The sequence below is a fragment of the Gopherus flavomarginatus genome, chromosome 1 (genome assembly GCF_025201925.1).
Source record: "Gopherus flavomarginatus isolate rGopFla2 chromosome 1, rGopFla2.mat.asm, whole genome shotgun sequence".
NCBI classification, from domain to species: Eukaryota; Metazoa; Chordata; order Testudines; family Testudinidae; genus Gopherus; species Gopherus flavomarginatus.
The window spans coordinates 77629283-77917640 of record NC_066617.1 but is presented as its reverse complement, the minus strand read 5'-3'; the positions used below and the strand labels follow the sequence as shown (position 1 = coordinate 77917640).

Here is a 288358-nt window from a genome sequence, read left to right as displayed (position 1 = left end):
CTTCCGTCTGGCCAGATATTAATGGATAAGAGCTTTTTAAACAAAGCAAAAATATGTAACATGGAATAAAAAATCCCTTGTTGATTACAGTTCCCACTCAGTAAGCAAATGCATGGCAAGTTTGCTTTGTTTACGATCTGCAAAACAAGTGAGTATAAGCAGAGCTTATTTTTGCTATTTATAAAAGAATAAAAGATGCATATGACCAAAAGGGGCTAACAAATAATTCCATTAACTTCCCTGCAATAGGAAGCAAATATCAGGGCTACCCAGAGGGCGGGGCAAGTGGGACAATTTGCCCCAGGCCCCGGGCTCCACAGGAGCCCCCACGAGAACAGCTGAGACTCCCTCCCCGGCCCTGGCCCGACCCTGCCTCCGCCCCTCTCCCGGAGCCTCAGCGCATCCAGGAGCATCCCTGAACAGCTGCAGCGTGGCTCTGGCGGGGCCCCTCAGCTCTGCCCCATTCAGAGCTGCGTGGTAAGGGGGCAGGGCTGCGAGCTCCAGGCCAAGAAGAGGGAGCTCAGGCCCTGCTGCAGCTCGCAGCCCTGCCCCTTTACCACACGGCTCTGAATGGGGAGGAGCTCAGGAGCCCCGCCAGAGCCACGCTGCACCGCTGTTCAGGGATGCTCCTGAATGCGGTGCGCTGAGGCTCCAGGTGAGGGGGGAGCCAGGGGTAAGGGGCCAGGGCCAAGGGGGTTGGCTAAGGGGCAGGGAGTCCCGGGGACAGTCAGGGGACAGGGAGGGGGCAGAGGTTGGGGGGGTGGTCAGGGGACAGGGAATGGGGGGGTTGGATTGTGGGCGTTCCGAGGGTCGGTCAGGACTCAGCGGGGTAGGGGGGGTAGGGGTCGGGGCAATCAGGGGACAGGGAGCAAGGATAGGGTCCCGGGATGGTGGTTGGGAGGGTTTCTGGGGGACGGTGAGGGGACAAGGAGCAGGATGGGTCACGGATTCTGAGGGGGGCGGGCAGTCAGGCAGCAGGAAGTGGGTGGGGGTCGGATAGGGGGCAGGGCCAGGCTGTTTGGGGAGGCACAGCCTTCCCTACCCTAACTCATTCAGCAGTTTGAGGCTTGCAGAAGAGCCAAGCTGTTAGCTTTTCCATTAGGGCTACCATCCCTTTCACTTCTCAAATGCCAAATTATAGTCTATATTTAATTTCAGTGCCATAGGGAGATTCATGTCAGGGGAGGGTAGCTTCATTTAAAATTAGCCACTGGGAGAGGGATCACATGAGAAGAGCAATATCCTACACCACCTACCTCCTTCCCGGCCCTACCAAGAGAGACCCCTCCACTCCCCTGCATTCCCTGAGGCTTCAGAGGGGTTAATTCAGTGGTTCTCAAACTTTTGTACTGGTGACTCCTTTCACATAGCAAACCTCTGAGTGCAAACTCCCCCCACAAATTGAAAACACTTTTTTATACATTTAACACTATTATAAATAAAAAGCGGGGTTTGAGGTGGAGGCTGACAGCTCACAACTCCCAGTAATAACCTCGTGAGCCCCAGTTTGAGAACCCCTGAGTTAATTTAATTTTAGCACCCTGTGTCCATTCACATGCATGTACAATTTTGAGCATTTCAGTTTTCACAACACAGGCTCATCCCAGATTCTGGAACAAGCTCAAATGCTCACTTCGTGGAGTATGTACATAAGCTATACTATAGACAAACCCACAGTAACCATCTCCAGTTTGTGAGGGACTTCATGGAGCCAGTCTCTAGGAAACAGATAAATGTATGGGGTTAAGTCCATTAATGACTATTAGCCAGGATGGGTAAGGAATGGTGTCCCTAGCCTCTGTTTGTCAGAGGGTGGAGATGGATGGCAGGAGAGAGATCACTTGATCACTACCTGTTAGGTTCACTCCCTCTGGGGCACTTGGCATTGGCCATTGTCGGTAGACAGGATACTGGGCTGGATGGACCTTTGGTTTGACCCAGTGTGGCCATTCTTATGTTCTAAGCTAAATGAACCCAAAGTTATGGAGACAGAAATGAGACAAGGAAGCCAGCAGAGTATCAGAAACCTGGAAAAAATCTCTGACTGGATGGGCTCAAGTATTTGGTCACAAGCTGAGGTGGTTCAAAAGTTTTGTATTTTTTTTTAAGCAGGACTTTTTTTATTGTTTCTTTAAACAATCAAACACAGCATGCAGCAAATATTTGGCCACACACTTCTGAAACCCCAAACCATATTCAGGTTTTGGCAGACTAATTTCAGCTTTTCAATTAAAAAAATCACAACAAATTTTGAAGGAAAACAGACATTGTCCGTGATTTTTTTCTGTTTTTTAAAAAACCCTAGTTTTCGATCCAAAAAAAGTTTTGACAGAAAATATTTGTCCAACCCTTTTAACGAGCTTTAGTGCCTTTTAGCACTAGCTGATTCTAAGAACCAGTGATACCTTGTAAAGAAGTTTCTCAAAACTGGGTTTGCGCTGAGATGCAGAAGGTTTATCTTTCCCAGCGCCGCCTGTGGGGGCGGAGCAAGTGGGGCAATTTGCCTCAGACCCCGCAGGGGCCCCCACAAGAATATAGTATTGTATACTATTGCAAATTTTTTTATGGAAGGGGCCCCCGAAATTGCTTTGCCCCAGGCCCCCTGAATCCTCTGGGCAACCCTGGCAAATATTGATAATATTCATAAAATATTCATTTTAACTACTGGTCAGATGAATTTTAGCAATTATTTGAGACAAACTAATGAAAACAAACAAAGAGCTGGACCATCCAAAATACAAATCTGGACCATAACATCATTAACAATCTATGTTGCTGAAACTAGTAACAAATCAGTGTCACACGTCAATCAGCACCTCTCATTGCATTTAGCACATGGCAGTCAAAGTAACCTTTATGTGGTGCCAAATTCCACCAGCAGGTGTCACCTTGGAAGGGCTTACATACATCAAAAGATAAACTGTTTAAATAATAAAATGTTAAAATTATTATTTTTAAAGACCCCCCCAACCCCTTACTCATTGCACATACAATCTCGCTGCCGGCCCATTCTAAGATCTCTGCCTCTCTCTTTCTCTCACACATAATCATTGTCAGGAGTTACCCAGAGGCTGTGGTTCACCAGCTGTTCTCTGCAGGACTGTATAAACTGAAGTCCAGCCACTTTTTTTTTTTTAAGTTTATTGTTTGTGATGCTGCTGAGCAAAACAAAAGCAAGATGACTACAGAGTCATCTGTCTGGGGACCCAAGAGCACACAAAGTGGGAACTCAATGCTATAATGTACAACCAAATCCTGAAGTTCTCTGAGAAAGCAAATTTGAACCCTAGATAAAATGAATTATTGTTTGATTGTTCCAATTCCCCTTTAATCAGGGAACATACTCCCTATAACCAACTGAACACAGAAAATGTCTGACTATGTCCACAGAGAATACAAAATCATTTCAGGGGCATGTCTCAGACAGCAAGAAATGGCTGTAGTGTCATAAGCAATTCTGCAGAATAATTACCAATCAAAAAACTATGGACAGCAGCAAGTGGTTGCCAAGATTCCACACTAGAGCTTTTAAGGTGCCTTACAAGTGTGCCATACTCTTCCTTGTTAAGTATATCATCTGACTAACCACATGTCACTTCACAACAACATTAATTAGTTGTGTTGAGGTAGTGCCTAGGAGCTCCGGCCATGGACCAAGGCCCCATTGTGCTAGGCGCTGTACCAACATAGAGCAAAAATACAGTCCCTAGGCCTCAAAATAGAACCAAGTTGTGAGATTTATGGTACATGCCTTTGACTTTAGTTGGGACTACTGACATGCTTAAAGCCAGGCATGTGCTGAAATACCTTGCTAAATTGGGGCCTTAGGGGCAGATTTTTAAAGGTATTTAGGTGCCTAAAAATGCAGACAGGGATTTTCAAAAGAACATAGGCCCGTAACTCCTATTGATTTCAACGTCTTGAAATAATCCAATTGGTTTCAAAAGGATTTAGGCACCTAAACACTTCTGAAAAAAAAAATCACACTAGGCACCTAACTTCATCTTTAGGTACCTAACTATCTTTGAAAATATGACCCTTGATCCTCGAGGCAATTTAAAAAGAAAAAAAAGGGCCTGATTCTCCACTCGCTACTTTGGCTAATCTCCCATTGAGCTCAATGGGATTCTTGCCGTGGTGGGGAATGCATGATCAGGCCCACAAGTAGATTAATCACCCCTAGAAAAGCCCTGCAAGGCAGATGAGTATGATAGTGACACATTAACTGAAGTAATGTTAAAATAATTGCTTTTCTGGCACACCTGGTTTATAATATGAAAAATCCAACTGATAAGAGTTCCACACTTTTGACACTGAAATCATCAACCTGAAAGAGGGACAGCCTCTGCAACCAGCGGGATGGGCTCAGCACTGTTCAGAAACAGTCTCTATAAAAGTAGATCTTCTGAGGGCAGGCATCTAACTTCTATCGAAGCTAAAAGAACTAAAGAGCCCCCATGATCAGAGTTCATTGAATTAGGCCTCTTCGTTTATGCATAGCTACTGTATGCTTTCAGTTGGACCAGCGATAATATCCATATAAACACCGGTTTTTAGGCTACAAAGTCTGAGTCACATTGGCTGGGGCCTGTGGTTTACATTTTCAGTCCAGATGTGATTTTCTTTTCTTCACCAACAATTGCTTCAGTTTGTTTAACAGAATCTGAGAACAACAACGTCAAAACAAATCCACTGATGCTTCCCTCGCTCCCTGACCACTCCTGCAGTTGTTCTACTCACAGAATTACACTGAAATCAATTCAGGACCAGCCTCCAAAAAATTCTTCTATTTGGAAAATAAATCTTGAAGTCTATCCACCTAGCTATTTATAAAGCTTCTAACCATCATGCTACCCAGGCAGAGCATCCTAGTGGACTTAATCCCCTCGAATGGGATTAACCCTTCTGGAACTAACCGACCAGAGAGGTAATTTATTGGAAATTGCAGGGATGATCAGCACCTAGTGTTTTCAAAGGCACTACCACAGTGTTCACAGTTGTTCAAAAGAGGTATGTTATTGGAAAGTGCACATTTACAGACCTATGTACATAGATATTTAAACTAATTTGCTGTATGAAGCAGTTCTAATTTTGCAGCTCAACAGCTTCCAAACTGCAATATTATCAGATACAAGGGCCGACATTAGACTAGCCCAGGGCAGAAACAAGGAGCGGGCCCCCACCCCGCTGCCCGGGGCCGAAGCCCGAGCTGCCTGGCATCACCACCCAGGGCCGAAGCCTGAGCCGCCTGGCGTCGCCACTTCCCCTCCCTCTAAACATGCCATCATGCCACCCTAAGGAGCACGCCTCGTAGTTTGAAAACCTCTGATTTAGAATGATTTATTTCCAATTTTACAGATTAAATGACTGTAATGCTCACACTACATTTACCCATAATGACTCCGTAGATATGACACAACTTAGCTTTGCAGGGCCCCAAGCAATTGCCCTGCTTGCTACCCTCTAATGCTGGCCCTCTCTGTGACTTGGCCAAGCCATCAGAATTGTTACAATTAAAGCAGTTCATTGGAGTAGTTCTAACATTTATCAAATGCAGGGAGTCCTGAAGACCAAATCAGTGTTTTTCCTTGGAAAACAAGCAAGAACAGGAGCAAGGAACACTCACTGCACAAAAAAATTATCACAAAATATTTAATAACCATGTGATTTTACTGTACAGTAAGAGCAGTATGTAGGAGTGCAACAATGGCTTTTGTTGGGGTCACCTTCAAGATCAGATGACAGGACTACTCACGTGAGCAAGGCAAGCAGAATTTCACCCATTTTTAATATAGTCTATCACAGACAATGTCTCTAAACTTTTCCAGTGAGGCTTTGGAGCCTTCAGAAACAAATGCCTGCAGCAACTTGATCAATGCTGCTTCTGTGGAAAGTTTTGGTAGAGACACTAATGACATTTGCTTCCAACATTCCAGGATTAATTTATAATGAAAAAAATCAATCTTGGGCAGAAGAGTAGGTCACACATAGGAAGATAGATTTTCAGACCATCAGCTTAAATAAACAAACTCATAATACTTACAACTTATACACTGCTTTCCATCCTCCTCACTGGTCACTTTAGTTGTAAGGAGAGATCTCATCCTCCTTATTGACTAAGGCCCTGATCCTACATGCCTGTATGCACATAGTTAACGTTACACACATGAATACTTCCACTGGCTCCAAAGCAAATACTCAGGTGCATAAAGTTAACCATGTGTTTAAGTCTCAGGTCACAATCCTACAGGTACTTAAAGACCCTCACTCACCTACTTCCCCAAATTTTGTTTTGAAAATTAAGCAAGAAAAATAAATGTCATTAGCAAATGCTTCACCCTGACTTTACTGACTATTGATATTTACTATAAAGATGAAGGCCAAGATTTTCAAAAATAGGAGCCTCAAGTTAGACACTCAATAAATGATCTTCCAGAGTGCCTTGCACCCACTACCAACCATGGAAAGCAACAGAATTTATTAGGTGCTCAGCAGTTTTGCAAAGTCAGGTCACTTATTTAGGAGTCTCTTTTACTTTTTCTCTACAGACTGTTTAGTAACACTGTGATTGGAATAGCTAGAACAGTGTATCATTAGGGGTGGGAACTGTTTTAATGAAAAATGCTATGCACAATTGTTGTGATTGTAGAATTAATGTTCTTGATATAATGAATCACACAGCTTGTAATTTGAAGCATCTCTGTTCCTGAAAGGTAGGACCTGTGCACTGCTATTGATCTCTCTCTCTCTCTCACACACACACACAGTCATTATGTCCATGGGCTACCAAGTCAACGTTACCTTTCTGTTCTATTTGGCAAAATAAAATCTTGGCCACCCAGTAGAACACAAAGAGGATTTCTACATCAAGGTCAATGGAAAGATGCCTACTAATCAGCATGGGCTTTGGATCAGGCACGTGATCCATGAGGTACCCTAACAGACTTTCTAATACCCTCTATTAGAATCCTTCAACTGGCCTCTTTTGATATCTACTGGGGAAGCTGTAGCCCAGTTGTTCTGTTCCAAAACTTTGCCAAATGGAACCAGCTGGAATTTTCAACTGGTTTCTACTAATCTAGTCTGAATTAAGTCCATGGAAGAGTCTCTCCCCTTCCCCTATATTGTGTTTTTTATATGTGTTTATATAATGGAAATTGATTTTTAAAGATGGATGAGCTGAGGTGCAGATGTTCATATTCACACCTTCCTCTACATAAGACCAGACTGAGGAACAGAATTCAGCTTTTTTCACTTCCACACCAGGCGCAGTTTGTATCCATTTTTATGGCTCTCATCATTGTTTCCAAGCATCCATCCAACTGCTGAGCCAGAATAGCAATAGCTTGATGAGAACTGTCTCTCTAGACCTGGGGTAGGCAACCTATGGCACGTGTGCCGAAGGTGGCACGCGAGCTGATTTTCAGTGGCACTAACACTGCTCGAGTCTGGCCACTGGTCTGAGGGGCTCTGCATTTTAATTTAATTTTAAATGAAACTTCTTAAACTTTTTTAAAATCTTATTTACTTTACATACAACAGTAGTTTAGTTATATATTATAGACTTATAGAAAGAGACCTTCTAAAAATGTTAAAATGTATTACTGGCACGCGAAACCTTAAGTTAGAGTGAATAAATGAAGAGTCGGCACACCACTTCTGAAAGGTTACAGACACCTGCTCTAGACTAAAATTCTTCCTTTGAAGCTGGAGCAAATTTAAAAAACAACCCTTAAATTTTCAAATATAAACGAATTATAGAATAAGTTACTCCTTCAGCCACCAAAACATGAAGAATTTCATTAAAATATAAAAAAGATGTTTTACGTTTACTTAAAAACAAAACAAAACAAAAACCCACTCCACATGCTGTTTCTGTGTTTCTCCTTGCCACCCCATCAGCTCTAGCTGACAGTCCCTGACAACTTCTGGCCATGACTCAACCCGCATGCTTTTCTAGGGCGGGGGTTCTCTAATGTTTTCTATCCTCCTTTTGACCCTAGCCATAGCCTTGATAAGAGTAAACTGTTCTTGGCCTGGCCAGAACCAGCTAGTGGATATTCCCCAATAAACAGCTTTCCCACTGTTTCCTCTGGGCCTCTTATCTGTGTCTTTGTTTTACCCCTTTCCTGCTTGGTTCCCCTAACAATCCTTTTGATCTAACCCCATAGCAAGGAACCCATCATAAACATACACACGGGCTTGTACCATAGTCATAAAAGAATCAGTACAGATATTTCCCAGTTTGTCACACTGTCTGATGGTCTTTACACAAGCTATTGGCAAAGATACAGTAGTTTGGGCAAGTCTGAGGCCCTCTGCCTAGCCATTCAATTTGTACTCCTTCACTTTGATTCCGAGTTGTGCCTGTCAGGATGCACAGCTTAGGAGGGTGGAGGTGGGGAGATAGTGGTGGTAAACATGACTTCAAAGCACCATTGCTGCTTTTGAATTTTGGGCTTGCCTGGAGCCCTTCCCAGCTCCCATCACCTGCGGCCGCTCTAACTTATGCTGGCTTCCCCCAGCCACCGTGGGCTATTCTGCAGCCCAGAGCACAGAGTGCTCCAGCAAAACCCTACCCCACCCCTAGCATGCCCCAGGTGTTGTGAGGTGTGGAGGGGAGGTGACATAGGACTGAACTGGCCCAAGGAACCGCCTTGGGGTCCAGCAGTTTTCTGTCTTCTTTACCCCAGAGAAGTGGCATGAAAGGGCAGCCCAGAATTAGAGTTACTGGCTCAGGGTATAACTTCTATCCCTCCCGATACCTCCCCAGCCCCATCTGCTCTAAACTCCTCACACACTGGCCTGGGAGGGGTTTATTCTCACCAGGGTGGGAGAAACACGTGTCTAGAAATAGTGTGTGGCTCTGTGGAGGAAAGAGTGACTGTAGGGTGCCTGCTACACAGAATGAGGTGATGAACCTTTGATATGCCCCAGTCTCCCTGTGGCTAGAGGTTTAGCTGCATTTTTGAACTGGCCAGGGCCATTTTAGTCAGTGACAATTTTGCCAAGTTCAGGATCTGGTCCCTGAACTAGAAAGATGAGAAGAGGATCTTAAATCTTCACCATCAGAGAACTGTGTTCCCCTCTATTACACGGCCAGAAAGGCAGCAGACAAGTAGGAATTAAGACACAACGTGCCCTAAGTCCACAGGCGGGTGGAGTGTCTTCCCCAACCCTACACACTCCCCTCTGTGCCTAGTCTGCACATTCAGAGCTCCACAGATGTGGGGGGATGAAGCAGCTGGTTCCCCAAGGGATGCTCTAATAGAGCCCTGTGGCTTTCTGAGCAGAAAAAATCCAATCCATAGCTCCTGCTACAGACAGAGGATTCAGAGGCCGAATGGCTCCTTAGGGAGTTGTACCTCCATTGGGAAAAGGAAATACACAAAGAAGTGCAGTGGTGCAAGCCCTCTGTGTTGAAGTTCCAAGATCTGTGGGCTTGGCCCTTGGTATTCATCAGTATCCTGGGGCTCTGTGGAGTTGGGGGACAGACATCCACCCATATTTGTGGCAGTGATAATGCCTCCCCACTTCTAAAAAGAGGGAACAGTTCCAGATATCACAGGCATTGGGGCTATTAATATTTTATCTTAGTTCAGCCTTCAATCATCATAAATATCATCTTACTGCTTAGCACAGATATAGTCCATTTGTGTAGCATGAGAAAATCAACATACTGTAACTGTAGTCTAGACACTGATAGCTGAATTTACCCTGGTACAACTGCACTAAATTCAACAGGGTTAGGTATACAGGGACAGATTTATAAATTTGGTATAAACCCTGGTATAAATTTGGCCTAACTCCCACTATGTTTTATTTTAAAAAAGAAAAGAGTTGATGTAGAGGAAAAGATATATTAAACTCCATTTGCAGCTCATAACGTAGGTATTATAAATATACATGTAGCAAAAGTCTTCAGTTTTCCAATGTAAAAATAGAAAACCCTTGTTTACACGCAGAGTAATTTCACAGAATAAAGAGCAGTAATAAAAACAGAACTCTTTCTTTGACAAAAAAGTCATATAATGGAGTAAGGTATCACTAAAGTTGCATAACATATAAAAAGCAAGGGGAGGCATAAAAATATATAAACTCCTTTTCAATGTCCTCAACTTTCATAGTAAATGGAACATGTGCAATTTTCAGTGGCTACACTCCAGAGTATGGCTCATATTTAAGTACAGCATAAGTTCTACATATGAGAGACTTCACAGATTTTTTCTAGCACTTTAAAAAAGTTCCTTGTCTAGTTTTTAATAATATAAAAAAATTTTTTTTCCAGAACTTAGGATATTGCCAGATATAGGGTTTTAAGATTTGGCCTGAGAAGTTTAAAGAAGTCCCTTATTTACAAGACATGGTATAGCACTATAAAACCTTGAAATAAATCCTACTCATTGACATAAATCCCAGTCCTACTCCAGGTCCCAAATGTGGCATTTGAGTACCTACTATAGGAGAGTTGGGTAGATGGTCTTTATAAGCCCTCCCCCTTTATAGGATGCTTTTTTCCACCAATTGGAAAATTGGTGGAAATTGGATGTTAGAACTATATCTGTGGTTTCCTGGTCCACGCCTCAAGCTAGGTGTATACACTTTTACTGGGGGATGTTTTCTCTCATTTGGTTAGTAGCTGAAGTTACTAAATGCCTGAAAGGAAACCTACTAAATCTAACATAAAAACAATGCATACACACCCCCAATGCCTCCCACATGCTATGGTGACAGGTGCTACAGAAAAGTCATGTCTAGAGTGAACAAATACTGTTAATACTTGGGAAAAGGTCTCTTTTTCATGGCTAATTGGAATAAACTGGTCAGACCACCACTCCAGAGAATCCTTGGTCATTTTCTTTTTGGGTCACATATTACAGCACATTTTCACACATTTGTAAGTTTATTTGAGAGCCAGGTTGTTTGTAAAGTCAACACTGCTCCTTAGGGGCCATAGACATATTAAGTTTCATGTTTTGAAGTTCAGCCACTTTTGAATTTTATCCTGGTGATAAACACATGAGACATTTTTTTCCACTGTGAAAAATGTGCATTTCAGACTGTGGGAGGGTACAGCTGTCTCTGGCTTTGTTTACTCACAGTTTTTCTCCTTCTTTGTGCTTAGCATTAGGATCTTCAGTTATCAAACTCCTTCCCAGTTCCCTCACTCATGAATCCTGCACCTCTTGCTGAGCTGTCCTTTCTAGGGCATGTGGCTTCTCTCCTTCCATTTTGCAATGCTGGCATTTCTGTCCTCCATTTCCTTTTCCTGTCTCCACACCTAAGCTTCCAAGCTGCACCACCATTTAAAGAGACAGTAACTTTCCCAGAGGCATGGGGTTAACCAGGTTACATTTCCACTAATCAAATATGTTAGTATTATTCACTTTTTAACTTGTATTTCCCAGGATACTATATTGGACTCTCAGACATTTGCATAACAGTCAGCGTAGGTGTATGGCAAGGGTTTTCACATACCCACTCTCCATCTACAATATTCCTCTTTCCCTGCTACCTATCAGATGGCATGTAGAGGCATGTCAGGGCGTCTAACTCTCTGGTATGCAACATGCAGGTACATGTGGCTCACTGAGGGGTTTCTTTCATTCTGTTGGTGCCACAGTCAACATAGCTGACTTTTACAATTTTCTCATGAGTCTCACAGTGTTTCTTAAAGCTCAGGTTCACAAAGTCATGTGGTGACTAGAGAGGTTTGGAAATATTCTGACAAAACAGGATTTCATCTGAAAATGTTGATTTGCCAAGTGTGAAATGTTTTGCAGACATATCGGGTTTGACGAACTTCCAAACTTCCACCAAAAATCTTCATGGTTTCCTGCCAGTTCACCTGGTGGGCTGCAAGGAGCCCGTGCCTCCAGGGACCACAGCTGCAGGGCAGCTGCATAACACAAACTGCCAAGCGTCAGGAACCCCAGGGCTTCCAGGATCCCTGCTTGGAGGCAGGAAGGCTTAAAGTGATGGAAGCCTTGGAAGTCTAGGCTTGAGCTCGTGCTGTCAGGATCTCTGCTGCATGGCTGGAGCTGAGGTTTCCAGGCTCCTTTCTCCATGATGAGGGACTCCCTGGGCTGATCTCAACTCTGGGGGACTCTCCTGGAATTGGAAGCAGCCCAAGAAGTCTCTGGCTGTCAGGATAGAAAGAGGGCTCCTGGGAGGCAGGGTAGCCAGCTGCTCTGTTTTATTTTGAAAAAAATCAAACAGAAACAATTCAAAGTTGCTTAAACAAAAACTTTCAGAATGTCCTTGCGATTAAAAATGTCAGCATTTTAAGTTCTCATTCTGGATTGGAATGAAAACTTCTTTGAAATATCAGAATTTCCCAAAGAACAGAAATTCTGAAGTTTCAACCAGCTCCAAGGGTGACATCTGAATCTCAGATTTCCGGGGGAGCAGAAGGAGAGTAAGTTTCCAGTCTTCATGGATGCAGAGAAAAGCTTGAAAATGTGAACTCTACAGACTCAAAAACCAATAGGCAAATAAAAATGGTATCATTAAAATCACGATTTTTAGTCACTCTCCTGATTTTGGGGAGTTGACTCTGATTTTGACTGCCTGCGGTTAGCAATACTGCAGTTTCCATAGGCAATGAAATCAGAGTGCTGCAGCCTTTCTGAACATACAAGACTTCTGTAAACATTTGTGGTAATATGAGGCCCTGAAACATAAACCCTTGTATCAGAGGCCCGATATGAAACTTAAGGCATGAACTAAAGCAATGGTCAAGACTTTGCTAACATAAAGCAAAGTTGAGCTGTGAGCCAGAGGCGGGCCCTGCTCACATGAGCTGGCAAGAAGAAGGCTGGTGTTGCAAATATACATATACCTAAAAGGTACTAATAACTGGTAATATAAACATGTGCCAGGATGGTACCAGAACATTCCGGTACTAGCACATGCCACATAGATAACAAGGAACATGCTGACTCATCCCAAAGACAAGGAGAGGAGGGTAATATGATGGATAGATTGTTTTGTTCGAACCAACATGTACAAGGTGCCCTAACATGTAGAGGGGTTGCACCTCTATAGATCGAGAGTGATGTGTAAGTTGTTTGTACCTGTACATAATAATGTACTCCTGAAGGGTTATCTTTGTCTGGCCTAGGGGGCTGTGGAGGATCCCGCCATGGACTGAGCCAGGGGGCATGTATTCATAGTATGGCCTGTAGAGTATGTGGGAAACTATTACTTTGCTTTGTTTGACAATAAGCCTAGCCGGGTGCCTTCGTACCTTATCAGAGTTTGTGGTCATTGGGGGTTCTCTCAGGGTCAGCTGTGCCAGCTATCTGCACAGAGCTGGGGCAGCACACAGAGGGAACACATACATGCAGTCAACTATCATAATCATTGAACGGAGCAGAGCACCACACTGGTGGCATCTGGTGACAACACTGACTTAGTGGGTAAATTTTTCAAAAGTACCTAAGGGATTTATAAGCCTAACTCTCACTGGAAGTCACTTAAATTCTTAAAAGTCTAAATCGCTTTTGAAAATGAGATTTATTCACCTAAAATACTTAGGAACTTTTGAAAATTTTACTTACTATTTTCATGGCCTGAGGCTATCCTGTCAAAACCATGGTATTATATCAATATCAAGACACTTCAAAACTGCAACTTGGTCAAAAGAACTGCCCCTCAAACTGAAACATTATTTCAACAGATTCATTTAAATGTACAAGGAACAAAGAGGGAATACAGGAACATCAGTCATATAAAAACTACATGTACTACATATAAAAACTTACTTCAGCCAGCTACAGCAGATATAGAAGAGTTAAATGGGATAACAGTGGATCATTGTTGATATCAAGTACAGTAGGAGTGTTTCTAATATTACACTTGAATCTGCCCCCCCAGTGGAGCATCTGTGTATTTGCTGCTGTGTGCTTTACACTCAGGCCTGGTCTACACTGGGGGGATTTATCTAAGTTACGCAACTTCAGCTCCGTGAATAATGGAGCTGAAGTCCACATATTTAGATCAACTTACCGTGGTGTCTTCACCACGGTGAGCCGACTGCTGCCACTCCCCCGTCGACTCTGCCTGCACCTCTCGCAGAGCTGGAGTACAGGAGTTGGTGGGAGAGTGCTTGGGGATCAATTTATCGCATCTAGACTAGTTAGACACAGATGTATCTAATGTAGAAATAATTTGTTGAATATGATTTAAGAACTTATTCTTACTTTAGTATTTATGAACTAATGTGTAATCACATCATTAAAGGCAGTGGGCCAAATTCACCCCTGGGGTAACCCATGATTTGGTTCCTTATCATAATGCAGCCACACAAGCACACCATGCTCCAGCTTAACTTTTGCACTTCCTGACTTTAAAGTGTTTCATTGTGGAACCTTAACAGTCTCTTAGCATAGTTGTTTGCAGGGATTTTTTTTTCCTTAATAGAAAACAAAATGAATGCAAAATATATGCATGTTAATGGAAAAAGATTAAAGAAACAAAGAGCAAACCCATAAAGTAAGAGCAGCAGTCTAGCAGGCCTACACAGTCCAATGTCTTTAACTCACTAGGCTGTGATCCCACACCCTGGTGACATGCCAAGCTACAGCAAGGGAATCACCCAGGGCAGTATAGGAGTAGTGTTCCTTTCACAGACAGTCAGAGCCCCAGGTCCTGAAGTCATGTCCTTCTATTAGAATTTCAGCTTTCATTTAAATAAAATATGTCCAGCCTTCCAGCTTGTGAAGAAAACATAAACTAAGTATAACTGATGCAGCAGCATCTTTCTGAGTCTGAAGACAACTTTACACCTCTGAGAGATTTAACATAAGAACATCAAAGTTAACACCAAGAATTACTGCTCTGGGTTGTCCCACCAACACTAACCCAACATATATCTATGTGGCAGGAAGAGAAGAGTGCAATGAACCCAGACCACCAACTCAGATGGATAAATCCCAGGTGTTGGAGTACATACTGCTCCAAAGAGGGCCCCGCTGCCCCTAGGGTGGGGTGAGGAGCGAAGGACTGCCATGACACTGCCCTTGCCTCTCTGGGTGGTATCCCAGAAGTAAAAGAGGTTCTTCACAGAGCAATGTGCTATGGGGTATGCTGTGGTGTGCTCAGAGCCCCAGATTCCAATCTTGTGGAGTGAGCCATAGTGATCTTCTTTGTATACTGAGGAGACTAGTTCCACTTGCGTATCAAATGAGAACTGTATTACCACACATTCAAACCACTGATGCTAGAATTCACAAACTTGTCTTCTTTTTGGGCCTGATTGAGACCTAAACATTAAGCCTTCTTTGAAGAAAATCAGGCCAATCCTTGTAAAGTTATAATGGCTTAAAGCCAGCATGTTTGCATCAAAAGTTGTCATTTCTCACAAAAATGTTCTTTGGCTCATGTGCACATTTCCAAATATGTATAACTTTGCTGTTTGATAGCCAAATTCTTTGCAACATAGCAAAGCACATACTACTCGTTAGGAAATAATGACATACCAAGTTTCACATTTCAAAGTTTTGCCACTTTTAAGCTTTGCCCTTGTTGGCAGGGGACAAGGGAGGGGGAGGGGAGTGGGTTTTTTTTCAAGATGAAAAATGTGTATTTTCGTACACATAATTCCTAAAAAGCTGAACAGTTTTTTCTCTCACTTTCCGCCAAGCATGGAAAATGTCAACTCAAATGATCAACATTCAAGAAGGTTACATGTGACTGAAAACATGCTGATGAAAATTTTTTTTCAACTTTAACTAAAGCAAGCACCACAAGTGCTCACTAGAGTACACTTCCCCACACACTTGTATGCCACATAGGTGGAGATTCCCAGAAATACAGCCCTTAAAAGAGGCAGTATTTCCTAGAATTAAGACATATAAAACCTGCTTAGCAACTTTTCTGACAGTGGAAAGTTAGTTCCAGGAAGTATAAATTTTTAGAACAGTACTTCTCATCAAACCAGTGAAGGCAAATGATCCACACACCACAACCTTCTTGTAAAGAACTGTTTCTCACACTAACACTGAACATTAATTTGAAATGGACATTAACCACAGGTGTTGATACTCACAGTGTAGAACTTGTGCTCTCTTGTGTAGTGTTTACCAGTCATATCACAAATTTGAGCGTGGCTGTCATGTTCCATATGTTAGTTTTGTAATTTCTTCAGTGGGTGTTTGGATCTGCTCTGGACTAGGAACTGAACTAAGATCAGAGAATTCATTTTCACTGGAGAACTCTGATTGGTTTTGAATATTGTCACATATCCAAGGATTACACATTATGGATTCATAACAGTTTTGTTTAGAGGCCTGCTAAACTCTTCATATGGATCTCCTAAACTTCATAAAATGCCCCTCCAATGGTAATCTAGCATGTGACTTCTGTTAAGGATATTAACAAATGTACAGCACGCTGTATACTTTTACACATTCTATAAGTGAAGAGCTAGTTCTCAAAGGTATTGACCTTTGTTGTCACTCTTAAAATGTCTGCTAGCCAAAGAGAGGTATATATTACGAACATGTGATTTGTCAGAGTTGCACTGAATGCTTGAAAGAAGGTCACTTGCTAAGGTCAGTAAAGTGCAGAACTAAAAGACTACGTTCTGTAGCTTATCTAATTGTTTACTCATCATGTTAAATGATCAGTAGAACACTAGAACTACCTCCCACCTAAATATTTTCATTTGGCCTCAATAATCTCCATAGCAAAGTAACAACAGGCATGTGGGGGGATACCAACGTGGACAAGTGTTCTTATAAATAAAAACATTGACTTTCCTGTTTCTCTGAAAGTATTTCACTGAATGTACGCAGAGGAAGTGATCATACATTAACCCTAAATTTTAAATTTATATTAAGAAAAGTTTGCACATGATTGAAAACATTTATCTGGTACTGAAAGAGTTTAAGGATTGGAATGTCCATAATGAGATTACAGGGGACTAACACTTTGTACTGCTATATCTCCTTTCGTCCAAGGCTCTGAAAGCACTTTTACATATAATTACTTACACTTACAACTTCCCTGGGTAGTAGCTGTGTATTATTATCCTCACCTAAGAAGGGGAAAATTGAGGCCCAAAGAGAAATGAGATACACCAAAGTCACACAGAGGGGGGCCAGTCCTATAAACAAAATTCACTTGAGTTCAGTGGCAGCTCTGCATACAGAGTACTTAGCAGATCATGCCCCATGTCAGTAGTGCAGCTATCCCCACACTATCGTACCAAACTTGAGCTGGATAGTTAAGTCAAGTTAGTCCACGCACATTTACCTCCTAGTTGAAACAGCCAGTTAGTGCCATTTGTGACGGTAGTTTTAAGGTGAGGATATATCTCTAAAGGGAAATAGAGTCAGATCACCAGCTCACTTCAAAGAAGATGCAAAACAGCGATCAAGTGATCATTTTTGGTTACGCTTTCTACAAACCTGGGCTGAATTCCACCAAAGCCCAACAGGACATCACCCTGGTCAGAGTACAAGATTGGCGGGTAGGGAGGGAAAGAGGCGCTTTTCCAGGCAAGTGGAGGAAACCCAAATGTCTATGCCAAGGGGGTTTTGGGGTGGCTGGTGGTCAAAGAGCATATCCTGAGTGGAGAAATTGAGTGAGATACCCAGGCAGTTAGAGCAAGTTTGCCCTGCCAAGGAATTTGACTGACAAGCTGCAGTACTTTATATATGAAATATTTTCAAGCATCACCTTCCAGGAGTGAAAGAAAATTAAGGCAAATATTAACAGTGTACTGTGTTAGGTTGCTGAGAATTGCCATCAGCAGAGTCCCCCATCCATCCTCTCATCCTCCCCCTGCTTGTAATGGACAGGTTGCTGCAAATGGACAGAGCAAGAGAAACAGACACTGAGGACAAAAGGACCTTTGCCACATCTTGTGGCCCCTGGGATTTAGAATCTATGCTGTCTCCTATAGGACAATGATGTGGAACAATGTTTTGATAGGCTAGGCATGAATATATATAATCAGATTGGCGTGACTGGGTTATTAAAGAACAATATATTTATAAATATGTGTTCATGTTTGCCAGACCTGCAGTCCTTTACATATTTTGTTAACATTTACTACAACGATACTCTGAAAGAGCTACTAATGATGTGTGTAATTTCCCCCCCCCCCACGATGCATCCGTGTGACTGGGGGCAGGGACAGGCACAGGAAAGGGGGGTTATGGGAATGCCATAGCTTGCACTCCCAATCAAAGCTAAACACACCCTACTAGCATGCAATATCCTACATAACAATAATTGTATTGGTCATAACCAAGAAATCCCTCCTTTTTTTAAGACTATAATTTCCTACAACACTAACAAAGATAGTGGACAGCACTCACCACACACAGATCTGACCCCTGGCTGTGTACCACTCCCTTCCCAGGATGTTACACAGGTCTTGCTCCAAACAGGCCCTCAGATAATTGCCTCTGTATGACCATTTGCCTGTCTGTCCACATGGGTTTACCCTAAGCTTTCAGTTCCCAGTTTCATACTGGCTCCACAGGCTCTCCTCCACTGCTATTCCCCCTTCCTTCACTCTGCAAACAAGACCTCCCTCATACAAGATGGTGATCTCTGTGCTGAGGGTGGTGGCAAGTGGGTCCAACTCATCACAGAAAGAGTAACTTGTCAGCGCAGTGGCCAACCTGCTGCTCCCTTCATTTGCTTTTTCATCCAGCTGCTTCAGGTGCTTCATACACTCCCAGCCCTACAAATGAGGCTGGTGGGTGCCCAGCTCTGCCTGCCTCTTTGAGATGGTCTCATAGAGGTGGATGTTGCTGGAGCTGTGGATGCAATCATGATCTTTGGAGTATTCACACCAACAGTTAACTACAACCCTGGGGTGCTTCTCCATCCAGCTAGCAGCATGCTCTGTGGTGGGCCTCTTGTTGTTTGGCAGAGCTGGGCTGAGCTGTGCAGAAACTGAATTAAACTGCATGGGGAAAGACAGGTTAAATGCCATTTAGCTGCCAGTGCACAGAGGGCAAGTGAGAAGTGAGTAGGTAGAAGGGCAAGAAGATACAAGTTCAGGGAATTGTGCCAATGGCTGTGTAGGATTATGTTGGCTCAAGGTCAGGTGGTACCCGCTCTGCTATCTCCACACTGTAAAGTGGGAAGGTAGGTAGGGATGGGTCACTGGTCAACATGTGGTTCTGATCCATACTCCCCTGGATGAGGGCTTTGGGCAAAGGTTCAGGAGATAACACACAGTGAGCCTGCAGTGTAGACAAGTCCTTAGACATGAAAGGCTCTGTATCCTATTACTACTACTCTGAGCCATCCATTGCTAACAACAACACGAATATGCCAGATATATCCATAAGCCCATGCTAGTAAAGTTTATACACCTTTCGTCCAAGAGACCTGACACCGAGAGGATAATTTCTCATGCTAGATACTCTTGAGCACTTATTAAAAGAATCCATTTTTCTTTTCTGGACGTTGCTGTGAAACCATTCTTGGATTATAGTTAGAGCATTACTAATGACTGGAATCTTTTCATCATAGAACATGTTAGCTGAAGTGACTTGGTAAATGAAAGGAAATATTTTTTTAAAAAGATCATAATTTTGCAAAGGCTGGCTGGCAATTTCTAATGCTGTGTGACTCTGTTGCCATCTATGAATTATGCATACATTTCCATCATATGAGGTGGAACAAAGAAAATGTGGGCAAAATAATGAGTTTTGTGAACCTTAAGAACTGTGGTTTGGGGGTTGTGGAAAAAAGGGATAGTTTGCAATTTGTTTTTATCAACTCTGCCAACTTCTACTCTGTTACACTGGTAGTCCTTTGCCACAGACAGTGTAAGAGAGAGTACAATTCTGCCCAGCAGTGCTAGAACAATTTGTATAGTTGGATTGCTGAGAGCCACTGAACCAAACTGTAAACCATGTATATAATGGAAATTACTTCAAGCCAGGGGGTGCAGCAGCATCCCCAGCACCCCTAGTTCCAGCACCTATGAGTCTGCCTACAATATAAGAGCCAAATCATGCAGTTGGCACATGGTAAAGTGACAATGTAGTATTAAGGCCAAATCTTGTAATTTGTACTGTGCCCTTACTCCCACAGAAATAAATGGGGGTGGGGTCTGCCAGAATAAGGACTGCAGAGGTGGGGACCAGTTCTGCTCCAATTGAAATCAATGGCAATAGGAGCAGGTCTTTGTTGTTAACGTGTTATATAATGGCCTGATCCTGCAAACCCCTGCTTTCTGAGTAGTCCCATGGATGTCCCTACTTGCATGAGGAAGAGTCACTCATGTCGGGAGTGCTGCATTGTATCTTTAGGCCCTAATCCTGCAAATATTATGCAGTTGCTTTGAATAGTGCCACCGGACTCAAAGGGACTATTCATAGGCTTCAGGTTAAATATGTGCCTAACTTTTTGCAAGACCAAGGCTTTAGTTTGTAAAAGACTTTGGGATGCCTCTAGATTAAATGTGCAATATGCCATACCATTATTAGCATGATGAATTCAAAGAATTGGTAAGTATATGGAAGAGCTAGAAATAATTTAAAAAAAATGGCTAGAGTCCTGAATATTTGGAGATGGTTTAAAGAACCACAAAAGGAACCACTTCTGTAATAACACTTTTTATTTATAGCGGGGTTTTCAGAATACCATGTATTTCCAACCTTTGACAATTTCAGATCTTTTATTTTGAGAACCCTTGGTCCCCACAGAAATACAGAGGAACTTACAACAAAAAGCATCCCATGAATGGAAATAAACTATGGAGCATTAGGCAACAATGTTTTCTCTGTATTTCACACATTTGTATCTGATGAGACAAATATGTTTAATGTTGTTTGCAAGAGAGTTTTTACCTGTTTTGTTGTGTCAGGTGGAATAAAAGTGCCTCCTCTAACCAAGAGCGTTAAGACAGACCATTATGAAAATATAACGTTAGCATTTTTATAAAAACTTCGTAGGAAGCCACTTGTTACAGCCTTCTGTTTACTGCGCACAATGTTTACGCTAGCCAAAAAGCTAAGCTGGTAACAATATAAGAAAAGTCAGAAAAGGACTAAAATGTGTCAAGAATGCGTTAGATAAATACATCTCCTGGCAACATTATTCACAAACATACAGTTTAAAAAGCTTCTCCTTTATATACATAGGTTGAAACGCGTGGATTCCACCTGCATAGTTCATTGCGTGAGTTTCTTTCTCCCCACGTAAAAGCAGTGGCTGGAGTTGGTTTCAAGTCTCAGAGCTCATAATACGTGATAGATGAGCCTGGAATGAGGAGGGGTCCTAGGGGTGCCTGGCTGGGAATCGAGGCTGGCGTTTGCAGGGAGGGAGGCGGTGTCCAGAAGCGGCAGCGCAGCTTGATCGGAGGTGGAAGAGATACGATCCACGATGCTGGATAAACAGTCCAAGCTGGACAGTGTAGTACTTTTGTCTGTGGAACAGAGTAAGGCGAAAGTAATAGATAAATACTTACATGAGTCAAGAAACGTGAATTAACTAGCTAAGTAGCTATGATTTAATTTCCAGCTCCTGTACCATATCCCCACCCAGCCCTTTGGAGTCCAGGCGCCCACACGCAGCGCACCTCATCGTTTGTAAATACCACCGCCCGGCACAGAGATTGGGAGGGTGAAAACTCATGGCAGATGCTGCCTCTCGACCTACATCGCTCCCACCTTACTCACGGCGGAGTCGCGTAGTTAAGCAACTCGCTGGCCCGAGCCCTGTGCTCATGCTTACCGCTGTGTGTGTCCGGGCAATAGACAGTGTCAAACCTGCTGTTCCGCCGGAGCCAGGCAGGGCTGTTGCATTCGGCCTAGAACAGACAAGACATGAGTGCACAGAGCTCATGGGTGCGCGACTTTGTGTGCTGGCTTCCAACAGGCTGAGCCTGGGGCCCTGCTAACTCTGCAGCGGGACCCTCAGACCCCACCGCGCCTTTGGCACATTTGCTGACATTAGCTCAGTTTCCAGCGGCTGATGGCGTGAGGGGCAGCGTGGCAAAAGGCAGGCCCATCCGCAATGTGCACCGCGTTAACCATGGAGAATGGATTGGTAGCAGGAGGAAGGCACAGCGAGTCAGTAAGAGGACACGTTCCCAGAGCGAAAGCGCATTAAAACCTGGCACTGATGGAACAAACGCGCTCGGGAAAAAATGCATCAACAGCTCCTCTGGGCCAGGCTTCAGCTGGGTGGGATCCCCTCTTGCCCTCTATTTTTTTCATGACAACTGTAACATTACTGGGGGCTGGGGGAGGGGGGAAGGAGTAAGCAAAGGCTTCACTCCCTATTCTCCGTTGTCCATGTTCCATGCGGTACTTCGTGAGAGCTTGTCTACAAAAACACTAAGGAGAATCGAGTGGTGAATGCTATGATCACTACCCAGGAGATTGTTTTCTATTTATCTTCATCCCCTGCAGGGCAACAAAGCTGCCCCCTTTGCACATATGAAGTCCCTCATCCCCACAGCACTGCTAGGCTGTTTGCATGCAGAACACCATGTGAATCACATCCTGGAAAGGGACCATTTTCCGAAGCGCACTTAACGTTTCCTTGGGATCTTAATAAACGCACCGCGTTTTCACTCTTCTACCTTTAAACCACGCAGCAGAACTCTGAATTAACGGAGTAACCTGCCTGTGTCGGCACCTTTACAACCCAAAGAGTTTTACGTGATCGAAACGTCCGTCTCTTACCATCCCGTCGGAGCAGCTGGAAGTTGGGCTGGTGGGTTCAGAGCAGCTCTGTCCTGGCAGGCTGTAGTAGTTTTCTACCTGCTCTCTCAAGACCTCCTGCAGGCTTTCGATGTACCTGATGGCGTTTCTCAGGATCTCCACTTTGGGGAGCCTTTGGTTGGGGTTGGCAGTAGTGCACCTCTTCAAAGTGTCGAAAGCCTGGTTCACTTTCTTCAGGCGCCTCCTCTCGCGCATGGTGGCTGCCTTCCTCCGGTCCATGGTAGTGGACTTTCTCTTGCAGGCTTTGCAAGCCCACATGAGGCAGTGGCCGGCTTGATGATGCCCTGTGGGGGCTCTGACATGCTCCTCTTCGTCTGACCACGGGCCGTCTGTTTTGTGGGCTCCGAAGGCAGCAAGCCCGTGTTCGAAATCATCCCCAAACTCGCCTTCCGGGGAAGAGATGCAGGAGCTGTCATAGAAGAACTCGGATGGAGAAAACTGGCAACTGTCCATCACCTCCATCTTTACAACAGCTAATACAGAGCAGTGCTAGGTCTGGACTGCAGCGAGCCAGTCTCAGCACATCACACTGCAGTTTTCTTGGGCAATTTCCTAAGTAATTAGGGATGCGAAGCAAAGTGTCCTTTCTCTGGGGCACGGGGCTCTTTATATATACATGTTGTTATGGGAGGCTGGTCCAGAGAGGCTAGTCTTTATTAGCATATCCCTCCACAACCCCTGCTGGGGCTGTCTGGGCAAACCCCCTCCAATCCCCAGGAGACAACTTGCTATGCACCGCTCCTTCTGACTGTCTGATGAGTTTATTACATTTTAACATGCATAAACTTTTTCAGTGATCGCAACAACTCGAAAGTTAGAATAAAGTAGGAGATTCGCAATTTGGTGTGAAAAATAAAGAGCAGGAACGATGGGAAAGAAACCCTAAAACGTGACATTTCCTGCAAATAAGCATCTTCCAACACATTATGGAGTGAATAGGATACAGTCTCACTTTATTCGCCATAGTCACGGGACTTAAACGGTGAACGTTTTTAATCATTTGATTTTCTCACAATCAATGTTACAGTTCGAACCAGACTGGCTCACTTTGTTTTTATAGTTGTGATCCGTTTCCTTCATTTTCCTGGGGGATGTTTTGTCCTTTGATTCGATTACTAAGATTTAAAAAAAAGACGAAGACAAAGCTAGAAAATCATTCCTGCGTAACAATAACTTTGTCACTTAACAATGAAGGGGGGGGGAGACGACATTTCAGTTAAACTTCAGGTTTTAGTGCTCCCTGATCATGTCAGAAACGGTACTCACATAAGACCATTGCATTTGTTTGCCTACGAAAATCTCTCTGCCACCCCTTGCTCTCTTCCCTGTGGCCTGATGGTGCTAGAGGCAGTAGCACAGCAGTGCTTTGGGTTTACTAATTTTCTGCTTTCAGACAAACTTGTACCGTTACAGATGCGTCCCAGCTGTTAGTGCAACAAACCCCTCCTGGAAGTGTAAAATTTCTAACCCCACAGTCCCTGAGTAACTTTACACAGGTCGGTGACAAAAGCCTTCCAGAGACAAAGTAGCAGATCATTGAAATTGTTAAAGGGCCATTAAAGTGGTAATGAAGCCATTTAACAGGCATTCGCCAAAGCGCAGGAACCCTTTGGCCACATTCAGCTGGCTTTTATATGTTATTCGGGTTAAATAAAACGGTTTCCAAACGACCCCCTCAGAAATGCCCAAGCTATGCGAGTTATTCTCGGTACCCAGCAGAAGCATTTTTGACTAACCTTGCTCTCGGAGCAGCAGCTGACATAGCCAGTCAGTTTTTTTCTTGGTCTAGTCATTTTATTCAAACCCCCTTTAAGTAAAGGAGTCTGGCAGGGAATTCTGTGTAAGAAAGCTTATTGAACTACTACCTTGATGTAGGCTGTGGACCGCAAACACTTTGGAAAAGGAGAAATTAGGCTTCAGTTTGGAGCAGGTAGTCTGAAAAGCCATGTATCTCTTTATACAGTATACCCCGAGCTCCAAGCCACCCAGAGGAGAATCCATCTGATAATTGATCTATAGCTATTCAGTCTCCTTAGGGGAATGTTGTTGTTGCTTTCAGTGAAATCCCACTTTAAAATATATCAGAGGAAGAAATAAAAGGTTGAATAAATAAAACCCTGTCCACTTCCCTTCAAAAAGTTGGTATATTATTATCTAAGCGGTTGGAAAGGCTACATCTGTACTGTTCCAGTTTATTTAGGGCCATAAACGGGCAGTGAGCCCCCTTTGAAATGAATACTGTATTAAAGCCATAGCGCTGATAAAGGAATAGAGTTACAGAAAAGCAAAGGTCTGAATTTCAGCTCTCTCTAATGAAGTCCAGGTTGACATTCAGCTGGCCGCGTTTGAAACGTTGCAGTTCTCAGTGGTTTTGCAAGAAATCATCAGCCAAATAAAGCGGTTCTGGTCAGCAGTAACTTGAAGACTTTCTTGGATTGTAGCACCCGGATATTTTAATGTAGCATGTTCTCGCTGGCTGAAATAGACCTGTTTACAGATCTATGCTTTGGGCACAAATGAATTTGGTCTTTAAAGTGCTAGGTACAGCTGTTGTGATCATCTTTCGGTGGTTTCTCTCCAAGTGTGTACAATATATCTTGTAGTAACAATGCCCACCCCCTTTGGTATGCCTTCCAAAATATTGTCTGTGCCTCTCCTTGCATTCGAATCTGTAGCCCCTTTTTCAGCGTGTTTGAGGTTGTTTAGAAATGTGCCCTTCCCAAGAGTCTTAGGGGAATTCTGAAGGTTGTTTCCCTTCTTCCTGAATCTTTGGGAAAAAAAGATGCTGTCACTCAGGAAAATCTGTAATTAGTATCCCTTAGAGGTGCCAGCTTCCTTTTGTAAAGTGATCTCAAAACAAATTTGCAAACGTGCAGCAATCTGTCCAGTAGAACTAAAAGAAGCAGGAAAAAACACAAACGATAAGGTTGGTTAATGAGGTTGCTGGGAGCGGGGAGCGGTGGTGGGTTTTTGAGATCTGGGGATTGAAATGCCGACAATGAGACAACACAACTTTCAAACTCTTGTTAAAACAGAGTACAAAATATAGAGATTTTTTTTTAAATAGCAAGAAAACTTCGCAGAAAAAAGAACACAGCGTTTCAAAGGCATCCCTCAGCCAGTAGGAATCGTGCTGTTACAATTACTTTTAATATATAGATATATTTAAAACACATTTCTGACTAGTTTAGGATTATTTTCACCCAACATAAAAGAAGGAATTGTTTTTTTAAAACAGCAAAATTATTGACCAGCAGATTGTATTTCGTGACTTTTCTCTCCTCTTCTGAAATGGCTTGACTTTAACTTTACTTCGAAAAACGGAACAAAACAATGAAACACCAAACCAAACAAGGAAAATGTTACATAATTCAACTGACAAAATGTGAGCAGAACGTTCAGGAATGAAATGTAAATATCGGTGTATGAAAATATTATCACATACTACTACCATCTTTACAGATATGACCCAAAGTTTAACCACCGGGGCGTGTGAAGTGAAGAAATTGGGTACTGATGAGTGTGGGATACTGATTGCAGAACACAATTCCCTTGTTGGGGCTGTATTAATGTAGTATTTTAAAAGCACCAGATCTTATATATAAATTGTAAAGACAGCTGAAGCCAAGAGGCAGTTACTTTAGCCCCCACTTTAAGAAAAACTCCCATTGAGTTTGCCTGCGCAAACTCAGGGGGTCAGGACTACAAAATTTAATAGCTGAGTCTAAATTTATTGAGGTTTTATTTTGGGGCATCCTTTGTTAAAAATACACATTACAGTCCCAGCCAAGAAAATGCAGAGGAAACTAGCTGTTCTCGAAAATTCAGGCAAAATGCCAGTCGGGGTCGGTGGAACTTTTGCCTGAGTGTAGACTGCAAGATAAGGATTTGTTCCAGTGTATATCAATAATTGTTTGCAGGATTTATTTTGTGACGTGTTGTTCCATTAGTTCAAATTGCTTTTAGGCACGCTAAATAGGTGGAAGTTTTAGCTCCTGGATAAATAGCCAATTCTGTAATAACCGTACCATCCGAGGTCCCCTTCAACAATCCGGCTCCAGAACTAACTAGCAACAAAAACTCTTTCCCAGTTGGACCTATATTCAGGGGACTCCAACGACGTGCTAAACTTTTGGTTCCATCAAGCTCTGGGAACTGCGCGCACCTAAATAAACACATTAGTACCTGCCAGAGCTGCGGGAAGGATTTGTATAGAAGCCAGCTGAAGAAGACATTGGCCTCTGCTTGCATTCTGAGACTCCCAAGAGAGATCAAAGGGACACAAGGGTTTTTAGCAGCCTTGAGAATGGGAAAAGTTGCTAGTTCCTGCTGCTACAGAATGGGAAACCCAAGCGAGCACATGGCTGAGTTATTCAATCCCTCCCACACACCTCCATCTCTCTCTCCTCCCGGTGAAAACAGCCACACTTGCCATAAAAGGGCAAAGCTCTGGCAAAACGCTATCCTGGGTCCCCACAGCCACATAACGATCCTTGCAAGTGCTTCTTATGAATGTTCGAGTGCTCGGACTTTTCCCTTTGAATATAGCTGCATCGCACCAGTGTGCATTGGTCTTCTCGGATTTCATCAACAACGCTGGAGCCAATCCCAGTTCTGCAACCCCTGAAGTTGGTGGCAGTTTTACCCGAACAAGAAGCGGGCCCACTATCTGTTAATGTAAATATATTTCATTTCATTTCATCCTTTCACTTAGGAAGAGAACATTACATTTGTCCTTCAGTAGTTAGTGGGGATTTAAAACCAGTCTCATCTACCTTTATCTTTCCCGACCACCACTGTATCCACATTTCATTTGTTTCATTCCACCAGGGTATTCTAGTCCCCAGGGGAACCTCAACTACAATGATTGTCTACAGTGAATGCCCTCACTGTTTCATTCCATACTATATTACAATGGTTGTTGGATCCGTGAAATGAATGGGTCCATCAAGTCCCCCTCCCCACTACTCTCATTATAAATAAATACACAGGCTATGAGTTATGCAGTACAGGTGAAGCTGCAGGAGCCAGGCCTTAAAAGGGACATTTGGGGAGTCATGTTCCAGGAGCTTTGTTCCACATTTAATAAAATGTAGGCAGAAAATCACTTTCATTAGTTTAAACCTGATAACTTTGCTCCCACCCTCCTCTGGAAAGAGGCTAGATTAAATCACAAACTGCTTATCTTTACCGAGTTATTACCTCTTGATTTTGTGCTTCCAGGGCCCTGTTTGCTTTGGCTTCAGACTTAGGTAAAGATTATCGTTATTAATATCAAACAAAAACATTTTAATTGCAAACACACTGAGGACTTTCATTGGGAAGCCTTGCATGTCAGAGACAGCCATTGAGGTCACAGGGCGTCTCTTCGGGAAATATTTTCTTTATTTAATGAAAAACCTTCTTTACTCAAACTTACTCCAAACAATTTCTCATGTTACCCCGTTGCTGAAGACGACATGGATTTCGGGGTCCACACAGAGGCGGACAATAGAGTCTCCTGACGTCAATATTAGGATGTGAATAAAACTTGCCCGTTAGGAAGAGGAAGAAAGAGCGGTTTTTTTTTTCAAGGTGTGCATGAGATACTCATGAAATTCTCCTTTTGAGGAGAATTACAATTTCAAGGCTAGGTCCGACCCTCTGTAGTCAGAAAAAGTAAAGCTAGGGAGAGTTTTGCTTGACTGGTACTAGATGGGGACCCTCCTCTTACTTGTTAGACATTGAACTTGATTATTAAGAACACTAATAGCTTCTAGCGGGGCTAAGTAAAAGCTTCTTTGTATATTTCTGATCAAGCTAAAGCTCTCCATGAAAGCCAGGGCAGCAGCCACCCTCTCTTACCAAAAGCGATCTCTTTTTGTATGGAAAACCATATTCTTTGGAAACGTAGATTTCCAAAAGTCCTGCTTCTGTTATTTCTATACAGCAGAGAGTTTCTTTCAAACGTGTGAGGGAGGAATTACACCCTACCTCTCTTGTTTCTGTTTATCACTCACTGCTTGGGACACACAAATCCTAGCATTCAACAACTGGAAATGCTCTTGTTTAAACGGCAGACTTAACAAAATAAAAACCACCACCACCCAACCAAAGAACAACGTAGCCCCCGGCGAATTGATATGGCAGGCGACGCAGCCAGCATAGGGAGTGGCTGTGTAATGGAGAGTTTCTGGAGTGAGAGCTTTCCCTTTCTCCAGCCACTGCCCCCCAGCATGCTGGCTAAGGAACATGGGAGTGACACCGTATTTTTAAATCTGAAGGATTCAAGTTAGAGCAGAGATGACAAAGGGACATTTTAACTGCTCGGCGACAGAACGTTTCCTCTTGTTAGTTACCATGAAGTGGTGGGGAGCTGGGGGGAGAAACTCAGCGGTTTAGTTTCTTGGTGGTCGCCTCTTCCCGAGATTATAAATAAATCGGTTACAAGCCCTAAAGTCCTGACTGGGAGTAGCTCCTGCTTTTCCACCCTCAGCTCTAGGGTTTGTTTTTCTACGGCACTGACTGAAAGGCTTCACGTGTTGTTTTTCCTCCTGGTCCCCACTTTCAGCCACTTAACTCTTTCCGCCCCTAGGGGCCCTAAGCTCCCCCTGCAGGGTACGAGAAGGCGGTAGGAGTCACCTTTCTTCGAAAGACGCCTCTGCCCTCTAGACCCCACGGGAGCTGGCTCATGTCAGAGCCCTTTGCTGTCTATTAGGAACCAGCCAGGCCCATAAATTCTGCTGCAATCGCGGGCTGAGTGCAACTTCTCCAGCCCCAAAAAGAAGCTCGAAGAAGAATTCAGGCGACATAGGGAGCTGGTTAATTAAACACAGGAGTCTGACTGACCCTGCTTGGTACAGCAGGCTCCTCCAAGCATGTGCAGCTCAGCAGGTCAAACATGCAGGGTAAATACAGACCCGAATAAGTCAGGAGCCGAGTGGAAGCGCTTTCCCCAGCGATTTAATGAAATGGACTGTAGCTCCGCTGCTTTTTCCACCAAGGGAGATCGAAAGGAGGCATTGGCCTGGGTGAACGTAGGCGGCCTACACAATCCTAGACACAGCAGCAGTCACAACTCTCAGCTGTGGAAGGCTGCTAACGCAAAATAAGAGGGAAAGAATGAAGACCTTCTGTGCGGTTCTGAGTAGAAGAGAAACTGTTTAGATAGTTAAAGAGACGCTGCCCTGGCTGGAAATATTTGCAACCTCTTAATTTTAAACACTTTTTATTTGGATTGACCGAATTGGGTCCTGATCTGCTGAAGTCAGTGGCAAGATGTAATTCTAATGGGAGCAGGATCGGGCCCACAATTTAAAGTGGGACTGGGACCGTTGTAACACAAAGAACTTTATTTTACATACCCAGGAAATCTGGCCGTTCTTATATACAATATCACATTCCACAATTTAAATATATATATATAGATATGGATCCGGTTTACATTAAAAAAGTACTAAAATTATGTACAAAAACACAACCTAAGAACTCTTTAAATAATACTAACAGGATATCCAAACAACAGCTTCACTCAGACAGGAATGAACTTTTTGTTGAATATTATACAAAGTGGATCACCAGAAAACAAGTAAATGTATTAAATAAAAAAGCAGTGGTCTATACAACATAAGAGAGAGGAAGAAAGAAAGAAAGAAAAAAAGAAAGAAAGAAAGAAAGAATTGGATTGTACAATTATCGGAGGAACATTTCTTTTTAAGAAGATTCAACTTTATCTGCCTACCAGTGCCTTTAACAAGGCCCCTGTCTGGGATTGCTAAAATATTAAATTAATTCATTATTTCATTTATAGGTTGTGGGGTGAGTTCCTTGTTATCTGCGTTCAAAATACTACCATGCCAAATGCAGATCTACTTCTCTACCACTTCCTCCACGCTGGGAAGTTTGGGATCTTCTGAAGAAATACTGTCCACTATCGAAGAAAGACAACGAAGGCTGCTAGAGGCTGAAGATTCAACGATGGAGGCTCCTGGTTAATAAATAAATTAATAATAATAATAAAAGATAAATAGAGTGTTTTGTTTAGTTTTTTTAAACAGCGATCAATACACAGAAGGGAATGACAGAAAGGAACATAGCCCTAAGAAAGAGACGATCTAACAAGGACCGATATTCACATATTAGAAAAAGGAAACAACACCTGTGAGCAAACTTACAATATCTGTATAGAAGCGTACAATACAATAACAGTGTTCATTTTTTCTCAGCACAGTCAGTAAGATGTTTTTTTCCGCTAAGGGAATCGATCCGTCTCTCTTTCTCTCTCTCTCTCTCACACACACACACACTCGCGTATATACATTATGCACACGTGAAGAGAATCCTGAAGTTTACCTTCTTTGGCGCTGAGTGCTAGCACTCTGGAATGATCAGAAACATTTTGCCAGTCGGAGCTGCAGGTGCTCAGGAAATCTGAACTTGGGATCTGAAGTAAACACGTAGAGCGCACAGGAAAGAGGGAGGGAAAGAGAGAAAGAACATATATTAGCAAAGAGGATCGCTGCTCCTCGGGGCAGCCTGGGTGCCTGCTGGACTTCCAAACAACGACTTATACTTCCCTCGTTAAGTCTGTTAAATGCTCGTTAGTGGGCCCGGCGCTCTGGATTGACAGACTATGTTAAGGAAGGGGAAGAGGGAGAGAAAAAAAAGTGGAAGGCGGTTTCGCAGCTGACTTTCAGGGGGCAGGAGGGGACTGAGTACAATCGCTGTGCTTACATTTCCCTGCTTGGGGCTGAAGCTAAAAGGATCTCCCCCAATCTCCTGCATTTTCTCCTGCTGATCCAGCCTGTGCAGGAGATCCTGCAGCTTCTCTATGTAGCTGATGGCACTCCTCAGGATCTCCACCTTGGGCAGCCGCTGGTTGGGGTTGGCCACAGTCCTCCTTTTCAGAGCCTCGAAGGCTTCGTTGATCTTCTTCAGCCGCCTCCTCTCCCGCAGAGTGGCTGCTTTCCTCCTGTCGGTGGGGGCCGATTTCCTCTTGCAGGTCTTACAAGCCCAGATCAAACACTGGCCGGGGCAATGAGGGGGTTGTAGGCCTGGGGGTGCCAGCACATGCTCCTCTCCACTGCTGTCACTCCCGGCTTCTTGGGGCATTTGGTCCTGGCAGGGGGACAAAGTGCCATCGCTGCCTGGGTACAGGGGGGACCCCTCTGCCATCTCCAGCTGCTGCAGAGCTCCATTTTCTCCGTCCAAGTAGAAGAAATAGGAGCTAGTTTCAAAAAGGTCCATCATCATGCTCTCCCCTTGGCCTCTCTGCCTGCTGGAGTTGGGTGATAGGCTCAAAAAAAACCCAGAGGAGCCACCCAGATGGAATTTAATTAGTGCAGTGACATAAGTCCCCCTGCTTTATATATAGTAGCTGCTGAAACTCTATCCAACTTTTAGCTGTCGCGGTGCATCACCCTCCAAATCTGATTCCAACCAGTATCCTGGGCTCTGTCTGGGGAACATCTCCTGTTTGGCGGGGGGTGGGGAGTGGAAAGGGGGGGAATAAAAACGCAAACTCAGCTCGCGAACGCGGGATGAAGTGGGATAGCAAAGGTGGATTCGGGGGAATAATTCCAAAGGGCAGCGGCCACACCCCTCTGTGTGAATCTGCCCTGTTTCAGATGGGGGGAGGGGGTGATTTTAGAGCAAACAGCGGAGCTTAAAACTGAAACCTCTTCTCCTTCGCTCCTCTAGTGCTAAATATAGGTGTATAGAGCCAGGTTTCAAAGGCAACGGTCATTCTCCAAATAGACGAGTTAATATTTTCAGAAAAGTCCATGCTATTTTTTTCCCTCTTCGAAACATGCCATTCCGGTGACCCAAACCATTAGTGCCAGCCCAAGGTTATAAGTGATACACACTCTTCTGCAACATACACTTGCAGGAAGGCTGCCAAGGCATAGCTCAGCTTGGACGACCAGGCAACCTCTCTTCCACGGATCATTATACATTATTGGCACAGTTACTAAGTTAAGCATTGTACTTACACACATTACACGTTTCAGTGTCTTATGATCACAGTTATTGATCCTAGGGCACACTGGGGCGCTCTATATCCTAAAAAGTGATACACCCAGCTGTCCTGGAGAAGGGATATATCAGGAGCAAAGCACAATCTTACCCTATATCTGCCATTCATCCCACCGAGGCTCAGCCCACCAGATGCAAAATCATGTGTAATTTCTTTCCTTGTTTGTTTATAGTTTGCAGAGATTAACAACAACAAATGTAAAAATAAAGAACTAAGCCCATGAAATATCACCAACTCTATCCACGGGTCCTTCAATCTCAATCATTCGTGAAGGGAACTATTACCCTGTTGCTAAGTTCCCTGATGTAATGGTACTGATCACTGGATCAACTGATCCTCAGAACTGATTGTGAACTGATACTTCATTGACATTAGGGGCTCATGAATCAATGGGATTTTCATTCTGACTGAGTCAATACTGCAGGATCAGACCCCATATCCCTCTTCATAAATCATGGCAACATCGGGTTTTAAATGGATCCACAGAAGTTCAACATGCTCAGTTAAACTATTAGTTTCAATACAAAAGAGTACAGTATTTAGAATGTAAGCTCTTTGGGACAGGGACTCTCTCTCGTGTTTGTACAGTGCTTAGCACAAAGAAACCCAGATCTCTATTATCTGCTAGCTGCAGCTGTAATATATGTAATACATCATAACATGCTCTATATAGATAGATACATATTGTTTCAAGGGATTCTTCAAAGCAAATGTAATTACATTTTGATTCCTGACCAATGGAACCAACTCTAAGTCTGATTGTGTTTAGCTGTTGAAAGCTATATTTAATAAATAGTACATACGTTAAATATGTTGTAAATATAGGGGGGGTTCCCCATTTTTCTTCTTTCCTTCCTTCCTCCATCAGAGGGAATGCTGGGGGTTGGCGCTGCAGAAGAAACTAAAATGTCCTGGAAAAAAAAATCCAAACAGAATGTGATGCAAAAGAAAAGATAAAAAATAAATGAAATGGAAAGTAATTGATATTAAATAGAGCACTGAGGCAGGAAGTTGGCTTTCGGTTGCATTGAACATGTTAATGTAACCAACAATATTTCATTTGAATGACAGCAAACTAGTAAATATCACCTTAATAGTTTGAAATCTGTTGTCCGAACTCTCTCCCTCTCTCTCCCCCTCTCTCTCTTATCAAACATCTATATATGAGAAATGATACAAGAGTGCTCTGCAAAACAGATATATCTGTATACATGTTGAAAAGGTTAGAAAGATTGCCATTACCGGCACATAATAATAGGTAACATTGCCTATAAGTTAGGAGGGTCACTAAAGTTGTGCACTGCAAATGGCTTCTTCAATATGTACTAGAAATTCATATTTTTGTGATTCCTTTTGCTCCAGAACAACTGTATCTCTGTTATACAACATTTAGTGTCACACACCTACAGACATGTTCTGATGGCCTTGAACTCACTAGCTGCATCTACTTGCATTACTACCACTTACACTAGCATGATTGTACCAGCTCAAGTGGCAGTGATGCATTGCAGCTACACTGGGCATCCTATTTCAGGTCCACACACAGCCATTCCCTTTTTAAGTTGTATGTCCTGTGGACTGTTGCACCTGTCTCAATATCCATGGCAAAATTCCTTGTAGCAAGTAAATAACATCTACTTGTACCCTTGAACTATTTGGTTTGGCTGAGCACCATGTGGAGGTGAATGCATTTTCTTGAGCTATTAGGGGTTGAATATATCATTACTGTGTTACTTTTAGCTAATAACTCTTGATCTGTCTTGTCTCTAATAAGTCACCAGGACCAGATGGTATTCATGGAAGGGTTCTGAAGGAACTCATGTATGAAACTAAAGAACTCCTTATTGTGGTATGTAACTTATTGCTTAAATCAGCCTCTGTACCAGATGACTGGAGGGTAGCTAAAGTAACACCAATTTTTTAAAAAGATTCCCTTGGTGATCCTGGCAATTACAGGCTAGTAAGCCTAACTTCAGTACCAGGCAAATTGGTTGAAACTATAACAAAGAACAGAATTATCAGACACATAGACAAACATGATACTTCGGGAAAGAAGCAATACAGCTATTGTAAAAGGAAATCATGCCTCACTAATTTTTAGAATTCTTTGAGGGTGTCAACAAGCATGTAGACAAGGATGATCCAGTGGATATAGTGTACTTGAACTTTCAGAAAGCATTTGATACAAGTCTCACACCAGAGGCTCTTAAGCAATGTAAACAGTCATGGGAAAAGAGGGAAGGTCCTCTCACCAATCAGTAACTGGTTAAAAAGATAGGAAACAAAAGGTAGAAATAAATGGTTAGTTTTCACAATGGAGAGAGGTAAAAGCAGGATCTGCCAAGGATCTTTGCTGTTCAATATATTTGCCAGGGTCTTTGCTGTTCAGTATATTCATAAATGATCTGGAAAAGGGGGTGAACAGTGAGGTAGCAAAATTTGCAAACAATATAAAATTACCCAACATAGTTAAGTCCAAGGCTGACTGCCAGGAGTTACTAAAGGATCTCACTAAATTAGGTGACTGAAAAACAGAAATTTAATGTTGATAAGTGCAACGTAATTCCAATGGAAAACATAATCTCAACTAACATACAAAATGAAGTTACCACTCAAGAAAGATCTTGGATTCATCATGGATAGCTCTCCGAAAACATCTGCCCAATGTGCAGTGGCAGTCAAAAAAGCTAAAAGAATGTTAGAAACCATAAGGAAAGGGATATCATAAATATCATAATACCACTACATAAATCCATGATACATCCACATCTTGAGTACCGAGTGCCGTTCTGATAATCCTATTTTTAAAAAAGATATATTAGAATAGTAAAGGTACAGAGAAGAGCAACAAAAATGAATAAGGATATGGAACTGCTTCCATATGATGAGACATTCAAAAGACAGTTATCTCTTTTCTAAACTGAACAGTCTAAGAGGGGATATGATAGAGGTCTTTAAAATCATGAATGGTGTGAAGAAAGTAAATAGGGAGGTGTTAATTGCTCCTTCATATAACACAAGAACTAGGCATCACCAAATGAAATTACAAGGCAGCAGGTTTAAACAAACATAAGGAAGTACTTTTTCACACACACACACACACACACACACACACACACACACACACACACACACACACACACAGTCAACCTGTGGAACTCATTGCCAGGGGATGATGTGAAGGCCAAAAATAGAACTGTGTTAAAAATGAATGAGACAAGTTCATGGGGGATAGGTCCAGTAATGACTTATTAGCCAAGGTAGTCAGGGATGAAACTCTATGCTCTGGGTGTCTCTAAACCTCTGACTGCCAGAAGTTGGGACTGGATGACAAGGATGAATCACTCAGTAAAGTGCCCTGTCCAGTTCACTCCTTCTGAAGCATCCTGCTACTCTTGGAAGGCAGGATATTGGGCTAGAAGGACTATACATCTGACCCAGTATGGCCATTCATATGTTCTTATGGCTTTTTCACATCTCAGAGGGATTTAAAGCTGCTGAGACAGTACCCAGAGTACTGTAGCAATCTTCCACAGACTAAGTACATTGGTGGTTTATTGTATGTTTATGATGTGGCTGCTGATTAGCAAGTGATTTTTGTCTTTTTTTTTTTTTAAGATAAAAAGAAGGATGACCTTGCAGTTCAGGCATGAAATGGAACTCAGTAGCTCTGGAGCCAATTCTCTGCTCTGCCACACATTTCCTGGGTGACCTTGGGTAAGTCACTAAGGTCCAGATCCTCAAAGGTATTTAGGCACCTAACTCACATTGAAATCAGTGGCAGTTAAGCACCTAAATACCGTAAAGAATTTGTGCCTTGATCTCTCTACAGGGGTGCCAGAACAGAGGGGACCAAGGGGCCATGGCCCTATCACTTTTTACCAGCTGTAAGGGTGAGCGATGGGGGTGGGAGGGAGGGGAGACGAGCCAGCAGGGGTGTGGGGCCTTGGGGAAAGAGGTGGCATGGGAGCAGGGCCTCAGTGAGAGAGATGGCTGGGGGCAAGGCCTCAGGGGGAAAGGGTGGCATGGGGTGTGGAGCCATGGTTTGAGTGCTGGTGCCCCTGACCCCCCCACTTTTAGGGCACTTCTGTTGCCTCTTTCTCTTGATGCCTCAATTTTCCATCTTTAAAAGGAGATAATAATCCTGACTTTCCCTCATCCTTTGTCTTTCTTGTCTGTTTAGATTTCAAGCTTTTCAGAGGATGGCCTGTCTCTTTTTTATATGTAAGTACATAACCAAGCACGTACGGCCCTGATCTCCATTGGGCCCTATGGCTACTAGAATAATACAGTAATAATAATAAGCTCACTGGGAATTTAAAAAGGCACATTTTGTAGCTATTACTATTGTTGTATTTTCTGTTATCCTCTTATGTCCTTCACTGCTGCTCTTGGGAGCTTGGGGCTTCAGAGGAGGGGTCAGTAGAGCCAAGACCAACCAGCTAGAGTGGCTGAAAAATTAAAAACTAGAATAAAAAAAATCAAAATTCAAGTTGTTTTTTGTTTCAAAGGGTTCAGAATGGACCCATTTTCCATTGTTTGGACATTTTTCACATTTTTAATTAATTTTTTTTACCACAAACATGAAAAATGTTCCCCAAATGGAAACCAGCATTTTTTGTTTACTAAAATCTTGGGTTTTAATAAATAAAATTTTTGACAATTACTTGAATAGTATTTTTAACAAACATTTATGTGAACAATTTTTTCAGTGCAGCAGGGTGCACTCCCCTCCTGCCTTCTCATCACACACAAAACGCTCAGATGCCACCAATCAGATATCCATGTTGTCCAGTTTAGTTCAAATCCCTCCACTAACATCTTTAGAGTCCCAGGCAGCACTGCTATTTACACCATACCCCTGTGTTTGCAGCGCTTCCTCCAGGGCTTGAAAGGAGCAGAATGCTCCCTTCACTGAGATTAGACTCAGCCAGCCCTATTCTCCCCCTCACATCCTTCCTGTGCATGTCTTATCAGTCTTCAGCTAATGAGTTAATTGACTCTTTAGTTCACCCAGTCCCCCACCTGATTAGGTAATTAACCTTGGTTACCCCAGACAGACTTCTCCAGGGAACTAATGGGTGGCAGAGTGATCAGAGTGCAGGTTCTTCTGTTAACTCCCTGCAGTCTGTCACAGTCAATTATTTACAAGTAAGTGTTGTAGACTAAAAACCCATTTTTCATCAAAATACATTTCAATTAAAAACCTTTGACCAGTTCAACAACTGCCCATCACTGTGGCAAACCCCAGGTCAGCCCTGAATTGAGAAGTCAGGAGCCAGGCAAAGTCTGCTTTTGGACCTGCCTGCAGCCTGCTTCTCAGGTGACAGGACCAGTGCTCTGATCTGTCAAAGATGGATGTTCAGGTGCAGGGCCGGCTTTAGGAAGTGCGGGGCCCAATTTGAACAGTTTCGACAGGGCCCCGGCAGGGATGACTATATTAAAAAAAATAATGTAAAAAACCACATGGGGCTTGTACTCACCGGGCGGTGCTCCGAGTCTTCGGCAGCACTTTGGCAGCGGGTCCTTCATTTGCTCCAGGTCTTCAGAGGCACTGAAGGACCTGCCGTCAAAGTGCCGCTGAAGACCCAGAGCGCTGCCAGGTGAGTAAAAATTAAAAAGGCGCCTCTAGCCAGGGAAGAGATTCTCACTGGGCATGGGGCCCTCTAAGGCGCAGGGCCCGATTCAGGGGAATTGGTGGAATTGGCCTAAAGCTGGCCCTGTTCAGGTGCCTGAATGCCCCCAGAAGCTCTCTTCATTGCTGCTGGGTCTCAGATATCCTCCTGGGCTTCACTGGCCTTTGGTGGTTCTCCACTTGGCTCTGTTTGCTCCACTTGGCTCCACACTGCCTTGGGTTGCTGCCTATGGAGCTGTTCCTTGCAAGAATGAGAAATATTAGCCCCAGTGAGGTTTCTGTGTCATTTTCAGCAGTTGCAGATGAAGCCTTTATATTATACCATGCACTCATGTGTTTTGTGTATGCCCCATGAATTTTAGAAGGAGCATTTTAGAAACATTGAGAATTTTAAATTATTTTACTGAGGCTAGTTTTCTTATTCCTCCGTCTGCAAACCAGTCTCCCTTAGTCACCATGGGTGGGGTTCTCATCCCCACTATGGCCTCTTTTTTATGCCAGGTAAAAGGACCAGAGAGGTGTAAAGAATCTCTAACAGTGCTGGAATCTCTAACAGTGCAGGAACTGCAGAAGAAGGCTATCTTCTGAGGACCCCTTGCAAGTCTTGGTATAGGGAGAATTCCAAGGGTGTGTCTAGGGGCAGGTCAAGGGTGAGGCAATAGCAAGCTATGCTGTAGAGATTCTGAGCAGCACTCCTTCCCTTAGGTTGGCCTGAGGGAGCTGCCATAAGTTACATAGGCTCCCAAGGCTGTCTAATTTGTGCTGGGGCTACTCCAGCCCCCAGAACAACCAGAATTCAGAAGGGGCAAAGGTAGCTTAAAGACACTTTAACCCCCATTTTCCCTGGCTTGGGAGTTTTAGGCTCCAGAAAGCACATCACAAAGTGTCACCCCATGAGTGCAACTGTACAGAACTCAGTGGGGCAGAGACAAGGTGGGTAAGGTAATATCAAAGAATATCAGGGTTGGAAGGGACCTCAGGAGGTCACCTAGTCCAACCCCCTGCTCAAAGCAGGTAATATCTTTTATTGGACCATCCACTGGGAGGTTTCCCAATGATATACCTGAGATTCATCAATTATATTTTCATCCCCTGGACAGACAACTTAAACTCCCTCATAGATTTCCACTGCAACTTCAAAACCACCACAAGTCCACTAAACTCTCTCTAGAACAGTCTCACACCAGCATCAACTTTATGGACATCGTGATCAGCTTCAGCTATGGAACCCTACAGACACCCATATACAAGAAACCCCTGGATCACCACAGTCACTTTCTTAGAGCCAGTAACCACCGCAAATGAACCAAGAGATCTATGATCTGCAGCCAGATGCTCAGATACCACAGAATATATTCTGAGGAGAATGTCTGGGATATACACCTTAAACTTAAAAATGCTTTCACCAAACAAGGACACTCCACCTCAGAAGTAGATCGCATCATGGAATGGGCCACCCTATATACCCCGAGACAAGCTGCTTCAATACAGAAATAAACCCTGCTCTGACTGTACACCCCTAGTTGTCACCTACCATCTCACATTGGAACCCATATGCCGCATCAACTACACTGCATATATCAGTGGGACAGAACAGATAAAACTAATGCATTTTGGACACTTCTAAATAGGATATCAAATATATTTCCATATACAATAATGTTGCTGTATTAAGGTCTGATATCTCAGGACCTTCCTGTCCTTTTAGGGTCATGAAATAACAGACCTTAAACTTGTAACTGGGCTAGGCCTGAATATTGCCCCATCTTGGGCCTCAAACTAGTGTAATATTCCTGAGAGTGGGGGAAGGGAAGGATAGAAACATTTATTTTGTTGTTTTTTTTATTATTTTTAAGTGGCAGCTGTTTGAAGCTGCTTGGAGATTTAGAATAATACAAGAGATGGATTAATGGGCAGACTACAGTATTGCTGGTCAAAGGCCCATGCTAAATGTATTTATCACCTGGATCTACAATTTATCTCCAGCACACGTGGTGTACATAGATAGAGTAGATAAACAGACTAGATAGGCAGGCAGACAGAAAATAAATACCAAGGGGACCCTGCGTAAAGGTCAGAAGCCTAATGTCTCTATATGGAGGGACCTAGCCTCCACAAGTTTCCTGAGATCTGTTGGTATTCGGGGCTAAACCCCCTGTTCACTCTGTTAGGGGACAAACTCTGTCTATGCCATGGAATGACCATGGGGAAAATGCACAAGGAGAACTTCACTTACATGTAGGGTAGAATAATTCCCCCAACTGCAGGAATTCCTGGATGAAATTCTATGGCTTGTATTACGCAGGACGTCAGACCAGATAATTTTAGTAGTCCATGCTGGCCTTAAAATCTATGAATTTCCTTTGATTCGATATGGAGTTTGGTGTTCAGATCAGTTACACATCTGATAGTTGTCTAGAAGTGCAATCTTGCTAACTAAAAAGACATTTCTAGTTCGGGATAGGAAGAGAGGATTTTATTACAGTTCTCATATTGAGTGGCTGTGAAACATAGTTCTAAATGGCAGATGTGTTAATGCCTGTGTCAGGGGCTACAGTGACAAATAGCCACTACTGCACAAACACATGTATTCTACTGCAAGACATTTTACTCGGGGGAAAACTGCCCAATCAGAAACAGAATGCTCACTGCACTGTTACTGAGTGGAATTGTGCAACGTTGGCTGGGCAATCCACATATGACATTGCATGTGATAAATGATATGAGGGTAACTAAAGATATTTTTCTCCTTGTGATCAGATACAAGATTGAGGTCATGGGTTTATACAAAATGTAGCATGTATATAGGACATTTTGCATACTGTAGTCTTAAAATCACATATTTATCTATCAGTTTAGATGGTAACCTCTTTGGAGCAAGGACTATATTTTCACTGTTTGTGTGAGCAGTGCTACAGTACAAGACCCTGGACCGTGATGGGTGTTCGCTCAGCATTACCACAGTACAAATAAATACGCCCTTCATCCCCTTAGTATTTTCACACATACTTACACTATAGACTAGGAGTGATGCGTTTGTATATTGTCAGGCAAAGCTGTTATAGTTTAGCATTTTCATTGGTTTAATTAATAAACATGAGATTTCTGGGACTTAGAAATTTCAGTTCACAATGGACTAAAACATAGTATTGAGGTTCTTAGTCTCTCTCTGTTGTGCAGAAAAACTGATTTGACACAGTTTACACAATTTTGATTTCCAGATACACAAATACACCTATACCTTGATATAACGCTGCCCTTGGGAGCCAAAAAATCTTACCGCGTTATGGGTGAAACCATGTTGTATTGAACTTGCTTTGATCCACCGGAGTGCCCAGCCCTTACCCCCCGGAGCACTGCTTTACCGCATTATATCCGAATTCGTGTTATATCAGGTGGTGTTATATCAAGGTAGTGGTGTAATGTAAAAATCTTATTTTTTTTTGTACAGCAAATGAGTTCGGAATCCTTTGGTATTTGATGGGGATGCAGGTGGGGAGGGGAGGAAGAAACCTTGCAATGGTATGGTCTTTGGAGTGAATGTAATACATTTTCTATTCAAGGTATGTATAAGCAGTGTGTTGTTGAACTTAGGAAACTGCACAATAGAGCAACCTTTTCTATCAGTTAGTGTTCATATTACCTCTATGCGAAAATTTAACACACGCAGAAGTAAATGAACTCTATCAGGGCAAGGGGTGGACTTCATCTCCCCACCCACTGGTAGGCCACAGGGCTGTAGGACAGCCCTTCTGGGACTTGGTGAAATAGTGGAATGGCCTTTGTGAGAGTCTGAGGCACAATCTACATAACCATGTATTCTATGGACCCTCTCCCAGCAAGTTCACCCCAATGACACTCTTTGTGCCAGCCTATTCAGAGCCTATCTTTGCAGCTGCTCTGTCCAGAAAGGTGCACTGGGGGAGATAATGTTGTGTGGAGGGATTTTTGGAGACTTTGGTATTGGTGTGAATTTCACTTTCTGTGCATAAAATCCTGTTAGTTAATGAACTCATTTCAGTGGCCTTTGTACAGTAGGATTTCACATCACAGGCAAGTCCATCCATGTGGTCATACAGTGGTCAACAAGTTAATTTCAGATTGCTAGCTAGCAATGGCCTGAAAGAAACTGGTCAAAGCAAAATCTCACTGAAGCTGCCATTTCCTCCTTACGTCATTCCTTATGTCCCCACACTGGCTGATGTCTTATTTACCATCTTGTGTTACAATACCTAGGCACAACAGGTTGAGACAGAAAAGATTTATGCCTGGGAAGATTTATCTGTGAATGAGGTTTCTTTGCAGGAAGGTTTTCATTGCAGTGGCTAGGTAGTGAATATAATGGTCAGTGGCATTAAAGCAGAAAAATCATCCAGTTGACAGGAACACTCCAGCCAGCTCCGCCATTAATTGTTAGCTATCTCTCCATCTCTCAGGATGTCTCCACCCACTCCTTAGGTAGGGGGAGAACCATGCTATTGGAAAACTACAGAATAGAATAATCTGGTAATGAATTTAAAATTATACTAAAAGATTTTCTTCTCAGATGACTGATTAGTCACCAGTTTCACAAGTGCTGAAATACTTAGTCATGAATGATTTGATCACTAAATATTTCACCTCCAGTAACACTGTCTAAATGCGTAGCTGTCAACTCAGAGTGACTAAATATTTAGCTGCCAAAAACAGAGACAAATGAAACTGGATGATGACAAATGGACAGTGAAAATCTATTTAGAGCTAGCAAAGGAGAATGAACATCCTAGTCAATGGGGGTGCCTGCCTGGGGGGATTTTCAGAGCATGCTGGCATGAAGCAGGTGCTTACAGATGGAAGGTTAATTTGGCAAGTCTCCCAGTGCACAGGAAGCAAGAGCTGCAGTTACAGTAAGCCCCCTTTGGGCAGAGCAGCTGTCTATGTATAGCTTATGGGGGGACATTGGGGCAGAAGGGTGCTTCCTTGAGAAGCCTCTGGTTTTCAGAAATCTATGCAAATCATTAATTTTTACATGATAATAGATAGATACCTGCTTGCCATTCAGTTCAGATAGTATCAGAACACTGAGAATGACAACGAGCGTTACACCTAATCCCTATGGAAAAGAGAAACCTCAATGGCTATTGCACATTAATTAAAACAATATTCATTTTTAATTTAACAAACTGATCTGAAATTTACAGAGAAAAAAATACTTTTTCTCTCCACTCCTATTACTCACCCACTATTCCGCTACTGGGAATACCACCTGTTATAAATATGATCACAATTTCACAAATGGTGGAGGAGAGGAGAGAGAAAGGGACCTGACTTGTTCTTCTCCACCTGCCCCTCCCCCCATCTAGCACTGGGCCCAGTCATATCATATGCAGAGAGAGACCTTAATGCACAGAAGGTTGTGGAGAAACCAGCAACCTATATAACTATATTCTGCACCCCAGCCCCCAGGCTCCATGGAGGACTCTCTGCAGATCTGTGGAGGGAAGGAGAGGAAGTGCAGAATGGGTAGATGGACAGATGCACCTGATGATTACCTGTTCTGTTCATTCCCTCTTAAGCATCTGTCATTGGCCTCTGTCAGAAGACAGGATACTGGGCTAGATGGACCATTGGTCTGACCCAGTATGGTTGTTCTTATTGTCTCCCTCCAGCCCTGTAAAGATTGTCATCCTTCAGTCATGTCTCATATTTGGTTGTGACTCTAGGTGTCCTCTATTCACATTCTACACACTACTGTGATAATATTTGTACAAAACATGCCTTGTTGGGTATCATGTGAACGCTAATAATATTCTGGTTATTAATATCATTGTAAAATGCATGTGTTAACATTAAGTGTGAAGTTATGAGTTCCATTTGTTTGATGTTATTAGAACATGTCTCAGGCCAGAGAGCCTAGTCTACATAAAGATGATAAACAGGTCTGTTGTAGACAAAGGAATGTGGGTTTAACCTCAATTTACATATAACCAGTAACTAAATTTATCAAGCTAAACCAGTTGGGGTTATCCTGCTCTTGAACTTGAGACAGAGAATTAGCATGTCTCTTGCACTCCAGAAAGAGACAAGAGGCTAAATTCCCCAGAGGACTTCCTGACAAAAAGCAATCTCTCTAGGAATATTAGGAACAGAGAGTAAGACACCAACTTTATCCTTCCTGAGGAGATAAAGAAACCATGCAATTTGGTCTCAGTGATGGGTCCTGGCCAGTAAAAAGCTAGAAAGGAGACTGAGTGCAAAAAACAGAACAAAACAATCCCCTACCCCCCAACAAAAACCAAACCAACCACTCTATCTTGAATAAAGACTATATCTGGCTAGATTAAGTTTTAGACTTTTAGGTGTGTGTTTTCACTTTTATTTGCCTGTAACCATCTCTAACTTTATCCCTTTCATTTGGTATCACTTAAACAATGCCTTTTTGTTAATAAACTTGTTTTACAGAAACCAATTCAGTGCTGCGTTTGAAGTGACAGGTGTATCTACCCCAGTCCAATTAATAAGTTGTGATGTACTAACTCTTTAACAGAGGACCAAAGTTAATAACTCCTCTGAATGCACAGTGCTGAGTGTTGTGTATTGCATATGAGGAGCTCAGGGGCTGGAGTTCACTGATTGGTTCCTGCTAGGCAAGGTTTGGGCTCTAAGAGACTCTTGAGGAGTTTGTTGGTAGGGAAGACAGACTGGTAATCATGTATTTACACATTTCTTTTGTATAAACTCTGCTATTGATTTTCTAAATCACAGGATTCCGCCTTAGTTGTGATTGCGAAATACAGATCTTCTTTTGCTTTTTTGAACAAGCTCTTCATTATATGAACCCTGCATTCAATGAACGCAGTAGCTTGAGTGTATAAAGATGATTAAGAAGAAATTCATAAGTTTTAGCACTGTCCTGCAATTCCTTATTCATGAACAGTAGCCTGTTGCCCATTATAATTGTTCTCAGAATTCTGTGATGTGCAAACCTGGATTTAAAGTGCTAGAACACAGCTGAAGTTGTGGTATCCTGATGCATCACTACTTTTGGCAAGCTCCTAGGATTGTCCATTATGATCAGATGGTCATGTCTCTCCAGAACAAACAAATCAATTCTGTCTTTATGCCATGGACTTGCAGGTTGTTAAAGAGATGATAGGTTCTGCCTGCTGTCCATTTCTGTAATTTGGGCAACTCTATAGTTACTCAATTTCATGAATGCCATTGTCCATCTGCGGACAGCATACAACTTCTCCAGCTCTTGATTTTTGAGAAATGTTGATTTCTCTACCTATGACTTGTAATTTGTGCTCTTGCTTGCAGTGTATCATCCTTAGCCCTTTACTCTCCAGCTCGTCCCATAATCCTGCTAGTCTAGTACATGCTGCTTTTGTCATGTTCACATGCACTGATCTGGGTTGCCAGAGAACATGTGGTTGTGTCACCAAGAACAGAATACCAATGTGACAGCACGTTGCAATTACTGGGCACTGTCCTGCTCTTGTATTTACAGAAGCAATTGCTGTGTCCTCATTGGTCCTTCTCCAAGTCCTTTCTTGAGTTGCATTAATGTTGTACAATGAATCTATGAGTCACATGTAGGCCTTTCATATATATTTTTATATTAGCCCAGCTTTTATGTTTTTCCATTGTGCTTAAAAAGAGCTCTTCCCTTCATTTGAGGAATCCTCATAATTTAGCTTTTGCCCATGTTTTTCCAGATTTCTCTGCACATTTTCCGTAAGAAGCCTATTACATTTATTATATTTTTTTCCTCAAAGATGGACATTTTCTAACCTCTTGCCAGCTGTCACATTGCTGATATCCCCCCTTTTAGGCATTTTACTTTCCTTTACCTTTTAAATTCCTGTTAATAATTTCCTTCCTTGTTTAACTATGGTGTTTGCATCATGTGTGTTGTGCTGCTTGGCATATGAATATTGATTTTCCAAGTGTAAAATCCATCTCCTTGAGTAGCTTTTCACAAAAATTTTGAATGGTGCTCCCCACAACTATGGACTTTAATGAGGGAGTTTTTTAATATTAAAAAAATTCAGTGTTAATTCTGGACAAACCCCTCGGTTGTTTCCCCTTCTTTCTGAGTCTTTATCCAGAAAATATAGCGTCCACAGACCTGGTCACATTTTTCCCCCTCAAACATTTTCATTATCTCTTCTAAGGTTTTTTTCACTTTCCTCAGCTTTATCCTCAGTATGGAATGAATACAATGTTCTGGAGACATTGGGGGTCTTTTTCTGTCAGCATCCCCACAACCCAGCACATATCCAGAGTCTCCAGAACATGTTGACCTTTCATGAGCTGGGCCTGTTGAAAGAAAAGTTTGGTGATCCACCCCCACCCTGGTGACAAGCAACCCAGTTTTCCTTCCAGATGGAAAAAAATCTTTTATTTCTCCACCACCATACTGATGAAGAGCCCCAAACCCTCACAGATTTGGTACAAAGGAATTGCCACACATTGTTAGAACAGTAGTCTGTCTAGTGCAGTCTTCCATCTCTGAGAGTGATCAGCGGAAGATGTTTCAGAGGAAGATACAAGAAACCCTGAAGAGGTTTCCCATAGGGGAGCTGAGGTTTCCTTCTAGGTCCCTCAGTTAAGTTGGTGTATGCCCTGAAGCATGAGGGTTTATATTCCTTCCAAACTTTTTTTAATCCTATGTTACATAACCAGATGTGGTGCAAATGGGCCTGAAGAGAGATTCCTACACATCTTACTCTGAAAAGCACTTCATAATAAAACTAGCTCTTCCTCAAGTAAAATGGACATCTTTAAACAAGATGTTTCTAAGAGGAAGTTTGTTCTGTATTAAGAAGCAATAATGATCTCGAACCTGACCTACATTATGCCATGTTATCAGAACATCTTGCACAGCTGAGAACCTGTTCTGAAGTTGTCAGGGTCACCATGCTGCTGTATGTTACTCTGGATATAAAGCTCTGTAACTGAGGTTATTCCAGATTAGCCTGTCAAAAAATTTAGCTGCTACTCTAAGCAGGAGTGCCTTCATTTCTCTGCTCCCTTTCCCACAGCTTCACTCAATACCTTTTTACACATGACTTAAGTCTTAAGTTCTCAGCTGCTTGAGAGTGCTTTGGGTCTCAGAAATGTGTCCTTCAAATTATGCTGGAATACAGAAGCTGTAAAATGGCTGCCTGCAGCATACACATGGGAAATTGTGAGACTATGGATATTTGCTCAATTGTAGTTTTAAAGCTTCCAATTTAAATGGCCCTCACTAAGTCCCCTCTAGTTGCACAAAGGACACTTAAAGTGATCCTCAATGGGCATCTGAGGATTCCAGTGGTGTGGGGGGAACCTTGACTGAGGTAGAGCTCAAAACGACTCTGACCCGGCTCACACGGTGCATGCTGGGGGCAGAAGAAGACTGACAAGAGAGCACAGCATTCTAGCAATCTTGGATCAGGAACAGGGAATTGGAAAGCCACCTTTGTCTTCATGGAGTGCATCAAGTGCAGCCTGTCTCACTTGAAGGATCAACTCCTACAGTTTGCACTTGCGAGGCCCTATACACAATTTAATGGCATTTCTCTGTAACACGAAAGCTTTTGAAACATGCATCCAACCCAAACAGACATTTTAGGGATTGTTCTAGTTATCAATTTGCAAAACCCAACTGATTTTGGTGAAAAATCAGAAGCCTGGAAAAGCCCCGATTTTCCACTCAACAATATAGAATTGTTGCTTATATTTGCTGTAAAGAAGGATAGTGTTTGATTGAGTTTCCCCTGCTGACACAGTGCCCGCAGTTAAGAGCCATGTGAGTTGTTGACAAGAGCCTACCATGCCCTCTTATAGGCTGTGCATACCTTACTCCCACTTTACCCAGGATTCCCACAGCTGGGTCTCTCACCCATGCTTCAGTAGGCCTCCTGATTCCACTCTGGCCAGCTCTCCCTCCTGCCAGAACCCTCCCCCATACTCCGGCCAGGCCCCCTCCCCCCACTTCAACTGGGCTCTTGCCTCCCCACCCCTGTATCCTGAGTGACTACCCATAGGCACTCAGGATATGAGGTTGAGGGAGTTATAGACCTGGCCATGGTGTGGTCAAGTGGTCCAATGAGGTGTACAGCTCCACCCACAAAAGCAATGCAGTGTGCTACCTTCTAGTATCATTAAGAGACTATAACCTAACACTATGAATCCGTAAAAAATTAAGAAAGCTTCTTACCTGCTTCCAGGATCCAATCCAGACACCTTGAGAAGTCCTAATGAAGAACAGAAGGCAAGAAGGCAGCTACATGCATATAAGAGATGAAATCCAGTTACTCATTTATAGAAAACATTTCAGAAAAACTGCATTGACCATAGGATGTCAGCTGTCCACTTTGACTGAAGAATCAACAAAAATGATGCTCTAAGGGTGTTGGGATTCTTGGTTAAAATAATATTGGGGTAGTGTGGGCTAATTTGAGAGTTGGGAATAGCAGACAGGGCAAAAGCTTTCTGTTGGTTGCAAGCACAGTGGTCCCTCTCTCCATGTCTCGGGGGCTCCCTCTTTGTGACTTAGCCCTCCAGCCAGGTCACTATATAGTCACCCCTGCTTCCAGAGTAACCAAGTCTGACTTGACAAACTGTCCATATGCCATCTTAAGCAGTCTTGTGTTCCAAATCCAGGTCCAGTGCCACTTTGCCATTGGCTGGTAGGGGAACCTGCCTGCTACTCTGGGTTCCAGACCAGGCACCCTATGATTAGCAACCTCAGTCTACTCAGTCTCAAACCTACTTGCTGTTTTCCTGGGCTCCTTCCTACCCCACCTTTCTATCTGCTTGCTTACCTCTGGGTTTGCCCCAGAGCTTCCTCTGCTTCTTGTGGGCTACTTTTCAGCCTCTTATCAACCCCCCTAGTCCAGGATAAGAGCCCAGAGCTTTCTCTTCCCCTGCACTTCCTCCTTGTCCCTCCTCAACTCTCTTTCATTCTAGAGAGTGACTCCAGGCCCTTTCCTTCTCTCATTTCCTAGCATTACACTTCTAGCCCAGCTGGGCTTCATCTGCAATTAGTGTTTATCAATCCCTGGCTTCCCCCCAGGTGCAGCATATCAGGTTAATAATTGGCCCATTCTGGCCCACATTAACCTGCTCAGGGCTTGTGTAAGAATGGCCATACTGGTCCATCTAGCCCAGTATCCTGTCTTCTGACAGTGGCCAGTGCCAGGTGCCTCAGAGGGAATGAACAGAACAGGTTATCATTGAGTGATCCATCCCATCGTTCATTCCCAGTTTCTGGTAATCAGAGGCTAGGGACAGACAGAGCATTGGGTTGCATCCCTGACTATCTTGGCTAATAGCTATTGATGGACCTGTCCTCCTTGATCTTATCTGTTATACTCTGGTAACAGATCTCTTCTTCCAGGCAGTGTCAGGAATTAAATCAATGGAGACACAGCTATGTCAGCTGATACATGATTGGTACAAACAAGAGTGCTTTCACTCAAAGCTCCTTCTTTATTCACACACGTGTGCAATAGCAATAGTCTAGAGCATCCCAGATTTAGTTACCCAACATCTGAGGTGGTGTTGAGTGTTCAGCAGCAGATTTCTGGTGATCAGCCATCCTTCCAGCTGTGGAGAGTAAGAGTCTGTTAGCTCTTAGAAATCCTCCTGCAACTGCTCCAAATTGCATATTCTTAACTAATCTTTTATAAGTTACTCAAAACAGAGTGCATACATGTGACATATAGTAATCTCTAATAGGCTAACCATTTCCCTAGCAACAGCAAAAAACCTAATAATGCTACTTATCAGCAAAGCAACTCCTAGTCATAAAAGTATGACACATAGATCTAAGATCAGTTATCCACACGCATTATTTATTCTAATAAATCCGTACAAAGCTGCAGCTCTGCAGCCATTTGTCTGCTTTACTTAGACAAAAGCCAAATTATTTCTAATTATGTGTTGTTCTTTATTTCAACTAATGGTGGCTAAATACATAAAATGGCTGCAGTTGTGTCAAGTCCAGTTCTCTTGCTACATTATCTAGTTCTTTTTTTTGAACTGTGTTATAGTTTTGGCCTTCACAGTATCCCCTGGCAAGGAGTTCCACAAGTTAACTGTTCATTGTGAAAAAGTACATCCTTTTTTTTGCTTTAAAACTGCTGCCTATTAATTTCATTGGGTGACCCGTGGTTCCTGTGTTACATGAAGGAGTAAAAAACACTTTCTTATTCACTTTTGCATACCAGTCATGATTTTACAGATCTCTATCATATCTCCTTAGCTGTCTCTTTTCCAAGTTGAAAAGTCCCTGTTTTTTTAACCTCTCTTCTTATGGAAGTTGCTCCATACCCTTTTGTTGCCCTTCTCTGCACTTTTTCCAATTCTAATATATCTTTTTTGAGATGGGCTGACCAGAACTTCATGCAGTATTCAAGCTGTGGGCATACTGTGGATTTATATGATAGCATTATATTTTCTGTCTGTGACTTCCTAATGATTCCTAACATTGTTAGCTTTTTCAACTGTCACTGCATATTGAGTGTTTTCAGAGAACTATTACATTCAGTAAGAAAACACCCCATCACACATAGTAATAAAAGATTTAATGATTAACTTCTAGGCAAATTCTAAGCAGAAACAATGTCATAAGAATATATTCTGACTAGCTAAAGAAAAATTCTGGCAGAACAGTTTTAAATGAGAATTATACACCTAGTAAGTAGATAACTTACATCTATAGTTTATACTTGGAGAAAATAGCAGGAGACTATTTGAATCATGATGTGTGAAACAGCTGGCTTACAATACAGTCTGCTGGCCCATAATGTTACTATATTTAAATGCACTTACAGCAGGTTAGACTATTCATAGATTTTCACAGATTCATGGAGTCCAAGGCCAGAAGGAACTATTATGATCACCTAGTCTCACCTCCTATATTACACAGGTCATATAACTTCCTCAAAATAATTCCTAGGGTAGATCTTTTAGATAAACATCCAATAATGGTTTATAAATGGTCATTGATGGTGAATCCACCATGACCCTTGGTAAATTCTTCCAATGGGTAATTACTTGCGCTATTAAAAATGTATACCTTATATCTAGCCTGAATTATCTAGCTTCAACTTCTAGCCTTTGGATTGTGTTATATATTTCTCTGCTAGATTGAAGAGCCCGTTATTAAATATTTGTTCCTCATGAAGATACTTGTAAACTGCAGTCAAGTCATCCTTTAACCATCTCTTTGTTAAGCTAAATAGATTGAGCTCCTTCGACTATCACTATGAGGCACGTTTTCTAATCCTTTTATCATTCTTACAGCTCTTCTCTGAACCCCCTCCAATATATTCATATCTTTCTTGAATTGTGAACACCAGAACTGGGTGCAGTATTCCAGCAGTGATCACAACTCTGCCAAATACAGAGCTAAAATAACCTCTCTACTCCTACTTTGAGATCCCCCTGTATATGCAACCCAGGACCACATTAGCTCTTTTGGCCACAAAATCAAACCGGGAGCCTATGTTAATTTGATTATCCACCATGACCCCCAAATCTTTGTCAGAGTCACTGCTTCCCAGGACAGAGTCTCCCATTCTGTAAATATGGCCTATATTTTTTGTTCCTAGAATTATGTTTACATTTAGTCATATTAAAATGCATATTGTTTGCTTGTAGCCAGATTACCAAGTGATCCAGATTGTTCTGTATCAGTGAACTCTCCTTTTCATTTTTTACTTCTTCCCCAATTTGTGTGTCAGCGGAAAACTTTATCAGTGATGATTTTATGTTTTCTTCCAGGTAATTGATAAAAATGTTAAATAGCATAGGGCCAAGAACAGAGCCCACAGGAACGCACTGGAAACAGGACTGCTCAATGACAATTCCGTTTACCATTACATTTTGAGACCCATAATTTGGACAGTTTTTATGTTAATTTTATATTCTATTTTTTAGTCAAAATGTGGTGAGGTGCCAAGTCAAACATCTTTCAGAAATCTAGTATTTCACTTCAACACTATTACCTTTATCATCAAAACGTGTAATCTGATCAAAAAGAGATATCAAGTTAATTTAACAGGCTCTATTTCCATAAACCAAGGTTGATTTGCATTAATTACATTACACTCCCTTAGTTAACTGAGTCTTAGATTAGCCACTCCATTATTTTACCCAGGATCAATATCAGGCTGAAAGACATATAATGAGCCGGGTCAGCCTTTGACCCTTTTTGAAAACTGGCATATTAGCTTTATTCCAGTCTTCTAGAACTTTCCCAGTGCCTAAAACTTATTGAAAATCAACACTAACTGTCCAGCGAGTGCCTCACTCCTACTAGAGATCTGTGGATGAAAAGTGCTATGTAAGTGCCAATTATTATCATTATTATTAATGGATTACTATTGAGTAACACTTTCTTTTCCTTTCTATATTTCTTTCACTTTAACAACTTTAAAGCAGCCAAAAATCACTGTGCATCATGAATGACATATGACTTGACAAAATTTTCAAACATAGTGGCCTAAAGTTAGGTTCCTAAATAGCTAGGCACTTTGAGCCCAATGAAAGCTTCTGAGTGCTTAACACATCTGAAAATCAGGTAGGTGCGTAAATACAGATGACCTTGCCTAATGGGAAGAGTTTCTTCAGTCTAGAATGCACAGTTGACCCTATGATATTTCTTAGATGGCAAACGTCCTCTGAAAAAAAAAAGAGCTAAAAAGAGGAGGAGTTAAAGACGATGGGTTCAGAACATTACAAGCTAGATTGACAAAAGGACTTAGGCATCTAAATCTCAGAATCAGGCTTCACTGGGCCCCTCTGAGATTCTCAAAAGCCCCACTCAGCTGCTGCTGAATGCTGTAGGTACCTAATTTCACGTGGCCCCTCAATTATTGCCGTAAAAGTTCCCTAAACACTGATGGTAATGTCTATACTGCAATGTAAGCCCAGGGTTCAAACTCAAGCCTAACCCTCCTTCCATATACACATAAATCATGCTACCTCAGCACTTGGACCCAGGGTCCCAGGACCCCTGGGAGTGGAGCATCTGAGCCTGAGTCAAGCCAGGATCCAGGGTTCAAGCTTTGCAGTATAGACACAGCTCCCTTGGACTCTGGGAGTTCACCAAATGTATCTCACAATCCTACAGGCCAATTTTCTTCATCCTCTGGACAGATATGTTTTCCCACAATGCACCAGGAACAAAGGGCTGAGCAGCCACACTTTGGGAGGGAAGTCTGGGATATGGGTGGTTGGACTCAAGCCCACATAATGCAGTGTAGACACTGGAGCCCCAGGGTTCAACAATTCCTAACCTTGGGGTACAAAAGGGTATAGATGCTCAAACCCCAGGTTTACAAACCCAGAGTCTAGTAAGTCAAGTTCTACTGACCCTGGGTTTACATTGTGGTGTAGCCATACTTCATGTTTCTGCCTGAACACATGTGTGCTACAGCCCCAGGCCAGGCATTGGGATAGGTATGCCCCAGTGCTATACATGATTTGGGAGATGACAACCGTTGCTCCACTTAACTCACTTGTAGCGCCTGATCCAATGAGCGTGCCTATATCTTGCCTACAGCGTCACTCTCCCCTGATAGGCCAGCTCCCACAAAATGATGTAGGGGAGGGGAAGAAACAGCTCCATCATAATGTTTATCCCATTGGTTGGAATACTTACCTGGGATGTGGAAGACCCCTAGTTCAAGCCCCCCTCCATACCAGAGGGGGAGAAGGGATTTGAACAGTGATCTACCCCAGCCACTGGGCTATGGATGAGTCTGATGTGAGGCTTCCTCAGTCTGTCTTGTTAAAGCTGTTCCATTGTGGATAAATAATAAAAGTAATTGGGTGAGAAAGAGACAGAGAGAGCACACACAAGACAACCATGAGAATGACTCTGTAGCCTTGTGTCATGGTATAACCCCCACTCTGAAACTTAGCGTCCAAAAGATGGGGTACCAGCATGAATCGCCCTAAGCTCAATTACCAGCTTAGATCTTGTAGTGCTGCCACCGACCAGGACTTGCAGTGCCTGGTAAACTCTGGTCCCCTCAAAACCTTCTCAGAGAACCCCAAGACCCAGACCCCCTGGATCTTACACAAGGAAAGTAAACCCTTTCCCCCACCGTTGCCTCTCCCAGGCTTTCCCTCCCTGGGTTACCCTGGAAGATCACTGTGATTCAAACTCCTTGAATTTTAAAACAGAGAGGAATGCACCTTTCCCCCCTCCTCTTTTCCCCTCCCCAAGAGGTAATACAGATTCAAGCTCCATGAATCTAAAACAGAGGGATTCCACCTTCCCCCACTCCCTTCTCTCCCCCTGTCTCCCACCAATTCCCTGGTGAGTACAGACTCAATTCCCTTGAGCCTCAACAAGGGGAAAAATCAATCAGATCTTAAAAAGAAAACTTCTAATAAAAGAAAGAAAAAAAGTAAAAGTTGTCACTGTAATTTAGATGGTAAATGTTACAGGGTCTTTCAGCTTATAGACACTAGAGAGGAGCCTTCCCCCCAGCACAAATACACATTAAAATCATTCCAGCAAAATAAACATTTGCAAATAAAGAAAACAATCAAAAAGACTAAACCACCTTTGTACTTATATTCACTATTTGAACAGAAAATTAGAGAGCCTGTAGGTACGTCTGGTTACTCTCAGAATCCAGAGAGAACAACAGACAAACAAACAACACAAAACAAAGGCTTCCCTCCACCGAGATTTGAAAGTATCTTGTCTTCTGATTGGTCCTCTGGTCAGGTGGTCCAGGTTCACTGCTTGTAACCCTTTACAGGTAAAAGAGACATTAACCCTTAACTATCTGTTTATGACACCTTGTGTTTAGAGCATTCATGCAGCAAACCCAGCATCCAAACCCCTTGCTCCAATGACTATTAAAATTATTTATCCATGGGTCAAGTCCCAGTGTGACTATGGAAGGTGCATAATCAAGCTGCAAGGGATTGCTAGCTGCTACACTATGTACTGAACCCAGAGCATCAACCTGCTTGATTTGGCTTATTGTATCTTGCCTATTTGCTGCTCTCATCTCTGCTGGAAATGAATTACTCCCAGGCTGGCCCCAGGCCTGAGAGTGACCCTTCTTCAGCCGATCAGACTGGGTGTTGCTGAGGATTTAGGCCTAATTGTGGGAGCTCTCTTAGATTGGCCTATGACCTGGTAGAGGAGGCTCAGGCCTATATTCATGCTATTGGAAAAACACAGACCAGCTTCATTTGAAAAGCTGGAACAACGGGAGAACCCGCAATAGCAAAATACTACTGTTTTGCAGATACTGAGCTAATAATTTCCAAAGAGTTGCAAGATAACCTCTTCTGGGGCCTTTTCTGAAGGAAGGAAAGATGAGCTTCTTCTGCTCTATTCCATTCTGGTTTTTATACCACACTCATCACCATAGTATCTGAGCGTCTTGTGGTTAGGGCACTGGCAAAGGACTGAGGAGACCTAGGTTCAACTCTAAGCTCTGACATGGACTTCTTGTGTGGTCTTGAGTGAGTCACTTGGGCCCAGATCCTCAAAGATATTGAGCCTCCCAATGTCCATTGATTTCAGTGGGCATCAGGACCCTCAGTACCTTTGAGGATCTTGGCCTTGGTCTCTCTGTTTCCCATTTATAAAATGTGAATAATGCTCACCTACCTCAAGGGAGGTTGTGAGGACAAATGCCTGATGGTAAGGTGCTATGCCACCTTTGAAAAAGTAAAAGAGCAGTCAGGTGTCATGATTTATAAAAATGGAACTTTATCTTTAATATTAAACATTATTTCTTTTATATTATGTAATTTATAATATTTTGTTTAAGTGGGAAAGACTGAAGATCTCATTAAACTAATATTTTAAAACAAGCTATAAACATATTTACAGGCTCAGCTATTAGAACACCAAAGAGGAGCCACACGGTCCCAGGAAGTGATTGATCTACATCATTAGAAACTTGCCAAATGAATTTCATCAGCAAAATGGAGTTATTTTATTAGCTAGAGAATGCAGTTCCTGTCTCCCTGTTATGCACTTAGGGCACAAGACAACTCTTGTTGATACCATTCCCTTGCTCTTTCCTCTGCCGCCAAAACCCAGGTCACAGGATAGGGTGAAACTGTGTCATGTAGCAAATAAGACAAGATGTTGCTTAATGGAAAGAGGGTTACAGAATGTAAGGTAGAAAATGTCAATCAATTTATTCTTATATTTCCTCCGTGAGCCGACGGCTTTCATCTGTGGCTGCCAGTCCGATGGGACATAATGTATTTGAAAATGTACTACGTTGGCTTTCAAAAACAAATCGACATAAGAAACCACATGGGACTGATTGGCTCTGGCATCCCTTTTCACTTCAGTTTTCATCCTCTGTTATGAATGAAACTTCAAGGATTTTGTAAGTGATTTTTCCTCTGAGGTTCAGCGCTGTAGCTGAGGCCAGACTTGAGTTTGGAATTTGTTTTCCAGGAAAAAGGAGGACACATCATACGTTGTGGAGAGCAATGGAATAAGGCACTTACATAGTCTGCTAATACACCATTCTTTTCTGTTAAGCACTTTAATACAGACTGTGACAAGCATGATGTTTACGATGGATTTTTATTAAGTATGGGGTTCTTTTCCTACAGACAGTGAATGATCTGTTTACATGGGCTCTTCAAGTTTATGTCTAACTTTCAAATCCTTCTGGAATTGACACCAACTGTCCATTTTGACACTGGTTCATTATTTTTATGTCAATGGAACTATTCTCCTGCTTTCAGCTGTTGTAGCAATTTTATGTTTTATCAGGTTGCCTTATAAGACCCTGCAGGACATTCTTTTTGTGTTTAGAGAACCATATAACACAAAAGCCTGCCCTGAAGTATTTCACAGTTCCATTAGAGCAGCCTGCCCCTTGTTCCACTGCACACATCACACAGGGGAGCTTCAGCCTGACCCCTTGAAAAGTTTTTTAAAAAGCAAACTCAATTAGTTCTATAGATCAAAACTAAATGGTCATGATGCCAGTAAATCCAAGTTGTACTTCCTTCCCCAACCTACAGCCAGCCACACCTGACCTGAGTGACTGAAACATCTCTCTCTGTTGCTTTGGGGGTGGGACGGAGTGGGTTAGAGAAGGGATGTGTGTGTGTGCTCATGTCATAAAGTTAGACTGGAAGTTAGAAAAATGTTGAGAACATAAACAAAATAATACTTTGTTAATTTGGTGGTGTTTGAAGCATAGAGCCAGTTTCTGAAGCCCTCATTCAATTTTTATTTAGTTCCCACTAAGGCAAAAGTGTTGTTGTCAGAAGGATTTTGACTGAATAAAGACTGAATAAAAACTGAGGGGCCATTTGTAGCCAGCCCAGTATAGTTGCATGAGGTGGAGAAGAGAGGTCAAGGAGCCTTTCCTGTCTCGTGCCCCCACTCAGGGGCTGGGCTTGGCAGCTTTGGGGCTACCTCAAGACACCCTCTGGGAGTTTTGCCAAAAAGGGAATAGAGCTTTAGTCTAAACTGCCCTATCTAAAGCTCCCTCATTACAGTAGGACCCTCTGTCTCCACCTTCACAGTAAGTCCTGGGGGAGCCTCTATGGCACCACACTGCCTTAGAGTTGGGAAAGCTACAGGGGATCCCACAGGTAGAATCAAAGAATATCAGGGTTGGAAGAGTCCTCAGGAAGTCATCTAGTCCAACCGCCTGCTCAAAGCAGGACCAACCCCAGCCCCACCCCAGCCAGGGCTTTGTCAAGCTGGGCCTTAAAAGCCTCTAAGAATGGAGATTCCACCACCTACCTAGGTAACCCATTCCAGTGCTTCACCATCCTCCTAGTGAAATAGTGTTTCCTGACATCCAACCTAGACTTCCCCCACTGCAACTTGAGACCATTGTTCCTTGTTCTGTCATCTGCCACCACTTTGAACAGTCTAGCTCCATCCTCTTTTGAACTCCCCTTCAGGTAGTTGAAGGCTGCTATCAAATACCCCCTCACTCTTCTCTTCTGCAGATTAAATAAGGCCAGTTCCCTCAGCCTCTCCTCATAAATCATGTGCCCCAACCCTCTAATCCTTTTTGTAGTGCTCTGCTGGACTCTCTCCAATTTGTCCACATCCTTTCTGTAGTGGTACGCCCAAAACTGGATTCAATACTCCAGATGTGGCCTCACCAGTGCCGAATGGAGGGGAATAATCACTTCCCTCGATCTGCTGGCAATGCTCCTACTAATGCAGCCCAATATGCCGGTAGCCTTCTTGGCAACGAGGGCATACTGTTGACTCATATCCAGTACTGTAATCCCCAGGTCCTTTTCTGCAGAACTGCTGCTTAGCTAGTCAGTCCCCCGCCTGTAGCAGTGCATGGGATTCTTCCTTCCTAAGTTCAGGACTCTGCACTTGTCCTTGTTGAACCTCATCAGATTTCTTTTGGCCCAATCCTCCAATTTGTCTAGGTCCTTCTTGGACTCTATACCCTTTCTACCAGCTTAATGTCATTCGCAAACTTGCTGAAGGTGCAATCCATCCCATTTCAATGAAGATGTTGAACAAAATCCTTACCTCACAAGACTCCCTTCTCTTCATATGTCATTATATAATACCTGCATCTGTAACTTTCACTCCAAGCATCTGAAGAAGTGATGTTTTTTACCCACGAAAGCTTATGCCCAAATAAATCTGTTAGTCCTTAAGGTGCCACTGGACTCCTTGTTGTTTTTGTGGATACAGACTAACACGGCCACCCCCTAATATTTTTATACTTCTCCCTAGTCATCTGTCCAAGTTTCCACGTCTTGTAAGCTTCCTTTTTGTGTTTAAGCTCAACAAAGATTTCTCTATCAAGACAAGCTAGTTGCCTGCCATATTTGCTATTCTTTCTGCACAGCAGGATGGTTTGTTCCTGCATCTTCAGTAAGGTTTCTTTAAAATACAGACAGCTCTCCTGGACTCCTTGCCCCCTCAGGTAGCACAGGGCCCTGACTTCCAGAGGTTCTTGGGTATTCATTGCCTCTTTTTGTATGTGGATGTTGGAGTGGAGGGGAGGCAAAACAGTGTTCTTCCCATATTACAGTTCAGGTGATTACACTCCACTTTTGGAAATTCACTTGCAGCTTTTGCTAGACTAGGTCTCCCAGCCCCCCCACTTCTTAATCTACCCTATACTGTGGCTTTTGGCACTGTTAATGGATTTCCATGTTTCTCCTCAGAAGTCTTTACATTTTAATGGGCTCCTAATACCAAACTGTATATCCTTTACCTAACTCACCTCAGTGTTGAGAGGATTAGTCTTATTACCACCAATAATCATTAATGTTTTTTAAGCACTTTTAGATCTTGGGATATAAAAGTACTTAAGACTAAAGCTAGTATTGGTAATGACAGGCACAACATTGGCAATGAGCAAAGAAAATCATGTGTGTGCACACACACACTTAGTTATGGCATTTCACATAGAAGTATTATGTTAATGTATCTGGAGCCATCCAAATCTGCAAAACTCACATTAATTTTGGCCTGTTAATCTGGAATAATTTGAACTAATCCTAGAATTTATCTTGTCGTCTCTTCTTGTTTTTTTTCTAGACAGTTCTTATTGAAAGGCCTTGGTAAAGTTTATTTTATCTCCAGGGTCTTTTAGTTAATCGATTTATTATTAATAATTTCTGTATTACGTATTGCTTTGAGGCCCCAACCCAGTTAAGGATCACTTTGTTTTAGGTGATGTGCAAAGACATAGTAAGAGAAAGTTCCTGCCCTAAAGAGCTTACAGTCTAACCAGATAAGAAAGACAAAGGAAATTTAATATGCCCATTTTTCAGAAGGTGAACTGAGGCACATAGAAATTAAATGACTTGCCTAGGTCATCCAGACGTATGCTGCAAAATTTGGAATAAATTTTCTCCCAGTCCAGTGCCTTAAGCACAAGGGCACTCCCTCTCTCTATACATTAGTACATATTCTGCTCTCGGTTACACCAGTGCATCCCCCCTGACTTCAGGGAGGATGCACCAATGTAAGTGAAGTCAAAATTTTACTCTTGTTGCCAGTTATTCTCAAAAGACTTCCACCGGCCCCACAGGAGCCTGTACTACCTTACAAGTACTAATAACAAGAGAGGAAAAATTGAAATCTCAAGAACTGAAATATTAAATTCCCTTCTTGACAGGTCAATTTTAGGCCCAATGCAACAGTACATTTTATAGACCTATTCTTACAATAATACACGCCCGCCCCCCCCCCCCCCCCAAATGAGTTTAATCTAAATGAAATATCGGAACATTACAATTCTAACAGGACATTTTTGTCAGGGCAAAAAGCTTGGTATTTTGTCCTCTAACCATCTCCTTATGCTGTAAAGGAAAGCCAAAAGAGAGGGGGAAAGTGTCTCTCACCTTTTAGTAAGACTCATGAAAAGGCTTATATGGCCTGGGCTGGTTTAGAATACTATTAAATGAACTCCTAAGGAAACTGGAGGGAGTGTTGATTAGTGTGATCATGGACCTGAGCTCCTGCAACCCTCACTCCTTCACTCAGGGCTTTAAACACATGACTCTGATTGCTGCGATTTATTTGCACACGTCGTATTTTTCCTTCGGAGGCCTGATGGCTATGGCTCACAAAGCCAGCCAAGATAGCATGCTCCTTCTCCCCTTTAGAAATTCTCCTCCACTGGCACTTGCAGCCTGGCTTTTCTGCTTACATTATGAACATCCGAAGCTCTGTGTGTTCGAGGTATTACGCAAAACAAGATGAATCACAAAGGACTCTTACAATAGCGCGACTTAAAGAGAGCAAAAGCAATGGTATTCAGAGTGAGGCAATCCTTCTTCCACTGTGCCCTCAACAGTACTAGGCATGACTGGAATTTCAGACTAGGAGGGTATTTGCTAACATACACTTATGTAGCTAGACATGGAAGGGTGAGTAAAGGAAGTGGTGACAGCCTTAGCTCTGCATTTCCTTGACTCTTTTTGCTTACAGGAGAGCTGGGCTCAAACTAAACACCCAGATCCAAATGCCTGTGAGCTTGGGGAAAGTTTCCAGTCCAAATGCTGCAGCTCAGATGTCCTCTAGTTTATGCTCAATCATGCCATTAGTCCTAATGTTCATAGAATATCAGGGTTGGAAGGGACCTCAGGAAGTCATCTAGTCCAACCCCCTGCTCAAAGCAGGACCCATCCCCAGACCCCTAAATGTCCCCCTCAAGAATTGAACTCACAACCCTGGGTTTAGTAGGCCAGTGCTCAACCCACTGAGCTATCCCTCCCCCCTTATCACTACTTATAGACTACTTATCACTTGTTGTTATTACAGTTTATTTCTTTTACTTTGCACCACACAGAATCATCTGGATAAAAAGTCTCTCTGCTGACAAACTTACAACCTGTTTGCCTAGCTGGGTTGAGGCTACAGTGGCAAATGCCTACCTTGTTTCCCAACTGGGATGAGACTATACGGAGGGGTAGGGGGCAGGTCTCCTTTGCAGGGGCTTCACCAGCTCCCTGCTGCAGTGTATCCTCTCTTCCTACTATCAGACCTTATTTAACAATTCTGGGAACAACTCTCTGACTGTTGCATTGACTCTGCAGAGCTAACAAACAAGTAGTAAAACAGTTTTGAACCTACACACATAGAGCAGATCTATGGAGTCAGAAGGGGACATTTTTACATAGCAAATTTTCTGATGATACTTTAAAGGAAAATCCTCCTCACACATAAGTAGTTAGCCTCATTCTCTACAATCCTTTTCTTGCCTAAAACTATGGGAAATAAATCTAAGTTGGATGAAAAATGCAGCAAGAGATCAGGAATCATACCAAAACTTTACGATGATTAATTGTAAGTTGCTGTAAGGCATACTGCATGGATATAGTTCTGTGTCAATAATTCATTTCAGGGTATTTGAGAAGAGTCCCAGGGGAAAAATACAATAAAATAGGCAATCTGAAAATAAAGCAAACCCATTTAACTTCAAAAACTAGTTAGAATGACATTTTTGTCCAACATCTTCACTGGAAGAAATGCGTTTCCAAAGATCTCTTTGCATCATCATAATGAAAAGAAGATATTGCTGCTACTTGCATGAGTAAGCTTCTATTTTTCCAGATATCAAATAACTACCACAGCTTTGAATTGAACAAATTCAAGTAGCAATTGTTCAGCGAGCCAGAGTTTATCAGGTTAGATCAGAAAACAGAAGTTTCACATAAGTTCGTTCAGTTAGTTTTAAACAGAACTCCCAGTAGAGTGCAGGGACAGTGTCTGTCTCTGGATAAGAGAGCAATAGAAATCAGAGATGGAAAACATTCATCAGAGAGGTCATAACCACCTTCCCATCTGTACAGAATTGTCCCCTACAGTACTTTATCATGATTGGTTAGTTTTCTGGTTGGTTTCCCCCCACTATCTGTTCCAAGCAGGTTTATCTTGAAATTGTCTCATGAAATTTGGGATCAAAAAACAAAAAGAACCCAACAACAAACAAACAAACTTCTTCAGATCAGATAGATGCACATTCCCAGCATAGCCTAAAGTAAGTTAGAAGTCAGAAAGTCAGAAGGCTAACGGCATTTTGGGCTGTATAGGTAGGGGCATTGGCAGCAGATCGAGAGACATGATCATTCCCCTCTATTCATCATTGGTGAGGCCTCATTTGGAGTACTGTGTCCAGTTTTGGGCCCCACACCACAAGAAGGATGTGGGAAAATTGGAAAGAGTCCAGTGGAGGGCAACAAAAATGATTAGGGGGCTGGAGCACATAACTTATGAGGAGAAGCTGAGGGAACTGGGTTTGTTTAGTCTGCAGAAGAAGAATGAGGGAGGATTGATAGCTGCTTTCAACTACCTGAAAGAGGGTTCCAAAGAGGATGGATCTAGACTGTTCTCAGTGGTAGCAGATGACAGAACAAGGAGTAATGGTCTCAAGTTGCAGTGGGGAACATCTAGAATGGATATTAGGAAACACTATTTCAGTAGGAGGGTGGTGCAGCACTGGTATAGGTTACCTAGGGAGGTGTTGAAATCTCCTTCCTTAGAGGTTTTTAAGGTCAGGCTTGACAAAGCCCTGGCTGGGATGATTTAGTTGGGGATTGGTCCGTCCTGCTTTGAGCAGGGGGTTGGACTAGATGACCTCCTGAGGTCCCTTCCAACCCTGATATTCTATGATTCTATAAGTTTTAGATCTAATCTCAGTGATGCTGAACACCCTCAACATGCACAAATTTCAATAGGAGCTGAGATCAAGCCCCTCTCCTACAATAGGCTTAATAACTGTAGGTTCCTGATCTTAGCCACTTTCTTGAGCAGAAGTTCACTCTTAAGCATAAGAAAAGCACGGGATCACTCATCCTTTTTGGTTCCGTAGCACTAGCTTGAATCAGGGAGACCATGTCAGCAGTCACAAGATTCATTTTCGGTGCAAAGTGGTCAATGTTACATTTTTAACTCCGTTTTACATGTAGCTGCTACAATTTTAAAGAGATCTGGAGAAGTTTTGCAGTGACATTTATCATAATGTTTTTCTGGATTGGGACCAGAAAGCTCAACATCTTGGAGGACTGAGCCCTACAGTATCTTCCAAATCCCAACTCTGCCACCTCGTGTCCCCTCAGTCAGCACCTAAAAACCTGCAGTCAGTTTCCCCAAACAACACTCTTCTAAGCCAGGCAAAGCCTGGGAGAACCAGTAGATGGTGCAAGGTGTCGTGAAAGACACTGAATTCATGCTCTGATGACCCCAGGATGGAAGCAAATTCCACAGCTAAGGGCCTCTCACTGAGAAGGTACAGTTGCCAGCTCCTGCCCATTTGTACAGAGATGGGACTGTAACAGGGTTCCCATTATTGAACCTTGCAATTAATTCTGATGAGGTTGAAGAAACTAAACAAAAACCAAATCTGAACCATCTTGAACAACATTCATTACACCCTTCTCAACTATCAACCAGTCTTGTATGCTTCATTCCCTTTTTGCTTTCATTTGGCTGAGCTTTCAATAGCTTTCTAAATTTGAAAAGTTACTCAGGTCCAAGAAGCTGATTAGTGTGATATTATAGGAAAAGTTCAACTAATCACTGTTATCAAGTATGTGAGATCCTTATCTGCTTATTTAACATCACAGCAATCTAGGCATTCAAGAACACAGGTCCTACCTGGCCTAGAAATAGTCAACTCCCAAAGGACAACTGCAGTGCTATGACACATTCCCATACAGCATGCCTCATGGAATGAAACTGTGACTGTTAAATCTTCAGAGGAGTATTAGGTTTCCACTAGCTAAGCATTCTTTTTTTATGCCATACAGAACCCCCACCTTCCACAAAATATTTCAGGAATATCTTATAAAAAAGTTCCTTCATTTCACTGTTGATTATAAAGAGCAGTGGAGTGGTTTATTCATAATAGCAGCTAGCAGGTTGCGGCTGTCATCCAATAAAGGGTCAGCATGCAGAAACTGTCTGACTTTGGTCTTTAAACTAAAACTCAGAGGCACAACATCTTGTCAAAACCTACTCAATGAACAAGGCCTGTGAAACACACCAAGCAATGCTGTGAGCATTGGTGAAAAGCTATGGGATTCATGTTCTAAGTTTTCCTTTTTAATGTACTGTGAGGTCTCAGTCAGGACCTCAGTTGAAAAGGAACTAGTAGAACACTGTTAAAGTAAGTAATTTGTTCAATATAGATAGGGCGAGGTCAGAGGTGAATGACAGATTTATCATGAATCATGAGAGCCCTCCTCTCATCTTGAATACATCAATTGTCATCAAAACCTGTAGCAGCAGCATCTTTTGGATGGGAAGTATGCATTCCCTCTTACTTTTAAGAATGTATTGCACTGAGAAGACATACAATTGATATCACAGTTCAACTCTTAGTTGAGTCACAGGAGTAAGTTTGCACCCAATCTGATGCCTCATAACTATATCCAGCTAGAAGAAAGAAGTGTGATCTGGGGAAGAGCCAGTGCAACTGACTCAGCTAGTGTTCCCTGCTGTCAGCTGCAAGTCATTCCAGAGACAGGAAGGACAGACAGCAGGTTAGGAATAAGACTATTGTACAGTTGATCTGGGAATGATGTTTGTATCTAGTACTAGTTTCAGAACATTTTTCATACTGTGTATTTAATTAATACAGTGTATGGCTTCAGATGGTCCTCATGATCATGTACTGTTTACACATTCTTCTTTTACATAGTCAGATACAGACTATGGTTTCACACAAAGGTAGTCATATATTCTTTAAAGCAAAGGGCAATAACTGGATATTTTCTATAATTCTTACAATTAAGAATTGAATTTGGACTTGGGAATTTTATTTTATTAATTTCCATGTGCAAAATTTGCCCCTCTCCAATGCACTAGGCATATGTATGATACACTCTCTAAAAATACATTTTTTAAAAAATTTAGAAGTTCAGTTGACCTGCTGTCAACATTCCCAACTGAGCCACTTTCCACTCAGCCCCCTCCTCTTGTTTGCATTGTGCCCTGAATCTCAGCAATCTCAGGCTGTGTCAGAGTGAGGTCAGATGTGGATGTACGTTCCAGAGTTTCGAGTCCTCCATTGAGACTGTCTTGGTCCAAGCTTAATACACATAAGTACTGTAAGTTCAAGTGGTCAAGTTAATTTCAACTGGATGGTTTAGGCACAACAAATCCTGCATCTTGGCACGGGGTTAGACTAGATGACCTTTGGTTCTATGATTTTATGACTGCTGCACATAAGTGGTTTATTTAGCATAAGGCATGTTAATGTATATATGTTATATATATCTCTTGGGCTAAGAAATATGCAATCTTCACTTTTTACTATAACTAATTTAAATGAAAGGCAAAACAATCACAATTACACTGCTATAAAACCAGTTTTGGTTCCAAATGTACTGAATTGTAAGTATGAATCACTTAAATAAAAAGGAACTATTAGAGGTAAGCACTGGCACTGTGGTACCCACAGGTGGATTTCTTCACAGAAAAGACAATGAATGGCTTGCAACTGTCAGATATTTCATGTTTGGAAAGACTTTTTTTTAATATCTTCCCAAAGCAAACTGAAGTGGGGCTTTTTTTTCAAATTACTCAGACATTTTTTAATCTAATCCAAATCTGAGAAGCTTTGTACTTTTCTGCATATAACTGGGAAAAAAGGCTCACTGTCACGTGTGACCTTGGTATGATATGGTAGACTCGAAGCTATATTTGCCACTTTTTTAACAATTGTATATGACCATACAATTTATATTGTAACTCAATACCTAGATGTTCTACATTATAATCTTTCATACAATATTATGAAATTAAATTACTGTGTAGCTTGATGTACCTAGTGAAAGTGCAAGGTTACAAGTGTTGATTATTTTTCTTATTAGGTCCTTGTCTTGTAACGTCACAACAAATTATAACAACGATTTTAAAAATACATATAATCCAAATTTAACACTGATTTTGGTATTCAATTGTTTTTGTTATAAAGTCCTTTAATCTAGAAGACCAGTGTGAGAATAGTAGCCATCCAGATTTCAGTTTCTTGCTTTACTTCATCATGTTAAAAGGAAGCCAAATGACACCTTCCTTTGCTAAGGAAAAACTCATTTTGCAAATATGTTAATAGTTAGAAATAGTCAGAGAACTCTGTGTTATGAGTACAGTTCTAACTTTATTGCACACACTCTTTCTACAATAATGGGAACTGGGGCAATTCTAAGAAAACAGTCCTAAAGTGACTCAGGATTTATTTTTATGTTATTCAGTTTCAAAAATTATCAGTGAGCCAATGAATACTTTAAAGCTTAGAGATCTGTGGGTCTCTCTCACTCTGGATCCCTTTTCACTATTTTTTACCCTCTGGAGACAGAACACAAGCGGATTCAACATAGACAGCACCTCTAGGGGAAAGAAGAGGCCACCGTCTATAAGCTGTTTCTACCCTCACACATGATAAACTCCAGAGTATGTAAAGGAAACTGTCCTGACACCTGTCAGAGGGTGAACTCGACTGTTCTAAAAGCCAGAGGCTGAGTTGCCCTAATGATGGTTTTAAAGTAAAAGATGGATTGATGTGTGAGTGAGAGGAGCAATTTGGGAGGACATCAACAGTAGATATTGGCCAAGAGGCCTCATTTACAAACAACCTAACTGATCTCTTTTCCTCTCTTTCCCCCCCTCTGCCCACCTCAAATGTATATTGACTTCCCCTTCAGTGTCCCTTCTGAAGATGTCCTACAGACTTTAATAGAGATTAAACAAATAGGTTCTTGAAATATAATAGGTTTCTATAGAAATTATCTGTATAATTGATAAAGCTTAATATTCTTTCACTAGTTTTTTAAACCATCCTAAAGAAATTCATAGCATGGCTATAATTCTCTACTCATAGAATCATAGAATATTAGGGTTGGAAGAGACCTCAGGAGGTCATCTAGTCCAATCCCCAGCTCAAAGGAGAACCAACACCAACTAAATCATCCCAGCCAGGGCTTTGTCAAGCCGGGCCTTAAAAACTTCTAAGGATGGAGATTCCACCACCTACCTAGGTAACCCATTCCAGTGCTTCACTAACCTCCTAGTGAAATAGTGTTTCCTACTATCCAACCTAGACCTTCCCCACTGCAACTTGAGACCACTACTCCTTGTTCTGTCATCTACTACCACTTTGAACAGCCGAGCTCCATCCTCTTTGGAACCCCCCCTTCAGGTAGTTGAAGGCTGCTATTAAATCCCCCCTCACTCTTCTCTTCCGCAGACTAAATAACTCCAGTTCTCTCAGTCTCTCCCTGTAAGTCATGTGCCCCTAATCATTTTCATTGCCCTCCATTGGACTCTCTCCAATTTGTCCACATCACTTCTGTAGTGGGGGGACCAAAACTGGACACAATACTCCAGGTGTGGCCTCACCAGCGCCGAATAAAGAGGAATAATCACTTCCCTCAATCTGCTGGCAATGCTCCTCCTAATACAGGCCAATATGCCATTGGCCTTCTTGGCAACAAGGGCAAACTGCTGACTCATATCCAGCTTGTCATCCACTGAAATCCCCAGGTCCTCTTCTGCAGAACTGCTGCTTATCTAGTCGGTCCCCAGCCTGTAGTCGTGCATGGGATTCTTCCTTCCTAAGTGCAGGACATCATATAGGATGGGTAAAATCCTAAAGAAAAGTTTTCACTATCTATTAAATTCTAGAGGACTGTTCCAGGATGGCAGGTTTACTTTCACAGGTTGGTTGTTTGGTTTCATTTCTGTTTTTGATAAAGTAGGTTACACTGACTACTTTAGCAATATGGTGCTATCATAACATCTCTACTCAAATATTATCTGAAGAGTCAGTAAAACATCATCTGAAAAATTAAAAATGCCATGTTGTGAAATAGAAAGACAAGCTGGGTGAGGTAGTATCTTTTATTGCACTCACTTTTGCTGGTGTGAGACAAGCTCTTCTAAGAGCTCTGTGTAAGCTCGAAAGCTTGTCTTTCTCACCAACAGAAGTTGATCCAATAAAAGATTTTACCTCACCCACCTTGTCTCTTACTATCCTGGGACTGAGACAGCTACAACACTGCATACAGCAATGCTGCAAAATAGCCATTTATTCACAAAATGGCCAAATTCTGATCTTGCCCCCTTGGTTCCTGTGGCAAAAGATGGGGATCGGAGGGCAGGATTTATGGGTGATGTGGAGCTATGGACAGAGGGTATATTGTGTCAAGCATGGCATTCATGGGCGGGTCTGTAGGATCTATTGTGACATGGACATCTTCTCTTCCTCATTCCCCATGGATGGGTACATATAAAGGTTCGTGGATTACTGCAGTACAGATAGCAGAGCAGCTCCTTCTCAGCTGCTCAGAGAGCATGAGCAATTTCCTTCCATGTGCTGAAGTCCTGTGAGCTGTGCTCAGATTGGGTTGGCTACTATCTGACCCTGACTGAAGAGATAACACTGAAATATCCAAAGGCAGATTATCAGATTGCCTACATAAAACTGTACAATGAAATATTTAAAACATTTTAAAGTTTTTGGCTTTAACATAAAGTAATCACAGGAACATAAAAAGTGTCATACTGGATTGTCAGAGTAGTGTTCCTTTAAATCCAGTCATTGACAGCAACTGATTCCAGATGCTTTAAAGAAAGATGCAAGAATCTCTATAGGAGTCATTTTGATACAATACAAACAATTATAATCACTTTTGGAACATTGGAGAGTTCACTTTTAAGCTGCACAGGACTAATTAGGCCTTTGAAAAAAATTTAATTATAGAAATTACAAACATACTTTCAGTCTAGCACTGTGGTTAAAACACTATAGCTCAATAATGTCATTTTATCATAGGGTTACACGTACTGCTACCAAGTACAAATACAATCATGAAAAACATCTACAAGACCCTTGTAGGCAATTTTTCAAAATACTTTAAAACATATGTATAATAAATGAAGACCACATGTTTCATGTGAACCAAATGAAACTAAAGCTGTACAGAATGGTTCACCAGAGATTTGAACAGCTGCGGACATCACCTCTCCTTCTGTACGGCTTTAAAAGGCATTGTTTTTCCTTTAGGTTGACAGGTGACACTGCAATACTGTTGGTCTTGCTGAAAGACATTTTCCCAAAAATACTTCTCTAAAATGCCCTCAAACCCTCTTCCCCTCCCTCAGTTCTGCTTTTGATAGTCATTTGCCTATTCACAAAAGATCTCTTCTAATTTACAGAAAGAAACCAGACCCTTACTGAAATTTACTCCTGCATAAATATGAAGTTATTGTACTGTACAACACTGTCTATTTGGTATATGAGCTAGGTAAGAGTCCAGTTAACTTTCTGTTACAGATAGATCAGGTACATACTCACACTGTATATCTTTCTTGCAGGTGTCCCAGTTTGCAGAAGGAATGGCCTGATTTACCTGAGGCTCCTCAGAGTTGGAAAGTTGAACCACTTGTCCCCTCCACAAGGCTGGAAACTCCTTCTCCCCAACGCAAATATGAGCTGGGCGCTCTACGAAGATAACTTTCTATAGTTTCCTTATTGTTTTTTGCACTCAGGCAGGTTTCTCCTAGAGTACTTAGGCCCAAATTTGATAGTATTATTGATTTGTAGTAGAACATTTATGTTTCCTCACATAATATTTAAAAATGAATCAGTGCAAAGCTATGAGAATGTCAATAAATCGCTGAGAACAGGACTACTTGTGGCACCTTAGAGACTAACAAATTTTTGCAGATACAGACTAACACGGCTGCTACTCTGAAACCTGTAATAAAGCACCGGGCTTCCTAGTAAAATCCAAGTGCATGGTAAGTTTATTTTCCTATGGCCCTCTATTTATCACTCTATGCTTTGCTACTCGATTGAGAACCTCCTGACTCTTCTATTCAATCTTTGGATCTACCCTTGATGATGCAGCAACAGGAGCTGAGGATTTGGGGTTTATTAATCAGTGCTCTCTGGAATTGTGCCAACACAAAATATTGTCAGCCATGCGTTTCAAAGGCTTCAGTGACTTATTTCATGCCAATGTGAAGGCAACAAAGTTTGATTTTATACACCTGAACAATAAAATATTTTAATATTGAATTTCTGAGTATTCCTTATGAAGACCGTGTATAAGATTGTATTCAGGTCATTTGAAAGAAGGTATACAGTACATTACTCAAATCAATCTACTGTACATTATAATATGTAATACATTTAAAACTTTATTTTTTTTTCTCTTTCAGTTTTACAAAAGTAGCAGGAATGTGAGATCTTTTCTTCATCATCAAACATGTGCAATCACTAGCAACATTTAAAAACAACAACCGGGTGATCACAACTTAGCTTAAATAGCCCCAACTATCCGTGAAGAGCTACTGTGTGCTGTGCAAAAGCTGAATAATCCTCGCAGTGTCAGGGGGTGACTCTTCAGCTGTTCAGGATCATGAGATGATATCCTAGCACTCATAAAACAGCAGATTTAAAACACAAGAACATACATTTATGTAAAGATCATTGTGACAGTATTGGAAGTAATCCACAAGAATTGTCAACACCCTTGAGGCCAAACTAACATGACTGAGTCAAAGAATTCAAGCTTTTACTCAAAACCAAACAAAAGAATACATTAAATTCACACTGAATTATGTACGTTAGGAATATGAACATTTTCCTTCACATTTGGCTCATTTTTAATCTTTTACAAGATAACTGGGGAAAAGGAGCATTTGTTGAGAGCACACTTTCAATATAAATACATACTGAGTTATTTCTATAACAACAGAACTGCAATCTGGGCAAAAGTATTGCTGATCTTTATTGCCTAGTGATGTGCATAAAATAATTTATCACATTTATGAAGGCACATTGATAGAAAAGGAATCACTTCAACATTAAAAAAAATGCTTGTTTTTAATTCATTATAAGGGGATTTGTTTTGGCCCCTACATTTAGAAAAATACTATTTGGTTTTCAAGACCTAATAATCTTTGCTTTAAATATTTACATGGTAGTTTCTTCCCATTCAAGTTCCACATCACCTACAACAGAAACAAATACATAAAATTAAACTGCTTTTTAAATGAACATTAACCTATTACTGATAACTCTTAGTGTGTATTTGAAAGAATTTCTGTTGAAAAATGTAAATAGCTTGAGCAATGACTGATACCATAATCTGGGTTAAAGGGCAGCAGAAAGCCATAACTTTGCACTTATCAAGCCTCCAAGTGCTTGTCAAAGTATGCTTATTAGTATGAACAAATCAAAGCACCTGCTAGGAAAAAATAACTTTGGAACAATCTGTATCTACTTACCTTCCATGGCATCCAAAGAGTCCATCTTTTGCAGCGCTGAATAATTTACAAAACATATGGACTGACTGCTTCCCTTGCTTGTCAATAGGTCCAAAACACACTGATGCAAAAAAATATATTGTGCCTGTATGACGTAAAAGTTAGAGGTTCCATGAATTTATGATGAAAAATTTGCTTTTAATAACAAAATATTTTAAAGCAATTTTGAATAAAAACCTATAGATGTTCTGAAAGTAATTCTAGTTTTGCAACTTGTTCCAACCCTTTGATAATGTCTTATGTCTGACCCAATTTTCATAATTATGAATTATCAATTATTAGTCTATAGGCATGTTAATTACTATGCTCAGTCAAATATACAAAATTATTCCAAACATAACTGCACCACACCATTCCCTCAAAGCTAGTTATATATGAAAAAATGTGTTCAGCTTGTTTTTCAACATTTGATTCAGACTGAAGGAGCTGAACCACATATATCAAGCACTTAAATGAAGAAACTTTCCTCCCTCCTAGCATGCTGAAAGCCAGCAGGGAGCAGTCAAATGCAAAAAATCCACTAAATTCCATTCACTTAATATGTGGCCTGTTCATGACAGAAAAAACAAATCCCTTCTAAAGATAGACGCCTGTTATAGAGGACATTTTGAGAACCAGCTTAGAAATAAAAATGTTGACTTTCTTGGCTTTTGTGCATTGGGATAAAACTCTTAATCATTCAAACTGTTTCTAATACATAATGAGGGTTTCATTTAGATGGGTATGTCTCTGGAATCAGTAATTCTCATGGCACAGATAATTGAAACAATAAACTTTCAGAGCTTCTGCAGTATACAGTAGCAATACATATTTTTTGCATATATTGTTTCCTGAAATCCTTATTGACATGATAGGGTGCTTCAAAATACCATTGTAGTAAAGCCTTTTTTGGGGAAGATATCTTGTTCTGTAATGGATCCATCAGGCAAATATGAGCTGTGACCTGACAGACTGAAGTTACAACAACATAAATTGTTTAAATAGTTTGTATTATTCAGATTTTGAACCCCAAAAGCTGTAAAGTCTGTTGTGCCAAAGCAGCGCCCACTTGTATGCACTGAACATCTTTCTGAAATTCCTATTGGGGCAGGAAAAAGGATGAAGGGGAGCACATGATGTGCCAAAAACCTTTTTGTAGGGTCTTTTCCTGGAAAAAAAATAATTCATTAGGGACTAGACCGGGGTCAGCAACCTTTCAGAAGTGGTGCGCCGAGTCTTCATTTATTCACTTTAATTTAAGGTTTTGCGTGCCAATAATACATTTTAAACCTTTTTAGAAGGTCTCTTTCTATAAATCTATAATATATAACTAAACTATTGTTGTATGTAAAGTAAATAAGGTTTCTGAATGTTTAAGAAGCTTCATTTAAAATTAAATTAAAATGCAGAGCCCCCCGACTGGTGGCCAGGACCTGCGCAGTGTGAGTGCCACTGAAAATCAGCTCGTGTGCTGCCTTTGGCACCCATGCCATAGGTTGCCTACTCCTGGACTAGACTGTGCATTTTACATACAGTAGAATCTCAGAGTTAAGAAAACCAGAGTTATGAACTGATTGGTCAGCCACACACTCATTTGGAACCGGAAATATGCAATCAGGCGGTAGCAGAGGGAAAAAAAAGTAAATACAGCACAGTGTTGTGTTAAACGTAAACTACTAACAAAAAAAGGAAAGTTTAAAAAAAAAGATTTGACAAAGTAAGGAAGCTGTTTCTGCGCTTGTTTCATTTAAATTAAATGGATAAAAGTAGAATTTTTCTTCTGAATAGTAAAGTTTCAAAGCTATATTAAGTCAATGTTCAGTTGTAAACTTTTGAAAGAACCACCATAATGCTTTGTTCAGAGTTACAAACATTTCAGAGTTATGAACAACCTCCATTCTCCATTCGAAACTTTGAGGTTCTACTGCAGGAGTCAGCAACCTTTGGCATGCAGCTCATCAGGGTAGGCACCCTGGCGGGCTGGGCCAGTCTGTTTACCTGCCGCTTCAGAAGGTTCAGTAGACCACAGCTTCCACTGGCCAATGGGGGTAGTGGAAGCCGCGGCCAGCACATCCCTCACCCACACAGCTTCCCGGTGCCCCCATTGGCCTGGGATGGCGAACCGTGGCCAGTGGGAGCCGTGGTCCACTGAACCTGCCGATGCAGCAGGTAAACAAACTGGCCCGGCCCACCAGGGTGCTTACCCAGGTGAGCCATGTGCCAGAGGTTGCCAACCCCTGTTCTACTGTATAGCCCAGAGTAAGGGGCTGTGTGTAGCTGAAACACCCCTGAGGGCTCCATATGGTGGCATGTAGAGTACAGATGCTGCACATGCAGCTAGCACAGGTATAGACAGCAGTGCAGGTGGTGAGCCATCGCTTAGGCAGGTAGTGTAGAGTGCCCTACATTCCTGAACCCTAGGATATATATACTGTACAGCTCTCTACTGACCCAAGCATGGGGACGGCAGGTCTACACTGCTACTTTTAGCAGAGCCTTTCCCTGTCACAGTGAAAGAATCAAGTGGGAAAAGGCTCTAGGCTGCTGGAACCTTTCTCCTTATCCGCACTGCTGGAGGCTTTCACTGCTGCATGTATCTACCCACTGTACAGAGTATGGTCACTGCAGCATGTAGTGACATGCACCCTCCACACCGTCACAAGTGCAGGCAGTTGCAGACAAGATCTCGGAGAGACGCAATGCCTCCCAGAGTGCCTCGGTTGTGCTGGAGGGGGAAAAGGGAGTGATTTTCTATAATCTTTTTAGGGTACAGCTTACTCCTTAACCAGTAGTGCTGTAAGGTTGCCAACTTTTTAATTGCACAAAACTGAACACCCTGGCCATGCCCCCTGCTCCGCCCCTTCTGAGGCCCCGCCCTGATCACTCTATTCCCCGCCGCCCAATTGCTCACTCTCCTTCACCCTCACTCACATTCACCGGGTTGAGGCAGAGCCTTGGGGTGCAGGGAGGGTGAGCGCTCTGGCTGGGGGTGCAGGCTCTGGGGTGGGGCTGGGGATGAGGGGTTTGGGGTGTGAGAGAGGGCTCTGGGATGGGGCTGATGGGTTTGGACTGTGTGAGGGGGCTCTGGGCTGGGGCAGGGTGTTGGAGTGTGGGAGGGGCTGTGGGCTCTAGCTGGGGTGTGGACTCTGGGGTGGGGCTGGGGATGAGGGGTTTGGGGTCCAGGAGAGGGCTCAGGGCTGGGACAGAAGGTTGAGGTGCAGCAGAGGGTGTGAGGTGTGGGGTCCGGGAGGAAGTCTGGGTGCGGGAGGGGCTCAGGGCTGCGACAAGAGGTTGAAGTGCAGGAGGATTTTGAGGTATGGGCTCTGGGAGGGAGTTAGGATGTGGGAGGGGGTTCTAAAGTGGGGGCAGGGAGTTGGGGTGCAGGAGGGGGTTTGGGGTGCAGGCTCCGGCCAGGTGGTGCTTACCTCAGATGGCTCCCGAAAGCAGTGGGCATGTCTGGCTCCTAGGTAGAGGAGCCGGGGAGCTCTGCATGCTGTCTGTGCCCGCAGGCACCGCTCCTACAGCTTCCATTGGCAGTTGTTCCTAGCCAATGGGAGCTGCGGAGCTGACGCTCGGGACAGGAGTAGTGGGTGGAGTCTCCCTGGCTCCCCCTGCATGTAAGAGCAGCAGGACATGTTGCCTGCTTCCAGGAACTGTGCAGAGACAGGCCAGGGAGGAAGCCTGCCTTAGCCTTGCTGCATCAACGATCAGACTTTTAATGGCCTGGTCAGCACTGCTGACTGGAGCCGCCAGGATCCCTTTTCAACCGGGCATTCCAGTCTAAAACCGGATGCCTGGCAACCCTATACTGCTAACTGACACATAAAATGTTGTGTGTAGTGGGAACAAAGGAGTTGAGTCATGGCCTGGCCTAGTCCCTGCCCCTCCCTGAGGATAGTGTCTCATGCACAGCCCCTGCACTCTCCTGGCACCTAGAGCTAAGATTCAGGTAGACAGGTTGACAAGGAAGGAGTCTCTACTCCTTTTCCTATTTCCCTGCACAGCTATGTTAGGCTTATTCTTAATCTAGCCCTGTACCAGCGGTTCAAAACTGCAACACAATGGTCTGAAAAAGTAAAACAATTTCAGTGTTATAAGTATGGAAAGAAAGGGTGATATTTATTTTATTATATTTTATTCCTACAATTTGAAGAGAGGCTGATTTTTTATTTTTATTCTTTTAATTGCAGGTGGGAGGGAATTGCTTCTGTCTTGGTATCTTCTCTATGCTGACAATTTAAAACCCAAATTAGAGATCATTATGAGGTGTTTTATAATGAAAATGTCAGAATAGCCTTGTCTGCTAAAACCCTGCTTCGTTTAGGGAAAAAATGGAGAACCCTCAAAAACTAATAAGATTCATTCTGTTTCGATCAGTCTTAATGGTGACATGGAGTATTGTACCTACTGGTTCTGCAAAACTGTGCTGGAAATGCCTTGGATAAGAACAAGCTCTCTCATGACACTGCAATATTATACCGAAGTAACAATGACAATACTTCCTGCCTTGATCAGATTGGAAATTAGTATCAAGAGAACAGCCTCTCGTGTTACATTTTGGCACTTCCATTTTTGGCCTCTGCCAGAACCTGTAAGCACAGAGGCGAGCAAAAGTGACAAACATACGTTTTTAAAATAAGCCTTGACCTTATCTATTGTCTTTTTTATTTGTAATGGTTTGGCTCGGTGAGGTCTCCACTGAATGACCTCCCACTGAGGCCATTTAGATTATTTGATTTGCAGTGAAGGGTATAAGACTACTGGCTCCAGTGCTCCTCACCACAGTAAAATCTCAGTGATAGGAGTCCTGTTATTTTCTCACCTAGCTACATGTACTACATTTAAATTTACCTGTGATGGTCCTCACTCTGAGGTTGATTGGTCAGGGTTAAGGCCTGTGACCTGCAGGAGGGTAGTTGGTAGGGGAGCTTGGGCCCTCCCATTCCACTGGGCTCTGAACCAGGGCCCTGAGGGCTATCAATGATCTGACAGCCAAGGCTGCTTAAGGCTGCCTTCTCTGGGCCTCTTCCCATCTCCCCTCCTGCAACTGTCCCAAAGTCATGATCCGGATTAAGGCAGTGTGAAGGGCGCCCGCTCATCACAAGGCACCTTCTGATGGTGGCGTGCCACATGGCAGCTGTCTTTCTCAGGCACCACCTGCCTCCACCCATAATATGGCCCACCCTCCTGGGCCAGCTCAGGGCTTTCCTCTGCTGGGATAGTCCAAACAAAAAATAAAGGAGATTACCAAAGTCTAGAGTTCATATGGTGGAGGGGAGGAAATGCTGCCCTCTCCAGCTGTCTGTAGCAGGTCCTCCTTTCCCTAAGGGAGGGATCTTTGGGCAATTGTCTTAGGGAGAGATTTCTGCCTTCCCTCCACTCTCATCTGCTGAAGCTGCAGGTCGCAGGCCTGCTTTCTTCCCTGGTCTGCCACTGCCACTAAATGAGCTGTTCTCCTGCCTTTTAACTCTTCCTCCAGTAGCGAAATGTCTGACAGGTGTGGCAGGGAGGGATTGGCTGGACCCAGAGCAGTTCCTTTACCCCTTGTTGCCCAGTGTGGGTTGTACACCCCATCATACTACCAAACTGACATTTGCTAGTGAACAAACAGAATAGAATGGATATTTTTAACCCTCTACAGACATCTATTGTCACTATGGAACTCTACATTTTGATGCCAACCGTTAATAAACAGAATAAAGAAGGGAAAAAATCCCAACGATAAACAACCAGACCACAATATTTTCCAGATGACATTGTACCATAGTCTCAATTTTCAACCTAAGATCCCCAAATCTCAGATTTATAGGTTCAACTGCTGGAAAGGACAGACTAACTTTACACATCACCGTCATCTCACTTCTCATATTCTCTGATCCAATATGGGTATCAGGAATGTTTCCCAAACCGAACAAGCCTCCTTTTGCAGGGCAATCTACATAAACACTCACTGCATAGCAAGCTGGAAGATAAATCTACAGTGCTCCAGCATGCTGCACACTAACTGCCTATATGGGCTCTTCTGGCAAGCATTAAAAGTTCCCTAGTGCTGTGGTCTCCAAAGTGGGGTGCGCACACCTCAGGGGGTGCACAAGAGGATCCTTGGGGGTGTGTGGCAGGAGGAGCACTTTGGTTTTTTTGTTTTGTTTTTTTTGCTTTGGCAAAAATGGTAGAGCCGGCGCAGCAGGGTGTGCATGCTCAAATTTTTTTTACTGATGGGGTGCGCAATCAAATAAGTTTGGACATCACTGCCCTAGTGCATTTTGCTGTCCTGCTCTTTCAAACCGTGGCAAGTCAATGCACACTAGGGAACACCTAGTGTACATCAGCAGTGTCCACATGGACAGTTAGTGTGTGGCACACAGGAGCTCTGTAGATTAACATCCCAGCTTGCCACGAACTAAGTATTTGTATGAACATGCCCATAAATAGCTTTGAAACCATCAGGCTGTATTCGGCAGAATGCCGCACGAGACTACGTCTCAATATAAAACATTGATAAGCTTGTAAGTCATCTCTTAGACAAAGAGGTTCAAAGTGATACCACACTCTCTGCTGGCAAGGAAGAGCATGCGATGAGCTAGCAACTGGGTCAAGAGTGACCCTTCCAAAGGGTCTGAAACCGCACCCATTGAAGTCTGACCCTAACAACAAGAACACACCCCTTATTAGCTCAGTCTAAGACCTGCAGTTCTTACAGCTAAGCACCCTTAATTACAGTGATTGAGTTAGATCAAGGATCTCAAACATTTTCATACTGTGTACTGCATCTTAATACAGACATTACCTCATAGCCATTTCCTTTTTCATTTGTGGGTGACATCCAGACCCTATTAATGTCAGAGGGAGTTTAGCCACCTACTTCAATGGAACCAGAGTTACACCTCATGATTATATAAGAACCCTGAGGCAACTACAGCAATTGCTTACAGTTTAACTGCTAGAAATAAGCAGGAAGAGTCAGCACCATGTTACAAGCCTGGTCTCCAAGGAGTAATGGTGTTTCTCATACCACATTTAAGAGCGTCTGAATTAGATAATACTATTAGACCTACAGGAATGAATACAAGGATTACACTGAATTGGAGCATTAAGGGCAGCTTTAAATTCCACTAAGGCTCCATGGAAAGCAGCATTAGGGTGACCAGAAAGCAAATGTGAAAAATTGGGTCAGGGAGTGGCGGGTAATAGGAGCCCATATAAGAAAAAGACCCCAAAATTGGGACTGTCCTTATAAAATTGAGACATCTGGTCACCCTAAGCAGCACTAACTCAGATCTCTAAGCTTAGGGTAGTCCTTTTACTAGCAATTCAATTATTTTTCTCTTAATAACTTATACTCACTTTGCATATGATTGCTAAAAATGTATCGTGTTTTAGGCCCACAGAAGGCTCTTCAAACACTTATCTTACAAATTCTGAAGAGTGCATATAACTTAATTCACTTGTGTAATCTTATTTAAGTCAATTTAAAATAAGTCAGTCAATGGGATTATTGATATGGGTAAAGCACATGTTTACGTTTTTGGAGGATGGAGCCCTATATTTATATGAATTTACTTGTCAGAAAGAGTTAATAAAGCCAAATATAATAAGATATTATTAAGTTTGGGTTTAAAAAAATTACCTGAACCTTCACCCAAAATTCAAAACAAACCTTTTTACAAAGTCTGAGAAAGTTTGGTTTATTTTTTAAAAACACGACCTTTCATTTTTCCACTCCTTGGCTGGGAGAAGTAGTGTCAAAGACCTCAAGAAAGCCTATTGGTATAATGCTTCCAATCCAACCAGGAGCAGGAAGTACTAGAAAACTTACAATAAGGCTGATTTTCACAAGTTTTGCTGCTCATTTTTGCAGTATTTCAGAGAACAAAATGATTTCTTAACATAGGATGTATATAAATTCTGTATGTCTTACCAGGTTCTGTACCATACACATTCTCTCACTTCTCAGCTCAGCTACAAGTCCATACATGTCCACAAAATCATGATCATTTATATGTTGTGTTAAGTGATCAAGTGCAATATAAACCCCTGTTCTTCCAACTCCAGCGCTGTAAAAAATATATACAAAATAATATATAGTTTATATGCTAATTATTTTAATATATAATTGCAAATCTTCAGTATAGCAGAGCCAGTCGCTGGAAGTTGAATTTAGACAAATTCAGACTGAAAATAAGGCTTACATTTTTAATAGTGAGAGTAATTAACCATTGGAACAATTTTGCAAGGGTAGTCATGAATTCTCCATCACTGACAATTTTTAAATCAAGACTGGATGTCTTTCTAAAAAAATATGCTCCAGGAATAATTTTGGGGCAGTTCTGTGACTTATGCTATACAGGAGATCAGACTAAGCGATCACCATGGTCCCATCTGGCCTTTGAATCTATGAATTCAAAACCTCGAAAAATAAATTTATTGTGAAAATAAAATTGGGCGAAAACTAGAACCTTTATCCACCCTCTCACTCTGGTACCTTTATTGATTGGGATAAAATGGAATCTAGATGTGAACTATGACCTGGCTTTGGTTTTGCAAAGCTAAAGCCTGACTCATGAGGTGCAGCTAAACCAAAACTATCCTATTTAGCAAACTGTAGGAATGGGAAGGAGCCAAAAAGGTTTTATATGAATCCCAACAAACTTTGCTGGTTTGAATGCAACAAAACTGCAATCACAAGGTTTCGCAAAACTGAACCTTGGATTTCTTGGTGCATTTCTATTAAAACTAAACAAAACAAAGAGGACTTCTACACAGTGAATTATTATACAAGAAAAAAGGTGGGAATAGATAACTAGGCTGAAGTGGTAAGTCCAACTCTCTTGTGGCCACAGGTATTCTTCTTAATTAAGGGGTTTGAAAAGTAACAGGTTACCTTAAAATCATTCCCACATTTATAAGCAAGCAGTACAAAAAATGCTGGATAGGAGTAACATGATCATATTTGCTCACCAAATGTGTGACTGCACTCTGTAAAAGCTGCAACATGAGAGAAACTCTGCTAAGAGGTATTATAATAAATGAATCCTGTGGTTATGAGGACATGCGTTGCTGCTGCAAGGTCATAGTGACATAAGCAAGGGAACATCTTTAGTATGGGCTGGGGGCCAAATTCTCTGTCCTCTTTTCAACTCTCTGCAGTGCAAAGGGGATGGAATCTGGCCCTACCTCCCATCTGAGGACAACCACCAGCACGGGGGAGTCCTCAGAAGCATAGAGCCAGTGGAGTTGCCTCTTCCACTAGCCTCTAGTGTAGGGGTTGCGTTGGGAGCAAGGAAGAGGAGTGGTAGGAAAGCATTATGTTCCAGCAGTGGCCATTTGGTGAATGGTCCCTTAGTGACATTGACAGCTGGAGCAAGTTAGAGAAGTTCCAATGCATTATAGGCTGAACACAGATGAGAGATGGAGCAGAGAATTGAGAACTGAAACCAAATCGCTTAGTGTCCCCTCACACTGAGCACAACAGAGAATCTGGAACAGTGTTCTTATCCTGAATCACTACTTCAGAATGTGCCCACTGGGTCAGTGGGGACACTGAGAGACCATCTGAAAATGTGGAAAGAACTGTGTAAAATGCAGACCTGCTGACCACCTTACTGAAGATTCAGCCTTGTTCAGACACTACTCTTTGAAACAATAGTGTAATGGTGTAGAAAATGAAATCAATGGGAGTGATGAGAACTGAACACATCTCAGAACCAGACCATGTATTTAGCTCCCCAACATATAGATTTGGGCATCTATTTTTAGGATCCAATTTTGAAATCTGGCCTTTGAATGTGAAAGGGATTGTAGATACAATCTTCCATTCCAAGTCTCCATTCTTTACTAGTTCCCATATAGTTTCTGTCTTCTGATAATATATCATATGTAGATTTTAATTAAACTTTTCAACACTTCTTCCTTAAAGAAAGCTATAATTATGGTAGAAATCATTAAAAAGTCAACATTTCTCAAGTGTTACCATACGCATATCTCCTATTTTAAGTAAACAGGAAATCTGAAATGAACTTTAATGTGACTGTATGGTAAATACTGGAATAACTCTCTCACTGACATCATATCAGTTGAATTGCATGGGGTGGAAGGAAAAACACAAACCAGTCTTCTACCTTCAGAAAGAGTTGAGGAACATTGCTTGGAAACTTGCACTGCAGCCAGGGCTATACTCTGAATAAAAGAGCAGCCTTTTTTCCCCACTGCTTTCAATCTGGCAACTTTTCTGCATACTAATATTTACTTAAATGGTATAACACTTTAAACTGATTTCATGTATGTACTTAATTCTCTGCTTACCTGCAGTGAACAACCATAGGTGTGTTATCATGTGCTCGACTTGCACGGATCAGCTTGACAAAATGGATTAATGGTGCTGTAGTTTCAGGGACTCCATGTTCAGGCCAGGCAGTAAAGTTACACTGACGTACCATCATACAATCCCCATGCTGGGAAGCACAAATTACATACAAGTTCTGCATTAGAATTTTGAAACAGACCCATATTAGATCTAGAAGTGAATTGTAACACCTAAGTTTCCCTAGCACTTTCTTCTCAATAACCTTACCTAAAGAGGAAAGTTTGAGACTTACACTGTTGTCAAATGTACTAGCATCAGGAGATAACTTCTTGTTCATGGGTTTAATGACTGTTGTTTACGGGAAGCTGGCAGCAGTCCGCTCATGGGAAAGTGTTAATGACCTCTGCCAGCAGGAGATTCAACTCTCCCCTTGACTTTACAAGCCAGACGGGACCTGGGTCTAATTTGTAGATTACAAGCTGAAGTGTCTCCAGGTCTTCTAGTAGCCCGATGAGCAAAGCTGGCTGAAACTCAATCAGAGAAGGTGTTCCATCTGACCCTTTCCTATACTGACTTGCTACTGTCAAGGCAGTCAACTGGTCCAATTCCAATTACTCGTTGGCCAGAAAGCAGGTGGAAATTATATGTGGGCGACTACCCCACTGTAGCAGTTATGATAATACATAAAAGCAGGAAGGGACAACCTGACTTCTTAACTACTGTATAACGCATAATGACAATTTGGATCTATGTTAGTAAAGTAGGATGTGGTGACGGGGATTACGGATGCAAAATGTACATGTTGACTTGCATGGAAAAAACCTTAGATAAACAAACAATAACTCCATTTGTGGGTTTAAAACAAAGAACAAAGACAAAAATACAGGATACTTAATCGGCATACAGATAAATGGCACAATTTGAGGTGTAATGTATTTTAGTGACTGCATACGGAACACTTAGAGAGCATGACTTGTGTTTTCTGAAAGCCTCATATTGGTTAACAGATATGAATTTGTGTTTTGCCAGCATACATTTCTGGCTGTAAAACCCTTTTTTACTTTGGCTGCTTCTGTGTTCTGTTTTAACTACAAAACAAAGGTATTGTATCTCACAATTTTGTTTTTAAATGTTTCATTGCTCTGTACTATGTACATAATGTATTCCTAGGAGTCTGAAAATTGGGATGTTGCTTACTTGTCACCCGTTTCCACTAGTGCGTGCCAAGAAAAGATAATGCATCTTTATGTTTGGACATGGAGGGTCACATCCTGGAGTCTGGCAGAATTGCACACTATGTATGTCAGTGCTAGAGGTCCAAAGGAGGCATAGGATTGTCTTGGCCACTATATGGAGGACTGATTCCTGAGCTTAAGTGCTCTTCTAGTAGTTACTAGCTGCTAATGGTTCCAAAAGCCTGAAACTACAGTTGTGGATCACGAGAGCATTGGGGACTTCACACCACTTCTCCTATGCCAGTGCAGAACGTGCCAGTGGTGTTAAGACATCGAGAGCCACTTGTATTGGGGTGAATCTCCTAGGGCTGGTTATGCCAGCTCTATAGTGCACTACTGCTGCTGATGCAGTACAAAGCGGCTGCACTGTTCCAGAGAATCTCACCCTTGGTTGCTTTATCTGGGAGGGATGCATTAGAAGGGATTTTTATCATTCCCAAATTTTTATAATTACTCCCTTCCAGAAAAGATATTGAGATAGTCAGGTAGAAACTTTGACTCCCAGGGGATTAGAGATTCAGTATCCCTGATATTCTACTTCCTATCATCTGGGTTTCACATATCAGTTCCATGCGACAGAAACTGGAGACAATTTTCAAAAAGTTAAAAATATTCAGAAAAAACAGACAATGCAATGTATGCACATTTGGGATTAAAAGAACTTTTAGGGACAGCTGAGTGGGATGGAACACATTTTACATTCACTGGGGATTTAAGAGTGTATTTTTATAAAAGCATTTTTCAGTTTTCCCTTACCCTTTCAATTTTTAGATCCCTGATAGTCCAATCTACGTGAATATCTTCCACTAATTTGGTAATCACTATATCTCCAAACACAGTAACTGGTTTGTTGTCTTCTGGCCAGTATTGGTGACATCTTACCTGCGGTCAGAGGACATGCTTATTAACAATGAACATATATAATCATGATAGAAAGAATATATAATTTACAGTTATTGCATGCATTAACAACTGATATGCTGGTAACTTACCCGTCCTTTTTCAAAACATTGCGTAAGCATCACGAGCGTTTTTGCTCTAGTCTCCCACACCATTCTCCAGAAATCACCCACTGTTCCTGGTAATGGTCCCTGAGTAGCAATAAACTCATTTGGACACAAGTAGCCCTACAATGAAAATATTTAATATATATGGATATACACAAACAAAAAGTGTGTGTGTGTGTGTGTATGACTCATAATTATGCCTGCAGCCATATCACCAGAGGTTGTGAATTTGTCAGATATATAAATTAAACAGGAATAGGCCAGCCAAGTTGTTGCATGGGAAACCTCCAAGGAAAGCCTAAGTGATGTGGATAATTCAATAGATGAGATTCTTTCTATTGAGTAAGTCTGTTAAATTGAAGTCATGGCTACTTACAGTCATTAAAAATATCCCAAGGTTACAGCCTGTGGCTGTATTACCTTTACTGCAGAGTTTCACCCATGATCTCAGGCAGCTGTGGCTGGGGGGCTGGGGGCATGGTTGTGCAGCTCTATTAGTGCAAAACTGCTATGGATCCAGAGCTGGTGGGAGCCCACATACATCGTCCTGTCCTCCAATAGATCAGTCCAGGTTCAGAGGTGGCCTTTTTCCTGCCAAAGGGTTGGGGGGAACCTCAGCCCTGAAAAATGATGTTCTAAGTCTCTCTCTGAGAGAGGATTCCCTGAAGTTACCCTGTGGGTTTTTCCATGGAAGGGATGATCTTGGTTTCTGTTTTTGTACATAATTCTAAAATGAATTAAAAGCATGAGAACAGTTTTTTCAAGCAGAGATTGCAGTACATGTGCCCCCTGGCTGTCCTTCCACAGGATGGAACCAGTTTTCTTAAAGGGGCCATTGGAGCACGAGAAACTCTATGCATTATATAAAATTAAAAAAAGAAATGTCATATTGCAGAGCTGATAGTCCATCATGGAGTTCTGGTAATTAAACAGAACAAACAGTGCAAAAGTTTATTAGCCTCATCAAAACTCCTCAATGGAATTACAGTCCTATAATTCACAGCTGCCTGTTATTTATTTGATATATAATATACATAACAGGTGGCAGTGGGAAACTACACTAATCCTCCCTAGTTGAACAGTGAAGTGAGGAGCTATAACTCAGGGATGCAAAGCTCTGAATTAATTATTTGTTTTCTCCCTTCATGGGTGAACCAGTAAAAATAAAAGTAGCATTCCAATTCCCACATATTATATAGTATATACAGGGTGTTTCTTTCTATATCTATCTATCTAGCTACTGCAAAGAGTTCTCCAATGCATGTATTTTTGCTTGCTTCTGACTTATGCAGGCATAATGCTTTTTGTCACCATTAATAGGATATTGCAGCTGCTAAGGCCACCAATTCTCTGAGCTATAACTTTGCCCTTTATAGATCTCTCTCCCTTTCTCTCTCTCTCGTGTGTACACACACACACACACACACACCAAAGTTGTAGCTCTGTGAATTGGTGGCCTTGGCAGCTGCAATATCCCATCAACGATGACAAAAGGCATTATGCCTGCATAAGTCAGAAGCAAGCAAAAATGCCTGCATGGGAGAGCTCTTCGCAGTAGCACTTTCCGCAGCCTTTTTGAAGATGCTGTGTGAGCTTCCCAGCATCAGCTTTTGAGTACTAGCCAGTGAGGGGAAGAGTGGAGACCTGTCCATCCTCCACTCTACTCAGAACACCACCTCCGAGGCCTGAGCATGGCAAACAGCACTACAGCTCTGTAACAGGATTTGTAACAGGGGGGAAGGTCTCTTCTGTTGACCCACCCGTTTAGAACACTGTATAAAGCAATGAGTAAATGTTGCTGACTAATAGAAAGGAAGGATAATGTTTAAGACAGTGAGATGGGAGTCAGGACTCAAGAGGCCAGTGTTCAATACTCAGCTCTGCTACAGACTTTCTGTATGACCTTGGGCAAGTCTCAGTGCCTCAGTTTCCTGTCTGTAACATGGAGATGATGCTATTTTCTTTTACTTAAACTTTGCTGTCTCATCTATTTATGTGGGAAGACCGGCATGGCACAAATTGCCTCTTATTTTGTTTGTACTGAGTGTAGTGCAATGGGGTTTTGACCTCAGTTGAGGCCACTGTAATAAAAACAATAAATAATTATAATAATCATTGCAACAGGGATAGCTTGATCATTTTACCAGGATGCACGAGGGGGCATTACCATGGTTCAGGCAAATAAAGGCAGAGGCAGGGAGATCCTGCAGAAAACCCTGAGAAACAGGTAAGTGTGGGAAGAAATGTTCTGAGTTACCAATAAAGCCAAACTCCAGGGAAGGCATTATTTGGAGCAGGGTGGGAATGACATCTATTCTATTCTGCAGAAAGATTGGAGGAAAGAGACACTGTGCTCTCTCCCTCCATCAACAGAGTATTTTAATAACCTATTTTGTCTATGTTCAAACACATCAGCTTATTCAATTGTATTAAAATATTTTGGTAGCAGTTATGTCATTGAACAATATCACAGCTAGTGTGTTGTCAAGTGGCATATTTACATTTTTCCTCAACAAAATTAGCATGAAATAATAAGGGCCACCATAAAAACATGTTATCTATTGTTACAGGAATATTCAGTTCACTGCTATTTATTTTTACATAGCATCTTTTATACAATACTCCAAAATCCTTAACTAAGAAATACAAAATAGCGCCATATCCGGCACCACTGACATGAATGGGATTTTCACAATTGGCTCCAATGGGAATGGGATGAGATAATTTCCAGAAATGAATTAGCTGACTACAGTTGTTTTACTATTAATAAACACAACTCAACAATAAAACTGAGCAAATCAAATTAAATGTTTTAAAGCTAATTATGTTCAATGATGCACTTGGACACATGAATTCATAGTGCTAGAAGTGACTGTGTTCACAGCAGCTGCAGTGGATGGAAAAAACATTAGAAGCATGTTCTGATATAAAATATATTCCCTTTTAAGTCACTTTGTAAAAGAAAATAAAAATAGAAAAAATGTGATAAGCATTATGAGAGACTTCCAACTTACAGACACATAGCTGGCATTGATGTAATCAGATCCTGGAATACCAGCATCAGCTATCAGCTTTACTCTGTTGTTGTTATCTATAGCAGAAATAAAGTCTATTTAATTGAGATGTTTACCTGTAAACTACAATGACATGCATCAGATGTTGTTATGATGCTGAGAATTCAAAATTAATGTTTACATTAGTTTAGCTAATTTTATTAAATCTGCCTTGGCAAAACAGTACAGTAATTGCAACTCCCAAGAACTATTTAACCATCCTGTTTGGTTGTATAATTACTCTCCTTCCTTGCTTTTTTCATTTCAATGCATTTTTCTCATGATGATTATTTCTAATGCAAACGTCTAAGGTCCCAATCCTGCAATCTGAGGTATACAGGCCTGTTGTGCCTTTGACGAGGTGGTGCAATGGTGATGCAGTCTTCTGTCTGGATCAGACTACAAGCCTGGGCCTCATCATTTATATTTGTTTGTTCTGTTATATTCTGCTACCACCAGGCCATGTCCTGAGGTCCTTATTGAGCTTTAACTCATTCTTTAGCCAGGCAAACCACTAAAACAGGAAGTTGGCGTAAGTGAGAACTGAGTAAAAATTGAGGAAGGACCTCAGAATTTGGCTCATTATAAGTATATAAAAGTGATGAAAAATAGGAAAAATGTCATGTGTGAAAAAGATTCTGAATAGGTATATGCTGAAATCAATTATCCATTTCCTGACATTTGCTTCTGCAAACCAGTAAAAAGAAAAGATATTATAAAATGAAAGATTTCTGAAGCACTTCTGACAATGTTATTGGGTAACACGAATATCAGTTCTTAGCAACTGTAAATTAGAGCACAGAATATGTGTTGAACCAGGCAGCAGATAACAGGAACAGCTGTTCTGTAAAGTTAATAGCACAGAATGTAGCTACATTAACAGAGGAATGCCATGCCCCCCATCTCACATCACAGTTAATGCTTAAAATAATAATGGCATTTCTTGTCTTATTAACTGAAAAATGAAGCAGTGTTGAGTACAGAGAGACAGACTCCTGTCTCCTGTGATAAAATCTAGCCTTGGCTTATAAGTTATCATACAGTCACTCTGATCTTCAATGGAACTCTTGCACAATATTTGCAAGTAGCTGTAAGAAAGCATCACCAGGCTTCCAGGGAAAACAAATGCATAAACATGTGGATTTTACACTTAACTTACTTTTAACTAAAGGGAAAAGTCCAGGAAGAATGTTAAAGAGTTTGCTACTTGGGTTAAATTACAAAGTGAAGAAACTATTCGGGCTACAATTTCTTGCACCTGCATGTTAAAGCTTGTGAGAGCAAGTTGAAAGCCATTTACAAAGAACCCTTACTCAAACAAGTGAACAAAAACAGATTAGTTGATAGTAAACTGTAATATAACATGTACATTATTATAGTAACATATCAGAGAGACCCAATGAAAAATTCAGATGCATTCCAAACATACACTGTACTTCTACAGTTAGAGAGTAAAAAAGAGAGACCAGTTAGTAAAGACATACATGGCTTTATGTTTGGAAAGCGATTCTTAGACCTGTTCCAAGGCAGATCAGCATCAGTTGAAGCAAGGTCTTGAAGAAACTTGGGAAGTTCCTGTAAAATAATGTATATTTGTTAGAAAGCCTTTAAATTTGCTTTGTGTTCTCTATTACAAATGGATCAGTAATATAATTTCCCCTCATATGGTCACTCCAGTAAAAGGAAGTTATATGATATGTTACACTTCTAAGGGCAGCTGGAGACACTGCAGAAGCATTTCACCTCACCGTCAACCCTAGCTACATCAACACCGTCAGATGCAGAGCTGCAGAAAACACCGTCAAGTTGAACAATTTAAGCTTACATGAACTTTCACCTTTAAAAGTCTAGATAAAGTCAGACTATCACCTTTTGTGTTTTCTCCTGTCTTTTCATGATGCCATATAATGTGGTAACAATGTCTTATGTGACTCAGCCTTACTTTTGAGTAATGCCTTTTCCTAATTCCTATAGCTCTGGAGAGCTCTTGCCACAGCATGAGAACCAGTGAGCATTTAATCAAATAGAGACAACTGGCAATTAGTTATTGCTCACTGACCTGTTCCTGAGGGGGTTGGACAGAGTTATTTTGGGTTCAGTAGCAAATGAATCATAGTTTCATAACTGTTCATGAATTCTATTACTCAGGGCCAGAGATAGATGAATCATTTGCAGGAAAGAACTTATTTAATGAAATTATATTATATATAAAAGCAGAGTTTCCTAGAACCTAAAAGGGTGAAGTGGAAAATATTCCATGAAATCTGCTATGGGCCATCAAATGGAGACAAAATTTATGTGTGATTATTAATTTACCATGATGATGGGCAATACAGAAAAACACCCTTAGACAGACCTAATTTACTCACTTCCTTCTGTTTGCAAATTATCCACAACCAGACTAACTTTCATATTTTTCTTCATTATTTGATTAATGGTTTATATAAGCATATTTCAACCTATGGATTTCTCACAAATGATTAGCTGTACCTATTGTTTTAACTATTTGTTATTAATAATTTGCCATTTGTGCTGTGTAACTGATCACCTCCTTCACTTAATATTATTTCTGCTCCCTGGCTGAATTAGCCCCAAAGCCAGAAGAGCTTTCAAGATAGCTGTGCCAACAATCTGATGTTAATTCTTGTCAAATGCAAGTCTGCATGAGATTTCATGATAGTTTTCCCTTCTGTGAATATTGTTATGACAATAATTTCATGTACAGATATTCACAAACAGCAAATAATATAAATCATAAATAGTGTCAAAGAGCAATGGTGTTTGTTATTCAAATTATTTTTCACAAATACTCATTTTAAGCATTCACACAGACCTACTTGGTGTCTTCAGTTATCGAGGACAACATAATTTACTGTACTTCCTTTTCTTATTAGATTTTATTAATATTTGTAATAAAATATAAAAATTGCCATAATGAAACAAGCCAGCCAACAATAAGCAAACTAGTCCGTCTAGTCCAGTATCCAACAATTGTTAACATCTGATGTTCAGAGGAGGGTTCAAAACCATCACAGTGTGTCATATGGTGTGCAATTATATTCAATGGGAAATATCATCCTATTTCCAGCTAATGAGAAGTCTATGTCCTGAACCAGCAAGACTGGATGGCCTTTATCATTTTATCCTAGATAGTACAACTGCAGATGCTGTTCTTCTAGAGAGGAAGGAGGGTCTTATGGTTAAGGCACAGGATTCAGCGTTAGGAGACAGGAGTTCTATTCTTAGCAGTGCCACGTTCTTCTTGTGAAATCACACAGGAAGAAATCACTGCAAAGAGCAATTAGGTGCTCATCTTCCATTGAAAGTCAATGAGAGTTGTGTGACTCACTCCCATTTGTGCTTTTGAAAATCTCTCCTTTAATCTCCATAGGCCCATATGCCTCTACACAACTCAGCGATTTTATTCACTCTCTTTCCACAGAAAAGGTTAGCAATTCACCCTCTACATTTACAAATCTCCTTATATATAATAGTTGACATTACCTCAATGTATGTTAAATACTTAAACAACGTGGTTACCAGACACAAAGTTAATACAAAACTAAAGAAAATGTTGTCACATGTTACAGAACACACATGTTAAGAAAGAGAATGGATTTAGCTATGGTTTCATCCCCTAATTAATAAAGTCTGTTGTAAATCTTGCCCTGGATTAAACCTGTGGCCATTCCCAAAATTGATTCTTTCTTCATAGTCAATAGTGTTTCTCTCTTTTGTAAATAACATTTTAATTTATAAAACAGTAATGCCCTGATCTTGCAACTGGCTACACTTGGGAGGACCCCTGCACCCAGGTAGAGCCCAGTTGATTTCTAGAGGTTGAAATCAGGATGTAATAATGGTAAGAAAGTAAAGCTGGAAATGGACAAGTTATAATTTCCTGTATTCATAAAGGGTAACATTCTCCTCTCTTCACACAAAGCTTCTATAATTGGATTTTGTGTGGGAAAGTAAGCAGGGGTGTTGGGAGGAGGCATTCTCCCAAGGTTTATGGTCGTTTGCAGGATTTGGGCCATTATTTCCACGTTAAGTGCATATGAGCCTGACTTTAACTTGCTAATTTGAGTCTGCAGCAGAGAGCCCTCTGCAATGCAGAGGCGTCCTGTGTTGCTGCTCTAACTATGCCCCCATGCCTTGATCTGCCCCATCACAGCATTTAACTGGTGCTAATGGCCTTGTGCCAGATCTCTGCACCAGGATGAATTTCACCCCAACTGATTATTTTAGCACAGGATAAAGATTATTCGGAGTTTCAAATTCAATGATGATTTGTTACAGAAGGAATGTTTCTCTGTAGGTTTATAAACTTAACAGATAGTTCATTTATGCTGTATATATTAGATAACTTTTATGGGAGTATGGGGACTTTTGTTGAAATGATATTTGGAGGTAGTTGGAGGTATTCATTAATAGCACTTAGAAAATATATTGTTAAATACTCACCATAACAGCATCAAATGCTACACAAGCGTGATTTTGCATAGGTCTCAGGAGACATGCAAAACCTTTAGAAAACTGAGGAATCAGAAAATGGGTGAAGCTGGCCCACCACCAGTTAGCATGACTCCTCACAGCTCCTTGTCTGCACAGTTGACTGATATGCCCTTCACAGGAGCACAACCTGTCCCGAGTGCTATGGCCTCAGATAAGCTATCTGGCAGATCTTTGCTACATTTTGGACTTGGGGAAGCTAAGTACAGTACAAACCCAAGGGGCACATAACAATTTTGAGTATGTCTACACTGCACTCTAAACCTGGGCTCTGGCTCAGATTTGAGCCCAAGCCTGGCTTCTGTCCACACATAAATCAGTCTGACTTGAATTAAGAAGCACTCAGGACCTGGGTCCTAGAACCATACTAGGGAGTGGATCAGAGCCTAAGTCCTGCTGGAACTTGGGTCCATTTCCTGTCATTCTGCAGTGTATTTGAGTTAGGAGATCTGCATGGTTGGCATGGCTGTGAGACCTAGGTCCAGCAACTATAAGCCCAGATTTACAATGCAGCATGGATGCTCAAGTGTGGGCTTGAAACACCGATTTCATAAGCCTAGGTTCCACTAACCTGGGTTTACAATGCAGTGCAGACATAGCCTTTGGTTAATTAAGAGTTCAGTTAATAATTTGGTTAAATTAGGTTTTTGCTACATGTATTTGTCTAAGTTTTAAAAAACGTTCATACTACTACTACTTCATAGAATATTACGGTTTATGTTAGATTTTAAGTCATTTCAATGCTGTAACCTTTAACCCTATAATTGTTGTGAAACTTTAATGCCTAAAAGGTAACATTAGAAACTTTCCAGTGATGAACTTTAAAATGTGAACATGTCATTGCTAGGAAAACTTTTCATCTGCTCAGTCATGCATAATATAATTATAATGGCTCCTGTTCTAGTGAAATAACACTTCTACTCCTCTGCATTACTGCTCAGAAGAATTTTATGGTGCTTTTTTATTATTATTAAATCCAGTCCAATAAGACTTAAGGAGCATAGCCAAAAAGCTGTAGGAAATACCATTAATCTTTTCACACTTTTGTTGTTGTTCCCTGAGAAACTGAAATATTATAATCTAGTAGCATAAAAGTCTATTGTTTGATCCTTCATTTTTATAAATCCAAATAGTAAGCAATTCATGACAAATCTGTAAATCCAAAATGGTAAAGTCACTGGAGATTGACAAATTATTTTTGTGATGGCAAATAACTGCATGTGTTAGACATGATGATGATAAAGATTCTGAAATAACAAAAAGAGCAGATAAAGTGTAAAAAGTAATTTAAACGTGATAGCCATAAAAGAGAAGTTACTTAAGAAAACAGTGAAAAGTTTAGTTGAGGTTTAAATGTAGTTTTGAAATTGTATATTTATTATATAGATGTCATGTGGGCTTTGAAAACTAATCATTTTTCAACAGGAGTTAGATGACTTGCAGAGTTACTGGCTCAAATGCTGCTGGCCATAGCCAAATGAGCAGTTCCAGTCCCACTGAGGCTCTTCATAAGAGCAAGACAAGTAGGATTTGGCCTATTATTTATAAAGAAATGAAAGTGTATGGCCCAGTCATGCTCCCATTGAAACCAATGACAAAATTCCCATTGACTTTTATGGGAACATGATCGGGCCCTGAACCTTTCACAAAATAAATGTCAGCTATGTATATTGGGCTTTTATTCTTGGAGCAAATGATGTTGTTTAAAGTGGTTACATATATCTGAATGAAACCTGTATACAATCAATTACAATCCAATACATATCATATCCTGATCTAAGCATAAAGATCTGATAAATATTTTTTTTCAAAATTGAACAATATCGTGATATGTAAAGCAAAAAAAAAAAAAGCTGTAAACCAAATATTCTCAAACTACGTGACTATTGCTACAATTTTTTAGAATTATCACTTTAATGTCACAATCTAGCTGACTACTGAGGCTAGTCATGGCAGGAAGGGCTATAGAAGATCATCATCTGCTGACACACTAGGTGAATAATTCTGATCAGGTTGCAATGAAGACTGCACAACCTAAATCAGTGTAATATTACTTTCTAAACAATCAACCTAGTAATTGGGTATTGATTATCAAGGCCAGAATCCTTCTGGCCTTGCATGCTTAAAATGGACATGAAATGTGACACATGAAACGACTGGAGGTCTTGCAATGTTGTGACAACTGCTAGTAACATACCGAAAATTCTTCTTGAAACTTTAGGTTGTTGTCTGTGCAAAGTTCTTCAACATGTTGTAGGAAGGATTTCTTGCTTATTGGCCTAGAGGTAAAGACAGAGGGGTTAGACACATGTGAAAATTGGGTTTTGGTTTGTTTGTTTTTCAGTTAACTGCTAGCTTATCAAAAGAAATTGTTATCCAGTTTAATAATAATTGATATTTACAGAGATAAAATAACATTATATAAATCACTGACAGTGTGATTATTTGATTTGTTTAGAGCATTTCAAACTAAGAGAATCTTCTCGCTCAATTACTCCTCCTGATCTAGTTTTTAGCTTTAATGTCCTGTTGAGTGGCATTGTTTTTTTTAATAAATGTAGCATTCCAATGCAGAGTTTTGATATTAACCAAGTTTGTAAGATTATCATTGTAGTCTAAAGTACAATAATAACTCTTTGTCGCCCAGAAAACATTTTATACATTGCAAGGTTTTAGATGTATAAAATATTGCAGTGACCTCATTCTCATAATGACATGGTTTTTAAACCCCAAGGAGTTTAAATATCCCCATATTACTTCCCAAGCTAAAACACAGACATGCAGGCTTCACCCCAGAGAGAGAGAAAGCATTTCTCCAGTTACCATGCAATTAGTCATGCTTTTATGATTTATATGCAGCTTGGAGTTTTTTCTAATAAACATAGAAAAAGGAACCACACATTCACACGCAACAAACTAGTGAATTGATAGCCATAATATAAAAATCTTTAATCAACTTACTTGATAGATTTTCTATAACTAAGTAACCTGCAACAGAGATTGTGTTAAATGCAGTAAGTCGTGAATCAGAGAATAGAGTGCATTCTGATAAGGCTTTAGATGCAAAATTTAAATAACTAAAGAATCAGAGCTAAACTAATTTCTTCCATGGATTGGGATAATATTATATTTTAGATGTCTTGGATAACTGTGTTATTGAACTCTTACTTTATGTATTTATAAGTATAGCTGATGCAGTTTCAGCCTATTCTCTTCAGATCATTTTACCAATGTTCTGTTGTAAAAATGCTCATTGGCCCGAGAAATTCACACATCAGGTACACTGCTTTACTTACATTGGTCATTCCATTGTTTTGCATTAAGGATATAGTATAAAATGAAATGTGTTAATGTCATTCTTTTAGGGGGAAATTCAGAGACTCACTGTCAAGCCCAAGTAGCATAGATGAGCATGTGGTCTGGGAGACAAGGAAACTTGCTTCCCAGACCACATAGCGTCTCTGGGGATGGTCAAGAAGGCTACTCAGTGCACAAAGCCCTTTGTAGCTCCAAAATGTGCCCGTCTTTCAAATCTTTGAGTTTTATGACTATATAGAAGCTAAATGGCTAAAGCCAAAAGGTTTTCAAAAACCGGTGAGTAGGTTTCTAACTCCGTATTTAAGCCCCCTATATAAGTGGCCTAACTTCAATGGGAGTTTCATAGTGCTCAGCAAATTTGAAAATCAGGCTACATATTTAGGCTCCAAAGGCTGATCCTACAAGGGTATTTCATATTGACGTACACTGAAGGATCAGGGCCTAACTGTTCTATTTTCTTCTACATAGGTTCTTATACTGCGCTTACCATCGTAGTATGTGAGCACCTTCCAGACGTGCATCAAGCACTATCAATTTAGGGTCCTAATTTCAAAGTACTCAGATTTGCAAATCTTGCCTAAAAATCTCTAGCAAATTCAAATTCAAATGGAAAAATGTTGGTCCCTCAAAAATTTACACCTTTAACATTTTTCTCTTTAAAATTGCATATGCTTGGAAATTAAACTAATTAAAATGTATTTAACATATTTACCTCTGGAATGCTTTAAATAGTGTAAATAATCATATGGCTTTCCTTTAATAATCTTATTAAGAATTTGTTTTTAAGAAGCTGTACTTTAACATTTTTTAGAAAATCACTGTCTCCTATCCTTTGTAATAAATATATTTTAGAAAAAGAGAAATGAAAATATGAATGAGAAACAAAAACAATATTAAAACAACTGCAGAGCCATATACTATTAAATTATCTGCATAACACTAGAGAAGTTAATGTCAAGGCTACACTATATGTGCACTAGCGACATATTTTGTGTTGATATGGCTATTTTCTCAAAACAATGTAAACTGGCTAGTGCAACCAAATTACAGGAAATCTGTATCCAAAATAAGGCTTACAAAGAACTTGATTCTGTCCCATTGAAGTTAAAGGAAATTTTGGAACTGACTTCAGTAGGAGTCATAAACAGATAGCTAAGGGTTAATGTCTGTTTCACCTATAAAGGGTTAACAAACAGTGACCTGCAAACACCTGACCAGAGGACCAGTCTGGAGGAAAGCCTTTGTTTGTGGGTTTGGGGTTTGGCTTTGTTCTCTGGGTCCTGGACGGGACTAGAGGTGCAACCAGGTTTCTGCCAATCTCCCTGCTACAGTCTCTTATCTATTCAGAATTGTGAGTAAGAAAAAAGGCGGTTATAGTCTTTTAATTTGTTTTCTTATTTGCATATGTGTACTTGCTGGAAGTAGCTTAAATTGTGTTTCTGCTGGAGAAAGTTTCTTTCTATTGTTTATAAGTTGAAAGACCCTGTAACTGTTTACCATCTAAAGTGCAGAGATAAACCTTTTACTTTTTCTTTCTTTTTTATTAAAAGTTTTGCTTTTTAAGACCTGTTTGATTTTTCTCTCCTAATTAAGGCTCAAAGAAATTGAGTCTGTATATACCATGGAATTGGTGGGAAGCAAGGAGGGAAAGGTACATTTGTATTGCCTCTGGGTGAGGGGGAGAGAGAAACTTGATCTCTCTGTGTTGTGTTTCAAGGAATTGATTCACGGTATCTCCTAGTGTACCCAGGCAGGAAAGATCTGGGAAGAGGTAAAGAGATGGGAGGGAATGGTTTATTTCCCTTTGTTGTGAGACTCAAGGAATCTGGGTCTTGGGGTCCCCTGGGAAGGTTTTGGGGGGACCAGAGGGTATCAGGCCTTAAAAATTCCTGATTGGTGGCAGCGCTACAGAATCTAAGCTGGTAATTAAGCTTAGAGGACTTTATGCTAGTACCCATATCCTGGATGCTAAGGTCCAGATTTGGGAATTATACTTGACAGTAGGATTACACCCTAAGTGCCCAACCAGGACAGTTAAGGCAGAGGTACAAATCCAGAACGGGTTGAAAAAGGAAGTGAAGAATGATAAAGCACTAACACCTTCTGCATGACCACAGAACTTCCCTGTGGAGTCTGTTCACAAGACTGCATTTACTTGGCACACAAACCTTGGCAGCTTCACAGAACTAAAGTTTTTTCAAGGAAAGACTATTCTTAAATAATTACGCCAATGTATTGGGCACAGATGTGCTAGCCTTTGAACATCAGGCACTCCTCTCTCTTTATAATTTTATTGGACAAAATTCTTAGCAGATTCTGCAAAAAATGCTGCTTGCTCTTCCTTTATATTTAAATTCCCTATCTTCCCCAACGGAATAAAAGTCATGTCCCAATCAACATCTCAATAATTGCTGAGATTCTGTTGTCTTCACTCCCCTGAAACTGGTTGTGTTTAGTAACTTACTGCACTGGTAGCAGGGGTGGCTCCATGCCCCAGTATGCCAAGCGTGTGCTTGGGGTGGCATGCCGTGGGGGGCGCTCTGCAGGTCGCCGGTAGGGCGGCAGACGGCGCCGGTGGACCTCCTGCCGCCTGCAGGAGGTCCACCGGAGCCACCTGCTATCCTCCCAGCGACCGGCAGAGTGTCCCCTGTGGCACGCCACCCTGCTTGGGGTGGCAAAATGTCTAGAACCGCCCCTGACTGGTAGTTCTGTCATTTGGGAATTGACATTCAATTTACACATCACATGAGCATCCAGAATATGACACTTAGCGCCTTTGTGGTCAAGATATAGTGAACCCTACAGCCAAGAACACTGAGACAGGACCTTCATCAACATCCTTTGCACTCTCATTGGCAGTGCAGCAAGTGAAGCCAAGCACTGAATAGGCATGGAGACAAAACGTGTGTCCTTCTAACTCATGTATGTTGCTAACCAGAAGATTTCTATGTTCAGTTCTGGTCATCTGGCATCTTTCACAGGCACTAAATGTTTTTTAAGTAGTTGGGCTAATTGGGTGCCTAAAGTTTGACACTTACCTCCATAATTAGACACCTACATGAAGGGTCTGATTTTCAGAAGTACTAAGCTTTCACAGCTTCCTACGGAGTTAGAGGGGGGATACATAGGGGCTCAGTACCTGTGAAAATCTGGCCATTTAGTACCCATATGTGGATTTAGATGCGTGATCTGAGGCTTTTGAAACCTTGTTGTATAAGGAGCTTTACAATGAGTGAACTGTGCCATGATGAGTGTTCTCATCCAAAATAGCTCAATGGAGTTTTGCATAGCACAATGATGCTTGGTTGCAAACTTTCAGGGGTTTAAAAATGCTGCTTATTTTTCTCAATATTTCTAAAATTTAACACTGTGATAAGAGGTAACAGTTTTATCTTCTTACAGTATTTTTTAATGTACAAACACTAGTCTGCCAACAGTGCAGCTTCACTCACTTTCCAGTCTTCTGTATGAAACATCATGATGCAAATATCATCAGATCATGAAAAGTACAACTCATACTCAGACTGTAAAGTGACACTTCCCCTATTTCAGCAGGATAATTTAACATTTCCATTTAAAGGGGGGAAGTAAAGCATTCTCTGAACTCAGATTTTTGAGTTGCTTTAAATCAGATTTTCTTTTTAAACAGTGTATTGTTTCACATATGGGAGTTTTGAAGTCTATCAAAAATCTGAATCCCACTCAGGTTACTTCTGATTTGTGTTGGCAATGGTAACTGAAGACCATATAGTCACACAGACTCAGCTTTCTCTCTGGGTCAATCAGTTGAAATCTATAGGGAATTAAAACTTTGTCCAAATGGAAAACAACAGAAATTAATATGTAGACTAAAGGCTTAATTCATAAGCACCATTGACACTTGCTAGGAATAACTGAGGAACTAATTTTTAACAAGTTAATTGAGACCTACATAGGGCTTAACCCTTCATGAGTGATCAAGGGCGATGGGGAGAGGATACCAGGCTCATTCCCTTCAACTGCACAGTGGCCAGGCAACTTCTTGGTCCTTGGTACACTAAACTGAGGGAATGTAGCACTGACAGTTGCACTAGAACCTCTATAAAGGGCATGCAGTGGCAATGATAGCACCCTGCCCTCTTCACCTCAACCCCATCCACAGAAGAGCTGGGCTGGCATGGAGAAAGGGAGAGTATGCCCCATACTTTTTAACAGATGCTGCTGTTGTATGCATGTACCCCGAATCATAAAGTATTGTATCTGCCTCAGGCACAATGCATCCAGGAGCTGCTGCTAATATGAAGCCCCTCCTGTCTTATGCACACAACAGTACAGACAGAGACTTAAAACCATAACCTACTCCTGTCAATCCAAACGGTCTGGGTAAATGTCAGCCAGGTACTTTGTGAGTGGAGAAATGGCCTTTTGTTGTATATTTGTAGTGCCTACATCAGTGGTCCCCAAACTTTTCATCTGGTAGGCGCTAGATGAACTGTGGCAGCGGTGGAGCATCCGCCGAATTTCTGCAGCATTTCGGCGGCGATGCCTCTCGATGACATTGCTTGTCGGCGGCAAGCGGTGTCATCGAGAGGTGTCGCCGCCGAAATGCTGCAGAAATTCGGCGGCATTTCGGTGGATGCTTGACCGCCGGACAGGACGCGGGCGCATTTAGATGCCCCCACGGGCGCACCGTGTTGGGGACCCCTGGCCTAGATCATTCTGTGCGAGTTGTGTGCCAATGTCAGTTGTGGCAGGGTGGCTGCCACACATAAGGTAGCTATCATATGAGGCATGTTGGGTAGAACATCCTTTGAATGTGTAATGTTCATACAATACTTTCAGTGGATGCCTCAGCAGATCTCATAGCCCAGATGCTCACACTCGTCTTACACATGGTTTGCATGGACGGTGGGTGCAGTTAAAATATTTTGTTTTTAATCTTTTAACTGGTAGATAAACAAGATTTTATTAGTGTAAGTAGGTAGTCACTATACCTATAATGGAGAATACCGCCAGAACCAGTAATATCATATCTACTGGTCAACAAATAAAAGAATTCTTTGTAGGCCAGATTCTCTGTTCCTGTGCAGAAATGGAGGAGTAAGGATGGGACAATGGTGGCTTTAAGGTACCCCTGGATCTGCTCTATTCTTGACTGTGCCTCATGAGTACTATAATTTACACTCAGTTGTAACAGCCCCTCAGGGTTCTTCTGCAACCAAGAATAGTTACAGCACAATATTCTCAGGCCACGTCCTCTCCTTACCTCAGAAAATGCTTGGCATATCTCTATGCCAGGAGGTGCAAGGGATGGTAGTATTCCCTAAGGCCCATTTTCAGCAGATTTACAGAGCCTTTACATCACAGACATATGAAGGGACTGTAATAGAAGAAAGAATCTGTCCCTTTAACTGGACTGTAGATCATGACAGTGTTGATTATGAGAAAATGCTGTATGGTCTGTTTGACAAATTGGGGATATGTCTGTGTCAAATTGTAAATGCTATCTTGTTTGTGAATGCCATTTTGTTCCTTGGGCTCCTCCTGAGAAGCTGGTACAGATAAATTGAGCGCCATCAACTCTAAATGTCGCTCCACTACCAAATCCATCCACAAGAACAATGAACTCTCTACACAGGAGTTTGGATGGGAGCTGGGATGGAGTTTCTCAGCCAGGATAAATGACCAAAAGGGTCAGAGATTATATTTAAGTAGGACTTCAAGTGCCTCCAAGAGTAAAATGCCTGTGGTTATGAAATTCCTTTGCTAAGTCTGCTAGTCAGGAACTTTTCTGAGGCAACTTGTTTTGCTGAAAAATGCTTATTCATCTAAACCTAAACTGTTTGTTGAAAAGGGTTGAGGTTTTTTTGTTTGTTATTTGTTTGAAACAACTTTGTTATGAAATGTAACTTAATTAATATTAAAAATGTTTTTGAAAAGGCTGAAAATGAAATGAAATACTTTGATTGGCCAAAACCAATTTTTTTTTCAGTTTGTTGGTTCACAAAATTTTTTGAGATTTTGACTTTTTGGCCCAATTCTGGCTGGGAAAAAGTTTTGAAATCTTGGAAATTTTCACAAGATGGGAAAACCACTTCCCACCCTGTCCTACTTATTATGTGGACCTGTTCTGCATGTTCCTGACAATCTGAGCCAAATAATCTTCTATGCTAAGATTTGCTGGGCATAGGAGAATGGGTGGGTATGTGGGAAGGTTTGTAGGGTTACAGCTCTCTGATTCTGCGGGCCAACCTATGACACCCCAGCTCCAAGGCTACTCTAACTTACATCAAATGATGTATGGTAAGCCAGCTGACAACTGGCAGAGCACGGTGTTGTGCAACACACCCCTACACAGAAATGTGGGGGAGGGAAGAGTGGGGACAGGTGGTTGATGCAGGAACTGCTGTACATCAACTAAAATTGCCCCCATGGCGAGGGAATACTTAGCTAGCCAGTTATAGAACACTGTTTTCAGTGCTTCACATGATATAGGATAAGCAGGAAATGATACATAAGGACAGATTCCTTCCCCAAACAGGCTCATTTATGCTGCTTAGATGGCACAAATGATCTAGAATCTGGCAGTAACTTGCTAAGTATTCCCTCACTATTCGAAAAGCTATGGCAAGGCAATTGACTCTGTGAATGTGATAATTCAACCAACTCAGGACAGTGAGGAAGTGCAGAAATAGGAAGTAGTAACTATATTTTGAATGCACAATTCATTTGTGATGGTCTCAGTGCAATCATAAGCATGTAGCTAACATGACACCTTTACATTCCATATCACTCTTAATATATCAGACCCAGAAAGTGAAAGTGCCTCAAAATAAAGCAATTGGTAGGGTAACTAAAACTGCGGAATTACTGCTCAGTAATGACCTTGCTGTTCATAAATCACTTAACAAGCTGCACATATATGAAATATTACAATTTTGTAGCCTAACCTGCACAGTTTGATGTTGTATAAATCCAAACTGGCCATAATTTAGACAGAACAATGGTAAAGTGGAATCCTCCCATGTAACATGGGATTTGACCCCTTGGAATTTTTGTTGAGATCTTAATGGGATGCTTTCTGGTAGCATGGACAATACAACAGGCAGCTGAAGGGAAACAAAAGGATTTCTCCTGAATATGCAAATTCTAACTCTCGAAGTAAAGTGTAAGGCCCAGTTTTGAACTCCAATTGGTATATGCACTCTAATTGTGCTGTCTAATTTTTGTATGCCTGCTGAGGTGAGCCTGACATAACTTCTGTTAAAAATTGCTCTTCTTTGTTTTAAAATAGTTGCAGAATTATAGTGTCTTAACATTAATCACTGAGATCAAAGATGACATGTTGACAAATACAATCATTTGTCATTAGCATTACCATATAATAATATATGTTGCTAATACTAATTTCATCTTCATTACCAAGAACACACTTTGGAAAATTATTTACTTTGGACAAAGATCAACAAAGTATAGTAGCACACAAGTTACACAACATTATGGAAATCACACCAGGTCTCTTCAACAGTTCAATAACTTACTGGATGACAAATATCTCCTTGCGTCTAAAGAAAAATGAGGAGTATCTGGAAGTAAAATCCATTAATAATTTAGTACACAAACAAAAATGATACTGTTCTATTTTGCTAGCAATTTTCAAATGTATACGCTGTAGGAAACTTCTCAAATTAATGGACAGGGACATTTATCTGGTTTACAGCTACGAAGGTGCAAAGGGTTGTGTCTGTCTGTTGAAAGTGAACATCTCCATTACTGTTAATGGGTATTAGACTATATTATCTAAACAAAATGTGGCAAAATGTCCACACAGGATGCATTGCATTCATTTGCACCAGAGGATTCTCAGTATGTTTGACCATGTGCTGTAAGTGGCCACTCTTGAATGCACACAGTTGAACAACTTTATAATGCAATAATCCTTTTTTGCACCATACATATAGCCATAAAACATTCAAAATGAACAGGTCAACAGGTACAGGCTTTCATCTTCAAGCTACCCATAGTCTACAATAGTAAGGTGCTTAACTCCTAGGGCAAGGTAATCCTAGACTTCCAATCTTTAAGGAGATTGCTGCCACAGTGCTTCCCATTCTATGTGCTGTGTGACAGAGTAGGGAAAATACAGCCATGTCAATAACATTTCTCCATCATTTGCTAATTCAGTCATAGCCCACTGTTCAGAATTTTCATGATATCTATCTGTGGAATAATGTGGCAATTTCTGACTACCAAAAGGAACACAGTACAGCTTCCCTTCCAAACAATACACGGGGCAAGAGTCTCTGTCACTCTGTGAAAACCCAGGAAATCGGGCCAGTTGAGTAGCCTAGGGCTACCACATGCTTCTCCAGGGCCTGGGTGTATGAGTGTGGCCAGAGTGTTTTCATGTTCCAGAGAAACTCAGCTACAAAATAGGTCCCCTTGTGCTAAAACATTTTCTAAATGTCAATTAGAAAAAGACACGGTTTAAGGGTTTGGATCTTTTGGGATGTTTATAAGTTTGCAATCCACAGAAAATAGTGAGCCATCAAAATACTGAACAATTTCCCATGTTTAAAAAATTGCAGCTCCTTTTGCTATCAGAATTAAAGGATGATTTGCACTTAGAGTTTTATCTTATTGTAGCTTAGAGCTTTATCTTATAAAAGATGTGAAGATTAAGTAATATTCTACACGCTAGTCAGAAGTGTCTGGAGGATGGAGGGTACTCTTTGAAAGAGGATCTTAGTGACCTGTGTAAATAAGAACACCACAAACACTTCCAAACAAGCAAAGGTCAGAATGGGGTCATGGCTACAGATCCTTTGGACTACTGCTTTGCCTAAGGAGTATGCTTACCGAGTAAATCTCTCATCCTTCAGTTCCAGGTCTGCCACTGTGATCAACTGATCCAGCTTGAATTTAGTGTCAATAATTTCTGCATCCCGTGGGGAGTAGGTGCCTCCCTCTTTTTGCTTTTGTCGGATTCTAAACAAAGATCATAACAAAGTTGAAAGTGAATGAAAAAGAATATTCAAATGATTTATTAATTACACATGAATTAGCAGGATAGAAGGATAGATTCAGCCTTTCATAGAACTAGGAGTAGAGAAGCTCTAGAAAAATGATGATACTTCCAATTTTCATTCTGTAATGAGCATAGCAAAACCAGTAACATTTTACCCATCTGTTTGAACATTTTTGTCAGCATGAATTTTAGCCCCATTTTACTGGCAAAATTCTGACAATAGAGAAAGTTTGCCCCAGAAATTATTACTACTTGGACCTGATTTTCCTCTCATTTTCACTAGTGTAAACCAGAAGTAATTCAACTGAATACAATGGAGTTATACTAGTGTAAAACATACATGAAAAGAGAATTAAGCTCTTATACTTAACTCCTTTGTAAACTCTTGATCTCCATTTCTTATTTTCCTTCAATGCTGTAGTGAATTAGCAGTGGCAGCATAGCACCTATGGCTAGTGAGCGAATGAATGTCATTCATGCAGCAGTTTGCCTCCTTCTTCAACTAGGCATCTATGCATGCTATAGGTTACCTCATCTAGTATCAGATTTTTGATTTCTCAAATACAGGTGTAATTCCAGACTAGCTCTATTCATTTCAATGGAGCTACTCTGGAATTTCACCAGTGTCACTGAGAACAGATTTTGACTGGCTGACTTCAAATCAAGTTGCTCACCCTCTGAAGTGGATGATAGTAAGTTTCTATATGATAAAAAATGGTATTAAAATGCAATTTAAGATATCAGGCTGGTTACATATGGTTCTATGTACAGGATTTATTTCTTCTATATGTAAAGACATATTTGCATACAGATGAAAAAGAATGTCTAGTACTGTATATACAAAGAAGTCTTACCTTGCAAAAGCATAGATTGCCATCACAAGAAGAATTATGGAAAGTATACACAAAGTAACTGCAAGTATTATTTCTACAGCTCTTTCTGACAGTCCCTCACCTGCAACAGAAAGTGGGCAATACTGGGATTGAATATTTGAAGAACAAATATCTGAAGACTGGATTGTCCTTTGACTACTTTTGCAAACAAAATGGAAACAATCTGCAAAACCCTGTACAGAGATGAACCTCTTGGGTCAAAGGGTATCAGGTCCCATACCAAAGTTTTGGAACAGTAATATAAAATCTGTTTTGCTTCTGGCATTTGCTTATTTATATCACTAATAAAAATACGGTCAAGCAGTAATAATAAACATTTGGTTCTCTAGCCACATATGCAGTTTTTCACAGATGCTCTTTGGGTTTGTCTGCACTAGACTTTACCTTCAGCTAATTGATTGTTAATTAACTTGACATAATTAATACCTTTGTAAAGACTAGTGTAGACACTACCAGCATTGGCTGAACCTTCAGGTAAATTACAAATATGAGTAGCCTGGAACAAATGACCGGGGAATGTCCAGAGTAGAGCTGTGTGAATAACAGATTTTTTTGGCTCACTGGCCAGACTGAAAAATAAAAAAAAAAAATAAAAAAAAATTCAGATCTACGAAATTTGTTCAAAATTTTCAGTGAACCAAAAACTCATGAAAAATTGTTCTGTTGAAACTGAAAGAAACGTTTTGGTTTTTTTTCAATTTTTTAAAAAATGTTTTCCAATTTTTTAAATAAAATTGAAGAACATTTTGAAAGGAAAAGTTTTTTTGAATTGAAAAATTCTAAATGATTTAATTCAGAAATGTTGAAATGAAACATTTCAATTAAAAAAACTGACAAACAATTTCTAACTTTGACACGAATTCACAAAACATTAACCGTCGATCCAGAGCTGCATTTTCCTCAAAAAAACGTTTTGGAAGAAAATTCCACGCAGCTCTAGTCCAAACTAGCTTTCACAAAGATGTTGACTATCTTGAGTTAGTTGACAATCAATTAATTCAAAGTAAAAAAAAAAAAATCTAGTCAAGACAAGCCCAAGCATAGCTGCTAAGTAAATGAATTAGAGTTGCCAGAATCCTGTCTTGCTCTTCCACAACCCTCTGACAGAGGAGAAACTTTCTTCCTCCTAGCAGCCAGGAAGAGGTTTGGCGCAGGGGAGAGGATGTGGAGGTGGGGTGGTAGTGAGAGAGGGACAAAACAGAGTCATAGCAACAAATGACATTGTGTTGCAAAATGATTTTGATCTGCTGTCACATCAATACATAATGATACTGATTCATAAAGAGGCAATAGGATAATGCAAATGTCACATTGTGATTGTGTCATCTTTCTGTGGCCTTGACGTCACTATGAAAAAGTGTTTTTGCTTTGTTTTGTTTTTACCAAGCATAAACTAACACATGGTAACAAACATGTTAAAAATCTGGTGTGGACGAGGCAGTTTGTAGTTTTCACATGTGTTCGCACAGGGGCTCTCAAACTGGGGGTTGGGAGCCCTTGGGGGTCATGAGGTTATTACATGGAGGGTCACGAGCTGTCAGTCTCCACCCCAAACCCTGCTTTGCATCCAGAATTTATAAAGGTGTTATAAATTAAAAACATTTTTTTATATACTTAAGAGGGGTCACACTCAGAGGCTTGCTATTTCAAAGGGGTCACCAAAGTTTGAGAATCACTGATAGTTAGCAGGTAGAGGTAAACCCTAGGATCCCTCCAAATGTTTACTGCCACTGCTAACAGGTGAAAACTACAAACTGCCTTGTTCACACTAAGCTTTTACCACAATGGTCACCACGTGTTAGCTAAAACATAGTAACCCCCCACCTTTTTTCCTAGGGTGGTTGCATCCTTTGTGGTATAGCTACGACTAATGACTCCCAAGCTCTTTCAGATTAGAATAGTGGTATTCACAAAATGGTTGAGAGGAGAATATACACTAAAATCTATTGTGCAGTTTTGTGTAAGTGAGGCACTCCTGCTAAAAACTAATTATTATGCCTGCTTGATCTGGCCAGGCAAGAGCCAGCTGGGATGCCATCATTCCTGTGGAACCTTGGCATAAGGTAGTATTGGCACGAAAAAGAGATCAGGAAACCCTAGGATTTGGAGAATATTCAGTGCTGTTTTTTCTGATTTCATATCATAGTAAGGGCAACCAGGTCTTGTCCAATTGTGGCATATGCCAGAGGAGCAAGTGGTGCAATTTTCAATTGTGCAAGTACAGTAGGGACTATAACTAACTACAGTATTTGCCTGTAAGGCATTTCATTCTGTGCTTGCCTGGATGGTTTTTTTAAGCCATTCAGGGGATTTCTGGTGCACAGGTATCTAGAAGGGGAAGGGAGGGGTTGCAATTGACTCATTTCATACTGCCCTATCATGCTGGTCCTTCAGGGGATTTGCTTCAATGACTTTGAATGTCAGAGATTTCTAAGGCAGAAAGCAGCATTTGTAGTCGCTTATTTTTTTTTTTATTTTATTTTTTTGAGCATTCAGGTTCAAGTAAATAGACCATTCAGGTTGGGCACTAGCATTTGGGTACTTCCAATATGTAGATGGGGGTAATAAATGTGACACTTCATTTTATAGGACATATCAGGTGGGCTGGGGATCTCAGAGGGCACAAGATGAGTGGTGCAGAGGAGGAAATATGCCCAGCAGCAGCCCTCTGCTATTATCTAGGGACTTCTACAGCTTGTTTGAGTTCCCTTTTCCAAGGGATGGTAGTTTCCTAAGTATTGGTTTACTATTTTGTTAAAGAAACCTATCAATTTCAAGGGATCTGCCCAAAAAAGTTTGAATCTCACTCCCTCAGGATCAGTGCAGCTGCTGCAGCAGCTATATGTGGCTTGTGGGGTTCCAACAACAATTATATCGTTGGTTAGTGACATCCAGAATTGTCTAGGTTCTACATTACAACGCCATTGGTTTAAGCAGAACCTTGCCAGCCTGTTTATGATTGATAATAGTTCTTTATTTTTGTTTGAACCTAAAGGGTCAAGGGATCATGTCCACAGGATGGCTGCCAGCAGAAGGAATGGATCACAGCTGAGACTCATGAAGAAGATCATGCAGCTACCATGGCATGGCTCTGCAAGGCATCCTGCGGGATTAATGGATTTTGAGACTGTGCACTCTTGAGGTTAAGCTAGGCCCACCAAAAGTTATATTATTAACTTAAAAGAGAATGATCTGGTAAAAAGGAGATGGAGCAATTTCATAACTTATCAGATGTTTTTGAAATATTAAAATGTGTTCAATAAATTAAATTCTCCTTACCTAAAGTTTTGACAGGGTCAGAATAGTCTGAATCTGTAAACTGGCCTTTAACATTTGTTGCTCTGAACTTAAATCTGTAAAATAATTAAGTAAAGTCAGGAATCAGATATTCACATACAAAGTTTAAAATCATTCATTCAGTGAAGAACTAGTAATTATTCTTCATTTTGGGAGAAAATTACATGCAATCAGTATACACCATATAATTTAAGAATCCTAATGTCAGCATGTTAAAAGTACACTGTAGATGCGTGAAATGGATAGTACTTATCTTGCACTTAGACTTGCTGAATTCAGGAAGAACAATCTTATGTTACTAAAACAAAAAAAACTACCTGTCAGTTCGCTCACATTTACAGTCCAGTAAAAGAAAAAAAAATTAAGTATATGAAGATTTAAAACCACTTCATACAGCAAGTCCCTGTGTGCCTATAGTTTCTTATGAAGTCTTGTGAAATCACTTTAGACCTCGCCTTTTCTTAAATGGGCATTAAAAATATATTACCCTTGCATTTTGTCTGATTGTCACTCATACAAATGCATATTTTTGTTTAAACATTTTTATTGCTCAAACACTGACATAGAACTTGAATCGTATACTTACAAGTACTGCTTTCTCGGTTTTAGGGGGCCGTTGCAGATTTTATCTTCACTCCCAGGTATCATGCATGTAGTATCAGCACCTATAACATACACGTCTTCTTTGCCACTCAGTCCTTCCTTTCCTTCTGTACAGGGTGGGTTTGGAAAGCCTTCATTTGTAAAATATGGCCTGGGTTTTTTGAAGTAGGCATCATACCACTTAGTAACATTTCCATCATGCTGAACTATTGTCAGAAGAAATTAATTATAAATCATTTCAATCCTAAATAGATTGCAGTTAAAGAAGGTAAACCAGTGGTTCTATTTTCAGAAGTGCTTAGCACCCAATAGCTCCCACTTAAACACCTCAATAAGTGATCCTTTTTCAAAAGTATGAATGGTATACACTAGTCCCATGGGACTACTCATATGAGCAAATGTTCATTAGCAAAAGTTCATCAGTTCAGAATTTGACCCGTACTGCACAAAATAAATTTACATGACTCATTCCTGCAGTAAAACAGAAATGTTATCATGGCTGCATTCTTCTAACAGCAACAAAATGGCTACAGAAGGAAAAACTGCTAAATGGAACTTTCAGCTATTTTAATTTCAGAGATACTGCATGAGTTATGTTTAAAAGGAAATCATGAACAAAGAAAACAGATAAACTCTGAAAAATATAATGAAAAATAGTGTATGGGTGACTTCAACCACCAACAGCACTATTTGTCAGCTGAAAAGGGTGAATGCCTCGGGCAGGTTCCCTGAATCTAGTCTACAGCATACAGATAATGCTTCAGCTTTGGAGCAAGGAATGGTAGCACAGAGGTATCACATGAATGACTCCTGGGAGTATTCCACTTGCTGCAGAAACTGGTCAAATGTCTCCCAACATTAATTCTGCATCACTCAATAAAGGCAATAAGGGAACAGAGTAATAGGTCAAATGCAAGAAACTGAAAGGTATGAACAATTAGCAAAAGAACATAAGAGCTTTCTCTACCTCCTGCTTCTGCAACAAGAACTTGTATCTTCTTGATAGGTCCATGATCATCATTATAGTAACATACTGGCATTCTGATAGTAATGGTTGTAGCAGTAACAAGTAGTGTCCCACTAGTATCAAAAACTGGTGTTGGTTTCTTATTAGGTCTTGGTGGTTCTGTTTTTAAACAAAGACAAGCCAAAATGTTTTGCTTTCTAATTTATTAATTAAAATCACTTAGTTAAAGCATGGAATCCTCTTATTTGGGACATTTTGGTGGACAGCCTAATGTCCTAATTAAGGCCTCAATCCTGCAATGGGGTCCTTGACAGGTGAGAGTCTGCCCTCACAGATTTCCCCCTTTGCAGAATCAGAGTCCAAGTGACTGGTTTGACAAAGAAAGAACGCTATTAAAAAAAAAATCGGAGCCTCAGTTTTTCTAGCTGTGAAATGGAGACAATGATTTTATTTGCTTCGCGTGGATGTGGTAAGGTATAAGTACATATGGTTCTATAGTGTATTTCTAAATGTCATGGTGAGACATAACTAAATATTTGTGAAATGGTAAATTCTGATAACCTTTTCCGCATTGAGTAGTACTACTGTTTTATTGGTACTAATTAGGGTGTATGGTACAATTCAATATCAGCAAGGTCCTATATAAGTACCAAATACCATTAATCTGTAGCAGAGGCAGGAAAGAATTCAGGCATTGAAGGCTCTCAGCCTAATGCTCATTCTTCTAGGCAATGGACAGGAGGGACACACATATACATGCACAAATTTACAGTAATTTCTTTAAAGCTTATAAGGATCTCAGCAAAAAAGCACTTTATTATGCATACCTTTAATATCCATAGTTATTTTTAGTTGGATTTTTGGCCCTGCACCAGCACCATTTATCGCATACACCTTAAAAAGAAATGAACACTTTATTTTATTGAACATTTGTGTTAAACTTAAATCAGCAAAAGCTAAATACACCTCTACCTCGATATAACGCTGTCCTGGGGAGCCAAAAAATCTTACCGTGTTACAGGTGAAACCGCGTTATATCGAACTTGCTTTGATCCACTGGAGCGCACAGCCCCGTCCCCACCTGGAGCACTGCTTTACTGCATTATATCCAAATTTGTGTTATATTGGGTTGCGTTATATTGAGGTAGAGGTGTATATACTTTTTAAAGGAATAATGAATCCTGCAATTTTATATATACACAACATGACAAGACTGAAGGGTTTGTGATAACATAAACTTTGAGATTATCATTCATGTTTTTCATGTGGCCAGAATGCAAGATGGAACTAGAACCTTAATTTATGTATATATGGAGCAATATTATTTAAAATATGTATTAAAATTTCCCTACTAATTTATCTCTAGCTCCATTCCCTTGTACTCTCGGGAACACACTATTACACTAACATGTCTCTCTATTTCTAACTCATTCCCTGACTCTCTTTAAATCCAAATTCAAGACTTATTTTCCTAGCCTTCCATGAAATCCTATTCCCTGAGCGTCTTAGTTTCTCTCCTGTAACATGGTCTTTATGTCCCTCTTGACACCTGTCCCTCTGCTTATATAGATGCTACCTGTATGATAAACTATGATTGAAATAATTCTATCTGTGTGTAAAGCTTGAAAGCACTCGTGAAGCATTTTGTAGTACTTTTGTATGAAAGGTAATGTACAAAAGTAAATTGGATACTATTATCTGATTCAGTGGACCAAATTCTGCCTTCAGTTATACCTGAGAGTCTCTGGATTTACACCAGCAACTGAAAGAAGAATTTGGCCCAATTTGTTCATTCTTCCAAACTCCTTTGATATTGGCAAAACCAGAAACGGAACAGATTTGTACTTAAAAAAAAAAAAAATTCCAGAGAGACTCTCCCCAGTATCTTCCTAGGTCATTCTTTGTGCCATTCACTCCACTCATCACTAAAATCCTAAGAAAAACAACATTTCAGTCCCTGGTATAACATAGTTAAAACAAAGGGGGTGGGGAAACAAATCCAACTTCCGAACAATTATTTCCAGGAGGATTTTTATTCTTGCTTCTCCTCCCCTTCTGTCCTAATCCCTGATTGCTTTAATGGTGGGACTACATGCAGTAATCAAGATTCAATCCAAAAACAATACAAAACAGAAGAAGACCTTGGGAATCAAAAGATGGAACAAAATTTTGTAGTTGAAAGTGATGTGCCAAAGACTGGCCTGGTGATCTAGGCTTTAGTCCTACAAGGTACTAACTGCCACCAGTGAGATGCTAAGTGTCTTCAGTTACTACTGATCTTCCCCATGCACTTTATACCCTTGGTTACAATGCCAGGGAACAAAACCTTATTCTGGGCTTAGGCCTGCACTCCTTAATTAGGCAAATCTGTTGACATCAAAGACAGAAAATTGTATTGAACCTTACAATGACATTATACGTATGTCCTCCTTTTAGCCCCTCTATCACTGCAGTGACCGATTTATTTGTTTTGTCAATGACACTTAGATTATGAATCTGGACAACAGCAGGGTCATCTTCTTTGTAAATCATGGCTTGATATACTTGAATATTTCCATTGGGTTCAGATGGTGGCACAAACGTCACTTGGAATTTTGTTACTTCATCTGGTATCTTCTGAAATGTTACGTTGTTAGGTGGGTCTTTAGGCACTAAAGGAAATATTTCAGAAATTCACTTTGAATTGGAATTTATTACTGTTATTATTTATTTATCTATTAAAATGCAGAAAGGTTTCAGAAAAAAATAATCTTTGGACACCAGAATTATATCACTGCTATTTAATTTGTTTAATTAAAAACTATTATCCCAACCACTAAGTGCCTGTGCAAATATTATAATATTAATCTCACAAATAGCAAACATAATGATTAGAAGCCCATCATAATTAGCATCAGATCATAAGTAACCAGCCTCATCTTTAAATCCACTGCTTCCTGGAAAGCCCCCATGGAAAGCATCAGCCTTGAAGTATGCTCTGAATGTAACAAATCCTTGTTTTGTTAGACCAAGGAAAGATGTGTCAGAGTTGGAGATCCCTTTCTAAAAACACTCTGCCAGCACCAACCACCCTCACAACTTTTAAACAAGTGGACTGTTATATCAAGAGCCTCCGCTGCTCACAGCTGACACAGCATTGCCCAAGGAGAGGAGCGGTCTTTCCATTAACTGATGCCCAAACGTACAATACATAGGCCATGTCTATACTACAAAGTTAAGCTGACTTTATGTAAGTTGACACTGCGCCTCTGATTTAAGCAAGTTGATCTTGTGTGTCCACACTACACTCATTGTGTCAGAAGAGTGCATCCTCACTAGCAGGGCTTGCATGGAGCACTGTACTGTGGGTAGCTATCCCACAGTGCATGTAGCCGAGTGGAATTTTGGGTTGGGCTTGCAATGCCTTATGGGACCAAAACATTGGCACGGATGGTTATGGGAACATGGTATTAGCCTTCCATGATGCACTTACCTCCCTCCCTTTGTCCCTCCTTTCCTGAAATCAACAGCAAACAAACCAAGCCTTTTTTGTGTCTTTTTTCGTAAGCTTGGGTCACCCATGTGGACGCCATGGCAAGATAAGCATGGACCCCGCTCAGCTGTGCACTGTTGTTGTGAGCATTACAAACCTCATGCCTTATATGGCAGTATTTACACAGCTGATACAGGAGCCGCCATGTGAAACAATGTGATACCACGCTAGCAGTCCTGCTGGAAGTCATAGAGCAGAGCAATTCACAGTTGCTGGTGACAGTCACGCATCACCTTGACACAATTGAGTGCCATTTCTGGGCCTGGGAAACAAGCACTGAGTGGTGCATCGTTATGCAGCATTAGCTTCAGAAGTAGAATGCATAAGGCCACTTTCCAGGAACTGTGTGAAAAGCTTTCCCTGCCCCCGAAGTGCAGCAATACTAAAATTAGAGCTGCTCTGACAGTGGAGAAGCAAGTGGTGATAGCTCTGGAAGCTTGCAATGCCAGACTGCTACCGGTCAGTAGGGCATCAATTTGGAGTGGGTAAATCTACTGTGGGATCTGTTGTGATCCAAGTTTGCAGGGCCATTTACAGATTTCTGCTAAGTAGGATAGTGACTCTGGGCAACATACAGGACATAGTGGATGGTTTTGCTGCGATGGGGTTCCCTAACTGCGGTGGGGCGACAGACGGAACCCATATCCCTATCTTGGCACCAGACCACCTTGCCAAAGAGTACATAAACCAAAAGGGATACTTCTAAATGATGTTGCAAGTGCTGATGGATCACAGGAGCCATTTCACTGACATCAACGTGGGCTGGTTGGGAGAGGTGCATGCATCTTTAAGAACACAGTCTATTCAGAAAGCTGCAAGCAGGGATTTTCTTTCCAGACTGCAAAATAACCATTGGTGATGTTGAAATGCCAATCGTGATCCTGGGAGACCCAGCCTACCCCATGCTCCCATGGCTCATGAAACCGTACACAGGCAGCCTCGACAGCAGTAAGGACCTGTTTAACCATAGGCTGAGCAAGGGTAGAATGGTGGTGGAAGGTGCCTTTGGACATTTAAAACGTCGCTGGCACAGTTTGCTTACTAGGTTAGACCTCAGTGAAAGCAAAATCTCCATTGTTATTGTTGCCTGCTGTGTGCTCCATAATATCTGTGAAACAAGGGGGGAAAAGTTTTCTCTGGGGTGAATGGGTTGAGGCAGATCACCTCACAGCCAATTTTGAGCAGCCAGACACCAGGACAATAAGAAGAGCACACTGGGGGCTCTGCATCTCCGTGAGGCTTTCAAAACCAGTTTCAGCAATGAGCCAGAGTAATATGACACTTATCTGTGGTGGTTCCTTACCAAACTGTCCCATCCCTTGCATTTTCTACCCTGTAAACTCCACCCCCACCAACCACTGTGTTTTGAATGAATAAAATGCCTTTTCTCCTCAATTCATTAAGTTTTATTATGCACACGAACACAGAGACAGCAAAGAAAAGTAAGATAACCTAGGGCAAAAGGGCTGATAACACCGTGGGGGGAGAAACAAGGACAGCTTGCTTACATATGCACTGTAGTAACAAATCAAAGGTGTGGGAATGGGAGCCTTCTGGTCCTTGTACCCGCCCCCGGTGTGGAGTGCAAGGGATACCAAACCCCTCCCACAACACCTCATAGGACGTTTAGGGGAGGAGGATGTAGAACTGGATGATGATGGCAGCAGGTTCAGCATAGGCTGCAGAAGGATTAGCATCCAGCTATCTTTCTTGAACCTCAACCAGACGCCTCAACATGTCTGATTGCTCCTTCATATCTGCAGAATCTCTTCCTGCATGGCACACACTTGTTCCCTGCATGTTCTCCTGTCCTCCCTGTCCATGTCCAGGTTCTCGGACAGTATAATCCTCCATGCTCTGAGCTCCATCTTGTCACTGTCACATGCGTGCATTAACTAATTGAACATGTCCTCCCAAGTCTTCTTTTTCTGCCTTCTAATCTGGGAAAGTCTCTGTCCCTGTGTATAGATGTTAGGGTGAGATGAGACCAAATAAGAGGGAGAAAATATAGGGATACATGGGGGGCAGTCTGCCGGCAGAGAAAAAAAAAAAGCAGAGCGCTGCCGGCGGAGCAGCGAAAGAAAGAAAAAAAAAATAACCTGAGTGCTGCTCGTGGAGCAAAATGTTGGGACAAATTGTGTCCCAACCAAAGATCAGTCAGGATGCAGGACAAACACCTAAATATCGGGACGGTCCCGATTTTATCGGGACGTCTGGTAACCCCAATGGATGCTCACTCCATGGGTGCTCTGGGGCTGGAGCACTCACGGGTTAAAAATGGTGGGTGCTGAGCACCCACTAGTAGCTCCCCTATCAGCTCCCTCGCTGCTCCCCAGTGTTTGCCGCCCACTGGCAGGCCCCACTGATCAGCACCTTCCCCTCTCTCTCTACACCTCCTGCCCGCTACAATCAGCTGTTTCATGGCATGCAGGAGGCTTTGGGACGGAGAGGGAGGAGCAAGGATATGGTGGTCTGCGGGGGGAGGGGACGGAGCAGGGACAGCAAGAGGCGGGGTGGAGGTGGAGTGGGGGTGGTAAGAGGTGGAGGGGCATGGCCTTGGAGGAAGGGGTGACGTGAGGGTGGGGTCTGGGGCAGAGCCAGGAGTCAAGCACCCCCCGGCACATTAGAAAGTCGGCGCCTGTGTCCCGATGTGGAGTATGCACTGACTGACAAGGTTTCGGCTGAAAGGAATGCAAAGCACAAGGGTAGCATTGAGAGTCCATACATGGTGCAAGGTTAATTTTTTACATAAAAAAGTCAGGCCTCAATACACTTCACTGCAAGCCACAACGTAATCGCTTGCTATTGCAAGGGTCGGTTTGCTGCTCCAGCCCTGGTAAGTAAGGCCACGAGGTATGGAGCGAGGGGTCTTATGCTGCTGCTTTTGTGAAGACATCCTTGGGATCACAGGTTGGAACTTGAGAAAAAACCCCTTTTTCCTAGCAACCTGGATGGTGCTTGAGGACAGGCACCAGTGTAAAGTCCCTCAAATTGCTTGTTTGTTACAAAAGTGGCATTGGGTCAGGGGAAGGGAGACAAAGAGGAATACCCTCCCCTCTTATTTTTTCAATGCTGCTTGCAATATACGGTGATCACTTCCAACCAGAACCATGAGCCATTTGGAAAAGTGTGGTTGTGTGACCCATATTTCACCAAACGGGGGGCAGATTACTTGTTGAATTGTTTGCGGTTTAAGGGCTAGCATTGAAAACTTCCCGTTTCCCCTAGGTGACCCTATGCGATATCACTCTCCTGAGGGTAACAGAGGCAGCAAGGGAGCAGATGCTGCAAGCATCTGGATGCAGATCTGGTTCTTATGCTGCAATGCTGTGTGCTGCAATGATGCCAGCAGAGTTAATACTGGAGTGGCACAGGAAAGTATCCCACCTTGGTGGATGAAATAAATCAGCCCTTCCCAGAAACCTTCTGCAAAGGATTGCAGAGTACCTCCATGAAAGCTTCCTATAGATCTCCATGGAGTATTCCTGGGCCATCCCCATGCACATAAACAGTCTTTTTCAGAGATCACCCTCTGCACAGCTGGAGTGGCCACTGATACCCACTACATCTACTTTTTTGTTTAATAGCATGTAACTCCAGCAGTATGATTGGTAATGTGTACTCACTAGAGGTGCCTTCCCCAGCATCACACTCTGCTACCAACTGGTCCTGTGAGGGAATGGGCACCGGGGTTAAAAATGGTTCTTGGCTATTGGGGAGAATGGATCCTCTGCTTGCCTGCCTCACACCCTCCTCTTCCTCCTTGTCAACAACGTCCTCCTCGTTGTTGCTATCGGTCGTCCGGGGCTCCTGGGAGGTATCCATGAAGCATTTTGGGGTAGTGGTGGAGTTGCCGCCGAGAATCGCATGCAGCTCCTCATAAAAGTGGCATGTCTGTGGGGCAGAACCAGAATGACTGTTCGCCTCCCTTGTCTTCTGGTACACTTGCTGAAACTCTTATTTTCACACAGCACTGCTGCGCGCCCCTGGTGTAGCCCTTCTCCTCCATTCCCCGCACCATCTTGGCATAGATGTCAGCATTTCTTCTGCTGGATCAGAGCTCTGCCTGCAGACTCTTCTCCCCACACAGCAATAAGATCCACCACCTCCTGTGTACTCCATGTTGGCCAATTTGAAGCCTTGAGTCTCCATGATCAGCTGTGCTGGTGAGCTCTCCACGCTGAGCAAACAGGTAATGAAAATTCAAATGTTCTCAGGGCTGTAACAGGGGAGTGACTGTTTCCTGTGTACCTAGCTGATGTGCAGTGGAGTTGAAAGTGCTCTCCATTCAAATTACACTACGCAGTGTCTACACTATCCCCATGTTGACCTATGGATGTCGAATCAAGCACTATGCCTCTCGCGGAGGTGGAGTACAGAAGTCGACTTTACAGGCCACTTAGATTGGTGGAAGGGACTCAATAGTGTTGACACATACTTTATTAGCCCTCGTCCAGACTAACCCGCGGCATCGGCGGGTTAAAATCGATTGCTCGGGGATCGATATATCGCGTCTAGTCTGGACGCGGTGTATCGATCCCCGAGCGCGCTTACATCGATTCCGGAACTCCATCAATCCGAACGGAGTTCCGGAATCGACACGGAGAGCCGCGGACATCGATGCAGCGCCGTCCAGACTGGTGAGTACCTCGATTTTAGAAATTCGACTTCAGCTACGTTATTCACGTAGCTGAAGTTGCGTATCTAAAATCGATTTTAATTTCTAGTCTGGACGTGGCCCTAGATTGACTTAACCCAGTTTATGTCGACTTAAGATTGTAGTCTAGACCAGACCTTAGTATTTTATAGTGAAACCAGCACTTTAAATTCCATCCAGAAATTTACTGGTAGCAGAAGCAGATCTCAGAGCACATTTATCATGCTCTTAGCCCTTTATAAAACACATTTATTCAAGTAGTTCATTCTCAAGGCGCAAAAGCAATGATCATTTTACCAACTGCTCTGTCTAAAAGAAAAGGCTGTACCTCTCTTTCCAGGCACAGATAGAAAAGAAGTTGTTTTGCCTACTCATGCTTCCTGAGTAGCCAGAGATCTAACATGACCCCAAATTGTGAACTCAAGTAACCAAAGGCAAGCACACTCCCTCAATCAAGGGGTCAGATATAATCTCTGCTTGCTTCCCAGCCCACAGATATCAACTCATTCTTCTCTGGATTGAGCCTGTCAGCTAGCCCTCCTCCAAGCCTTAAACTCACTCAGATACCACATAAAAAGCTTGAGTATGAAAATCCAGCAGCAGCAATTTGCCTTGTTATTAAGCTAATCACGCTAATTCTTATTCCTGAGCTATCATTCATGTAGGTGTATTATCACAAAAAAGTAGATCTTTAAATTAGCCTTTTGATTCTTGCACATAATTGCTAACTGTGCCATGCCCACTCAACAGTGCACCATTCATTTGATCAGAACACAACAATGTCCAAAATAGGTCCATAAATCAATATAGGTTTCCCTTCATTAAAAAAGAAGAGATTAAGAACTGTGACATTTACAGTACATAAATGATCATAATAAACACAGCATACATGCTTGAGAAAAGAAACAAGGTATTTTTAAAAGTGAGGTTACATCTGACTCTGAAAATTTGGAAATTTAAAGACTTATCTTCATGGTCAATGGCTTGTCTGCTGAGACAGTCTGTTCCTTAAATCAGAGTATCCTTTTAAAGTGTAAAGTATTGCCTTGACATTAGATTGATTTCTGTCCCTATAGCCTCCCTCTGGCCTCCTTGTTTAGCTGTGCATCACTCTTACTCAAATGTTAAACAGGCATAATGATTACCCACCTCTGTAAAGCACTTTGAGATCAATGGATGATATGTGCTAAGTATTAGCAGCATTTATTTTTACTGTCACTTGTTGTCTACAACCACACTTTAATATCAAGGGTAATTTACACAGCTTTATTGTGAGAGCAAAATCTAAAGATGTATTGAAAGTGTAGCTGGTAGTCAGGATTTACATTTTCTTTACTGGATAGGAATCAAGAAAAAAAACAGTGATGTTTAAGTTGAAAACACAAAAATACTCACCTGCCTCAAATGTGGAGACAATTACTGAAGTACTAGATTTGCCTTCAATATGTGCAGCATCTACATCTCCTGTAAAAGCAGTGACTACTACAGAATATCTTGTGAATGATTTTAAATCTGAAATTTCCAGGGTTTTACTCTCAAAATTTGTCTTGAGAAATGAAGCTTTATAATCATCACTATCTACCTGTAAAATAGATAAATCAATACAATACCACAAAAAGAGTACATTAAATTCACAACAAGATCATGTTACTCGTATAGTGTATTTTATTTATAATTACCTACGTACACAGAGAAATATACAAGGACCCTCAATTAGCAAGACTGAATTGCAGCATAAGGGAGTGGGCAGAATAAGAAACACACACTCCACCCCACCCATGTGAAACCACATTATCATTCCTCTCATCACAACTCCAGGCCTGGGGGCAGAGGAAATAGATGGCATGTCAGATGCCCTCCTCCACCAAGCAAGCATGTGGGGAGGGGATGGGTAGAACATTGACCCAGGGAGCTATGCTGGTGGGAAGAGGAAATTCAGCTGAACCTAGTAAAGGGCTAAACTAAAGTTACTTCTCCTAGTTAGCAAGGAGCTCAGACAGCCACAGTTCTTTCCCAGGGCTCCTTTGAGGGCAGGGCAGCTAGACACCTTGTCTTAGCCTTAAAACTCTATCAAGTGACAAATGTGGATGCATTAGCAGGATGGCCAAATCCCACATTTGGATAGTCAGTAAGGCACACTTAAACAAAAATGCAGCTTCACTTGTATAAGTGCCAGTTTTTAAAAGCCCAAGACTGCAAAGCTGTATGTTCCTGATTAAGTTTGCGCATAGAGATCCAGAAGATGGAGTTATCATGAGCCTTGTGTGAAGGGAAGTGCACAGGACACTGCTCCAGGAGCAGACCAGGGATGGAACTGAGAATCACAATTTGGTCCTAGATTTCCTCTTGCTTTGCAGAGAAGCAAGTGCACCAGCCCATTGCCTGTGACAGCTTACTTCCCTTTCTGTGCCAGCTCTGCTGACACGTTGAAGGGGCAGAGTCAAGGCTCCACCAATTCCTGCCCGTGCCCATCTGTTCAGGAGGCAGAGTAGCAACTCCACAGAGACTGTTATCCCCTGTGCACTGGGACTTGCAACTTGGGTTGCTTCGGCAGAGAAATAAGAAGACTGCCTTATGCCTCTTTGCTCCCTTGTGTAGGCACAAACCACAAGTCATCATTAGACCCACAAATAGTCCCACTGAAGTCAATAGGACTTTTCATGTGTGTAAATGTACTAATGTGAACAAGTATTTGCGGGATTGTTCCCTAAGGATCAATACATAGTTTGTTTCACAAAACTGGCATTGGTACATAAATGCACAAATCTATTTAATTTTATTTAGCAGTGAAATTTTAATTAAACATCATATGAAAAAACAGATAAGTGGAAGAGGAAGCTCTCCTAGTAGATAATCAAACAACATTTTATTTAACCCCCCTCCTTATGGTTTATTCCCACTATTATAACATTTTTAAATTATGTTTTCATTATTGTTCCTTCGATGTGTAATTTGAAGGAAAATTAGGTAGCTGTACAGTAGTTTTCCCACTGGGTGAAATTTGTATACATGCAGCTGCTAAAACATTAGGATCATTCAAGCACACTTTTTCTTTGACAGATGTGCCTCTATCCCCACTGAGGGTTAACCTTAACTAAAGTTTCTGATGCACTAAACAGACATTCATTTCCTGGGATGACCATCAAGAGATAAGGTACTTTTTCACATCTCACTATCAGTTATATGGCATTTAAATATTTACAAGAGAGCTGTAAATACAATTGTTTTGATATAGACTCATTAAACTTTTCTTTATTTTTACTCTCCCCAAAAGCCTTACGGTCAGTCCAATTTTGTCTCCTTTACTGATTCCGGGTAGTCCTTTACTCCACAAATACTTTCAATGAAAACAAAGAATGAGAAAAAGTATGGTATGATTTATTTTGGGATAAGGTAGCGGAATGATTTTCTCATTTACTGTTCAGTAAAGCCAAAAAAATCTGGCAATTTAAAAAGAAACTTTGACTTTCAATAAATGGATGGAAAGTATTACTTTTTAAAAATTATGATGTGACAGAGAAGAGATCTGAATTTATTATGTCGTGTGAAAATATTTTACAAATCCTTAAGGAGCCTGATCTGAGAACAAATAATAAAATGTATGTAATGTAGTAAAATACAGAATGTTTGTGGAATTTGGAATCTAAATACACAATTTTCCCAGAGGGCCACCAAAATTTATACCAGTAGTTTCACTGCAGACAATCTATGACAGTTTTACTGGACTTTAAGTAGCAGTGGACCTGTCTGTATTATGCAGATGACACCTGTAGCTACTGAGCATTGATTACACAGTACTCGATTACAAGTAATCTCTAAAATTAAACCTATAAACTTGAAACATATTCTGAATGTGAACATTTCCTTAAAATTATGTTTGATTACTGACTGAATATTCAAAACAGCTTTTTAAATTCCTGCTGAATATTTACCAACACGTTTGAGAAATCCAGTAATTCATTATAGCTTATTGGGTACCTTATTATAAATTATAGGTATAAGTATCAGATCAATATATCATGGTCTAGGACATGATTGCATCCCACTTATAATTTAGGAACCAGATATTACAAAGGCAGAAGGGAAAATTGTATGAACAGAATTTGGTGGAATTTTTCATGCAAACAAAATATTTGAATTTGGGGGTTTAGTACTTCTGAAAAAAAGGTGAAAGAAATCTCTTTGGTGCAATTTTATGACAGTGTGTCATAAGTGACAAGAGGGTTTCACAAGTAAAATGTCTTTTCCTTTGTCGAAATCAGAATTGTCAAGAACTGTGCTCTAGCTCTTCTCTAGTCTCTTCTAATGACCTGCTCAAGGTTTTACTGAAGGAAGGAAGAGTTGTTTTCCTTTTAACACTGCCCTTGTTATTGTAAGTCCTGCCATCATGTTGCACTGCTGCTGTGATACATGGTCTACCACCTGCCTAGCACATTGGGCCAGTTAGAGCAACAGCAGTGAACTCAGAAGAAGCAGAAAGGGTAGAAGCACATGAGCCCCATGTTGCCATTTCTATTTTATTGTGACTCTTGCAATATTTGATGTTTTTCTTGAAGCCCTGAACATTGATTACCCAGGAATCTCAGCTTTCATTTGTTAGGTTTATAAACAGTATAACACCTTACTATTTTGTCTAAGACTTAAAGGAACGTCTGACCTTTTAACAAAGCTACTTTCCCTAAAGTTTTACATTAACACACTATCAATATTTTCAATATCAAAGAATTTGCTCATTCTCAAACAAGAAAATCACCATTTTCTCAAACTACATTTTTATTTCTTATGTCCTAGATTCCTCCGTGCAAATGAAAATGTATGTTTTGGACATTCTGTCTTTTATTCCTATCCTGTTTGTGTGTCTTGCAATTTCTATAAAACGTCTAGATTAGTGTTATTCCAGGTACCATCAAACATCTGTATAATTATCAACCAACAAGTAAAAATGAGAACTGCCTTACTGAGGTAATGTCTATGAGGTAGAATGTTGGTCCAGTAATAATGTCAGGTTCATGCCAACTGATGTTAATACTGTGAGGAGATGTAACTACTACAGTTACATTTTCTGGAGGACCATCTGGAGCTATGGAAAAAATGATACATATGTGAATCAAAGCTGAATTAGATCACAACAAATAACACAGTATCTTGAGTTATCATAAAATAAGATTCACTATTTGAAAATGAAATATTTGTAACTGTATTATTATATTTGCCAAGCTGTTTAAAGAATTACAGACATTGTTTGTTCTGATTTATAAAGCTTTCCATGGGATTTAGACACATCTTTTATTAAAATTCCATATCCTTAATGGAAGATGTGTCTAAATCTCCTAAACAGTTTTGTAAATCTACACCATAGTCTCTATTGATTAATAGGACTTCTTTTACATCTTCCACATGGGAGATGGACTATGTTTGATGCACCAGAATAAAGAACAACAACAAAAACACTATCACAAGTTTAGACACATGTCAACAGGAGTGGAAAATTCTTAACTTTGTATAGACTACTGTTTTATAAAAGGAATGTTTGGTTTCCAGTTTATTTTTATCATTCTTTCTTTCTTAACATATTATGAAATACAGATAAGTAAAGAGGGGAAAGGAGCTGTAGGACTTCCAGATGGTCACTATTAAAAATATTCATTTTTAATAGTTTCCACATCATGCAGTGGTATGAGTTAACCTTGTTACCTATTATTCTAAAGTAGAGGAAAATTCAGCACTCTTCCTATAACACAGCAATTCTTGGTACTGTGCATATTGACTTTTTAAACAGTGAAGATGGTAAGAATGGGAAAAATAGGATTTGTGAGTGCAAGAGACACCTAGACTCCATATAATTTGAGAACTTGGCTACATGGCACCATTTTGTGCCTGCTACAAAAAGAACAGCAAAACTGCAATCTATACAAATCTCAATAAACAGGAAAATAGTAAAGAAGCACTCTCTATCTTTGATTTCTGCATAAAATTGCTTTAATATATTTTTCTCCTTCATGAATCTTTAGACCACTACCTACTATCCAGTGGATTACTGCTAGGAAATAAGAAAGTTTGGATGGTAATCAGGTTTGTTTGTTAATGGGAGGCTGTAGATTGTCTGATCACTTGAGTGGAGTGGGAGGTTTAGACTATGTAGTCAGAGGAGGATGAGGACAGGAGAGAGAGAATTTAAAGCCAATGTACTCATCTGCAGTAGCTCAGCTATATCTACTAAAGATGTATATTTTTAACTGAGATATAACTCATTTTTATTTTAGTTCACTCCATAGTTTTTCCTCAAAGTTTCCTTTGGTGCAAAAAATGCTTGCAATACCCATTGCTGCATTACTAAAAGAGGATTATGCCTTTATCTATTTTGGTGCATAGTGAAGTCTCTGAAAGAACTGTAAAATGCCATATAAACAGTCAGTTAACAGAACCCTAGAACTGTGAACTTATGAAGATGATTTTCCATTATTTACAGTACTAGCAAGAAATGGAGCATATTTTATCTTTTAAAATTAGCCAAGGAAGCAGTTTAGATTTACTAGTTAGATAAAGGAAGGATTGTAGGTAATAAAATTCACTTTTAGCACAATTTATATGTAATCCACATATTTTCACTTAAAGTCCAAATGTAATTTACCACATTATCCAGCATAATTTAGAGATATAGAATCCCCTATTTGATGACAAAATTTTTAATTTGTTAAATGTTTAGATTTCTATCAGGAAACTTTTTATGGTTAAGGTATTTACATAAAATGCATCTAAACATCATTACCCATTTAATTTTCACAGTAATCAGAAAATGATCAATTGACACTTACTTAAGAGTAATAAAAAATTAAGTGTAGCTACAGACAATAATTTGTAAAATGAAAAAGGAGACTGGATGCTGGAAATGTGCAGTTCAAAAACACTTGGTGTTTTACAATAAACATTTTTAAAAAACCTGGTTGTCTCAGCGGTAACTGTCATGTTTTGATTTAAGATTTTTTGCGAAATGAGTCTAGGCAGTAATGGGTAAGATATCACTATACCCTTTCTCTTATAAATCACAGCAATTTACTCAGTAGAAATGACCTAGTCTTATTCTCTCATTCCCCTATAATCCAATCACTTCCTCTCATAAGCAGTTTTCGCCTGGTTTTCACAATAATGCATTTTCTGTAACTAACAACCATCATTTCCTGATTATCATGCTTCTATCCTGGCACAGGAATGCGGGTCTTATGGAGGTCAGGGTCATCTTTCCCATCCATCTGTGTCCTGATGCTGTGGCAGCAGTTAAGTATGTTTGCTAGAAGGTAAGTCTGGATAGCCCATCATTTAGCATAATTTTCAAAAACAAGACTGACTACCCTAACCTTCTCATGGAAGTTCATGCTTGCCAGTTTCTATAAGAACTTTTTCATTTTTATCTTTTAAGAAAAAAAAATCTCATGTCCAGTTATATCATGTTACATTGATCTAGATTTCCTCCAAATATTTGGATATTTAGGCATTAGATAGATATAGGGCCCAATCTTTTCCCCATAAAGAGAATGAATGGGACAAAGAATCCCCTGCTCCTTCAAGGCAAAAGTTGTCTGCAGAGGGGGTATACAAGCATGGCAGTATCACTTCCCTCCCTTTGACCCAGAAAAGCAAGAACTCCAGACACTAGAGACTGAGAGGGAAGGTGCTGGGACATAGTCAAGGCTCAATTTCCATAGTGGTGATTTCCCTGTATAACAGAATGCTGACCCTGTCAGTATTAAGTTACACCAATTCCCATTGCACACATTTCAAATACCTTGGGTCAGGTACAGGTAGAACAGAATGAACTATCCTGCCATAACAGACGTATGGTTTGGGGGGCACTTCATAGGTTCTGGCCCTCTACACATATGCCCCAAGCTTTCAGGGATGCCCCAAGAACTGCACCACATCTCAGGACATCCGTGCACACAGAGGCCCTTCACCTTGCAAAAATTACCAATTCCCAAGTTCCCTAACTACACCACAATGCAGAATTAATTCTGTGGCCTCAGTACCATCCATTTCCCACCTAACTTTGGCTCTCCAAAATTATTTTATCAGAGAAAAGATTATATGGATTATAAAATGTAATATTTTGCTTGTTATGAATGCAAAAGTGAAGATCAGAATGAGTGCAGGTGCAAGATAACTAAGTTTCTCTGCTATGGAAAATGTTCCCTTCTCTTCCCCTTATTGTGCCACAACACTGATCTAATGTACTGGTGTTTGTACAAACTTAGATCATGTTGAAAATATTTCATCTTGCAAAACAGAGTTGGCTCTTTGCGCAATCCATCAGTAAGCAATAACAGTGCCATCAAACTATTTTATGAGACAGTGAGACCATTCCTATGAGGATAATCTACAAAACAGAAGGCTGAATAGTTGATCTGGATGTGAGAGCTGGATTAATCCTGAGTAATGCACTATGATGTACTCCAATATACCACATTACTGCGATTATGGCTACAAATGTGTACACAGGTCCAAGAATTTAAATAGGAATTCCTGCAATTTTAAAGGCAAATAGATTTAGATACATGTTAACTTTGGAGTAAAAGGTACTGTAATGATGGTAGTGAGATCCTCCATTTAATTACCCACAGTATATTCAGATTATTAAACATTTGTCTATTAGCTACTGCTACACTAGGACATATGTTCACAAGATCCACATTTTACTAAAACAATCGATAGATATAAAGAAATTAAATTAAGAATTTAGAATGCATTTTATGTAAATTCCTTTATCAATATTGCATCTCTATAAACTTCGAGAACTATTAAGTCCAGAGCATGTGTGTACATATTGTAAACAGTGCTTGAGTCTGAGAATAATGGTTACCTTTTTTTGTCTGAGCCTGAGAGAAATGAAAATTACTGCAAATCAAATAATGCCCAAAGAAAGATCCTTTGAGTGTTATTTCACAACCAAGGTTACAATACATTCCTGAAGGACGCACTTAGCAGAGCTATTGCTTGAAAACCAGAAACACTGGGTTAAATTCTGCCCTCAGGTGAGCCCATGCAACTCTAACTGATTTCTACGTGAAAAATCTTCAGCTATTTTACATAGCAGCGAGAAGCCCTTATGCCCCAAAAAGCTGTTTAACCTGGCTGTGCATCAGCAGAATCACCCAGAGGATACTTGATTCAGTCCAATAGAGAAAGAGGAGGATATCCACAACTATTCTGGGGAGAGTTTCCCTGTGCAGTCTTATGGTGTAGCCTGAACCCATCTCTTGCTGCTGGTACACAGGGACTACTATTAGCATTATTATATACCTAGCACTGCAGTAACCCTGGCAAAAGAGAGAAAGTGGAAATGGGGAAAGGTTCCTCAAACATTTTTTAAATACAAAAAATGCTCAACTGGCAAGAACTGTAAGAGTTGATTAAGGTAGCAGGAGTCAGATCTCTTCCACAGATCCATGATTGCAAAGGAGGAATCTTAGGTCTGATGGGACATGTCTCAACTTCCAGCTGGATAACCAACTTTGACATGGCCTGTACATTTTCTCCTCAGATCATTACCATTAAGCCAGGGAAAAATCCAACCCTGCTAGGATGGCAGAAAAACACTGCTCTTGCTCAGTAACTTCATTGTCCATGTAATCATAGTCCTATATGGCAGTCAGGCTGGATGGGGCCACAGACCCCGTCCTGGCAGTAGGGTAGGGAAGTTACCTAAATGTGGCTTGACCAGCTCAGCAGAGGTTCCTCTCCCCATCAGTATGTGGCTTCCATAACTGCAGAGCTGGCCAACCACCTCACAGCTTTGTACTGAGAAGGGCTAGTGGAAATTTAACACATTTCTGAAAATTTTCAGGTAGGTCTGTTCAGGGGCAGCTCCAGGCACCAGCACAGCAAGCGTGTGCCTGGGGCGGCAAGCTGCGGGGGGCAGCAGACAGGATGCTTTCGGCGGCACACCTGCGGGAGGGAGGTCCGCTGGTCCTGCGATTTTGGCGGCAATCTGGAGGCAGGGCCGCCGATGGGGCAGCACCGGTCGACCTCCTGCAGGCATGATGCCGAATCCGCGTGACCAGGGAACCACCCGCAGGCTGACAGCTGCCTGCCTGCCAGGCTTGGAGTGGCAAAAAACATAGATCCACTCCTGGGTTTGTTGCTGGATTTTAACGAGCTATAGAATTTCCAAATTTTGACTGACTGATTTTGGTGGATTTTTTTCCCTTTGTTTTTCTATTAGCTCTAGTGTCAAGGAAGCTACTGGGCCCAGGATGTAGTCCAATAGCAGTTTTGTGTTTTATTACACTGTTCCACTTTTTGGTTTAAATGAGAATATTAATTATTTGAATGTGCTACACTGACTACATTGTTCTTTTGAAAGTACAAGCATCCAGTTTTTCCAGACAATAGTTTATAAATGGCTATAGCTTTTATTCCATGTATAAGGCATGGCAACATAGTTTACTATTGGCAGAGGTGGAAAAGAATAATGTCAGGTCATCTGTACAGATAAAATAAAAAGACATTCATTATCCCTACACAGAATATTCTGTTTATACCCCATTCTATTTGTAGGCTAACTAGTGTGCCAAGTTAGTTACACAACATCCATTATCCATTATTACAGCTGAATGGGGGTAAGTTACATCAGCATTTGGCCCTATATTTCTATCGTGTATATATTTTTTTAAACTTATGCTTCATAATCAGGTTTTTTGATAGTAACTTGCTTCACAGGTTGCAAAAGCCTGTCTGAAAATTCCACAGATAACTACATTTGTTCAGCACTGTGCCAGCTCTCAGTGAATATTCTACTTGTTTAATTGGGTTGTAAGTGTGAAATAACTGCCAATAGTTTCCAAAAACTTGTACAATTAAATCTCATATTGAATTCATTACTGTATCTCATGTTCTGGAAAAATACTACATTTTACTATTTACTCCAGGTATCATCCATATAGATTTATACATTTAAAATTATGAAAGGCAAATATTCTATGTGTGGAAATCTGACATAACTTTTTAGAAGAAAAATGTAGGCTACATATTAAGAAATATGTCTCATTTGTTAGATGTATTTGGGTATGGAACAGAGAAGTGTCGGAAACCCCATTGTTTAGCACTTTTACAACTAGACTAGATAATAGAAGGAAAATCTACTGCTGGGGACAGTACAAGGAAAACCCGCTATAACGAGCCCTGCAATAACGCGAATTCGGATATAAGGCGATCATAAGGTGGCACCGGCTGCCTCAAGCAAAAAAAAAAAAAAAAAAAAAGTGGCTGGAGCACCACAGAAGTGCAAAAAGAAAAGAAAAGAACCACCAGAGCGCCGCCGAAGTGCAAAAAAAAAAAAAAATAATAATAGCGGTAGGAGAGCTGCGGAAGCGCAAAAAAGAAAAAAGAAAAAAAAGAGGCTGGAGCACCGCCGAAGAAAAAAAAACCAAAAACAAAAAATAGAATGTGCCTTCCCCACTGCCTCTTCCTCCCAAACACCACTTCTTATGGTGAGAAGAGCCGTTCTCCTCCCCAGGCGCTCCTCGCTCTTCCTCTGCCTCTTGCACATCTCCCCTACTCTCCCCAAGTGTTTCCTTCTCTTGCTGCATGGCTTAGAGCCCCCGCTGCTGGAGCTGCACTCTTTCAGTTACTGTTACGGGCAGTTTGCAAACAAAAGTCATTTTCTGCCCAAGAGAAATTGACCAGCTTGAAACGGTAAACCTTGCTATACCACGACCCCGCCTTTATCGCAATCCAATTTTTTGGACCCCAATCATCGTGTTATAGTGGGGTTTCAGTGTATTTGTAGTGACATGAAAATTGACTGAAGAGTCCAATAGATCTTTTCTTCCATCTGTAACTTCCATGATAACCACACTACCTGGAACTGTTTAGCAAGTTAACCCTTTCTTAAATCATTGCACGCTGCTATTGAGGAAATCTAAAAGATACTTTCTCTAGTGCTTTTATTTTAAATCCTCTTCCCCACCCCTCAATTTGAAACTAAAAGAGTCTTAAACTCCGCAGCTGTTTTAGGAAACTGGAACTTGCATTTCTCAGCAGGCAGACAGCAGCTGAGATCTATAAGTGAGGAATCTTTTTCAGAGGAGTTAGCTACCAGCAACTTTTCCTATGCAGTTTCTGCAGAAACATAGGTTCTAGGTTTGTTTTTTAAAAACCTTTAACCTCTTTATCTTGGACTATATCATGCCATCAATTTATAGGTAGAATTTCCCATTAAAATCAATGGTGAGTTCTACTTAAAAATCAATGCAAATTATGGTTCTCTATTTTTGCTGATCTGGTTTCTGTGGAAACAGGAGAAGGTATGGGAAACAGAAGCCAACAGCTGAAAAATTATAAATATAATATGCCACTGTCATTGCTTTGCCATGTGTGTGTGTGTATGTGTGTGTGTGTGTGTGTGTATAAACACTTACATATATACTATACATTGCACACAGGCTCTGATATTGCAAACTTGTTTAACTTGTATACTTGCTTAACTTTACAAATGCAAAGTAGAGGAAGGATGGTGGTTCGGGTGCTTGTCTGAGATGTAGGAGACTTTGGTTTATTTCTCTTCTCCTCTACAGATTTCCTGTGAAACCTCAAGCAAGTCACTTAGTTTCTCTGTGCCTCAGTTCCCCATCTATAAAGTGGGGATGATGGGATTTCCTTACATCACAGCTGTGTAAATTCACTGGTGTATGTGAGGGTGAAGAGGTATTACCTAATGCTATAAAAATATGACTAGAATAGATACAGAGGTGATTGAGCAATTCACTTTCCATGGCCAGTTAAGTACTTGGCACCTCTGCTAAGATTTCTAATTCTGGTATGCTTTGTGATGTAAATCGACCATTAAAAACAGTACTGAAATCAACTCATTTCACATAGACCAAAAAACAGCTATAAAAAATTATACTACTGACCTGAGATGGACCTAAATCAGTGATCCAGATGTGAAAGGCTATATATCCCAATAACAGTCTTCTAAAACATTCATACCTTGCTCCACCAAAAATACCTGTCTTTTTTATTAATAATGTTGTTTTATAAGCTTAGCTGTCTGCACAAACTAGTTGTATCCTAAAATCTGCCAGTGTATCTTGTACAGCAGCACTGAAGATCTCTTACATGAAATTTAAAGCATATGATATTGACAAGAAATCTAGCTCCTTTAGCTGGTGGTTGTTCTTTATGCTCCCCTAATAAAGAAAGTGCCATTAGACTGGTGAAACACATTAGACTAGTGAAACAAGTAAAGTTTTAAACTAGTGATGGTTTTAAAGCATGTGTGTTTTAATTGACCCCACACCACTTACCTAGAAATGGAAATGGAAACTGCCAAAGTCAGAAATCTGACTTGTGTATTTCAGCAGAAGACGCCGGCTGAGAAATTAAATTGCCATTTTGTAAATAGTAAGATAGCATCTAGCATTGTACAGGCTCTTCCATTCTGAATTACTTGAACTATGAACATGGGTGGCAAGTTTGTAGAAATTTTGGCTGTGCCCAGAACCCACCCCCTCAAACTCTGCCCCCACCTTCCTAAAGCTCTGGGGGTGGGGGTTGGGGGAGGAGGTCTGGGGTGCAGGTCCTGGGCTGGGGATTAGGGTACAGGAGGGGTGCAGGCTTTGGGATCGAGTTTGGGTGCTGGGTGCAGGTTCCGGGCTGGGGCAGGGGGTGGGTGTGCAGCAGGGGGTGGGGGTGCAGGCTTTGGGACGGAGTTTGGGTGCAGGCTCTGGGCTGGGGGTGGGGGTGTAGGAAGGGAGGAGGGATGCAGGCTCTGGGAGGGAGTTTGGGGGTGGGAAGGGGTGTATGGGAAAGGGGAGGTGGTGCACACTCTGGGAGGGGGTGCATGCTCTGAGAGGGAGTTTGGGGACAGGGAGTGCAGGGGTGAGGGCTGTGGGGCTGAGGATGAGGGATTCATGATGCAAGACGGGGCTCAGGGCTAGGGCAGAGGGTTGGGGTGTGGGGTGAGGGCTGTGGAGCTGAGGATGGGGAGTTCATGATGTGAGGGGCCTCAGGACTGGGGCAGAGGATTAGGGTGCAGGGGGATGAGGGTTGGGGCTGAGGATGGGTTCATGCTGCGGGGGGGGGGGCTCAGGGCTGGGACAGAGGATCAGGGTGCAGGGGAATGAGGGTTGGGGCTGAGGATGAGGGATTCATGATGTGGAGGGGCTCAGGGCTGAGGCAGAGAGTTGAGGTGTGGGATGAGGTCTGTGGATAAGGGATTCATGATGTGAGGGGGCTCAGGGCTGAGGCAGAGGATTAGGGTGTGGGGGGCTGAGGGGTTTGGGGTGGTGGAGAGGCTCAGGGCTAGGGCCGAAGGGCAGGGTAAGGGCAGCCTGCCTTGCCAGTAGGGGATGGCAGGCACTAGGATCCTGGGGCAGCAGACAGCAGTTCTGCTCCGGCACCAGAAGCAGGCAGGGATGCAGCTAGGTGGGGAGACCCACGGTGGGGGGACACACGGGAGGGGCGGGAGTTGGCAGGCGGAGGCCAGGACCCGCTCCAGGCAGGGACGCGGCGGGGCCGGGGCCCAATCCAGGCAGGGCCGGGGGAGAGACCCAGCTCCGAATATTGCTGGAGCAGGGCCCCCGGCCCTGAATATTCCTGGTGCTCGAGCACCGCAAACATATATAACCTACAGCCTATGAGTATAAATAAATACTATTTTAAAATAGTAAGGGAAATATATTAAAGCTGTAAAGTTACAACAAATTCCTCTTTGCTTCACCATTGCTATAGCTTTATGAAGAAACATCATAACCTCTGACTACAATGTTTGCATATCTAGCTGGACTCAATTTCAGTATAGAAATTCGAGTCATCCTTACTTACAGCCAGGCAGAGTTTGTGTAGAAATCCAGGGTGAAGTGTTGCCATAACCAGCATTTGTACTAGCAGCAACTTTAAACCTATACCATCTGAATTTTTTTAATTCATGTACTATCTCCTCCATATAGTCATTAACACCAGTTTCATAGGAATATTGATCCTTCTCATATTCAATACATTCATCGTTTTCCCAGTCACTGCAGTGGATGGACCGTAGCTGTGTAGTAATCTTGTAGTTTTGAAAGTAGCCAAGGATAGTATCTGGGGTTCTCCATATCAAAGTCACACTTGTTGACTGAACGTTGGAAAAAGCAACATCCCTGGGAGCACTGGGGACTAGAAATTAAAACACATTTTAAATATATACTTACATATGGCACATGTATTTAGTACAGCTTTTGGGTTAAAGAAAAATACTTCTGACTGTGGCATGCAAGGGCAGCTAGGAGGAGAGGTAACATTGCTTTTGCTATACTCAGGATCATGCCTCGTCTTGGGGAGAGAATATTAAGCAAAGTTATTTTTGCCCTAACTTCAGCATCTTTTCCTGCTGTTGCTAACTGGGATTCCTCTCCTCTCACTCTGAAATCTTGAATTGCCTCCCGCTATCTTGGTAAGGCATGCAATCCTCGGGCAAAATTTCAAGGTTTCATACGCATTATGTTTAACTTTCAGTATATAAGGACATACAGTATATATATGAATACACACACACACAGTAGCTCAGTTTTCCAATATTCAGTGCTGTTCAGTAAACAAGAAATAACAGCAATTAAAAACAATAATTCAGTATCAAGAAAATGCAATGTAAAAAAGAAGCTCCCAACTTTGTGTGTTTCCTTTTATCTATACACACATATATATGTGAACACCCATGTAGATATATAAATGTGCATGTACACAACAGCATACTATATCCATATTAAGCCAACAGTGTACTTTTCAGATCTCAGACTGGATATGTGACATACAGTTTTGTACAGGATCATATACTCACACACCAAGCTAATATTATCTCAAAGATTCTCTGTAAGAAAATATTACCATTCTCCAGTAGCAGAAACTGCCAAGAGAAACCTCCTCAAAAATCCTTCCGTATACCTGCCTTACGTGTTTTGAAATCAGGGAAAAAACATTATTGGTAAAACAAAAATCCATTATTTATCCTAATACTGTTAGTCTTTTAACCATATGACATCCTAATGTTACAAACCTTTGTCTCCTCCATAAATATGAATACTTTGGAATGACTGAGTTGTAAGAATAAAATCTTGACCGAATGGGAGTGGAGTGGCAGCTCAAGAAAACAAAGGAACGAATACCAGCAAAGTGCAGACAGCAATTGTTTGGTTATACTGAAAGGACAGGAGACATTTGACATGGGTTTACTCAGGCCGCACCTTTATTATTAGATGTCTGGGGCTACCCAGGAGATAAAATTGTACAGTGCAGATAACTCCATGTTTATTCTGTAAGTACCCGGGGGTCTTTTACTAGCTCCCCCTCTTTTTCCATCCAGGTCCCTCCAGTAAATCTATTGCTGGGATCTTACCATCCACCCTCCTCCCCCATAAGAGGGTTAATGTGGGCTATACTAATGGGGGGTTGGCTCCCTGCCATACTAATCATAGGAGTCCCCAACTGCCCCCATTTGTTCCTTTAATGAACACCTCTTTTTAAGTCCTTTTCCAAACCATTTATCTGTTCACTGTATATCTTTCCTATTGAGTATCTGCACTGGACATCCACATTACACTTAAATAATGAGTTGTGACATACAGCCTACTGTCTTTCATGTCATGCATGAACAAAGCCCTCCCTGCACCCGCTGTGGGAAAAGCAAAAAAACCCCATCTGCACCCAAGCCAATATGGTGGTAGGGGCAAAATTCCTTCCCAGCCCCCCTAAAAAAGGGGCAGCTAATGTAATGCCCACGGCAGGTCTTGACCAAACCTGGTGTTTTACCACCTAACAGGCAGAGAGGGTGGGTCCTGTCTTAACCTGCTCTGTGTAAAAGGGAAGCTTCAGAAGCAGAGCTGCCACTTTTTAACCCTGCATTCCCAGGGGATGAGTCAGTGACCAGGCTGACCCACTGCGGTAGTTTTCATCTCCTCCCATCCCCCACCATAAAGGACTATTCCCTTCATTTGGCCGGCCAGCCAAGTACCCCCTGCTTAAAGTGTGGTGCGGTCATTCAAGCCAACAAGCATTTAAACAAAAATCATTTTCTGGCCATGGTAATTTTCTTATTTAATCTTTTTACCTGCATAATTTAGTGCTGTACCATTAATTACTATACTCAAAATCCTGGCCCCACTGAAGTCAATGAAAGTTTTTCCACAGACTTCAATGGGGGCAAAATTTCATTCTACTTTAGTAATGTGAGATAGGTAAGAGCCTTCTTTGAAGCAAAGAATCTTCTGAAAGAAACAAAGGCTGGAATCATTATAATACTCCATAGCATCAAAATTAAAGTTCAGATTCTTCCCTCTGTTTCTTAGTGAGAAGCAAAGCAGTTTATAGTATATGAAAAACAAATCAGACTGAGAACTATCTATATGGGTTACAGGTGCAATCCTATTTTTTCCCCATTATGAAAAAAACACAGCAGAAGATAACCAGTGTAGGACATTCATGGGAGTACTGCACACTGCATATTATCAAAGTCTTATTCTGACCTTTTCTTTATTAGTGTTGAAATGAGAGCTGAGGTGGGCTCAATGAGTGCAATAAAAATACTAATTGCTTCCTAAAAATGTTTTTTTAAATGAGTGTACTATATTTGAAGATAAGTTATTAGTATATATTCAAAACACTGTAAAGAATATTGGTCTGGTTTGTTCAATTACTGAAATTATAAAATTAGGAATGGATTCTGGGGGATGGGTAAAATAGCTTGAATAAAATAACTGTCACTAGGTCCCTTTGAAACTGAACCAAAATAAAACCTTTCAGGATTGCAAAATTGCTAACTACAAGTGACCTCTTATATTTACTGAAAACTATATTGGAGTCTGATCCTGCAAGCACTCCATAGAATAAACCTCCATTTAAATCAGGTCCTTTAATCTCAGCAGGACTAGGAATCTCTGATGGATTAAGTGCTGCCAATCAAATTGTATGAGTTCCAAGGTTTCCTGGGGAGTTCAGATCAATGTATTCTGGGGTTCTCTCAGTGGGAGGAGCCCTGTTAACAAGATTTTATTAAAGCAGCCAGCCAAAGCCTAAAGAGTCACTTTCCCATAAAACATCTCAAAAATTAAAAGTCCTGATGGAGGAAAGGTAAACAAAGATCTGCCTGGGACAAAGGAGACAGAAGAAATTAAGGTATAGAAACAGGTTTAATAATAATGGGGCAGATTGGGTGCACAAAGGGGTGGGGGAAATGGTGCAAGGATTCTCCTCCTCTTCCCTCCATGTGGCAGTGGGTGACAATTTCAGTCCCTACATTTCTAAAGAGGAAGGGAGAGGCAAAGAGGAAGCTATGGCCCTGCCCAACCCCCCTACATTCCAGCCAGCAGATCTGACTGGCCTTGCAGAGGAGAGCACACTGCACCCCCTGAAGGGTGCAGGGTGATGCCACAAAAGCATAATTAAGTCCAATAATGTAGCAGTAATAATCAAAAAGACACTTCATGGTTTGAGTGAACTACAAATTAAATATATTTCCAGGAGGATAATTCCCTTGACCTAAAAAAACTAGATTAAAATTGTCTCTTTGATGGAATAAATCCTTTCAGATACCCAGGATGATAGGCACCTTAGATATACACTGTAGTAGATAGATATTTTATACTGTAATACAGTATCTTTCATTTTTATTTCATCTCATTTACAATTTATTAAGGGCCTGTTTCAGTAGAAAATTTGTCTAGTTTCCGCCCTGCAAAATAAAGTGTAAGGCAGCAGAAAACACAGAAAATCATCTTTCTGCCACAATGCCTAAACAGTTGATTAAAAAGGGATTTAAATGTTAGTTAAAAAGTTTAATTCATTTTAATCTCATCAAATACATATAAATGGGCAAATCACATATAAATGTCATTTTCACTCAGAATAAATGAAAAGATGTTGAGTCCTGAGCACATCAAAAAGAGAATGCAGGTACTTGGAGGGCAATTACTAGTGATCAGCAGTGACACTCCATGGTACAGTACCTTCTGCTTTGATGAACTGCACATTCAGCCAGACAACTTCAAGACAACTACACTATTAGGTTACAGATACAAACAGGATTATAGTTACTTTAGCATGAAGAATCAGATTTTCATTCTTCAAGAATGACTAAAATTCCCCAAACTTTTTCTATCCACAGATGGTACTAATTTGAACAAACCATTCCATGCCTCCTAGAGTAATCAGACAGCTTGTTTAAATTTTCTAAACATGATTCAACTATGAAGTGATCAATGTTCACAGTAAAATTATTCAGATAAATTGCATTATTCAGGAATGATCATTTATGATCTGATGCTTTCATCGGATATGTAACAAAGGTCTGCATATATACTCCCATAGACATGTTTCTGTTTTAATACACATCTAAATGTAATTATATTAACCTTCACTGGCCTCCAGAAAGCCACTATATAAATAAATAGCAAGAAAAGAATGTTAGTTATGGTATACATTGGGACATTAACTGTCCAGAGTTGTGTTCTGACTAGCTGGTTAGATCTTTGATACTAATCTCATGTTTAAATCCCCCAATACATCACAAGCCTCATTATAATGTGATCAATCTATTTAAATATTTACCTAATAAAAATATTCTTTCCTGATTATATTTTTTTCATTATAACACAATAAGGAATATGGAGCAGTCTAAAATATGAAGGGATTGTTTTCATACTATTTAGCTTTTGAATTCATAACCATGAAACAGAGGACAGGGGTGCTGGAACAATTTTTTTACTGGGGGGGCTGAGAGCCATTGAACCAAACTGTAAACCCTGTGTATAAGGGAAAACACTTTAAGCCAGGGGGTGTGGCAGCACCCCCACCATCCCTAGTTCCAACAACTATGCCAGAGGAGCTCACTGACTGTGAAGTACTAGTGAACTCAGTATCTGCATTGGTGCAGGGATGAGGAATTTCTAAGTTCATCCTGCAGTGTTTAAAGGTGGCTAAACTTCAAAGCCAAGCACCGAGTCCCTTAAATTCCCTACTCTCACCAGGCTGTAATGCTAATCAGGAGCCCCAAAGCTTGTGGACTGCTTTCAGGTTACGCTTTTATTTAAGAACCTAAGTGGAAGCAAATTTCAGATGCAACAAGCACCCGAATGTGAATCAAACACCCACAGAGTGAGGCAGGCAAAGGCACTGGGCTGATGGAATTGGCATATAAAGCTAGGCTAAAATGAAGAGACAGACAGGTGAGTTTTGCAGCAAGAATTCTATTCATCATGATGGAGAAGCTGACACAAGAGCAGTAAAGGGCAAAAAAAAAAATCCAATCTGCTAGAGAAAGGAAAGAAGATGGGTCTGACTGTAGAGGTTGCTGAAAAGCAATGGCTGCAGCTGCGCAGGACGGGGAAAGAAAAAAAGCAATGTGGTATGACTAGTTCCTAACTAAATTAATGAAAAGAAATCTGCTTTAAGAACAGCTGCCTTTAGCAGGGAGTTTGCATTAAAAGAATAATGGCAACCTATAAATCTGCTGCGTGGTATTAAGAGCATCAAAAGAAATGAAGTGAAGAACCTGGAACCGATAAATACTGGAATATAACAAAAAAGGAAATTAAGAAAATAAATATTTGGAGGACTTTGTATTGATAAAATTATATTTCATGGAGAATTCTTAAGGGCCAAACTGTGATACTCCTGCTTATACTGAGTAGCACTTTACTCTACAGGTAGCTCTACTGACATCACTGGGATTACTCATAGTATAAGGTACCATTCAGCATGAGAAAGGCATCACAATCTGGCCCTAAACAGTGGTATCTTTCTTTTTTTGCACTGGATGGTAATTTGCTGACATAAGAATGTAAAAAATGTTAGCTTTTATTTTTCCCATAATTTTGTCACTGATCTGATATTATGGACAGATTTTTAAGAGTTTAACCCCCATGGCTAGGGTCAGATTTTGAAAAGACCTCAACACATTTGCTGCTAAGTTCTTTTGAAAATCCAGTCCTTGTTTAGCTGCCTAAGTGAGAGCTGAACTCTTAGGAAAGTCCCCAATTGTGGGTTCTGAGCACTTGAAAATTTAGGCCTTCAGGTCTAATAATATTTCCACTGAAGTCAATTGGAATATATCATGGGAGAAGAATCATACCCTTCATTTAATATGCTCACTCAAGAATACAGTATGAAATGTTTGAGAATTACATACAGAGGAGGAAATGGATTTCCTGAACTGTAAAACACACACAGTGGTTTTAGTCCTGTAAAAATGCTGATTGCCCTCAACACTTATTTATTTCAATGGGTATTGAGAATGCTCATCATTTCAAAGGGTTGGGCCATTATAGTAAGCAGCATACATTGGACACTTACTTTTAAACAACTAATGCATGTGACTTGCAAACTTTTTCTAATTTAGCTCTGCACATATTTTGTCCCCATTTTTTACCCAGTTAATCCAGCATTAAGGGTTGTGCGTGTGTGTATGATTTTTTTTTTTTTAAAGATAAAGCTTCTTTATTTGACTTGTGCTATGGAATTCCCTAGTAAGTAGAAACAGTAGAATTCCCTAAAGAGTAATTGGTATTGTAAAATTCCCTACTGGTTTTGATTTATCTGCTTAAAGGAAAAGAATCAATGAAATTTATTTTGACCTTCCATAATACAGAGAAAATCTATAGCTGCAGCAGCAAAGAGTTCACCGTGTTTGTTAGGTCAGGTGAACAAGCAACTTAGAACTCATTAACTTTATTTTGTAGTTAGACACACCTGATAATGGGAGAATCTACAAATTAATACATAATATACTGAGCATATGTAAGTATGGGAACCAAATGAACTTCTGTAACAGAAGGAGCTCTTCAGAAATCATTGTGTCATGACCTCACTCTGCAATTATTTGAATGCATTATATTTTAAGTAAATCATAGAAGCTACCAGATTGGCAGCAGTGAATAAGTCTTTTTTTCATTATGGGACAACCCTGATCTTGTTTAAAGTGGCAGCAAGGGACACAGAAGTCCCTTCATCTCACATGTGGGTTCTCCACACCAGGCTGACATATCACATAATACCTTTTTCATTCTGCTAGTATCTCAGGATGATGCTAAACAGCAGCTCCTAAAGCTAGACATTTTTAATCAATAGATCCAAATAATTTACATGCAAGTGCTTTAAAGGAGCTGGCTGAGGAGCTCATTGGACCATTAACGCTGACTTTCAATACATCTTAGAATACTGGGGAAGTTCCAGGAGATTGGAAGAAAATTAATGATGTGCAAATATTTTAAAAGGGTAAATGGAATGACCTGTGTAATTATAGGCCTGTTAGTTTGACATTGATCCCAGTCAAGATAATGGAGCACCTTATATGGGACCAGATTAAAAAAGAATTAAATGAGGGTAATATAATCAATACCAATCACCATGGGTTTATGGAAACAAGATCCTGTTTAACTAACTTGATTTTTTATGAGATTACAAGTTTGATAAAGGTAATAGTGTTGATGTAATATACTAAGATTCTGTAAAGCATTTGACTTGGTACCGCATGACATTTTGATTAAAAAACTAGAAAGATATCAAATTAACAAAGCACACATAAAATGGGTTAAAATCTGGCTAACTGATAGGTCTCAAAATGTAACTGTAAACAGGATATCATCACTGAATGATATGTTTCTAGTTGGGTCTTGCAGGGATCAATTGCTGGCCTTATCCATTTTGATTAATGATCTGAAATAAAACATAAACTCCTCACTGATAAAGTTTGAAGATGACACAAAAACTGGGAGAATGGTAAATAATGAAGATGACAGGTCACCAATACAGAGCAACCTAGATTGCTTGTAAAATGTGCTCATGCAAACAATACGTGTTTTAATATGGCTAAATGTACATGTATAATCTAGGAACAAAGAACATAGGCCACACTTACAGGATGGGTGACTCTATCCTGGGAAGCAGTGACTGTGAAAAAGACTTGGGGTTGTGATGGATACACAGCTGAATATGACCTCCCAGTGCAACAATGTGGCCAAAAGGGCTAATGTGAACCTGGGATGCATAAAAATGGGAATCTCAAGTAGGAGCAGAAAGGCTATTTTACCTCTGCATTTGGCATTGGTATGACCACTGCTAGAATACTGTGTCCAGTTCTGGTATCCACACTTCAAGAAGGATGTTGATAAATTGGAGACGGTTGAGAGAAGAGCCAAGAGAATGATTAAAGAATTAGAAAACATACCTTATAGTGATAGACTCAAGGATTTCAATCTATTTAGCTTAACAAAAAGAAGGTTAAGGGGTGGTTAAGGCTAAGTCTGCAACTACCTATGTGGGAAACAAATATTTAATAATGGGCTCTTCAATCTAGCAGATAAAGATTTAACATGATCTAATGGCTGAAAGTTAAAGCTAGACAAATTCAGAATGGAAATAAGGCATATATTTTCAACGGTGACAATAACTAACTTACCCAGGGTGCATGGTGGATTCTCCAACACTGAATTTTTAAATAAAAAGTGGATGTTTTTCTTAAAGATATTCTGTAGGAACTATTTTTGGGGAAGTTCTATTGCCCATGTTATACAGGACATCAGATTAGATGATCACAATGGCCCCTTTTGGCCTTTGAAGCTATGAATCTATGAAGAAGAAAGTATAGGATTTCTCAGGGGCAAGGCCTGTCATTTACTATATATGTATGAACAGCACCTAGCACAATGGTATCCTAACCTGGTTGAGGACCCTAGGTGCTATCACAATATAAATATTAAATAATACTAGGAGACAGTAAGGAAAATTACACGGTGCACCATAACACTGAAAATAGAGCCTGGCAAACTAACTTGATATCTTTTCTTCATGCTGAAAATGGTATGTTTAATTTAGTGTGCGTGTAAGTAAAAGTTTCAGAGCAGAAGAAACAGTGAGAATGGATGAGTAAAATATAAAATTTACAAATGAAACATAATAGGAGTTTCTATTTTTAATCGTTCAACATTTTGGAATTAAAAATGGTACTTTAATATGCTTAATTTTTATTAGCAAATGACTATTACATTTGTCCTAGACTCTAGAGTTTGGTAAACGTGAACAGGTTTAAAATAGAGAGAGTCTTTTAGAGAACATTTTGTTACCATTTAAGGTAGTTTTTGTCCTCTGAAAATTCACCCAACCCTAATGAAATCCCATTATAATATGCATCTTTCCTTGGATATAATCTAAGGATAGTTATTCAGTCCTAAAATCTTGCTATAATATCTTTCATATCCTATATAAAATATTTAAACACAAAGTAATGTAACTATCACAAAGTTCATAGATTTTTTTGTGGGTCATAACATACTCTATTCTGGTACAAGTGGTTTACCATGACAGCAAAGCTAGATTAGACACCGAACACTAATCTCCTCATAAATTTAATCTTCATGATCCATGTTTAGTAATACCCAGATATGAACAAGTTTACGTAAAAAAAAATCAAATAGTCTTTGCAAGGAATGTAAAGGTCAAACACTATGCAATGAGACACTGAACCAAATTTGATTTCACTTTATGTCAAAAATAAATGCATTGTCAGTGACTCAGTGCTGGCTATCTATTCTGTAACTAATCTTAGACCACCATAAATAAGAAGCTGACAACAGCTATAAAACTGTTTCCATTCCCTACCATGAATCTTTGATTCTTAGTAGCTACTCATCAGAAAACAATTCATGTGAACACACAGTTAAGAAGATATTGTCCTACTAACAACCAGTTTGTTGTAAATATGACTAAGTGCTAAAATTTAAACCAAATGTTAAACAACACAAGTCTGAGCTACAGTTCTTTTAGAGCAATAATCCATATTTTGTAGTTCTAGGGCCTAGTCCTGCAGCCCTTATTCAGTCAAATCTCCCATTAATAATGCACACGGTATTCCAAAATAAATCAAATTTGGGTTTAAAAAAGAAGTGTCTCCCAGTAAAATTATAGCTAGTGTAGGCCCTGATAGAGTAAAGCAGTTAAGCACATGCTTATATCTATCAGAATTCAACCCAGCATTTAAGATCATGCCTTACTTTAAGTATGTGCTTAAGTAGTATTGACTGCATGAGGACTTGAGCACATGCGTAAAATTAAGAATGTGCTTAAGTGCTTTGCTGAATAAGGGCATGAAGGGGTTGGTAATCAGAGTCCAGTTTAGAAGACTTCCAAGAAAATAACACAAGATGCTATTTCCCGAGGTTGTTCCAAGTGGAAGTTTTTTGAGGGTCTGAGTAGGGTTGAATGGCAAAGGATGGAGAGAGAGAAGTTTAAGTTTACTGTGATGGAATGGAAGTTCCTTTAATTCTCAATTTGATCTACTGAGTTTTTTAATGCATCAGTGTTCTGCACCTAAAATGTTGGACAGGCACTGTTGTAAATATAACTAATAAAATAAACTTTTTTTCCCCAAGAATAAAAATTTGAAAAATGCACTAAAATGGGGGTTGCAAAGCTAAATGAGTTTTCAGTCATGCCCTGTCATTCCAATGAAATAAATACCTAACCCACACATAACATTACATGGTGCTACACTGAAATCTATAAATTAATTGATTTTTCCCCAATAATACAAAAGATGCAGAGAAAACATTATGCCCAAATAAATGAGAAAAATATCTCAAATTATATCAGTCAAAGAATAAAATAATGGACTACATTCCAATATCCTATCATACACAGGGTTACCAGAGAGCAACTGTGAAAAAACAGGCTGGAGGCTGGGGGTAATAGGTAATAAGAAAAAGTCCCCAAAAATGGGATTGTCCCTTTAAAAATGGAACATCTCATCACCCTAATCATACACACTTTTAAAATAAATTCACACTGTTATGATGGGGGAACACCTCTTAAAGGTTATCATCCAATTGAAGTCAATGGGAATATTTCTATTGACTTCAGCGGGAGTTGGATTGAAACTGTAAATTCTCTAAATATATATTTTCCAAGTGAATTAGGTAACCTTATTCACTGTAGATCAGTTAGCTAACAGCTCTTTATTCTGTTTAGCAATAATTTCTAAAGCAATCCCAGTGTATCCAATATTTTAATTGTTCATAAAAATCTGTTAAATAGTTTGAACATACAATTTTCAGTTTTTTGGTGGTTTATGGACTGTTCACTTCAAATATTCAGTATTCATCATTCATAGCATCATTCACAACTAAGTCATGTGGAAGTGTTGTCTATTATTTGATTGGATAACTGAAATATTTACATGAAAACTCATAACAATTACTGAGAAATAAATAACAAATAGCAGATACTCTTCCTCAGATACAAATATGCTTCTTTTCATGTGAATACAGCAGTCCTATGCAGTACAGAGATGCACCCATACATTCATCAGAACTAAATAAAAGGCATGAGAATGTTCACAAACAACATATGAAAAGGTACACAAGCATGGTTGAACTGAACAGTCAAATCAGAATCTGAATGAATCTTCATTAATGCTGTTTAGTCCATATTCTTCCAGCTATAATTCCAATTATCTGCTCTTTCAACACTCAAGTGTCATTAAAGGCATCCCATTTTATGAATTCTCACTAATTTTATCACAAAGAAACAAAAAGTAACCCAACATTTTATATTTCTTAGATGGAAAATCAAGTAAAAATAGGCATAGCTCCCAGGTCCATACAATAAGAGATCACAGAATAAAGAGGAATTTGTTAAACTTCTGGCAAATCAGACTTTAATATATCTCGCCACCAATTTTTGTATTTGCTTTGTGTCTGCCTAAGAATTAGAAAGTCACTTACTAGAAGCTTTTTTGAACTATCAGAGCTGGACAAACTACACTTCACTTCTTTAATATTCAGGCAGAACTTATGCAGGTACAAACTGGGTACCAACCCTGTATCCCTCACATGCATGTGAATAGTCCTATTAACCTCAACTTTATGAAAAATGTTACACTATAATATATTTTCCAATATACCCCCACTGTATGCAAGAATTTCTGATATGATATTAACACCATACTTATCTGACTCATCATTATTTATGAAAGACAATTAGATAGACAGTTCCAATTAACAGAGAGAAACTAATAAGTAATATTATGTGTTTTAATGAATTATTATTTTAGAGATGAGAGAGAAAAACATATTCCAACTGGAAATGAGCTTATATGTTTCTGGATGTATCCAGGCCTTTCAAGCCTGGAGATGTAAATTAAAGATCCTGTTCACGCAAGTAGTGCCACTGAAAAAGTAGCCCCATTATTAAATATATAATAGTAAAAAGGAAGTGTGAAGATAACCTCTTTATTAAAAGGGCACAGGAATTAATTTTCTCTAAACTGTCTATATGGTTGCCATCTTTTCCCCTGTTAAAAAGTTCATTTCAACGGTAGCTTAAGATGACAAATATTGGAGGAAGTTAAATGATTTTATTGATTAACAACCTCTGAATGGTAGCACTTCTAATGAGTGAATTCGCAGTATTGGCTATTTAACATTAAAACAAAGGATGTCACTGGCAGAAGTACCACTATCTCATACAAAACCTTCCCAGTAATAATATTCAATAGGTGAGGTCATCAGCAAAAAGATGAAAACATATCCAATCTAGCTATGAGCCAATGCAAACTAGGACTGGGTGATACAGTATGAATAAAATAAGAACTCAAACTTAACATGACAAGAACATAACTCTTCATTTGTACTTCCAAGTCTCACTGACTTTCTCCATTGGCTATTCCATGATAACCTCTGTCCCTAGGGATCACAATCAAGGACATTTCAAGACAGGGTTTGGAGAGCAGGCCCCATTTCTCATCGTCTGATCTTAGATTCAGACTGTGATTATACTTGACTAGGGAAAAGACTGGGATGCTGTAGTAAATGTAAGAATATCATCACTGATCTAAATATTCAATTGTCATTTAAATTAGAGTAACATTTTAAATCCAAAAATTGTTACCTTTTTCTGGAAATGTGCTGGCATTGCATATCTGTTCTTTTCCTTCACCAGCAGATGTTGCAGCTTTTATTTTAAATTGGTAAGAAATATTTGATAGCAGATCTCTGAAAGTATGCACCTTATCAGAAGCAGAAATGTTTGTAGAATTCCTTTCAAATATTATGATGTAATGTGTAATCACTCCATTTGACTTAGAAGGTGGGTCCCAGTGTACTAGAATCGACTGCCAACTTGTTGCAGTACACTGAACATTCTGGACAACATCTGGAGCTTAAAAGATACACATGCACCAAAGGTTAACATTCCAAACAATCAAAAGGGTAATCACATTATAGTATACTCAGAGATGTAGGTATAATGTCTATAATAAGGGTCATGCATTCCAATGCCAGATAATTAATACTATAATAAGAACACTGGGCAAGAAGTGTTTTAAATGAAGAAATGTCCTGGATTATATTTATGGAAGCTTTATTTCCAGTAATTATTAACATTACTGAAGCAGTGCTTGAAATGAACAGAGTGATAGTACATTATATTTCCTAAAACTAACTATATGCTCCAACTTCCTTTTCCCTTCTCTCTCCCATCTACATCCACATTTTCCCCATGTTTTCTAATCAGCAGCACAGTGGAACATATACAGTAATGTGAAACTGATACACTCCAAAAGAAAATTTTACTTACCCTTTAGCTTTCCTTCTCTCATTTACTGTACCCTATGGTTGGTAATCCCTACAGCAGTGTTGTGACCTGGCTAGGAGTTTTGGGGGAGTCTTCAAAGCTGTCACTCATAGGCAGCAGTTACGTTACTGGTCCCACCCATTTGCTTTCCCCGCAAGATGAATTCTCGTAAAGCTTCCTCAGCAGCTCTTCAAATTTCATAGGTAAAACCAGTATTATATATTTAACATGAAAACAAACAACTGGTTCCAAGTTATAGAACAACTGATTAAATTTTTCCAAGGAAAATCAGATTGTGGGATGTACTAACTAAGAAAAAAGAATCAACAGAAAAAGGTGTTGTTGTTTTTTTCTCTCTCTAGTGAAGCGATGTCCAGTAATCCATACTAGCATCAATGTCCCAGAAATAGAGGGAAACATACTAATTACTACAGGTACAGAGGAAAACGGATCTCTTTAAAAATACATATATTTCTCTCCAGAGTTTGAAGAGTACTCCTTTCAAAAGTAGCATCTACAGAAGAAAGGAAATCACTTTGTATTTTAATAAAGGCATAGGATTGAATCCTTTACCCAGTTAGTGCTGAGTGCACCTGGGTGAGGGACATGCAAAAGAGATGTTTGTGGCTCCTCAATTCTGGGGCTAGTTCTATGCCATCTCAGATCCCAGGGTAGTTTATAGTAGCATCCATGCAAGGATAAGGGGAATGCACTGACCAGTACCCGTTTTTCAAGGACTTTGTGGGATTCTATACACAAGGTAGCACTTATGGACTGCAGTATCTTTTTATGTTGCTTGTCTGCAATCCTGATATTGAACACCTCCATGACACAGGAACATGCTGGAAGAAGCAGGAACTTGATGTGGCCAAGTCCACAAAAGCCAGACTGCAGCATGGAGCAGATGGGGAAAACTGAGACATGAGGACTGGTCTCACAGAAGCAGCTGTGTGGCTGTGACGGATCTGCTCAGAGGAGAGTCACAGAAAAATTAAACTAGATGGCAAAAGCTGATAAAAGGCCAGGCTACTCAATGGAGAACATTGAACTGGGGGAGATTTAAAAAAAAAACTTTTTTGCTGAAGCATGGGAGAGCTGCAGTGGGGCAGAGGTGCTCCAAAAAGAGTGAGAATAAAATGTAGGTTACTCCAGAATGTGTGTGCCTTATTCCAAATTAGTTTAAATGGAATAGGCTAATTTGGAATATGGCACTCTTATTTCAGAATACAAGTGCCTACACATAGAGTCATTCAGGAAAAGTTAGTACACTTTAAATTCACACCCTAACGTATTCTACGTTAACTTTCATCTGTAGGCTAGCCCTTAGATTCAGTGGCCAAAAATGGCTGAAAAGGGGAGGGGCCCAATGAGCCCAGCAGAAAACATGAAGAAAGAGTTTTAAAATTACTTGGTTCCACTCTAAGGGCAATGTGTCATCCAGTGGAGGCAGACTTCTGAAAGAAGGGATCTGGGAGAGGCTATGAGGTCACTGACCAAAAGAGACAGCTTTGATGACTGCTTCTGTAGCTGCTGGGCAGGACAAAATCCTACTGGAAGAATGGTGGGACATGCAGCTGCTAAAAATATAGACTGTAACAGATGCTAAACTGTGTGATACTGTACAGGCACTAGTTGGAACTGTGTGTAAGATACCTTATTTAGACCAACCTCAGCCATACCTGGCAGAGCATTAAATTATCTTATATTAACAAATCCGGTGTGTATAAGCAAGCTCTCTAGCCAGTCCATATTTGATATAGAAATACATGACATTGAGTCAGGAATAAACTAAGAACAGAAACAGAAGGAAAACAGCAACAAAAGTTGTAAATAGAAGGAACAAAGCAACAAAGTTTGCAGACAGAAGGAACAAAGCAACAAAGGTTACAGGATTTCATATACATGCAACTCTTCACTGCTCCAGAGAACTTCAGCTTTGACAAATCTTCACAATGGTCAAACTGGAAACAGTATTTTGCAAGATTTCAAACTCTACAAAGAAACTGGAGATATACGGCTATCTTCTTTAATTTATGCTAGGGTGAAGCAAGCAGAACATATCCTTACATCCTTCGAATTTACTGAATAGAGTCTCAAACATGACTATGAAAGGGTTCTGGCTATGTTTGATGCATATTTTGTCTCAGAGAAATATGTTTTATGACAGAGCATGTTTTCATCTCAAAAATTCAAGAACCAGAGGAAAATATCAAATGCTTTATAAGCTCTGCATGCATTGGCTGAAAACTGGGAATGCAAAACATAAAGATATCAGTGACAGGCTGGTTATTGGGTTAACAGACAAAACCCTTTCACAGCAGATACAATTGAAAAGAGATTTAACTCTAGCCACAGCTATACAGAAAGCAAAGCAGTCTGAGCTGGTGAGACCAACATCAAGAGCAACTTGACAAACTTGAAAAACAAGAAGCTGCTAAAAAATGCAGCACAAGTGCTAGAAGTTATTACCATAAGATCCCTAAGGCAAGGAGAGACAACTCCCAGGTTAAAAGGGACAAATTCCAGCCTACATGCACATGGTGTAGAAACAGTCATGTCCCAAGAGATGATGCATGTCCAGCCAGAGGCACATGGTGTAATAAATGCATGAAATATGGACATTTTGCAGCTGTTTTTTGCATCAAAGCAGTCAGGGAGTCGACTCATATTACAAAGAATCAAGAGCCATTTCTAGGATCTATCACTTGTGATGACTGAATATTAATAACAAGACTATTGACTTTAAAAGTGACTGAGGAGATGATGTCACAGTCATCTCATAAGGGACTTACAATCACCTTCAACTCCTGCAAGAGCTGAAGTCACCTGACACAGCTCCGACTATCCACAGAGGTATTCTGTACTGCATGGGCCAGTTCACTACCAAAACAACTTACAAAGACAAAATCTTTGCATTCAGAATGTATTTGATCAAAGGACCACAGACCAACTGCCTTCTCAGCCACAATGTGGTAGCCACGCTGAGCCTAGTGAGGGAGGTGGAAGAACTCAGTGGAATATTTGGTGATATTGGACTGTTGAAATGAGATGCAGTATTAAAAAAAACCCTTGAGACAATGCTCAACCATATAGTGTACATATATGTAAGCAGAGTCAGGATGAGCTCTATCCTGACATCTGATGGTGAATTATGGCGAATGTGGAAAAGAACTTCAGGGGCTGATCTTGTTTGCATAGGCACACCCACCCTGCCTAGCATAGCCCACGGCAGCCTAAAGTGTTCACTTTGACAGCTGTGGGATCCCCAATTTCTCTGTTATTGGGGCAGGAGGAATAAAGTGTTGTTACCCTGATTATGTGAATGAGGCACTATAAACTGGTTTTATGACAGAGGGTCTCACCATCAACTAAGTAGCACTCGCTAGACAAGGGACATAGGTTCCAAAACTCTGTGAATTGAGAAAGGCTGGAGACTGGTGTGTGTACCTGATGATATGGGCCCCTTTTGAGGGCCTGGAACACTGATTGCACCTCCTTTTCTCTCCACTGTTGACTAGCAGAGCTAATTTTGATTTTATTAGAAATCTAGCAAGAAGCTGCTGAGCTGAATTCACTTTGGGCCAGTGGTGCACCAGCGCTGGGGCTCCCCTACTAGAAGCTGAAATCACTAAGAGCTGAAATTACTAAAAGAGCTAAACTTACTGAGCTGAGTGTTGTGGTAACTAGTGGGGAAGCCTGAAGATATATCACTAAGCAACTGGCAGAGCAGAGCAGTTTGCAGGACGGTTGGAGCAGCCCACAGAACGCGGAGTGGATGAGAGCAGAGCAGAGCTGAGCAGGATGGTTGGACCACCCCATGGAACAGCGAGCGAGTGAGCGGACCAGTTTGCGGGGACGGCTGGAGTGGCTCACAGGTCGGCTGGTGGAGTGGAGCTGTTCGTGGTGAAGGCGGCAGCAGAGCACAGAGAGGCGGGGCAGTCAGCCTTGGACCATGTAAGGTGCCCATTAACACCCTGTGTGCGCCCCCCCTCCCCATTTCCACCTAGGCCGGGGGGTAAAACTCTGCAGATAAACTTTTGAACTCTAGGGCAGCACTGACCAGGGACAGAGACTTTTGGGTTGTTGGACTTTGGAGTGATTGGGCTTAAGACCCTAAGGGGAAAAGGACACTGCCAAAACTTACTTGGTGGGTCTATGTTATGAATCCTGTTTGTGGTGTTTCCCCAATATGATGCCCATTGTTTCCCTCCTTTATTAAAAGGATTTTGCTACACTCAGATTCTGTGCTTGCGAGAGGGGAAGTATTGCCTCCTAGAGGCGCCCAGAGGGGGTATGTAATTGTCCCAGGTCACTGGGGGGGGGGCTCGAGCCGGTTTTGCATTGCATTATTGAAACGGAACCCTTGGATACTGAACCCGGCCCTTGTTGCTGCCAACTCAGAGGGGCAGAAGGGTTACATATATCTTACAGGATTCCTCTCCCATTACTCCATAAAGGGGAAACTGAGTTATAGAGAATGGAGAAGACTGACATAATCGAGAAAAACTCTGAGCCAACAACATGTGTGTCTGAATAATACCAGTTATAAAGAAAAATGGAAAAATACAATCTGTGTGGACCTTAAAAGACTTAATGGAGCAGTTGTAAGAGAAAAATATATCCTCTCAACACTGGATGACTTCCCTCCCAAAGTGAAAGGAGCTACAGTATTATCTGAGTTTGATGCCTCAAGCAGATTCTGGCAAACTCCTTTAGACAAAGAAAGTGCTAAACTAACATTTATCACACCCTTTGAGAGATTTTGCTTTCAAAGATTACCTTTTGGGATTACCAATGCACCTGAAATTTTCCAAAGAAAGAAGGCAGAACTGTTAACAAATACAAATGGAATTGTAGTCTTAGTGCATAATATTTTTATATATGGGTCTTCTATGGAAGAATACAATAAAACTCTCAACAAAGTCCTCATCAGTCAGTCTGAACTGAAGCTAAACAAGGAAAAATGCATTTTCTGTCTACCCCAAATCGAGCTCTAGGTGCAGACAATAAACAAAGACGGAATCAGTCCTAGCCTCAAGAAAGTAAAAGCAATTAATTGAATGCACCAACAAATGTTCCAGAATTGAAACATATCCTGGGGATGGTAAATTACCTTGGTTGGTATCCACAAGTCTTTTCTACAGGTACAAAACCACTGAATGAACTGAAGTCCAAAATAACTTGGCTATGGCGGCCATAACAAAAAATTGCCTATAAAAAGGTAATAGAAATTATCTCAGCAGCTCCAGTTCTCCAGTAATATGATGTGCACAAATCCACAATGGTCAGTGAGGATGCAAGTAGCTATGGCCTTAGGTGGTACATTGTTTCAACAATATGGAATTTAGTGGAAGCCAGCTTCATTTTTCTCTCACACTCACAGAAGCAGAAAACGATATGCACAGATTGAAAAGGCGTGCCTGGCAAGCATATGGGCATGTGAGAACTTCTACAGGTATCTTTGTGGATTAGATTTGTTTATACTGATAACAGATCATAAACTGCATAAGCAGTGTCATAAAAGAGACTACAACAGCTACAAAAAGCAACTTTGACAGACACACAACTTCAGGATGTTCTAAGTTACATGGACATGACTGGCTCACATATTTAAAGGACACCAAGGAAGTGACAAGAGGTTACTTTGCAGTGTATGGAAAATTATGCAAGTCAAATGGACTCATGATTAAAGTCAATTGCATCATAATTTCAAACTAAATGAGAGCAGAAATCCTAAACCTCACCCAAAAAGGACATCAAGGATTAACAAAATGCTGTGAAGGTGAAGCAGTCTGTGTGTTGGCTGGGCATCAGCAAAGACATAAAGAATACTGTACCTGCCTGTGAACACTGAAGAACTAACAGGCCAGCACAACACAAAGGACTTTTAATAACACCACCTGTGCCAGACAGATCTCGGAAGAGACTAGCTGAAAAGTTATCTGAATTCAGAGGACACCATTACCTCGTCATTGTGGACTCCTTTTCCAGGTATACAGAAATAATGTACTTGAAAGACATATCAAGTTGCAGTGTTATCAAGAAACTGAAGTGTACCTTTTGCTCACTTCAGTATTCCAGAACAACTAGTGATGGACAATGGACCACTATTCACTCCAGCAGAATTTAAGTAATTCCAAATGAAATATGATTTTGATCATATTACCAGCAGTCCACATTACCCACAAACAAATGGAGAAGCTGAGAGAGACAAGAAAATCCTACAGCAGGAAGATCCATTCCTTGCTCTTCTGAGTTACAGATCAACACCAATAGCGGCTACTGACATAGTCTAGCACAGCTCCTGGTGGGAAGGCAACTCAGAACTACTGTTCCAACTCTGGAAAAGAACCTATTTCCAAAGTGGCCAGACATAAAGAGAGTAGCCAAATCAGATAAAAAGGTGAAAAGAGCTTATGAACACTTTTATAATAGACATTTCTCAGGTAGAAAACTGCCAGGTCTAGAATCTGGTGACCATGTTCACGTCAAACTGGACGGAGAAAAAGGATGGACAACTCCAGCTATCATAAAGAAAAAGAATTCAGTGCCTAGATCATATGTGATCGAGCAAGACAGTGGACAGTTCAACAGGAACCATGGACACCTACAATTTATTCCTATAAAGAACAATCAGCAGAGCAAACTCTACAGATGGTTGTTGCAGAACAAGAAGATGACTCAAGGATTCCAATGACCGCAGCCAGTCCTGGCAACTCAGATGATCAAGCTGCTATGAGTTTGGGTCATGTAATTAGAAAACGAGAGACATTTAACAGATTGATACATACTGAAACTCAAAGATAGCATGATAGTGTAAATATTGTAAATGGTAGGAATGTAGAATTTAAAGGAAGTGATCTAAGGCAGTGGTGAGTAACCTGCGGCCCATCAGGATAATCTGATTGCGGGCCATGAGACATTTGCTAACGTTAACCGTCCGCAGGCATGGCCCCCTGCAGCTCCTAGTGGCTGTAGTTCTCTGTACCTGGCCAATGGGAGCTGCGAGAAGCGGTGGCCAGCATGTCCCTGTGACCCGTCGCTATCCAAAGCTCCCATTGGACAGGAATGGTGAACCACAGTCACCGGGAACTGCGAGGGCCATGCCTGCGGATGGTCAATGTCAGCAAAATGTCTCGCGGCTCACAATCACATTGCCGTGATGGGCCACAGATTGCCCACCACTGATCTAAGGGAATGCTAAACTGTATTATACGGTTCAGCCACTAGGTGGCAGAGTGTGTAAAACTTCAGCCATGCCTGGCAGAGCATTAAAAGAACTTTTAGGCCTGGTCTACACTACGTGTTTAAACCGAATTTAGCAGCGTTAAACTGGAATTAACCCTGCACCCGTCCACACAACGAAGCCCTTTATATTGATATAAAGGGCTCTTTAAACTGATTTCTGTACTCCTCCCTGATGAGGGGAGTAGAGCTGAAATCGGTATTGCCATGTCAGATTACGGTTAGTGTGGCTGCAATTTGACGGTATTGGCCTCCGGGCGGTATCCCACAGTACACCATTGTGACTGCTCTGGAAAGCAATCTGAACTCGGATGCACTGGCCAGGTTGACAGGAAAAGCCCCGCGAACTTTTGAATTTCATTTCCTGTTTGCCCAGCATGGAGCTCTGATCAGCACGGGTGGCAATGCAGTCCCAAATCCAAAAAGAGCTCCAGCGTGGACCATACGGGAGATACTGGATCTGATTGCTGTATGGGGAGACAAATCCGTTCTATCAGAGCTCCGATACAGAAGACAAAATGCCAAAGCATTTGAAAAAATCTCCAGGCTATGATAGACAGAGGCCACAGCAGGGACTCAGCACAGTGCTGCGTGACAAGTGTAACGGAAAGCCAAAGAATCAAATGGACGCTCATGGAGGGAGGGAGGGGGAACTGAGGACTCCAGCTATCTCACAGTCCCCGCAGTCTCCGAAAAGCATTTGCATTCTTGGCTGAGCTCCCAATGCCTGAAGGGTCAAAAACATTGTCCGGGGTGGTTCAGGGTATATCTCGTCAATTTACCCCCCCTACTCCCCCGTGAAAGAAAAGGGAAAAAAATTGTTTCTCACCTTTTTTCAATGTCACCGTATGTCTACTGCATGCTGCTGGTAGACGCGGTGCTGTGGCACTGAACAGCAGCATCCCCTCCCCTTCCTTTCCTGATGGCAGACGGTGCAAAATGATGGAAAACCATCCTCATCATCCCATGAGTGCTCCTGGCTGGCCTCGGTGAGGTCGGCTGGGGGCGCCTAGGTAAAAATGGGAATGACTCCTGGTCATTCCCGACAGACGGTACAAAATGCTTGGTAACCGTCCTCATCATAGCAGCTGGAGGCTGAGCTCGATTAGCACCCCCCACTTCATGTCTAAAGAAAAGATTCTGTACTCCCTGGACTATCATAGCAGTGGTAGGCTGCGCTCCTCTCCCCGCCCTTTAATGTCCTGCCTGGACTATCATAGCAGCTGGAGGCTGCCTCCCCCTCATTTTATCTCGCTAAAAAGTCACTGTTTCTTATTCCTGCATTCTTTATTACTTCATCACACAAATGGGGGGACACCGCCACGATAGCCCAGGAGGGTTGAGGGAGGAGGGAAGCAACGGGTGGGTTGTTGCAGGGGCACCCTCTAGAATGGCATGCAGCTCATCATTTCTGTGAGATCTCTGGGGCTCTGACCCGGAGCGGCTGTGCTCTCTGGTTCTCTAGTACACTTGCCCCATATTCTGGGCAGGACTGACTCTATTTTTAGACAAAACATAAAGAAGGGAATGACCCGGGGAGTCATTCCCATTTTTGTCCATGCGCTGCCAGCCGACTTCAGTGAGGCCAGCCAGGAGCACCCATGACAGCAGCAGACAGTACAAAATGATTGATAACCATCATCACCAATTTCCAATTGCAAACGGTGCAAAATGACTGATAACCATCATCTCATCACCAATTTACAATGGCAGACAGTGCAATAGGGATGGTAACCATCTCGGCTACCTTGCAAAGGCAAATGAATGCTGCTGTGTAGCACTGCAATACCACCTGTCAGCAGCATCCAGTACACACATGGTGACAGTGACAAAAGGCAAAACAGGCTCCATGGTTGCCATGCTAAGACGTCTGCCAGGGCAATCCAGGCGAAAAAGGGTGTGAAATGATTGTTTGCCGTTGCTTTCATGGAGGAAGGATTGAGTGACAACATTTACCCAGAATCACCCACGACACTGTTTTTGCACCATCATGCATTGGGATCTCAACCCAGAAATCCAATGGGTGGGGGAGACTGTGGGAACTATAAGATAGCTACAGGATAACTACCCACAGTGCAATGCTCCGGAAATCGACACTAGCCTCGGTACATGGACGCACACCGCCAAATTAATGTGCTTAGTGTGGCCGCGTGCACTCGACTTTATACAATCTGTTTTAAAAAAACGGTTTCTGTAAAATTGGAATAATCCCGTAGTGTAGACATACCCTGAGTCAACACATCTGGTGTGTATAAGCAAGTTCTGTAGCCAATCCTGATCTGGTACAGAAGTATATGTTATAAAATGGCATTCGGAAATTCGGCCTTCTAACTAGTCAAGAGCTGTCTAACACCATGGCTCAGCTACCAGCATCAAAGTGAATTTCCAGGGCTGAACAGGCAATGTAGGGGCTTATCCTCCTTTCCAGTGCTAGAATAGAAAAGCAAAAGGAGGAGACCCCTAAATCCTGATGCTCCTTGGCTGTTTGCAGCCACTGTAAACTAGGGCAGCATGAGGGATGCCCTGAGTTGGACCAGTGACAGCAGCCTTGTACAGCAGCCTTCTAAACCATCTTTGCTCAAATGCTCTGAGTTGAGCTCCGTATAGTTTGTCTGCACCCTGAGATCTCGCCCTATAGCTTTAGAGAATTTTCAGTTTTTCATACTATCATTTCATCACTTTTAAACAACATGATAAACATTTGTTACTAGTAAAAAAAATATATTAAATAGCTACTAGTCATTGAAAATAAACACTTCCTAGCAGGCTAAATCCTGCCTGTGCTCTCTTCCCCTCTCTTTTCTGCTTTCTTCTCAGTGTCCCTGTTTAGAAAGGGAAAGGACAGTTTTCTAGCTTCTGTAACTTCAAAGGATATGTGTCAAGCACAAGATGCAGCTAGTAAGTGGTTAATTAATTAAATAATTATATTGCATAGTTCTTCCCAGTTGTCAGAAAGACTGAGATATCACAAAGGAAGATGTTTAATTAGTGACTACCTTTTTTCCCTAAACAAGTTATCAGAAAATGTTAAACATTCGTATTTCTTAAAAAGTAGCTTCTGATTCATTTGCCCTCTCTTTGTCCAGCTGCCTTTGATATTACTGTTACTCAGTTGCTTTCACAGTGATCTAAAATATAACTTTAGTCTCCAAAGTTTGATATTTATCTAATTTTCCTCCTACTATCTGTGTGCTACAGAAAGATTTATAGGAGCCATATATGCCTATCTGTTCAATCGAGGATATTTCTAATTTCAGACTTCCAACATAGAACTTGAAAAGTAAAGACCTCACCTATCAGGTAAAATAGGAATCCGAGTGCATGTTGTGACAATGATATAGTTCTGAGTTCCATTACATTTGGAGAGCAAAGGAAGAATGCTGTTCAGTTATAAAAGGAAATCTGCATAGACAATGCTGCAGTTCATTAAAAAAACCCAAACTATTTCTAACCTGATTCTTTTGTTGTGAATTGGACTATGTTACTGAACTGATTGCCATTTCCAACTCTTGTAAAAGCAGAGACACTGATAAAATAGGTGCTGAATGGCTCTAATCCAACAAGGTTTGCATCACTGTGTGAACCTGAAACGTTCTTAGAAGAAAAACACAATTGTTAGCACAAAATCCACATATTTGGACACACTGGATCTCATACTCCTCACACTGATTTAATAAGAGTTTTGGTACTGCAGTCTGGTCTCCTGCATCCTTCACGTCTCCACGTCACACAAAATTGTCCAAGCAGGGTCAAATCCTTTATTGTGCTTCTTCAGATGTGCCCAAGCCAGATTTTTTTCTGTACGAACAGGGTACCTCTTTCAAGATTCCTCCCCCCCACACACCCCGCCAGAAATAACATTACAAAATATCAGAACAAAAAAATTAGAAAGACACAATGGAGAGCTTCTATAGAAATATAGCAAATAACAACAAGCAATCACATTTATCTGCCCCTCTGCTTGTTTTTGAGGGTTTAGTTCCTATTCATGTTAGTGAGTGAGCCAAACCATAGAGCAGATATTATTTGATTGATTGAAAACACTGCTTTCCCATTCCCTTCCTTTCCACTCTTTCTCTCTCACTGTGGCTTGTGAAGAAAGTTTGTCAACGGAAGTTATTATAATTACAGTAGTACCACATCAGCAGCCTAACTTCACATATGAATCCTGTGCCAGCCTGGAGAGCTGTTGTCACAAACAAACACCCTCCTCTGCCTCTATCACTGATAGCACCTCTTCAGATATAGATTCAGTTGAAGGGAAGGATTTCCATATAACAGGTTGATGCCAGCTTGAAGTGTCACTTTGGCTAACTTTTTCATTTTTGCTTGTTTATGGCACAGTGCCCCTCCTGTCCTTCCAGCCTTTGTCCAGCAATTGGAGAGAAAGAGATAGAGGTGATTTCTTCTTCCTTATGTGAGACAAGAGACTATTTTGGGCAATGTAGAAACATGCCGGGAGAAAGAGGCAAGAGTATAGGCTATCCCTGGTAACAGCTGTTCCTGCAGCACTCACAGCCATCTCTTCATGGGACTATAAAAGCAGTAGGGAGAGCTGTTCAGTTCTACTGGGAAAACAAATGCAGATTTTTCAAAATAATGTTTAATTATACAACTTAGCTTTGTAGTGAGGCAGCGTGGTCTCCCACTGAGACAGAGGGGGGAGGGCCATGCTGTGAATCCTGGTGGGCGGAGTCAGGCTATGCTTGCCCCTCCCACCAGAAGTCAGAGGAAGGAACGGGAAGTATAAAAAGCGGGTCCTGGAGCTCAGCTGGGCTGCAGCCACCGAAGGAGCCAGATGCCTTTTGCCTGCTCCTGAGCTGTGAGACTGCAGCAAACCCCTGCAGTACAAAGGAATGGCCAGAGCTGCTGGACTCACCTGCTGACCAAGCCACGGAGCAGGTCCTGGGACTACCATGGGCCTTCTCTCCAGATGAAGTCAAGGACCCCTGTGGATCCAGGTACACCCTGAGGGGAGGGGAGGAAGTGGCCTTGGGGCCACTGACCTTAATCTGGCTGTGTTGCTGCCAGAGACCCGGTTAGTGTGTTGCGGCTGGATTCTCCACTGACCCAGTGGCAGACCAGTCTGCCACTGTTAGGGTCCTGGGCTGGGATGCAGTGGAGTTGGGTGAGCCTGCATTCCCTTACCCTTGCCACCTCATCCCTGGGGAGGCAGTCCCTCCTCTTTAGGTCAAGAAGCCTGTGTTTGTCAGCCATCTGCCGGAGCTAAGATGTCCAACCCTCTTGTTGCTCGGCCCTGAATACAGACCCGAGCCATAGACTCCTTACGGCCCTATCCTGACTAAGGGCTTGGCCTGATAACTGTTTGCTGCTTGGCCCTGAGTACAGGTGCGAACTACAGAATCCTTGCTACTCCCACCTGACCGCGGGCCAGGACCCATAACTGTTTGCTCCTTGTCCCTGCTTGCAGGGTAAAGACCCCAACTGACTACTGCTCTGCCCAGACAGTCGGCCACAACCATAGGCTGGCAGTGGCTAATTCCCTAATTGTGGGTGACTCCCAACGACCTAGTGAGGCGGAGTAGCCTCCCACTGATCCAGAGAGGGAGGGACCACTGCTACCCCACTACAAGCTGCAGTCTCCCTCTGCATGAATTGGTCTGCCTGTCCCACTGCTGCACTCCACACAATCTGCTCACTTGCATATACTACTCTTCTTGTGACAACATGAAGGAAGCTGGTCTCTATCACATTTAACTGTCATGCAGAGTCTGGCTACTGTTGGATTCTGTCTGGCCTGTCCTCAGATGTGCAATGGAGGAACTTTCATATGTCCTGCATAATGGCAAGCAAAACAGAAGTCCCTGTACACAGATGTAGAAACTGCTCTGTCTCTATTCTGTCAGGACCACATGATGTTCTCCACAACTCCACAGGATCCTGGGCACTCCTTCATGGTTTGTAGTAGCAGACTGTAAATGCCTTGGGGCAGGAACTGTCTTTTCAATTACACATATGTGCAGGGTCTAGAACAATGGAGTCTGGATCCCTGTTTGGGACCGATTACTACAATACAATTCCCTTGCATGATGAGTGGCCCCATAACAGACATTATATGGCTGAGGGAGAAGGAGTGTGAACCTCCACACAATCCCTCACTGTGGACTGTGTCTTAAGGATATGATTTAGCCTACAATATACATGCATTTCCATAACATCTTTTATCAGTGTCTTTTATAACGAAACATTGGGGGGGAAAGAAAATCACCTCTTTTAAGTTATGAGTTCATATAATTTTGATTAATGCAGGGACATACCTAGGCATATAAAATGCCTTACATATTTTTGGTTTTGAGACATGAGTCAGATAGCCATAAAAATAAAATATATTTTTTCAAATACTTAAAACACCACTAAATATTATAAACATACCTGATAAAATATGGTATGACTCTTGTTTTCTTGAATCTTAAAACTATAGTTCTTAATAGCACCATTTGGCTGAGGACTTGGCCTCCATTTTAGCCACACAGAATAGGCAGTATAGTTGAAAATAGCCAGATCCTGAGGAGGTGCTAATGGCACTGTGGGAGAAAATGCTCATTAGTTCAAATTTACAATGTTAATTTTAGGCAAATATGAATACTTTGTAGGAGCACAAGATCATAAAGATTCATTACGCATTCGTGTCTGAGCTTAACTGAACCAATATTGTACTGCTACCCTTTTAACAAAGAGCTCTCAACAACTCCTCAGTCTTGCCCCACTTGCCTATCATAAACTCTATTTACTAAAGATTCATGTTGTTGGAGAAAGTAAGGGTGAGGAACAGGATAATCTATTCATGCTGTCTGTCATTTAAACAAAAGCATATTTTCATAATCAAGGAAGTATGAAAATATTTGGCAAAAAACGGAGTAGATCGGGGTTCTCCTACTGGGAGTTGGGATCCCTCAGGGGGTCGCAAGGTTATTACATGGGGGTCGCGAGCTGTCAGCCTCCCCTTCAAGCCCCGCTTTGCCTCCAATATTTATAATGGTGTTAAATATATTAAAAGGTGTTTTTAATTTATATGGGGGGCGGGTCGCACTCAGAGGCTTGCTATGTGAAAGGGGTCACCAGTACAAAAGTTTGAGAACCACTGGAGTAGATGCACTTACAGAATCATAGAAATGTAGGTCTGGAAGGGACCTCAGTAGGTCATCTAGTCCAGTCCCCGGCACTGAGGCAGACTAAGTATGCAGACCATTCCTGACAAGTGTATGTCTAACCTGTTCTTAAAAACATGCAATCATAGAGATTCCACAACCTCCCTAGGCAATTTACTCCAGTGCTCTAGAGAGTATGAAAGAGACTTATTAGATCACATACTCCATCCCAAAGGGCCACTAGACTATTTACTATAGTCTTATCTACCACTTCAATCAGTCTAGTTTGAAAGGTACACAATCAAAATATCACACTTGTATCCTAAAATATCGTACCTATTATTGTTACTAGTAGCATCTAAGATTACTAGAATTAAGATTAGATCTTTCATATATATATATATATATATATATATATATATATATATATATATATATAAAAAATAAGTCTCTTTCATACTCTCTAGAGCACTGGAGTATATATATATATACTTTTCCCCTCTCTACTTTGTGCATTTATATATATATCGAGTAAGATGGCAGTGTGCAATGTAATCTGAAATAGAGCAAGGAGTGAAAAAAAACCTGTAAGGGTCTGTAAGTATTTTTAAAGAATATTTTCCTTTTGGAGGTGAGGGTGGGGTGGGTTGTTTGTTTTTCCTGAAAATTAATTGACACTTGGTAAATTATGATGCATTCCAAAGGCAAAAAGAAACTGGTCTTCATGTATTCTTATAAGTCCAAGGCTAAAAGTAATCTCTAGGAAAGATAATTCTTATAATGGGTGAATTCTGCCAAAGGCAGGGAAATCTCACATGCTTTCTTTCAATTTTGTGGCAGAATTTTTAAAAGTGGCTCCTATGAGCCATTGAATGCCACCATTCTTGGGCACCTCAAATTTATTTTCTTGTGTAATTTGGGAAACGAACTAATATGGGCCCATAGTAGTGAGAGTTAAGTAGCCTTTGGTCAGAATGTGTCCTCCGCCTCAGTAAAACCTACAGGCAGAGTGTGGACAGAGGCTGAAATCCCAGAATTCCCTCTAAACTCATCCACCAGATGTTGCAGGTTTGTCACCCTGCCTCCTACAGAAGCAGTGGTGTGTCTGGCCCCATGGCCCAAGGATTTTAGAGGATCAACCAAGATAGGATCAGCCATGTGGAAGCCCTACATCTCTGCACCAGCTCTGGGGTCCTCTATTTCATACATTTATTTCCAAACAAGCATGATATGATTTTATTTATCACTCACCTGACTCGTCTGTGTAAAAGTTAAGTGTAGCATAGGGACCAAGTCCTCTGATAGTTCTTGCAGCAGCAAAAATACTATACAGTGTAAATGGTAAAAGATCTTCTAGAATTATAGAATTATTGGAGGTAGACCAAGAATAATTCCTTTCTGGTCCAAATAACTTTAAATCATAACTTATTATGATACCATTTGGTTGGAGAGGAGGCTCCCAGGACAACATAACTGAGGTAGATGAAAGATTCTTATACGTTCTGATTACAGGTGAAGATTCAGGGACTATAATACGAAAGGAGAAAACAAACAGGAAAAAAAACATACAGACCAAAAAACCTAAGTTATCCTACAAAAAGGTGAATTATGGAGGAAAATATCTTTAAATATCAATTAACTTTGTTCTCTTATCAATGCTAACTTCTACTTCATGGTCTCAGTGAAGCACTACAATAAATCTGCATGATGGCAGTAATTGTGGGTTACTTTATTAGTTAATTTGACAAAAAAGAATTAACAAGCGTATCAGTAACGTTATTTCATGAGAAAACAACCTAAGGATCAAGAATTTTTAGAAGGCTATTTGTTTTTAATAACATTCTTTAGGAATTAAAAAAAATCCTAAACCTACCATCTTCTTCAGTTTTGATGTGTAGTTTCACAGTGTGCATTTTAGATGATCCCTTCACTGTTGCTGGAATGATTTTCAGAATATAATCAGTGTACTTCTCCAGCTTATCCAAAACCACACTTGTATTGTAAGTAATGAGAGACAATATCTCACTGTCTGTTTGTGTATCCCATAAACTTAGTGAAACAAAGAAGAAGACTATACCATTTGGCTGGGATGGCGGAAGCCAGCTTACATTTATAGCAGTTGAAGAAACATTTTGATATATCAGACTTTCAACAGGGCCATCTGGAACTATGGATTAATAAGCAAAAAATAAATATATCTGTTAGTTTCATCTAAATAACAAAAATAAACTCAAAGTGTTGCTTTTAGACCAGCTTAATCTCTAACATTATGCAATCAAAATTTTATTACATTATTTTCGTAACTATAAATAAAACAATATTTTCTTTGATCATCTATGTTTTGATATTAAAAAAACACATCTTGAATGTATATGTACATAATTATTTGTAGTTAATGTTAATTATTAAGGGGAGAAAAATCTTTGTGATAGTTTAAGACAGATTTTCTCACTCTTTGTGCCCAGAAAGGAAAAACTGCTTTTGATGCTACACTACAAAGACAGGAGATTCAGCAGATCAAAATGCCCTTTAGGAAGGGTTAAATATTAGTTGCTTGATAATTAAACATACTCTCAAACTGTCATGAAAACTAGATGGCCAAAGAGAGGCTAAACTGTAGGGTTTTGTATTGATAATGGTTATCCTGATAGTTAAGTGGAGAAAATAATGGTGACAGGTTCAAAATGGAACGTGGAGTTAAGAATCTGCTCAATCTATTGACACAAAGAGGCCACCTTCAGATACTAATGCTAAGGTTCATGAGAATGATCTATCCCCATTCTAGACATAGGGAATACCATCAAACCCATGCAAAGATAAATGCTACAGTATGGTAAGTTTTTTTAAATGGCATTCACTGTAGTATTTCGTTTTAACCTTTTCATTCCAAAGAATGCAATAATTTTTAAAAGTTCTAGAACTATTTTATAATGAAAAGCTTGGACATACATTTGAAAATTTAAAATAGAGATGTTTACATACTATCTTGATCTGTATATACGTGTATTATCTCACTGGTTTTGTTTCCATTTCCAAAGGCAGTGTCTGCAGTTAACCACACAGTATAGTAGCTGCATTTTGCCAAATTGTCTAATACTGCAGACAGAGATTTATTGTCAACACCACTGTCAATGTCTTGGCTGGTGAAATTCTAAGGAAAAGAAAGGAGAAGGATATCATCTTTAATCATTTACAAACAAATTGGTATTTCTTTGTGACTTTCATTTTCTCTGTCTATCCATCCATCTAGCCACCCACCCATACAACTCACATTAGACTATTTACTAATCATAAACAGACACTTCAATTCTCTAATGCTCAAGTCAGCCACACTGATTCCTGTTTAATGCAGTCAAATAAATAATTATATCCTTTCTATCTAGTTTCCTATGTAGACATTACACATTTATATAGCTGAGTTTCTTTCTAACTTGGCTTTGTTTATGCGCTATTTCTTTTTTAGAAAAAAATATTCTGTAGAGTGAATGTATTTATGCATATCAAGGGGAAGAAAACAGAAACTGTATCAACTATAAAATATTGACAAAAAGATACTAGAGTATTAATGTCCAACACTTTACTCAAACTGATAGAAACTGTTATAATAACTGAATTTTACATCACCTCAGAGGGAACGTATACATTCCTTTGCTTATAGCACCACCAATTTGGAAACGGAAGAGAAAAATTAATTCATTTTTATGTAAGAGCTATTAAATTCAAATAATCTCAATGGGTGAAATCCTCAGTGACCGTAAAGGAAGATGACCCAGAAGAACCAGTGCAATTCTGCAGTGGCCCAGGAATCAGGGACCGTATCTAGGGGACAGTCAGACTCTGCAGCCATGTGGACAGTCAGACCCTGCTTTGCCAGGATTTCCTGTGACTCTGCCTAGTATTCAAGGTTCAGAGACAGATCCCATTCTAGTGGGCCTGTGACTATGCATATCCACCAGCCACTCTTCCCTATAGAACAGTGAGCATGTGCACCAGTGGTCAGGACTAACATTGCCCTTATATTTTAGAGGCAGCTGTGATGTGTCCTCAGGGGGAAAGGATTCTTCCCAAGCTCCTGTAAAGTGCACAGTCCAGCCATTTGGGCTGCTTCTTAGTTCCAGTATTTGGCCCCACAAGCACCAACAGTTCCTTAAAATCAGAGTTAACTTACTATGGTTTATGCCTTGTTAAAAAAGTGGGGGGGAGAGGCAGGGATAGAAGGGGGGAGGAAAGAAGAAGTTTCTTTGTTTTTAACAATATATATTTACAGAACTAGCTGACTTACTAAAATGAGATTTTTGTGTGTACGCACACACATTTGAGGATGAAACATTATGAAATTGCAAAAAATGGCAATACCATACATTTCTAAAAGAGGCACTGTCATTCTTTACCAACTTGGCTGCGATCTCTCCTGTGAAGGCTTTTGGTTTTTCAACAAATAATCTTAATGTCTATTACCTCTATGTTATAAAACACATATGTTTAATTTAACGTTTGACTAATTTCTTTACTTTCATGCTGGTGAAACTATTTTACTTCTGTGAACAACAAAGGGCCAAACTCCCATTGACTTCAATAGGATTTGCCTGTGAATATCTGAAGGCTGAATTTAGCCCAAAGTGTATTACAGTGAAACATGAAACATCCTACATTGACAGCACTGGAAACCAAAGTCCTCTTCTGGTACGTTGAACAGGTGCAGCACAAATGGAACAATAAAAGTGTCTCTCTGTCAGCCCACTAAAGCACCTGAACCCTGACTTGCAATTTGTCTATATTAGGAAAAAAGGACGAAGATAGGTCAAAGTTACCCAACAAGTTAGCCAATCCAGACCTAACCAAAACCTTTTCCCAAGTGTAGATGCAAGTTAACACCTTTTGCCTCAATGTAGCTCAGTAGTTCTCAAACTTTTCACACAGCAAGTCTCTGAGTGGGAACCCCGCCCTTATATGTTAAAAACACATTTTTAATTTTAACTCTAATAAATGTTGCAGGTGAAACAGGGTTTGGGTTGCAGGTGAAACAGGAGGCTGACAGCTCACGACCCCCATATAATAACCTCCCAACCCCCTGAGGGGTCACGACCCCCAGTTTGAGAACCCCTGATGTAGCTGATTAAAGTTAATGCTACTGGGAATAAGAACAGGAGTACTTGTGGCACCTTAGAGACTAACAAATTTATTTGAGCAAAAGCTTTCGTGGGCTACAGCCCACTTCATCGGATCCATAGAATGGAACATATAGTGAGGAGATATATATACACATACAGAGAACATGAAAAGGTGGGAGTTCTCCTGTTCTTTTTGTGGATACAGACTAACATGGCTGCTATTCTGAATTGAGTGGGAATCTCACTTTGAACTTGTGTAAATGACTATACAAGATTCAGGGCAATGGAGAATCAGGCCCAACATACTTAAATTAAATTTTCTGATGTCCAACTATAGGAAGATAGTGACTCACCTATGAATGAGAGCACCATTCCCTTTGTTTCTGATGCAGGGGATCAGACAAAGGACATGAATTAATTCCCTGACTTTTAAAGATAAAATTTCCAAGTACTGAACAGAGTTTCAACTTCTGGATTTAATAGTACACTAGCTATAAATCTCATGCAAAGCTTTAAAAATTTACCTTTATATTTTCTCAACAGTTTTCCATTTGGGCATAGAATGCTATAGTTAACTTACCTGAAAACTATAACACTTTGGTGGTTCATTAAAACCCTATTTTGAAGGGTGTGTAACTGTAGCCATGTTGGTCCCAGGATATTAGAGACACAAGGTGGTGAGGTGCTCTCGTTTATTAGACCTTCTGTTGGTGAGAGAGACAAGCTTTCAAGCTGTAGAGAGCTCAGTGTGGGTCAAAACTTGTCTCTCTCACCAGCAGAACTTAGTAGTCCAATAAAAGACATCACCTCACCCACCTTGTCTATTTACAAGAGAGACCATTTAGTCTGGCAGCCAAGGGGCAGATAACTCTAACTCATGATATGACAAAATATTAGAAAAGCATGCACAGATAATGAGGGTGAGGGTGACACAAAGAGCTACTGGGATGCAATTTGCAAAATAATGAAACTTGCACTAATTGTATTCTGGGATTCATCACTAAATTCTTCTTCTGCTTCCTTTCTTAATCAAAACACAAAGAAGTTTTGGAATAGCAACGTATCAGATTATTAAGAACAGATAAGTGTAAGCAATACACACAGCCAATGAAAGCATTTGCAGAAAACAATAGTCTTCTTGGCCCAGGAAACATTTCCAGCTACATAATGTCATAGCCAGTGATATACAGACATCTCAGAGCTTCTAATCTTAAGAGTAAGGTTCCATCACTGCTTTGCTAGTATCATTTCTTTCCATTCTCCCTTGCTCTTGGCTTGTCTTCACCAGAGCCGGCTCCAGGCCCCAGCGCACCAAGCGCATGCTTGGGGCGGCATGCCTCGGGGGGCGCTCTGCCGGTTGCTGGGAGGGCGGCAGGCGGCTCCGGTGGACTTCCCACAGGCGTCCCTGCGGAGGGTCCGCTGGTCCCGCAGCTCTGGTGGACCTCCCGCAGGCGTGCCTGCGGATGCTCCACCGGAGCCACAGGACCAGCAGACCCTCCGCAGGGATGCCTGCGGAGGTCCACCGGAGCCATGGGACCGGCGAGCGGCAGAGCGCCCCCCACGGCATGCTGCCATGCTTGGGGCGGCGAAATGGCTAGAGCCAGCCCTGGTCTTCACTGCACTGTTAGTTCCAGTAAGAATACTTGAAGTACTACACCTGCATTAGCTCAGGTTGAGGCCACATGGCAAAGGCTACCTCAGCCATCCTCAAGTTACTGTGTGCACATGGTTGCAGTACTGAGTCAAGTAAAGGAGTTTGCCTTCTGGGGGCATGTCCCTTAGTTCTTAGCACTGCACTATTCCAAGCCATTCCTTCCAAACTTCCATGATGTATTTCAGGAAACCATTTTTTGTCCCTCCTAGTCCTATGGGTTGAAGTAGTGTTCACCTGGCGGCTTACTGCAGCACCTCATTTCCACATGCGTTAATTGTCCGCATTCTGTTGGAAATCCAAATCTTGAACAACAAGTGAGATCCATGGCTTTTTCTCAACTAGCTCTCCTAGTCCCCATACCGGGTTTACAGTGGCAGAGGCAGCTGGTGTGAGGCCAGAGATGGCAGCTTCAGAAGCCCAATCCTTCCCCCCTGTCCAGCTCCCAGTTCCCCTGGCTAGGTAGGAGCAGCAGAGGCAGCTGGTGTGTATCAGTGTTCCCACACTGGAAAGATTTCTCTTAAAGTGCATTAATTGTGATGGTGATGCTGGAATAAAACTGTGTTATTAAGTTCCCCTCCCTCTCTAGTGCGGCCAAAGCACTTACAGAAACCAAGGATTCAACAAAGAAAGATTTTATTGAAAATAAATCACACTAGCAGTCCTGCTGCTTTAAGCCAAGTGTCATGCACCCAAGTGGCACTGTGCCATGTCACATATATGGAGGGTGCACATGGTCATCACTCCACCATTGTTACATAGGGGTGGGGTGATTAAGGTAAACCTGACCATGGAACTGGCGAACCCCCCATCCTGGGGTCACTAGCTGCAGCTTGTGGGATCATGGAGGAGAGTGTGTGGTTGTAGGATGAGGCTGGTGCTGAACCTGGGCTGGTACAGGGGCCAGGTTGTTCTGGCACCTGCTGGCCATAATGCTCAGAAACATGATCATTTGCTTCTTACTCTCCTCACACTGCTGCTGGGTGTCTTGCTCTTACATGGCATGGTCATGGGCAATGTACTAGGTCATCACGTGCTCTTTTCTTCAGCATCCTCTCAGTTGCACTCCTGCTCCAGCATTTCCCCCTCTGAAGCAAGAAAAGGCGGTAACACCTTCCACCAAAGTCCTTATGCATGTCCATCAGCAGTCTGTCCCTTGTCTTCCTCCTTCTGCTTTCTGATTCAGTAGCCTGGCACTGACGGTCAATAACCTTCTGCAAAGGTGGGTGGTATGTACTTGTGCAGATGGGCCTGTAATGCAGAGAAACAGTATGTAAACTTTCTGTCCATGGTTAAAAAAAAAAAGGAAAATATCTTCCCTTTAATTTTGTGCATGGCAGCAAGGTATAAGCTGAAACCTTTATCTCAAGGCCTCCACTCCACTCCATAACCAATACTCTCTCCTTTGCTAACTTCCAAGTTTTCTGACCCTACCAACAATATAAGTGCTTTACATATCCTGGGAACAGTGGTATGGACTGCCTCTAGTTCCAGCTTGAGAGAGTGCACACTACTATATATGCACCAAGCAACTGCTTGCACTCTGTGCCAATCCTGCCTTCATGGGCATTTGTATGCGTGTATTAATAATGCTTGCTTTGTGCACATACAGCAGTGTGTTTTACAATAAATCTCTGCTAATTTCCCTGCTTGGAATCCAGCTTGGGTCCTATGTAGATGCAAGGGGGAGGAGGAATTGGAGATTGGGGTAGGAGTGAGGCATAATGATAGTTGTCACACCCAGTAGGGACGGTAGAGGCACCATTAATGGGTGCCAGCGGTGTAGTGGGAGTAATGGTGGTTTCCCATGCCCATCAAGGAATGCAGATGCACCAGTAGCTGAAGCGCACCCTCTGAATGCCTGTGGGGGAAGGATGGAGGCTGGGAGGCGGAAGTGGAGATAGTGGTTTCCATGTCTAGAAGGGAAGCTATAATTGGCATTTGCCTGCCCTCTACCACACAACATCCCCCAGTAGAGACTGGTCCTACACAGGCAATGACAGGCCCCTTATGCCTTTTCTCCCCAACCATAACAACAATGGTGAATTGAGTCCTCACCTGGCTGAGACAACACTGGCTCATCTGCCATTTCCTCCCTGTCCCATTTCTCTCTGATCTGCTTCTCTGTTTCCTCTCTGGAGTCCTGGGTGAGTTGGAGTGGCTGTGGCATCCACTGGTGACCATCAGCCTGCATCTCACCTAATTTCACTGTGGCAGGTGACAGTCCTGGCTCTGGGTCATCCTAAAGGTCCTTCATCCTCAGTCAACTTCCCCAGGGGCCTTTGATCTGTCGAGGGTGTAACTGGTTCCATACTTGGGGCACTGGAGAACACCCAGTTGAACTGCTTGTAGTGCAGTGAGCTTGTTGAGGTCTCCCCTGACTTGGAGTTCTGGTCCTTTGCCCAGTGGTACAGTGGCTTCAATTATGTGGATAGAAATGTCTGGATGAATTAGTTAAAATTACATATTCACTTGAAAGTTTTGTGCCTACTCTTGATACTAGTGACTCTCACTAATTATGAAAGTGAAAAACATTCTTTTATTTTCCTCTATTTTTAAAATGTGTTTACTTTGCGCATTTAACAGTAGTTCACTATTTCAATGGAGCCATTAAAATGCTTTAATTAAGCACATGCTTAAGTGCTTTATTGGATGTGGGGGCCTGTGGGTATAAATTAGCTTCACTGTTCTGTGGATGCTCTTTCCCCAGGGCTTGCAAAAAGGGTGCTTACTAGTAACAGCAGCAGCCAAGCTGGAAGGGATACGGAGAGAGAGGAGGCAGGAGAGTTCCTGGAGTAACAGAAAAGAGGGGCAGGGCAGAGGAGTGGACCTCAGCATGTTTGTTGTTGTTGGTGTCAGGCCCACCCAAAAGATCCTTTTAAACATCAGCGAGGAGCAGAAATATAGTCATAATTTTTTATTAAGGAATTTAAAAAATGCATGATATACTATTTAAAGGAGGCTCTAACAATCATTTTTTAAAATAATTTGGTTTAAACAAAATCAAGGGAATAGTATGCCCTTTAAAACTTCAGTTCAAATGCATTTAAGTTACTCAAAAAAAACCTTTAAATTACTAATATAAATATGGAAAAAGAGGTTTGGTTAGGTCATTCACCTTAAGAGAAAAAAATTTAAACTCAGCTAGAACATCAGTACGTAAGTTTATCTGTAAATAACAAACACATTAAGGCAGAGCTGAACTTTCGACCTGATGAAGCCAACAGCCACAGGACTCCTAGTTTTCAGAGGAGCTACACATGTGAAGAAGAATCTCAACTTTAAGTAAGACAAGAATGGGTCAGATCCTCTGCTGGTGTATATTGGCATAGCTTCACTTCCATCAATGTAGCTCTGTACATTTATGCCATCTGACAGTCTGGCTCTGGGTTTCTAGTACTTTTCCTTGTAAGTATAAACTGATCACTAGGATTGAAAGGAACAAGCAGCTGAGCACCATTTCTGCAGTAGGAAACTTGAGACCAAAGATTTCCCTATCCCAGCACATACTTATGTAAAATTAGCCAGTTAAATTTGAGATATATTCCAAATAATCATCTCTCTAATCCTCCCTGCAAACCTCAGGTCAGTTCTGTGCATATGTGACACTGGTGTGCAAGAATAGGTAATATTTTGGAAGTAAAAAAAACTGTTTTGCAGGTCTGCCCTAAGAAAACTATTGCCAGCTCAGATTAAAGAAATACAGAATTTAGTAAAACAGGACAAGCATTCAGTTCATTTCTAAGAAAATAGAAAAGAACACACATGAAGTGTTCCCTAACTGGTAAAGGAAGGTAATTGTGAAAGCGTAGGATCAATTTTCAATGTAAAGAAAGGCTCTCCCTAGGTGAAAAGCCCAAGTTAGCTGGGCTTCTAAACTCTCTGGCATAGTTTTTGAATCATTTAAACAAAAAGTATCTTTAGCAAAAGAAAAATGAATACATCATCTTTATCTTCATTCTGGCTTGCTTCTAAATCAATGATCAAATATGGAGATAAGGGCATTACAAACTTTTAGCAATTACCGTTAACCAAAGTAGAACTAAAAAGTTAGAGCAAGTGATAGAACATTGCCCACTTTTTGTAGAGGAGAATCAATAAACAGCCATGTGTAGTTCTTTTCAACCACAGAAGAGATGGTTTGTAGAATAAAGTATATGAATAGATTTCTTTTTCTACACAAGGTGCCATGTACAGAATATATGAAGGAACCAAGAAAGTTCCTAAAATTGTAAGATATAGAAATTATATGGTGGAATATGAATTTTTATTATGTAAAAATTCATGAAAGCTGTTTAAACAGAGATAAAAAGAGATGTACAGAATCTGGACTGGTACTGATCATCATAGAATAAAATGAATTCAGAAAAATGGCTGCATCAAGGTATGCGCTTTTAGCAAACCACATTAGAAGTTATGATCAGTTAGAAGAATACACTGGGCATGCAGTAAGCACCACTATGAAAAATGAAACGTGGACATGCAAAATGTGCCAAGGAAAAATGTAACTTAGATTAAAAATATTTAAAACCAAATTTTTTCAAGATGAAAAGGTTAAACAGTCCTTCAAAATGAAGGCTGTAACTGACATTCAATGCCAATTTGAAGTCTGGGTTTCTCTGAGGTCATAGCTTCACCTTGTGCCATTGCCCCATTCACCCTATTCTCAAAGAGAATAAGATACTTATGCATATCCTGCCCTGCTAGCAGGACTAGCAGATAAGAGGAGCAGAGAGGATGATTTGATGTGTATGCTTACAGTCATATTTCAGATAGGCATGCAACCATAAACTCAAACCCAACTAATAGGTCTAATTTTACTCCTAACAGACTGTGCGACCAAGGTATTTCTAGCTAACTCACATGTTAATTATTATATTGTGAGTTCCTTGGGGCATGAAACGAGTCTTCTCTTTGGCTCCCATTCTGCAATCAGATCTATATGGGCAGAATCTTACACTCATGCAGAACCCCACCAGTTTCAATGGGCCTACACATGAGTGCAAAGATTGACCAGCACAGAGCAGATTGCAGGAGCAGTGCCTATATTTGCAGAGTGACATGTAAACATATTTCTTCAGGAAAATAAATACCTAAATCCAGTAAGCGCTAACTGTAAAATTATCCCACATACATCAGATTTCTTGTTTTGTACTTTGCTGTCTTCACAACCTTAAGTTTCTTCTTTTTCTTCCACAAACACAAAGCTTTTAACTGAAAATTTGTTAAGGAAAATTATATTTTCTTTTATTATATTTGCATATAGTAGTATATAATAAAATAAATAATAAATCAATTATAAAAAACAACAAGGAGTCCGGTGGCACCTTAAAGACTAACAGATTTATTTGGGTATAAGCTTTCGTGGGTAAGAAACCTCACTTCTTCAGATGCATTTGAAGAAGTGAGTTTTTTATCCACAAAAGCTTATGCCCAAATAAATCTGTTAGTCTTTAAGGTGCCACCAGACTCCTTGCTGTTTTTGTGGATACAGGCTAACACGCCTACCCCCTGATAAATAAATTCTAGACACTCTTGAATGATATGGATATAAGCAATTAAAAATTCATATCCTGGTTCATGAATAGAGCTACTCAGCACTATGGTTATACAAATAAAATAAATAAATAAATAAATAAATAATATAGTTAATATTAGGGCTGTCAAGTGATTAAAAATTAATAGTGATCAATTGTGCGATTAAAAAAATTAATCCTGATTAATCGCGCTATTAAACAATAGAATACTATTTATTTAAATATTTTGGATGTTTTTTACATTTTCAAATATATTGATTTCAATTACAACACAGAATACAAAGTGTACAGTGCTCACTTTATATTTATTTTTATTACATATATTTGCACTATAAAAAACAAAAGAAATAGTATTTTTCAATTCACCTCATACAAGTACTGTAGTGCAATCTCTTTATCATGAAAGTTAAACTTACAAATGTAGAATTATGTACAAAGAAAAATGCATTAAAAAACAAAACAATGTAAAACTTTAGAGCCTACAAGTCCACTCAGTCCTACTTCTTGTTCAGCCAATTACTCAGACAAATAAGTTTGTTTACATTTGCAGAAGATAATGCTGCCCGCTTCTTGTTTACAATATCACCTGAAAGTGAGAACAGACATTCACATGGCATGGTTGTAGCCGGCGTTGCAAGATATTTATATGCCAGATGCGCTAAAGATTCATATGTCCCTTCATACTTCAACCACCATTCCAGGCTCTAAAGTTTTACATTGTTTTGTTTTTGAGTGCAGTTATGTAACAACAACAACAACAAAACATTTGTAAGTTTAACTTTCATGATAAAGAGATTCCACTACAGTACTTGTTTGAGGTGAATACTATTTCTTTTATCATTTTTACAGTGCAAATATTTATAATAAAAATAATATAAAGTGAGCACTGTACACTTTGTATTCTGTGTTGTAACTGCAACAGATATATTTGAAAATGTAGAAAAGTCTCAAAAATATTTAATAAATTTCAATTTGTATTCTACTGTTTAACAGTGCGATTAATCATGATTAATTTTTTAACTGCAATTACTAGACAGCCCTAGTTAATATATATTATGCATAAAGTTAAGATGAATATGAGAAATACCTACACAATAAACCACATTCCAATGCCCAGATTCATAACAGATAAACAAATGCATTTCTTCCATGCTTTAATACAGTACTAACCTCATTTGTCTTCTATGTTTTAAAATGATATGTTATAATTATGTTAGAAAGAAAAAATGTTTTCTGCAGAGACATTTACTAAGGAGCAACAGACTATGAGGCAGTATTCTATCCTTGCTTATGCCAACACTATCTTCTGATTTTCATTATTGCACAAAAATACGTTAAAAACATATAAGAATGTCATTTCACTAGGCACATATCATTTCACTTTGCAGCCTAGAACACTAGATCATTTATTCTGCATGAAATTTACTCTTTTTTTCTGGTACGCATTAGTTCTCTCATGTTTAATAGCCTATATGCTCCTTGAGATGCACAGGAATTTTGAAATTGCAGGATACCACAAAAATAATTTCAAGGTGAGGGTTAGGCTAATGCACTTATCCCTTTAATAGCATGCTAAAAATCAAAATTATCTGGTGATGAGATGGGAGTGAAAAAAGAAGAATATGACATTTACTGTACAGTTGGTTTAATCTTTTATGATAAAATCTACAAAAATTGATATAAAAAGAAACCTACCTTCATAAAAATTCCTGAATTATTTTTGTAATAAACTGAATAATATTGTATAATCCCATTAGGCCTTTGAGGAGGGGACCAGATAACCATTATTGATGATGCAGTGAGGTTTCTGTACATGACATCTTTTGGTGGATCACTTGGTGCTGGAATAAGATTAAAATTTAGTTTATGTAACATAAGTTTTTGTGCTTTTCATTACCCAAGATTTAGACTTTACTGACTTGAAAAAATGCTATATTAAAGCATAGATCCTGTTTCTGGAGGAGGTGGGAAAGGTACAATTGAACTAATGGCTACCAATACACTTTGAAAGACCTGATTTTCAAAGACATTCATTTTCCAGAGAGTCAAAGACATGCATACATTTACATGCACAAATCCAGGTTTATGCACTCAGTGAACCTATGCAACTTGAGATGTGTGGAGTGCGTGTACTTACTGTTTTATGCAAATAAAAATCCCAATTCTTGCATGTGCACAAAGCGTTATGTATGCATGCAATCTTCTTAACAAATGTGTTTCATGTGTATATAGAATCCTTTATGCGTATTTCATTAACTAAAATAAGTTTTTCACACTTTTTACTACCATTAGCATTGCAGAGCCAATACAGCTAGGGAACTGCGAGTTAGATTCTATTCTAGCTCACACCATCATTCACAGAATTATTGACTAAGATACTGATCCTACAAATAACTATGTGCAGAAAAACCCATGTACTTATTCAGAACCACACTTTGGCCACTGAGGCTTCACAAAGGTGCAGAGAAACATGCACACAGTTAATTGAAGGATAGGGACCTACGTTTCAGTGGCAGAATTGTTATTGTTGGTGACATCAGACCCAAAAAGGAATTAACTTGAATTTCAAAGCTAAGTGTACAGTGTTGTTTCCTAGAAAAAAGACCTTTCACTTCTGATGTATATGAAATTCATTGGGATCAAATCAACTTGGAATCCCACAATGCCATATTTATAAAACTACTTTCAGACTACAACCACTTTACACTGTGTTTGTGAGAGAGACACACTTAAACGGTCAGGGCTTTCCTTCTTAGGACCTTATTTCACAGCTTGATAGAACAAAAGGCAATAAAACCAAACTCTCCTCTTTTTACTCCATTTCAAAGAGCAATATAAAAAGCCTTTTAAATTTAAATGTCTTGCAGGAAAATGTAGTGCTCTGTTTGATGAAGAGAAATTAGACCCCCATTGGAATCTCAGCTTTTGCCTAAATTATTTTATACATTTAAATAAGGTTGACACAAACTTATGGATGCAACTATAGATTATTTGTATAATTTATTACTATACGTACACTTACCTCCTTCAGAAGTTCTGAAGCTTATAATGCTACTTTTTATGTTTCCATCCCCAAATCTGGTACTTGTTGTTATATAAACTTTGTATTCATTGTTATTTTCTAGGTCTGTGAACATCAGTGATGTTTCTGTTACATTAACACTTCTTTTTGACACTGTATTCCTAAAGAAGAAAATCATTACATATATACATTTTCATGACAAAACTGCAGCATAGTATAATACATTTTAATAAAAATACCACAGACAATATTGTCATATACAAAAACTCATAAAATAGAAATAGAAGTTTCATCTGCTGTAAATCCATTATATTATCCAAAAAATTATCGAAGATGTTGAGTTTAAAAAGGCACTTCTCACAAATCAAACAAGAAACAAGCCTTAGCCAAAACTACAGAAATTCATTAGAGCTAAATAGCTAACACAACTGAGACCAACATTTTCTTAAATTCCTATAACTTCTAAATATTGTATTTCTTGCAAGAAAACCATTAAAAAGTGATGATTTTTTTTACTATTAGATCACATTTGAGTTCTTCATTGTGGATTCCTGGCTTCATTTTGTGAGAAAAGTTGCTAAATTTTCTACAGCTAATGTAATATAGTTGTTAGAATATTTAGATAAGTTTTCTTCTACACTTTCAAATGGCCCGCATTCACTATCTTTGCCTCTTTACATGGTATTAGGAAGCTCTTGCATTAGTTATATCTACTGGAAAATGTTGCCACTAAGAAAAGTTGTGGTTCTGGAGCTTGTTTGTCATATCAGCCCTGGTAATTAATTATGACGATTTTATAGCACCTAAAAATGTTCTAAATAATTTAAAAGACAAGGGATGAAATCCTGGCTCCACTGAAGTCAGTGGGAATTTTCACCCAAGGACCTTACCTCAAAGAGCTAATGACAATCTAATTTTAGATATGAGAGGGTATGTGGGGATAAGACACAGAAGGGAGTAGATGGAGAAGGCAAGGACAAGGGTTATATCAGTGAAGTTCTGTGGTTACTTTATTTAGGCATCTGCAGATCTAGATGGTTCAGTTAACAAGTTATTGAAAATGATTAATAATGATACATTCTGTAGTAATCACAGATATAATAAGTCTTACGGAAGGATTTTAATACAGAGGAAGTTCTTTTATCTTGAATATCCTTAGGGCTTTAAACACAGTATGCACCAAACCATATTCCTTAACATGAGGGAGATCTGTTTGTGCTCCAAGTTCATCCACAGTTCAAAGTTCTCCACAGATGCAGATGACATTAGCTCTTGCCAGTACAGTGGAAGGAGCAGTGGAAAGCCAATTTATACTCTTCTGGAGAGTGGGAATACTTGTGTTCACCTTACCGCTATTTTAAAGCAGAAGTTTGTAACTAAGAAAAAAGATAAAAATTAGCTACCGCCAGGAGAAACTTTTAGGTCACTTTTAAAAATAAGGAGTACATATTTAGTAGTAATATATCTATAAGAAGTCCTCAGCTGTAACACAACACCATTTTGCATACATAATTTACATTGCACAGTATGCATTTCTGTAGCTATTTGCCCATATGCATTGGGTAATGGCAATAGAAGGGCACACCATAAATACAATACATAATTGTAATCAACAATCAAAATAAACAAATCAACATGTGGCAATCCCCAGTAAAGGCAGTATGTAGGGCTTACAAAAGGAAGCTATGACAAATCTTTAGAACAATTAGTGCTCAGAAGAAGAGAGTGAAAAAAGTTTTAAACTGGGATTTAAAATTACAATAGTCTTTTTTGAAGGAGGAAGAGACAGATTCCAAGAGGCACAAAAAAAAAATAATAATAAAAATAATAAATAATAATATAATATCTAGCACTTATAATGAGTGTTATAACAGAGTTGAGAAGAAGACAGATAAGATGGCATAGTAACAAAGTATTGGGACGTAGCAGGAAATGATGTGTTCAGAATATCATGCGAGGTGGTACTAATATCAGAGAGTGGACAGGGACTTCTGCTATCACAACTCCTTGCTTGCTCGGACCACTGAATGGAGCTGAAACAGAATTTTTCAACAGTTCTTGGCCATCTCCATTCAGTCAGGAGGATATGTGTCCATCTTAAGCTGGAAACATCAGCAGACCCCTAAGAATAATATTTGTTGGTGCCTCATTTTATCGTTAATTGGATCCCAAATGGTCCAATTAATATGTGAGGATAGGAGATCACCCAGCTAATTTAAATATAAACTCATTTTGCAGACCCAAGACATTTGAAAAATATTTTAGATGCTTGCAAATAATTTAATTGCACAATTTTCACATACCCCTATTTAGAATGGCATTTGTGTATATGAAAGGCTAGTATTTTAAGTAACTTATTAATATTCACTCTCAAAAATGTATATTCAACAAGGTCTATAAGAAAAACCTTACATTCCTTTTAGATTACAGATTAATATTTATCCTCAGAACTATTTCCAGAAAATCTTACCAGACATAAACTGTGTAATAGAGGATAATTCCATTTGGCTCCAGTGGTTGTTTCCATGACAACTTCACAGTGACACCCGACAACTGTTTTACAGAGAGGGATTGTGGAGGTGAACTAGGAGCTATAAAGTGAGAGTGCAGAACACAACTTGTTAGACAGTTAAGATCTGAGTGACATGGTTAAATGCAGTATCTTTAAATAGGATTTTAATTATTTGTGCTAGGAAGTGAATTATGGAAGCACACAGGTACAGTATCCATATCAAATGGTGTTATAGCCAGGCTTCTTTACTTTTTCAGCCAGATGATAAAGGAAGATTTTTCATGGTAGTGTTAAAACATCTGTTTCTGTGATTCAATGGAAAAAAATACTTCATGAGAAAACAGAGCAATGGGTTTGTCACACTGATTCACCTACTGTCCAAATATATTATTGTAATTTTTTCCCTTCTAATAAAAGCAAGAGCTTTTTAGGTGTGAATGCATGTAAAATATAACAAAATAGTTCCCCTGAGGAGAAGTGGAGCTGGAAATAATTATATAAAGCATCCAAAAGATGGGAAAATTGATGAGCATAGCACTGAGAGATGAAAAAAATGTGGGATACCATGCAGAGTTAAATCTTTTCACTCCATCAAATAAGGAACATGTTCATATAGTTAACATGTCATGAAAGAAAATATACATGTATTCAATGGATGAGACAACTGAAATTTATTCTAAGATGAACACCAGACAGCAGTATAACCACCAAGTATTGAGACAGCATAGCTAAATAAAAACGTTATAATACATTTTCATTTCATTCTAATTAAAATATTTTAAGGTTTATGCAAATGTTGCTGTGAAGAAAATGTATGTCCGTATGCTTAGTAATAATGATATTTTTCACTAAAGTGTTACGGGGGAAGTCAAACTGTTACTTTTTTTTCTGAACTACTAGATAAAGGTATTGCACTATGCTGTAATGTTAACATTACTTTTGTTGTTCAAATTAAACAAAACAGCATCATGTACTAAAAATTCAGGTCATGGCTGTGGTCATGCATGTAAATTGAGAACATAAGCATAGCTATTAGCAAATCTGTGAAGCATTCGGTCTGATGCTCTGAACAGTGTGTACTTTGGAGTAAGATACATGTGGCATATTATAAATATTTTTGTTGCTCTTCCTTTAATTGCACTGTCTTTCTCAACCGCAGAGGATAGCATAAATGTTTTAAACATCTTACTCTCAGTACATTTTGGAAGCAATCTTAATTTTGCCTGAACAAAGGCTTAATAAAGTCCGTGAATGCCTGAATTTACTGGTAATAAATAGTAACAGCTGTATTTAGTGTTTACTTGCTATATTATCCTCGGTAGCCCTACAATAAAAGGTCTATCAAATACTGAATTTCACATGTCTCTGGCATTTCTTGATTCTAAGATATTATTTGTCTTTATCTCATAGATCTCCTTATTCAGCTAACAAACTCTTTAGTAAAATACAGAATGAATGTTTGCTCTAAAGAAAAAACATTTTAAACAAATGGCATAAATTTATATAATTGAACTGTTTTTGATGTATTATAGCAACACTTATATTGAGCAATGTAACATGGTATGGATTGTGGATGAGGGCCTCTGGCCACTTTTAGAGTTTTGCAGAGACACCACCACCACAGCAGGAATCCCAGGAGGAATTGTGTCTAATGGGATGGAGAGAGAGCATAGATGTTAAATAAATAAAGTGTGGCATACACTTTAATAATTATGGCCACCTCTGCTGGCTAGTATGGAGGGCAGTGCCCTGGCCCTACCTTTGACTCACTCTGCCAGGCTCAATTTGGGTGTCTAGTGCCACTGATTAGGTCTTTTGAGCACTAACACAATACTAATAACTATAACTATAAATCCAATTTAGAAGAGCCAAGGACTCCAAGCACAAGAACTATGACTGTTCTAGGTCCACGTGCTGGGAAGCAAAAGGATCGGAGGTCTGTGATTTCTCCATTCATCCACTTTTACACCCATGCAGAGACAACCTCCAGCTGACTTACTGTTGCCCTTCTGTAATAGTAAAATAGTAAATAGTAAAATAGTAAATAATAAATTAAGGGTTCTTAAAAATGGAAGACGCTGGTGAGATACAAGAACAATAACAGTGTTGCTCTCCAAATAGAGAACTTTTGTGATTTTACATAACTCATACTAATAGAGGTATTAAAGAATAAAAATCCATTATAGCTAAATGGAAAGTGCCTATATAAATCAAACATACAAAGATCTCTGAAACAAACTTTAAGACTTGTCCACTAGAAGTGGACAATGATATATTGTAATTTCTTTTCTGACTTACCATCTTCATTAGTCAGTATGTTTAGAGGTGCACTACGAACCCCTTCACCCTTGCTAGTGCTTGCAGACACCTGAACTGTATATTTGGTATATTTCTTTAAACCTAAAGAAAGAAGAATGCAGTAAACTATTTTATAAATTCTGAGGAGGAGTTCAGTGAATATTTTTTTTAAAAAATAGTTAAAAAAACACTAAAGTTAGGCTTCTGAGTACATAAGTAGCAAAAGTGCTGAGCATCTCACAACTCCCACTGACCTCAAGGTTGATATTAGATGTGCCAAATATATCTTAGAAGAATTTTTTTAATGATTTTTTTCTGAGTCTCACAGCATAAAAATGTCTTGTCCAATAACACCTAAGATTGGAGACCAATTTTCTGCTGGACACAGTCCACATGTGTAAACTTTTAAGTGGAAATTACCCTTTTAAAGTATTTCAGAAACTGGGACATCCGCAAAATCAGATTTATAACTGAAATTAAGTCTCAACTTTAGCCATAATCTGAAGTATTTCAATATCTTCTAGTTTTACAGGAATGTGAAGGCTTCTGTTTTTCTTAATATAGAAATCTGCATGTTCACATAATTAAAAAATCATTTTGTTCCATAAAATGGATTATTGTGTTTAAAACTAAAGTGTTAAAATTAAGACCCTGATCCCACAAATACTTACACATTTTGTATATTTGAGTAGTCCCACTGAGGTCAGTGAAACTAAATCTGAGAGTGTTTTCAGGATCAAGGTCTTAGTATTCACAATTAGTACTAAATTTAGTGTCAGTGGTGGCTACCTTTTTGAAAAGTGCCATCTAATGACATTGGCATATTGAAGTCAAGGTTGTAAACATTAAGTTTCCAACAATCATTAAATATTTCCGTCTGACTGGAATTTGTCAACATGAACTATACAGCATCAACCAACCAGGACACTATCAAGTTTCAGATTGTTACATACTGACCTGTAATACTTATCGTCAGAAGAGTAGTGTTTATGATTCTTAGCTCAGTTCCATTAATCCTCCTGAGATATACAGTGTACTTCTGTATAATCCCATTGGGAACAGATGGTGGAAAAAATGATAACTCGACTTCTGTAGATGAGATGTTCCTGTAGGTTATGTTTTCTGGTGCACTATCAGGAACTGAAAGAGGAAAATTTAGACTGAAAAAAAGAGTCAAGTCAAAGTTTTGTTCATTAGTTAAGCAATAAAAAAATATAGTATTTTGTAAATATTTGATTTTTTTTACTAAATGCAATAATTTAATATTTTTACAAGTTGAGCTGCAAGGTCAAAAAGATATGAAAAATGTATCTATAATATATAATGCAATTATCAATATAATGAGGTTTTTTATGTACAGCATTTAACAAATTGGTGGAATCCTCTTGACAAATGAGCTAAAGACCTTCTCACTCACTTCCCCCTACCCTGTGATGCTGAGCTTCCTCCCTGACACCTTAGTAGCTATCACCATGAATTTCCAACTAAGCTCTCTCTCAAGAGACTCTTCATTGATGTGCTGCCAATATTTTAACAAATGGTTTCCACTAACATTTTTTCCGTTTGCCTTTGCTGCTCCACATACTTGCAAAGAGGTAGGGACTGGGCAATCTTTTAATTTGTTTTCCCATTAAAAAAAAACAAAACGTGTTTTCCCAGATCCCAGAACCAGGAAGGGAGGCACCAGCACATGATAACATTGTATAATCATTTTCTGAAACAAAATGAAAATATAATATAAGTTTGGTTATCACTGCACAGCTTTCAGTTTGTGCAGTTTGGCAAGGAGAGGGGGTAAATGGGTTTTACAAGAGTTCTGGGTATCCTCCCTCTGAAATATTTTGAAAATACCTGCCACTTGATGCAACCCATTGCATTCAAAATACAAAATTTTTGCTCTTCGGATATATATGTATGAACTCCAGAGATAAGTCACCTCTGGCCTGGTCCACACTACAGCGTTAAATCGATTTAAACAGCGTTAAATCGATTTAACGTTGTACCCGTCCACACTACAAGGCACTTTAAATCGATTTTAAGGGCTCTTAAAATCGATTTCTGTACTCCTCCCCAACGAGAGGAGTAACCCTAAAATCAATATTACTATATCGATTTAGGGTTAGTGTGGACGGAAATCGAAGTTATTGGTCTCATTCTTTTACTGTAGCTACCCAGAGTGCACCGCTCCGGAAATCGATGGTAGCCTAGGACCATGGACACACACCACTGAATTAATGTGCCCTAGTGTGGACGCATAAAATCGATTTTATAAAACCGGTTTTATAAAACCGGTTTTAATAATTTCGATTTTATGCTGTAGTGTAGACGTAGCCTCTGGCTAGAAGGATTTAGTGGTATCCAGAGAGGGAATGAATTCTATCAGAGGCTGGGAAATCATTCTAAACATCCTCCTAGTTTAGTGGTGGAATTTTAATAAGGATCTCTCAAACAACAATGCTTCAATAGGTCCCAGTTCCCTCCATACTTTCAATCTTAAAATGCCTGCCTTCCCTCTTCTGTATCCCACCTAGTTCTGGATTCAAACCTATTGTTCTGCATTCACTGCACCCCTACGAAAGGAGGAAAGGAGGAACTGAGGGGCCTAAACAGGTTATAAGGAGTGATCTGAACCTAAAATAAATTTGTTTAGTTTAAAGAATGGGTGAAGGTTTCCAACATTTATTTTTTTAACACGTGCCTATTAATAATACACTTTGGCATCTAGGTTCCTACTGACTTTTAAAAACAAATGACAGGTTATATTAGCTAACTTTCAGCTAAGTAAGCACAAAATAGTTCACTTTCAGGACATCATATTGTCATCTTTGCCTACCCAAAACTATTCATGAATGTGACGAATAGTTTCAGCCAAAAAACAAATAGGGAAAAAAAATTAGAAAGTTAAAATGTTTAATTTCAACCATTTGGAAATGTTTTGTTTTGACTTTTGTTTTGAATTGGCTTTTCAAATTCAAATATGGCCAATTTAAAAAAGAAAACATTGAAATAAGGGTTTAAAACACTTGTAACAATCAAATCAAAACAGAAAACTAAAAACAATTGTTTGGGGTTGACTAAAATGTTTTGGTTCACTCAAAACTACGTGAAAAACTGAAAGAAACTATTTCAAATTGACCAGAAACATTTTGGTCAATTTGAAACCAAAAAGTTTTGAGTTTTTTGATCTGACAAAAATATATATACAAAAAATGGTTTGATTTCAAATCAAACCAGATTTTTCTAAGCTCTGCTCTAGACGTCTCTCTTGACCTCCATCATTTCCTGCATTTCTAGCTGCCTCTCCAACATATGCTCTTTGATGTCTAGTCTCCTAATCCCTCTTCTGCCTCTCTTCTCCATGTCTATTGATATTTCCATTATCCTGCCCGTCTCTCAGTCTTGATTTTTCTCTTTCCTTCTCCCTTCCCCCCACACCCCTAATATCTTATCTTTCACTACATCCTGTTGATTCCTGGTTAGTATCTCAAAAATCCACCCTTCTGTCTCAGTACCCACTGCTAAAATACCTTTTCCCTGCTCTGAGCAACTTTCATCTTAATTACTGTAACCCTCTCCAGTTTCATTTTACCTCTCCCTTTTCCAAAATATTTCAATAACATCAACTTACTCTCCTGCTGCTTCAACCAGGTCACCACCATCTGTCTTTGAATTTTTTCACTCGTTTCCTTTCTCTTACCACATCAAATTCAAATTCTTTGTCTTCAGCAACAATCCTGGACTTTTGAAATCCCTTCTTTTCTATAAAAATGACATTTTTCCTGCAATACATAACCGGGTCCCATTCTACATCTCTGCTCTCATTACTCTCTTCTCCCCTTCCCACTCCCTACTCAGTCTTTGCACAGGTGAAGCATTTGGCATCAAAACATGTATTATGGTAAAATGAACTGGCATAAAATGTTACCACAGGCTATCAAATGTGGACAAATTATAGTATTTTTAAGAAATATACTCACCAGTTTCAGAAGTTCTGACAGACAGTGGAAATGATGACTGATTCCCATGGCCAAGTCTAGTGAAAGCCCTTATGGAAATGTTGTAGAGAGTGTATGGTTTCATGCCATTTAAAAAAATACTTGTAGCTGAGGTATTTTTAATAAATAAGTCATTGGCATAATTGTACAGAACTTCATAATGAGTTATGATCCCATTAGGTTGCTCTGGTGGTGACCATCTCAAGTATATTCCTGTTGCAGTTACATCTAATACCTCTACATTCTGGGGCGGGGAGCCTGGTTCTGTAACACAGAATAAAAGATCTTTGAATTTTTTTAACTGATCATATAATAGAAAAATGTTCCATAAATGTATATGTTCCTAATATCTCGACATTTCTAGAGGCAGCTACAGCAAGATCCAGAACTAAAGGTGATGACATGGTCTCCTCTCCAAATCATTATTACCAAATGCTATCAGTTTTTCACCTTCATATATCTCAGAAATCCTTCTTTTCCCACCATTATAAATGCTGGAGGCAAAGCAGGGTTTGGGGGTGAAGGCTTACAGCTCATGACCCCCCCCCCCGCCAGGTAATATCCTCATGACCTTCTGAGGGGTCTCGACCCCCAGTTTGAGAACCCCTGTCTTAGGGTATGTCTTCACTGCAACTGAAAACCTGCACTGGCCTGTGCCAGCTGACTCGGGCTCATGGGGCTTGGGCTAGTGGGCTGTTTAACTGCAGTGTAGATGTTTGGGCTCAGGCTGGGGCCCAGACTCTAGGATCCTGCAAGGTGGGAGTGTGCCAGAGTTTGTGCCGCACTCCAAGCCTGAACATCTACTCCGCAATCAGACAGACCCTTAGTCTGAATCCCAGAAGCCTGAATCAGCTGGCCCAGACCAGCCAAGGGTGTCTAATTGTAGTGTAGACATGCCCAGAGTGGCCAAATTGTGGCTGGCCCTCTCGTAGGATCAAACCTCTCTACGTTCATTGCGCTCTCGCTGTAGGGGTCAGTGACAGCTTCTGCTAGTGTCCCCTAGGATTCAATCTACCCAGGCATTTACCCCATACCCCTCATTGTGGTATATGAATGCCTAAAGAAAGCCATCTTACAGGAGTGGAGGAGTAAGCGGATCTATGGCCCTGATCCTCTTCATATCAGCCAGTGGATCTGACTGTCCACTGAGGGGAGGAGAGTGTGCTCCTAAGAGGTTGTACACAGGGTGTACGCTCCCTGCACATCAGGAAGTTCCAAAATACTTTTTACCTCAGGGAGGCTCAGAATGCCTCCCCTCTGATCCCTCTGGAGTGGTGCAGCTCTGCACTATTTCAACGCTGGGGCTAAAAGGCACAAAGGGTTCATGTAGCGAGTCGGTATGGCTCCCCTCCTGCCCAGGAGAGGGCGTGCCCCACCGGACGCCTGAATGGGCGGAGTTGAGGAGAGGTGAGCCTGCCCCTCAGAGGGTCAGGCGGCGACCCAGAAGCACAAAAGCCGGCCGTCAGAGCTCAGTTGAAGCCCAGCCACTGCCGGGAGCAGACCTGCCGCGGGGAGCTCATGACTGGGAAGCCGCTGGAGCCCAGGGCAGTCGCCCTGACTGGCCGGAGCTTCCCCACGCCCGCTACTGGGGGGAGCCGCCGGAGCTTCCCTGCGCCCACTAGTAGGGGGAGCTGCCGGAGCCTCCCCGTCCCTACTGTTACCCCGAGGAACCCCCGGAGGAGCTGCTGGACCTACCACCCAGCCCTGGCCGCGAGGAGCCCATGCTGCTGGACTTCCTGGGGGCTGACGCCACGGACCAGGTAGACCCGGAGGGGGAAACTGGAAGTAGCCCGGGGGCAGCCAACCCCAGTCAGGCTGCAGACGTACCTAAGCCTATGTCAGTGTGTTTCGGTCAGGATCCCCACTGACCGTCAGCGGTGATAGCCGCTACTAGGGCTCTAGGCTGGGACGCAGTGGAGTGGGAGGGCCTGCGTTCCCCCTGCCACCCTCCCAAGGGTGGCAGACTCCCCCTCTCCCTGACCTGAGGAGGCTAGTAAGACTATTTGTTTGCTGGGCCCCTGCTGAAGGGCCTGAGCCCTAAACTGCTTGTTGCCCCGCCCTGAGCCAGGGCCTGGGCTTTATACACCTGAACTGCTGGTTGCCCCGCCCTGCCCAAGGGCCTGGGCTTCTAGATTGTTTGTTTGCTCCACCCTGAACCAAAAGGGTCTGAGCTTGGTGACTCTGCATTTGGTGCCCCGCCCAGCCTTAGGGTGGGGCCCCCATTGCCCCTGTATTGTCGCTCAGCCCTGAGGCAAAGGGGCCTGAGCTCCCAATTGACTCTATATTGTTGCTCGGCCCTGAAGCAAAGGGCCTGAGCTCCCAATTGACTCTGTATTGTTGCTCAGCCCTGAGGCAAAGGGCCTGAACTCCCCATTGACTTTGCATTGTTGCTCAGCCCAGAAGTAAAGGGCCTGAGCTCCCCCCTTGACTCTGTATTGTAGCTCGGCCCAAACCCGGGGCCGGAACTTTGGACCTTTATGTTTGCTGCCCCAGGACCTGCCTGGCCCAACCGCGTGTAGCAAGCTGGTGTGGCTTCCCTCTGCCCCTCAAGGAGAGTCGAGCCCTGGTCCCATACCTTTACAGTTCAATACAGCTCTAATCTGATCAGTGTGATTGATGGCTCTGTCTGTTAGGCTACATCTACACTTGGAGCTAGGAGTGGGATTCCCAGCTCAAGTAGATATACTCACGCAAGCTAGCAGTAGCATGAGCAGTGGCAGCACAGGCTAGCCTCCACTAGTACAAACCCACCCAGACCCCATGAGTATGTACTCCAGGCTGCTAGCCTGTGCTGCCCCTGGGCTGCCCATGCCACCATGACTACACTAATATTTTTTAATGTACTAGCTCAATGAGAGATAGTCTGAGTATGTTTATTTGAGCTGGGTATCACACCCCTATCTCCAAGTGTAGACATATCCTTGGTGTATTTTTAAAAGAGCAGCTCTTTTACTGGCACTGGTAAAAATCCAAATAAGTTACTTCATTTTATGTTCACCATTATTGTGAAGCACTCTTGAGACACAAAAGCAATCTTGAGACACAAAATTACTATTACAGTTTCCATATGGAATTAAATAGGTAAGACTGATTCTGAGCCATATCTTACTCACTTAAGGTAAAACCCACAGGAGTGAGAGTAAATGTGTGTGAGAAAGGGCCCAGGAAATGTCACAGCTTTCCCTATCCTATGTTTTCAACCAAAGTTCCCCTCAGGAGAGATCAGATTGCAGAGGGGTAGGATCCAAATCCTTTGCCTCTCGGGGATCTGTGTGGAAAAGAAAGACAAACTACGTGGTGTGCTGGCCCATCCATGCTAACATTTGGCCTCCCCTTCCCCTCTGGCAGCAGGACTCCCTAAGGAACTAGGCTACTATTGACTCCTGTGTCCATACAATCTTCTCATTTCTTAAGGGGGTGCCAATCCAAAGCAGAAGTTAATACTTCTGGAACAGTAGTAACTGCTGTGTGGGCAGGGTTTTGAGAGGAGCATGCTGTGGAGAGAGGGGCTGTGCTCAGGTATTACCCAGAGCTACAGAATCTTGATCTGATATATAACAGTGCAAGTGGTTCCTAAAATATTTTCTCTTATGCTAAAATTACTGATCAATTTCAATGGATAAAGAAGCTCCATTTGTAGACAGCACATTCACCCAGGTTCCATGATCTGAGATGGTTTCCAAAGTGTTTCTAGGTGCAATTTACAATGCTGGTTTTAAGATAAAAAGCCTTTAATGGTTTAGGTTCTGGATGCCTCAGAAGCCATCTATCTTCCACATCATGATCAGAAGTTGTGGATCTTCCAAGCTAATAACCCCTGGGTTAATTAGAAAGGAGCTGGTGACAGCGCATTTTCAGTGAAGGTTCTGGAGCTGCTCCCCTGTTGGTGCACCAGAACCCAAATTTGCTGACCTTCAGGTACTGCTGAAGTTTATTTCTTTCCTCCCAGGCCTGAAAATCTGGCTGAGGGGAGCAACACTGGGTGGTGGGAGAGTCCTAGTTTGAGTGGATTTGAGAAGATTCCAAATTTTGGAAATAGATCTCAATGTGTATGTTTTATCATTTGTTTGTGCATGCACCCAGTGCATGCACATCACTGAAACAAGAGACTTACCATCTTCAGGTGTTCTCACAAAAATATCGTTCTCTTCAGACAGAGCACTTTCTCCCACTGCGGTGGAAGCTGCTACTCTCATTTTATAATTTGTGTATTTTTTCAGACCTAGGAAGAGCAAGAAAAAAAAATCCTAGCCTGTGATTCTTCTTCAACATCCTCTTTTCCTTTTAGTTCACATATTAAGTATAAAAATGGGCAGTGTTCAAATAGTTTTCATAGCTATATAAGAATTTATGTAACTTAAAAAACAACTAATCGCCCATAGAGCCACTGAGATATTCTAAAACCCACTATCTAAAATAAAATTTATGTTGAGGCTTCAACTAATCACTCCCATTGACTTCAATAGAAATTGATTAGCTCCGTCTCTGTATATAGCTTTAACAATGTGGAATCCAGTATGTGTGTGAGCACGTATATTTATTTTAGTACTTTGGTTAGTACAAACAGATGTCTGAAAACCCACAATGGGATGCCTTTTCTTCAATTAATATACAAAAAGGTATTTTTTTAAAAGTAGAAAAGATGATAAATTTCTAACACATACTGTGTAAAAGTGAAAGTCGTAAAAAGAACTAGCAGCACAGAAACACTGAGCCAAACTAACCCCCTCCCATGTGAAAAGCCAAGAAGGGGATGTTCTATGAGAAAATTCCCACTAGAAATCCCTTGCATAAATTACTAACTACCATCCCGAAGGAGCCAGGATAGTGGGTTTTGCCCTCTATATAAAAGCCACTCCCCAAAATTGGCAGATTCCTCTGGATCCACAAGAAGCGTGGGCCATTGATGCAGAAGCCCTCTCTGCCCCTGCACCAGCTCTGGCCCCCATCCTCCTCCTCAGTTTATAAGCAGAGCAACTCCATTGGAGCCATATTGCCAGGGAGCTCTCTAGCCATGCCAGCCCCTGGACCTAGCGTTTATTCATAGAATCATAGAATATCAGGGTTGGAAGGGACCTCAGAAGGTCTAGTCCAACCCCCTGCTCAAAGCAGGACCAAATCCCAACTAAACCATCCCAGCCAGGGCTTTGTCAAGCCTGACCTTAAAAACCTCTAACCTTTCTCAGGTAACTTCCATGGACCCAGAGGTGGGCACAATAGGTCTTCTTCCCCAGCCTGCCCACTCCTCTCCTCCAGCCTCATCGTCCCTTCCCCACCTTCTGCAAGGGGAGAGGGGACAGTGTTGCAGAAATGCTTCCCTTCCACATGAAGATTGGGGAGGAATGATCTGGACTACCTACATTTCTAAATAGTTAGTTTGGTAAATTTTGCATAACACAGTTGCAACTATTTTTATGAATCAGGGAAATGTAAGGCTGGAAGGGACCTCAACAGGTTATCTAGTTCACCCCCTCATGCTAAAGCTATCTCATACCTGTTATAAGGAAGCTATTGTTTGTAGTTGTCATGTGAAATGCTCTCTTCGTGTCCAGTTCCATTGCATAAATTGTATAATGAGTGATTTTTCCATTAGGATTTGCTGGAGGATCCCAATACAGCAAAACAGATGATGAACTAATATTTTTATAATAAATATTTTGCACTGAGCTTGGAACTTAAGGAAAAAAACAAAAGAGTTAACGTGGGTGAAGGAAAGATTAAATTATGACAAAAACTAGGGTGGAAGGAGGAATCCCTTACATGAAATTATTTCGAAGTTATACAATGTTACCTTGTTCATGTGTGCTAACAGTGAGAACAGCTGGAGGCCCTTCTCCAATAATGGTGAAAGCAGATACACTGATTGTATATTCTGTGAAAGGTATAAGTTCTTTTATTGTATATGACAGCTGTTCAGATGAAATGATGACATACTGGTTATCTGTGGTTAAAAGGGAAAAAAGCCTTGTTATACGTTTGTAAAATTAACTTATTTTTCAAAAGTTTAAGACGAAGATGTAATATTTTACTGTAGGCATTCCCACCTCACTTTCATGGCAATTAGAATATATAAATAATAGGCTACATCATGGCCTATAACTTACATGGAGAGGACACTCTGTACACAGATCTCCCCATGTTTTTACATCCATCCCTACTCTCTAGACCCTGTAGAGGCCTCTCCACACAGTCCAAAGTCCAGGCTTTGGGATTGGGTGGACACTCAGTGGACTAAGCTAAACATTCAGCAAGATAATGGAGGACAGGGAATGCAGATTGTCTCCCCTATAGTCTGTGGATCTTGGGGTCTGTGGCCCCAAGGAGTTTGGGGAGGAGGGGGGGGGAAAATGCTGATACGGAAGCACAAAGCCTCTGTGTAGATGACCCCAGCCTCCCAGGACCCACAGGAATCTACTAAACTAGAGAGTGGGCCTTGCTTTCTTCTCCACAGAGAGTGAGGAATTTCCTCTTCCTTCTCGCCAGCTAAATGATGTGATTAATCTCAAGAGCATCTATTCCTAGGTCTCCTCAAGGAGATCCCTTCATGTGGGTGTTTTGGTTGGAGGGAATGAGCAGGGCCAATACTATGAAACAAAGCTAAAAGGCCAGGGTTGAATCAGGAGAATATTCAGGATATCAGGGGTATAGGCTAAACTCAGTAGCCAGCTGACTGTGCTAGTCAAAATTAGTGCCCCATAGAGGTGTCTTTACCCTACAGCATTCTGAACATGCACATGAAGGGGTAGAGACAGCCTATCTGAAAATTAGGCCAAGGGTTCTTGAGCTGAGTATCCAAAAATGGAAGCATCCAAAATCAGTGGCCACTTTTTGAAAATCTGTCTGCATCTAACTGACAAATATTTTCAAGACAAAATAAGTTACTTATATCTGAATACTGTTTTACACCAGATGCAGACCTGAAGAAGGGCTCTGTGTAAGCTTGAAAGCTTGTCTCTCTTGCCAACAGATGTTGGTCCAATAAAAGATACTACCTCATCCACCTTGTCTCTCTCATATCCTGTGACAACACCGCTAAAAAACACTGCAAACCAGATGCAAGGACTTTAATGGAGCATAAATAAAATCAGAATTTAGCCCTCTGACTGCTGTTAAAAGCTCTCATTGTAAAAATTTGGAGAGGTATTTTAAGCCTGTATCTGTCAACTAAGTCTTGTTTAATGGGCCATAAATATCCATACTTAGTAAAGAAACAATGTTCCATTGATAACGCAGAACAAGTGTATACACTAATGACATCACCATGACATGGGGGGTCATCTCCACCTGTTTGCCACCCCATAGAGCAGAGTTGTAACTTTTTGACCTATTTACCTTAGTGACATTTGAAAAGCTATTAGTCAAAAGGCTCAGGGAAATCAAGGTCTGTGAAAGGCTTGGAGATATGTTAATCCCCTGCAATCACACCTGCTTTGGCAACTGTAATAACTGATTGTCTATGCAGCTTGGCTGATGGCTCTAGTGTGCTACTTTCACTGGGAAGAAGGTCAGCTGGGTGATAAGGGGCTAGTTCCTGCCTGTGTGGCATTCACAGTTGCTTCAGAAGGTTATTTGGTAGTAAAAATTTTGACTCCAGAAAATGACCCATTAATAATTTGGTTGAACTCTGTGCTAAAGATCATATTTGTGACAGTGACAGGGACCTTTTGAACAATGAGGTAGGTATAAAAATATCTTAACATTTTACCAGAAACTGAATGTAGTTCTGCTGCTCCATTTATGGTGGGCAAGTTATCACTAGACAGACTAGTAAATGTTACTGAAGAAACTGTTTGTATCATGGGAAATATCTCAGCTGAACCTTCATATAATCCAGTGGCTGTTTCTACTGTATCCCAAGTGAAAGTAGATTGGATATTTTCATTTAACATGTCTGGATCCACAGAATCCATCGAATGCTAAAAAAACAATAACAAATACATCACAAACCAAATATGACACTTACCATTAACTCATTTTTCTCTCTCTCTCTCACACACACACACAAACATATACATAGTATATAATAGTATGTATATATACACTAGAGAGATTAGATTAATATAAATTATAGGTAGAGCTGCAGGGCCGGCTCCAGCCATTTTGCCGCCCCAAGCACGGCAGCACGCCACAGGGGGCGCTCTGCCACTCGCCGCGCCCCCGCGGCTCCGGTGGACCTCCCGCAGGAGTCCCTGTGGAGGGTCCGCTGGTCCCGTGGCTCCGGTGGACCTCCCGCAGGCGTGCCTGCGGATACCCCACCGGAGCCACGGGACCAGCGGACCCTCCACAGGGACACCTGCGGGAGGTCCACCGCAGCCACCTGCCGCCCTCCTGGCAAGTAGCAGAGCGCCCCCCGCGGCATGCCGCCCCAAGCACGCGCTTGGCGCGCTGTGGCCTGGAGCTGGCCCTGTAGAGCTGGTATCAACAACTACAATTAAGATTGCCTGACACTTCTCGTTATAAAACCTTATTTTCAATTGCATATAACTTTGATAAACTTTAACTATCTGAGCTGAAATCTTCAATGCTGGGATCTGACTCAGGCTGATTTTGTTTTTTCAAGTTTCAGCTAAAACAGTTTATTACCTTCTGAAAACAGGATTAAAGGAAAACATGCTGTTTTGCTCATGTTAACAACATTCTTACAACCATTTCATTAAGAAGTTCTAGTGTCCCCCTGCTTTGGAGCAAAGTCTTGAAACTTAGCAGAGGTGTTACTTTGAATGTGCCTTTTGATATACCTAGGAAAATTCACCCAAATCTGGTCAAGTGAAAAGCCTTTTGAATATCTTCCTGCTTAGTGGACTTGTTAGAGTTTGGCAGTTAAATTCTCCACAGATTTCATCTGCACTAAGAATACTCCTGCCCAGGACTGTAGGGGGTAACTGTGGCACTAAAATTGAGAAGAGGAGGACTGTCTATCCTGCATTCTCAATGCTCTGCCTGTTGGGCATGGAGAAAAAAGAGGAACAAACTGACTGCAGAAGGATAAGAAATGAGGAGGAGGGAAAGTTAATTGGGTCAATGGCACAGGATCAAGTACGAAGTAATATTCAGGAGATCTAGATTCAATTCAAGGGTCTGTTGCAGACTTCCCATGTGACTTTGTGCAAGTCACTTAATAACAGAACTTGTTGAAAGGCCAGTAAAAAAATTGTGATTTTGGGTTAAAATTTATTGGAAATTATGTGGATTTTTTTTCAAAAATAAAAACAAATTCTGACCAGCTCGATAGCTGATTGAACATTCCCTCAAATTTTTAAAATAAAAATCTAGCTTTTTATTGCAGTGTGGATATACTCTAAGTGAGGTGAAACTAGAAACTTTAACTCTCAATTAAAAATAGAATAGGAAATAAGGGACAGCGTGAAAAGACTGAAAATTAATCAACAGTAACTAACTTTGTAATTTAAAATAAAACCACACCAACTATCTCATGAGTAAGGTAACCAAAACGGAATAGCCAAATAAAAACCAAATAAAAACCAAAATACCTTAACTTTCGCTGTGAGAATTGTGTTTTCCACAGTGACTCCTGTGTCCTGAGCTAACACTTTAACCCTATATTGGGTAATGACTCCATTTGGTTGTTCTGGTTTCCTCCATGCAATTCTTATGAGAGTGGCTTCTACTTCTGCTAGTTGTAAGTCAGATACAGCACTTGGAACTAAAACAAACAAAAAACCCTTAAATTAAATGTTATCTCCAATACTGAATTTAATTGAACACTGCCAATTGATTTCTAAATGTTACTGTAAACTTTTTCAGCACACTGAACAAAGGCAATCTAAGCATCTATTGAGATTTTAACTGTTTATGAACTAAGTTGTTCCAGTGCAATCAACAAGTTACATCAAGAAAATTTCATCTCACAGGTTAAATCATAATCTAAGAACATGCAGATAGTTATATGATATGCAGTATCTTAATAGGACTGTATTAACAAGGCCAGATCCTCATCTGGTGTAAATCAGTATATCTCAATTCCAATTCAAGTCATTTGCATTGGGAAGTCAATGGATCTATGCTGATCTACATCAGTTTGAACAAACTTATACAAACTTAGGTGTGAATAAATTAAACATATATACATGCATGAAATGAAAAAGTATTTGGAAAATTATAACTGATGATGGTCCCATTTTGTGTATCACATTTTTATGAGTTTTATTTCCATTTAGCCTTTTAGTATTAATAATGATCTTACAGTGGATGTATATATATATCATTTAGTCCTTTCCCTGCCATTGCAGGTGCCTTTGGCACTGGGGTACCTCAGTCCCTCGTATTCTCTGCCTGTGACACATAACAGTCTAGTCTCCTGTGGGCTGTAATACTTCAGTCTAATTTCAGTTGTTGGGTTTAGTGTGTGGATGCTGAGTGGTGTGGGTGGCTTGTGATATACAGGAGGTCACACTAGATGATCTGGTGGTCCCTTCTGGCCTTAAATTCTAGAACTTTTTGACTCTTTACATGCAAAATAATGAACATCACACATCAGTGTCTTAACATTCTACAGAATGGCTCTCATAGAATTTGAGGCATAAAATCATTCATCCTAAAGTAACATAGATAAAAGAACTGCTAATCCTGATTCATATGAGTAGTCCTTTAACTACAAATGGGACTACTCACATGAGCGATGGTTTGTAGGGTTAGGACCAAAATTATCAGTCTGTCATATTATGATACACTTGAGAATATTTATGTTGCCTAGCATGAATATGAATACCACTTAAACCAGTGTTCAAATTTGACGGGTATAACACTCACTACTTGCTGAAAAGAAGTTAGAATAACCCACTGCTTTTAAACCAAAATTTGAATATTGGAATACTATAATCACCTGCTAGTGTTCCCAGAAGCAACTAAGTAAAATAAATCTAACACATAAATAAAATAAAAGAATATGAGTCAGAGCGAGAGTGCAGTCCAGGAGGAAAACACTGGTCTGGAAGTCAGGACATCTGAATTCTATTCTAGACTCTGCCACTGACCTGCTGTATGAACTTGGGCAAGTCACTTCACTTCTTCTTACTGTTTCCCCTCCTACCCTTTGTCTTGTGTATTTAGGTCCTGAACCTAGTAGTCACATTGAAATCAATGGGATTCCTTATAGTATACAAAGCTAAGCATGAAGCAGGTGGATAGGAATCTAAAACCGAAAGCTCTCTGGGACATGGATTATCTATTACTATGTGTTTGTACAGCACCTAGCACAACAGAGACCTGATCATGGCTGGGGCCTGTAGGCACTACTTTCCAGCAAATGTCTCAAACTTCAATAAAAGTTTGAAAGAACTGAGACTCGGAATCAACTACTCCATTAGTCAATGAGGACCAGTGACCAGACCAGAGGACAGAGAACATGGTATCAAACTGTGTAATAAGTGTGAACCGCATCTTAACAGAGAAATTGTGATATGAGCTCTCTCTCCTCCCATTCACAGTCACATAACATTACTGTGGCATCTACAGCAATTTCCTACTGGAAATTATTCATGATCTTTAGCTGTGTTTAGTGTGATAAAGATTTTGTCCTTTTTGAATAAAAAACCCCTTAATTCAACTGACTACTTGTGTTTTACATTTTCTCTCCTTCCCTTCTCCTCTCCGCCCTCCCCACATACAACCTGTTCTGATTCTCTCCACTAGGAATGAGAGGGAGAATCAGCAACATGTAACTATACAAAACTCCGCAGAACACAAGAAAGAGTTTTGTGGCTCACTAGTAATTCACAGGCCACAGTTTGGGTAACTCGAGACTAACTAACCCACTAAAGGACTCATCCAATCCATATCATTTTATAACTGAGAAAGGAAGCTAGAACTGTATTTTGAAGAGGAACACTAATCACAGGAGGCAGATCTGAAAGTGTCAGAGCATCATGAAAATTGGTGTTGGCACTGCAGGCAGTATTTAAGGAAAGGAATTCACAAGTCTGTTAGTTTTGTTTTAATTAGGAACAAAGATTGAACAGGGCTGAACAGAGAAAAATGGGCAGGAGGGGACACAGGGAAAGGGAAAGATGGAAGATGGAAAAGGAAGGTGATGGGGGAAGAATGCACATGTGCCTTATCACACCTGCTGAGTTTGACTAGATGTCTCCTGTACTTATCATGAGCAGCATTTCATCTGTTCTATTTTCAAATCTTTTATATACTGAGATATTTCACCATAATAAATATAAAGGTATTCTTGGGGTTTTCTTTAAAACACAGTGTTTTAACTAAAGGGTTAATCATCTCCTTACAAAGAAACAATTAATTTTGTTGAAAGTAGTGCAATTATGATGCACATAGATCACATTCTTCTTTTTCAAGGTTAGCACAAGCTACTCTCAAAACAGTATTTTTTCAAAGAGCTCTACATGAAAAAGATCACTATAAAGATAATTAACTGTACATGTGGAGTGACATTTGATGTAATTACAGAAATATGTTCTTACCCTACTATTTACTGCCATCTACTGGCCGAACAATGGAGTTGTTCCTTAACTGAATTACCCAGCCCAGATGTAATATCTTTTTTTTTTTCATTCAAAAAACATATTAGTCTCATAATCTTTGAAGGCTTCTGAAATCAAATGAATGTGGTCACAGTGTGTTTTTAATATTTTATGTGCTTGCTAAACATACAAAACTTTTCTGTGTATTCCCTTTCTTTGATTTGTGATTTCTTGCGTAAAATATACTATCTGAAAGAGGAAGTCAACTAGAAACACATCTATTTTTCATACACAATTTACAGAAATGGCTTTGAAGGGAGAATTAAAACCAGTCACCATATGTAGCAGGACAATTAGCTTTGTCTATTTTACTTCTATAACCCTACCTACCTTCTGGAGGAGTGAAAACTGTTAAATTAGATTTAGGCCCCATCCCGGCACTTGTCTCAGCAGCAACATACACATCATAGATTGCAAATGGTGTTAGATTACTAAATTTGAAAGTGAGATCTTTTGTGCTGTTATCTAGAATATAACCTAGAATGAAACGGGAAAACAGTTTCCGTTTAATACAAACAGTATCGAACATTTCTTCATTTTGAATATAGTTATTTTCCATGACAATGAAAGACAAAAGACAAAACCAATAATAAAGTTATTAACAATAATGAAATTACCATTAGTTTATGATAACTATGACTTATTACAAGTAATATTGCATGCTCCTGGTAAAATACTTATATATCATTGCAATACGAGCAGATCCTCTTAACCAGTCTAAAGGGAAAGAAATTTTCCATTCGATTTCTCTTCTACAATTAATCTCTCCAACAATGTTCACTGGGGAGGGGCTCTAAAAATTAGTCTTAAAATTATAATTATGTCAAATTGATTATCTTCTAATATAACTATATACACCACTGTAGTGAGGGTTTGTGGCCTCCCTCTGAGACTAATGAGAAGAAGCCACGAACCACCCTCTGGTGGGCAGAGACAGGCAAGCGATGTACCCCACTAGAAGCGGAGGGGTCGGACTGGAAGTTTAAAATGCAGGCCCTAGAGCTCAGTTCTGCGAAAGCTGGAGAAGGAAGCAGACATTTCTAGGGCCATCCAGAGGATTCAGGGAGCCTGGGACAAAGCGGGGGAGCTGCAGCGCTTGTACTCACCTGGCGGCGGCCTGGGTCTTTGGAGGCATTTTGGCGGTGGGGGGCCCTTCAGTCGCTCCGCGTCTTCAGCAGCACTGAAGGGCCCCCTGACGCCAAAATGCTGCCGAACACCCGGACCACCGCCGGGTCAGGGCTCGTGGGGCCCCTGTGGGGCCCGGGGCAAATTGCCCCACTTGCCCCCCACCCCGGCAGCCCTGGACACTTCTTCCCCCATGATAGAGCTCTACAGCATTGAGGGTCCAAAGGAGGTGTCGGAAGTACAGACTGACCAGTACCTGGAGGAGCTACTGGGACTGCCGCTGGCCGTGTACCCCAAGATGGAGAAACCCCAGGAGACGGAGGTATACCAGGAGGGGTAGTAGTAAGTAGCCCAAGGACACCAAACATTAGTCCAGTTGTGTTGCCAGAGTCCAGGTCAGCGTGTTTCAGTGGGATCTCCACTGACCCAGTAGTGGAGTCCTCCACCACTGTCAGGGCCCTAGGCTGGGACCTGGTGAAGTAGGGTGGACCTGGGTCCCCCTACTCCCTGCTGCTGATGCCACCTCTGGGTTGGCAGCCTGCCCACCTTAGGCCAAAGAGCCTGTGTTTGCTTGCTGTCTTCCCTAGCCAGGATTCTCTGGGCTATTGACCACTTATGGCTCTTGTCATAAACAGATAGCTAAGGGTTAATGTCTCTTTCACCTGAAGCACCTGACCAGAGGACCAATCAGAAAACCGGATTTTTTCAACTCTGGGTGGAGGGAAGTTTGTGTCTGAGTCTTTTGTCTGTCTGCCTGCTTTCTCTGAGCTTTGGAGAAGCAGTTTCTACTTTCTAGTCTTCTGTTTCTAAGTGTAAGGACAAAGAGATCAGATAGTAAGTTATATGGTTTCTTTTCTTTGGTATTTGCATGAATATAAGTGCTGGAGTGCTTTGATTTGTATTCTTTTTGAATAAGGCTGTTTATTCAATATTTCTTTTAAGCAATTGACCCTGTATTGTATCATCTTAATACAGAGAGACCATTTGTATGTATTTTTCTTTCTTTTTATATAAAGCTTTCTTTTAAGACCTGTTGGAGTTTTTTCTTTACTTCAGGGAAATTGAGTCTGTACTCACCAGGGAATTGGTGGGAGGAAAAAATCAGGGGAGATCTGTGTGTTGGATTTGCTAGCCTGATTTTGCATTCCCTCTGGGGGAATAGGAAAGTGCTTTTGGTTTCCAGGATTGGGAACGGAGAGGGGGAGTCACTCTGTGTAGTTTCACAGAGCTTGTGTCTGTGTATCTCTCCAGGAGCACCTGGAGGGGGGAAGGGAAAAAGGATTATTTCCCTTTGTTGTGAGACTCAAGGGATTTGGGTCTTGGGGTCCCCAGGGAAGGTTTTTCAGAGGGACCAGAGTGCCCCAAAACACTCTAATTTTTTGGGTGGTGGCAGCAAGTACCAGGTCCAAGCTGGTAACTAAGCTTGGAGGTTTTCATGCTAACCCCCATATTTTGGACGCTAAGGTCCAAATCTGGGACTAAGGTTATGACATGGTGGCAGCAGTGGTGGGATATAGACAGAATCCAGAAGCCAGTAGGAATATTATATTTTTCTCTTCTCTGCTAAGGGCTTTTTAGCAGAGAGAAACAGTTTGGTTTTAAAAGGGAACCAGAGAGAATTTTTTTTTTCTGCTCTCTCTGGCAGTTTGTGGCTTGCATGTTAAGCGAGAAACCATTAAGAGACTGTTAAGGGTCTTTTGTCACACAATAGCACTCCCATTGAGAGTCATTACCAGCACTATATATATGCAAATAAAGTGGTTTTTCAGGTTTACTTAACATTGAAGATTAGCTAAAGGCACTATTGCTAGGCAGACTTCAGGAGGCAACAGAGAACCTGCAGTTCAGAAGATAAACACCGGAGGGCACCCCAACACAAGAAAACAGGAATCATGACTTCTAAGGCAAAAATTGAGGCCGAAGAACAATTCAGAGAAGCTGAACACAGGCGACAACTGGAAATAAAACAAAAAGAGATGGAGATGAAAGAAAAGGAAGAAAGCATCAAACTGGCAGCCTTCCAAAGAGAACAGGCAGCCCAAGAGGCAGCACACAAAAGAAAACTAGAAGAAGAAGAGGTGGCCTACCGAAGGAAACAAGCAGAACAAGAGGCGGCCCACCGCCGAGACATGGAAAAACACCAAAAAGAAATGGAAAAAACACCAAAAAGAAATGGAAAAAACAACAAAAAGAGAATGAAGAGAAGGAAAAACAGAGAAAACATGAACTGGAGTTGGCAAAAGCTGGGCTGCATGTGCCAGCCAACCCTAACAACCCGGCGCCAATTATTGCTCCACAGCACAGGAAATTTCCCACCTACAAGGCAGGTGATGACACCGAGGCCTTCTTGGAAAATTTTGAAAGAGCCTGTCTTGGGTACAGCATTCCCGAAGACCAGTACATGGTAGAATTGAGGTCACAGCTCAGTGGACCTTTAGCAGAGGTGGCAGCTGAAATGCCTAAGCAGCAAATGAATGACTATAAACTTTTTCAAACCAAGGCCAGATACAGGATGGGGATAACCCCAGATCATGCCCGTCGGCGCTTCAGAACCCAAAAGTGGAAACCAGAGGTGTCATTTCCCAAACACGCCTACTACATTGCAAAAAACTATGAGGCCTGGATAACAGGAAACAACATTCAAACCTTGGAAGAACTGCACCTCCTCATACAAATGGAGCAGTTCTTGGATGGTGTTCCTGAAGACATCACACGGTACATACAAGATGGAAAACCCAAAGATCTCGCTGAGGCGGGGGAGATTGGAGCCAAATGGATGGAACTGGCAGAAAGCAAGAAAGCTACTGTCAAGGGGAACGATTACCCCAGGGGGCACACAGACCATAAACCCTACAACCGAGGACAGCCAAAGACCCCACATACCACCCAAGTAAAGCCACAGATACCCTACCCTTCAACCTCACCAGTCTCCAGTAACTCACCTCGGCCCAGTGACCCATCAGATGGAAGATGCTTTAAGTGTAATGAACTGGGACATATCAAGGCCAACTGTCCAAAAAACACCATGCGAGTGCAATTCATTACACCACCATCACACCAAAGATCCCTAGGCCCGGATGCCTCTCAAATACCCTTGGAGCGAAGGGAAAATTTGAGAGTGGGCGGAAAGAAGGTTACTGCGTGGAGAGACACGGGGGCACAAGTGTCAGCTATCCACCAATCCTTCGTTGACCCCAAATTCATCAACCCAAAGGCCAAAGTTACAATTTACCCCTTCATGTCACAAGCTGTAGACTTGCCTACAGCTGAACTGCCTGTCCAGTACAAAGGCTGGTCAGGAATGTGGACTTTTGCAGTCTATGACAATTATCCTATCCCCATGCTACTGGGGGAAGACTTGGCCAACCAGGTGAGGCGGGCCAAGAGAGTGGGAATGGTTACACGTAGCCAAACCAGGCAAGCTTCCAGACCCATTCCTGTTCCTGAGCCGTCCACAGACGCCCCGTCTGTGTTACCAGAGACCCAGACAGAGGTAGTGGACCCAGATTCCATGCCTACCACTGAAACAGCCACAGCATCTCCAGTCCCAGGCCCGGAACTGGAACAGCAACCAGCACCAGCAAGTGCAACCACATCTTCAAACTCAACGCCAGAGGGCGCCAGCGAGCCAGAACTGGCAGAAGCCAAAGACAGCCATACCCAAAAGGCTCAGCCAGAGCCTGAAATACCCTCAGGTGCACCAGCGGAGAGCGGTTCACCAGCAACGAAAACAAACCCATCACCTACATCGCTTCCAGAGGGACCAAGTCCACAGTCTGAGGAAGAACTGATGACCCCAGCCTCAAGGGAACAGTTCCAGGCTGAGCAGGAAGCGGATAACAGCCTTCAGAAAGCTTGGGCGGCGGCACGGAGCACCCCACCGCCTCTCAGCTCTTCTAATCGATCCCGGTTTGTTATAGACCAAGGACTTTTATACAAGGAAATTCTTTCTGGTGGATACCGGGAAGAATGGCAGCCGCAAAAACAGTTGGTGGTTCCAACTAAGTACCGGGGGAAGCTCTTAAGCTTAGCCCATGATCATCCCAGTGGCCATGCTGGGGTGAACAGAACCAAGGACCGGTTGGGGAAGTTCTTCCACTGGGAGGGGATGGGCAAGGACGTTGCCAAGTATGTCCGGTCTTGTGAGGTATGCCAAAGAGTGGGAAAGCCTCAAGACCAGGTCAAGGCCCCTCTCCAGCCACTCCCCATAATTGAGGTCCCATTTCAGCGAGTAGCTGTGGATATTCTGGGCCCTTTCCCAAAAAAGACGCCCAGAGGAAAGCAGTACGTACTGACTTTAGTGGACTTTGCTACCCGATGGCCAGAAACAGTCGCTGTAGGCAACACCAGGGCTAACACTGTGTGCCTGGCCCTAACAGACATCTTTGCCAGGGTAGGTTGGCCCTCTGACATCCTTACAGATTCAGGGTCTAATTTCCTGGCAGGGACCATGGAAAAACTGTGGGAAACTCATGGGGTGAATCACTTGGTTGCCACCCCGTACCACCATCAAACCAATGGCCTGGTGGAAAGGTTCAATGGAACTTTGGGGGCCATGATACGAAAATTCATCAACGAATTCTCCAATAATTGGGACCTAGTGTTGCAGCAGTTGCTGTTTGCCTACAGGGCTGTACCACATCCCAGTTTAGGGTTTTCACCATTTGAACTTGTGTATGGTCACGAGGTTAAGGGGCCATTACAGTTGGTGAAGCAGCAATGGGAGGGGTTTACGCCTTCTCCAGGAACTAACATTCTGGACTTTGTAAGCAACCTACAAAGCACCCTCCGACACTCTTTAGCCCTTGCTAGAGAGAACCTAAAGGATGCTCAAGAAGAGCAAAAGGCCTGGTATGACAGACATGCCAGAGAACGTTCCTTCAAGGTAGGAGACCAGGTTATGGTCTTGAAGGCGCAACAGGCCCATAAGATGGAAGCATCATGGGAAGGGCCATTCACGGTCCAAGAGCGCCTGGGAGCTGTAAACTACCTCATAGCATTTCCCAATTCCTCACTAAAGCCTAAAGTGTACCATGTTAATTCTCTCAAGCCTTTCTATTCCAGAGACTTACAGGTTTGTCAGTTTACAGTCCAGGGAGATGATGCTGAGTGGCCTGATGGTGTCTACTACGACGGGAAAAAAGACGGTGGCGTGGAAGAGGTGAACCTCTCAACCACCCTAGAACGTCTGCAGCGGCAACAAATCAAGGAGCTGTGCACTAGCTTCGCCCCATTGTTCTCAGCCACCCCAGGACGGACTGAACGGGCATACCACTCCATTGATACAGGTAATGCTCACCCAATCAGAACCCCACCCTACCGAGTGTCTCCTCATGCCCAAGCTGCTATAGAACGGGAGATCCAGAACATGCTACAGATGGGTATAATCCGCCCATCTACCAGTGCATGGGCATCTCCAGTGGTTCTGGTACCCAAACCAGATGGGGAAATACGCTTTTGCATGGACTACCGTAAGCTAAATGCTGTAACTCGTCCGGACAACTATCCAATGCCACGTACCGATGAGCTATTGGAAAAGTTGGGACGTGCCCAGTTCATCTCTACAATAGACTTAACCAAGGGGTACTGGCAAGTACCGCTAGATGAACCTGCCAAGGAGAGGTCAGCATTCGTCACCCATGCGGGGGTGTATGAATTCAATGTCCTTCCTTTCGGCCTTCGAAATGCACCCGCCACCTTCCAGAGGCTGGTAGATGGTCTACTAGCTGGACTGGGAGAATTTGCAGTTGCCTACCTCGATGATGTGGCCATTTTTTCAGACTCCTGGCCCGAACACCTACTACACCTGGAAAAGGTCTTTGAGCGCATCAGGCAGGCAGGGCTAACTGTTAAGGCCAAAAAGTGTCAAATAGGCCAAAACAGAGTGACTTACCTGGGGCACCAGGTGGGTCGAGGAACCATAAACCCCCTACAGGCCAAGGTGGATGCTATCCAAAAGTGGCCTGTCCCACGGTCCAAGAAGCAGGTCCAATCCTTCTTAGGCTTGGCCGGATACTACAGGCGATTTGTACCACACTACAGCCAAATCGCTGCCCCACTGACCGACCTGACCAAAAAGACCCAGCCAAATGCAGTTAAGTGGACTGATGAGTGTCAAAAGGCTTTTAGCCAACTTAAGGCAACGCTCATGTCTGACCCTGTGCTCAGGGCCCCGGACTTTGACAAGCCATTCCTAGTAACCACGGATGCATCTGAGCGTGGTATAGGAGCAGTGCTCATGCAGGAAGCAACAGATCACAACTTCCATCCTGTCGTGTTTCTCAGCAAGAAACTGTCTGAGAGGGAAAGTCACTGGTCAGTCAGTGAAAAGGAATGCTATGCCATTGTGTACGCCCTGGAAAAGCTACGCCCATATGTTTGGGGACGGCGGTTCCAACTACAAACTGACCATGCTGCACTAAAGTGGCTTCATACTGCCAAGGGGAACAACAAGAAACTTCTTCGTTGGAGTTTAGCTCTCCAAGATTTTGATTTTGAAATTCAACACATCACAGGAGCTTCTAACAAAGTTGCTGATGCTCTCTCCCGTGAGAGTTTCCCAGAATTCAGTAGTTAAAAAGTGTTCTTAAACTGTAGAAGTCTGTTAGTTATATACTTAGTGGTATATGTAAAGGTGCATGTGTTGTAGTAATCTGTTTATTTTAAAGTTCTAGAAGGAAATCGCCGCCAGTGAGCTTCCCCACTGTCTGCAATTTGGGGGGCGTGTCATAAACAGATAGCTAAGGGTTAATGTCTCATTCACCTGAAGCACCTGACCAGAGGACCAATCAGAAAACCGGATTTTTTCAACTCTGGGTGGAGGGAAGTTTGTGTCTGAGTCTTTTGTCTGTCTGCCTGCTTTCTCTGAGCTTTGGAGAAGCAGTTTCTACTTTCTAGTCTTCTGTTTCTAAGTGTAAGGACAAAGAGATCAGATAGTAAGTTATATGGTTTCTTTTCTTTGGTATTTGCATGAATATAAGTGCTGGAGTGCTTTGATTTGTATTCTTTTTGAATAAGGCTGTTTATTCAATATTTCTTTTAAGCAATTGACCCTGTATTGTATCATCTTAATACAGAGAGACCATTTGTATGTATTTTTCTTTCTTTTTATATAAAGCTTTCTTTTAAGACCTGTTGGAGTTTTTTCTTTACTTCAGGGAAATTGAGTCTGTACTCACCAGGGAATTGGTGGGAGGAAAAAATCAGGGGAGATCTGTGTGTTGGATTTGTTAGCCTGATTTTGCATTCCCTCTGGGGGAATAGGAAAGTGCTTTTGGTTTCCAGGATTGGGAACGGAGAGGGGGAGTCACTCTGTGTAGTTTCACAGAGCTTGTGTCTGTGTATCTCTCCAGGAGCACCTGGAGGGGGGAAGGGAAAAAGGATTATTTCCCTTTGTTGTGAGACTCAAGGGATTTGGGTCTTGGGGTCCCCAGGGAAGGTTTTTCAGAGGGACCAGAGTGCCCCAAAACACTCTAATTTTTTGGGTGGTGGCAGCAAGTACCAGGTCCAAGCTGGTAACTAAGCTTGGAGGTTTTCATGCTAACCCCCATATTTTGGACGCTAAGGTCCAAATCTGGGACTAAGGTTATGACATGCTACCCTGCCCCAAGGGCCAGAGCCCCTTTGACCACTTATTGCTCTGCTCTGCCCAGGGGGGTAGAGCCCTGAGACTGCTAATTCCCTATTGAACTTTGCATTTACAGGCACACTGTCGCGAGGGGGCACGGCCTCCCTCTAAGACTGATGGGAGGGATGGCCATGAACCCCTAAATGCACCTACAACTAAGCTAAAAAATCAGCAAAAGTATAAAACCAGGTTCACATTATAGATATATGTGGAGTGGTGGAGAAAATAATCACAAGAAGGATAGTTACAGGTAAGAAATGTTCTATTCTGCCTCATCATCTCTCCAGCTATCCTCATTGTGGAGCAATAAAAGAACAGTGAAGGAAGAATATAGAAAGATTTGAATATAACAGCTGATTCTATAAGGGTAATACTCTTTAAAGAAAACTTGACTGATTATTTAGGAATCTCAGACTGGAGAACCCCTTCTTCAAGTCAAGTACAGCTCACACAGACCTCTCTTTTCTTCTGGACTGTTAAGATTTTGGAATATTATGTTAAGAATTGCTCTAGACTTGGAACTGGTTCTATGGATCCCAGGTTCTGTTACACAAATAATAATGATAAATATCAAAAAGTTCAAGTGGGAAGACGATTTCTAAGGGGCACTTTTGGAGCTGTCTGATTCTCTCATAACAGATGCTGGGAGCTCTCCATTCTCTGGTGAGAAATTGTGGCTCAAATACTAAATTAAAATAGTATTTTAAAAGGCAATAATCCAATTCCCTTGTGTTACTGAAGAGTTTCCTTCTAAAATAAAGATAAAATAATCTCATTTCTTAAAAAATGTATTTTTGTGCAATACGTATTCAGGTGTCTTAGTTGATTTCCCCACTCACTACAACTATAGATACTAGACCATATTTAAAATGGTTCATTAAATCACCAAACTTTTGGATTATCACTATCTACCCATGTCTGTTAATTCTAATTGCCTTTAATATCAAAGTCCAAAAGTCTAGAATGATATTGAGGACATGTGACAGCTGTAGACGGAAAATGATAACACAATACAAAATACTTTGAATGTCAAGCTCATATGACTGTAATTCTTTTCATTCCAGCTTGTGCAATACTATTGATGCCCTGATTAAGAATATATTACATGTGAGGAAAATGGGTCTTAGTTATCAGGACAATGAGAATTGGTTTCCAATACTTTTGTAGTAGATAGGCATTTTGCAATCAAGCAACTTCATCATGTGCTATTGGAAATCATTAGGCATGAAAACCGTCATGTCTGACATTAAGAAGTTGACTAGTACAATATCTTTTTAGACAGAAGGCTAAATCTTCACTTTACGATCTGTCCAGTGTAAGGTACATGTTAGTGTGCTGCCTGTGATGGGGCAGAGAGGCCCCACACTGGTACCGCAGGAGTTAACCCTTCCTTCCTAGCAGAGGAAGCCATGCCCCGGAAGCTCTGCTGGGTATGCTCCAACTGGAGAACAGGTATAAAAGCCTGCAGATCAACTCAGTCGGGGCTGACCACTTCAGGAGAAGGACACACGCTGCTAGCTCCTGAAGAGGGAGAACCTGCACGCCAGGATCCAGGAGTCAGCCAAGCCGAGGCACTACCTGAGACCCCGATGGAGGACATCACAGGGGAGGAACAGACCAGAGGACCCCCTGCTGCAGATGAACTTGTATTCATGGTAGGAAGTGACCCAGGGGAACTTTAGAGACAAACAGTGTTAAAGCTATATCTGCTCAGTGTGTTGTGGGTGGATCTCTGCTGAGTGAGTGGCAAGGAGAGCTTGCCACTACCAGGGTCCTGGGTTGAGGCTCGATGGAGAGGGCAGGCCCGAGTACCCCTACTCTCTCACCCCTGAACCATGAGGGATCCTAAAGACTCCAGCTGCTAGGCCGTGCTACCCTGCTTGTAAGAGGGGTTGTATAGACTCTGGCCACTAGGCAATGCTACCTCGCTTGTAAGAAATGGTTGTATAGACTCTGGCTGCTAGGCCGCACTATCCCGCTAGCAAGGAGGGGGTGTATGGACTCTGGCCAGTAGGCCATGCTACCCCACTCGTGAAGGGGGATTGTATAAACTTTGGCCACTGGGCCACGCTACCCTGCTCGTGAGGCGGGGTTCTATGGACTCTGGCTGCTAGGCAACGCTATCCTGCTCGTGGTGGGGGGTTGTATGGACCCAGGCTGCTAGGTTGTGCTACCCTACCAGACAGAAGCGATAGCGGGGAAGAAGGCCGAAAGGCTGTAACCAACCGACCGTGGCGAGGCGGACGTAAGGACTGGAGAGTGGTGAGGCGCTGACACCCCATCCCACCCCTGCCGCAAAGGGGCGCTGTGGTGCCAGGCCCGCCACACTGCCCCTAAAGCTGCTCAGGAGGGAGATTGTAGCTAGGGTGAGCAGATGTCCCAATTTTATAGGGACAGTCCCAATATTTGGGGCTTTTTCTTATATAGGAGTCTATCACCTCCTTGTCCCCTGTCCCAATTTCTAACATTTGCTATCTGGTCACCCTAATTGTAGGTCTGTCAAAATATGCCTCCTGGTCTCTCCTGCTCCCAGGAGGAAATACCCTGTACCAAGTCAATACCTGGTGCTCTGGCACAGATAAGATGGCCAGTACATTAGAGGCACATGGCAAAACTCCATCTAGTCCCCTTCCTTTCCCAGCTCTCCCACCCTTTGGTGTCAGGCAAGACATAATGCTAGCAAAGCCTGTGCAAGGGAGAGGGGGACCTAGACCCCTTAATTCCCCATGTGTAGCCAAGAAGGCCTGACCAATATTTGGGCCTATGTGATAAATACCTTCCCAGCCCACATCTACAGAAATCTGAAGCCTAACTGTGAATTTCAGGGACAGAGACTGATATATAGCTTTGTTTATTTTAGTTCAATGGCGATACAGTACAAGCTGAGCAACTGCATCAGTTTTGACATTCAGCATGGGTTTGTGCAGACTAGCCTCTATGGGTCTCACTAGAATGCCCTTATTTTGCCAAATCCTATTTTTAAAATTTCAGATAATTTCTCAGTTACTCCAATATACTTGTTAGTAATTTTTAGTCCTGTACCTTTATCACTGATTGGAACAGAGTGAATTTTTAGTGGACTGTCTGAGGAAAAGGGACACAATGCTGCTTAACAAATATAAGAACTCTGCACTAATGCCCCCTCCCTCTTGATCTCCATCTCAGGGTGGGACATTTGATCAAAATAGCAAGGGAAAGACAACCCATGGGGTCCTGGGAAGGGAGGGTCAGGCTCAACTGCTCTGGAATCTTCCCTACCTCTGACCAGAATACAAGTGGTGATCATGCTTGGATGGGAAGCAGGGACAAGAGAGGAGATATTTGCCTCCATGTGCTACCCATTGGCTAGGATGTAGGGAAAGGAGAAAGCAGACTGGCTCTCATGGGCCCCCCCTTGCTGTATATCAATCCATCATAGGCAGGCAGCGCCAGACAGAGTATTGGGAATCAGCATCTGAACCAGTAGCACTCTGGTCATTGTTTAACCAGTTAGGTCCCTGGGGAGGGCCTGACTAAGGAGAGAAGTTCCTGATTACCAGATCAGGTTGGGGCTGGGTTAACTAATGAGCTAATTAACACTAACAAGGAGACTGGATAAAAGAGCACAGAAAGAAAGAGGGGATGGAGGCAGGCTAGTAGGTTCTGACAAAAGGGTGTTCTCTGGGAGGAGAAACCTCTTCCTCCCACCCTGCTTTGCAGAAGGGATAGTAAAGCTAGGTAATGTAAATAGTATGAGTGCACTAGTACCAAAAGGTGGTGGAGTGAAATACTATAAATAAACTGCACAGTGTTATCTTCAAAAAGTAAAGCTGCTGAGCAGTCTGTGTAAAGCAAAGAGGATGGGAGCAGTGGCACTCAGTCACAAACAGCTGCTCTGCTGTGGTTGCTGCCTCACCCTCTCTGACCTATAACTGAGGTCTAGTTTGAAGCATGTTCTGAAGATGCTGTATGGGTTTGATCAAGTGGCAGTTCTGGAGATTAGGAATAAATTTTCCCCTGGGCTAGAACTGACAAGGTGTCTGTCTGGGTTTTTTTTTCTCCATCACCAGTATCCTGGAGGCACAGTTTTAGGTTAATATGGAATAAAGACAGAATTTAAACATGCAAGTTTAATAAGTGGAGTTTGTAGTTTTGTTCCAGCTTGAGACAGGTAGCCAATGTGAGTAAGAGGCTCCAGGGAGCCAGGTCCAAGAAGTACATGTGAGTAAGAGACCTGGGAGGTGGCTTCTGGACCCTATTATCATTGAGGAAGAAAGGCAGCCTTATTTCTTTGCAGACTTTATGTGCACCCTCATTCCCCCTTATGAGTTGGAGGACAAGAGTTCTCAGAGGAGGGCTAAATACTAGAGAATAGCCTGAAGGAAACAAACCGTAAACACTGGTTATGGAGCATGGAGGTCATTTACCACTACCCTGAACCCAAATAAATGACTGGTATTTTTCAGTGAGGGTGGGGGCACCAAACACTTCATCTCACAACTCATTCAAGTTAATAATTTTAGCCTTATCCCTTAAAATCCATTCCTTTGTCTGTGTTTTGTTCTCCTGCAAGTTCTGATTTAATTGACAGTGTAATATACTGCCTCTCTAAAAGAGTGAAATAGATAAGATTGAGTATCTTCCTGTTTTCAGGTGTATCTAGCATCCATTGCTCTATGTACATATACTGATAATGAGTATTATGATGGAGTGTACTTCCCACACAAAGCAGAGCAGGTTGTTAGGACAATTAGCCGGTTGGGCTGCACAGTGCGGGAGAGCCAGGGACGGGAGGGCTAACTGTTGATGAAGCAGAGCTGGGCAGAGGCAGGCTGAGCTTGTATAAAACCAGGAAGCTGAGAACACCGGGGGCTGCAGAGGAAGTAGGCTGCAGTCACTTCCTGGGAGAAGTAAGGTGGTGTGTTTGAGACTACAGAGCCTGCCAAGAAGTCAAAGAGGGAAGTAGCCTACAGCTATTCCCTGAGAGGAGGGAGTTTAGGCTGATAAACCCAGGGGGTGGGCAGAGGGTAGAGCAGGCAGGAGCTTGGGGAAATCGCACCGGGGTCTGGGAGCAAACAGCTCATAGTTACAATACATAGGCCTGGTCTACACTTGGGGGTGGGGGTCGATCTAAGTTAAGCAACTTCGGCTACATGAATAATGTAGCTGAAGTCGATGTATTTAGACCTACTTACTGCAGTGTCTTCGCTGCGGTGAGGCGACTGCTGCTGCTCCCCCGTTGACTCCACCTGCGCCTCTCGCGACGGTGGAGTACAGGAGACAAAGGAAGAGTGCTCGGGGGTCGATTTATCGCATCTAGACTAGACGCAATAAATCAACCCTGCTGTATCAATCGCTGCCTGCCAATCCAGCGAGTAGTGTAGATATACCCATAAAGTCCTTGGATTGGAGCCCAGAGTAGTGGGTGGGCCCAGATTCCCCCACCAGCTGCTGGAAAAGTGGCAGAGGGCCTGGCCCTGGACTGGAAGACTGTCTGGAGCAGCATGAGGATAGCTGATCCAGCGGGACTTTGGTAGAGGAGGACTGTACAATGACCTGATTGGAGGCTGAGTCATGAAGAGGGAGCACTATGAGTCCTGGCAACCAAGGAGGGGCCACCATGTGAGGAAAGGGGTGTTAGACTGGATGAGAGCTGATTTGCAAGACACAGCCATGAAGAGGCACCCTAGCAATGAGTGAACCCCATGACAAACATAGTTTTCACTGAGAAGTTATCAGAGAATTATTACCAAGCCTAATTTCATAAAAGGAAAGATTAGTGTTCAACTATCCATTTTTAGAATGCTAGGTGATGTAATTATTGAAAGAAAATTAGCCTAACAATGATAGACACTTACCAGACGGTCCATATAACTCAACTCTGTAACTAAACTTTCCTGTTACTATGGTTGGTGGTTCCCAAGACACTGAGAAGGACTTTCCGGTAATGTTGCCTTTGGCAAAATTCTGGGGTGGATCTTCTGGAACTAAAACAACATTGGGAAAAATGTATACACATATAATTCATATTAGGGTTTCCCAGAAGCATCATATAATATTCATATTAAATATAAAATAAGATCAGAAAAAGACATTAAAAACATCATGTAAATTGGAAAAGTAGGATTTCTATTAATATGAAATTTTCTTTCTGATTTAAATTTACTTCCTTTTAATTAAAGTGGGGGGGGAGTAGTTGGTAATTTATCTTGCAAGACAGCTACAAATGTGCAATTGAACCTGAAAAGGGAGAAGTATCAGAGACTCCATCAAGTCTAATAGGAATGTCGCAATTGCTATTGATTTTACAGTGAAAGGCACTCAGATTCTACGGTGATAGATAGTTTGATCAACAGGTAGGCAGTCTCTCTCTTTCCATACTCCAGGTCTCCTAAAACTAATTTGATGACCTTCAATACTGCCCAAAGCTCCAATCTTGCAAACAAGCACATGAACAATGTTATTCATGTACTGCCATAACAATATCCCAGCCATTTTGCTGTTTGTGTACAGCTCAAACACCTCCGTTTTTTGGAACAAACCTGAGGTAAAAATGGTATTATTCAAAACAATGTCAATCACAGAAACAAAAAGACAACTCTCTCCTATTGAGCTAGTTGTCAAAATAAGAACAGCTGCCAATGAAAGAAAAGAGAGCTCCTGTCAATCCTGAGGAATTTCTTAGGTGCTACTCAGTGAAGATAACCAAGAATGATAAAGTAATCTTGCCAACTCTAATGGTATCAGCTACACTCACACATTATTCTTAAAATGTCAGGGTTTACAAGGAATCAAGAGAGGCTGCAATTCTTTTTCAGGGCCAAATCCTGTCACATAACTCATAGAAGTATTATTTGATTCCACTTGATCCCATCCTCAGTGACAAAATATGCAAGTGCTGGATTTTGCACAAGACATCTGGTAATAATTTTTAATTATAATACAGTCGTGTCCAAAAATTTTAAACCCATAAATGAGTAGCAAAACAAAAAAGGAAATGGATTCTCAAATAGCACTGTAAGCAAGAAGAGCCCTGTCATTGCAAAGGATGGGGACGGGGTTCAGCACAGCTGGGATGAGTCAACTAGGAGGGGACTTGAATGGTTTCAGCAGCTGGGAATGAGTCCAAGGTGAGGTACTTGTCATTAAGAGTCATGTGGTCACCTTTGCCTCTGTGGCCACAGGAGATCCTGTGGCAGCAAATTAATGTAGTTTCACAGTGCATGTGGGAAGGGAGCAGGATTTAGAAGAGGTATGTAGGGATGACTGAAAGAGAGTAGTGCAGAGCCAGAGGATTCACAGCACTCCAGCCTGCTGCATGTCACAGGAAGTTACTTAGGCTGCAGATTCCTCACCCTCAAATCACACTTCTCTGCAGAGCCTACCCCAGCTACTCAGCATTTGATCCTAAAAGAAAGCAGGAGAATTTGGCAGTTGACAGGTAGTTTGGGTGGCATCACATGCTAAGGTGGGAGGGTCAAGGCATTGGAGTAGGAGGTGGGGATTTCAGTAGCTTGAGGGAGGTGGCGTTATTTTGCTTGATGATGGGGAATGTGAAAAAGTTCTGGCAACTTTGAGGGTAACCATGAGTCAGTTGTGGGGTGGGGGAGGGTTTCAATGTCTGGATGAGAGGGCCAGGCTCTTTGCAATCAATGCAAAGCAGCACTCCTAAACCAAAATCCCTTGCAAAAAATAAACGGTATATCCAGGCACTTGCATGTATAAACATTGTTTTTTAAATACCCAGATTGAAGTTATAATATTGGATTTGCACTATAATCTGCATAGTTCAATACAAGCTTTAGCTTTCTTGTATTTGGAAAAATTTAAAATGTTTGTACAAATTTCTATTAAAGCTAAATCAAACATCAGAGAAGAAAAATCATGAGGAAAAAAGTTCATTTATCTATAATGTCCCCAGGAAAAACCCACAATCAGCACTCACTTCAGCCTGGAAACAAAATCCTGGCATGCCTTACATATGCATGTAAGGCCCCACAGCAGCATTTTTGGATGCATAGGAGAGTAAAACCAACAGAGACCCTATGTCCTAAGAATCCTCAACTTGTGTGCCACACTGGGCCTCTGAAGCTCAGTGAGGATTAAGTAATTTGGGCTGGCCCTAGATGTGGTCAGTGGATCTGTGCACATCAGAGATCCACTAGCCAAACTCTGCTTAGGGGAACAGAATGCCATCTACTAGTTCCTCCTCCACAGGGCCAGCTCCAGGCACCAGCGCAGCAAGCAGGTGCTTGGGGCAGCCAACACAAAGGGGCAACACATCTGGGTCTTCGGCAGCAATTTGGTGGCGGGTCCCAGAAGGACCCACTGCCAAAAAATGAAGCAGCGGCTGCCGAAAAGCCGCTGGTGGTGGCTTTTTTAAAAAAATTTTCACCACTTGGGGCAGCAAAAATGCTGGAGCAGGCCCTGCTCCTCCAGACCTTACAGTAACAGCTTCAACCAAGTTGCACAGACATCCTGGATCAGCTGGAACTGAGGATTCTATCCTTTCACCCCTGATATTCTTTTGCAGAGCAAAGCCCTTTTACTTGAGCTTTGCTTATGGCCAATACACCTGTCCTAACACATTAACAGTTTGAAAACCTGAGAGAAAAAGTTGGATGACAGCTCTGAATCAGACTAGGAACTACACAGAACTTTATCCCAGTCAGAAGTAGATATTTAGGGTTCTTTATCTGTAACAAAACCATTCAAATATAGAATCATAGAATATCAGCATTGGAAGGGACCTCAGAAGGTCATCTAGTCCAACCCCCTGCGCAAAGCAGGACCAATCCCTAGACAGATTTTTGCTCCATATCCCTAAATGCCACCCCCACCTCCCAAGGACTGAACTCACAACCCTGGGTTTAGCAGGCCAATGCTCAAAACATTGATCTATAAAACCAAGTGGGGTTTAGCACCCTTAGCCAAAATCCCCCCCACCTTAAGAACACCTGTCCCCATCCTCTTTCAATCCTATACAATATTAGGAAAGAGTCAGACCTCTTTTCGTCTGCAAATTAGTATGAATTCTGACATAGGAAAGAAGAGCCCAGAATTGCCAAACAGTGCTAGATAAAAGATTGCTGCACTATCCAACTGATGAACAGTCTTCGGCAACGTGCCAGTTAGCAGGCAATCTTGGTTTCCAACCCTGGCCTCCTGGTGACAGATCACTTGCAATGTATTGAGAGTCCTAGGATTCAATGGCTGGCTCTAGGACTGCCTTTCAAGCTGTGGATCCTTACAGCGGAACATTGGGAAAGGTGTTTCTCTCTCTTCCACACTATTTCTCTATAGCTGCAGGGAAATATATTGACTGGCTGTGGGAAGTTGTGGACACTCCTGAACTACAGGAGTGCAGAAGTAGTGGCAGAACTTATGTGAGAACTAAGAATTAGATTTTGAGCTTTGGGCCTGCCTGGGACATGCTGAACACCTCCTCAGAGGTGCTGAGTCTCCTCATTGGAATCCCAGCACTCAGTGTGATGCAGATGAAAAACAGGACAAATTACACCCAGCTCTCAGAAGTGGTGAGGAGAGAGCTTTACCAGGGATGCTAAGCAGAGTTTGGCTCAGATACTGATGGCTCTTTACCACTTCTTAACATGAGCTTATTTACACGTTTGTATTTCATCCTGGCAACAAGCATCATAGCACATAGACCCATGTACACTACCACACTGTTCACCCTTTGAAATACTAAGTCTGCCATCTTTACCCACCTTTTCCTAGTCCAAGTTCTCCTATAGCTTCCTGCCATGAATTACACTTCTGTCATGCTTTGTCCTATCCTCAGGTTTTCATAGAATTAAGAACCTACAGTATTTCCTTTCTCTTTTAGATAATCATACTTTGCTTTACTCTATTTCCCACAGAAACTCAACTCCCATCTACACTCTTTTCTACATTATATTGTATACTGTATGTACACATTCTATTGCTCTCATCTGGTGCAACTGATTAAGCATACCAGGAACTATAAAACAAATAATGTATGTATTGAAACACAGTCTGAGATCTAGTTGAAGACAGAATCACAGTCTAAAGCATCCTGCAATATAACCTGGAATCCCTTTGGTTTATATTTTAAAATAAATCTCAGAATTTAACATGTTGATTTTTCTCTGTAGTTAAATTTTTTTTCTCTGAAAGCAAAACATACCTGCTTCTGGTGTCCTGACAATTGTGCTGTCAATATAACCTGCTTCAGTGGTAACGGCAGAGACTTCAAAAAGATAAGTGGTGTATGGTCTAAGATGAGTCACAACAAAACTAATAGGTTCATTCCAGACAGAGCTCATTTGACTAGGTGCTACTGTACTTGGTGTAAACATAGCCCGTGAAGGAAATGTAGATTTGCCAAAAGTAGTTGAAGGGGTGGTAGTACTCCACAAAAATGATTCACTGTTTTCCTAGAAAGATTAAATATGAACCATGAAAAGTTAAACCTATTACTTAGCCATTTTGCATCAATCACTGCTGAACTATAGGTCTTTGCAATATCATACCTCTTTATATAGCTATAAAATGTGGACATTTTAAAATATTAACTAGTAGGATAAAAGTTACCTACAAACCCTAAGGCCAAACATCAATGAAAGCCTTTGGCTTGCATTCAAGAGAAAAATTGAATGCAAAAAGGTTGGTAACTCGAGAAAGCTCAAATAATTTGATTTTCACAACACCAAAAAAGTAATCTGAAAAAGCTGATAAAAATAACTAAATTTAAAAACTGTCATGCCAGATCAAAAATGGTAAATGTGTAGACACAAAAATTACAAACACTGCATCTTTAAAACAAAATAGTTGAAAATTAGTTTTTCTTTCACTTGTCACCACGTAAATGCAGGTTATCGTCTTCCTTCTGATGGCATCATTAACAGCGCAGGGGATGCAGCTCATTCCACTCCTTCAGGCCTGATTCTACATCACAAATTAACAAATACTAACAGTATCAAATATGGCTGAATAGAACCAAAACTCTGGTGTTGATGAAACATTGCCAGATTTGGTTTCCAGTATTCAAACATTCTGTTCCATGAGTCTCCCAGTAATTGGCACAAATTAGTAACGTTCTACTATACTCTAAATCCAAATAGAGCTGATCGGCTAGAAAAGGTTGAACATGATCAGCAGCTATATAAGAGAATGTCAAGAAAAACTGAGATGCTGCAATAAGTGGTGCTGGTGATTTAATAGGTGGCACTCTTCCTTCTGAAATGGTACCAAACTAACTCATTTTGATGTTAGGATGCTTTGTAATGCTGGAAATCCTCATTCAGATAAAATATGAACCGAAGGTCCTGACAATATGGAGTCATAAATGACACTTCTCACAAGATCAAGGTATTCATCCTAGGCAAATTCCAATTCAGGCCATGTGGAGTCCTTGAAGTCACAGGAACTTTACCTAGACTAGATCTCTATTGGAAAATGGAATTTCTGACCCACCGGAAATTCCAAAATTTAGACACGTTTTCATTCCAAATCAAAACAAAAAGTTTGAAACTTTAAATTTTTTATGTAACTGAAAATCCAAAAGATTTCAATTTGGAAATTTAGAAACACTTCAATAAATGTCAAAAAATGCATTTTGACTTTGTCATTTTGTTTCAACTTATATATGTATGTTTCAGTAATGATTAATCATTATATATATATATATGTTGAAATGAAATAAATATTGAAATTGTTTAGATTTTCATTCTGTTTAGCTAATGTTTAAAAGTTTAATTTTGACTTGAGAATAAATACAAAATGTATATTTAATAATAATAATAATAATAAAGTCAAAATTAAACTTTTAAACCTCCAAACAAAATGAGAATCCAAACAATTTCAATATTTTTATATCAGAGAGTTCATCAGAATCAACAAGTTTCTGTGAATCATTTTAATTTTGACTAAACTGCATTTTTCACTGGAAAACTGTTCTGTCAGAAAAAATTTGACCAGCTCTAGCTCAGACAAAGATCTGTCTGTAACCAGTATGTCAGTTTGCAGAACCTAGACCTACAACCAATTATAAAATTAGAAACGGACCAGAACCATATCCCACAGGCCCCCAGATTTTGGGGGCGTTCAAAATACAAATGTGGAACCACATTTCATCCCTTGAGTCCATCTCTAATTAAATTGTTTTTAACACTTACATTACATTCTGGTAGCCTCCCAGATAGAATGTCCTCCACTTTAACAGAAACATCTTTCACTACAATTCCACTTCTTGCATGTTTCACACTAATCTTGAAACTGGTTATCTTTCCATTTGGTTGCTGAGGCAGAAACCATATCAGATTTACAGCTGAATAATTTAAGGCCTCAACTGTGAGATTCACCACTTTACCTGGAGCTAAGAAACAAAACAAAACCAGTAATGCATACAATTCTTTGTAGTAATATGTGTATTTCAGAAGTAACATTTCTAATCTGAAATGACTTTCAAAATTCAATTAATCCTTCTTTATTCCTCTTTCTTCCAGATTCCTGTGTTATGGCTGCTTTCTCTATTTCTTGTTTCCAGGCATTAAAATCATTCATCACCACAGTATCTCAGAGGCAATTTTCAGATTTTAAAAGTTGTATTGCTCTCTCCAAGTACGGTGGTTGGTTATTTTTCTTTTTAAAATATAAATTTGTACTAGTGCGCTCATAAAAACATTTTTGTCAATGGTTATTAAGGAAGGATCGTCCCTATTAGCAAAATATTGAATATATTTCCTCTGTCCCTTTAGGGGTACATCTACATAAAAGAGTTGGGCTTGTGGGGCTTGCGCTATGGTGTAAAAACAGCTGTGTAGACGTTGCAGCTTGGTCTGGAGCTTAGACTCTGAAACCCACCCCTTCCCTAGGTTGCCGAGCCTGAGCTCCAGCCCAAACCACTATGTTGACACAGCTATTTTAAGTACCATACCACAAGCCTGAGTCTGCTAATCCAGGCTCTGGGAGTCGCTGCCACTCACTCTGTAGACATAACCTAAAAGATTCTTCCAGTCCAATGAATTTCAAAGGACTGGAAAAAGATACTTCCATATTGTTTCTATTTCTAGCTTTCAAATGATAAAACTTTACACTAGGCAACAGAGTCAGCCTCCCTTTCTCAATCTCTCCTATTGGAGCTGTTCCACTTTGTATAAATAATTCAACATACTTTGGGCCACAAAGAGATTGACTCTATTGTCCAGTGGTTAGGTCACTCACCTGAAATCTGGGACACCTGGGCTCCCTCCCTACACCAATGAATAATTATTTAAACAAAGTGGAACAGCTCCAACAGGAGAGCTTGACAACAGAATAACCTATTGGTTATGGCCCTCCCCCAGGATGTGGGAGAAGTGGGGTCAACTCCCTTTTCTGGATCAGGGAGAGCATGGACTTGAATTGGGTCTCCCAGCGATCTTGCATCTTAGGTGAGTGCCCTAACCACGAAAGCTTCTCAACAAAAGTTATATTGAAACTGCCACTTTCACAGCAAAAGTTTCAGGTTTGACTTTGAAGAATTAGCATTTTCTAACTGAAAAACTGTTTTTTCTGAAAAAAAACCCAAATCCAGCAATTGCTTCTGCAACTGAGATCCGGCAAACTGCTGCAACTGAATGAACTGGTTTGAGAGGTTTGGGGATGTGTCTCTTTTGGGGGGATGGGTAAGTGTGCGGTATAACCAGTCAAATGGTAAATCAGTGCTCTGAGGCAGAAGGTAGTTTTTAAAAGTGTGATTTCATCCCTCCTGATGAATTATCCTTATAAAATTACTTTTAATTTAAATTTTAAAATAGATTAATCTAAACTAGTAAATTGAACCATTCTACTTCAGAGAATAATAATGAAAAATACTGATTGGGAAACCTCAACATTTTGCTAAATTAAAAATGGTTCCCTTAATATTTGAATTTATACTATATTTTCTGTATTTGTTTGATTAATCATTTCCCAATACAGGATGGTATGTTACCAAGAAATAATTTTCTTTGTATCAATAGCAGTTTGATGTGTCCATTGGGTCAGCAAATCAGTTTGCACTATAAGGAAATGGAATATTGCATATCCTTATCTAGACTCAAACAGGACCTCAAAAGGTTCAAGTTCTTGAATGAGTCAAGTAAACATCCAGAGGTACAGAGGACTATCTGAAATGCCATACCTAAGGTTCAGATCCAGATTGCATAAACTAAAATATTGTGTTGAAAAATGAGTTTATTTAAATAAATATATTCATATTCAACTTTATAGAAAATCTCCCATAACTAGTAAGGGACAGGTCCTCCAAGCCTCCTGCTTACGTGCTTTGTTGAATAGGGGCTTTATTTCTGGATTTTCTTTCTACCTCTCCATACTACTCCTTTCCAGACAATGTCTCCTGTCGTGATTAGTATTCATGAATCAAAAACTTGCAACAGCAAGTCTTTAACTATTCAAGCAATTTATATCCAAAATAAACTTTTGTATTTTAGGTACAAAAATATAACAAGTTTATTATCCTCTTAGTGGTGGTAATTATGATGTTGTTTTTTTAACTCTCAGAGCTGTGATACTTAAAAAGAGAACCAAAATTACAAATGCAGTTGCTTGATAAAAAGCTTTCTTTTCTTCATTATTTCAGCTAGAACTATACTGAGGATTTCTATTTTAAATGAATCATATGTAAGCAGAATTGTGCAAACAATTTCTGAGAAGCAGTAATGCCTTTATAGGGCGAAATGGTGTATCTTGGCCCTCTGTTAAACTTAAATACAGTATGCTAATTACAATATTATGTTTGCACGCAATTATTTGCAAAAGGAAAAGCAGCAGTTCTGTACCGCTCCATTTAGAAAGTTCTCATTTATGGGGGGGTTTCCTAGATGATAAATTATCTTAGAACATTTAAATGTTCCATCCTTAAGAATCAAACCACAAAGTGCTTAGCATCTTTCACTGACTTCAGTGGGTACTGGGGTGCTCAGCACTCAGTATGCAGAAAACTCCTGCTGAAATTAATGGGAATTCAATGCACAGAGAGTGAAATTCACCCTTTGCAAAGGACTAGCAAAAGGCGTATCACCACTTAAATTGCACCTAAGCTCTCAAAATGAGCCTTATGCTAGCTCTCGGCATAGAGATGAATTACTACCAGAGTGTTTGTAGGATAAGGACCCCATAATGTAAATTAATAACAATCATAGACTTAGAATGTTATGAAAAATTAGTAAAACGTCAGATGTTCTCAGTCAGATTCTAATTTCAGGTATGCATTATAACTGAGCTTTTGGTGTCAGCATTAAGAGGCAACACAGTAAGAAACACTGTGTATTATATTTGTTAGAAACTGGGCTTGGTGCAAGGAGGCTATTCCTGACTCTATTGCAGTGGGCAATAGCTGGTGGGTTTATTTAGTATCTGATCAGCTATCCCTGTCTTGATTTCCTCCAACCCATCTGCATAGGGAGATGTGTGGAGCCCTTGCAGAGCTGGGATTCACAGCACATAATGAACGGGGACCGCATGCACCAGGGCACCCTAAATCCTGCCTCTGCCAGGCATGGCAAAATGGCACCATTTCCACTGCACGTGAGTCCCTCCATAGCCACAATGAAAGGATCAGGATTTGCTCCTCAGTGTATCTGAATTTTTGATTCTATTACTTTAAAAGAAAAATTCAGAGACAATTTATAAGAATAAATTGGATTGATGGAAGCTTTACTGAAATTACCACTTTCTGCAGTTTGAAAGAGAAAAGGATCACTAAATACTCCAATGCCAGCACTGTTCTCAGCAGCAACCTACAATAAACCGAAACAGTCACATTAGAGAGTTCACATAATATATAGTGTCAATAGCCATGCATATATATAGTATAAGCTGTACATGTTGAATGACAATTATACAAATGAATTTTCCTTTTTACAGCTGCAATTGTTTAATTTACACTGAACTTTTAATGGATAAATATTAAATACAATAATTCTCAACCAATGATATTCACTCAAAAAAGGCTCTTTACACATTCATGTACATTTTCTTTTTAGCAGCATATGGATCTCCCAGCAATTCTCATACAACAGTATGGACTCACCATCTGAATGGCTGACAAGACTGCAACTTTATTATAACAAATATGAAAAATCTCTAAGCTAGCTGACAAAATTTCTGGCAACAGTAAATGAAGAACACTCAGTTTGTCCATAACACCTACTTCTGTTGTGGAACGCCAACAGATTTGTTGTCTCCCCACAACAAATCCCAAACCCAAAATTGGGTCACCAGAATGTTTCAAAGGGTCATGCGGCAGTTCCTGTGGCTCCTGTCCCACGGGGCTGGCTGGGTTCACCTCCCTGCTCCACGCACTGCAACCTCTGGTCCAAGCACTACTCAGGTATAGCCCAGTCATCATGATGATGGGAGTATGGGCAGGCCAAATTTGAGTGAGTGGCACTGCAAGCCCATGAGCCAGGTCACAAGTCCAATTACACAAATTTGGTCCAGTCGGGGGGCAGGGCCAAACCTGAGCAGTACTGCAAATCCAGAGATTGCAAGGCCCAGAGCATACAGCCAAGCCCAGCCAGCCCCACAGTACAGGAGCTGCAGGAACCACCACTGTGGGATGAGTGTGGACAGGACCCAAGCCCCCTGAGGGGGAGGATCTGCCCAAAACCACCTCAAGACCTCCACCCCCAGACTATTTACTGGGTCACAACAGGCCATAAACATTTACAAATGGGTCCTGAGTCCAAAAAGGTTGAGAACCACTGAAGTAGAAGATAGGACCATTAAAGCTCAGGGCGAAGAAAACAATAGCATTTTGCAATTTTCCTAGGCAAGTTACATGTAGGAAGTAGGAAATGGAATGTGCAAGAATTTTAATAATTATAATGAATAGAACAGATTAAAATTACTATGCTGTTTGGAATTCTATATTGAAACTCCACCCCATCTGTTCAACTTTGTCAGGGCAGTTTTCCCTGGTTAGGGCCTAAGCAAATGGTATATTCTCTATTAATAGCTGAACTTTTGCTTTTCTGTACCACACATATACTGACTTTTATCCATATGGTCATCAGTACCAAGAGTCACACAAGGAGTTTTCACACAATGCAAGGCATAACTAAATAAGCCATATTTCAGTTTTTTACTGTATAATGTGCAAGTACAAATTCTGAAAGGAAATTTGTGCACTGTGTTACTCACAACCTGAAATTATAAGATATTTATACAGCCCTGAGTCTGTGTGAAACTGCAGCACAAGAAGGCATACAAGTCTAACTTCTTATTTGCTCAAAAAAGCCTCCTCATAAAAATGAGCATTTTCCTCTTGCTACAAATGTTGGCAAGGGAATTGTATATAATTTCTGGCCATTTCACCTCTAGTCATTCATTATTGAGAAGTTAAAGAAGATTTTTTGAAAACATATATCAAAATCAAAAGAATGCCTGATCTCAATATACTCAGCCTGCATATACTGTACCTATGGAAATGCATTTATTGATTATCTGCACAAATCCAGAAAGCAAGCACACAATTTTAACAGCAAGGAAATAGAAGAGTAATGAAGTTAACTTCCATTTTGGAATATATCACAAAGTAAATCATTATGGCTGAAAGAAATTGGGGTAAAGTTTTCAAAAGAACTCAACTGACTTAGCAGCCTGAGTCCCAGTGAAATTCAGTGCTTAAGTCACTATTGAAAATGGGACTTCTCTCCGTCAGAGAAATTTTGACAGAGCCATATTCCATCAGGCCAGTTTTGCCAGAATATTGTTTTGAAAGACAACTGGAAAAAATCAAATGCCAACAATGTCACATTACAACATTTTCAGAAGGAAGCATTTCAATTTGTCATTTTGAAATATTTTATTTTATATTATGTACATTCTATATTTATCATAATACAATGTTTAAAGTAAAAATGGAAAGTATAAGTTTTGATTTTTGTCAAAACAAAACATATTCATCAACCCAAAACCATTTTTATTTTTAATATTCCTCTGTAGAGAATTCAGAAGTTTTGTGGGTTGTTCTGATTCAGAACAAAGCCAGAATTTTAAACCTCAAAATCCTTACAAAACAGAATTTCTGTCCTCCAGACAGCTCTTCTCCCACTTTTGATATTTTTGAACATTTACCTCTGAGTTACTGTTCCACATAATATGTTATGTCAAACAGGATGTTAAAAGAAGAAATCACATTTTAGTGGACTTTGAGATGATAATTATTTTAACGGTTGCTGTAATTAAAGAGAAGTATTATGGTAAATAAAAAGAACTGGGCAGTGTGTTTTACTACACAACTTAACAAGTAATTAGGCTGGTTAGGAAAGTACTATATGTGCCTAAAATAGTTTCATATTCTTTTACTTTAATCTCAGATATTGTATAATACACCCAGAATTCGAAGTACAAAAGCTATGTCATTAATATTGTTACCTTAATTTCATAAGTTGTTCCAGGGTTAAGACTGGTGAGAAGAACTTCCAAACTATCTGGTTTTGTTGTTACTTGGGTATAAGTTGTTTGCATCCATGGGCAGACCTCCTTATATTTAACAATATAGGATATAATCCTCCCATTTGGATGTGGCGGTACATTCCAAGAGAGCAGAATTCCTGCAGATCCTACTTTTTCACCGGCAAGGAACACCGGGGGTCCTGGATCTGCAAAAAGAACATTCTTCAACTAAATTATCAGATAACAATTCATATATCTTCACAGTTAATGCATACAAATAAAGCATTTTTCAGCATAGACTTCTGAAGTGCCTAAAGACTAATGTGCTCATAAATATGAAGCTTTTTTCTCCCTAGAACAGTATTTCAAAAGCTGATTAAATGCTTTTTTGGAACACCAGGAACATTCTTTTATAAGAATGTAAAAAATGGAATGCTCAAAATCTTCACAGACAAAATAGAGTTTGATGCCAGATATTTTTCCAGTTTTAAGAGATATTTCTATAGCTTGCTCAGTTTCAGGATTCTTCACCTAAAACTACAAAGAAATCTGTACCACTGTTTTAGGAAATGTGTTTGCTACTAGTATACTTTTTAAAATAAATCATATCAAATGAAGATGTCTATATGTATAGTTTGAAATGTGTAAAGTACATAATATACAAATAAGAGCAAATACTTCCATAACTATCCATTAGGATTAATAAAACTTTTAATCATAACCAGATTCTTCTTAAAAACAACTTTTAGAGGAACTTCAATTTTCTTCTAGACCACTCAGGTATACATGATGATGGTTTAAAGACAACAAATAACTGTCTAATATTTGCATGCAAAAATAACACTACCAGGGTCAAACTCATTACTGACTGTAACCTATAAAGAAATATTGTATATATTTTAAGCAGCAAATCAAGCAATTATTTACCAGGAATGGGCAAAATGTGATGTCATAATTAACTCACAGGTTACGTTAGTTGTCACTGTTCTACTGACTGGTGAACTGTATGCTGAAGAAGAAACTGAAGAAACTGTCACATTATATGTTGTTCCAGGAGTAATGCTAGAAAAATCAGCCTAAAATATCAAATTAATCCATATAAGTCTTTTGCCAAGATAAGTACAAACAGATAATACAATTTTAAACATTATATAAGGTGACATGACATAATACACATTACAGCAATAAAAACGCTACGTCACATATGTTTGCTGCAATATAGCATTTTGTAATTGTATTTAAGTTACCTTCTATAAGACTTGAATAACATACAATATTAAAAAACAACAAAATTAACAGTAAAAAAAAATTCTGTAAAAAAAATTGTCTATCATAGGGTACCATCATGGTAATATTTAAGTGCATGTGAAGCATTAAAAAGTCCTGCTCTTCTGAGGGAAGAAATAAAAAAATATTATAAAGATCCCTGAAAAACTGTCAAGTTTCCAACATCTCTCTTATCTTTTGAAATAAACATCACACCTTAACAGTAAGCATTTATACAAAATACCTGTGTCTCTGCAGTTCCAATTAAAAACAAAAGCAAAAGAACCAGAAACGTCATTATTATTATTATATTTTTTCAGACAGTAGAATCAAAAAGTGCTCCTACTTCTTTTTGATGGCTTAACAGGGAAATGTTGCCTGCATTAATGATTTAAGGCTAGATCTTCCTAGCAAGTACACAATTAATGAGCCTGTATTACTCAATAGCTCTGCCCTTCCTTTGTTAAACTATTCATGAACTCTTGGATGACTGGCTGTAGGTTTATAGTAGATGTAAAAAAAAAAGTATTATAACCGTTGTTAAGGTAACAAACCACAGATGTTGAAATTTCCTCTCACAAATTTGGCATTAGAACTTTTGTATTCTAATCTATGTTAAAAAGCTAAAGAAGCAAGCTTCATGGTTGGTCAGTTCTGCAAAGAATTTTCCCATCAGCACAGTGCATAAACAAAAGTTGGCTATTCAAGTACTACAATAAAAACACATACCCGATACTCCCCACCTCCAAGTTCTAGGATAGTAACAAAGCCGTGACCAGGAATAAGATCCACATGAAACCTTTCCACACGTCCATAAGGTAGTCTCCAATTCAGTGAGAAGGAATGTGATGAAACATTGAAGGCTTTAAGACCTTCTGGCTTTGCAGGTTCTGAAAGTGAATTACAAATTAAGAACAGATTAACACAAACAAGGCTATAATTTCAACAAAATTATATTACTGGTTACAACAGATAATAAAGATTATCCATCCCTGTCATCGGAGGTATTTAAGACAAACATCTGTCAAGGATGGTCAAGATACACTTGGTCCTGCCTCAGGGGATTGGACTAGATGATCTATGGAGGTCCCTTTCAGCCCTAAATTTCTCTGATTCAGTGAAGATGTCCATCTAGAGTTATATCTGGTTTACTCACTATATAAGGGCCTGATCCTGCCCTCACTGCAGTCAATGGCAGAACACCTGCTGAATTCAATGAGAGCATGATTAGGGTCTATCATTTTATTAAAATCATTAAAGAACTCAAAGGGCCAAATGCTACAGTACTCACCAAGCAAAACTCTCATTGACTTTAGTGGGATACGGCCCAAAATCACCAAACAGCTTCTTGTCCCAGTTCATTGTTAAAATATATGAATGGCACATTAATAACGCCCTGTTTCAGCACTCAATCTCTATTCATGAAGCACTAATGCATGTGCTTAATTTTATATGTGTGCTAAAGTCCCAACAATAACATCAAAGTTAAATTCAAGCCAGTTGTACATGGCTTCCTGAATAAGGATGAATGTAAGCATAGACTCATAGACTCTAGGACTGCAAGGGACCTCGAGAGGTCATCGAGTCCAGTCCCCTGCCCTCATGGCAGGACCAAATACTGTCTAGACCATCCCTGATAGACATTTATCTAACCTACTTTTAAATATCTCCAGAGATGGAGATTCCACAACCTCCCTAGGCAATTTATTCCAGTGTTTAACTACCCTGACAGTTAAGAACTTTTTCCTAATGTCCAACCTAAATCTCCCTTGCTGCAGTTTAAGCCCATTGCTTCTTGTTCTATCATTAGAGGCTAAGGTGAACAAGTTTTCTCCCTCCTCCTGATGACACCCTTTTAGATACCTGAAAACTGCTACCATGTCCCCTCTCAGCCTTTTCTTTTCCAAACTAAATAAACCCAATTCCTTCAGGCTTCCTTCATAGGTCATGTTCTCAAGACCTTTAATCATTCTTGTTGCTCTTCTCTGGACCCTCTCCAATTTCTCCACATCTTTCTTGAAATGCGGTGCCCAGAACTGGACACAATACTCCAGCTGAGGTCTAACCAGCGCAGAGTAGAGCGGAAGAATGACTTCTCGTGTCTTGTTTACAACACACCTGTTAATGCATCCCAGAATCATGTTTGCTTTTTTTGCAACAGTATCACTTGTGTCTAAATGCTTTGCTGAATTGAGGACAAAGGGCTCATCCAGCAAAGTTGCTTAATCTTACACATGCTGACAATGGATAGATAGATAGTGAAGTAATATGCTGAGAACATATTTCCCTAATCCCTCTGCATGATCAGACTGTTTAAATGTCTCTGCTGGAATGAACCCTAAAAGGAGTACTGTCACTGGAGCGCTGAAATAGCCATATTTCACATTTTGTTCTGCTTCTTATCATAAAGTTAATATTTCTTTATAACTCTTCAAATACTGAGGAGTCAAATAACGGCAGGCAGTTCTGTTTGTTTCAGTTAAGCCCCCAAAATCTGGATGCTTAATTTAAACGTATCTTCTCCCTACAACCCCTCTTCTTTTACTGCACCTGGGTCTCCCTCTCTACTCCCTTTTTGAAATCTCGTTTCACCTTCACTCCCTTCCTTCTTTTCCTCCCTCTGTCTTATATTTAAATCATTCTTTGCTCCCCTTCAGACTCAAAGTTGAATCAGTCAGTTTTCTTTAGCAGGTCATTAAGAGTCATCCTCCTACTTGATAAGAGAAGTGCTCTTGCCCATGTGCATCCCTCTGCATTCCTCCTCCGCTCCTTTCTGTAATCTTGGAGTATCCTCAACTGAAAGATCTCCTTTGCACAGGTCACAGAGCAAGTCCACTCATTACCACCTTGACAAATGTGCCACTACCCTAGCACTCATTCTGCTGAATCACTCATTCATACATAATGTTATTTCACAGCTCGATTAGAGCAATTCCCCCCTTACAGGCCTCCCAGTATCGCTCATATCCCAACTCCATGCTGTGCAGAGTGCTACATCATGCCACATCACACACTCCAACATATCACATTACTTCTGTCACAAAATATCTCCACTGATTCCTCATCCACCACAAAATTACTCTTATAACCTTCAATGCCCACCATGATCACAGCCCCTCTAATTCGCCTTACCCACTTCCCTGTGCTCTGTCAATTCTGTCCTTGTCTCAGTTCCTATTCCCTTTTCTCCTCTGTTGAAGACTATTCTTTTGTTCCTTCCATGCTCAATATCTAGAACCTTCTACCCATTCCCCTTTGCCTCACAGAGTCTCCAAATGAAGGTCAAAATGCTGCAGCCAGCGAGCTCCCAACCATTTTCCCAACACTGACATGTTGAATGCTGGGTAGATGCATACAGTGGTCAGGGGAACTCTTCCCTTTCCAGGTCATGCAGTAGTTGCAGAGCCACTTCACGGAGGCTATTCCAGTTTTGTCAGCAGACATTTTACACAGTTCCAACTAATGTAGTGGACAGGATGATCTACGCCAGGGATAGGCAACCTATGGCACGCGTGCCAAAGGCGGCAGGAGAGCTGATTTTCAGTGGCCCTCTCACTGCCCAGGTCCTGGCCACCAGTCTGGGGGGCTCTGCATTTTAATTTAATTTTAAATGAAGCTTCTTAAACATTTTAAAAACCTTATTTACTTTACATACAACAGTAGTTTAGTTATATATTATAGACTTATAGAAAGAGGCCTTCTAAAATGTTAAAATGTATTACTGGCACGCAAAACCTTAGATTAGAGTGAAAAAATGAAGACTCGGCACACCACTTCTGAAAGGTTGCCGACCCCTGATCTACCGCATGGCAAATCCTGTCTTTTCCCCATAAACTCCTACTCTCTGCACACTGATGCAAAGAGAAGTCAGGACCTAGGCTCCCTCACACAGAGGGAATGCACTCTTTACCTGCCCTCCTGTCCCACACATACACACAACCTGCCTCTTCTCCTTTCTCCTGCAAAACAAAATTGCAATGGTCAAACTCCAGAGGACCTGTGCATGGCCATGGAGCAGGGGGCTAGATTTGCCCTTGAATGAATAACTCCCTATACGTCAATATAACCTATTGGCCTACTTTCCCCGCTCCCTAAGTACCCCTAAATTAGCCAATAGGAAGTACAGTTAGGGTCCAAAGTCCAGGCATCTATCTTTGCTTGGGATTCATAGCTGTGAACTCTCTCTTGGAGCTAGAATGGGGGACATGCAGGTTCAGTTCCTCCTTCTGCCTAATGTAGAGCTGTGATTGGAACTTCAGTTTTCTACCTCTTAGATGAGTGCCTTGACAAGTGGGCTATAGAATCAATCTCAAGTTCTCTCTGGTCCAATGCATACTTAATTATTTGTACATAGTGCAATGGCTTCAAAAGGAATGAGTGTGAGAGCTCCACCTCACTATCCCATAGTCCAATGGTTAGAGCATTCACCTGAGGGGTGGAAACCCCAAATTCAAATCTCTGCCCTGTATTAGGTGTGCTCTGAGATATCTACTGGATCAAGCCCTTCAGGCAAAGGAGGTGGGGGAATGCATTGTTTGAGTACAGGGCCGCCCAGAGGATTCAGGGGGCCTGGGGCAAAGCAATATCGGGGGCCCCTTCCATAAAAAAAAAGTTGCAATACTGTGGAATGCTATATTCTCGTGGGGGGGCCCTGTGGGGCCCAGGGCAAATTGCCCCACTTGCCGCCCCCTCCCCAGTGGGGCAGCTCTATTTGAGTATCCTGCTGGTGCTTAAGTGTGAGATATGCAACCGGGTGCCTAAACTGATGCAGCTGTGTGTATGACCACTACCAAAAACTTAGGACTGTAGGGATTTTAGGCACTTCCAGGTTTCAGCAGCAGCTAAGCATGGGTTTCAAAGATCTCAGCGATGCCTAATGTGGCAGTTGGATGCCAAAGTCCTTTTGTTTATCTGGCTCATGAGTAACTTTCCACATAAAAGTGATCTCTTTGAATGAAGTGGGACTACTCCCATGCCTAAAAGCTACTCACATGCCTAAGGGTTTGCAGAATTGGGGCTTCTGTTTGGAAAAACAATGAACCATGTCATCATCCTAACCTAAACCTCCTATGGATTAATGTAAAAAAGTCACTGGTCCATGAAAGCTATTAAATACTTTTCTGACTATGCATAGATTAAACCTTACAAGAAACATAACTAGCAAAGGGTTATACTGAACAGAAACAAAACTCTGAGACCACATATGGAATGTATGTTAATCAGATTTGTGGGCAGAAACTTTCATATAAGTAAGAGACACTTTCTAAGACATTACTAGTGCCCTGAAAGAGCATGGAAAATAGGCCAGTAGGTTAAGCCAATGGATAAAAGAGAGGCAAGCAAAGGTGAATTTGTTTACACAATCTGTAATAATTTTCTCTGATCAGTGTTGATTTTCCTTCAAGAAAGGAAAATCAACACATCCGATAATTCTTCAAGGTATGTCTACACTACAATTAAAAACCTGTGGCTGGCCCATGCCAGCTGACTCAGGCTCGCAGGGGTTGGCCTAAGGGCTATTTAAGTGTGATGTAGACGATGAGGCTCAGGCTGGGGAACAGGCTCTAGGACCCTGTGAAGTGGGAAGGTGCCAGAAATCAGGCTGCAGTCCGAGCCCAAATAGCTACACTGCAATTAAACAGTCCTTTAGCCAGACCACCTGCCCTCTTGCAAGCCTGAGTCAGCTGGCATAGGCCAGCTGCAGGTTTCTAATTGCAGCATAGACATACCCTTAGGCTGCTCTCTGATCAACATGCTGCCTTCTGTGAACCCCATTCTTAGTACTTAACTCTTCCTATACACTGTATAGGGAGCCTAGGCCTTCTAACTCAAGGCTATGGATTTCACTGGGTGACAAGTCATCTAAAAGTTAGATACTGCATCAGAGTTGCCATGCCTAAGTCCCTTTGTGTATCTGGGCTACATATGTTTAAGTGTTTGCAGGATCAGGGCTGTCAAATGCTTTCTACCTTCCCCTTTTACCATTGGTAGGCTTCCATCACATCATATTATATCTGGCTTAAAAACTGGGACAATTAATGTAATGCTGTGCAAATGGAGAAAACAGTTAGGAGTAATTAATTATAAGAGTAATTAATTATACCTAAGAGTAATCAAATCAAAATTAGGAGTATAGCAAATAAATCAGAAGTATCTTGAAATTGTGAATTTTGAAAATTCCTGTGTCAGTTCTCTGATCACAATCTAGCTTGTTACAGCCAAAGAGATAAAGAATGAGACAGTTCCTATATCCTGTCTCAGCTGTCAGGTGAATAATTACTGTGAGACATGACTGCCTTGTAGCTGACCCTCTGAATACAAATTTCTCCCATCCATGCACAAGGATTGCATAAGGGCCTTTTATCGTGTTCTTTTCAACAAATGTTTGATTTTAGTGCTTTATTACTCAAAAATTAAAATGGAATATCATTTCAGTGGTGCATATGGAAGTTTATCAGATGGTTGCATTAGAATCAGTTACAGTAAAATTAATATCAAATTCATTCCCAATGATTATTCCAAACTATTGGTAAAGAATGAAAACAGAGATTACAACCTGCTGTGTAAAAAACAAAGTATACTTCCCCAAAAAGACCAAAAATAGCAAAATGGAAAGCCTGGTTTGGACATGAGTGAAACCACAAAGGTTCTATGGTTTCTGGTTATCACACAAACAATATGTAGCTGTATGGTACTCCTCTTTATTGGACCCGCTTTTGAAAATCATGTTCTTTTCATTAGTGCATGACAAACTGAGAAATGCAGGCAACAGATACTCTGCAGTGTGTTAATTCAGCGCTCATAATTAAATCAAGACTACACAGAACAAAAGGCGACCTGAGAGGATAAAAAAATCAGAAATATGTCTGGACTGGAACTTCTCTCCTTAAAAACTCTGCCTGGATTACAGTAACAGGGAAGACTACCATGGGCACCAATCCAACACATATATGCTTAACTTTACCCACTAACTTCGGTGGGATAACTCACAGTGCATAAAATTAAGCATGGCCCTAAGGGTGCAGGGTCAGGACTCAGTGTGTTAGAAAATCTAATCACAGATTAAAATTTGTATTTTTCAAAACCTACAAAAAGTAACATAACTGATCCACTCAGGGAGTCACTGTGAGTACTATGCGACACCAGCCCACAGGTGACAGGGTACTGGGGTACCATATGCTCAGAGGCAAGTATTCTCAAGCACAAGGCCCTTCAGGCACTAGCCCTCAGTGGGTTCCCATGAACCAGGGGTTGGCAACCTTTCAGAAGTGGTGTGCCAAGCCATTTATTCACTCTAATTTAAGGTTTTGCGTGCCAGTAATACATTTTTAATGTTTTTAGAAGGTCTCTTTCTACAAGTCTATAATATATAACTAAACTATTGTTGTACGTAAAGTAAATAAGGTTTTTAAAATGTTTAAGAAGCTTCATTTAAAATTAAATTAAAATTCAGAGCCCCCCAGACTGGTGGCCAGCTTCTGGGCAGTGTGAGTACCACTGAAAATCAGCTCATGTGCTGCCTTCGGTATGCATGCCATAGGTTGCCTACCCCTGCCATAAACACTCTCAGTGCTGATGAACAACAAAAGATTGCTGTATTAGAGCTGCCAGAAATAAACAGTGCAATTATAGTGGGTCAAAACTTAGAAGACAAACATAAGATCATAAAAAACATAAGAATGGCCATACTGGATCAGATCAAAGGTCCATCTAGTCCAGTATCCTGTCTTCCAACAGTGGCCAATGCAGGTGCCCCAGCGGGAATGAACAGAACAGGTAATCATTAAGTGATCCATCCTCTGTCACCCATTCCCAGCTTCTGGCACCATCCCTGCCCATCCTGGCTAATAGCAATTGATGGACCTAGCCTCCATCAGTTTATCTAATTCTTTTTTTAACCCTGTTATAGTATTGGCTTTCACAACATCCTCTGGCAAGGAGTTCCACAGGTTGACTATGTGTTCTGTGAAAAAATACTTATTTTTGTTTGTTTTAAACCCACTGCCTATTAATTTATTTGGTGGACCCTAGTTCTTGTGTTGTGAGAAGAAGTAAATAACACTTTCTTATTTACTTTCTCCACACCAGTCATGATTTTATAGACCTCAATCATATCTCCCCTTAGTCATCTCTTTTCCAAGCTGAAAAGTCCTGGTCTGATTAATCTCTCCTCATACAGCAGCCATTCCATACCCCTAATTATTTTTGTTGCCCTTTTCTGAACTTTTCCAATTCCAATATATCTTTGTTGAGATGGGATGACCCCATCTGCATGCAGTATTCAAGATGTTGACATACCATAGATTTATATAGAGGCAATATGATATTTTCTGTCTTATTATCAACACAACAGTTTCCAATTCAGCCCCTACGTAGGGTGACCACCCGTCCCTAATTGGGTGTGACAGTCCTGAAACGCAGAGATCAAGTCCTGGCCCCAGGCTGAATGACTCCAGGACAGCATTTGTCCAGGATCCCTGCAGCACTGCTCTGCGCCAGCCTGAGGCTCAAGGGCAGAGCCAGCCCCTTCCCAATGGGGAGGAGGAGTGTGAGATGGACCTTAGCCCCTCTTCACCACAAGGCTCTGCCCCTGCTCCTCCTTTTCCTCCCCAAGGCCCCACTCCTGGCCAGGCCTGAAGCCAGAGCCGGGCCATGGTAAGTGCCGTTCATGGAGCCTGGACTGCTGTGGGGAGTCTTGGACCCTCCACCTGTCCTGAGCAGCTCACCCCAGGGGGTGGGGACATGGGCCAGAGGCTGCTCGCGGGCACCCTAGCCCCCTTCCCAAGGCAGGTGGAAGGTCCAGGGCTCCCCACTGTGGCGTGGGCTTCCTGGGCAGCTCTTAACACTGCCCAGCTCCAACTTCTGGCCTGGCCAGAGGGTGGGGCCTCAGAGAGAAGAAGAGGAGCAGAGGACAGGGCCACAAAAAGGGGACACTGCATGTGTCCATTTTTGCATTTTGAAAAGGTGGTCACCCCACCCCTAAGGGCAGTCCACTACTGAAGTCTGAAGATGGGGCTCCTAAGGCCTCGTGCCAGGGATACTCACTCCAGGCCAGCCCTCTCCTGGATGCCCTCATGCCCCTGGCCTGCAAATCCCCCAGCCAGAGTCCAGTCCTTTTATCTGGCACATGTAGTCTCATTATGGCCTGTAAGCCACTCCTGGCTATCTATGAACCACTGCCATGCTCTCCTGCCCAGCAATATGTTGCTTCCCAACATCAGCCTCTGCCCTTCAGACCCAGGTATTACACTGCATGGCCTTCTCTCCCCAGCCAGTTCCCTTCTGACCCAGCCTATTGTCACTACTTTTTGCTATTACTCCCAGGATGGAGAATTATCCTTTCTATTGATGCTAAACAAACACAGAGTATTTGCTTTTTTGTGGGGGAGCGTCTAAATTCCAAACCCATTTCTTTAAACTGGTATTTTAGCACAACTATTATTTGTTCATATAGTTCATATATAGGGTCTGCCATTTTAGCACTAAACATTACTTTGATTTGATTTTATCCTTAATAGCTCTCAGATATTCTTGCCTGACAAGTGCTATATAAATGCAAATCACATGGTATTGTCATAAAATGAGAAATCAAATTATCATGATTTGTGAAATCTCATTATAGTACAGTAGCACATAATGAAAGCAGTTTTCACAGTGCCAGCATTTTTGTTTTGTTTTTTTCATATTTACAGATGAACTGAGCATCTTCCTGACTAGCGGCATGTTCTGAAGTACAAAAAGGGCATTTCTTTTTCGTTCGTTTGGATATATTTGATTTGAATTAAAGAAACTTCTTTAAGGCCATTATCTTTCTCTGCAATCTGTGATAAATTGACAGGTTCTTGTAGGAACATTAAAGATCTTTATTTTCGGAGTATTTCTGTGGAAAGCTCTTAAATAAGGTGTGTGCAGTATTTCTTTTACTAAAGCCCAGCTTAAAATGAGAGATGCCCCAACTGGATTGATTAAAGTAAAAAAACATTTAAAGTAGCAGGCTGTTGGATATTAACTCTTTACAAGCACAATGATCCTATAACATCTGAACTGTCCAGGAGAGGGCTGGACAGTGCAGAATACATGTTTTGCAGGAAATTCAAGACTGGGAGCGTGCTGAGGTAACCCTGCAGGTAGTAATCAAGGCTGCTCAAAGCCAGAGTGTGGCTGGTGTGTTGCCAACAGGCTGCTGGGGTCAGAGTTGTTGGATCAAGATTATAGCTATACACAAACACTCAGGGTATGACCTGCTTGCTATTTGTGAGCAGCCCAGGTTGGGAGCTACAACAGCAAAGCATTGTGAGGCACACAAGGTTGCAGGGCAGGTGGTGACACAACCCCTCACTGGTCTGAATTATACCCAGAATGTGATGCCTATTCACTTGCAAGAATGAAGAGAAAGAGAGAAAATGTACAAACCTGTTACAATTTCAATGAATGTGATAGCTCCTTCAACATGGCCTCTGACTCTTTGTAATGTGAAATTATAAATGCCGCCAGCAGTCAGACCTGTAACTGTGTAGTCATTCAGCACTCCCAAAATACTATATTCTTTCCTGAATGTACTGTTTGATACAGATACTGTATAATGGGTGAAGTTGGTCCTGGTTGGATTCCACATGAGTGTAGCAGAGGAAATATTTGCCTTTTTTAACGTTAGACCACATATCCCAGCTGGTTCTACATTTTTAAAGAAAAAAAATATAAAGATAGATATATATTATATTATATAAACAATTAAAGTAGACTTTATCATATTCAACTAAAAGTTACATCAATCTGCAAAAATAAGGATTTTTAATGTGAATGTTTTGAGATTTCCTAATATTATGAAATATAAAGCTTTTAAGGAGATTTTCTGGTCACAGATGCAGAATAGCCAGTGCAGTTCTGCTACCTGGAGCAAGAAGGCAGGATTTAGGAAGCAAGTACAGTGGATATGCACCCTATGTACATAATGCAGCCTATGTGATTCCAGACTTATCAGGATTCCAGCCCTAGCAGAGCTCTCATTAGAAAAACACAGCTAGTCAGAGTTGCAGAAATATGAGAATTGAGCCCTTTATAAATAACATTAATGATTCTATTCACAGAAATGTAAAGTTTACAAAAATATTATGGACAATACTATTTTATAAGTAAGGACTTAAGTCGCTAAATTTTTCATACATTCACTCAAAAGTCAACCCATCAAACTATCCAGGTTCAATAATAAAAGTTACTAAAAAAAAGACTTCTTGTAAAAATGACATTAATTTTTAATTAATAACCAATAATTAATAGTGTTTTCTTTAACATATATGCCCTGTTACAATTTGAAGGAAAATGCTTCTCAGGTTTCCCTAAAGGTGCACATTACAGAAATGTTCATTAAGCTTGCATGCAGACTCCTGAAATCTTGTGAATTAATGCAACATTTTTCTGTGAAAATTGGCAGGGCTTACTATCAAGAGCAAGGAAAAGCCTATTCACAGTTAAATCTTTGCCCAGATACATATTGGATTTACCCTCGATACTCATGAAAATATTTGGCCAAAGATGGACTTCTCAAATAGGGGAAGATGCTTACTCCCTCTGCCTGAGACGCATTCTGCATCAATGAGATTCTGCAGGGCTGGGGCTGGCTAGCCTGTGAGTAACTGGCTGAGTTACTAGGTTTACTGTGCTTGCAGAACAAGCTCATTAAATCACTCAAAGGTTAAGGAGTTTGGGACCAAATAAACCACAGGAAACCACAAAATAAGAGGAGGGAAGGGCTGAGAGGTGTGTGTATGAGTTTGCTGGTTGATTTATTTTTTCCAGAATCTGACATAAATCTATTTCTCCATGACTCCTCCCCAAACATCCCCGACTCTTTCCATGCTATTCTCTGGTAGCACTACTGCTAATGCAATGGAACTTCTTCAACTTGGTGTTTACTTTTTGTACCTGCTGAGCATCTGGAGCACAATTTGTCTACTGTGTCATGCTTTCTAGCACAATCAAGCACAAGAGTATCTTCTCATGAGCATGCTGCAGCCTCTGTACAAGAGCAATCCTCCAGGTTAGTATCTCTATTTTGCAGGAATTTTAAGAAATGCTGAAACACTTGAAAGTAAAGTGTAAGATCATATTAAAAGCATTAGGATCTGTTCTTGGAACACTCTGTGGAGATGGCACAGCTAGAGCTGGATGTTTGTTGCTTCATGTAGCTATAGCTCTTCCTTTAATGCTGTATCTGTAATTGAACCCACATCTCTTGAGTTTTAACCCACTGTACTAGACATAAGACCTTCCTCTGGATTACCAGCACAACTAGGAGCTGAATGTAGCCCACAGCCTTCACTTTACCCGCACTACTCTTTTGTAACCACATATATTCATTACAACTAGCCTATTTATTTTGCCACTTTAAAAGAAACCAACTTAGAAAAACTATAAGGTGTTTTCTCACTTGTGGTGACTTTTTTCTCCACAGCCATGCTGGAATCCAAGCCTTTAACTGTCTTTAATTGAAACAAGTAGTCTATTCCAGGGGTCAGATTTTTCACTACAGCTGTGCTGCCATAAACTGTTGTAGTACGTAGCGTTTCACTGTTCGTTATCAAACAATAGGAAAGCTACAGAAGAAAAATACATTTTAATATCAAATTCTTTCACCTCACAGTAGTAATGTTCAGAGATGCCAGCTCACAGTGAAAATGTATTATAATAGCCAGATATTGCAAAGACAGAAAATCTTTCAGAAATTAATACTAAAGTTCACAAGTTTTATAACACTTTTCACAAAAATCTGTAATAAATTAGAGTAATTAAAAGAGGCAGCCTGGACTAGTGGACCCAGCACCCTGCTGGGAGTCAGGAGCCCTGGATTCTAGTCCCAGCTCATCCACTGACCTACTCTGCTTCACTGAGCACTTACCTCACTTCTCTATGCTTTTAGTTCCCCTCTCGCTCCTGTCACTTTAGTTTGTAAGTGCTTCAGGGCAGGACTGTCTATCAGTGTGTGTTTATACAGTGCCTAGCACAATGAGGACGTCTACATAGCACACAAAGTCCTAGCTCTGACTCAGGTTTGAGCCCAAGCCCCTTTTCCACCCACCCACAAATCAGTCTGACTTGAGTCAGGAAGGAGTCAGTATCCAGGTCCTAGGACCCTGCTACAGGGGCAGGTCAAAGCTCAAATTCCACTGTGACTCAGGTCCAAGCCCTGTCATCTTGCAATGTGGACACAGGTCAAGCTGCAGACCTGAATCAGAAGGTCTGCATAGTTCAGTATGGAGGCATTAGCATAGCTGTGAGACCCAAGACCAGCAATTGTAAACCTAGATTTACAGTGTAGTAAGAAGACTCAAGCATGGGCTTAGAAACACTGATTCCACAAGTCCAGGGTTTAGTGTGCAGCGTAGATATCCCCTATGAGGCCCTAATCTCAGCTGAGACCTCTAAGGGTATGTCTACACTGCAATGTAAGCCCAGAGTTAGTGGGACTCGAGTCAGCTGACCCATGTTAGACGCTCAAGTCCAGGATTTCCCATGTTTTATTTTAACCCTAGGATAAGAATTTTCTGACCTCCAGCCCAGCAGGATCCTGGGATCTTTGGTCCGAATACTGGGTTAGTGTAGATGCAAGGAGGTTAGCTTTGAGCCTGGGCTCAAGCACAGGCTGGCACTGCAGTGTAGACATATCCTAAGAGCAATCTTAATACAAATAATAATAATAAAAGACTTTAAAGTACATCCTCTGCCCCATTTTAATCTGCATTTGAAGTAACAAAAATACTTGTGAGGGGAAGCTGAAGTCAACAGAAAACAAATTATTTTCATCATTATAAAACTAAGGCTTCTCTCCAGTTAACCTCCCTCCATCACTCTATATTTAAAGAAGGAAATATCTAAGATCCAGACCCCTATCCATTCCAAATGGGGCCAACACAGAGTTTTATCTGAAAGGGTGGAGGGTGCAGGATTTCTCTGGATCACCACCATCTGCAGAAGCAGCAGAGAGGAATTGGCCCTCATACACCACAGATCCACAGACCTCTGCACAAATTTAGGAAGATTTGCTGAAACCCAGGGTTATTTGCATTGAGGTCCTATGCGTCTGCATCATCTCCAGAGCCACCTGCCCCCCTCCAGTAGTACAGCAGCTTCACAAACACTAAATTCACTATTTAACAAAAGAGAAGAAATGAAAACCATGTTTATAGCAGTATTTCCAAAGGGCGAGGTGTCCCCCCCCATGCAAGGACTGGCTCATAGGGTGGGGCGGTGCTGGGAGATGTAAAAATTAAAAGAGGTCTAATAACATGTGGTGGGTTTCAGGGAGGCTATGAATGAGCTCATTTTACTGAAGTGGCACTCAGCATTCATAAGTTTGGGGACCGTTGCCTTATATGCTGGAGTGGCAAATTCCGTTATCTTCAAAGAGTTTATTAAACAGCTGTGGAAGGAATTTGAAACCTTTCTACTTCTCTTTCCATTTTATTTTCATGTTTCTTACTAATTTATTGGTATTTATACTACAGCAGTGCACACAAGCCCCTATCAGGATTGGGGACCTGTCATGTATAGGCACCAAATAAGATGAGGTCCCTGCCCCAAAGTGCTTTCTGGTTATCTGTAACATTACAGAATAATTCCCTTATAACAAACAGTTTAATTTAAATTTATGAAACTACAGTATATTATTTTATCATAGGGGTTTTTAAATAACTTAAAAGAGTAATGGCTAAATAGTTCGCTCAATACCTTGGCAGCAGTGTAGGGTAATGTAGTTGACTCAGTGGCTGGCATGACTTTAGGAGATTCATTTCCCAGGCAGATGGAGCTCAGTAATGGCTGACAGGTGAGGTACTTGTGCTCTACAGGAAAGTAACAGTACTCTCTAATAGCAAACCCCGGCTAGCTGAGTCACAGAGCAGTATTGATCCCAGTTTTGAAGGAGACCACCTACCAGCCATTTGGATTAGAGTGACGATGTAAAGAATAAGAACTACCTAATGCGTAAAAGAGCAGGCCAAGAATTAATGACTAGGATCAGGCATATAGGTTTACTTTGAGCTGGGGCCAAGTACTTCAGAGCTCTTGGTGTGCCTGAACCAAAAGAAAAAAATCATATAATAGTCTTTAAAACAGGGATTTTCAAAGAAGCCTAAGCGAATTAGACACCCAACTCCATTCATTGGTATGGTTCAGCAGCTCTATCCTACTCCAAAGCCGCATAACTGCTTTCTATCACCACAGAGGGATAGTACCATTGCACTGGATCATACCAACAAATGGGATTTGGCCACATAACTCCCACAGGCTTCTTTGAGAACCCCAATGTAAATTCCTAGGCAGTTTCAAGGTCTGTGAGACCAGTCCTGCCCTAGTCCCTTCCATGGGCATTGAAAGGCTTGAATACAATGAAATTCTGCAGCACAGGAGAGCAAGTGTTAAGAAGTACATGAAGGAAGTCTGAAAACACATGTGCCACGGAGCTGTGCTCTATAAGAGTCCCTTATGCTTTAGCATGCATGGCTTTTGAGGGGCAAGAGCTGGGCCAGGGGAAAGGAAAGGTAGACCCACAACTGTACAGATCCACCAGCTGCTTCCCCCCAGGACAGGTGGGCTCAGGAGTGAAGAGAAGTATCACAGGAGCAAGAGTGACCTGAAAGCACAGTAGTACAGCTAGGAAGGGGATTCCATCCCCTCAAAACCTTGTGTATCTCCCCAGCACAGTGCCTGTTTCTTTGGGCTTAACTCCAAGGAGAATGTTGTTTACTCATGTGAATTACAGAGAGTGGCAAAATACTAAAAGCAAAGTAATGTATTAAAATATTTACATTATATATATATAATGAAACAAGAAGAAAGCACATTTTAAATATTATCTTCACTATACAAACTACTATACATGTCACGGAAAGATGGTGAGCTGGGATGATTAATTTTAAATGATCAGTAAAATGATCCCAATTATGCGGGTACACTTTGCTAAGTAACCAGTCTACTGAAGTCCTTCTCATTAAAGTTTTACACAAGCTCATTTATTCAGGAAAAACACTGTCTTACATGGCTGCCTCCTCTATAATTAGTCAAACAATACTGTGTCACAGAGATTAATATTAGCGATTACAATTTTTTTCCATAAGATTTGGTAAATACATCCTTGCCAAACACAAACAAAATTTCAAAAGCACATCTCAGCTAGCATAGAAAATCAAAGAGAATTTATTTTAAAAATGAGTAAAATACTCTGGGATGCATGAATGAATTGTGCTGTGGCTGGGATCACTGGTCACTCTCAGTAAGTCAGATTGATGGTGAACATTGTAATACAATAAACTGCTATATTAAGAAAACTCAGATTATAGGACATCAATGTCACAGGTCAAATCTGAAACCTTAGTGCAAATATAGAGAAAATTACAAATTCTAATATCAGAGGGCACAAACTTCTATTTTTAGAAAAACTTCTATTTTTATAAGAACTGAAAAGGATTTAAAAGGCAGCACTAGTTTTTACACATTATTTATCTCACCTGAAACATTTCAAAGCCTCCTCTTGGCAGTTTCCAAGACAAATATACGGTATTCTCTTCTTGTCCAAAAACCTGTAAATCTGAGGGTGGATCAGGATCTGAGGCAAAGATAGACAGAGATACATAATATAATATCAGAATATTCTAGACAAGTTTAAAGGAGAATGAGTTTTATAGACAAAATTTTTAAAGAAATATTTTACATTTCAAATTAAATATGAAAATAAAGTTTACATTTCATAGTTCAGAAGAATGTACATGTTAACAATATATAATGTTGTTGCTTGAGGTACAGTGTGATAAAATAACTAGGAAATTATAAAAAAAATTGGTTTAGGGAGATGAAAGTATTGCAAAATTCTGTAGAAAAAGCAATTTTATTTACATTATTTTATTCTAATTATTCACACCATTATCTAACTACATGTAGCTTCCGTTAATAACATAGAAGCAAATTATTTGTTGCTTAATATTTTCATTTATTTCATGTTTACAGATCTTTAGCCTGAAAAGGTAAGAATGTTATACATGTGTATGAATTTAATCATAACATTTTTAAGATTCCTGGATTAAATAAAAATATGTTTCAACCAAGACTCTAGAAAAAGAACAGCCCTTACTATCTGCAGCCCTGACAAGTTAAATAAATAAGCATGAACTTACAAGTACTAATTTTGAGGGTGGTAGGATGGCTTTTCTTTAATCCATTGGTAGTCACAATACTAATTAAGAAGTCAGTCCCTGGAGAAAGACTGTCAAATCTGAACATTCTACATATTTAAGAAAAACATGGTTATATTTTTAAGAATTTGGAAAACAAATTTATATTACTGTACATCATTCACAGATTAATTAATATTACATAGACCTAATGCAAAAGTTATATGCATATGCTGCCAGCCATTGAGATCGCTTTTATATGATGCAAGTTAAATTCCTTACAGGAATCATGTTCAGATCCTGCAGTCACTCTATACGCAACATTCAGGTAGCATTAATTCATTTCAGACAGATATGGATCTGAGATGATAAATTTTGGGCCAGATTATGACATGACCATAGGCTGGTGGGTGGCTGTTCAGACCCAGGGTTTTACTTTGGGCTTATCTAGGTATAAAGCCCATTAGATTCGTTTATTTCTTTAAAAAAAAAAGAAAGTAGTTCATAAAAGAGGAAGAGGAAGATGTTTGTTGATCAAGATTAGGATTTTTTTTCTGTACATAAGCGCACATTAACATTAGTGTGCAGGGTTGGACTAGATGACCTCCTGAGGTCCCTTCCAGCCCTACATTTCTATATTCTATGATTTTTAAATGTACCTGCCAAACAATGAATATTACATATAAATAATAATTCAGCAGGGTCTCTTTAAATATGCAATGTGACATCTGGTTATATATATTTATTTGATTGTGCAGTAAAATATCATCCTCGTACCTTACACTGGAAGATAATATTTCCTCTTTGCAGAAGCTTTTGCTGATAATTGAAATAATGTATCCATCAAATATATTTTGTGCTGATGACCAGTTAACAGTTATTGATTCTGCGTCTTTACTGTGATTCATATATTTAACCGGGCTTGGTACTGTGTCAACAAAGAAATCAATGTTTAAATAGCCTATTCTATCATAGGGCTAACAGCACCAATTACCCCCAGCCAAAAAAAGCCCCACCACACCTAGAAAAGTTTGTATAGACCCTAAAATATACTTATCACAGGGATACACGGAGTCATACATACAGGGCTTGATTCTCCACTGTATCAGACCTCTGAGCAAAGCTAATAGGGAACTGGCCACAGCTCCCTGATTTACAGCCACATGGCCCTCGTACAAATTAAAGCTGCAGGAGGGGCAGCTTTAATCTACATCACTGACACAAGGTCCCTCAAGGACTCCACACTAGTGGGGAATTGGCATGCTCCCTCTGACTCCACTCTCACGAGTAGCAGGAAGGATAGAAAAAGAGACATACAGGCCAGGAACAGAAGTGGAAGGGGTCAGGAGGTGGGGTTGTGAATAGGAACAGAGGGGGAAGTGTGGTGGATAAGAAGAGAGGAGTACAGGACAAGAGCCAGCTTGGGTTGGACAAGAGCAGAGGGCAGAGAGCACAGTAGGGTCAATAACCACTAGAGCACACTACCTTCTAGAACCTGGAATTGAATCCAGGTAAGTCTCTATATTCCTTAATTCAGCCCCACATGTTATGAGATTGTCTTTAGCTATCTTACCGCAAAAATACACCTTTTTTTGTAGCTTTACAGCCACAGCTGAGTCACCCTACTAGCCAACCAATCCCTGGAGGAAGAAGCAGCAGTACAGTGATGAGCTCTAAACTGCAAAATCATTAACTGGGGATGGTACTAGATATTGGCAGTATAATCACTTGATGGTGATATTTGAACACAGTACAATTGGCAGTGTCTTCAGAGAAGCTGCCTACGTACATTATGAATGCAAATGGGTGATGGAGTAAGGGGAGTAGGGTGACCAGATGTCCTGGTTTATAGGGACAGTCACGATTTTTGGGTCTTTTTCTTATATAGGCTCCTATTAACCCCCATCCCCTGTCCCGATTTTTCACACTTGCTGTCTGGTCACCCTAAAGGGGAGAGAGAACCTTCTGAAACTGAAAGAGTCCCGTGGATTGAAAATAGTTCCAGAAGGAGAGAAAGTTGCAAACAAACCTGGGTTCAAGTGATAAAGGGCTTTAACTGAGAGCAGGAGGTAGCTATAAGGAAACAGAATCTAGCTGTGTAACAGAAAGAAAAAAATCATGGCAGCAGAGAGATAGACAGCAGAAATTGTGATTAAAATCAAAGGGCCATGACATAAGATTTATGAAGCTGATGTGGGAAATACATATGCTTCTGAGAACTAGAGTGCCTGACTGAAAGACCAACTTACTCTGGTGAAAACTAACCAGATATGGATAGCACCGAAGAATACTGACATGATTGGAAACGAAAGGAAAAAAGAAAACACAACTAATGTGAAGTCCAATGAGACTTCACGATTGCAGGAAAGAGAAAAACATTACATAGATATTTCATAAGCCAAAGCTGAAAGTGGAGAAAAAAATATATATATCTACAAATTCATTCCTGGTGTAAATGGACGCAACTCCAAAGGGACACCAATGGGAATTGCACCCATGTACAGGAATCAGTTGGGTCCACAATACACAAAGTTACCCAAATTCAACAACTGAGCAAGCAGGACTAGACATTAAAGAGAGAAATTCTAAGGCAAATTATTTTGCTTGCTTTCTCTAATGACTAGCAACACTTGCCAAGCACTGTGCAATATCAGTAACAAGAGTGGACATCTGGCAACATAATTCTTAAGATAACATTAGCAGGACCATGGCACAGTATAACCATACCCAAATATGCTTTTCAGAGCAGGGAAACAGCCAAAGAAAAGAGCCAAGAAGATAACAATGAAGGAAAACTTGGAAGAAATTATGAAGATGGTTGAACTAACTACCTAAGACAAAAAAGTTTCAAGCAACTTCAGGAGAATACAAGTAATATTGGTAGAGGCAAATGTATACTGAATTATAACAGTAAGGTCTCACCTGTCTCTATTTCTTTTATTACAAGAAGGCTGTCTTTGAAACCTTCTTTTTCTGTTCGAATTGTAAAGTTGTACAGCATTCCAGGAATAAGATTGGAAAACAATGCCATTTCTTGCATGACTTTTTGGACCTACAAATCAAATGTTATAGCTTACGTATTTCTACAGAACTGCTTCAAGATTTTTTAAGTAATAGTAAATTGTTTATTTGAAGCATGTCTGTGTTTTGAATGGGTTAATATCTGTTAGCATCAGATACAATTTATTAGACTAAAAGTGGTGCAACAGTAACTTTCTTCACTATACACAATTAATGTTCTTAAAAACATACCATGATAGTGCCTCCACAATTTGTACATGTGACTTCATACTGCTGAAAATTTCCATCAGCACGATCCCAAACAATTTGTATTGAAGTATCTGTAACTTTACCTTCATGTACATTTAGTGGAGCTGCCAGACCTAAAAAAACCAAACCACATAAAACATCTAAATGCAATGATGGGCCCTTATCCATCAGTTCTGCACGCATAAATGCCATTGAAGTCAATGGGATACATGCAAGTGAAGGACAGCAGGATGAGACCTTATATTGTAAGAATTTTCAGATCCCCTTAGAGACCAGGGGCATCTTCATCATCTGGACCCATGGGAAGGAGACTCTGGAAAAATTCCACCATGATTTCAACAGCTTCCACCCCACCATCAACCTCAGCCTGGACCAATCTACACGGGAGGTCCACTTTCTTGACACCACGGTGCAGATAAGTGATGGTCACATTAACACCACCCTATATCGAAAACCTACCGACCGCTATGCCTACCTTCATGCCTCCAGCTTCCATCCCGGACACATCACACGATCCATTGTCTACAGCCAAGCACTGAGGTACAACCGCATCTGCTCTAACCCCTCAGACAGAGACCAACACCTACAAAATCTCCACCAAGCATTCTCAAAATTACAATACCCGCACGAGGAAATAAGGAAACAGATCAACAGAGTCAGACGTGTACCCAGAAGCCTCCTACTGCAAGACAAACCCAAGAAAGAAACAAACAGGACTCCACTGGCCATCACATACAGCCCCCAGCTAAAACCCCTCCAATGCATCATCAAGGATCTACAACCCATCCTGGACAATGATCCCACACTTTCACAGGCCTTGGGTGGCAGGCCAGTCCTTGCCCACAGACAACCTGCCAACCTGAAACATATTCTCACCAGTAACTGCACACCGCACCATAATAACTCTAGCTCAGGAACCAATCCATGCAACAAACCTCGATGCCAACTCTGCCCACATATCTACACCAGCAACGCCATCACAGGACCTAACCAGATCAGCCACACCATCACTGGTTCATTCACCTGCACATCCACCAATGTAATATACGCCATCATACGCCAGCAATGCCCCTCTGCTATGTACATCGGCCAAACTGGACAGTCTCTACGGAAAAGGATAAATGGACGCAAATCAGACATTAGGAATGGCAATATACAAAAACCTGTAGGAGAGCACTTCAACCTCCCTGGCCACACTATAGCAGACCTTAAGGTGGCCATCCTGCAGCAAAAAAACTTCAGGACCAGACTTCAAAGAGAAACTGCTGAGCTTCAGTTCATCTGCAAATTTGACACCATCAGCTCAGGATTGAACAAAGACTGTGAATGGCTTGACAACTACAGAACCAGTTTCTCCTCTCTTGGTTTTCACACCTCAACTGCTAGAACAGGGCCTCATCCTCCCTGATTGAACTGACCTCGTTATCTCTAGCTTGCTTGCTAGCATATATATACCTGCCCCTGGATATTTCCACCACATGCATCTGAAGAAGTGGGTATTCACCCACGAAAGCTCATGCTCCAAAACATCTGTTAGTCTATAAGGTGCCACAGGATTCTTTGCTGCTTTTATAGAGACCAGTGAAAGTCTGGTACAGAAACAGATGGCAGGATAGGATCCAAGATCACATAAGGCGTCAACTGGAGTATTATGTCCAGTTCTGCGCACCACATTTCTGGAAAGACATGGCCAAACTAAACAAAGTCCAAACAACAACAACAAATATGATTAAAGGTCTAGAAAACATGACTTATGAGGGAAGATTGAAAAACTGGGTTTGTTTAGTCTGGAGAAGAGAAGACTAAGGGGGGACATGATCATAGAATCATAGAGCTTAAGGTCAGAAGGGACCATTCTGATCATCTAATCTGACCTCCTGCATAATTCAGACAACAGAATCTCACCGACCCACTCCTGTATCAAACCTGTGTCTAAACCATGATTTGAGGACTTCAATGGCTCAAAGACTTCAAAGTGCAGAGAATCCTCCAGCAAGTGACCTATGCTCCACACTGCAGAGGAAGGCAAAAAAAACCCCAGGGCTTCTACCAATCTGCCCTGGAGGAAAATTCCTTCCCGACCCCAAATATGGCAATCAGCTAAACCTTGAGCATGTGGGCAAGACTCACCAGCCAGACACCCAGGAAAGAATTCTCTGTAGTAACTCAGATCTCACTCCATCTAATATCCCATCACAAGCCATTGGGCATATATACCGCTAGTAGTCAAAAGATCAATTAATTGCCAAAATTAGGCTACCCCATTATACCATCTCCTCCCTAAACTTATCAAGCTTAGTCTTGAAGCCAGATATGTCTTTTGCCCCCACTACTCCCCTTGGAAGGCTGTTCCAGAACTTCACTCCTCTAATGGTTAGGACCCTTCATCTAATTTCAAGTCTAAACTTCCTAGTGTCCAGTTTATATCCATTTGTTCTTGTGTCCACATTGGTACTAAGCTTAAATAATTCCTCTCCCTCCCTGATATTTATCCCTCTGATATATTTATAAAGAGTAATCATATCTCCCCTTAGCCTTCTTTTGGTTAGGCTAAACAAGCCAAGCTCTTTCAGTCTCCTTTCATAAGACAGGTTTTCCACTCCTCGGATCATCCTAGTAGCCCTTCTCTGTACCTGTTCCAGTTTGAATTCATTCTTCTTAAACATGGGAGCCAGAACTGCACACAGTATTCCAGATGAGGTCTCACCAGTGCCTTGTATAACGGTACTAACACCTCCATATCTTTACTGGAAATACCTCGCCTGATGCATCCTAAAACTGCATTAGCTTTTTTAACGAACATACCACAATGACGGCTCATAGTCATCCTGTGATCAACCAGTACTCCAAGGTCCTTCTCCTCCTCTGTTACTTCCAACTGATGTGTCCCCAGTTTATAACCAAAATTCTTGTTATTAATCCCTAAATGCATGACCATGCACTTTTCACTATTAAATTTCATCCTATTACTATTACTCCAGTTTACAAGGTCATCCAGATCTTCCTGTATGATATCCCAGTCCTTCTCTGTATTGACAATATCTCGCAGCTTTGTGTCATCCGCAAACTTTATTAGCACATTCCCGCTTTTTGTGCCAAGGTCAGTAATAAAAAGATTAAATAAGATTGGTCCCAAAACTGATCCCTGAGGAACTCTACTAGTAACCTCCCTCCAGCCTGACAATTCACCTTTCAGTACGACCCGTTGTAGTTTCCCTTTTAACCAGTTCCTTATTCATCTTTCGATGCTCACATTGATCCCCATCTTTTCCAATTTAGCTAATAATACCCCAGGTGGAACTGTATCAAATGCCTTACTGAAATCGAGGTAAATTAGATCCACTGCATTTCCTTTGTCTAAAAAATCCGTTACCTTCTCAAAGAAGAAGATCAGGTTGGTTAAGCATTATCTACCTTTTGTAAAACCGTGTTCTATTTTGTCCCAATTACCATTGACCTCAATGTCTTTGACTACTTTCTCCTTCAAATTTTTTTCAAGACCTTGCATACTACAGATGTCAAACTGACAGGCCTGTAGTTGCCCAGATCACATTTTTTTTACTTTCTTAAAGATAGGAACTATGTTAGCAATTCTCCCGTCATACGGTACAACCCCTGAGTTTACAGATTCATTAAAAATTCTCACTAATGGGCTTGCATTTTCATGTGCCAGTTCCTTCAATACTCTTGGATGAAGATTATCTGGGCCCCCTGATTTCATCCCATTAAGCTGTTCAAGTTTGGCTTCTACCTCGGATGTGGTAATATCTACCTCCATATCTTCATTCCTATTTGTCATCCTACCATTATCCCTAAGCTCCTCATTAGCCTCATTAAAGACTGATGCAAAGTATTTGTTTAGATACTGGTCCATGCCCAGATTATCCTTAACCTCCACTCCATCCTCATTGTTTAGCGGTCCCAGTTCTTTCTTTTTTTCTTCTTATTTATATGGCTATAGAACCTTTTACTATTGGTTTTAATTCCCTTTGCAAGGTTCAACTCTACATGGGTTTTGGCCTTTCTAACTTTATCCCTACATGTTCTGACCTCAATAAGGTAGCTTTCCTTGCTGATCACTACCATCTTCCATTCCTTGTAGGCTTTCTGCTTTTTCTTAATCACCTCTCTGAGATGCTTGCTCATCCATCTTGGTCTACAACTCCTGCCTATGAATTTTTTCCCCTTTCTTGGGATGCAGGCTTCTGATAGTTTCTGCAACTTTGACTTGAAGTAATTCCAGGCTTCCTCCACCTTTAGAGCCCCAAGTTCTTCAGTCTAATTCACTTCCCTAACTAATTTCCTTAATTCTTTAATGTTAGCCCTTTTGAAATCAAAAACCCTAGCCACATATCTATTTCAGTTTATCCTTCCATTTAGTTTAAACTGAATTAGCTTATGATCGCTCGAACCAAGGTTGTCTCCTACAACCATTTCTTCTATGAGGTCCTCACTACCCATCAAAACCAAATCTAAAATGGCATCCCCTCTTGCTGGTTCAGCAACTACTTGGTGAAGGAATCCATCAGCTATCGCATCTAGGAAAATCTGAGCCCTAGTATTATTACTAGCACTTGTCCTCCAGTCTATATCTGGGAAGTTAAAGTCTCCCATGATCACACAGTTCCCATTAGTATTTACTTCATTAAAAACATTAAAAAGGTCTCTATCCATATCCAAATTAGATCCTGGCAGTCTGTAGCACACCCCAAGCACTATCCCTGGGGAGGCTCTAGTAGCTTTCTTCCCCAGTGTGATTTTTGCCCAGACAGACTCTGTCTTATCCATTCCATCCCTTCTTATTTCTTTACAGTCTACCTCATCATTGATATACAATGCTACTCCACCACCTTTGCCTTTATTTCTGTCTTTCCTAAACAGCACATACTCTTCCATACCGGTTCTCCAGTCATGACTACTACTCCACCAGGTTTGTTATCCCTATAATATCCGGTTTCACTTTCTACACCAGTAACTCTAGTTCCTCCATTTTGTTACCTAGGCTCCTCGCATTGGTGTGCAAACATCTTAATTCTTGCTGTTTGGCTTCACTCGCATTCTTTACCCAATTAGGCCCAGACATTCTACTGCCAGTATCACCTATTAGAATTGTATCTACAGTACCCTTCCTCCATATGTCCATTCTCCTACCCACAACAGTATCCTTTTTTGCTTTGTTTTCTTCCTTCTCAATGTTAAAATCCGGTGTGGAGATTACCTGGACAGCTCCCAACCATATCTCCTCAATTCCTAGTTTAAAGCTCTCTTAATCAGTTGTGCCAGCTTCCATCCTAGAAGTCTATTTCCCTCCCTACTCAGGTGAAGTCCATCCCCAGAGAACAGTCCTCTGTCCATGAATGCCTCGCAGTGGCCATACACCCCAAAGCCCTCCTTATAGCATCACTGCCTATCAAAACCAAACTAGCACTTGTCCTCCAGTCTATATCTGTTGATCAACCCATCTGTTGATCGCCATAATCTTATCTCACCTTTGTTGCCCTTCTCTAGGAACAGGCAGAATCCCACTGAAGATCACCTGAGCCTCAATTTCCCTAAGTGTCTTCCCTAGCCGGGCATAGTCTCCCTTGATACATTCCAGCAAGAATCTAGCTGTATCATTCGTTCCCACAATCAGCAGATTCTTTGCCACTCCCGTTAGGATCCTCTTCAGCCTCAAGTCCACATCCCATATCTTAGCACCCGGCAGACAGCACACCCTTCTGTTTTCTGGATCAGCTCTGGTTACAGGCCTGTCTATTCTTCTCAGTAAGGAGTCCCCAATCACGTAGACCTGCCTTTTCCTGGTGACGGTGTGATTCTCCCATCTATCCCCTGTTCCCTCTGGCTGCAAGTCCTCTCAATTCCTATTCACCCTTGCAATCCTCCACAACCCATCCCGTATCTTCCTGGGGCTCATGTTTGGTGTCATCTCCATTGACTCTTCCCCTCTCCTTATAGGGTTAGCTGTTCTTCTCTTCTTTCTTGCCCTCTCACCTTCAGTGACCACCTGCTGTGCCCCTTCTTCATTTTCCAACTCCGCAAACCTGTTCCTGACCTGTATTGCTCCTTCACTAGCCCGTCTTTTCCTCTGCCTGGTTGGCTTAGTCACATGCTTCCACCATCCACTTTCCTCACCCAGCAGTCTCCCCTCAGATTTCTATGGTCCTGCTTCCATCTGCAAGTCTGAGCTTTTCCCTTCGACCTCATCATGTCTTTGCTCCATCACCTGCTCTAACCCTCTTCTAAACTCGACCAGAGTTTCCACCTGCTTCTACAATCCTCGGATCTTTTCTTCCATCAGCTCTATCAGGCAGCACTTCATGCAGACAAAACTCTTTTTAGGTACCCCTCCAGGATCATGTACATGCCGCAGCTTCCACATCCAGTCATCTTCATTGTGTATTCCACTGCTTAGGTCACTACAACCGCTGCCTCTGTATCTGTCATAGGTTTCCCACCTAAATCCTGTAAATCTGGGAAACACAAACCAACCCAAACCACTGCCACCCACAGCACAACAAACCCCCAACAAGCACCAAGACACTGCTACACCATTGCACGCTCCCTTCAGTAGCCTGTCTGTTCCTCTGCCTGCCTCTCTTAGTCTTCCCCAAAATTCTGACTCATACTCCCATTTACAGCTCTGTTTGCTGGCTCCTGTGCTTCCAATCCTACACTTCTATCATTCTATAACAAACACACACAGAAGCAAAAATTTGAAAAAAGAATAGTAGGGAAAGAATGTCAGCTAATATTCATCAAAATTCAAAGAAAATCAGTTGCTAGTGATGAATTTGCCTATCTGAAAACCATATTGGGTCTGATTATGCATTTCCTTCTTGTAGCAGAGCTGGCATTTCTGGGCAGGCTAGTAAAAAATTTTTGCCATCCACTCCCCCAAAATCTAACTAATCCCTCTCCACTAGTATCACACCACCATGCCCAAGGCTAACCTAAATATTGTGGAATGTGTTAGCAAGATGATACTATGGGCTACCCCAAGCTTAACTAACTCATTTCCTAAAAAAAGGTGTGTATGAATGGGTAAGAGTGCTCTTTAGGTCTCTGTCTCCTGTTGCAAAGGTTGAACTAAGCTTGCTTTTCCATTCAACCCCAGCAATCAGCTTATCTCATTTACATTGGTTTACATGTCAATGCCATTTTTGCAAGGAAAAGGAATAGAACCTTTGTTTTAATTAAAAGTTTATACAGTAACTCCTTGCTTAACGTTGTAGTTATGTTCCTGAAAAATGCGACTTTAAGCGAAACAATGTTAAGCGAATCCAATTTCCCCATAAGAATTAATGTAATTAGGGGGGTTAAGTTCCAGGGAAATTTTTTTCACCGGACAAAAAACTATATATATAAACACACACACACCCTATAAGTTTTAAACAAATAATTTAATACTGGTACACAGTGATGATGATTGTGAGGCTTGGTTGAGGTGGTGAAGTCAGAGGGTGGGATATTTCCCAGGGAATGCCTTACTGCTAAATGATGATCTAGCACTAGGTTGAGACCTTAAGGGTTAACTCATTTTTGTTAATGTAGCCTCACACTCTACAAGGCAGCACAAATCAAGGGAGAGGAGACAGCATGGAAGACAGAGACAGAGACACACATCGTGTGTGTGAGACAGAGATAAGCATTGCTGCTTTAAGTATGCTGATCCCACTCTAAGTACAATGCCTTTTTAAGCAGATCAGCAAACTGAGATGGTAGCTGCTGCCAGGAAGCGCCCTCAGTCCTGAGCCCTGTCATGTGTCTCTCCTGCACTACGGAAGATGGGGTAAGCAGGGTGCAGGAGCAAGGGGGAGGGGACACCCTGACATTAGCCCCCTTCTTCCCCCGCCCCCACACAGCAAGCAGAAGGATCCAGGGAGCAACTCCAAGGCAGAGGGCAGAAGAAGCACACGGCAGTGGGGGGAGGGACAGCTGAATTTCTGGCAATTGACAGCCTGCCTGGCGGCTGCCACACAGGAAACTTAAGGGAGCAGGGAGCTGATAGGGGGAACTGACGGGGGGCTTCTGGTCCACCCTGGTTCCAAGCCCCCATCAGCTAGCTGCAATGGGATGCTCTTCCTGCAAGCAGTGGACAAAGCAGGCAGCTACCAAAAGACGTTATAACGGAGCATTGCACAACTTTAAATGAGCATGTTCCCTAATTGATCAGCAACGTAACAACGAAACAACGTTAACTGGGATGACTTTAAGTGAGGAGTTACTGTATTTTCCTAATATTTTTCATTAAATTTGTGGGGCTCAAAGGCCAACTCAGCTGGAGAGAGAAGTGCAGGATCAAGACCTTAGGTACACAATCTCCCATGGCTTGTGTGTCAAAAAACATAGGCCTTCAAATTCTAACACAAATTTCTATGCACATGCTAAAACCTTCTACTTGACATGTTTTCATTTTGACTTAGAACACAAAAATGGTCCCACATATGAGATCCCTAAAGGTTCTGCAAAGTAACAAAGTAGCTATGATGTCAAGAAATGTGTGTGGATTACATATGCTCCACTGGAAAAATAATAGCACTAAGACAACTGACAGTAAGTTGACAGCAATACATGCTTCAGTAAAAGCATAAATATTTCACTAGATCAGTAAGCATACAAGGGCCTCTGAACATGATGGGGCTATGTGGCCCTCATCTCAGACTATGTTAAGGGTTAACCATATATTTCCATATATCATTACCTTAATACAGAGGTTGTTATGTGTGTTGGAGTTCAGCATCACGTATGCAGTACATTATCCCCAAAATAGTATCCCTTGTTTCTTGATTATATCCCTTCAGTGATTGTGTTTGTAGCCACACTTACTTCTATTTACAACAAAACATGTTTTTCCTCAGCTTCCACAGCTCATTTCTGGATTAAATATTTGCAGATCGGAGCTCTTTCCACATGGCCCTAAAGCATTCTCACTGGTTAATCATGGAGCTAATAAAAAGCATTGGGGGCAGGGTGGTATTATGTTAACTCTAAATGAGTGTAATATTTGTTTAAAACCATCAAGTGTCTGTCTAAACAGCCAAATTTTTACAAGGGAAGGATGAACAAGGAGCCAATCTGTAGCTGCATGCAATGGCCAGTTCTCTCCTTTGCAGTAGGGGTGGAAAAGGGTGTAGAAGGCTCCTCGGAGTAATAAACTGAGGAAGCCTCTGTGACTTCATAGCCTTGAGAGGTGAGGGTTTTTTCCTTCTGCCTCCAACTATCTGCCCAATACCCAGCCGACTTACTCAGGCTGGACTCTGCCATGAGGATTTGGCCCAAAGTCAATTCATATTTTAAGGTCTGGGTCCTGGGAGGGGATGAGTAGAACTGGTTTAAAAAATGGTAAAGATGTTTAATAGAAAATTCAGAAATCATTTTTATCCTGTAGGTTTTTAAAAGGAACATTTTTTTCATTCATTCAAAATTTTCTGCAATGATTTTATCAAGTTTTTAGTCACAAAAATTTTCTGTTTTGAATATTTTCACATTTTTGTGAGGTTCCCCTGTCTCTCGTTTCCTCTATTCTCTCTTTTTTCCTTCTACCATTTTGCCACTGAAAAATAGTGTATGATGTAGGGGGTTGAAAAATGGAAACAATTAAAAGCAGAAAAATGAAAAAACAAAACATTTTTGGGTTTTGGAGTTTCATTGGGGAAAAAATGGAAAATTTCAAAACAAAAAAATTTCACCATAAAAATTATTTTTAGAAAAAGCATATTTGTAGTGGGGGAGCGGGAAAGTCATTCCAAGAATTCCAACCAGCTTTAGTGGTGTCTCCTATGAAGTGGTTAGCTTAATTCTCATTGACGTTAGCACCTTGCAGCATTGAAATGTAAACACTATTACACATCCCCTACAATACCTTGAGATGCATCCGTAAGCACAGACCTATTGATATCAGGACACAGAAAAAGCTCGGTTGATATTCATCTGATTGACGAAATAGGAATGGTCAAAACATCAATATCTTATTTTTCCCACAAGGCCAACAACAAATTTAATATTGTTTTAATTCTTGAGTTACATGCTAATTATTAGTAGAGATTTGGTACAAATAAAGCATCTAAATGAGTACAAAGACTTAAAATATCAGCAAAGCTAATGTATAGTTATAGCGCTCTTTATAAAACATCTAGTGGTATCTATACTCGGTAGAGGAGATCTTGGCCTTCAAAAGAGATTTAAAGTTGTAATTTAGGATCATAGACTACTGAAATTTAAATTACTTACATGTTTTTACACCAGGTACGTGATATACGGAGCTTAACATGTTTCCACTTACTGTAGAAACACAGAAATCATATTCTGTGCCTGGGATCAAGTTTTCAATTGTTACTTTATTATCATTCTTTAAAGCCAGCATAGCATTAGGTCCTCCTTTGCTTGTAACATATATACCATCAAATACTCCAACATCAGGCATTTGAAGAAATAAAACCACCGAATTACTAGAAATGTCATAAGGGACAATAATCTGAACTGGTTTGGGCTCTGGAACAAGAAAAAATAGAGCAAATGTTAGATCAGTTAACAAAAAGCTGAATGAAAATACAGTAACTCCTTGCTTAACATTGTAGTTATGTTCCTGAAAAATGCGACTTTAAGCAAAACGAAGTTAAGCGAATCCAGTTTCCCCATAACAATTAATGTAAATGAGGGGGTTAGGTTCCAGAGAAATATATGCGCCATATATACTCGATCATAAGCCAGTTCATTTATAAGCCGACTGCAAGATGGATAAGTAAAAATGGAAATTTTTTATGACCCATTCATAAGCCGACCCTATAATTCAGGGGTCGGCAAACTTTGGCTCTCAGGTCAACAGGTTAAGCCACTGGCGGGCTGAGACAGTTTGTTTACCTCGAGCATCTGCAGGCACGGAGGTAAACTTAAGTAAACAAAGTGTCCTGGCCCGCCAGCGGCTTACCTTGATGGACCGAGACAGCAACTGGTGTGGAAATTTTGCATGGGAGGCCAGGGTTGAGGAGAGAGAAGCTGGGAGTCAGAGTCATAAGCCAACCCCCTTTTCTGATGCTTCCCTTTTTTACAAAAAAAATTCAGCTTATGAACGAGTATTATATATATATAGATACACACACACACACACACACACACACACACTCACAGTATAAGTTTTAAACAAACAATTTAATACTGTACATAGCAATGATGATTGTGAAGCTTCGTTGAGGTGGTAAAGTCAGAGGGTTGAAGAGGGTGGGATATTTCCCAGGGAATGCCTTACTGCTAAATGATGATCTAGCACTGGGTTGAGCCCTCAAGAGTTAACTCATTTTTGTAATGTAGCCTCACACTCTACAAGGCAGCACAAATTGAGGGAGGGGAGACAGCATGGCAGACAGAGATAGAGACACACACCATGTGTGAGAGAGAGAGATACTCATTGCTTCTTTGAGTATGCTGACCCCACTCTAAGTACACTGCCTTTTTAAGTAGATCACAAGCCGGGACGGCAGCTGCTGCCAGGAAGCTCCCTCAGTCCTGAGCACTGTTGTGTGTTTTAGGGGAGCAGGGAGCTGATGGGGGGCTGCTGGTCCACTCTGGTTCCAAGCCCCCACCAGCTAGCTCCAACAGGCTGCTCTTTCTGCAAGCAGTGGACAGAGCAGGCAACTGCCAAAAAACGTTATAAGGGAGCATTGCGCAACTTTGAACAAGCATGTTTTCTAATTGATCAGCAACATAACAGGTTGTAGGTTTTCTGAGAAATACGTTCATATAGCATAAAGTAATAGCTATCATAAGATACAGTATCACTGAGAAATAAATAAACAACAACGAGCTCTCATATAGCATTTTTCATCACTAGATCTCAAAGCACTTTATAAAGGAGGTCAATCAGAACAGTTTAGTCTACAGAAGATGTCATATTAATTTCCTTTTAATTCATAATTCCAGTAAGCAGTGAAGTACCAGTATTTGAAACAAATTTAGAGAAATGAACTTATGGATTGTAAAATAAAGAGAGTAAATTCAGTCACAGAAGTGCCAAGTAAGCCTATATTTGACTGGTAAGTGATCTTTATATCTTAGCATTCTTGCTCCATAGCTGGTGCTAGCAGCTGTGAAAAGTACGTTCTGTAATTTCCTGGCCTCTTAACTGGAATAAGGTATTGGACACCATGCTATGCCCAAAAAATGACAAAATCTACCACAAAATACTGTAATCAGTTATATTTAGTGTGATGTTGTCATTTTTCAGCTGTCTATATTATACAGCCCTATCCCCCTACACAAACACACACATATTAAGTATGAACCTTCCACATTCCTTACATACTTGCTAAAAATCTATATTGTACCAGGACCTTCTCTATCTGCCAGGAGACTAAGTATAACAGAGAAGATCCTTAGATAAACAATGTGCAGTTTTTACCTCTAATAAATTATGTGCACCATATTTCTACTTATTAGCCTTTAATTTTTTTCCCTTATCCATTTACATCTCTGTCAACATACTCTTGCTGTAGCAGCCTAAGTAACTCCCGGCATTTTTTGTGGATTAACAGTCCTTCCAATAACAGACCAATATACAGATTATCTAAACCAAACCATTCCTGTACTCAGTCACCCCATTTCAAATCCACAACACACCCAATCTCTTTTCATAGTGGGAGTAAAATGTCCTAGCTGGTCCCCATCTCTCTCACACAACTGCATTCAGTGCTGCCATTGCACATCTAAGCATGATAATGATATAATGATGTATCATTCGCATTGACTTGTGCTATGTAATTCTGATGCTCTTAACTTAAAGACTGTGCCTCTGACAGTTTACATAATGCATTAAATCTCTCAATTTAGGCCCAGAATTGCCAGGCAAGACTACCCAATCTGCCAAATCATTTATGCTAAACAACAACAATAATAATAATAATAAAAAAATGTTAATCTTTATAAAATTTTGTCTTACTTAGGGTACATTGAATGGTCTTCAATTCACTCATATTTCCATTATTCACAGTTGCCACTGCTATTTCATAAGTCATGCCGGGAACTAGATGATTAATCTTAAATCTATCTGTGGTGTTTACTAAAAATGTTACAGTTTCATCCACATCTGTAGTAGGTTTCACTTGAATGTAGGATCCAAGGCCCTCTTGTGGTACCTTCCAGTGAAGAATTACACTCTCTTCTTGCACATCCTCGGGATGAATAACAACATTGCTAGGTGGACTGACAGCTTAAATAAAGACAAAAAGTTACAGTGTATAAATACAGGTCAAAAGTATTGTCAATTTAGTAACCCTTCCTAATGCAATCCTTTGATTTTATGTTTTCTTTTGTGATACTTAGATAAGACACATACATAACCATAGCAAGATAAAATGTGTACAGTGCTTTAATCAAAAGAGAGGTTATACTCACCTTCTGTACTTAATGATTTTTAAATTGCATTCTTTCACATAAACTGAAGTTTCTTGTATCTCCCTGTGGTTTTATACTGCAGGATGGGGTGGGCAGGTGGAAACATTAAGGACAAGGCTTGAGGAAGTAGGAAAGATGGGAAGGGGAAGCTGAGCTATCTAGAATGTGCGAAGGGATGAACAATACTGTGCTCTTTGTTTCTGTGCTGTTGAGTCTCCACATAAATATAGAAAATGGATGGTTTAATGGTGACTGGTATCTGAAAAAGTATTATTTATTAATAGTATTTTATTAAAATTGCTCCAGTCATCCTTTGTGGCCACCTTTACTCACAATCAGTAGTCCCCTATTCTGCAAGTAGTCCCTTCCATTCCAGTGGAAATAGTCACAGAGTAAAGCACTAAACACTGTGAATGAGGGAATCAAAATCTGACCATTAGTATAATCATTAATCTATCTTCATGTAAGTCAAATGAGATATTTCTGGGGGGATGGGAGTTCCCCCTTAGCTGGGACCCTGTTCTGTTCCCCATACTCTCTCCCCTCTCCTGCTCCTACAGGAACCCCAGGTCTCCCTCGATCCAGGAGTCTCCCCCTCTCTTACCAACAGAGCGCATAAGCCAGCGCTGCCAGGAATCAAGTTCTCAGCAGACTCTCCGGCACTGCGCCGAACAGACTCCCAATATGCCAGGTTGCAACAACATTTGACCTGAACATCCCTCTGTCTTGACAGAGGAGTGACCTAGCCAAATTTGAGTGGCATTGTGATCCTGTGCACCAGGGTCACAGTGGCACTCACTGAAATTTGGCTCCCCAGTCCCTCCAAGGACTGTCTGGGTCAAATTTCAACTGCACTGCAACTGCACAGCCAGAGAATAGAATCATAGAAGTGACGTCATAGAGTGACGTTCTGGACTGCTTCAGAAGTAGCTGTCCTGATTTAGTAAGGGATTGCTGCTTAAAAGTGGTTGAGTCATGGCCCCCTTGTTCCACAGCCTATGGAACTTTGAGCAGGTGTCAAGTGCAAATTGCAAAAAACCCTCTTAATTGGTGCACTGCTCAGCTCACATTTAAGTTACCACATTTGCTTAAACTTCACATTCATCACGTTTTTATGTTCGAAGCTACACTGGGGTACATGGGGATTTAGCCATTTTATTTTCATTAAATATATGAGCTGTGTAAATAAATATACATAAACCATTATGAAATTTATTTAGCTTTATTAACACAAGCCACTGGGAAAAAAAGATGATAGATACAATCCCCATCTGTAAAATTAATGAATGACAGATGCAATTTAGAGAAAGAGAATTTGCCTGGCTTGCCTCCAAACATGTACCAGTAAATCACTACTTATATAGTACCAATTAACCGTAACTGTGTGCTTTCTATTTTCAATTTAAATGGAAAAGACCTATATATATATGCAATTACCTGTTGTAATTAATATAGGCTTCTCACTGCAGCTTAGAGATCCCTTTTCTGCTACACTCTGTAAATATATCTTGTACTGATGATATGGCTTGATGTTTCTAATTACCGTTGAAGTGGTGCTTTTCTGAACTGGTAATTTCTCCGATGTGTTCATTTCGGTGTCCAAAATAGTGACAAGATAGTGATGAAAAGATGCATTGGAGGAGTTCTGTGGAGGGTCCCACTGCAAATAGATTTCTGTTGATGATATATGTGTAGCCTCTAAACTGTGAGAATGTAATGGCCCTGATGACAAAATTAAAAAAGGGAAATAAGAAAATAGCTTCTGGCAATGTTTTAGTTATTATTTATTAAAGATATAACCAGATAGGCAGAGGTGGGAAGTGGGTGGAGTCCTACCACCTCAAACACACAAGTCGTCAAACCTGAGCCAGTACAGAGGAGGGAGTAAAATCCACTAGGTATAGGGCTGGTACACCTTACTTCCCTATGGAGCAATATGGTTCATGCTCTGCTCCTAGGGAAATGCAACCATGCCCTATTCCTTATTCATGATGGTTTGCCAGATGCTAATCCAGCCCATAGCATCTATCCCTGTTTAATCTCTACAGATCCTAACACCACAGAGATAGGAACTGGAAGGATTTCCCCCTCCACGGTTTCAAAGATCAGACCAAAAGTCTTTCAGTTTGGAATAATCCCAGATGATATGCAGTTGATTCCCTATATAAGGGTATCCTGTCCTTCTAGCAGCTTAATTATCTTCGTTGTTTCATATACCCAATTTTTACACCTAAAATGTTTATATCTTTAAAAAACCATTTGACTTTACATTTTGGAACCTTTAAAAAAGAAGGTACAAAATGATTGGATTCAGACAGAAATTAAGTTGTAAAATATGTTCCTCTACTACTTGTATCATTCTTTGGCAGACTGAGTGGTTTTGAAGTTTTGTCTGGGTCTCTGAAGTAATTTATTCTTAATGAGATTTCTCTTTGACTCACCTTTGAATTAAAGGAATTAATCACCTTTATCCAGTGTTTGCTAGTGTTCACTGGGTGTGCTCAGTTAGATTTTGGTATGACAGTAGATAACCGGGTTATACATTTGTCTCTATTCCATTTAGCTTTCTCCATTGGGTCAAAAATAACTATAGTGTATTTCAAACTGTGAAATTTGTCTTTACCTTCGCTACATAGATATGGATAAAGCGATAATTCAAAAAGAAGTCTTTTCCTTGAGAATTAGAACTTGTGCAATTTTATTAAATCATGGTGGTTAAATGGGTGCCTTTTCACCTTTTACTGACAGCCTGGCCTCTATCCTTTTGACCTCAATGGAAGTTCTAGGTGCAGAATGATGATGGAATTGAGGTTTTGAAATATTTTTTAAATCAGAAGTTAAATCCCTGACCTTACAGCTAGTCACATTTTAGCTTGTTTTCTACTTAAGCCCTATGTAAACTCTTCATTCCTTTCAATAGTGCATTTTAGCTATGGATTAAGATCAAGATTTTGAACACTCTAAAATCTGTCAGTGTTCATATCCAAGATTTCAGTTCAGCCCATCTCTAATTTTAGCATGTCCATGAACACAAAACATAGTGTCCTAAAAGAAAAAAAAATGAAAAAGTGAATGATTGAGTGGTTATTATTCCTGTATATTTTATAACTTACTTGTCTCTACCATCAGAACTGGACTTAAGTTAGTTTGTGCCCCTCTGGGGCTTCTTGCTGATAGTAAAACCCTATAGAGGCGACCAGGAGACAATTGCACAATTGTTGTGTGTGTTGTATTTAGAGGCAAGTGCTCAAACTGTTGTTCTGAATCATCCAAATAGTATTTAATTATAAGTTCAAATCCTGATTTAAGCCAGTCATTCAAATCACTCCAAACAAACACAGCTTCGGTTGTTTTGATGTCTTGCACGTTAAACACAACATTTTCTGGTACAGAAGGTACTGAAAAAGAACACCAAAAATTTAGAATAACTGGTAAATATAAAGGCTGATTTTTCTAAAAGTAACATCAATAATGTAGTTTTATGGGGGAAAAAAACACCTTCAGATAAATGTAAAAGACTGAAAGAAATATAATTACATTCATATTCGCAAATATATGGCAAAGATATATAGCAGAAAAATCCTGTGAAGAAATAGTTTGGACCAGTTGGATTTTGCTGAAAAGCATAGCAGTCAGTTTCATTCTCTAGTATCAAGGACAAGGACGAGATCTCAGCTTTTCCGAGATAAGGAGATCCATCTGTCCACAAAAAGTGACCTTCTTCCTGCAATAAACAAAAAAACAGGAAATATTTTTTTTAAAAGTAATGGCGCTGAATTATTACCATTCATCTTTTCTACAATATAGCTGACGTATCTTGAACAGTTGTTATTTACATCTCGCACTTATTTGCACAAATTATTTATGGGGGACATTTTGAACTATTAAACTATATAACCTTAATTATGGTGCTGCTACCACTCCACCATAACTATGATGGAAAACATCTTGCTAGAAATTATATGTCATGATAAAAACTACATGAGGCTAATGCAGAGGGATCAATAATTTTAAAAAATCCTCTAATAATCCTAGTAATATTTATGAAGCAACTTAAAAAGTGTTGTATAGCACAGTAAAAAAATTAATGGTGATCACCTGCTCATAGTTAGTTTTACTGAAAAAGTTGCATCTCATTTCTGGAAATGATGCTGGGAAGTCAATCATTTGAACAAATTCAGGAAAAAAAAATTATCCTGCAAGCTTGTCTATTGTAAACAAGACTTTGAGGACACTTAAAGCAAATGAAATTGTTTTTCTGGGGCCAATAATGTTCTCAGATCATATCACAACATGATACTGTTGCTTTCATTGCAATGCTCAATGTTTCCATTTTGCCATCGTTTAAAGCAGGAGTCAGCAACCTCTGGCACGCGGCTCGCCAAGGTAAGCACCCTGGTGGGCTGGGCCAGTTTGTTTACCTGCTGTGTCCGCAGGTTCAGGCGATCACGGCTCCCACTGGCCGCGGTTCGCTGCTCCAGGCCAACGGAGACTGCGGGAAGTAGCGCGGGCAGAGGAATGCGCTGGCCACAGCTTCCCACCGCCCTTATTGGCCTGGAGCGGTGAACCGCAGCCAGTGGGAGCCAAAATTGGCCGAACCTGCGGATACGGCAGGTAAACAAACCAGCCTGGCCCGCCAGGGTGTTTACCCTTGTGAGCCGCGTGCCAGAGGTTGCTGACCCCTGGTTTAAAGGGTTAGAGGAAGATTTTCAAAAGTACATATGACAGAGCTAAAGCTCAATGACTTGTGCCTTTGAAAATTTCCCTCATAACGTTAAAATACAACTTAAATTAACACATTAAGTAAAAACACATGGGAAACTTTACATGGAAACCTATATCTGATATTCATCTTACTCTAGTGAAAGCTGTGATGTAAACAAAGATGAGTTCAGGTTGTTTTGGCTGAGGACCTATATGTAGGGTTTGAAGTATGTGATATATTAAAAATGGATATAGCTTGCTACCAGTGTCCCCATATAAATTGGTTCAGCCTCTAGTAAAAGACCCCCTATAGCTAATAAGCATGCAAAGATTGGATTTTGATAGCTTGTAATATATAATTATAGTTTACTCACATAAACGATTCTGGGTGGGTCCAGGGGTCATGTAACAGCCAGGGCTGGCTCTAGTTTTTTTTGCCACCCCAAGCAAAAAAAAAAAAAAAAAACAACAAACAAAAACCTCCAATACCGAATTGTCGAAGCAAAAAAAAAAAAAAACCCTCCAAAGCTGCCCATGGAACTGTGCCACGCCAAGCACGTGCTTGGTTTGCTGGTGCCTATAGCTGGCCCTGGTAACAGCATCTTGGACTAAGTTGGGGCAACCACACTATGCACTGTGGTTTCACCCTGAACATGCCTCCAACACTGGGGCTTAAGCGGAACTTCAGAAGACAGCCAACGAGCCTGGGATTGTCTTCTGAGGTTCTTATATCAGGGGAATTGTTCTCCAGCCAGAATCAGGGCTTTCAGAGCCTCTTTATCTGGCATACACAAGCTAGAGCAGGGGAGAGAATCTCACCTTAAGTGCCTCAATCTTAATTTTGTATTACAGCTACTTCTAAAGTATCTATTGCCATGATATCCTGCCATCATCCAGTACACTCACTGGATGTCTGTAAAGTTTTAAATGCAGCTCAATGTCAGGAAAGGACTATCGAAAATGAAAAGCGAAAAGCAAAAAGCAAACAGAAAGAAAAAATAATCATTGCTAATAGTATAGCCAACCCTTGTGATTTTATTGCAAGTCTCCCAATAAGTGGCATTTTTCTTAAAGCTTCTGGAATCCTCTGATTAAGTGAGAATCTCAGCTTTCATTTTTTAAAACAGGTTTCTAACCTTTAGGGTTTTAGAGAAAAAATGAAAAATGTATCCTAAAGGTGCAAAAACCAAGAGGCAAATAAAAAGAATCCAAAATATTTTTTTTAATATTTTTATTTTAGGAGGACTAACTCATGATTTTTGAACATTTGAGGTTGGCAATAATGTAAATACAAAAATCAAGTTTTTCTAAATTAACCAGAGTTCATATAACAAACTAATTGCACTAGTAACACACAAAAATCTGCGTACTGTTTGTACAGTGTAAAGACACAAAGTATCTGGGAAGAAAGTTCACTAAGGTGCTTGAAAATCAAGCAGGTTCATTATTATCTCCTGCCATTCTGAAAAGAAATTACTCATCTAGTTCATTAAACTGACCAGACTCCCACAAATGGAGAAATGCTTATAAAGATAATATAAACAGCTGGTTAACTGTCAAATTCCAAACTGATAATTAACTCTTTCCTTGTGTAAACAGAGTTGATGAACTAAAATTCAAATACTTCTTCACAATATGTAGTAGATATGGAAAAAACATTTACGGTATTTGTCTTGTGGAATACCTTTGTCTTTTATGGCATTTTTAAAATATGACATTCTGCCTATAATATCAAGGTAACTTCAATTAACTTCACCATTCTAAGAAAATTTTACTTCTTTGTACAGTTATATATGTAAAACAGAAAATAATATTACATGAAGAACACTTCATTAATGCACATTAAAGTTGCATATTCAAATATAAAGACACTAGACAGTGATGTTAGTTTCACACAGTAACATTAACTCCTCCACACTGCTCATTATCATCAACATTTATGGAATGATAATGTGCGTGGTGCTGCACAGACAAAGGACAACATACCTGCCTAAGGAATTTATTATTTTTACTGTATTTTATTTACATATATATTTGGTCACTTAATGTGAATGATACTGACCCATACAGTGAAGCACTTGAGATCTACTGATGAAAGCACTGTATAAGAGCTAGGTATTATTATTATTATAAGTAATAGTAATTTAAAATTGTATACACAGGAGAATTAATGTTACTATGAGAACCTTACCTTTCCTTACTTTTCTGTGTTTAAATATGTAACATCAACATTGCACTAATGTTTTTTGCTTTGGGGCCCAAATCTTCTCACCCAGCACAGGTTTTTATTGTTCTCAATTTGCATGTTATCTTGCTCTGACATTGTTTGTGCACATCTACTACATTATTTAACAATGTTCGCCAAAAAGAAATTCTGCATCTATCAGGGCCAGCTCCAGGCACCAGCTAAGGAAGCAGATGTTTGGCGCGGCCAATATCAAGGGGCAGTACGTTTGGGTCTTCGGCGGCAATTCGGCGGCAGGTCCCTCAGTCCCTGTTGTAACGAAGGACCAGCCACCGAATTGCCGCCAAAGAGTGGAGCAGCACAATTGCGATGCCATGACTTTATTTATTTTTTATTTTTTTTGCTGCTTGGGGCAGCAGAAAACCTGGTGCCAGCCCTGGTGTCTATGAAATGGTTTCCAGTTAAAAATAAAAACTATTTAGGTGCTATTTTATTATTAGATTTTTATAGATAATGTTTTAAAACAATAAATAAAGAATACAAAGTATTTTGACTCTGTAAATAAAAACAGATCCAAGACTCTTCCCAATTAAGTCCAAAACCAGTTTTCCTATTCTTAAAGAAATACAACATGCCTCAAACCGGAGAAGAAAACAAATCAAAAACCCCAGAACTCCTCCAAATCTTATTTTTACACAAAGCAAGCTTCGGCCCAACCAACATACACTGGCTCCCAACCCTCTGGCAAAATGGGCTTCTACAAAAGCTATGTTCTTTAGCTTCCTGCAGGAAATCACTTCCAATCCGGCACCCCAGTAACCTTCTCTCAAGGGGGGTTCCACACTTCAGAAGGAGGAAGTAAGTAATTTAATACCATCTGGTCACCCTAACAAGGCCTGCTATAAAAGGGAGAGTTCAGAGAAGGAAAGGGTGGCAGAAAGGCCTGGGACAACAAAGGAGTGACATCCCTGCACCAGGCTGCCTCCACAAACACAGCGAAGACACTGAAGCAGACTGCTAAGAACTTCCCTGACCAAGGGTAAGCTAAGGAGGGCCAGTCAGGAACAACAGAGACCTCTCAAAAGCCCACACCAGGGGACCGTGACAGGGGGACAGGGAAATAATTTTACACAGTGTCCAGCTCCTACCTACTCCCTCTCTTGGTCTATCCACATACCCACTTTGCAGAGCCCCAGCCTTCCTTGAGACCTTGCAGGGTGTTACCCATCAGCTCTGTGTTCTTGGGAAACCAGGGCACAGTCCCCAGCCTGACTGACTCATGAAAGACCTTCCCTCCTCCCTCCCCTCCTGACAGCCTCTGCTTGAACCGAAGCTGATCAGAAGAAAGACTTACAAAAAGTAATGAAAAGGCAGGGAGAGACATATCTAAACCCCTCTGGACAAAGGTGACAGGATTAAGGAAACTCCCCTAACCTCATTTGCATCGGAGATGGGACAGGGAGGCATCCCTATTGGCATACAGAATGGAGAACACAGATTCCAAGACAAGAATTGTACTGAACTCTGGAACCAGAAAAGCAGAGAAGCAGTGCATGATGGGGAATCTCTGTTCAAGATGTTAATGAACCCACACCTGCACACACCCAGCTCAGTAGTTAGTTATCAGATCAATTCTAGTAATAAATCCTTTATTGGCATCCAAAATACTGAAGCTGCCTAATTGCATTGTGAGTTCCCTTGAAGGAACACAGCCCATAGTCAGGAACGATCAGTTCCTATTGTCTAGCCTGAACAAAACAACTTTGGTATAATCCCTTGAGCCATCAGTTTACCCACAAACAAATCTAGTGTTCTCCCTTGAACCATTGTTCTTTCCTTACAAAAACCCCTACCCACGCTCAAGCAAGTGCTCTGATGCCTGATGCTCTGATCCAAATCTGTATCATTGGGACTTCATCTTCTCCTGACTGATCGTGCTGGGGGCTGGTGGCTCTGCCTGTCTCCAACACTCACAACTACCACCACCACCTGGGACCCCCGATTGATTCAAGCTTCACTGAGTGGTGAGAACCCAACTCTCTCTCTCTCTCTCTAGGTATAGCCTTCTGACTCTGACTTGTGCGATCAGTTATAGTTTTCTAAACCTGACTTTTATAATCAAATTCAAGTTAGATTTAATATTATAACTGTTCTGTTTGTTTGGCTCCCCTATGGTTATTACCTGGCAATAAGTAACTTTCATGGTTAAGCTGGTTGCTTCTCTCTCCCACTCATGGGTGTTTTTTGGCTTCCTCATTTGCTCTGCAGCAACGCTCCTCATACCTAAGCTAAAGATCCCGGAAGCGCCCAAAAATCCTGTGGGGTTTGCTTATCAAGTGGGTTACTACCAGAACAATTGTAATGTAAAAGTGGGGATAGGGGACATGCATATGAGGGTGCCAGATTGAAAGTGCTGCTCAACCCAGCCTGCTCAGGCGTACTCTATTCCGGTGCGGTATCCATGGCATATGAGGGTGACAGCTGAGAAGTGCTGCTCGACCCAGCCTACTGAGTCCAGGGACATATCAGGGGTCAGCTTGGGAGTTCTGATTAACCTGGTCCTCTCAGATATGCTCTGTTGATGTGTGTGTTCATCTGATTCTGGGGCTGGAAGAGCCCAGCCCTGGGGAATCTAGGGCCTGCAGGATAGCTCCATTGGGAGGGAACTTGCAGAAGGGAGAAGGAGAGCTCCATATGAGAACACAAGTGATCCAAGCAGTACATTGATAGAATTACAGAACCCCTCCCCCAGAAGAGTAACCCTAATAAATGAGCATACCCCAGAGTTACAGGCAAATCTGGTAACAAGGGTCAGTGGAAGTAGGGGAATGATATCACAAAGGCAACATTACCAAATATACTTACCTCCCATTATCTCTATCTATGGTGATGTATGGGGTTACAGGCCCTCAAGACAACGAATCAAACCTTGTTTTGACCAGGTGGAATTGCCTGGATAAGTTTCATTTCTTTCCAAATGCTGGGCTAAAAAATTAGTAGTTTTTCTTCCTGTCTCACAATTAAACTGTTTTAATATAAATAAAGCTAATTGTTCCAATGGCAAACCAATAATTCAGTTTATGTTCCAATAATGTCACTTCAGTGCTGCAATCATTCTTCTCACAGGACATCAATGGGAATTTTGAGAGTGGATTTACTATATATTACAGTGAATCTACTGGAATAGTGCTGAAAGGTTCAGCTGTCATTTTTGTTTTCTATGAATAAAAAAAATAAAAATATCCATTGTGCATCAGGCTAACCAATCCTTCTTCGAATACTGCCAGTCTTCACCACCCTAGCTCCTTGCTGGCTGAATTTTGCATGCACACATACAGAAAGTTGAAATTCAATTCTAGATTTGAAATTCAATTAGATCCCATAAATAGAAATGTCAGGGGAACAGGGAAACTAAAACTGCACTGATTTTGTTTTTCTTATTGTAATGAGACAACAGATGGTTGGGGTCATGGCTTTAATATTTCAATCCAATCCTGCACTTCTTATTTGGACATAACTGCTATTGGTCACAGAGACAAATCTAATGGAGTATTTCCTAACTAAGGAGTGCAAGATCAGAGAGCGGGTGTCCAAATGAGGTCTAAAAGGTTAAAGGGTAAGGCCCCAGTTCAGCCAGACACTTCGGCATGTGCTTAACTGCAAGCATGTGAGTTCAACAAGACTACTCGTATGCCTAAATTTAGGTACATGTTTAAGTAGCTTCCTGAATAAGGCCTAAAACATCAATTTACCTCCACACAAATGCACATCGTTAAATATTCCTGTTTTCTTTTTTGGACTTCGAGGGCCTTAAAGTTCTGGTTGTTTCTGAAGCAAAGCACTGTGGGCGAGATTTTCATTTACACTATGGACACATTACATATGCTGGCAGTGTAAAGGGGACTTAAAGTGGGAGTAAAAAAGAAACAGACAGAGTTATAAAGGACCTTAGTGTTAATGAGAATCTGGCCCTGACATTCAATATAACTGGACAGCATTATTAACTTTACTGAACATATCTACAGATCACTGATTCAACTCCCGAAGTCCTGTCCTGCACATTCTGGGCTTACTGTAAAATCTGGGATGGGTTCTTGGGGTACAATGTCTTCTTGAGTAACTCCCTATGTCCTGGTCACGAATCTGGGGAGATCTTCCCATGACATTATAGACCTGATCCTACATGCACATTGGAATCAAAAGGAGATTTGCCTAAGGGACTTAGGCATCCACAAGGAGTACAGGGTTAGGTCTCAGCTCTGGCAAGACATAGCACACCTAGAGGGGTAAAACAGGGTCTTGTCTGTATACAGAGAAATAAATTAGCTCCAAAAGATTACACCTAAGCAACTCTTTGTTTTTCAAAGTTTCATGCACTGCCCTAGATGATTATTTTTAATAAAATCATTTGTAGCATTTTTAAAATGATGAATAATTAATTTACTTGTAAATACTTGCAATTTATTTGCAGAATAGGCAATATCCTACTAAATACCACTCAAAGTAATAACCAATGTGAATGAGTGTTTTTATTTAAAGATCAACCTACTACAGTAAGTTTTAAATCTATAGAAATTTGAATATACATATTAAAGTTCTCCTGATAAAGAAAAATCTATTTTAATGGGGAAATAACGAAAGATCAAACATACTTACCTTCATGTCATTAAGACCTGTCCATAACATGATTATTTGATTGACTGTCTGGAGGTAAGAAGATATAAATATATGTTCTTCTTCATTCTGTATGTCAACAAGGTGTGCCCCTATTGAAGACAATTCACAGATTTGTTGTGCCGTACTCCATGGCTTGCTTGATTTGTTCATTTTATAGCAGCTGCCTTTGAATGCCAGCCATCCTTGTGAACACAGACCTAGGGGTGAACAAATACATTATTTCCAAAAAGTTCTCTACCAGTAATGATGATGTTCCATTTAATAAACCTTAAACAAGTCTATAGAGTAGGATGACATTTAATTAAAATTAACAATATTGCCAACCTCAGTCATTCAAGAATCATGAATTAGCCACCCCATACCATAAGACTGCCATACATTAAAAAAAAATGTTTTGCCTTCTTTTTTATTTGCCTCCTGGTTCTGAGACTTTAGAGTGCATTCATATCATGTTTTCTAGCTTTTTTCCATAACCATGATGATTAGAAACTTCTTTTTAATGAAAGCTGAGATTTTTTTTGCAATCTCAGGATTCCAGCAACTGGGGCTTTAAGAGAAACCACCAAATATTATAAGATTCATAATAAATTGGGTGAGGTGAGGTATCAACACTGAAAATATGTACTATCCTTATTCCTTAAATTTTCTACAACTAATAGGAATATTACAACTTTTTATCAGTTATTCAGTAACGTGATTGAAATTAAAATTGAATTTGTTCAGTTAAAATAAGGGAAATGGCTTGTGTTATTAGACTTCTCCAGGAAAGATATTTATTGGTTTCTAAAGATACATATTTAAAAGTTTTTAAAAAATGCTAACATGTATTTATTCTATACAGTGTACTGGTTTTGGACTTATGTTTATTTAAACATATTGCATTTTTTCTTTTGTGCTGCTAAATAATCGCTTTTTAAGATTTTAGATAGTAACACCAGATTATTAAATAAAAGGAATGGTGCTGGCTAATCAAACAGTAGCTCCTATAGAGTCCTGTTTCATTCAAAGCATGCCTGACAAAATACTCATTTCCACTACTGAGGCCATGTCTACATCTAAAATTTTGCAGCGCTGGTTGTTACAGCTGTATTAGTACAGCTGTATAGGGCCAGCGCTGCAGAGTGGCCACACTTACAGCAACCAGCGCTGCAAGTGGTGTTAGATGTGGCCACACTGCAGCGCTGTTGGGCGGCTTCAAGGGAGGTTCGGGGAACGCGAGAGCAAACCGCGGCGAAGCTGGTCTCCTTCCCCGGTTTGCTCTCTCGTTCCCCGAACCCCGAGCAAGCAGGTCTCCTTCCCTGCGGTTTGCAGGGTGGTTCGGGGAACGCGAGAGCAAACCGCGGCGAAGCTGGTCTCCTTTCCCGGTTTGCTCTCTCGTTCCCCGAACAAGCAGGTCTCCTTCCCTGCGGTTTGCAGGGTGGTTCGGGGAACGCGAGAGCAAACCGCGGCGAAGCTGGTCTCCTTTCCCGGTTTGCTCTCGCGTTCCCCGAACCCGAGCAAGCAGGTCTCCTTCCCTGCGGTTTGCAGGGTGGTTCGGGGAACGCGAGAGCAAACTGCGGGGAAGCTGGTCTCCTTTCCCGGTTTGCTCTCGCGTTCCCGAACCACCCTGCAAACCGCAGGGAAGGAGACCTGCTTGCTCGGGGTTCGGGGAACGCGAGAGCAAACCGGGGAAGGAGACCAGCTTGCTCGGGGTTCGGGGAACGCGAGAGCAAACCGGGAAAGGAGACCAGCTTCGCCGCGGTTTGCTCTCGCGTTCCGCGAACCACCCAGCAAACCGCGGGGAAGGAGACCTGCTTGCTCGGGGGTTCGGGGAATGAGAGAGCAAACCGGGAAAGGAGACCAGCTTCGCCGCGGTTTGCTCTCGCGTTCCCCGAACCCCCGAGCAAGCAGGTCTTCTTCCCTGCGGTTTGCAGGGTGGTTCGGGGAACGCGAGAGCAAACCGCGGCGAAGCTGGTCTCCTTCCCCGGTTTGCTCTCGCGTTCCCGAACCACCCAGCAAACCGCAGGGAAGGAGACCTGCTTGCTCGGGGGCTCGGGGAACGCGAGAGCAAACCGGGGAAGGAGACCAGCTTGATTACCAGAGAGGCTTCCTCAGGTATGCTGGGATACCTGCTTATTCCACGGAGGTCAAGAAAAGCGCTGGTAAGTGTCTATATTTGATTACCAGCGCTGGATCACCAGCGCTGGATCCTCTACACCCGAGACAAAACGGGAGTACGGCCAGCGCTGCAAACAGGGAGTTGCAGCGCTGGTGGTGCCCTGCAGATGTGTACACCTCCTAAGTTGCAGCGCTGTAACTCCCTCACCAGCGCTGCAACTTTCTGATGTAGACAAGCCCTGAGCTAGGCTAGCCATGCATGCATGTGCAATGCAACCTACATCCTCTCCAAATGCTGGCATAAAGTGCTACAAGTTTTTAGCAAACAACATGTCAGAAACCATATTGCATAATTCCACAGCCAATAGCCGACCTATTAGGCCAAAGTGCCTCAAAGCACGTGGCAAAATTGGGTAAGCATGGGTAGTTCAATATTTCAATGGATTTAAGTCAATTTGCATGAGAAGCACTTGTGCTCTAATCACAGATTAAGGATGTGTTTCTAGGTCTGCCACAAGCTTCCTATGACTTCTTCTGCAAGTCACTTTCTGATCTTCCTTTGTGCCCATCTAGAAAAATGTACCTTTGCATATTCATAGACTGGTGGGGGGGGGTGAGATATGCAGGAGGAATTGTCATTTTATCAAATTATGGTGGTTTTATTCAACTTTCAGAAAGTAGCCCTGGCTACGTTGGAGGCTGACAAAAGAAATATTCTTGGTCACTATGTTTTTCTCTCCTGCAGTTTCAATGACAGAGAACCAAATCTAATTTTCAAATAATGGCAATTTCTTAAAAGCTTTACTATTCCTGCACTTAACATGGGTCTTGCATGACCCATCAACAAAATCTACCCATGTTTCAAAAACAGCGATTGTGTTGCATTTGTCATAGATATTTAAGTCTTCGATTCAAGCACTGCAAACTGATCTATATGGATGGACCCTCAATATCCATGCAAAGCCCCACTGAAGTCAACGGGATCATATGGACACAGGAGATTCACCTGTGCAGATCACCTCACAAGATCAGCACTTTAGATTGTAAGGTTATTAGGTTCTTCAGCATGCATATGCTATGACGAGACTAGTGCCCCTCCAGGATATCAGCATATCATAATATTATTGCAGACACCTGCTAGGCAGTACAGCTGAGCGAATAATTCACAAAAAATAATTTAGTATGTGAACATAGCCTCATTTTCTTCTTTAGGAATATGCATAAACAGATCATAATTTCCCTGAATTTATTCAATGAACTTTTTTCAAGAATTTTTTTAACTCGATGGATTGATCACAGGTTCCTTCAAATCTAACATCTCAATATCTGAAATTCAAACTAGGTTGCTTTGTTGAAATTGGTCAAATCAGACACAAGGTACTGTTTCTATTCTTTGCCTGGATGAGCAAATACTTGCACGTGCACATTTAAAATGTTGTTTCCATAAATACTCATCAATGTGACTTTGAAATATGCTTTCTACAAACATCTGTGCTATTAAAACTCTATTTCTCCTAACTTTTTGGAAAGCAAAAACAAAAGGGATTTAAGAATGGCTAAAATTCATTTAAAGTCCTGCGAAATGCTGAGAGCCTCCTGCATACTGCTGAGTGCCTTCTGCTCCCACTATTGTCAATGGATGCAACTACAGGCATTCAGGACTTCACAGTACTGCTAAGTACTTATCTTTTTTGAAATTTTCTCTTAAAATAATCAGTGTCATCTTTCTAATCTTTGTGATCATGATAAACTAGAGCATATACCTGTTTCAACTTGAATATCCATTGCTTGAAACACATTTATAAATTCAAGGTGCAGCTGTTTAAATTCAAACGTAAAAGTATACAAGGTTGCAGGCATCAAATGATCCCACTCAGAGAAGACATCATTTTCTTGTATAATCCGCAAAGTATTATTCAGTGAAACTGAAACTGAAAATTCACTGGCTAATATACTCCAGTTAAAAGATACCGTAGTACTTGTCACAAGTGTTTTGATGTTGTTGCCTGAAATTCCACCTAACAGAGCAAAGAAATCTAGATTATATACCTTTACAATAATTGATTAATAAGTACTATATATATATATATATGTGTGTGTGTGTGTGTGTGTGTTAATTTTTATACACTGTATAAGAAGCAAGTGTAGTTCAGGAAGAGATGAGGGACACACTACAATTAAAACAAAAATGTATTTCCTGTTTAACTGCAACTTAGACACTATTTCAATGTGCAATTCCATGCATCCTTGCTCTGGTTGATTTTAACGGTATGTAATTATAAAATTGAAATAATCATTGTATTCAGTAGAAAGAAATGCAAATAAACTTAGAAAGCTTATAAATAAAAGTGAGTGTAAAGGTGTAAATTCTGTAATGCAGCTTGGTTCAATATTCAATATTCATTAATAACATATGTTGGCCAAATGCACCAACACAGTAGCAAGCACAATCCTGAGAAATGCTGAGCCTCCTGTATGCTGCTGAGTGCCCCCTGCTCCCACTATTGTTAATGGATGCCACTACAGGGACTCAGGACTTCACAGGTTTAGGCCACAGATCTAAATTCAAATCCTGATTCTGGTCTTTCATTTCCAGGTTGGCAAGATGTTGGAATATCTTAGAGGAGAGACTTTTCAAAGCACTTAAGGGATTTAGGAGCACAACTCCCAATCAATGATCTGTTCAGATAATTCATGATACCTTAATAATTCTTTGCAATTAGGGTGAAATTCAACCCAGGCAGAGTCACCACTTACTACCCATTTTGGGGTTTAAATGAAATTAACTATTGCCATAATACTTCATGCAGGGCCTCTGCACTAGGGTGAATTACACCCCTACAAAACCTACTTTCCCCCCAAGGTCTCCAAGAGCTTTATAAATATGAATTAATCAAGATTCACAAAATCCCTATGAAATAGTTAAGTACTATTGTACTATTTTACAAATGATAAACTGAGGTACAGAAAGATGAACTGACTTGAACAATGTCTCAAAGGAAATACAGCCTATGCATGCACCTACACTGAAGGAAAAACCCAGCAGCAGCCAGACACAGTCTGGGTCAACTGAGGGCTCTGAAACCCGGTTAGGGCGAAGGTCACAAACCCAGGCTCCAACCCAAACAGGATCAACTACACTGCTATTTTTAACTCCATGGTGCAAGCCTGAGTTGACCCGGGCTCTAGACTTGTTGCCTCTGAGGTTTTGTTTGTTTGTTTGTGTGTTTTGGGGTTGCTTGTTTGTTTGCAGTGTAGATCTACCCGATGGTCAGATTCACTTCCCAAATCTGGCACCTTGCACCACTCAGGCAGCATACAGGCTGGAATCTAGACAGTATTTGGTCCTGCCATGAGAGAAGGGGACTGGACTCTATGATCTCTCGCGGTCCCTTCCAGTCCTAGAATCTATGAATCTATGAATCTGACTGTAGCTGGCCTCTGAGAATTCCCACCCCCTCCCCCAGTTGCTATTATCTGGCATAATGCCACAAGCAGCTCCCTGCTGAATTCCCCTGCCTCCCCATCCCTAACACACATACTCTTGTGCTAAAAATCTCATCCAATAAGTCTGGTCCCTAATTCTTCATTCTAACCACTAGCCGACAATCATCTTCTCCTCTCCTCCATTCTAGATGAAGGGTTGTCAACATAAAAACAAACAAACAAACAAACCCAAGTACAATATTTAATTTCAATTTTTACTGTAAATATATTACACCTTTAAACTGGTCTAAAATGGCAAGACTATCAATAACTTTGCTGTTGGCCCACTTTATAATTCATTTCTCCCAGGGAAGTACATCTCAGCCACAAGTAAAAAAAATTAAATAAAATAAAATAATAAAAATCACAAGAGCACTGTTTTGCACCCTGTTGGTTAACTTGATCATTACAATACCCAACAAGTTATTGTGAAGATGGTCTTCCTTTAAATCAGGGGTGAAATCAAGACCCCACTGAAGTTCACTGAAAAACTTCCATTGACTGTAATGAGTCCAGGAGCTCATTCCTTATTTTTTTCTTTTATCTTCAATAACAAATTGATGATAAAAATGCCAAAGGGTATTTTATGTTCTATTACTTACGTGTCTTAAATGACTTTACACTTAAAATTGCCCCATTTTTTATTGACTCTATTGTGACATCATATTTCTTTCCTTCTTCTAGCAGAATTATGGAATTCGGAGGTTTTAACACAACTGAAGAAATGTTTTCTACAATCTGAAATTTAAAAGAATTTTTTGATGTAATGATTAATGAATGTAATACAAAAGAGAATTAATAAAAATCATCTCTAGTGTAAATGGTGTACCTGCATTTTAAAAAAGGATATTCATCAAATATAGCAGCACATCAAACTATTTCCTTTCAATTCAACTATTAAATATTCAACAAATATTTATTTATGGTTGTTTTGAGTCTTTAAAGCCCAATCTTGTATTGGGGGAAGGCAGGGAGGGAAAGATGACTTGTGTTCTGCCCAGATGGGAGCTCCAGAAGGCATGTATGAAATAATGCCTCCTAGACTGAGCACCAGGAAGCATAGCAACTGTACCTTTTTAGGAGAGCTTCAAATGGCAGCAATAGCCTCACAGAGCCCTTGACTCAGCAAAGCACTTATGCACTTCCTTAACTTTAAGCAAATGCTTAAGTCTATTCCTATTCAGCAAAGCACTTAAAGTGCATGCTTGAGTCCCATTGGCTTCAATGGAGCTTCATGTGGTCACATGAAGTCAATTGTGGAATTGGGGATTAATTTTTCTAAACTTTCACTCAATCGATCAAACTATGTCACATTCATCTCTTTTATTAAAAAACAAATGCCATTTTCTACTGGCACATAAAATTTAAATAAACAGACAACTATTTACAGCTCAGAATTATGAAATACGTAGTTTACTCTTTCATGGAAGTCATCTGTAAGCTTATATGTTACAACATAAAAATCTGGATTTTCTCCATTGGGGAACTCAGACCACGCCACCGAAACTGCTCTAGTGGTTGTTTTCACTTGGTCACAATCTAGACTCTTTGAAACCTGCAATACAAAAGTACACAAAATGTATTTCAACAAAATATGCAGTAGAAGAAAAGCAAATTTGAGGAAATGATTAAACTCTGTCTATAGTTACTTGTTCTGTTTACATACTGCCATTTACCATTGGATTCTACCCAGACCAAAACTGCCTGCCCAACTGAAAAGTCCTTAGAAGCTCCATAATATCATAGGTTCTGCAGATACAGATACTAATGCCTTCCCTTCATCTCAGATGTAGCTAAGTAATATCAGCTGTGGCCCAAACCCACTCCATTGTCAGGAATACAGTCTGTGATTCCAGTATGGCAATCATCATCACAGGAATTCAGGCAGGGAATGCACTCACAGAGTGCTTCCTAAGGCCTGGTCTACATGTCGAATTTAGCCACATTTGGTTGATTTTATAATGAATGCGTCTATACAACCAACCCTGTTCCGCTGACCTAAAGGGCTCTTAAAATCGACTGCTGTACTCCTCCCCAAAGAGGGGAGTAGCGCTAACATCGACTTTCCTGGGTTGAATTCAGGGTACTGTACATGCAGCGCTGTGCAGTTCGATGGTATTGGCTTCTGGGAGCTACCCCAGAGTGCTCCAATGTGACCACTCTGGACAGCACTTTCAAGTCCGATGCACTAGCCAGGTACACAGGAAAAGCACCGGGAACTTTTGAATTTAATTTCCTGTTTGATCAGTGTGGCAAGCTCAGCAGAAGAGGTGACCATGCAGTCCCAGAACTGCAAATGAGCTCCAGTATGGAGCAAATGGGATACACTGGATCTGACTGCTGTATGAGGAGAAGAATCTGTGCAGGCAGAACTCCAATCCAGCAGAAGAAATGCTGATATGTATGCCAAAAATCACACAGGGCATGGTGGACAGAGGCTACACCAGGGACACACAGCAGTGCCACCTGAAAATGAAGGAGCTCAGGCAAGCCTACCAAAAGACATAGCAGGCAAACGGTCGCTCCAGGTCAGAGCCCCAGACATGCCACTTCTATGATCAGCTGCATGGCATTCTAGGGGGAACCCTACCAGTACCCCAACACTCTCCGTGGACACTTGCAAGGCAGCAGCCTCACGCAACACAAATGAGGATTTTGTGGATGAGGAAGAGGAGGAGGAGGAGAACGCGCAGCAGGCAAGCGGAGAATCTGTTCTCCCCGACAGCCAGGACCTTTTCATCACCCTGGAACCAATACCCTCCCAGGGCGTATTGTTCCAAGACCCTGAAAGCGGAGAAGGCACCTCTGGTGAGTGCACATTTGTAATGACACTACAAGGGTTAAAAGCAATTTGTTTAATGTTTGATTTGCCCTGAACAATTGGGATGCATTCGTGGCCAGTACAGCTACTGGAAAAGTCTGTTAACGTGTCTGGGGATGGAGCGGGAATCCTCCAGGGACATCCCCATAAAGCTCTCTTGGAGGTACTCTGAAAGCCTTTGCAGAAGGTTTCTGGGGAGGGCTGCCTTATTTCATCCTCCACGGTAGGACACTTTACCACGCCAAGCCACTAGCAGGTGGTCTGGAATCATTGCAGCACAAAGCACGGAAGCGAATGGTCCTGGGTTTTGGTCACATTCATGCAACATTTGGTCTTTATCTTTCTGGTCAGCCTCAGGAGAGTGATATCATTCATGGTCATCTGATTGAAATAGGGGAAGTTTTGTAAGGGAAGAGTAATCCCCTCTGTTTGAGTACATTGGTACTCATCCAGGGAATAATTTTTAAAGGCACTGCACATTATGAGGATGAGCAGAGAGCTCCTTCATGAAACTTAGATGGGAGACTCGGAGAGTTTCATGGAGCCAAAATTCCACTCCGAAACAGCAAGTGTTGAGAGGGAAAGAAGAGGTAGTACTGCTTAAATCAAGAAAATTGTCCTCAACAGAAATGTGTAAAGCTGTGCAAAAAATGAAAAAAAATGTATTTGAAATATACTATGAAATTAATCAAATAAATTGAGCAGCGAATATTATTCTGCCAGCTGTAATAATGAGGGTAGGGTTTATTGCTGTCTCCGAACCAGCAATGTGGAGTAGTAGGGTTAATAGCCCTCTGCCTAGGTCAGTGCTGAGAAGAGAGATCCAGTTCCTTTTGAAGTTTTGGTGGTTTTGTTTAAATATGATCCTTGGGACCTGAGCTCCAAACCTCCCAGATTCCCTGGCTTCCATGCTCAGAACATAGTACAGAGTTTACTTTATCCTTAGTAAGCAGCTCAGCCTCTGCACACCTAGAATCAGGAACAGAAGTGTACATAAAGTGGGGAACTAGCTTACCTCTGCTGATCTTCTCAGCCACCCTACCTGTGCAGAGCTGTTCTTATGATGGAAACTGAATTATTTTAAGATGCAAATATTTTACTCCTATTATTATAATGATACATTTGTTCTTACAGGACTTTGGTTACACTCATTCAAGAAAATAGGGCCCTGCTGATTTTGGGTCTGACCTGGAACCAAAAACATAGGGCTGGTTTAGTATTTGGAGATACAAATCTGAACCATATGTCTGAAATTCTAAGGAGTTTGGGCCTGAGCTGCCAGTCTCTGTATTAGATATAATGCAGGTTAGGGTTATTTAAAGATTTCAGCACTTTACCTGTTTATATTTCCATTTACCTTGAATGGAATACTAGAAACAAAATCCCAAAGTGCAGCTCAAAAAAGTCATAGCTTGAACTAGTAACGACCATTCTACTCCACAATAAATGCTAAATCTAAAATTTCTGATTGTATTATGTGATGTTATACTGCAAAGTGATGCATTGTGGTAAAAACTGAACACAAAATATAGAAGGATAAGTTTTCCATATAGCTTTGCCCTTTGTGAATACATCATGATATGGTACTCGGTTTACTGTTTTAAGGTCATTTGTTATGTCTAATGCCTAATTGACATGACTATGTAAATCTTCTAAGATCTTAATAATAATTCACATTCAAAGCATAGTTTACATTTCACAAGAATGGTGCAAGCCTCTTCCTGGAAGCCAAGGAACCCACATTACACTGACATATGTGCCATAAACAGTAGGGTTCACTGATAAGTTAGATATGCTCAGGAAAAGAATAATAGGCTTTAAAATTATACTTGTACAGCAAGCTGGAGAACTGCAGAGATTTACACTGAAAATAATGTAGTGAAAGTTCTTCACTTTGAACAGAAGAAAATCGGCTTTCAAATGTAACAAGCAATTCATATTTGCTTTCCATCCCAACTTTTGCTCTTGTTTTTGATCTAACAATGTATATTTGCTCATTACAGTTGCAGGAATCTGCCATGCAAAACAGAGCACAGCATCTGACAATATCAATTATAATGGAAAACCTACCAAAAATCACTTAATTCTTCAAATTTACAAATGTATTCAGATATTCTGCCACGCACAACGTGTGATCATAAAGGACAAAAGGGACTTCAGCTTTTAATTTTCCTTCTACTTCTTTTTCCAAAAACTATTTTCAAGATTTTGAATCTTATTTAGGGCCTTATCCGAAGTCCACTGAAGTCAATGGGAGCCTTTAAACTGACAACAAAGGGTTTAGGCACAAGTCCTTTCACTCCATTTTCACCATCTACCTACCTACCCTAGGACACAATCACGTTTTCACTGAACTAAAAGGTAAACTTTCATTGACTTCAACAGCAGCAGGGTTGGAACCACAGAGTGTTTACTATACATTACAATTTATTGTGATGGTTAGAATGACAAAAAAGAGCCTAACCCGTAACCATAACTTTGTACACTTCAATTAAAACATCAAAGAAGAAAAAAATGCTTACCTGAAATATATATTCTAACAGCAGCAGCAACAGAAGATTTGTTTTGTCCATATGGAAAGAAAGTTTTATAATTCCAGTGTCTATTATGTGTCTGAATCTTAACAGCTTCAAAACAAAATTATGTTGGAATATGTTAAGATAAAATGAGGAGGAAATTAAGATAATGAACATGCATGTTAACACTTTATATTGATATAACTGAAGTTCAATACTATTCTAGATTTACACTCCTTCACTATGGGACTGGCTCTTCTAGCCTGATTAACTCAATGACAGACTTTTATAGACTTCAGTGAGCCTCTGGCTCAGTCTCCTCCTTACACAGCAAAAATTTCAACTTCAAAATGATGTTTATCCTTTGCCTAAATAATGATTACAGGACCAGACATTATATTGGATACATCCAGGACCAGCTGTGGTTTGTTTCACTCCCACAAGGGTAATTTTAATGAGTCTACGTGTATAAGCAGGATTTGGTCCCAGATTTAGGGCCTGATCCAAACCCCAGTGAAGTCAGTGGAACTTTTTGCCAGAGGACATTGTGAAAGCCAAGACTATAACAGGGTTAAAAAAAGAACTCGATAAATTCATGGAGGATGGGTCCACCAATGGCTATTAGCCAGAATTGGCAAAGATGGTGCCCCTAGCCTCAGTTTTGCCAGAAACCGGGAATGGGCAATAGGGGTGGATCACTGATGATTACCTGTTCTTTTCATTCCCTCTAAAGCACCCAGACAGGATACTGTGCTAGACAGATCTTTGGTCTGACTCAGTATGGGCGTTCTTATATATACTTTGCTGGCTTCAGTGGACTTGGATCATGCCCATAATGCATACTTCTTGTAAGTTACTTTTAAACTGTTGTTTGTTAGAAGTACTGCACTGAACTCTCCTGCACATTCTATCAAGATAGGCAATATTTTGTCTCTTAAGAATGCATCATCAAATACAAAGTGCACATTAATGGGTGTTTTTACAAAGATGTCCAACAGCACCCAAATGAATGCAATTAACTACTAGATGACTATATAAAATTACAGTAAATAATGTGAAATAACTTGTTCATCACATGCGATGATACACCCACACACAAATGTGTATGTACATAGTTCACTGGAAATTGCTTTAATAATTTAGACAAGTATGAATAGAAAATTCTATTATAAAAATGAAGCAAATATACTTCCGAATTCACACACATTAATCCATCATGCTTATTCGAAAGCATTTAATTCCACAAGCATCGTGTCAGCATCAAAAAGCTTAAGTGTGCTCAAAATCTTAGCAACCAAGATGAAAACTGTTTGGCAAGACAATCCTTCATTACTGCAATTCTCAAACACTATGGATTTTAAAACATTCACCCCCTAAAAGTGACCTTCACTCAGGCACCAGTCCAGGAGCCATTTAGGTATATACATGATTTGAAACTGGAGCAGTCCCTGAAATCAATCAGTGATGGTGTGATAAAGGTTATTACTCTGGGGCAGGCACAGATTCTGCCACCCTTAGCAGTAACTTACTCTGCCAATGCAACTCTGCCGGATGCAATCCTTTGGGAGCGGGTTCTACATGAGTTAATAGCTAGGGCTGGATTCTCCTGCCTTTCCTCAGCCTGGCAACGTGTTACTCCACCAGCCGCTATTACTTATACTGAGGAAAGGCAGCAGAATCTGGTCGCAGTCGTTGACTCATGTAGGGCCCGATGCTAAAGCCCTTGAGGGCAGGACCGGCTCTAGTCTTTTTAGCGCCCTAGGCGCACGGCCATTTTGCCACTCCGCACACTGGTCCGCGGCTCTGGTGGAGCTGCCGCAGCCGTGCCTGCGGGAGGTCCACCGGAGCCGCGGGAGCAGCGGACCGTCCGCAGGAATGCCTGCGGCAGGTCCACTGGAGCCGCAGGACCAAGGGACCCTCCGCAGGTACGACTGCGGCAGGTCCACCGGAGCCACCTACCGCCCTCCAATAATCCTGACGCCCTAGGCGATTGCCTAGGCCACCTAAATGGAAGCGCCGGCCCTGCTTGAGGGGCAGACCCAGAGTTTTGAAGGAGGAAGGACACGGGGACTAGATCTGTTCTTACAGCCCCTCTGCAAACATCCTCGGGACTCGGTGTCTAAACTCCTCCCCCAAACAGCCTGGGGACCCTGCAGGTCGCCCTGTCCCTCCCCAGCTCCCCGCTCCATGCCCGCCGGCCGGGGCTGGGCAGCAGGGGGCGCTGGGCACTGCGCTGAGCCCCCGGGGCCCGGCTCCTCCAACAGCTGTACTTGGGCGAGGCTGCCAGACACGTGGGGAGGCCCGGAGCCGGCGAGCTGCTGGAGCCGACGTCGGCAGGGAGCTGAGGGCGGGGAAGGACTAAGGAGAGAGCCCCGGAGCCGGAGCCAGAGCCTGGCTGGCCGGGCCCCAGCTGCGCCGGGCACAGGCGCGGCTCCCGGCCCTGCCCTCTTTGCTCCCCGGGGCTTGGCCCCGTTCACAGGCAGCCCGGCTCCGCGCTCCGAGGAGCAGCAAGAGGGAGCCGCTGCCCAGGCCCGCAGCGAGCGGGCGGGACCCACCGGCTCGCCGGGCCGGCCGCAGAGTCCCGCTCTCTCCCCAGCCTGCCCGTCCCCCCATTTGTTCTGGTCCTTCCTGCCCTTTTCCCTTTGTTGGGCTGCTGAGGGGAGATCTCCATGGAGACGTGGGGAGCGGGCGAGCAACAGGCTGCGCTCAGGTTCGGGGAGTGGCGGGAGCCTCAGCCAAGCCGTGCCAGGGGGCGGGTGAGTGAGCTGCTCTAGCATGGGACGCTTCAGCCCCAAGAAGGAGCAACCAGGGGACCCCTCCCCCCTGCTCCTCCAGCCAAGTGCCAGGCTGCGCTGGTCTGGAGCCCGAGCCCGAGCTCGGACAGGTGCTACCCGCGCCATCCACTCACCTCTGCCCATTTCCTCTCACCAGCCTGGCTCCTGCCCTAGTGAGTCTAAACAGCGCCGGCTGGGAGCCCTGCGGCTACAATGGAAGCCGAGTTGTTTTTTAATGCCCATTTAGGGAGGAGTTTTCCCTTTGAGGAGTAAGAAGCTTTGCACGAGGGTTCCACATTCCCCCCCCCCAACGTTTTAGACGCGCCCTGACCCTGGGCTTGGCTTCTCTACCCCAAGTTACTGCCGCTGAGCAGGACTATGAAGAACCAACTGCGGTGACACGATGCTGGTCGCAACTTTGCATCAGCATAGACCAGGGTATCCCGTGTTCCACAGAGTATCAGCTGATCGATGCTTCCCCTCCCCTCGCATAACCTTCAAACAGCACACTGCGAGAGAGTTAACTTCTATTTTATCCAATATGCTGCAAAATCATAGAAATTCTGCACTAAGGGGAAATGAACCTTGTATGGCTAAATGCTTTATAATATGTTGGTATGAAAAGAAAAAAAGGCTGCACTAGAGCCTGTGCCAGGGAATTATAACCTAAATGTATGTGCCAAGAAACTATTCTGTTTCCTAGTGCGGAAACTAGCACTAGGGGTATGTCTGCACTACGGGATTATTTCAATTTTACATAAACTGGTTTTTTAAAACAGATTGTATAAAGTCGAGTTCACGCGGCCACCCTAAGCGCATTAATTCGGTGGTGTGCGTCCATGTACCGAGGCTAGCGTCGATTTCCAGAGTGTTGCACTGTGGGTAACTATCCCGTAGCTATCCCATAGTTCCCGCAGTCTCCCCTGCCCCTTGGAATTCTGGGTTGAGATCCCAGTACTTGATGGGGCAAAAAACATTGTCGTGGGTGGTTCTGGGTACAGCCTCACCCCTCCCTCTGTGAAAGCAGCAGACAACCGTTTCGCGCCTTTTTTCCTGAGTGAACTGTGCAAACGCCATAGCACAGCAAGCATGGACCCTGCTCAGATCAAGACCGCAATCGTGGACGTTGTAAACACCTCGCGCATTCTCGTGCAGTCTGTGCTGAACTGGGACCTGCAAAGGCAGGCGAGGAGGCAGCGGCTACGGTAGAGCGGCGAGGAGAGTGATGAGGACATGGACACAGAATTCTCTCAAACCGCGGGCCCCTGCGCTTTGGAGATCCTGCTGGTAATGGGGCAGGGTCTAGCCATTGAACGCCGATTTTGGGCCTGGGAAACAAGCACAGACTGGTGAGACCGCATAGTTTTGCAGGTGTGGGATGATTCGCAGTGGCTGCGAAACTTTTGCATGCATAAGGGCACTTTCATGGAACTTTGTGACGTGCTTTCCCCTGCCCTGAAATGCCATAATACCAAGATGAAAGCAGCCCTCACAGTTGAGAAGCGAGTAGCAATAGCCCTCTGGAAGCTTGCAACACCAGACAGCTACCAGTCAGTCGGGAATCAATTTGGAGTGGGAAAATCTACTGTGGAGGCTGCTGTGATGCAAGTAGCCAAAGCAATCATTAAGCTGCTGCTACAAAAGGTTGTGACTCTGGGAAACGTGCAGGTCATAGTGGATGGCTTTGCTGCAACGGGATTCCCTAACTGTATGATTTCTAGAGCTGATATAGGGCAATTTGTTCAGCAGAGTGATGTAAACTTCGTTACGATTGCATCATCCATGACTTCTAGGAATAACATGATGCAATTCATATCATGTATGATGCAATACCAGCTTCAGATTGCATCATTCATTGTTTTGCCTAAAAAGCAAGTACTGTCCAAACCCAGTCATAGATTTATTCATAGATCCAGTCAAAGATGTATTTTAGTCATTTCTGGTTTAAATTGAGATCCCTTCCCTTTATAACTCGCTTATCCTCCGCCATTCCCAAGTCAAGGGTCGTATATACTGACCCAATAGCATATCTTGAAATCTAGAGCCAATCAACAATTTTAAGCATCATTTTCGTTCTCAGTGACCCAGAATTAGTAAAGTTGGACTACATTTATTTCAGAAGCATTTTGGCTGTAGAGCAGTGTTACCTACAAGCCAGAGAGATCATCTCTAGAGGTGAAATTATAATTGGGGCCCTATTCAGTGCCAATTTAAATCACTGACAAAATTCTCATTGCCTTTCAAGGAGCAGAACTGGGATCTGATTTTCCATACCTATTCAGTCCTTCGCCTCTCTGCTGAGGCTGCTGGCAGGGCTACCAATGCAAACATCAATAAACAAATAATAGGGCTGGGACCACTAACTCCTAACACAAAGGCCACTGAAAAGCCCATCAGAGAGCAATGACTTTTGATGACCAGCAGCCTTGGCTGGATTTGAAACAGTATTCTAAAAAAGAAAATCTCCTCCTGTGCTGAGATATCCAGCACCCCAGTCTTCCAAAAATAAAAAGTTTTTAAATGGTAGTTAATTCTGTTAAAAAAAACCATTGAAATTAAGTCTTAATTGCATAATGGATAATACATAAACTCAAAAATTGAATATGCTAACCACTAGATCAGGGTCAGCAACCTATGGCACACATGCCAAAGGCAGCACACAAGATGATTTTGAGTGGCACTCACAGTGCCCAGGTCCTGGCCACTGGTCCTGGGGCCTCTGCTGCCATCCTGGGGTCCCAGCCACCAGTCCCCTGCCACCTGGGGTTCCGTCCACCAGCCCTGCTGCAGGAC

General features: G+C 41.0%; 3 protein-coding genes across 4 annotated transcripts; all 3 read right to left on the bottom strand.

Annotated features, from left to right (window-relative positions):
- Positions 1-20600: 20600 nt before the first annotated feature.
- On the bottom strand, positions 20601-24482 carry MYF5 (myogenic factor 5). 2 transcript variants are annotated; one of them, XM_050935873.1, is made up of 4 exons: positions 24443-24482; positions 22668-23115; positions 21712-21787; positions 20601-21403 (listed from the first exon to the last, which is right to left on the bottom strand). In XM_050935873.1, the coding sequence occupies exons 1-4, from the start codon at positions 24466-24468 to the stop codon at positions 21216-21218; spliced, it is 738 nt and encodes a 245-aa protein (XP_050791830.1). In that variant the 5' UTR covers positions 24469-24482; the 3' UTR covers positions 20601-21215. The 2 variants fall into 2 exon arrangements, with proteins under 2 accessions (XP_050791830.1, XP_050791822.1); XM_050935865.1 differs by lacking the exon at positions 24443-24482 and having other exon boundaries at positions 22668-23654.
- A 5870-nt stretch (positions 24483-30352) lies between these two features.
- On the bottom strand, positions 30353-32003 carry MYF6 (myogenic factor 6). Its single transcript, XM_050935881.1, has 3 exons — positions 31419-32003; positions 31038-31128; positions 30353-30672 (listed from the first exon to the last, which is right to left on the bottom strand). Exons 1-3 carry the CDS (start codon positions 31935-31937, stop codon positions 30554-30556), a joined length of 729 nt encoding a protein of 242 aa, XP_050791838.1. The 5' UTR covers positions 31938-32003; the 3' UTR covers positions 30353-30553.
- Positions 32004-71041: 39038 nt separating this feature from the next.
- PTPRQ (protein tyrosine phosphatase receptor type Q) lies at positions 71042-226782 on the bottom strand. The gene is made up of 45 exons (XM_050935707.1): positions 226729-226782; positions 226183-226294; positions 225198-225424; positions 222487-222556; positions 218951-219150; positions 216961-217210; positions 212651-212779; positions 198392-198538; positions 195047-195219; positions 193254-193471; positions 191347-191519; positions 191050-191229; positions 189670-189777; positions 185538-185819; positions 182518-182700; positions 181561-181662; positions 179221-179341; positions 176751-176911; positions 175424-175569; positions 164412-164580; positions 163303-163596; positions 162681-162956; positions 160714-160865; positions 157773-157914; positions 146392-146661; positions 133306-133638; positions 123444-123565; positions 119881-120067; positions 112703-112947; positions 111124-111190; positions 110297-110455; positions 109313-109535; positions 108709-108782; positions 105391-105490; positions 104368-104496; positions 95173-95199; positions 94409-94490; positions 89184-89274; positions 87661-87737; positions 84632-84766; positions 84396-84521; positions 82404-82552; positions 80020-80155; positions 72084-72207; positions 71042-71807 (listed from the first exon to the last, which is right to left on the bottom strand). The coding sequence occupies exons 1-45, from the start codon at positions 226780-226782 to the stop codon at positions 71770-71772; spliced, it is 6963 nt and encodes a 2320-aa protein (XP_050791664.1). The 3' UTR covers positions 71042-71769.
- Positions 226783-288358: the final 61576 nt, after the last annotated feature.

Coding starts and splice junctions, on each gene's coding strand:
- MYF6 (XM_050935881.1), bottom strand. CDS start 31,937: ATGATGATGGACCTTTTTGAAACTAGCTCCTATTTCTTCTACTTGGAC. Junction 31,129..31,418: donor TCAGCCCCAAGCAGGGAAAT/GTAAGCACAGCG, acceptor TGTTTACTTCAG/ATCCCAAGTTCAGATTTCCT. Junction 30,673..31,037: donor AGCACTCAGCGCCAAAGAAG/GTAAACTTCAGG, acceptor TTTATTAACCAG/GAGCCTCCATCGTTGAATCT.
- PTPRQ (XM_050935707.1), bottom strand. CDS start 226,782: ATGACGTTTCTGGTTCTTTTGCTTTTGTTTTTAATTGGAACTGCAGAG. Junction 219,151..222,486: donor CTTTCAAACTGCAGAAAGTG/GTAATTTCAGTA, acceptor TTTGTTTCTTAG/CTCCAGGTAAAGTGGTGAAT. Junction 84,522..84,631: donor AATGTTTTGAAAAAGGACGG/GTAAGTTACCAG, acceptor CTCTGACCGCAG/GTAAGATGTCACCAATACTG.
- MYF5 (XM_050935865.1), bottom strand. CDS start 23,168: ATGGAGGTGATGGACAGTTGCCAGTTTTCTCCATCCGAGTTCTTCTAT. Junction 21,788..22,667: donor CCAGCTGCTCCGACGGGATG/GTAAGAGACGGA, acceptor TGTCTGTTCTAG/GCCGAATGCAACAGCCCTGC. Junction 21,404..21,711: donor TTGCCCGGACACACACAGCG/GTAAGCATGAGC, acceptor TCTGTTCCACAG/ACAAAAGTACTACACTGTCC.